General features: G+C 39.4%; 3 protein-coding genes and 1 long non-coding RNA gene across 14 annotated transcripts; 1 reads left to right on the top strand and 3 right to left on the bottom strand.

The window, feature by feature from the left end:
* Positions 1–2,996: 2,996 nt before the first annotated feature.
* Positions 2,997–41,778, bottom strand: hhat (hedgehog acyltransferase). 9 transcript variants are annotated; one of them, XR_009064669.1, is made up of 15 exons: positions 40,707–41,774; positions 39,802–39,964; positions 39,140–39,358; positions 38,469–38,618; positions 38,326–38,390; positions 38,048–38,161; positions 37,736–37,930; positions 36,662–36,877; positions 36,372–36,549; positions 30,658–30,808; positions 28,973–29,008; positions 21,958–22,159; positions 20,340–20,484; positions 5,174–5,354; positions 2,997–4,340 (listed from the first exon to the last, which is right to left on the bottom strand). XR_009064669.1 is itself a non-coding variant. In XM_057848751.1 (14 exons), exons 4-14 carry the CDS (start codon positions 38,587–38,589, stop codon positions 5,269–5,271), a joined length of 1,509 nt encoding a protein of 502 aa, XP_057704734.1. In that variant the 5' UTR covers positions 39,140–39,358; positions 39,802–39,964; positions 40,707–41,775; the 3' UTR covers positions 2,997–5,268. The 9 variants fall into 9 exon arrangements, 5 of the variants coding, with proteins under 5 accessions (XP_057704734.1, XP_057704730.1, XP_057704735.1 ...); XR_009064670.1 differs by having other exon boundaries at positions 2,997–4,328; XM_057848751.1 differs by having other exon boundaries at positions 2,997–5,354; positions 38,469–38,589; positions 40,707–41,775.
* Positions 35,359–115,993, top strand: LOC130923219 (uncharacterized). 2 transcript variants are annotated; one of them, XR_009064674.1, is made up of 5 exons: positions 35,359–39,029; positions 39,289–44,555; positions 44,694–44,766; positions 46,830–46,917; positions 113,886–115,993. It is a non-coding gene; the product is annotated as an uncharacterized LOC130923219 (long non-coding RNA). The 2 variants fall into 2 exon arrangements; XR_009064673.1 differs by lacking the exon at positions 113,886–115,993 and having other exon boundaries at positions 46,830–47,033.
* synpo2la (synaptopodin 2-like a) lies at positions 51,158–65,629 on the bottom strand. The gene is made up of 4 exons (XM_057848744.1): positions 65,214–65,629; positions 57,486–57,637; positions 55,950–56,650; positions 51,158–55,149 (listed from the first exon to the last, which is right to left on the bottom strand). Exons 1-4 carry the CDS (start codon positions 65,313–65,315, stop codon positions 52,511–52,513), a joined length of 3,594 nt encoding a protein of 1,197 aa, XP_057704727.1. The 5' UTR covers positions 65,316–65,629; the 3' UTR covers positions 51,158–52,510.
* Positions 83,019–151,555, bottom strand: cdh5 (cadherin 5). 2 transcript variants are annotated; one of them, XM_057848745.1, is made up of 15 exons: positions 151,073–151,555; positions 124,099–124,332; positions 122,253–122,532; positions 118,267–118,389; positions 118,027–118,194; positions 115,287–115,465; positions 112,400–112,513; positions 112,046–112,188; positions 111,789–111,922; positions 107,965–108,074; positions 106,035–106,137; positions 95,513–95,643; positions 93,690–93,804; positions 89,918–90,050; positions 83,019–85,175 (listed from the first exon to the last, which is right to left on the bottom strand). In XM_057848745.1, exons 2-15 carry the CDS (start codon positions 124,327–124,329, stop codon positions 84,776–84,778), a joined length of 2,364 nt encoding a protein of 787 aa, XP_057704728.1. In that variant the 5' UTR covers positions 124,330–124,332; positions 151,073–151,555; the 3' UTR covers positions 83,019–84,775. The 2 variants fall into 2 exon arrangements, with proteins under 2 accessions (XP_057704728.1, XP_057704729.1); XM_057848746.1 differs by lacking the exon at positions 151,073–151,555 and adding an exon at positions 124,889–125,041.
* Positions 151,556–239,058: the final 87,503 nt, after the last annotated feature.

Genomic DNA, 239,058 nt, shown 5'->3' with positions numbered 1-239,058 from the left:
AAAGAACGCGTCCTCATTCAAAACCACTAACCCAGCAGCCATTTAAAAATGCATCATAAAGAATTTTGGAACAAATACGAGGCTGCTGCTAGCAGGAATGCTAAAGCTATTGTAAACACTAAGTTAAACTACAGGGCTTGTGACGATACAGAGTTGGGCTGTTTGGGAATGCAGCCCAAGGCGGGTGGTAAATTCGCATCTAAGGCTAAACACCGGCACTACTGGAGACCGATAGTCGGCAAGTAGCCGTCTTCCGACGGAGCCCGCCGCTCTGGCCAGTCCGGCAGGCCGCCGCAGCCTCGCCATAGGCGGGGCGGGCCGAGCCCGGTTCCCCGGCCTCTGGACCTCCGGCGAACACCCCGGTTTCTCGAGCGTTCCCCCACGGCGTGCGAGCAGAGCCAGGACCCGAATACGCCGCGGCGAACCGGCCAGGGCGGGCGGATTATCCGGTACGAATGTAGCTGCTGCCGCCGCCAAGACGAGACATGTGTTTTTTTTTTTTTTTTTTACCTTAATGACCCGAGAACCAAAGCCCTGGATAAAAGAAATAATGCAGTTTATACGACCACCATTCTTCATGAAAAAGTGATGTCCGGTAAGCAAGCTTATCATGACGGCACAGTGGTTATAAGATCATTTAAACATGGAGAAAACGAAGTCAGCCAGTCAATAATGCATTCAGAATGTGAAATGACGAGCGGTCAGATGACTTTGTAACGCTGCCTTTATTTTCGGCTCAATAAAACTCAGGCACAAAACAACACGCACGCGGATGCGAGCTCCAACTCCGTCCAAATAGTACTGCCGTGTAGCAGTTTAGCTGCTGTAACGCAAATGTCGTGAAAGCCGCAAATGTAAACAAAGCGCTGCAGAATGGGTACATGACATCTCGCTCTTTTGAGGTAATCATTTTCACAGTGTGCAACAAAGCATATAACATTAGCAATCACTTTTCAAATTATTTAACTTATTTGTCTGCTCAATTACAGTCACAGTAGATAATCAAATTCTTAAATCAATATTCTGTAGCCACAAATATTATTCAAAATCTTTCCTTCTTCAAGTTTTTTTTTTTTTTTTTAGGATTAAGTATAATAATGTATTGCTTAAAACAAGGCTGTTAAGATTATTTTCAGCTGGCTTTTTTTCTTCCAAGAAATCTGAGAGAAATACACTTGAAGCGATCGCAGATAATTTCACTTATTGCCAATAGATTTACACTTAAAACTGACTAGTTTTAAGGAGGTGTGTTTTGCAGCGGATTAATGTTATATATGTTAGGAATGGCTTACTTTTAAACACATTTTTGTGTAACTTAGGTATTTACTCTGTAATTGTTGCCAAAGGTTTACCATTACACAATGTCAGACAATCTGTCATTATTTAGATGTTTGAATTGACGACTTGTTCATACTTTATGTTGAAAAAAAGAGCAATAAATTATATTTTTGCACAGTAATATTTTCTTTTGTGTATACTTTAAAATTTTACATAAATCTTTTAATAGAATTATCGGCTTGACATTATCGGTTATCGGTTGGAATGAGGAGGAAATTATCGGTTATCGGTGTCGGTTGAAAAATGCATTATCGTGCATCACTATTAATTACTTTTTTAAAGTAAGATTAACAACACTGGTGGTCAGCGAGTCGGGTCAGCCAAAGCCGGGCCAATGTTTACTCTTGAGTGTCCTTTTATACTAGCAGTCTCCCTTTTTCTTTTTTTGTCTCATCGGACAAAACTTTTCATCTCTTTTGTTGCTCTGCCATCTTTGCAGAATTCGCGCGAAAGCGACTTCTTTCTTTATAACGAATGGGGAAAGGTGGAAGTGACGTATACCGTAAAGCAGGACATTTATACATTTTTTGTGTGGCCGGGTTCCTGCCACACTCCTCAAAGTTAATAACAGCCGGTGAAAGCGATACAGACCCCCTCAGGCCATATCTGAGGTGTCATTCAACTAGTGAGTCAACATATCATCACAAATGTAATGAAAATATTTTATAAAGGTTGAAAGGTTCCCTAGTGTTGCTTTAAGTGAAAAATTTGGGGGTGATGAATACATTCAAGAGAGTTTTTCAAAAATTACTGTAATTACCCAAATATTACGCACACCCAAAATTTACCTGTAAAATCCAGGGGAAATTCTTGTACTCATGTATAAAGCGCACCCTAATTTTGGCACTAATAAATATGAGTCTCGTGTCTCGAACTTTTATAAACTAAGCGGTTGTAGCGAGTTTTAGCAGAGTTCACCTGCGGAACTGTTGGCAAGTTGTGTAGTTCCCGGGGGGAAGAGTTTAGTTAAGGGAACAGCTGGAAATAAACAAACGTCTCCCACCGCAGCATGCAAGATGTACGTTGTTACTTTACTTCACTGTTAACAAAACAACGTGGCTAGGCTGGTGGTTCGACACTCCTCCTCAGATTCCTGTCCTAGCTCGCCACACGGTCAACATTTATACAAAACGGATCACCGTATACGTTCTGTTCAAGACAACATGGCCGTGTAAAGCCGGCGTGTTGCAACAAGGTAAGAAAAATGTACCGGTAAATACCGGTAATAGACGAATAGTACAACAAAAGCATTTTGATTTTATTAGATGTGAAAAATATCATCATGAAAACAATTATTTACAACATGAAAGTTGATTATTATATCACTGTCGTTCGGATCATGTAATGTTGTGCTGGTCCAAGCGGACACTGGAACATGAATCATGATGAATCTGTCTTTCTGTCTGTACCTGTGTATAACGCGCACCCATGATTTTACAAGTGCATTTTGGGGAAAAAAAAGTGTGTGTTATATTCAGGAATTTACGGTAAATCACCGTAATCCTAGAGACGGCAGCTTCCGTGATTGTTTCACTAAATAGCTCTTGAAACTTTTTTGTATCTAAATGTTGTGTCCCTTGGGGAAACTGCGATCATGAGCGTTTTTTTTCTAAAAAAAAAAAAAAAAAAAAAGAAAGAAGAAAAACCACCTTTTTTATTTTTTTTAATCATGATTCATCACTGAATATTTGCTGAGCAAAAAAAAATTTAGAACCTCGCGTTCAAACGGTTTAAGTTAGCAACATGAAATGTATCCATCCATCCGTTATCTTCCGCTTAGTCCGGGGTCGGGTCGCGGGGGCAACAGCTTTAGCAGGGAAGCCCAGACTTCCCTCTCCCCAGCCACTTCAGCCAGCTCCTCTGGCGGGATTCCAAGGCGTTCCCAGGCCAGCCGAGCGACATAGTCTCTCCAGCGTGTCCTGGGTCGTCCCCGGGGCCTCCCGCCGGCAGGACATGCCCGGAACACCTCTCCAGGGAGGCATCCAGGAGGCATCCGAACCAGATGCCCGAGCCACCTCAACTGGCTCTTCTCAACGCGGAGGAGTAGCGGCTCGATACCAAGCCCTTCCCGGACGACCGGGCTTCTCACCCTATCTCTAAGGGAGAGCCTGGACACCCTACGGAGGAAACTCATATCGGCCGCTTGTATCCGGGATCTTGTTCTTTCGGTCACGATCCACAGCTCATGACCATAGGTGAGGGTAGGAACGTAGATCGACCGGTAAATCGCGAGCTTTGTCTTTTGGCTCAGCTCCTTCTTCACCACAACGGACCGGCACCGATCCGCCTGTCAATCTCCCGCTCCTTCCTACCCTCACTCGTGAACAAGACCCCAAGATACTTGAACTCCTCCACTTGGGGCAGGATCTCATCCGCGACCCGGAGAGGGCATGCCACCCTTTTCCGGCTGAGGACCATGGTCTCGGATTTGGAGGTGCTGATCTTCAACCCAACCGCTTCACACTCGGCTGCGAACCGCCCCAGTGAGTGTTGGAGGTCACGGCTTGATGAAGCCAACAGCACCACATCATCTGCAAAAAGCAGAGATGCAATGCTGAGGTCACCAAACCGGACACCCTCAACGCTTCGGCTGCGCCTAGAAATTCTGTCCATAAAAATTATGAACAGAATCGGTGACAAAGTGCAGCCTGGGCGGAGTCCAATCCTCACCGGGAATGAATTCGACTTACTGCTGGCAATGCGGACCAGACTCTGACACCGGTCGTACAGGGATCGAACAGCCCTTACCAAGGGGCTCGGTACCCCGTACTCCGGGAGAACCCTCCACAGGACTTCCCTAGGCACACGGTCGAACGCCTTCTCCAAATCCACAAAACACATGTAGACTGGTTGAGCGAACTCCCATGCCCCCTCGAGGATCCTGCCAAGGGTGTAGAGCTGGTCCACTGTTCCACGGCCGGGACGAAAACCACACTGCTCCTCCTGAATCCAAGATTCGACTTCTTGACGGACGCTCCTCTCCAGCACCCCTGAATAGACAACTGACAACTTGAAATTTAGACTGACAAAAAAGTTTCTAGATCACATAACTGAAAAGTTCATTTTAGGAGCCTTCAAAAACAAACGTGTCCTCTGATTCTACCAAATTTTAACCACATATCTAGACGGATAGCTCCTGCTAAATTGGGAAATATTAAAGTTCCATATCCTATAATTTAGTTATCATCCTTTTTACCATCTCTATATTCCTGCGATATTATGACAAGAAGAGTAATGACTTGAATTCCTACTTTTTTATTTCCTGAACAGAACGTTTCCACTGAAAAAGTTAGATGAGACCAAAGCTGACATGCTAAAAAAAATACATTTTTATTATGAGATGACTGTAGAGTGCTGGTGATTGTGTGCAACATCCATAGCATCCAATCATTGAGGTAGATTATTTCAGCAATGGCCAAACGCTGACATTAGGTGTGATTTTGGCTGAATACATTCTGTTTTAGTTAACTTCTCCCCCAAAAGCAATTAGTGTGAGCATTCCAGAGGATAAATGTCGGCCATTAAAAAGTGCCCAGCAGCCACGTGGATGAAACTCTTCAGTAATACATCTCATGATATTACTGTCAGACAAATTACATGTGGAGGGGCAATAACGACGCTCATTAAGACAATGCTGCCTTCGCTGCAGCATTTTTTGGCTTTAGCTAATGATTATGTTTCAGTGCCATTGACGGCAAATGACTTCCATTCTTTGGACATCTATTGCCATCAATGAGTAATGAATGAGAAAATTACACAGACCATTCTAAATGTGCAGTATGCATTTACTGTGTTTGTGGTGCCAATAGCACCCCTTCTGTGAGTCCATGCTTACCACCGCAGTTTAGTGCCAGGTTCAGAGCGTGGTTCTGGCATGGATGGCGTGCAGTTTATTTTGTTGTTGTTTTTGCGTGGTGAATTCAAGGTGACTCATGACGGGTGAGGAGTCCATTCCATTCCCACCTGGGCAAAGCAGTAAAGGAAGGCCAACATGGGCGGAGCCACCGTGGACCAGCCTGGTACCAAGAGAAAGAAATAGCCTTTAAATGTTTTTACTTTTAATTATCAATGCCGATAATAAGCCCATGTGCATTTTTGGGGGTTCTATTTATAGCAGAGTGAACAGGTAATGCAGCTGGCAGAAGCTCCTGAGCTGGCTGGCTTCACTCCAGGAACAGCTACAGTTACAAAGCTTTTTGGATTTTTGATTCAATTTGCTGACACCTTTGCAAATGTTGGGGAATCGCAAATGAGACACTGTTGGACTCTGTGTGACCCTCAAAACGAGCCCTGCTGAGGTGCCAACATGCCCCAGCGTTTTGTCTTCACACGTAAGGAAATTTCAAAATAACCTCACATTGTGCTCCCACTGATAGTTGTACTAGTATATCCAAGAGAAGCCTCCGTAACAATATGGCACGGATTACAGCTCCTTATATTAATATTGAGCTAAACAGACAGTATAATTGGCGGTTACGACTTTTACAATGATCTGATATCTACAGTACATGTTGCAGAAAACAGTCATTAATACAGCACACAGAAGAGACGAGGCATTTGCAAAGCTGTAATTTAATATCCAATGATACAGTTTGTTATTATAATGCAAGGATTAAATGTGCTAATTATATATTATCTGTTATTAAATTTCCTTTTTTGGGAATATTTTCCTTTTTCTCTAAATAAATCAGGATTAATTACTTTAGACTAGGGTTGTTCCGATCATGTTTTTTTTGCTCCCGATCTGATCCCGATCGTTTTAGTTTGAGTATCTGCCGATCCCAGTTGCTTTTTTTTGGCTCCCGATTCAATTCCAATCATTCCCGATCATATACATTTTGGCAATGCATTAAGAAAAAAATGAATAAAACTTCGACGAACGAATATATACATTCAACGTACAGTCCATAAGTACTGTATTTGTTTATTATGACAATAAATCCTCAAGATGCCATTTACATTATTAACATTCTTTAAGAGGGATCCACAGATAGAAAGACTTGTAATTCTTAAAGGATAAATGTGACTTTGTATATTGTGACTAAATATTGCCATCTAGTGTATTTGTTGAGCTTTCAGTAAATGATACTTTAGCCATTTAACTTCTACCCAAATGCATATGGGAAGTGCAACCATGACTGTGCACAGTGGTACCAATTGATATATCTTCTCTGCATTGGGAAATAACATAGGGTGTTAAGAAAACGATCGGCTACTACCTTTCTTCCTCACATTGCTTCCCACGAAATTTCTAATTGCTGAGAGAGGGATTGTAAGGCTTTAGTCAACTAAAATAAGGTTTCAAAAGCTGCCAAATTCTCTCTACTCATTTTACGTTGCCTTTTAGCATATATATGTAAACGGTGCCATTATAGATTAAACGCAACAATGCATGAGTGGGTAGTGCAGGACATGCGTCAGTTGCGTAAACTATTTTAATGTTTTTATCGCCGTTAACGCGATAAATTTGATAGCCCTATTTTAAGCCAAAACCAAAGACTCTGGATGAGTGTAAGACATTTTGTCTGTAACGTTACATACAATTACAAAACGATTTAATAAAAAAAAAAAATATACATATATATTAAAAAAGGCATGTCCGATATTTTTTTACCGATTCCGATACTTTGATACTTTGAAAATGACGTGATCAGATGCCGATCGATTGGGACATCTTTACTTTACACAGTGAATGTCAACAGTTAAAATGGGTGTTTTTTGGTGGTATTGTATCATTATAATTTATTTTTGTTAGATTTTGAAGTTATGGTCATGTACGGTTGTCCAACGGGTTACAATTATTCTTCAACTGCAACCAGGCAAAAGGCGTAAGTCTGGGTTGCTTGGTGACTCTTGTTTTAGCAGTTTTGTGGGATTTTTTGTGTTCGAGAGCTTTTAGTTTTGTATGACTTTTTGAGTTCATGAGTTTTTACTTTTGTATTTTTCACATACTAGTATACAGTATGTGTACGTGACCTAGCTTTAGCTTTAGGTATATTGGAGCTCTTTGAAAAATGCATTATTTAGAATAAATCTTTATTGTCATTACAACATGTACAACAAAAGTAACGAAATTAGTGTAACACTTGAATTTGTGGGTGGGATCAGGGATTTTGATTGATGGCAACTACCTCATCATAGTCCAGTTTGTCTTTGATGACAAAACTATGAATAAGGATGTATTTTTGATATTTTGCTACGCCATTGTCTTGAGCCTGATAGGGTAGCAATTCAGTGTTTTACTTGTAACATTTTATCAGCAATTAGTGTCCTATAACTGTCACATCGGCGGAGGCACGGTGGACCCAAATGCAGGGTCAACAAAATGCAAGGCAGGGTGTCCGGGAACACAAAATGCTTTAATAATAGTTACCAAAATACAAAGTTCCACCAAAGGAATAGGGAATCAAACAAAGGGATTGAAAACCTGGTACACAGGAACATGAACACAAGGGCTTTAATGCAGGAATGAGGAACTTAAATACAGACATGGGGTAACAAGACAATGAGGCACAGGTGGGTGACACAAGAGGGAGCGGGTTGGTCGACACCAGTGTTGTTTTCGTCAACGATGACGCACTAAAAATCTGTCTTGGGAGACTAAAACATGATGAGATGGATGCCAGTTGTCGTATGAAGAGACTACAACGAGATGAAAATTCGCCTTAGTTTCCGTCATAAGTTCACAATGTGTGACATTGTCTCTCTTTTCTGTGGTAAGCACACATTTTAGCAGTGTTTGGTCGCTTCACTCACGTGACATGCTTGCCCCTGTCCCATACACCGGTGAGTAAGAGTGTGCCCATTCCGGGCTCCTTTTGAGAAACGTGTCAGGTGCCAGGTGTCAGTTTTGCTTTCTTTTCTTGGTTAGATCTGCCATGTTGCTTTAGCCTTTAAAGGTCTGTGATAAGTGATCATCACACACTAAACTAACTTGTAGTGTTAGCATAGCATTCGTGTTAGCATTAGAGTTTCTTAAACGTTTTAGATCAGTTCGTAGCTTCAAGGTGAGTTTAACTGCAAATAATGTGCTGTTTTCCTGCTGAGTGTGTATTATCATCATGAAGATGGTGATATCCTTGTAGACTACAATTATGTGCTCGTCTGTCAATGTAAAACCTTCAATTTATTGACTGATTTATTCATGGACTAAAACTTTTGAAGTTTATAGACAAAATATTTTGAGAATTGTAGACTGCAACCAGACGAAATTTGTCTTAGTTTTCGTCAACTAAAACTAGACGAAGACAAACACATTTTGAAATGACTAAAATATGACTTAGACTGATAAGTGTAGATCGATAATGTTGCAGGATAGACGATAATATTGCAGAATAGATCCAAACTTGAACCAGAATCTCTAAAAAAAACTCTACCTTCTCCATGCGACTCAATGCTAAATCCGCTAAAGTCGTTCATCGAGTGACGTTCTCACCAAGATGGTGGCACCGGAGCATTATGATGATAGGAGAAGCTAAGCGGCAGGATTTCTCGTCATCTGCGCTATGCCCATTGTTGTTTTTAGTTGCATCGTCTCAATATATGATTTTAATTCCCACAATAAGGCTGTTTAAAATTTAATTTCAGGAGTCATGTACACTTTAATGTTGATGCCACGTGTCAAATGTTTGCATAATGGCAAGCGCAAAAGTAATGTGATTGTGGCCAACATGCTGGCGGGCTTCCACACACTCACACAACACAATGGGTCAGAGACAATAAATATCCAATTTCCCTCTGCTGATTGTTCCTGTGGCTTTAATCAAGTGGCTCTGTAATTGCGCCACAGCTTCTTCCCTTTTTGCGGCTTGATTAACTCTTCTGCCATGCTCGCCGTAAGGACGTCACGTCTGACAGTACCATAACGATCGGGGCTGAGAAAGACAAATATTCTAGTGTAGTTTATCGTCGTGAATGGCACTGAAAGAGTAAACTTCCATAAAGTGGATCACGACTTTGCAATAGTAGAAAAATATGAGTTGAGAACTGCTGATCTAATAAAGGCATTAAGTACTTGCAAAGTATTATCATAAAAACTGTAAAACAGACACCCTGCCTCTGAGGAAAATTGTCAGTTTTAAGTGACTATTATGGGATGTAGCTCACCAGACTGCAAACACTACTCATGAGCAACGAGGTCAGAGGTGCGTCCCACTGTGGCAGTGTCTGATTTAAAAGCATTGATCGGGTGTTGATGAAGCGTTACGGCGTCTAACGACTCACACGGCCTCTTGTATCGTTCTATTATTAGCACTGAAATGAACCATTTGGCCGACTGAGAGACTGAGTTTCCGTTTCTAGTTCTTCGGCGTGAATAATTCACATTCAAGAAATGGCATTTTTAAACAAGCAGTGATTCTTTTTGTAGGTTGCTCTTCACTTATTTACAGCCGGGTGACAGTTGTGCGCAGGGGAAGAAGGTCAGCAGAGACACTTGAAGCGAAATGTTGCTGATTGAAATATGGCCGACATTGTGAAACGACAACATTTTGTCTGTCTACGCCGGGACGCAATAGTAATGCCGCTACTAATACTATAAATCATATTGACTTATTCACTGCCATTGACGGTGATAGACTGACAATCCATTTTGACTGGGAGGGACTGGCAGTGAATAATCACTTGTTGTATTTTTTTTGTGTCTGTGTGTGTAAAAATAAAGATAAATTCCAGCCCTTCCAGTAAAAATATGTATTGGACGTGTAGAACCAGCATTAGCAGCAAATTTGTTAAGACTGGATTGTTGGTGTGTGTAGATTGTGAAGTGCAAATTTAATGTAAACTGTATGTTACATGTTGCTTACAATTTACTGCTGCATTACATACAGTGAAGGTCATCATGGTGCACTTGACAAGCTATTTTTTTTTTTTTAAGTGGTATTTTGTGTAAAGCACAGGTGTCAAACTGATTGCAGAAAGGGCCAAGTGGGTGCAGGTTTGCTTTCCAACCAATGAAGAGGACACCTTTTCACCAATTAGATCTTTTACATGTGTAATCAGTTAAACTTTGTCAGGTTCATTGGAAGTTCATTGGTTAAACTCTCTGCGCGTTATTGGTTGAAACAAAATCCAGCACCCACTTGGCCCTTTCTGGAATCGGTTTGACACCTGTGGTGTAAAGCAACAGAAGAGAGTTGCTGCTACACCAGAAAAAAAATGTTCAATATTACATTAGAACCTGATAAATGTAATGTTTTAACATGAAAAGGTTCAGATTTTACTGTGACAGTTCAAATGAAAAAAATCAATATAAAGTGATATATTTAACATATATCAAAGTTACAAACTCTTTGTTTTCTTCAAGCCTATCCTGTTCAGCTGCTTTGTTACAGAGACTGGGAATCTGAGGCTACGTCTACGCTAGAAGGGTTAAAAAGCAGCAGTGTCATGGGTTATGCTATCGTCCGCACAATTTACCTCTGAACCGGAAACTCATTACTCGGCGGTGGGATATTTCAAAATTACTACGTACTCTATCTACACTATTGGTTGGGAACTCCATTTTATGAGCAGTTTTTTTTTGTTTTTTTTTTTTTGTGTGAATGCATTTGAATGCATCACGCAGCAGTGCCTGTGAGGGCACGCTCGGCTTTTACGAGCAGTCGCCGAGTTGGGATTGAAATAAATCTTTAGAAAACAACAACGAAAGCCTGACATCGTTACTTGGGATGTTTCAATTATTGATCAGTTGCGCACTTACCACTTCGAATGTATCAATGTAAAAACGTGCTGCGACTCAGAAAAGGTTGAAAACACTAGTCTAACTAACGACATGATAAAGGCCAATATCCGTCCTAGTGTAGCCTGAGTGTCTTTATAGGCTGATAAGTTTTAATGTGCCACATGGGAGTTTTGTGTACTTCCGGACCCCCCACGACCCCAACCACCCCAGACTCTCGGTGTATGATGCATTAAAATGCGAGGGGGTCAGAAACTATACAACCCTGTTCCAACTCCCCCCAAAACCCCTTAAAAAAAGTGAAGTGCCCGAAGTATCAAATATTTATACAGCGGAAAAGTGTGTGAAATGAGAGGCAGACTCCTGCGGGCCAGGCTCCGCCCGTCATTACAGATTGCGCCAAGATAAAAGGACAACTTGCCCCCCACATCCACTCATCAAAGTTATTAACTAATTATTTTGCTGTTCTATAAAACGATGAAAAAAAAAGTTTCAAAACTTTAGAAAGACAATACACTTACCAACATAGGTTCAGCGATTTAGTCAAGCTAAAGGTAATTGCAATGTTTTTTTGTTTTGTTTTTTTATTTACAGGAGCAAAAGTTCCATTTTTAACATAACTAATGGAGGTATAATGTGACAGTGAACATTCACTTTTTTTTATGCGACAGCAATTAAAACCTCTACCCTTGGAGGAGTCCACCAAAGAAAGAGTCCTAAAATTCACCCAACATGGCCGGCAAAACCAAAATGTTTCTGTTTCTGTTCAATTTTGACCGTGAGTCATTGAGACCCTTTCATACTTGCCAAACAAGTCCACCAAATAACGATTGCTGAAACAGTTATTGGGTTGGGCTAAATAATAAATTTAAAATGGGGCTCAGTTTGGCAAATTCATGGTTTGATTTGAAAACCCTCTACTTACCGAACTCACAAACCTAACATTTTTAATTGGAATAATAGCGTCACCTCGAAGGACGTACAACCACACAATTAGTAAGCTATGTTTCCTTTGCCAAAATTTACTACCATACAGGATAGCAAAGACTGGTCATATTGAGGACACCAATTTAATACATATTTATATGGCTGTATGCAAAGAAAAAAAAAATAAGCAGAGAAATCAGCGCAACTCTCACGGGTATTCTTTCTTGCCTCAGGTGTGCAAGGAGCATGATCACAAATATTGAAGACATTTATACTTGTAATCCAATAACCTTTTAGGCCTTTTTCTCCACCAAGAGATGGAACTCAGTGAGTGTGTTATTACTTTTTAATCACCTGAAGCTGCCCCAGAGCAATTAAAACACTTCTCTAATATTTGGAGTGTTTCTTCTCTTCTACATTTCCTACAAGTTTAAAAAGATGATTCCAGCTTGAGATGTTAAAGTGCACAAGATCCCATTGGTATAACTGTATATGTACTTGTTTTATTATAACTGTATGATGAGAACAGTCTGTGCTGTCTGGATTGCTCTACATTAACTAACGTATTGGGCCACACATCATAGTTTTATCCATTTCAATCTTAATTTTCAATTTCAGAGCAAGACATTTAGACAGCAGGGGTGCGCACGTCATTTTTTTAATGTGTGTGTGGGGGGAAAAAAAATCACTTGGGGAATCAAACAATATTCATTTTAGCAGCCTGCCATTTCGTCTTTAATCTCATGCACCACCAGCGGTGCAAACAAAACAATTTGGAAATTATCAAAATAATCAGAGAAGAAATAATGACTGAAACGAGTAATCATTATTACACGATGCCGTTAGTCAAAGTCTTAAGTCTAAGTAAAAATCTAAAACCTGTAATTCTTACAACAGACTTCCATTACACTTTTATCTTGCACACCTTCAGGGGTGCGCATACCACAGTTTGGAAATAAACAAATGTGGATACTAATTATTTAATTGGAATTAAATTGTGATACTTCGGGGTGAAATTAATGTAAATGTGAAATATTTTCACGAAAAACAACATCTTAGGTTCGAGATGACGTACAAAATGCCGTGCGGTTAATATCATAAAACCCTCACTAAGCATAAATCCTCCCGTCTTTAAATGGTGTATTCAGGTAATCTGGAGCTATGCATTTTGTGATGAACATAAAAACAACTTTGTGGATTACTTAAAAAAAAAAAAAAAAAAAAAAAAAAAAGGCTGTTGGTGAAACAAACAACTGAGTTTTTAATTGGCTCTCAGCTGAAAACAGTTGAGCACACCTATAAAAACGTTGCTCAACCGACTAAAAGCTCCTGCCTGGAACCACATGGTACGGTCCCATGGAGACTGGAAAAAAGGAGAGTGGATATTCCTAATAGAAAGAAAGGTGGCTCTGGGTCCACACACCAATAATGAGTTGAAGGATAACAGCGGCGATGAGGCGAGCACCCTGCTGAATGAAGACTGATGACGCTGTGACTTTGGCGGGCAAATGAGCCGGGCTTGAAGCAGATGTCTCTGTTTGGCAGGCAGAAAAAAAAAAAAAAAAAAACGCAGCCAAATGCACTGTGTGGAACAGCGGCGTTTTGTAGTGGAGGAGGTTATGCGGCATTATTGAATCACAGAAGTGCGAAAATTAAAAAAGAAGTAGTCCCCGGGTTAGGACAAACCCAACTTACGTGATTTCGACTTTACATGATTTAAAAAAATTTTTTCAATAATGTTGACTTTTGGTTTGTGATGCATGCTTTTATTTTGGTGCAGGAAGCGTAGAGCAGGTAGCATTAATGGCTAAAGGTGGGAATCTTTGGGAACCTAATGATTCGATTACGATTACGATTCAGAGGCTCCAATTCGATTATAAATCGATTATTGTTGTTACAACAACGCCCCCGCTTTTAACATTTTGTACATTACTTCCAAAATTGTTTAAAAAATCCTATTAGGCTAAACCAAACTAATATTTCAGTATCAAGTTAACAGTTAAAAACATTAAATAAAATACTCAAGTCCCATTCTGTATCAGCACTACATTCAGGGGCGGACTGGTAATCTGTGGGTTCTGGAGGATCACAGAACGGCCGGTGCCCTGGACGGCCGGCGGCCGCCATTCATTATGCATCACTGTTTTTATCCCCCCTATCCTCTGATTATCTACAGTTCGCATCCAATCCGACAGGTGGCAGCAATGCGCCTGGCTTTTCACCGCCAATCTGATAGACTAGGAACGACGAAAGCACAGAGTAGCCTTCATTGGTTCCTTCCTTGTGGAAGCAAAATAGCGACGAGTGTTAATGCACAATATGGATGGTGGTGGCAAAAAAACTGAAAAGAGCAGGGTGGCGCGGAGAAGGTTAGAGAGAAAAAATTAAAGAAACTGGAGAGTGAAGCATTAAAATGTTATAAATCGACAAATATTTTCGCAAGCAGCAGTCTGGCTGCAACGGCCACGTCGGGTAACAACAGCTCAGCTCCCGGCGATGGTGAGAGGGAGCTGCAGCCGCTCTGACGTGCAGACGGTGCTGGGAGAGAGAAAAGAAGAGGGAGGGGGCAACGATAAACTGTTGGAAGTTCCCCAGACAAGCGCAGGGCAAGTAAATTGGGATGAAGAGGGTTACTTGCTCTGTAAACTGGCAATTGTTATCCATCAGGTAGCTACATTTTAAATCAAATAAATGACAATTAAAGGGTTAGTGCCAGCTAGTCGATGTACCCGTTTGCAATCGTGTCAAGTTACAGTATGCTAGTCCTACTATCCCTCTCCTAAGAAAAAATATTTTAGCCGTAAAACAATGTATGCACACGCAGCATAGCAATATTAATTCAGAAGAAATATAACAAAATATAAAATAAAAAAAATAAAATGAATGGTTTTACTTTAAAGTTTAGGTAGTTAAATTGATGTTATATACATTATTAATCATTTATATATCGTTTTGTTTTCTGGTTAATACTTTCCAATGAAGTTTATGTATACAGGATTTGTCTTGAAATGTGTATTGTATTTTCATTGAAATGTATTATTTGTATGGCAAGATTAATTATGGCAGGGGTCTCCAAACCGGTCCTCAAGGGCCGCTGTGGGGCCTGGTTTTTGTTTTAACCGATCGAGTACCGACAGTTTAACCAATGAAGTTTCTGCTAAAACAAGCAGCACCTGACTGCAATCAACTGATTACACTTGTAAGACACCAGATTGGTGCAGAGGTTTTGTCTTGTTTTGTTGGAATGAAATCCTGCGCCCGCCGCAGCCCTATGTGGAATAGTTTGGAGACCACTGAATTATGGCATAAACAATGAAGTCATTTTATAGACAGAGATCTATAGAGATATATTATAATCAATTGGATACGTAAAACTTGCTTTGAAAAATAAATTCTTTCATTTGTTTATTCAGGTTGATCATAGAGCTAGTACAGAAAATGAATCCAACTCCAGTTCAGCCTTGCAGTACTTTGAGCGCCCGTAGTCAGACAGTCACAGTCTAGACACATTTTCTTCATTTTTCTCTCAAAGTGCATGAAATTGGTGCATTTTACAATAAAATGTAAAAAAAAAAAAAAAATTCTCCCGGGAGGGGCATGTTCCCGGACCCCCCTATGGGGTCTGTGTTTCCCTTCGTATAGCGATTCTTATGGGCTGGGCTGAGTCAAAGTCCAGGGCTGCTTTTTAGTCCCAGTCCGCCCCTGACTACATTCAATTAATTTAATGATGTGAACCAACCGTTAAAGTTGTTAAAATTGCTCCCGTTTTTCCATAATTTCTCTTCTGTCTACTTTCGACATTTCAAAATTTTAATACTGTTTCATCATTTAAAGATAGATTCAAGTCACGATTTTGCGGATTTATGGGGGGTTTTAGATATCAGTTAATTAGGTTCGCCACAACAGAGCCTTCTTGAGAAGTCTACTGCTTTAAGATGGCGGCTGTTTACAACGCGGCAACTACTAAACGGCAAGTCTGTCAGTTCGCATCTAGTTCTCTTTATATGTTCTAACGCCGCCGTTGTCTGTAATTTAGCGTCTAGTTCTGCATATATGTGATATCCGCTATAGCCGTATGTTTGTAGCAACTAGCAACTGGGCGGTGTTTGAACCAGCTGTCGGCCGCAGTCAAGTATTATTGTTTTTTTTTTTTTTATCTAGGGGCATGAGTTGAACATATTTGCTCTCGGTCCGTTCCTCATTGCGTCCCGAAGACCACGCTGACTGTGTTTTAGTTCTGCTTTACTTGGTATAATTCAATAATCGGAATTTGGATGTTTGTGAATCGTTCTCGAATCCTCCACGGCTGAATCGCGAATAATCTAAGAATCAGAAATTTCGCACGCCTCTACTAATGGCACACAAGTAAGAGCGCGTGTACACACGAAGAAGAACGTATTTGCGCACACGAAGAATAGCACACGTGTACACACGTAGTGATAGTTCCCACGAAGAAGCCGTGCAGCGGCGTGAGAGAGAAGACACAGAAAGAGAGCACAATTGTTACTTGTGAAGCATCCACAGAGGCAACACCTGTATATAACACCTTTTGTACTGTTTATTGTGTGCTTTCAATTGTGGTCGAAAAGTTGGGGCGAGTTTATGGGATTGTTTTTGATGATGTGCGGACGCTAACCGATACATGCTAATCGTTTCTGTGGATTGTTATTGTTGTATCAGCAGCTAGTTATACCTGAAGTTAATTTGAACTGCTGTTATTGAAGATGAAACTGATTTAATTTCATTTTTATTTTAGTTTCAATCTGTAAGTCAGTGTTTTTCACCCAGTGTGCCGTGAGATCGTCAGGCGTGCCATTAAAAATAATCCAATGCCGCGTAGAAAGTCCTCAGTCGTGTGCAGATGAGCGAGGTATTGCTCTTGTTGCGTTCAAGAACTGCTCGGATTTCTAGCCATCAGCCACCTTGCTGTCCGCGACAATGTGGACCCCAGCACGTCTACTGTACATCATTTGTCTTGACTTGTCAAGTGTCGATGTACACAAAAGTGTGCTTTACAATTTTCCATATGTGATGACCGTCAATCCTCTCCCTGTGTTTTATTTCAACACATTGTCGAGGACAGCACAGTGGCTGATGGCTAGAAATCCGAGCAGTTCTTGAACGCTATCCAACAGTGACATGGTGCCAAGCAAGCTTAAACGTCATCTCCAAAGGAAACAACCATCACTTCAAAACAAGTCGATGGACTATTTTATTCGCCTTTGTGAAAACAGAGAAACAACTTTTTTGAGAAAAAACTTTCAAGGTAAATGAGAAAGCCTTCAAAGCCAGTTACTTCGTTGCTAAATCCAAAAAGTCACACACTGTGGCAGAGTCATTAATACTATTTGCCTGCAAAGCCATTGTCAGCGAGATGCTCGGCCCTGATGCGGTTAAAGACATTGCTAAATTTCCCTTGTCTGATAATTCTGAGCTTTTCAAGCCTAACTGCTACAAAAAAAAAATAAAAACAGAGAGAAACTTTGAGCTGTTAAAAAAGATTCCTGCCAGGATATTGACTTTGTGTTCATCTAAACAGGATCATGTTTCACACTGACTAAGACTGAGAAATTATTTTATAATTAAATATACTGTACAGATAGTAATTTTGAAACATTTTTGGTTTGTGGTGTGCTGTGACATTTTTTCCAAAGTAAAAATGTGTCGTGACTCAGAAAAGGTTGAAAAACACTGCTGTAAGTTTTGGTGTCATGAACGGGGAATATAGTCAGCAAACCAAACAGACGTCTGACATCGTCATTTTTGGAGCTTGGCTTGCTGTCTAGCTAGAACCTGGCTCTGAAATCTTGGCGAGAACAGTACAATGATGTATCATACATGTTTTTGGATAGTTATTTAGCGATTTAGGTGGTATCTAAGGAAAATTCGGGTAATGTTGCTAGCGTAAGAACAGAGTTTGTTCGTAACTCAGGGACTACTTGTATAAATAAATGAATGGATTAATAAATAAATAAATTTACAGTGCCTTGCAAAAGTATTCGGCCCCCTTGAACCTTGCAAACTTTCGCCACATTTCAGGCTTCAAACATAAAGATATAAAATTTTAATTTTTTTGTCAAGAATCAACAACAAGTGGGACACAATCGTGAAGTGGAACAAAATTTATTGCATAATTTAAACTTTTTTAACAAATAAAAAACTGAAAAGTGGGGCGTGCAATATTATTCGGCCCCGTTGCGTTAATACTTTGTAGCGCCACCTTTTGCTCCAATTACAGCTGCAAGTCGCTTGGGGTATGTTTCTATCAGTTTTGCACATCGAGAGACTGACATTCTTGCCCATTCTTCCTTGCAAAACAGCTCGAGCTCAGTGAGGTTGGATGGAAAGTGTTTGTGAACAGCAGTCTTCAGCTCTTTCCACAGATTCTCGATTGGATTCAGGTCTGGACTTTGACTTGGCCATTCTAACACCTGGATACGTTTATTTTTTAACCATTCCATTGTAGATTTGGCTTTATGTTTTGGATCATTGTCCTGTTGGAAGATAAATCTCCGTCCCAGTCTCAGGTCTTGTGCAGATACCAACAGGTTTTCTTCCAGAATGTTCCTGTATTTGGCTGCATCCATCTTCCCGTCAATTTTAACCATCTTCCCTGTCCCTGCTGAAGAAAAGCAGGCCCAAACCATGATGCTGCCTCCACCATGTTTGACAGTGGGGATGGTGCGTTCAGGGTGATGAGCTGTGTTGCTTTTACGCCAAACATATCGTTTTGCATTGTGGCCAAAAAGTTCAATTTTGGTTTCATCTGACCAGAGCACCTTCTTCCACATGTTTGGTGTGTCTCCCAGGTGGCTTGTGGCAAACTTTAAACGAGACTTTTTATGGATATCTTTGAGAAATGGCTTTCTTCTTGCCACTCTTCCATAAAGGCCAGATTTGTGCAGTGTACGACTGATTGTTGTCCTATGGACAGACTCTCCCACCTCAGCTGTAGATCTCTGCAGTTCATCCAGAGTGATCATGGGCCTCTTGGCTGCATCTCTGATCAGTTTTCTCCTTGTTTGAGAAGAAAGTTTGGAAGGACGGTTGGGTCTTGGTAGATTTGCAGTGGTCTGATGCTCCTTCCATTTCAATATGATGGCTTGCACAGTGCTCCTTGAGATGTTTAAAGCTTGGGAAATCTTTTTGTATCCAAATTCGGCTTTAAACTTCTCCACAACAGTATCTCTGACCTGCCTGGTGTGTTCCTTGGTTTTCATAATGCTCTCTGCACTTTAAACAGAACCCTGAGACTATCACAGAGCAGGTGCATTTATACGGAGACTTGATTACACACAGGTGGATTCTATTTATCATCATCGGTCATTTAGGACAACATTGGATCATTCAGAGATCCTCACTGAACTTCTGGAGTGAGTTTGCTGCACTGAAAGTAAAGGGGCCGAATAATATTGCACGCCCCACTTTTCAGTTTTTTATTTGTTAAAAAAGTTTAAATGATCCAATAAATGTTGTTCCACTTCACGATTGTGTCCCACTTGTTGTTGATTCTTGACAAAAAAATTAAATTTCATTTCTTTATGTTTGAAGCCTGAAATGTGGCGAAAGGTTGCAAGATTCAAGGGGGCCGAATACTTTTGCAAGGCACTGTAAAGACAAATAAATGAATGAATAAATAAATGACAATATGAAAGTATATTTTGTAATTACCTTTGACTTTTATATAATTTCTATCATTGACTTTTACTTTTTGTCATTAAAAATGGAAATAACAATGGCAATTTTTTTTCTTTGCCTTTTCCATTTTGCTTTTCATTGTGTATGCCTTTCTCTTTCGCAATTTCCTTTACTTTTATCGAAAGGAATGGTCTGTCAATCAAATGATTTTTGGTGAAAGCAAAGGCAAAAGGCAATTGCATTTGTCTTCCATGCCACATATCGTCACTGGGTTCACGGTAGTGCCAGATCCTATACCAGTTAACTATGGGCAGTAGGCGGGGTACACCCTGAATTTGTTGCCAGCCAATCGCACGACACATCACAAGGAGATGGGCATCCATTATCGCACACACTCTTACGAAGAGAATATTTAGAGCGTTCAACCAGCCTTGCATGCATGATTTTCAGATGTGGGAGGAAACCAGACAACCCGGAAAAAAACATGCATCAGTGCAAAGTGCCTGTTCTGAACCATTTAGTCATGTGTGACTGCATTGGACGTCTACTGCTGTCAACGGCACTGAAAAAAGATAATTCTCTGTCCGGCCTCCCACTTCAAATGGATTGGACGTGATTCATACATCAAATTTTGTCTCACAAAAACAAAAAATGGACCTAGGAATGGATTGTAATTAGATATATTTTGGCATTGGTAAATGAAGGTATTACTGTTTTTAAGAAACCACTGACTGTCGACATGGAAGGCCAGCGTTACCTTGAAGCAAAACGCGCTTCCAGAAGATCCTGCCGACGTGAATCCCCCCAAGGAACAGCAGATTAGAAAGGATGAGCATGGCCGTGGAGAAGGCGCAAAGCAGAGCGGTGCAGCGCCTCCTCGTTGCCGCAGAGGAATGCCGCTCCTGGGAAATCAGCGCACAAATAAGTGAAGTGCCACGAGAAGCGGCACAATAGTGTGACGGAGACGCCACCGAGCACCAATAACAAAGGAGCGTGGAGCGACACCACAGCGGCACGGTTGGACCTTATTACGGCTTTGAGGAAGCAGAGCATCTCCTGAGAACTAGAAGATGACGCCCCACTGTTGCTAATGTATTACAAACACACTTTTACTCACTTTAACTGTATACGGAAATTACATGTGACAGCATCCATTCAATGTGTTTACGTACTCCAAGCATTTGCTTTTTATTAAACCACATTATCTGGCTGCAATGATTTTAGCTACGAAAGATTTAATCATGAAGTAAGCCTTTTAAGAGAATAAGCAATTAAGGGGAAATGCAGTTCTTGACATCTTTTTAAAAATGCCTCATTTGGTTGTTTTCGTACAACTTCCTTGCTTTAGTTGAATCAACCTAAACTTGCATGCTCTATGCAGGATCAGAAACCCGAGTTTCATCCATATCTGTTTTAAAGGAGCCTTGGAATGGGCCTGGAATAACCAGTAAATGACAATCAGAGACAGAATTTTATGTCAAATATTTGTTCTCCGTGAGATATTTTGTAAATGTTGGTAAACGGAGATGAATCCACGTTTGATACCGGTTGAATATAGCAGAGGTTTAATTTATCATGGAGCTCCATTTAGTGTGAACACACTTCATGTTTCACAACTTTAGCATTTATTAAATCACGTTATATACACCAACTTTTTCAAGTTATAACAGATTTAATCATGATTTAGATCTTGAAAAATCCATCTAAGTTTAACAAGCAGGTTAACCGCCCTTTTGAAAACCTCTACCATGGTTTGTTTTTGTACAACTTCCTGGACAATTAATTACCACACTATTCTATTGTAGAATGCTGAATCCAACTTGTTTTACAGTGTTTAATCTGGATCTGGTTTAGAGTGTACTGTATGTATGTATGTATGTATGTATGTTTTTTTCACTCTCATGAAATCAATTTTTAATGTTTGAAAAAAAAAAAAAAGATCGATTTGATTGAATCAGATAGATTTTTGCTCTTACTTCAAATTGCAAAGTTCAAATGCCTTATTCTTGTCAAGTTACAATATACATAGGTTAGCAGTCATATGCAAGTGTAATAATAGTTTAATGACTGCTATTACAAATAAATACGGTCGCTTCATTTAATAAATTATGACTGTGCAAGCCTTTATCTACTGTCTATAACATTCTTAACTCAATGTTTCCAATTGAAGGTGATATACGTCCTATCTATTTTTACTACAAGGACTAAGAGTGTCTATTTATCATCAGCCCCTCTCATTTTTAAGTGATTTGGATGTCTATAGCCATCAATGGCAGTGAATGAGTTAACATAGAAAGATGGATGAAAAAGCTATGACTGAAGGAGAAGTGCTCATATTTATATACACAGTATGTGTGCAGAGTATGCGAACTTACAAAAAAAGAGCAAAGGAAAGGCGAGCCAAAGAGAGCCTTCAGGCCAGTTTCCACCAGAACGCCCAACCAATTCATCAGGGCCCAACACTGAAGGTAGTCATGACCACCATGCCAAAGGCAAACGAAGCCAAACGCCAGCGCTGTGGATAACATTTTGTACAGCACTCCATGATGCGAACCACCCAGAGGCACATAGATGTATCTGCAACACGAGCGGGAAAAGACAGCCAATGAGATCTGCAAAATAAACACATTTAATAAGTATCTAGCTATTGACTAGAGCGAATGTGAAACAAAGTGGGGTTAAAAACATCCGCCCCCACATGCGTCATGTCATGTTCATAGATTTTTAATCAGATAACCATGGCTCTAACGCCTAGAGCAGCAACAACAAAAAACGTAGACGCTCTGCAGAATAACAATTGAGGCTCTGGTGTTCTTAATGATGCTTGATGGTGATGATGCTAGGTCTTTTTCCAGTGATTCACACAAATACATCGTCCATAACTTCAGGCTGTGGGCATGTATAGTTCCCAATAAGGTTCAATGTCTGCTGGTGGTCTCAGGTGTGTTGACATTGTTTACTTACCATCCATTTTTTGTCATGTTTCTCTGCATAAGTGGGATGATGGTGCCATATTTCTAGATTGAACAGCTTGCTCCAAGAGTTTACGCATCTTCTGTTTTCTTGTAATCGCCTACTTTGATTTATTTGGTTACTGAAGTACTTTGTGTAAATTTAGTGTACCGTAATTTTCGCACTATATGGCACACCTGACTATAACAGCCACCAAATTTGACACCCAAACGAAATTTGCTCATAGATAAACCACACTGGACTATAACCCACAGCTGTCCCCACTGTATTATGAGATATTTACACCCCAAGATATTAACCGGTAACACTTTATTTGACAGCGGTATCATAAGACTGTCATAAGATCAAATGAACCACCATGAAGCTTTGAACTAATTGGCTGCCAAACTTCAATGCTTCAAGAAGCTACATTTGGCCATCACTGCTCCCTTGAAGGAGACAGTCAACCTCTGCTGCCACTTGCTGTCAACACTGTTGTTGTCCAACATGCCTCCTAGCATGCACTGCAGCGCTACAGATGTAAGTAACAATCAAAATTTATGTTCCGTGCGAATTTTTTCTTCAGTTACTGTTCCAGTTGTTTCAATAATTGCCAGTTATAGTATTTGGTAAAACTTTATTTGACAGTGGCACTATAAGACTGTCATTAGAAAATCATAGTTATGACATGACACCAGGGGTCGCGTTAACCGAATATTTTCCGTCGTTGACCGGTTTTTTAAAATGGTGACGGAAAAAACTGAAGTCCGTCCGTCATTTTGACAGGTTGCAATTCACACCCCAGACCACAGGGTGGCATATTATTAGCTATTGTCTCTCTTAATGCATGACGTCGTTGGCTATTCTGTCAGAATATTGTAGCGTCACCGTGGTCTGGCGGTGTAAGATAGTGAGCCTACAGGTGGCAGCACCGTGATTGACATATCAACGCGAGGTTCTTATTGGTGCACCCGGTGTGCCAGCGCGTCATCCAATTGGTGGACTAGATTGCCGCCTGTGTATAGACAAGTTTCCGAGGTACTTCCGGTTTACTTCCTTATGTCTTCCTTCCCCTTCCGTTTCCGCCTGTTTACCGTTGAAGTCAATGGAGGTGGACTCGAAGTTGGAAGGTCTTTATACAAGATCCCGGGAATGTTATTTTGATGTAGGCGGGTGGAGAACCAAGCCAAGGCCTCCATGCTTCGTACCATGTCGATTTCTAAACCATGGGTGCTCGTACTCGTCATACAGGTGGGAGGGAAGGAGATGTACAAAACTGACAGCTCCTGCAGTCATGCCCCCGCTGTTATGGAAGGTAATGTGCTCTAAAAATACGAAACCTAAAATCTGGCGCATGAAACGACTTGTTGCCTTTGCTATTGATATTACGATGATGATTGTAATCACGAAGTTTAATCATTTTTACAACAACTAGCTTCTGCTACTGCTGCTAGCCGCCTGTTGCTAATCGTGTTTGAATGCACCGCATAAATCCAAGTGTTACAAGTTTTTATTCGTTTGTTTACAGCTGGGAAATGCTGTTATAAAAGGGAAGACAACTTGACTTGTACGTTGATGGACATATATCGAATATATATCGTTTGCGTTCCACAATGATGATGACAGCTCGACTCCCGGGAGAGGCCGAGAGAGAGGCAGGAATTGTGACAGACGGTGGTTCGCCGAGATCGCCGTGATCCAACTACGAACATGTGAACGGTAGCATCTTTAAATATATGCTATTGGAGCTGGAATTACCGAGGACGGGAAAAAAGCACATCTAAATGCCGCCGAGGGCCTCCGTGATGTCGCTATTTGTTCACGAGGCTCCGGAGCTCTGCGGTCTGATATCACATTCTCGTATGCTATTTTTGCAATACTTTTATAAATGTGATTTATTGACCTGTTTTGGAGTGCACCAATCGTTTTAAATAAAACAAGAAATTGAATCATGTCTAAATGTTTTATTGCGATCAATGCCTGCAATAAAAAAAAGAATGACATACTATTTGTGTTTACATCATATGTACATAACCTTGTAGCATTTCCTTGTAACAAAACAATCCATGTCAGCCCTTCTGCAGTCGGCAAATGTAATATAACTTGTAATTTCACCACATTTTGGTCACTAATGGCCGTAGTATATATCCATTCCTCACGTTAACACAGGCTGACCGTTGTTAATAATTTTGTCCACGAATGATCAACGAAGTGACACGAACTGCCATCCAATCTCATCTACGTGTCATCTAGGTCGTGCTGAATCAATTTTTGAAGATTCCATGGGTTGCTCTTGCTTGATTTCGTAGTTTTATCGTCGTCAATAGACTGCTAATACACTGCTACTCGACCGGACCGGAAGTGTGAAGCAAACATTTTCCAAGATGGCGGCGCCCATATTTCGCTCAGGAAACTTGTCTATAGACCCCAATCACATGACGTCACAACTCCGCCCCCTGACTGCAGCAGCCATATTGTCCGTCAGCTCGTCGTGTTTACACATTACCGCTACGTACATGCCTCCTATTACGGCGTGTTTTTCTGCTCGTTAACATTAATAATCAAAAATGCGAAGGCGTCTGTGGCGGTTGGTTGCAGTAACAGAGAAGATAGACGGAGAGACTTGAAGTTCTACCGTATTCTGAGAGACCCGAAGAGGAGAGCGAGATGGACTGCTGTAATTCGACAAGAAATCTGGGCACCAAACGATCCACAGACTATGTAGTAGTCATTTTATATTTGGTAAGATGCATTTAATATATATTTAGAAGATTTTGGGCTGACAACCACAATTAAGATCATTGTGTGACGTTGGTGATTGGGGTCTATATAGTTGCCTCTTTTTCTGTGGGAGTGGAGTTGTTTTGTTGGTGTTGGCGGTAAGCAGAGTAAAAAGAGGGAGAAAAATACAACTTCCGTGTCTAATTTTTCGCCGCCAAGCAAGCGTTACAATATTAATTAAAAATGAATGAAAACTAAATACTATTGAATATGTCATCATTATCATTTAAAAAATTTAAGTGACTGGTAAAAATAGATTATGACTGGATTTTTATGACCCTGTCAGTCAAAATGACAGACAACGAAAATGTCTAGCGCAACCTCTGCATGACACTGTCATGATCATTAATGAATGCTTATAACAGATGTCATTTAGTGTTATCCGGCAAATTATCTCACTTTTGAAAGGATGTAAAAGAGCCGAGCTGGACATAAATGGAGTTAGTGACATAATTTGCCTGATGACACGTACTGACATCTGCCATAAGCATTCAATAATGCCCATGAGAATGTCATGTCATAATATGACGGTTTTATGACACCGCTGTCATATAAAGTGTTACCTATTAACCCAAATAAATCAACAAATAAGCCGCACTGGACAATAAGACGCAGGATGCAAAATGAGGGGGAAGGGTAGCGGCTTATAGTCCGAAAATTACGGTAGTTTCTCTGTTCTTTTGTTCCCCAATCTTGGGTAGATATGATTCTGCTTTGTAATTTGATTCAATTACTGGCGTCTTTCTTTTGTTTTGTATTTGTAATATATTTTATGTTTCAACATCTTCAACATAAACCATGATCAATTGAGTTTATTGTGCTTTGTTTTTCCCAGACTGCTGTCACCAATACTTCAGACTAAAGTGCCCGTCAAATTTCTGCTGTCCAGAGAACACCCGCCTATTCACCGTTCGCCATTTCCAAACTTGTAAGGTGGTAATTGGTGTCAAGGATGCATGCTGCTGTGATACATCTTTACTGAGAGTTAAGTGTGAAGTAGTTCATAGTCCTTTAGCCAAGGTTATTCCCACATGCGCTGTTCCAATTTACGGAAAACAATTTTGTTTGTAATCACGAGGCAACTTCATGTTTAGTAGAAGTGTGGGACTGCAGCTGCCGTATCTGTCAGAAAGACCTTCATGGGAAAATGACGGTCTTCGTCAGATAGCTACAAATTCAGTGCTTATTGCATAAAAGTTGGGTGCTCTATACTTATGTAAGCAGTGTGACATTTCCATGCCAATGTCCCACTTCACTGGGTAAAAGGCAGACAAACACCAGATATTCTCTTTGGGATGCATCAATTCGACCGGTTCTTCATGAGAAAGGAGCTCTCTGTCTTGTGGGGGCTGCTGTGCTGCAGTCTCATTATTTCAGCTACCCTGTGGCTGATCAAAAGTTCCTGAAAGACGAGCCAGGATTTCAGGAGCTTTGAGAAGAGTGGCCAGCTTGGCCGCATTGGCGAGGGACAGCAGGTGTGTAAGCAGATGGAAGGCTACCAGCTGACTAAATAGCAGCGTTGTACCTTGACTATGTGTTTGACCACTTGGAGCAGATGGCTGACAGTGGATCGACATATGTATTATGGATTTTCTCGCTCGCTTTAAGTAAATGAGATTTTAAATACCCAACTTGTTCATCTTAGATTCACATTTGTGTGGATTGGAGATCAAACGCTCCTTCTCAAATGCACTTCAGCTGCAAAAACTCTAATTTAGCAGCCTTCAAGGACCCTCCAGCTGGCTCAATAGCCATACCTGCAGCAGGTAATGGAATGACAAAGAAGGAACCACTTAGCAGCCCGAGGAGACTGGTATCAGTGAGTCATGGTTTCACACCTACGCTAGCCCCATCCAAGCGTTTGTGCGCAACCTCACCACTGCATTAAAGCCTGTTTAAAAGCACTTTTGATGAGGAGCGGACGTGTGGCGCATTGTGTGCCGCTTATCGTTTTTGCATTTGTGGTGGGATAATTGCAAGAGATGCCATTAAGCGTAAGGTTGGGGGAGGTGTCAGTTTCCAATGGACACGGGCTGAAATGGAAACTTTAATTTGCAATTCAAATCGCTAATTAATTGGAGCCTACGCAACAGTCTAACCCACCATACTTCATATTGAACAAATATGGAGACAAGACTCACCAGATAAGTGTTTTCTTATTCCTTATGTCTTTTTTATTAAGCCAAAGTCCACATTACCGTTCTGACATTTGTGATTCTGCCATCGTTTATGAAGCTGGGTTTTCACCTGCTTGCAGAGGTTTTTCTCTAGGTATTTTAGCTCACTCCCATATTTTTAAGCATGCTTGTTAGCTTCATTGCAGACTCTATACCTCAATTGTCTTGCCAAAAAGTCAACTGGGATAAGCTCCAGCTCACCTATGTAATGAGGAGAAGCACTATAGATGCATGCAAGTCAAAACAAAGCAGACACGCCACTAATTAGTACTGATTAGTAGTTGTGTCCTAATAAAAGCAGAAAGAAAAAACAAGGGAGCGTGCCCTGGGACAAGCATGGCAAGCCAGCATCCAAGCCTTGACGGAGCAACGTGTTTTCATCAAGCAGATCGACAAACTCACGGCAGGATGCAGCATGTTCATTGGGGTTTGCTTCATTAGGGGGAAGACGAACTAATAATAAAAACGCAATCCGTCCAAGGCGCAAGCTGGAAATCGGCAGCAGCCGTTCCTGCTGATCCATATGCACATATTAAGCATAGAAAGAATTTCTCCTGGACTCGATTGACAGAAACAAAGCAACACACCCGCGCTGGCTATTATTCATCAGCAACATTCAAGCTCATAATAATGAGAAAGCATCCATGCAAATGCAACATCCTTGTCTATTTATGACCAACTGTTCAGGGCAGCTGCAGAATGAGACCTCCTGCCACAACACACTTTTTTTGAAAACAGTTAAACTGTTAAATATGGATGAGTTCAATAAACTGCCAGAATGAACACATGTGCTCAAAAGGGCACACAATGCAGATAGATGGGAAAGATAACTAAAATAGAGTAAAACTACAGCTTGACAGATGGGGGGGGGGGGGGGGGGGGGGGGTTGTCATGAAACTGTTTACAATGCAATACTGTCACCTGGTGGCATTGTTTTTGTGCACTCAACTTGGCTTACCACACAGATATTTTGATACTGTAGTCTTCTAATCATTGATTATATTTGTGATTAATCGAATACAAATACTATGTAACTACATAATGGGAATAGTTTTCCAAATATATTATTTTGAAGAGTTACAATTTACATTTTGCTTTCATCGAGGACTGCAAAAATCTCAGAATACTTACTGTAACGTAAAAATTGGACAATTTTAGGTAAACAATGTCTCTAAAAAATAAACAACTGTGTCATGCATATTTTATTTTTCCTTTCTTTCATATAGCTGAACCGATAATTTGCTAGTCAGAAGGATGGATAGAAAGCTAATCAGATACACAAACTACTGGTACACAGAAAAACAGATAGAAAGAAAGATGATTTCACAAAGATGGATGACATGTAGACAGACAAATGGACAGAGAGCCAAACATCAGGCAGATGTTAGAGTGAATGAATGAATGGCTTCAAAAATAGAAGAAAGAAACACAGTGACGAGATTAGACGCAATATGTGCACATCCTATCAAAGGCCTCTTACCTGAGGAGCCATCGATACAGGCCCTTGTCAAAATGCCTGTTCAGAGTGGAGAGACACAGCGAGAGGGGGAGATCATTAATTGGATTCACACATTTACATGATAATACCATGCGTCGGGAACACCTGAGCTCCACTGGCTTCATCATACTCTGTACTAAATAAACCCAGACAAGTTGAGTAGTGTATTGTTTGTATGCTAGATGTTCTTTCCCTGCCGCTTCCTTCCACACTCTGTCATCATTAAGAAGATTAGAAGAAGCATGTCTTCAGGACTTGTTGGCCCATAAAACACCGCCTGTATTGCCCATGACGTCAGCTGACAGATTTATGCATTCCATCAATGTTGTCGACATGGGCCAGCTCAGCGCACGTGGGATTAGTGTGCGTCACCGGTCAGCACTATTGGGCCAATTTGTCTATAGAGAGATGCAAGCAAAGGCAGCCGTCCATCTCAGCGTTACGGACGGCCGTATCTAAGGAATGTCTTGTATTTGAAATGGATGGCCAGTGCTGTACCAGAGACAGCTTTCATCTTAGCATATGTTCCTTCCATTTCCAAATAGTATCACCACTCCATTTTTGTAACATGTTTGTAACGAAAGAAAGTATAAACAATAATATTCTTTTATTTTTCATATACGTATTCATTTTTTTTTTTTTTTTACATTGAAAAATCAGTTCTTCATATATTGGTAATGTTAAAACGTTTTCTCCCCAAAGAAAATACAGTATGGGTTAGAATGTCCACCTCACAGTTCTGAGATCAAGGGTTCAATCCAGGGCTCCGGCCTTCCTGTGTCGAGTTTGCATATTTCCCTGTGCATGCGTGGGTTTTCTCTGGGAAATCCGGTTTCCTCGCACAATGCTAAAACATTCATAGTAGGCTAATTAACACTCCAAATTGTCCTGAGGAGTGTGTGTAAAGTGTTGTTTGTCTCCTTGCACCTTATGATTGGCTGGCAACCAATTCAGGGTGTACCCTGACTAGCGCCCATGATAGCTGGGATAGGCTCCAGCACCCCCAGAACCTTTGTGAAGGTAAGTGGCACAAAAGATGAATGAATGAAAAATATTAACTCACTGCCATTCAGTGATAGACCTAAAATCCATTTAAACTGAAAGGATTGGCAGCAGTGATGATGATCACTCACCGTCAGCTCTCCCATTTCAAATGGAATGGATGTTTATAGCCATCAATAGCAGTCAATGAGTTAATGTTACTGTAATTCCATTCTGCCCAAGTAAGCAGTTGATCAATGTGGCACCTAGTGCAACAGCGCCACCGACAGTGTAAAATCTGTATTGTCAAGGCTCATCAAGGCAGCTTGTAAACAGCCACTCTCTGGCACGTGAAGTATCTTGAAAGGAGATCATTGATGGAATTGATTTCTGTGTGTGTGCGTGCATGTGCGTGGTTGTGTGCTTTGCTCCATTAACCTGTCACCTTTTAGCGCTATTAAAAAAAGAAATGCAAAATGAGTCCTTGAGACGCCGTACATGTCATATAGAGGTGACCTGCCGTGGTGATTGCAGCTAATGGTGGGCGAGACAATTCAGCGCAGAGGCCGTGATTGCAAAAGCACAGACGCATTTAAAAAAAGGACTTGACATTAAATGCCAACGTTCCTCTTCAAGGATATACAGTACGAGGATGTCTAAGCGGACACTGAGTTGATGCGACTTACCGCCACATCCCGGTGAAGCTGTACATGATGCTGACACAGCGAGGTAGATCAGGAGGGACGAGCTGGTCTAATGTGGCCAGCATTGACGGAAGGCCGTATAGAACCAGATACTTGACAAAGAAAAACTGCACCAAGGCCAGAGCCAAACCACCTGGAGAGTGAGGGAATTAAAAAGGTGACAAAAATTATTACAGCAGCACTAAGACCACCATGATTAAAAAATACAATTAAAAAAAAAAAAAAACACTAAAACATTCCAATTTAAAACAAACAACTAAAACCTTTTTTTTTTTTTTTTTTAACTTCAATAAATTTAAAGATTTTCATTATTAAAGTAATATGAATTTTGTTCAAGGAATAATTATTTTTTCTGCTACAAGAATTTAATTTAATTACACTTGAAAAAAACACTTTTAAAATCTACTTTTATATTTTACATTTACAGCACACATGCATCCACATTACATATGCTCATACACATACTAGTATATACACTGCTGGCCTATGGTATTGGCACTCCTGCAATTCTGTCAGATAATGCTGAATTTCTCCCAGAAAATGATTGCAATTACAAATGCTCTGGTATTAATATCTTCATTTATTTTGCTTGCAATGAGAAAACACAAAAGAGAATGGGAAAAAAATTAAATCATTATCATTTTACAGAAAACTCCATAAATGGACCAGACAAAAGTATTGGCACCCTCAGCCTAGTACTTGGTAGCACAACCTTAAGACAAAATTACTGTGAACAACCGCTTCCGGTATCCATCAATGAGTTTCTTACAATGTTCTGCTGGAATTTTAGACATTCTTCTTTGGCCAACTGCTCCAGGTCTCTGAGATTTGAAGAGTGCCTTCTCCAAACTGCCATTTTCAGATCTCGCAAAGAGGTTGTTCTATGGGATTCAGGTCTGCACTCATTGCTGGCCACTTTAGAAGTCTACAGTGCTTTCTCTCAAACCATTTTCTAGTGCTTATTGAAGTGTGCTTTGGGTCATTGTCCTTCTGGAAGACCCATGACCTCTAAGGGAGACCCAGCTTTCTCACACCGGGCCATACATTATGCTGCAAAATTTGTTAGTAGTCTTCAGACTTCATAATGCAATGCATACGGTCAAGCAGTCCAGTGCCAGAGGCAGCTAAGCAACCCCAAAATATCAGGGAACCTCCGTGATGTTTGACTGAGGGGACCGTGTTTTTTCCCCTTGTAAACTCTATGTTGATGCCTTTTCCCAAAAAGCTCTTGTCTCATCTGACCAGAGAACATTCTTCCAAAACGTTTTTGGCTTTCTCAGGTAAGTTTTGGCAAACTCCAGCCTGGCTTTTTTATGTCTCTGGGTCAGAAGCCGTTCATTGCAAGCAAAATAAATGAAGATATTACTACCAGAGCATTTATGATTGCAATTATTTTCTGGGAGAAATTGAACATTATCTGACAGAATTGCAGGGGTGCAATACTTTTGGCCAGCAGTGTATATACAGCATATTTTTTGTTTGTTTATATGTTTCCAGAAATTGTGAACTAATTATTAAAATAAAAGAAGCCAGGTGCATAAATGTGGCCACCCCAACAGAAAAAAATAACATCAATATTTAGTAGATCCTCCTTTCGCAAAAAATAAAAAGCCTGCAAATGCTTTCTTTCTTTCTTTCTTTCTTTCTATAGTTTCTAGTGAGGGTCAGGATTCTGGTTGAAGGTAATTTGGACGAGCCTTCTTCATAAAACAAACAATACATCTCCAGTTCAGTCACGTTTGATGATTTCTGAGCATATACGGCCTGCTTTAAATCCCACCACAGGTTTTTAATAATATTCAGGTCTGGGGAATAGAGATGGCAATTCCGGAATGCTATATGTTGTCCTCTGCATGAATTTTGAACAATTTAAGGTCATCGTCTTATTGAAATATCCAGCCCCAACGCAACTCCAACTTTGTTAGTGATTCTTGAACATTGTTTCAAAGAATCTGCTCATACCGACTGGAATCCATATGAGCTTTATCAAAATTTATCAAGATTGTCATTCTGCACTGGCTACACAGCCCCACAGCGCGCTGGAACCCCACCAAATATTCTTCTGGGTAGCTCGCGTTTGTCCTGGAATGCTCTGTTCCTCATTGTCGATTCATACCGCCAGTTGTTCTGTCCAAACCACTCCATGACTTTCATCAGTCCATGGTACCTTAAGCTGAAATGAAGCTGGCTTGTCCAAGTGTGCTTAAGCATAGTACAGGGGTCCTCAAATACAAATCTTGAGGGTCCACAATTATTTTTTTTCATACAAGCATGGGTCCCTTTATTATTGTCGGTCAAGTACAAGGCAGATCAAAGGTGGAAAGGGGGTTTTATTTTGACCAAACAAAAATACAATGTACATTCTGATTAAATAAAAATGAATTAAAAATAAAAAAAAACAGTACATGTTCACTTGTTCAGAACATAAATGACAAGCTCTGTCATTAAGGTGCAAACATAACAATTATTGACAGTAACTTTAACTGTAAAACACTGCTCAATGAGAGAAATGGCATTTGGGGGTCACAAAGTTGTTTACTCACATCATCAGCCAGTACTTCTGTGCGTTTTGTGGTTGATGAATCTGAGAATGAGATTTGTTTGATTTTTGTTGTTATTTCCTTCTTTTCTTTCCCTTTGAACATTGCTGCCATCAGTTCAGTCATACACCCTTTCATTATTTCTCCATCAGAGAACGGCTTCTTATGTTTGGCCAACACCCACGACACTGAGTGTACTGCACTCCGTTGCAATTTGTTGTTGTCGTGCCATTGATTTAACAATTAATGTACCTTGATTGACTCTTGATATGACAGCTTCAACCTGTTAATTTCTTGCCTTCTCAATTCGGATTTAGGAGGAAACTTATCTTCAAAAGAGCTGTGCTCATTAACATAATTGCATTTCACATTTTCACTTTTTATCAGAGCAAATGTCTTTAAGCATATTAAGCACATAGGTTTGGTACTTGCAGTTGGTAAAATGGGACACATATTTGTCATTCCATTCCTCATTGAATTTGAAACGGCGATTTTCGTTGTCCAATTTTCTTCTCTTGGTCAACTTTGAGCATGCCATTTAGTTAAGATTTGGTCTTCTACTGGTGGCATGTACAAACAGATTGCAAAGTGCCGAGTGTGACTCATATTTCACACTGCTGCGGTCCGTCTGCGGCAGCTAGTAGCATGCAGGCTCTCTCAGCCAATCAGCACATCCATGCACGCTCTCTTAGCTAATCAGCGCATCCACGCAGGCCCTCTTAGCCAATCAGCACATCGTTGTCATAGAGATGACAACAGAAGTGGGAACAAGGAAGATATGTGACTAAAAATGAAACAGAATTTAGGGATAGAACAGTAGGGCATAGCAATAGATCGGCGGTTCATACAAATCATATCTGTTGAAAAAAAATTGTTCTCGTTTTTTCGTTCGTCCATGGGTCCGCAGAGAGGTGTGCTGTGGTACGATCGTGGGCCGCGGTCCGCTATTTGAGGACCCCGGGCATAGTACCTCAAGCGACACTGCTTGTGGCATGTGTGTAGAAAAGGTTTCTTCAGCATTACTCTCCCACAAAATGTCTTCTTGAGCCAAGTGTGCTTAATAGTTGAACAATGCACAATGACACCAACTGCGGCAACCCCATGCTTTAGGTCTTCGGAGCTGGTCTGAGGTTAAGTTGAAATGTTCGCACCATCCTTTGCCTGTGTTTATTTGAGATTTTTCTTGGCCTGCCACTCCGGGCCTTAAGTAAAACTGTGTCTGTAGTCTCCAATTTCCTCACTATGTTCCTCACAGTGAAAGCTGACAGCTGACATCTCTGAGCCAGCTCTTTGGATCCTTTCCATAAAACATGAAGTTGAACAATATTTGTTTTTAGGTCATTTTAGAGGGTTTTTGGCTCCCGTGATTCTTCAGGGTAGATGCAATGAGGAGAAACACTTGCAAAACACCCCTATAAATACTATTATTGGATTTACCTGGGTATGTAGGTAAAAGGTCCATACCTATAGACTCACCTCTCAAATATTACTGTTGCTTTGAGATGTATAAACACGTTCTTTAAAAAGAATTCAAGCACATAATGACTAATTTACTTAATATGATAGAATTTAAAGAAAAAAAACACATTAATTAAAAAAAATAGCTAAAAATAAAGAAAACACCTTTTTTTTTAGTTTTATTATTTATTCTACAATGATGTTTTCTATAATAAAACGATTAACTAATCATTTTGATTTTTTGGGAACAATCAATGTCTTGCTGTCATATAAAGAGCATGTGTGTCTACGGTGCTTATATACTATACATATAATTTTACATCCAAACGATGTGCTTTAATTTAGTGTATCCAGATTCAAATTAATTTTATAGCCATAATTTTTCAATTACCGAATTTTTCGGACTATAAGTCGCTGTTTTTTTTCATAGTTTGGCAGAGGGTGCATCTTATACCCTGGAGTGATTTATGTGTGATTATTTACTGTCGGGTCGGGCCGACTTCTGTCTCGCTAAATTAAACAATATATATATATATATATATATATATATATATATATATATATATATATATATATATATATATATATATATATATATATATATATATATATATATATATATATATATATATATATATATATATATATATATTTATAATAAAACGATGTATGGATGTTAAACAAAATAAATAATTTGGATAAAACAGAGAAGTCGCTGAGCATGCCTGCGCATGTGAACCCCTCTCTTTTCAATCTTCCCCTCCCGCATCCTCCGCGAGCATCCTGGTATTTCCTTTTTGATATGGAGCAGCTATAGGAGTGAAAAACAAACTCAAGACAGGGGAATTGAAAAGCAAACAACTGCGGCAGGAGTGGAATATGGAAAGGATTCAGATTGATTGTTAAAGATGCTATACGGAAACCTGTGTCGGCTTTGCTGAATGTAAACGAATGTGGCGCTTTGGTCTCATATGAGAAATATATTTAACAAACTTTTCCAGCGTTATTTCGTTGTGTAAATGCATTTATAATGATCATATTTTTTTTTTTTTTTTTCGGGCTCATACCTACAAATAAAACATAAAAGTTCAGGTTTTTTCGGGCTCGGGCAAGCAAATCAAGTTAATTGATCGGGCTCAGGCCGCGTCGGGCATTAATACCCGCGGGCCGGTCGAGTCGGGCTGGATTTTTTAAGTCCGATCTAACTTCTAGCGTCATGTAATGTTAGCATACCGTACACCTATTCAGCCTGTTGTTCTCTATTTCATTTTAAATTGCCATTCAAGATGACATGTCTGTTCTTGGTGCTGGATTCTATCAAATAAATTTCCCCCCAAAAATGGGACTTATACTCCGGTGCGACTTAGATATGTTTTTTCCTTTTCATTGTGCATTTTTTGGCTGGTGCAACTTATACTACGGTGCGACCTATAGTCTGAAAAATACGGTAAAAGATAATCTGGGAGGAAAATTCTTCCTGACCTCTATTTGGCTATTTTTTTGGGGGTAGTTTTAATTGTATTTGATAAAACTAAAAAAAAAAAAAAAAAAAAAAGGGAAATAAAAAGGTGTACACTTCTTAATAGAAATAAGGAAAACACTTGATGGGCAAAGTGAAAGAAATGTAGGCCTAATTAAAATTCAAACTGTCACATAAGTATCATAGAAAAGGGTCAGTCACTGGAACCGGTAACTTACCCAACGCCCAAGGTGGCAGAATCTCCAGGTAAGTCTCGTTGGACTGGATGGCGTGCATGTACATGGTATGAATCATGTATTCGGCGATGCACCACCACGCCAAGATTCGTGCGGCTCGAAGCAACAGGTAGCAAGCGCCTGTCTTGGGCTGCTTGTGCTCCTTGACAGGCCTCTGCATCTGAAGGCGAGAGACACTTCATCATTCATATAGCACTTGACAAAATTAACATTAGAAGATCCACATCACTTAGCGTCAGCTTCATGCAGGCTAAAGAATTTCTCTAACTTACCTGCTCCACGTAGTCATTGTATGTAATGACAGGTCCGTTATAGAATAAAGGGTGGTAAAACGTGTAGGACAAAAGCCACCCCAGCTGCAGGACGCCATCGGTGTGTACCGTGGGGCGCTCGCAGTGCTCCAGACTGAAGCTGATAAGGCGAAGAGTATTCACTGCCACACTGAAGAGCAGCAGATAGTACTCCTCCTCCTGCTCGTACCAGCTTCTCTTTGGGAAACGCAGGGGTGAAAAGCAAGGAAAGTTAGCTAAATCTTTGTGTAAAGTATTGTTACAGAGGTATTATCAATGTAGTCAGTATTGTTTATTATCATCAATTATAGTCATGTTTAAGAGAACACAGGTATTTGAAAATATGTTTGCCAGGCACGAGAATTCAAAAAAGGCAAAAATAGTATATTGCATAAAATGGTACATACAACTGTTAAGGTGTTAGGGGTCACTCATGTGATTTGTATTTTTGCCTCTATTCAACCACAATGTCTGGATCTAAATTGTAATTTTATTTCTTTTATTAATTACTTTCATTGTTATAAACTAGTACATTTGTAATAGAAAATACATTAATAAACAACCCTAAACTTTTCAGATTGACTTTCCTTTGATACAGTTGATACATTGATACAGTTCCGGTAGTTAGAATTTTATCACAATTAAATATTATTGCTGCACTGTGCGGAATAATATTCTTCATTAAAAATGTGAGAATTCAACATTTCAATTCATTTTTTGTGTTATGGATAGTTAAAATATATTAAATGACTATTTTTTTAATTATACAATTCAAATAATAAATGTAAAACCGTTATTTAAAACATGTTGAAAAGCAAAATATCGAAAGAATTTTTAGATATTTTTCACATTTTTCAAATACACTTTGACTGAGTAACAAACTTCAAACAATCAAACAGGTATGTTGCTACATTTAATGCCAAGCTCTTACACGCTCTTGTGTCCATCAAATATAGCTTCATATTCAAACCAAAGATATAGTCTAAAAAAGCACCATCACAATCGCCATCTAAATTCTATTCCCTGTTTGTGTTTACATTTAGCCGTTACACTTACCTTAATGTCCTGAATTTGTCTGATGTGAAGGGTGCAGAGGAACAGAAGGTTGCAGGTCCAACACAGAATACGCTTTCTGAGCTGGGCCACGAAGAAAGACAAAGCCACATGCACAAGCAAAACAGCCACACCTTTAAGTCCCAAAATGCTACTGGCTGCCGAGAGGCCGTAAACTGTGAGCGCCATGACCCGAAGCTGGTGACAAAAGGTTAAAAAAAAAAAAAAAAAAAGCTTACTTACATCTTGTGGAAAAAACAATCTAGAGTTTAAGGGGGAAAAGCGAGAATTTGCATGCGGTGGGTTGCTTCAGACCTGTGGGTAAAGGGCGCTGCACAATCTAGATATGACAGCATGCCCAATCAGAGTCCATAGCAAGGACTTCTTAGCCCAAGCGGTCCAGAACGTCCACTCAAAGTCTGATGCATCCTGACCAAATATACAAGTAAAAACAAAACATTAAAAAAAAAATCCAAGACAAAACTCAAAATCACATTAATGTTACTATTTTCCACAAGAGTGATAGCATATATTGCAAGCTAAAAAAAAACAACAAACTTGAACTTTTGACAGTCGGCAATTTCAAAACGTACCCTTTTAAAGCCGTTAAAAAGGCCTTTTTCCAGTAGGAACTCCCTATCCAATCCCACTTCATGCTCTGAAACACAAATCCCCCAAATTACAATATTTTTCAAGCTTTACCAAAGAGTTGACATGATTACAATTACTCCCCTACCTTTTGAGAACCTGTGAAGTTCATAAAAAGAGTAAAAATGGGACCCAAAGGACAGCAGCCAATAGACAAGGAGCTCCGTCTGTGGCAGTGGTGCCGATTGGACTTTCGGGTTTGATGCCATCTGGTTGAAATCAATGCACTATGGTGAGCCTGGGACATGCATTAAGCAAATGCATTAGATTGTTGAACACCTAGTGGCATGCTGAGAGATGTTTCTTATAATTGTGTCTCTCTCGTGGCGCTAAAGGCTCTCACTGATGAAACAAGATCATTCAATGCCAGCCATCCCAGTAAATATGGATTTTATTTCTATCGCTGTCAATGGCAGCAAATGAGTTAAAAGCAATAACCTCAAGAATAAAAGTCATGTCGAATTAGTTCATATAGCGCGTTACATATTACTACCAGTGACCGCATTTGACGGAAGTCAGAAATGATGATGTCGGTTGCTAGGTAACACCCAGGACTTTACGACAGTCACTTTCGCGGCAAAGGTTGCGTCTACGGCGGACATAGAAAGCTTGTATGCACGGCTGGCTGCAAACTCATTACATTTAGCAGGTAAACTTGGACATGTTTGTACGAGTGTGTGAACTGTGTGTGTCATTACAGCAAACATTTTCCATTTTCAGCGGAAACTAGACAGCAGCGTCAAATTTACAAAATGTTACCTAAAAACTTCAGGTTATCTTCCATTTTGTTGTTGACAAAAGGCAGTGCGCGCTTCCCTGGGCAACTGTTGAGTTTCAACTTTAGCTCACATAAAAAGTGAAACAAAAATCACGCCTTGACTTCCGGCGTCTGTTCTTCTTCTTTGTAGTGTTTGGTGTTTGCCCGTCGTCCAAATGGCCGCCACCACCAGGCGAGGATGATTCGTCGTTTAAGACAAGCTGCAGAACATCAATTCGCCATCGGGATACAGTAACACAGTTCAAAACACTTCGTATTTTGTGAGATAATTTTAAAGAATATTATGAATTTATCAGGGCCGTTCCTGACCAATTTGGTGCCCTAGGCAACATATTTATTGGCGCCCCCCCCCCCACCTATTTTCACCACATATATTTAAACACTCACACTGAAAACGCACGTTATCTCTTTGTAATTTATTATATAAAAAAAAGACAAGGAACAAGTGCAGAAATTAAAAGAAAAATGCTGTTATAACTATTCAAAAGCACCAATGAAAACACTTAAAAAAACAATTGCATTAAATAAATAACAATTGTTATTACAATATGATTAACACCGACCCACACAAACCTATATAAAGACACCCAGAACACTTTAAAATGCAACTTTTTTTTTCACCTTGACTTATAACCTTACTCACCTTGTCTTCACTGATGCAAAAGCATCTATTGCACTTTCATATGACAGTTGTTTTGGAAGGTGCACTTCTTTCCTGGACTTGGTGGGCTTGGACTTGGTGCTGATGTGGATAGGTTCGCCGTAAAAGATGGCCCAGGATGTACAGAGGTAGAAAGAAAATATTTCTGAAGAGCAAAGTGGAATGTTACATTATATAAGTCAAATAGCTGTTAATTGTGAAACCAGCATCACATAACCATAATAGCGCCTAAATTCTTGCAGCCTACTGTACCTGTCTGTATGATCCGGCCACTATCTTTGATGGGCGTAGTTAAAAGAAAATAAATTCTTGAAGCACGGCAACTACACAGGACTATCCAATAATAATGAATTAAATAATATACGATAGCAAAAAAAAAAATAATAATAAATTGAATATGTTTTTACGTGAATGTGATCGCCATTTTAATGAATTAATGACACATTTAATAACAAATGTTTGCATTTAAATCTTTGGCACTTTTAGTCCCCCATACCACATAACTTTGAAATTATTAATTCCATATTTAAAGGTGTATTTATTTAATCAACCTTGGCACTTTTAGGCAAGGTTTGTTTAGGCAATTTATTTGAAAAGCACAATTTAACACAGGGTAAAAGTGGTTCACATCACATGAAAATAAGCTAGACAATTTTAGTCTCCCATACACTTTGTCCAAATTTCTCTAAAATTGGAGGAGGAGTAAATTTAACTGAAACTAATCCACAGCTGGCTGAATACTGAAAATATTTCTAAAACAACAGCCTGGCTAATGATACAGTATAATTTTGCTTTAGCACTAAGTCATATAAGCTCTTTGTAAATAACCGCTGTAGTTGCGCTAAATCTATGTGCTTATGCTGTTGAAAAAAATAATCACAACAAACCTCTGTTTTTCTTCACGTCTTTGCTGTCTTCTTTCTTTTTATTCTGACCCGAAGGGCTTTTGTCTTTTCATGAAGTTGACTTGTCACCGTAACGTTGCTCAAGTGCGGAGGCTAAAAATAGCACCTTCAGGTAGCTCGCTGGTCTGCTGGGTGGTGGGACTAGGGTCCGTGGTGAAATTATCGCATCACAGGAAAAAGGGAAACGGGCAGAAGGCACACTAGAAAAATGATTTCATTATTATTTAAAGACTTATTATGAACGGTTTTGTTGTTCTTTTGTTTTATTGTTTTGTGTAATTTTTTGAATACTGGTTTCATCAAATATTATTTGAATATTTGTCTTGACGCATTTTTGGACGCTGGTGCGCCCTTAGGCGGTTGCTTGAATTGCCTTATGGGCGGCACGGTCTGTAACTTATATGAACTCTTATTCAATGCTCAGATGCTTGGATGCAAAGTTCTTCATTCTTTTATGTTGAGTATTTCTATTACTTTTTGCTTTTCGACTGCATACTAGAGGTGGGTAGAGAGTAGCCAAAAACTGTACTCAAGTAAGAGTAGCATTACTTCAAAATAATTTTACTCAAGTAAAAGTAGTCTTCACAAAAAAGTACTCAAGTACAAGTAAAAAAAAATTACAGTATTTACTCAAATAATGAATAACATTTTAACTGCTACCAAATTATATTATTTTTTCTCAGCTTTTTCAAGTTACCTAGATGAACTGTTGTTACAGTGATACTGTACAATAACCATTACATAACCACATTACACCAAATAAATATTAATAATAAAAAAATAATAATCATTTAACTCCGACGAGAGAGAAAAATGACAGAAAGAGCAAAAAGAGTGCCTTCTAGAGGAGAAAATAGTTCCTAGTTTGAATAGTGAATACAGTAGTTCCTTCACAGTTAGTATTATAAAATTTAAAGTAAAATATCTACGGTTTTCTGTGGTCAATCGGTGCCAAATAAAGACTAGAAAAGAGGTTAAAATCCGCGCTTTCGAGTCATGCTGAGGGCAGCAATTTCAAATAATTTATTTTTAATGGTGCTTTAAAGACACCACATGATCGAACAGGCTGGTATGATCATAGAACAGCAAGCTTGCGTCTGATTGGTATAATGGAATCATGTGATTATTTTTGCAACGTCTCATTGGTGAAATTGGTAAAGCTACTCTTGGCATCGCTAGCAAAATAAATAAATAAATAAATATAATATGAAGAATAAAGAGGAAAAATGTAATGACTCTTGTGTAGCCCAAAGTAGCGGAGTAAGAGTAGCAGTTCTTCTTCACAAATATACTCAAATAAAAGGTATGGCTTAGTAAAACTACTCTTAGAAGTACATTTTTCTCAAAAATCTACTTAAGTAAACGTAATGGCGTACATGTAACGCGTTACTACCCACCTCTGCTGCATACGAAAACACAAGTACCTTTTTCTACCAGTCTCATCTGTCCGTACACCCATCCATCGATTCATGTTCTCCCTCATAAATCTGAGGTCGGGTTGCGGGGGCAGCAGTTTCAGTAGTTACTTTTAATCAAATGTTGTAGATTGCCATACTTTACAATTTAAAGTCATTTGTCAATTCAATTTACATAATCGTAATTGTATTTTCGATTTCTCTACACATGTTTAATATAAATGGAATTAAGACATTTACTGAATTTTTAGAAAGGAGTTTATTTCAGCTCAATAGTGGATGCAACCTCATTATGACGAGCCTCAGCCTATGAAGAGGCCATAGGAAGCCAATGCCAAAGAGGTCCTTTTATGTAACATGTTGTCATGCAGACACAATTGACAAAGTGAGTACTGTATATTCCTTCAAATGTCAAAAATAACACTGTTTATCCTCTTGAGAACATATACATTTTGTTCTTTTGCCTTCAGAGCATGAACATTACCACCAGTAAGACATCATTTAAAGCAACAGTTGTAAGCTCATCTAACTTGAGGATGCATGCCAGCATGTATTTGCATGTTTCGTGTTTTTTCTGTGTTCACACAGACAACTTCAGCTGCTGCTTCTTCACAGCTCCTCGGTCTCTCCGTCCAAGGGCATGAGGTGGGGCACCTCATCAGGTACGCCGTTCATTTCCACGTGGATGCTGCTGGGCTCGCTGCTACCCACCCAGCCAATGGGTGTGCGGTTGAAGGAAGGTCGGAGGTTGAGATCATGACCGTACACCACTGTGGGCTCAGCTACCACTTTGGTCTTCTCAGTTTCGGGCATTTGGAATTTCATGAACTGGAGGGCCTTTTCAAATCCGCCATAGGGCATGGCAGTCCTGGCAGAGTTAAGCGATTGTCAGTTTTATTCACAGATAAACACAAGATTGTTTTCAGTGCAGTATGTCGCTTTGCAGGGTATGCAAAGCATGTTTAAAATGAAATAAGTGCCAGGACCAAGAAGAAAAATCCCATGTACTCCACAACCTAGCATAGTTAATGTTATAGGTCACATCAGATTTAAACTATTGTCAAGTTTCTCATTAGTAAAGGAGGGTTATTAATGTAAAAATTAAAATCAAGTGAGGTCAAACAATAGAACCCTGACATACTTCACAAAGTTCATTGCTAAATTCTAAAAGAATGTTAGAGATCCCAATCTCCGTCCTCGATACAATCATTAGGGATGCACTTTAGCCAAAGATCAAAACGATTAGAGATACTTTCTGTATACTATATGTAAGTACCTGTTGAAGCATTTGTACTTGCGCAGATCAATTTGCCCACCGGGGCCGGGCATGAAACCTTTTAGGGTGGCTAGCAAACTTTCGTCACCCTTCATGGCTTTCTCCCAAGGAGATATGTAGGTCTTTATGTGCATCTTCTTAGACGCGTCATCTTTTCCGCCATCTATGAACAACAGATCTTTTTAGGAACTACAGAAAGGAAGGGTATTACTTATAATCCATTGATTTGGTCATCTATTCAACATGTAATCTCAGAACACTATCACAAGGGCCTGAAATAGTCCAGGTGATAGTAGTTGTTGAATTTAATGTGGTCATCTTTAAGGGACATAAGAAACTGAAAGAAGCAACATGTCATCAAAGTAGAACTTGTAAGATTTTAATAAATCTTTCATACCAACCTTTTGGTTTGGATCCTTCACCCGATCCTCCATCAATTCCATCTTTCCCTTGCTGCGTGGCACCTTGTCCCTCCGCGCCTCCTCCGGCTCCTCCGACTCCTACCAATCCCCCAGCTTCACCGCTCTTGCTTCCAGGTTTCGGAGGAGGCACAGGGGCCCCTCCTCCAAACACCATCCCTCCATAATGCAACTGACTAGCATCTTTGCTGAGGAGATACCCTCCCAGGTGTATCGTTTGGCTGCTTGTCTGACCACCTACCGTCGGGACAAACTTCTGCAATTCATCCTGAAAGGGAGCAATTTAACCAGATTTACTTACTGATCAACTCTAATTGAGGTGGACCATTTTGTGTAGGCTACCATAGAGTCACCACAGAAGATGTCAGGGTTGTTCTCATAGATGAACTTCTCCACCCGCTGCTGCCTCATCTTAAACATCTTGGAGCCTCGGTTCTTGAGCAGAGACAATTCCTCCAGCATGATGTCTTTTGGCGTTCCGATCTTTCTTCCCAAGTCGAACTCAGAAATATTAACAACGGGCTCGTACTCTTGGTAAGTGCAACCATCACATTAAAACACTGTTTCAGTGTTCTGTTCATGTCAAGTTAACGATACTACAAAACTGTCAGACTTACCATCCTGAGAGATTTTTGATAGATCAATGATGACTTTGGTTGGCTTTCTCCTTTTATTTACAGGTGTGGGTGTTCTTGCGGGCATGGCTGTCAGGAGTGAGAAAGTAAGAACAATGTTTATTAGGCTTGTAGGGGAACTAATGAATCTCTTAATGTTGGGGTACCAATTAATCCTTAAAAGCTAGCTTCTGGTCAGTATGGCAAATTCAAATTGGGATGACAGATTTCATTTGTCTTTTCAGGCATGGGTTCTTGAGACTTCTATTTGTGATTCTACTCATGATAGACATCTCCAGTCCACCAAATTTCATGATGGTAAGTGTAATTATTTTGAGCGGGCATGATTTTTTTAAACATTGAGTGACTCTACTGAAGCTGGGGTACATAACATCCATCTGTTCATTCTTTTTAAAGTTGGAAAGCATTGCTTCTATGCATATGTACTTTTTTTGGGGGTCTCCATGATATAGGCTACATGCCCATTGAATGTAATATTATCAAGTAAAACTGCCATTTAGAACCATCCATACCAACAACCCCCACCAGAGTTCACTGTTTACTGTTTTAACCAAGACATAAAGTCAGTGTGCTGAATTTAAAAGCACCAAATCGGCATGCGATGCTCATCAGTCAAGTTATGGTTGTCGTTATACTCAGATTCCCAACATTCCCCATATGAAATTGATGTCTGCCGTGGGAAATGTATAGCTGCTTGCAGTACCATTAATAGTACAGTTTCAAAGTGAAAATCTTAAACCAAAATACCAGTTGGCATTAATTTGTATGTATTACTGCTGAGCCTTCAAAGTTGTCTAAAAATGGTACAATACAATCTTATGAGACAGCCTGAGCATTTGCTAAATCACGCTGGATGCCAACAAATTTGTGAGACTTCTCTGGGATTTAGGATTTGGTATACGGTCTCCATCTTGTGGTAATAATAGGTGAAGAAATCCTGAATACAATGTTTATACATATTTGATGTGACAATGGTTTACACCTTTTAAAAATCTAGTACAGTAATCAGTTTTATTTAATTAAGTACGATACAAGAAATTTGTATTCCATTTTTTAGAACTGTACGATTTTTCAAGTTTTTACGAGTTTTCCTATTTATGAGCACAGTGATCATTTTTAATGGTGTTCATAAGAAATACACTTTTAAGGAATAAAACCTCCGCCCTGTTTTTGTGGAACGTTCAGACTTCCTATTTCTCCGTGATTTTTGAGAGCACATATTGAAAAGGTGTAATGAAGTTTAAGAACCAATGCTTTTGATTCTTGAATGATTAACTCCACAGGTCTGTTTTGCTTTTTCTTTGGCTTTTTTTGTGGTTTTATTATTTTGTGATGTTATTGCAGAGGGTTTAAGTATGATGAGAGAAATATTTGTAGTATTATTTTACAGTTGTTGTTGTTGTCGCTGGTATGACAGTCAAGAATTTTCAAATATTTTTCCACTGGCATGACTGTTAAATGGTTTGTATTATGTGTTGACTAAAAACATATTTTCTTCAGATAATCAAAGCTTTATATTTAAGAATGTTTGTGAAAACTTTGTGTTTGAAACAAGAACAATTAGAAGTCCACTAGTACCCCGGATCTGATCGTGTTTGAATTTGAAGATTCGGTTTTATTTTGCTTCTGTTCAGAATTTAGAGGCTTTACGCTCTGATGCTGTTGTAATTTATACTTTTGTTTTGTTCATTTACTTTACCACCTTTTTTAAAAATTCTCGTTAGAATGTCTTAAGCACCTCCAGTTCTCAACATGTCGCTCTCCCCTCTCTTGTTAAAAGGAAAAACATCACATCGAGTGACTGTAACACAACCCACGAGGTTATTTTTAATGTACCCATCCTTAGCCAAGACATTGAGCGTGTAAATGTGTCATTTGACGATCAAATGGGTCTGATAAATCGCATTAGTACACAAATCACGCCCCTTGAAAGTACTCCTCCTTTTGAATTAATATTTCATGTAATGTAAATGTAGCATTGGTCAAATAAACTCTATGGTACAGTTTTAAATCCCTGAAGATGATTAGGAGTAGCCTCTCAGGTTTAACACCCACAGCCCCACACCCTCTTTTCAGGGTTTGGTGATGGCATATAGAGTCCATGCAGTGGCCAGAGTGGGAGGGTCAGCACATTGGCCATCCCTTTGGGCATTTGACGATGCAAGCAGATCACCCAAGTGGCATCAAATAGAAATAATTTAATATTATTGTCATAAAATGAACATAGCAATTCAAATGATTGGCAGTATTTTCTGAAGAAAAAAACATGCCACAAATGTTTTGTTTACCTTCAGTGTTTGGAAAATTGTGTTCAGAGCTATAAAAATTAAAAACTCACCTGTTTTTATTTTCTTTTAAAGAATAATCCTGTGGAAGGCAGAGAAGAAGAGACCAAAATCCCGGGTTGACGGATCCCCCAAAAGCGTACGACTAGTTTGATCCCGGTCGGTAAGACACCCACCCTACGCTTAAATGGCAGGTCGTTTCTTCCTAGCTGGGGCTGCGGGTGGCAGCGGCGTGGTGGAGGTGGATTTTGAGGAGTATGAATAGGGATGCAAGAGCGTCTAAGGCATGGAGGGGCGGGTGGGAATTGGGGGTCAGTCCTCTGGCCAGTTTAAAGTGCTGATGGGGATATTAGAGGAACAAAATGATTCTCCCAGATGGTTGCGGGGCATATATTTAGCAGCAGGAATGCAGGGAACCCACATCAGTTACAAGATAACCTCATGAGACCACGAGGTGTGTTTAGGCGACACACAGAGTGAGGGAAAGTGAAGAGGAGAGTAAATGCACAAATGGACAAAGTGCAGGCCTGAGGTTAAGCATATGTGTGTTTAAGTCACTCTAAAGCTCTTTGTGTTATGCAGTTAAGGTCAGGCACTCTACACATGACATATAATATACATACATAATATATAGCTGGCATTTAGGCAAAGTATGGCTTATAGCGGAATATACAGTTTGCCTTTATTTTTTTTTAATTGAATTTAATTTTTTTTATATAAACTCAGGTGACTTGAAGTTCCGCTGTGAGAACCCCAATTTGGCCAAATTTCAAAATTGTCCTATATGCATGCGTGATACATCCTTGAATGCTTAAAATTTCAATTTTCTGGGGGAAAGAAACAACAGGAGGCCATTTTTTTTGTTTTTTGTTTTGTTTTAAACAGCAAAAACTGGAGGTGAGGGCACGCGAGAGAATAAATAAAGACGCCATGATTTTAACGAAATATTATTGCGTACTTACTTCTTTTCGATTCAAAAATTCCATGTAGCATGTATTACCGAGTGTCCAGACCCAGCTGTGAATGGCCACTAGGGCTGCAGCTATTGATTATTTTAGTAGTTGACTAATCGATGAACTAGTTAGTTTGAATAATCAAGTAATGGGACAAGGAACATGAAAAATTAAAATACCTGAGCTGTGCTTCAAAGAGTACTTTAAAAAAAAAAAAAAAAAAAAGCTTATATGCTATAAAATGCTAATGTTTTTTTTTTACACTGCTCTTAAATGGTTCAGTCATACATTCCCACAAAAAACGGCTAAATATATAAACTAAATTGTGACTGCATTAAAAAAACGTTAGCTCAAACAAAAACTTAGCTTATGTTGGTCTTAACAGGGAGCAGTTGGATTCAGCCATGTGAAATGAGGCAGACCTGAGGGCAGTGTATCCACCAATAAAACCAAATGCAAACACTTTCAAAATAAACCATTACAATGCCACTTTAAACGATTACTCGAAGCAATGAAATTTAATTCGAATATTTTTTTCTAATCGAATACTCGAGTTAATCGATTAATCGTTGCAGTACTAATGGCTGGATTTTTGGGGGATTTTATGGGTGAAACATGGTAATATAACAAGGGTTGCGATGCAGAAATCGCAGACATCCAGGAGTAGTTGAGATTTTCATTTTTATATATTTACCCTTTCAAACGTTTCTTCCCCCCCCCCCAATTTTTCCTTGTTTGGCCACTTTAAACACCACTTTAAACAATTACTCGAAGCAATAAAATTTAATTCGAATATTTTTTTCTAATCAAATACTCGAGTTAATCGATTAATCATTGCAGCACTAATGGCTCGATTTTTTGGGGGGGTATGTTTGGGTGAAACATGGTAATATAACAAAGGTTGCGATGCAGAAATCGCAGATATCAAGGAGTAGTTGAAATTTTCATTTTTATATATTTACACTTTCAAACGTTTTTTTTTTTTTTTCTCTCCAATTTTTCTATGTTTGGATCGATTATTTATCATCTAAAATATTGGGGAGAATGTGACAGTAACGAAAAAAAAAATCAATTAAACGATAGTTATGAGGTGGATATACGTGACATTTTTACAGACCCCAGTTTTTTCATTGTGAGGTAATTTGTTTATAAGTTTAAAATATGCCAGTGAATAATTTTTTTTAACTCGTTTTTTTTTTTTTTTTAACTAAATATTAGACATCAATTAGTGATACAAAAGGGGTTGCGCGATGTCTGTCAACAGGGGTTTCCAGGGTAAAACGGACAAATTAAAAATAGGGGGCTTATTGCACCACAAATCTGCTATGGCAGTATATAGACATATTGTTCTATCGAAAACAACAGCTCTTTTGGCTTAAAATACAGCAGTTTATTTTAAAGAGGGGTGCACGAGCAGGAACTGCTTTTTCAGCCTTGTCTGTGTTTTCCGCCATATATAAATCAGATGACCATGTTGTGAGTAGGAGCTGAAATTGGCACGCAAGATTAAATATAGTTCAATTTGAAAATTCAGAAAGCAAACTTGTGTTTATGGATGAAAGCTAAAATTTTAGCTAGCAAGCAATTGCCTATCCAGAGAATGTGAATCAAAACTAGTGTTGTCCTTCTACCCTTTAATAGTAAAACTTTCATAACTCCAATTCCATGGAGAGGAGATCATTATTCTCATTGCACTTTCTTCCTGCTCACTTTTCTATTTTTCAATTTTGTACATATTTTTATTTATGTGTCAATTTTTTAACTAATGGAGAATATGTGTGGTTTCTGTTGCAACCAAATTGCCCTTTAAGGGACACTGATAATTTGATGATAATGATGATGAATTACTAGAAACCTATTGTAACAGCCCATGAAAATAATAGTGAAGACCCTGAGCTGGTGTGTATATACATGAATTTAAAAAAAGGCATTTTATTTATTGGTCATTTTTAGTATGTATTTTTAAATTTATATTATCAGCAAATAATTGGTCAATTCATTTATTCTAAACATATAATGTATTCTGCTGTTATAAAAAAAACTAGTCAACAGTAATGAAATAAATCTAACATCAGACAACATTTATTAAAGGCTTTTGACACGTGTTTATTTTGTTAAATAATTGATAGTTTTTTAAGTTATTTATAATTTTAAAATATTTTTTTTTTATTTTGAATTATTTTTTTTTTAAACCAAGATCAAATCACGATGATGGCCGGCCCTCAGTGGAACACATAATGCAATTCTTCCTCTGAAATGAAATCAGTGTTATATAACTTTTGTGTTTGCTGACCAAGGCATTTGTTTGAAAAATATGTTGTTTTTTTCCAAATTAAAATGTATATATTTTATAAACATGTATTTATTATTATGTTAAATGAAAAAAAAACAAAAAAAACATAAAGTTCTCCAACTATTCATCCATTACCTGTATTGCTTTTCTACACCCTTTGTTTAAATTTTTGAGGCATCTCATTCAAATGAATAGTGAAAGTCTCGAATCTTATGACCACAGGTGTGCACGGTTTTCGCGGGGGTGCTAGAGTCTCTCCCCACTGTCTATGGGCAGGAGGTGGAGTACCACGAACTGGTTGGGAGACAATCCCAGACTATAAAATTAAGATTTTTTTATATTTTTAATTCTAATATTTTTCCCCTTTGATTTTTCAACAACAATGTGTTACTATTTTTACTGTGTGATCAAACAAAATATATATATAAAAAAAGCTAATATTTAGAGTCATTTAGAGGAATGACTGAACGAATTGGAAGAATTAAAATAAAAATGGTATGCAATTTTTGACTGCCTCTTTATTGAAGGAACTTTGAGCTGGATAACCTGAGTCATTTTGTTTTTCTGGCAGCGCGGTGTCTTGCAGTCAGCATGTCTGCTTCACAATTCAGAGGTTCTGACGTCACGTTTTGAAATTTACACCAGGATACCTTTGAAAAAATTGGTAAATTGAGATTTAGTGCATGTTAAGGAATTCTTGAAAGTTCTTTTTCCATATTTTCGCTCTGCTAAAGCTCTGATGAAACTTACTATGCATCATGCAGGGAATATGTAACATTGCTTGTATTAAAACTAAATTACAGACAAGGGGTTAGTGATTTGAGTAGCAGATTAAAGATAATTGTGTGTATGTGACATTAATCCTAGACTATTGGAGACTACTGCACACTACAACACTCCAGCACCACCAAATGACCTAAAATGTTTCACAGCTTTTCTTCATTTTTCCTGGCGAACTATTACCTATGAGTACATGTACAAGATGTATTGCACATCTATTTAAAAAAAAAAAAAAAAACATTACTTGATCATACTCGTAGTGTTGTGCTGTAGACAACAGTAAATGAGATGTTCCATTTTAGTGTGGTTGCGTAATGAACAGCAGGGGGCAGTATGAAACCAGACACGTCAGACATGGTGTGCATTTCGGAGCTGACTTTATTCATCGAAAATGTCTCATTTTATTGTAAATATAAACATATTCACACATTTTTTAAATATCATTCTTTACACATTATGCACAAGCGTAACTCTGCATCTTTGACATTATTAATACAGTAGAAAATAACCAAAGAGTATCCTCTAATTTGTAATCCATATTTCTAATTGCAAGAAATGTTAAAAGAAGGGAAAACAAGCACCTCAGTGCATCATTTTTTGTCATCTTTACGACTAATGTCTAATCTCTAGTCCCGTGCCTTCCTAATAAACTCTTCAGACTGTGGATTTTCATTACGTAAACAATTTCACTTTACATTCATACAAACAAAAATGTGATCATAATCTTTTATTGGTAATGTTGATCATTGACCACATTCAGTTGTCTGTCATATTATCATCCATGCAATCAATTCCACCTGTCCACAGCCTCTCTCATTTCATAAACCCTTTTATTAATGCTAACAGTAAATCCACCTTTCCTTTGCACAATTTATAAAAATCAACAAAATACACACTTGTTCATCCGTTTTATTTGTTTAGTAAAATAAAATGTAGAGTTGCACATAGTATGTTTCTAAAGACCTCACTTATCACCTGTGCCATTTTTCAGGAAGCTGTACACGAATAAATAACCTATAATGTGGAGTGAGTAGTGGTAATTAATATCCAAATTCCACAACAGTAATCCAAATTGTTTAATAATTTCTTTTTCCTTTTACATATATGAGTTGACATTTAACACCCTCCATGCATTTCAAATATGTAGATCAGGGATATCAAAGCAATTCCACAAAGAGCCGCAGTGGTTCCTGGTTTTTGCCTAACAGATCCAGCACAGACTGTCTAACCAATGAGGTTTCTGATAAAACAAGCAACACCAGACTGCAATCAACTGATTACACTTGTAAAACACCAGATTGGTGAAAAGGTATTCATTTTGTTTTGGTTGGAATAAAATCCAACACCCACTGTGGCCCTTTGAGGACTGGTTTGACACCCCTGAAATAGATTGACTGTGTGCCTTAAGCCTATGGTTTGCCTTACAGCAGCATCTGTTAGCTGTTCAATAATTTATCTAAGAAAGCATGGGAGTAAACAGAAATATCACAATGATAAACATGCTTATGTCGTGACGTTTTAAGAAAATATCTTAATTCTGCATTGTTCTCAGGGTCATTTTTCTATGCTGGGGAGGGTAACCCTTTCCAAAACAGTGATCCTGTATAGAATATATGTTGTCATTACAAACATGTTTGGCTAATTCTGTGGGAAAGCAATCAGACCAACTCTAGCAGCAAAGGTAATTACAACAAGGAGTGAGTGATAGTGCATGGTGGGTATTAAGTTGTTTAAATTGCCCCAGGTCTCCACACATGAGCCTGAACACCCCCTTTGGTGGCTACAAAACGTGGTTTGGGTGCTTGAACTGGATTGGACTTGAGAGGAGGCAACGAAGAAAAGATAGTGAGCTCAGGAGCACTCTTGAACTGCTTGGCTGACTGGAGGCCAGTGTTGTAGGACACTGGAGTGTAATGTGTCACTACACCAGAAGCAGGGTTCGGAGGAGGCATGGCAGATAATTTTGGAAGGCTCGGCAATCCAGCTATCTGGGCGGAGAGTGAAGCTGACTCTCTGAATGGGACTCGTGCCAAGTTGGTGTCTGTGTTTGGAGCACTCGGAGCAGGAGGTGGGCTGGTTATGTCAGAGTGATTTATACGCTCACCGAGGGTGGTAGCTGAACGAGGTGCGAGGACTTTAGGAACCAGAGTGGGAGCAGACATAGGTGTTGGTGTTGAGAACCTCTTGATTTCATAGGTGCGAGCTGTTTTTACAGGTATCTGCTTTGGTGATGTTAGTGAGCTGCCCACCAGTGCTGTATAGTGGCCCTGCCTCTGGTCCTGTTGAGAAGGGCTAGCGGAGAGATTTGCAGCACTTCCACTGTAGTTAAACATGGCAGAATTTAGCTGGTAGGGCTGCCTTCTCATGAAATCCAGAGCTTGGATGCCCTCCCGCTGCATACTCCCCCTACCCTTACTGCCTGACTTGGTCATGTTCCTCTGAGGTCCTGTGGGAATTGAGGGGGCCAGGAGTGGGTTATACCCAATAGGTGGAGGGGCACGCACATTGGAGGAGTATTTCCATTGAGAGGGAATGGAGTGGTCAGAGGAGTCGAGGTGTTGTCCAGTGACCTGCGAGGTCACATTCTGTTGATGATGGGTATGTTGAGGGGCATCCACGACATACATACCCATGCGATTTTGTCTTCGAGCAAAGAGCTGAGCCCCCTTGCCTCCTGCTTGAATGATCTGTGGAACCTCCTGTAGAACACGAGGCTTTGGTGCCACCGGGGGAGGCATCTTCCCTAGGGTGACTGCTGTAGTGCTTCCTTCATGCCTGCCATCATAAGAACCTTCAGAAAATGGTTGGCCATACTTGGAATGTGTGGCCCTCTCATCAAAATTCTGCACCATGGACAGCAGCTCAGGATTTGGTGAATTTTTCTTGACTTCTGGTACACTGAACATAGGTTTGGGTTTTCCAACACGCCGACGAGCCTCAAGTAAGATTCCTGTGCGACCTCCTGGATCAGAAATAGGAGTTGGAGCTATTGCTTCCGTGTCAGAGACAATGGACACTGGTGCTGTGGGTTCCATAGTAATTTGAGTTGGGCATGGAGGAGCAAGTGGCACCACTGGAGGAACCATTGCAACTCTATGAAATGTACTGGGAATATGAGATATAGGAGTAATTGGAGCTGAAACTGTGAACTGTGGTGTAACTGAAACCATATGCTGTGGTGAAGCTGAAACCAAAGGATGTGGTGGAACAGAAACAATGGGCTGTGGTGGAGCAAAAACCATGTGCTGCGGTGGAGCTGGGGGCATTGGAGGCACATTTTCATACTGAGCTGGATAGGCAGCAGTCACTTGTTGACCTATGTTTGTTGCCTCTACTAAAGAGGAACTGGTTGTAGGGTTTAGGATGACAGAAGTCTCCGCTGTGTGTGTTACAGGACCAGAAAGATTAGAAGAAGTGGGAGGACCAGGAGACAACTGTAACTTTACAGATGTAGCATTAATTGCCTGTCCTGGAGCAGTGGAAAATGGCGGTGGCACAGCAGCTGCTGAGGCAGGTCGCTGGTTTGTCTTTGTGGCAGATGGTTTGAATGCTACCGGAGCAGTTGCTGCCCGGATAGTAATGAAGCCAGGTGTGAAAGGACGGGCAGTTCTATTAAGAACATTACTGGCAGGGGCTTCTGGTATGGATGTCTCTTCTGGAGGTGTATTACCAATGATCATATCCACAGAAGTAATGGCTGGCCTAGGTCCACCTTGCACCCCCATGATTGTGCCACCTGTGGCCTGGGATAAATCTCCATTAGACATGCTAAAGGTTGCTTGGGTTTGGTATAAATCTTGCATGTTGCCAGGATGTAGTTGTTGATGGGGTAGGAAATTTGGCTGTGCTTGCATGTCTAGGTTTAACATCTGAGCTTGCTCATTTAAAGCCTGCTGAGCCGCCTGTGATTGTGTAGCTTCCACTTTCTTGGCATGCTCAACTGCCCTTTTCCTCTGTTGTTCAAACAATTGAGCACCCTTCCCTGTGCTAGCATTCAAACCTGGACTTTGTGCATCCTCTTCCCGATCTCCACGACCTTCAACGCCTGCAGTAGCCCTTTTCTCGAGCATATCCAAATAATCACTATCCCAAGTTGGGTCTGGAGCAGCTGAAAAGCCGTCTTCCTCAAATTCTGACTCACTGCCAGGTAGCGTTCCATCTTCTTCTTGTGAGTCTGGGCACTGATCTTCATCTACACTGCCAAAGCTCGTGAGGGTATACTTTTTGGAGCGCTGCCGCCTTTTCTTGAACATTAGCACTCCTTTGGAGTGAGGGTTGGGTGCATCCGTCAGTAGGGATGCAATTGTTTTACACTTGCTTCTGGCTTCCTTTACATGCTTGTCCTGTTGCGTATCTCCTCGGTTAAGCTCTGCAGAGTGTGAAGGCCACAGCAATTAGTCAGAATTGTGTTTTAATGCACAAAATAAACAGTATGTATTTATCAGTATGTACATTGTCTAAATATAAACTGGACACATGTTACTGTTTTAAGATTTGATGACAAGAAAATGAGTTGAAGAGGTAGATACAGCAGGAAGGTCAGATAGCTCTGAATTCTCTCTGAGGTCATAATACAAACCTGTCCTGAATGACAGGACTTAACAGCCATCAATCATCACCTCATCTGTCACAGTAGCACTTTTGGAAAAATTCCAAGCAAGCTTTAAGCTTCTCACATTAGCTGGAGTGAAGAATAAATCTATGAGTTAGTTAAAGTATGTGCAAGCTGGTTGAAAGTTGCAGAGCTGCTGTGTTGGTGACGGGAAGCAAAAGTTGTGGAACAAAATGTCCTAAATATGTACTTTACGATGTAAAACATGGACATTATTTTCTTGTTGTATGTTCTTGACTTGATATTAAGGACTGATTACTGAATTTTGTGGACAGAACTAGTGGCTGAATAATGGAAACACTGTTCAACAATATACTAATTGAAATAGGAATAAGCATCAGTTGCACAGCTGTCATTGTTCCGTACTTATGCACTAATCGTATCCTCACATTGTTAAATGGCTCTCTATAGTTTTGTGTTATCTCGAAATGTTCTTTTCCTTTAGTGGCTTTTTTGTTGTAACACTAGAGTGTCTATTGAAGACAGATTCCATATGAGTTCTGAACATACTTGGCCAATAAATATGATTCTCAATTTTTATAGACAGCTTTACTTACTGGCTTGCCTGGCCTTTTCCATGTAGGTCGTTGTTAATTCCTCATCAACAGGGTTATTTACAGGGCCCACCATGGGCACTAGCTGACTGCGAGAACTCAGCATCATTGCCTCCTTTGCCCTCTCTGGGGATACCAATGGCACATTAGCAAGCTCTAGGAATTCCTCCTGCTCTCCATCCCTTGGCCCCTGGTCGTCTGCTGACGAGATGATGGAAGATGTCTCAGTTGATGTCTGGGAGGACCACATTCTTGGAGCAGTGGGCTGGTAAATGACTTCCCTTCTTGCCACACCGGGCAGTCCCTCATTTCCACCTTCTTCATGCCGCTCTGACAAATTTGAATAAGCATGTGCATCTGAGGCACTGTCATAGCTACTCATCTCCGATGTCTCCCCTCCCTCAGGCGAGGTCCGTCCTGTCGGTTTAGCCGGGTTGGAGTTGGGACTGCGTCGTTTCTGACGCCTCTGCCTTTCATAGCCTGCCACGTCTGCGTCACTATCTGTTTCACCATAGTATGCCTCACTTCCAGGTGGTGAAGTCAGGCCACTGGTTAGGGAAGATCTGCTACGATGAACCTCACGGACAGGTGCTTGGTGGCGGTCGGTTGGTGACAGGGTCTGCAGTGAAGCACGGTACTCCTTGTCGATACGGGGAGAAGGGGCACGGGTAACGAGCACCACAGACTGAAACCCAACAGGTACTCTGCAAATAGGAAGGTTTATACTTTGTTAAAAAATATTTGGAACATCAGAATTTCGTGAACTAATATGGGGTAAAACCTGAGGAAGACTCAACGTGACTAACTTGATATTTGTGTGGCTGTACTTTTTTGAGTTATACTACATGACTTGACAATTCCACTTTCATTTGAAAAGCTCTTTTCTAGGGCTTTCCTTTAGTTTTAAAGAACATTTTGTTTTTTTTTTTGCATTGCACGAGAATCTGGCAAGCCACCAATATGCAATAGTATTATGCAAAGTACAAAGGCCATCTTATAAAGCAAGTATTATTGAGGGAATTCCCAACATTATTACGTTTTGAATCAAGGAATATGTTTTTAATAAAATTGGGGAAAATATTTTAAATGCAAGGTACAAAATACCCGCAACTCAGAACAACAAAGATTAGCTTTATTTTGGTTTTGTGTTTATTTAGAAGACAAAGTAATAGTCAATGCATGGATTGGTTGTCATGGTTCAGAGGCAAGGTGGACCCAAATGCAGGAAAACTGAAGCAAGGCAGGGTGGTGGCAACTCAAAAATGTTTTACTGACGTGAACAAAACAAAGTACAAACAAAATACCAGGGATCGAAAGGCAAAGGCAAACAAAAGTCCAGAAAAGCAAAGTGTAAGCCAAACTCAAATTATGACACTGGTTTTAGAACCAATAACAAACAGAGAATGTTTTTGTGCAGCTAACCAGTAAAAATACTGATGCTAAGTGGGAAATAAGTAATGTCTCTGAGCACTGTTTTATGATTTGATTTTAGATATTCTTAACCAAGGTATTGAACAAACATAATCCTTTTGTTCTTACCTTTTGACACGGATGTGTAACATCCCTGGTGAGGCGTCTATGAGGTCCATAGCCTGGGCGTGGGATAACCCTTCACATGGCTGGTCGTTGATGGACATCAGCTCGTCTGCTTCCCGCAATCCAGCTCTACATGCTTTGCTGCGTTTGCGCACCTGCAGTGGCACAAAAAGGAAAGAAAGTCGATCACTGCTAAAGGTTAGTGTCAAGTGCACAATGTAATTGCAATGAACTGCAGGTTTTGGCATCTTGGTGCCAAGGAACATTTGATGTGAGTTTGAGTTTCATGTAGTGCTTTGCTGCCTACATGTGTCATTCATAAGCAATTATAAGTATGGCTGGAGTATGATGGAGTATAATGCTGCAACAGACAAGTAATTGCACAAAAAAATCTGCGATAAAGAAATACGGTGCGGAATTCTGTCCTTAATTGAATAGATAACTTGAAGACACTTACGGCCTAATAAATCCGGCCCAATGACTTGTGCCATTATGAAGCACCAATTAATGTTTTACTGGCTACACAAGTCAGTGGTTCGGCGTAAATAGCTAGTTGGTTGATTTAAAATGTAAGGCATATGTATTGTGTCTGCGTTAGGCTTATTCCCTGACAGCTTCACCCTGCTGTGAACACATGCCACATGTTACTACTCAAGTGGGACACTCATACACACTTAAAAAGGCAAATGCCAGCCAGCAGCCTTCTTCATTTGGAGCTTTTCTATTTGTGCCTGAGGTCTGTCAGTGCTGTGGGTTGTGCCTACCCTCAAGTACTTTAGGATAAATACAAATCACATCAGTGAGTCCCATTAGAAACAGAGGTAAAATTAGTTCACATGCAGTATGTGCAAATTGTGATTAAGTCTTCAAGTCTTGACCTTTAAGTTTCAAGCAAGTCCCAAGTTGAGGCAAGTGATCACTTTGGTTTAGTAAATAATATGTCAAGGCATACAATCTTGCTCAGACATAATATTTATTTGCAGTCAGTATACAGTATGTGCTTGTGCTTAGTTTTACACACAGCTTTACAATGACATAGTCGTAATAGTTTCCAGAACATGTATTTGTTTTGTCAATTACTTTATTATTTTGCCATTTTTGTCACTGATTTTTGATTTGGAAACCTGTTAAAGGGATAGAAAATACCTTGACCATGTGCATCCCGACAGAAAGAATCTTATTTAATCTAGTGAAAAGGCAAAAAAAAAATATATATATAGCGTATATATATATTTTTCCCGATGTGTAGTAATGGAGTAACATATAAAATAAAAGCCAGCATTTCCCGGAGGTAGGCGAAATATTCGTTGGCAGACATTTTTAAATTCAAGTACTATTTTAGCCAATCAAAAGCATCTTCTGGAGGAGTATCTTTGATTGTCCTGCCTACCTGTCCCACATAGGTTGCCCACTAGCAGCTATTGAAGAAAGAAGATTTAATGTACCTAGGAAGCTAAGCGGGCTTTCTCTGAGTCTCATAGAACAGAGAAAGACAGAATGAACAGGACAGAAACAGTAAAGAGTGTATGCCTATATTTTAGCTAGTTTTTACCTATCTTGAGTGTATCAGAGTTTATGTAATGTATGGACGGTCACGTCACATTCATCACTGGGTTATAAACCTCTTCTTCGCCATTATCAAAGGCCACAGAAAGGCACAAATTGGATACTTATATACATTTTGCAACCTTTCACATGAAGGTCATTTGTACAAGGTGTTGTCTATTGCTTTAACATTGTAATAATGTTAAGGTTACCTGATCCTTTTCCCGATTTGATCAAAAATATAATCCTCAAATCCAAATTGAAAAATTTTCAATAAAATTATCTGATACTTGCTTAAACTTAAACATTACATGTCATGTAGTTCAAAGTTTCCTCAAATCGACACTTTTATTTTCGCATAATACTGAATTTAATTCTGTATTAGCCAAACTAGTAAAAATTCGTCAAATAAACATACAGTAAGTCTGACTCCAGTCAATTGACGTGACTTGAGTCAAGCCATCCCCTCACCTCTGATTAGGGTTTCAAGTAAGTGATCATACAATATACAGTAGCTACAACCCTGACTGTAACTTGAGATACTGTATTTTTTGCACTATAAAGCGCATCAGATTATAAGGCGCACCAACAATGAATGTTATTTTCATGTACTGTATTGGACGCACCAGGTGTTTTAGTGCATTACTCCACAGCAGTGGTTCTTAACCTTGTTGGTGCTACCCAATCCCACCAGTTTCGTATGGGCACTCACAGAACCCTGCTTTAGTATGATATAAAATATGATTTTTTCCCCTTCAAATTCAAGACATATGGTTTTTCTACTGGCGCAAAAAATGAACCATGCGATCAGGTACGCAACTTCATATTGTGCTGTGAGGATCTGTTTGTTAATGGGTCCAAATCCAAGAGCAGGCAGAGTGGCCTTATCATCGAATCTGACTCTCTTCACCTTGAATTCAGCAAGTGTTGTGTTCTTATATTCCCTCTCTCCATGCAGCTTCTCGAAGTGTTCCTTTAGTTTTGCCGGTGCGAGGCTAGAGTTGCTCAACTAGGCATTACAAAACATGCAGATAGGATGCTGACTCCCATCCAGTTCTGTGATATATGAGAATCCATATTATGCATATTTGTCCGACAGCTTTCTTTTTTGCTTGACATAGTTAGAATGGATTAAAATATGAAGAAAGTTTTTACACGATGTATTACGATGACTTTCACACGTGGGGTCACACCTGAGTGCACTAAATTCCTCGCAGCACTGATTGGCCAAGCAGTGTCACGTGATCATCTGCAGCCAGTGATCACCAAACGGGGCTGGCCATCGCGGATAGACATGATGAGTCTGCGTGTCTGTCTTGACCTGGCAGAAGCTCCACCGAACCCCTGAGACCGACTCGCCGAACCCTAAGGGTTTGATCAAGCCCAGGTTAAGAACCACTGCTCTAAAGCATTTGTCTTTTTTTTTCTTTTCTTTAAACAATATAATTATTGTTTTACAGTTTGGTTTAAAGAATGATGAATGTTTTTCTTGAGCACTTTACTGGAGCAGTATAGTATACTATTATGCGCCAACAAAATAGCTTTGAGGTCATTAAGCACAACCAGAATTAATACATAAGGCGCGCTGGATTATTAGACACACTGTCAATTTGGGGGAATTGTAAAGGATTTTAAGTGTGCCATAGACTTCAAAAATCTATTGACCAGACACTTCGTCATTCTTTGCGTCACACCTTTCCGTAGGGGGCTGTACCAAAGTCCGCTTTATTTAGTAATAGTGGAAGACAGAACACGCTGCGAGCCCAAGCTTGGATTTTTGAAAAAGTACGAAAAGTGTCCTGCATATAAACAGGAAGGATTGTGTCAGGAGTGATTTGTTCGAGGATTCAAGGTAATTATTATATTTTTCGTTCCATGCATGCATTTTGAAACGTGAAAAAAAAATCAATGGGAGAAAATAGGGGATACGGCATTGCATTATACTTTGACATATTTACGTAAAAAAACTGCTAACTGCCCGTTTTTTTTTTTTAACTTTTAACCAAGAGTCGGGACTGTTTTACGTCATATCTTTAAAGAGTTCAGGGATTTAAGCATTTATTCACAAGAATTTTCAACGCAAAAAGCTCTTTGTGTTACGAAGGGGGCGACCACAGTGACTAAACTAGCAGCACAGTTGACAAATTTACATAAAAAACTGCTAACTGCCCGTTTGTTTGTTTTTTTGCTTTTAACCAAGAATTGAGAAGAATAAAGACTGTTTTACGTCCATATCTACAAAGAATGCAATTATTTAAGCATTTATTCATGAGTGTTTTCAGCGGTAAAAGCTCTTTGTGTTTCCACTCGGTCAGCTTTGACGGCCACGCCAACACTGCTGGCTACTACGCCAGCCTTGAGCTCCCCGAGGGCACCTGGTCTTACACCAACTCCTACGCCGACAGCAACAAGCAGATGTTTGTCTACTTTCACCCCGTGCACCTTTGGACGAACACCTATGGCAGCTTCCACATTAACGGCTGTATGGCGATGCCCAGGTGTCCTGGGGCTGAAGTAAGTGGCCAGCATTATTCACTTATTAAAAAATATTAATCGAAACACCTATCATTCTAAAACAAACATGTTTTTTAGGAGCCTGAGAGGCCGGCTACAATTTGACATAGAAGGTGCTGGCGCGCTCATCGATCGAGAAGCAGAGCGTCGGGCTCATCATGGTGGTCGTCAACCCCAACATGGAAGCCGGGCTGAGGCTTCTCGCCGTGACCACGGGGAAGCAGGAACACAGGGACACAGCCTGCAGATGTTCTCGAGGACAAGGGGAGAGCTGGAGACGGGCCGGACGGTCCTCAAGCGGCCAACTCTCCCCATGGCCCACATTACGTCCTTCGGAATGTCGCTGTGAGACTCCCTGATGTGCAGGAAGCACAAGAGCACCTGCTGGAGTTCCTGGCGGTCCCTCTTCAACTGTTTTGGTGTGAACTTCTCCAAGGAAGTGATTTCAGAAGCGAGAAAGAAAAAGGCCTTGGAGTGGCCGACCGGCAGGAAACGGAGCTCAGTCGAGGAGGGTAGAAAGGAGACGGTGAGGAACAGGGACTTGTACAAGTCGAGGATGCTGACCAGAGAACGCAAGGCATGGAAAAAGGCTATGTGATTGTTGAAAGACAAGGCTCATATCCTGGGAATGCCACATTGATTATTTGCACTGCCTGAATTATAGGACTATCTCATACGCATTTTATATTTATGTTTATTTAGATTTCATACTTTATACTTGCAAGTCACGTTTGAGATTGTAACTTATGTTGTTCTGCACTGTAAAGGGAGATGCTCCACATTTTCATTGTACAACTGTATAATGACAATAAAGGGCTATTCTATTCATAATAAGTTGTAATTGTATATAGAATTTATTAATAATCCATTTATAAATGATTGATAATTGATTCTGCATGTTTTTCTCAACTATTAATTTTCTGATATGGAAATTAAGTGATTTATTAGCTGTTGAAAACATGCAGTTAAAAAAAAAAAAAAAAAAAAAAAACCTTACATGGTATGTTAAATATTGCTATTGATCCTGAAAATATAGGTGATGATCTCTGCATTTGGTGATTTTTGTGCATCTAGTGTAAAATCTGAGAATTTTATACCCATTTTAAGTTTTGTTATACTTATATAAAAATAATTCATAGGGATTTTATAAGGGAACAAACTTTTTTATGCAGCTGTTCATGGAGAGTCATATATGCCTAAGGTCGTTGTGGTTTTGGTTTTAGGTCGGTAGCAGCTTTAGTTTTGAAAATATTTGAATTTGAAGTTTTTGAGAATAGGCCCCCTACCGATCAGCCCTGTGTCATGTCAATATGTTATGAAGTCTATGAGTGCGCATTATTGTCTGAAAAATATGGCATAAAAGACGAAGCACCTGAGTCAACCTAATTTGTTTTCTTATCGTCTATTCTAGTTGACATGTAACGCAATCTCATATCCTCATTTAGCAAAGCCTTTTTCAAAGTGGTTCACTTGTGGTGCAGAATATCAATGATTCATTCAGTCCACTTGCGGTTACAAAGTGTATCAGTTCTGATACCCTTACATGTACACACATACACACACAAACACACACATCCATAAGAGCAAGCCACAAGAGCAAAAATACACGCTCACTCATAAATAAACACACAAACGCACACGGGCACAAACCCAGTGCTCCCAAAATCCCAAACTGTCAGAGCTCGTACACCTGTTGGTGTATATGACGTCTGATGTGACCAAGCCTTCCCTGCTCTCAGGGGTGAAGGAGCAAGCCATTTTAGATAGGAACAAGAGCAGCTGTCCTATCCCATAAAGGTGATTTGGTGTCCCCGTCACTGTAGAAACACTAAAACTAAGTCATCTAGATGTAAATTGCAAAAGGGCATTGCTGAATTAAGAGTACTGGATTTTCGATGGAACTTTCAGGATGAACCCGTTATGGGGGACGGGAAACTGATAAGCATATGCTTCATCTCGTCTGCCTTTGTCCTCTTCTTCGGTTCCTTCGGGCAAATCATATCAATAATTGTCAATGATACCGATGATGATGACAGTAAAATTCCATTCAAACTAAAGTGCACTTTGCTGATGAACTTAATTTGACCTCTAATCTTATGAATGCCCATGACCAACGGTTCGGTGTTTTAGTACATTTTGCAAAACTTGTTTTCTGCAAATGAACTGAACTCCAAAATTCCCAAGTGTTCTGTATTTACTGGGTTTAGCCATTATATAACTTGATGCACTGTGACCCCTAACTTAAAATTTTAATAACAATTTAATCGAAAAAAAAAAAAAAATTCAAACTCCTCTGAAATTCTCCATTCCAAAAACTATCACAGAAAAAAAGTTGATTAATAAAAATACAACCGGCCACACTGCTTTTCTCATGATTGAGGTTCCAATATGTGGTCGCACATGCAAAATAGATTAGGTATTTACACTCGCGGTCTCAAATTTTACGTGAAAAATGTGACCATTTATCAGTAGTCTGGAATCACCTTCCCTGTGACAGTTTAAGATTCTCCATTTATCCAAGGACCTGCAGTGAGTTAGGTGAATTTTTTCCAAACCACCTCCAGAAGCAAGGTTTGTAATTCCAGTTTTACTCGAAACAATATGCTTATTGGTCAATTCATTTATCAAAATTTCACGTGAATTTTGCTGTTCAGCAAGTTTTGCAGAACACACAACAGTTAGACATCTGCACCCAAAGGTTTCCAGAAAACATAGAGCATTTTAGGTTCTTCCTTGAATTTAATCTGATATCCAAAGAACACGATCTTATTCTGGCCGTACATGATATTGTTCAAAGCACCAAACCCATACTTTATGCTCTTCCTAAAGCAGCGGAGGATGGCAAGTACAAAGTGCACAGTTGTTGTTTTTTTTTTTCAAAAGCCCTAAACTGAAACACACACCCTGTCTAATTCCACGGCCCACTGCATCTTGCCCAAAATTAGACACTTAACAACAGTTAATAAAAAGTAAGTTTCCGTTGACTCATTTGTATAAAAGCCTTAATGTATGTCATCTGTTGAACACATTGGGGATTGAACATACAGTACAATTCTATACATTTTATTTTACTGCTTTCGGTATACAGTCTTGATAGATTATAATGAAAGAGAAAAACATCCACAAATGTTAAATTGATGGACACATGAGACTATAATGCTTGCCCGGAATCATCACACCATGCAGCATCTTAATCTGGATTTTACCACCATGATGCAACTGTTTCCATATAAATCTTAAATAACGTGACAGGTTGAACTCAAATAGTGTGATTATAGTGTCAGTGGAATGTCCACCCAAAGCCGTATGATGAACACATAACAGTCAAGAAGTTGACCACAGAGGTCTTGAATAACAAACCACAACCTTACCTATAACGTTTGGACAGTCATTAGTAAATGCCATCCCCGAAGGTCACAGTTTCGCTTTTTATTTCTTTTGCAGTTTGACGGAAGAGGCTAAGTGGACAATGTAAATTTGAATTAGAAGTTTTAATAATCAATAAATCTGTGTTATGCCTCACATGGCCATTGTCAGGCCCCAAATAACTTTGGTAAGGAAGTTAGAAGATTTTTGTCCCATCAACAAATTTAATCATTTTCAATTTCCAATCACAAATGTAAAATGACAACTTTTTCAGCAACATGCAACCTGCTTAGTGCCCCATCTTACCTTAGCCACTTGTAGTGGTTTCTGGTGTTCCACGCCGCCTTGCAGACGGAAGCCCCATGGCGCTCCACCAGACAGTGTAATCAAAACTTCCTCCGCAACCATTCTGATGATCTGTTTTTGACTTTTTTCCCCTAAATTTTGAACTCGATATACCCTGTTCTTTTTTGTTCTTGGCTGGGTGGGGGCCCTCAATGCATTGGACCCATGGTGAGCAGTAAGGGCCCCCCTCGAAAACACAGACCTACGCTTTGCCTGCCACGCCGTCCAGGCTCTTACGATTTTCTAAGTCCAACCCCGAGACTGATGCTCATACCTGAACACACACACGCTTACACACACATGCATGCTGAGGTGCACCCGCCCCAACTGCCCTGGCTAAGGGTATGACAGGAGGGAGAGTCCGCTTACACCGAGGAATGCCTTTCCCCAAATGAGCGAGGGCTGGTTCTCGCGCAACACTTGTCCTGTCACTCAGGTCGGCAGTATGCCACTGAGCTGTTGATAGCCCCTCTAAAAATAGCTCCATTGCAGCTCCTCTTGGGGACCAAGGAGAAACCAAATGCTCAGGAACAACCAATTAGCATTAAAATAGCTAATTAAAAAAAAGGGAAATTAAATTTGACATGACCCTTGTCCTGCATCTGTATCTTAAATCTGAATATGTTTGCCCAGTTCTGATATATTATTATATTATCGGTGTATTGGGGTACAATTAAAAGGGCAATGATTATAATACATGAGAATTATGCAATTGTGGTCAAGGAGCAAATTGGAACTGTAAAAGGGGATAACTGGGCCAGGTCATTTGTAAATGAGGTAAGAAAAACAGTTCACCAATCAAATATCGAATTCTTTTTTTTTTTTAATTGTCCAGTGCCATTTAATAATACTTACTGTAATTTACCCACTGAAGAGCGCACCTGACGATAAGCCGCACAGTCCTAATTTCACAAATTTTCTCAGTAATACCATTTTCAATTTAGGCTCATAGTAAAATTGTACTATTTCCAGTAAATTTAATAATTTATTACAATTAAAAAAAAAAAAATGAAATAAATGTAAAACAGCGATCTATGTTTTATTAGTATTTACACCGACATTTTATATACTAAATATAATTTACATTAGTGTTTTAGTTAACAAACCAATTTGACTGAAAACCTATATTCATTCATTCATTCAACTTCCATTCTGCTTATCCTCACGAGGTTTCGCAAGGGTATTGGAGCCTATGTCAGGTAACTATGAGCAGCCCCCCCCTCCCAAAAAAATTAAAAAATGACCAAATCTTTTGAAATAAGCTTTAAATCTTTTTTTTTTTTTTTTTTTTTTTTTTTAAATTTATTTTTTAATTTAAATTAAGCCATTGTGTCAGCTTTCAAATGCTGTGGGTGTGTCCCCTGGATGCGTGCAACTGCACCAACTAACTCGTGAGCTAACAGGCTTTGGCTTAGTGATATTGTAGTTGGGATGGTAGACTTATGAGAGACTTATTTTCTACAAACCTGGCTCAATATTTCAAACCCACCTGTACTGTAGCTTCTAACATCTTCTGTTTATGATATTGTAGCGTTGACTTCACTTGGTTGATTGTTGTGGTTGCTGCTGTGGCATCCAGTTGACTCCTCCGGGGAAGAAGACATTAAAGGCTGTCATCATTGAGCTTTGGGCATGAATTCCAAATGGGTGGCCAGCATAGCCTTAGTAAAGTGGTTTTCATTTACAGTGCCTTGCAAAAGTATTCGGCCCCCTTGAACCTTGCAACCTTTCGCCACATTTCAGTCTTCAAACAAAGATATAAAATTTTAATTTTTTGTCAAGAATCAACAACAAGTGGGACACAATCGTGAAGTGGAACAAAATTTATTGGATAATTTAAACTTTTTTGACAAATAAAAAACTGAAAAGTGGGGCGTGCAATATTATTCGGCCCCCTTGCGTTAATACTTTGTAGCGCCACCTTTTGCTCCAATTACAGCTGCAAGTCGCTTGGGGTATGTTTCTATCAGTTTTGCACATCGCGAAACTGACATTCTTGCCCATTCTACCTTGCAAAACAGCTCGAGCTCAGTGAGGTTGGATGGAGAGTGTTTGTGAACAGCAGTCTTCAGCTCTTTCCACAGATTCTCGATTGGATTCAGGTCTGGACTTTGACTTGGCCATTCTAACACCTGGATACGTTTATTTTTTAACCATTCCATTGTAGATTTGGCTTTATGTTTTGGATCATTGTCCTGTTGGAAGATAAATCTCCGTCCCAGTCTCAGGTCTTGTGCAGATACCAACAGGTTTTCTTCCAGAATGTTCCTGTATTTGGCTGCATCCATCTTCCCGTCAATTTTAACCATCTTCCCTGTTCCTGCTGAAGAAAAGCAGCCCCAAACCATGATGCTGCCACCACCATGTTTGACAGTGGGGATGGTGTGTTCAGGGTGATGAGCTGTGTTGCTTTTACGCCAAACATATCGTTTTGCATTGTGGCCAAAAAGTTCAATTTTGGTTTCATCTGACCAGAGCACCTTCTTCCACATGTTTGGTGTGTCTCCCAGGTGGCTTGTGGCAAACTTTAAACGAGACTTTTTATGGATATCTTTGAGAAATGGCTTTCTTCTTGCCACTCTTCCATAAAGGCCAGATTTGTGCAGTGTACGACTGATTGTTGTCCTATGGACAGACTCTCCCACCTCAGCTGTAGATCTCTGCAGTTCATCCAGAGTGATCATGGGCCTATTGGCTGCATCTCTGATCAGTTTTCTCCTTGTTTGAGAAGAAAGTTTGGAAGGACTGCCGGGTCTTGGTAGATTTGCAGTGGTCTGATGCTCCTTCCATTTCAATATGATGGCTTGCACAGTGCTCCTTGAGATGTTTAAAGCTTGGGAAATCTTTTTGTATCCAAATCCGGCTTTAAACTTCTCCACAACAGTATCTCGGATCTGCCTGGTGTGTTCCTTGGTTTTCATAATGCTCTCTGCACTTTAAACAGAACCCTGAGACTATCACAGAGCAGGTGCATTCATACGGAGACTTGATTACACACAGGTGGATTCTATTTATCATCATCGGTCATTTAGGACAACATTGGATCATTCAGAGATCCTCACTGAACTTCTGGAGTGAGTTTGCTGCACTGAAAGTAAAGGGGCCGAATAATATTGCACGCCCCACTTTTCAGTTTTTTATTTGTTAAAAAAGTTTAAATTATCCAATAAATGTTGTTCCACTTCACGATTGTGTCCCACTTTTTGTTGATTCTTGACAAAAAAATTAAATTTCATATCTTTATGTTTGAAGCCTGAAATGTGGCGAAAGGTTGCAAGATTCAAGGGGGCCGAATACTTTTGCAAGGCACTGTATTTATATGGCCCTTAATCACAGCAAATGCCTCAAATGGCTTTAAAGGTTCCACAATTGACAATTACGACATCCATTGATCTGAATCCCCAAAAGAGCAAGGAAAAACATAGATATTGTTATGCTGAAACTGTTATTTTTGTTTTTGGCATGATGAAATGTGGTTTTCTATATTCATTCATTCTTTTCTGTAGAGCTTTATCCTCATGAGGATAAGAAAGGTCTTGGAGCCTATCCCCGATGACTATGTACAGTAGGTGTGGTTCACACTGAACTGAAAAAGCTCTGCAAAAAGCATACATCTCCAAATTTTGTGACGTTTGTATTTATATTCGAAGCATAAAGAAGTCCCTTTTTTAACTATTTTTCCTGTAGGACGCCATCAAAACAATCCTTATAACCAAATAACCATTTCATTTTCTCTATCCCAGGTAACGTAGAGTTACACTCTATTTTCATTAGGTGCACGGACTGGCCTTTAAAGTGTTTTATATAGGGTTCGATTCCCCTGCAGGCAGTGTAGCTAATATGAACGCCTGTGCTGGAGGTGACCAATGATAGGTGCTCCGCTTGGCAGCATTGCTCTGCAGCTGTCTCCGCATCTCAGGATAGCAGCTAAGATCGGCCTTCGGGTCAGACGCTCGCAGGAAATGTCACCCCGCTTCCCCCACCATGGTGTCAGATCTAACGTGTTAAAGCGTGTTCTACCTTACACAGATAAAACCCACAAGGTTTAGAATCACTTCTGCAGAAGAACATTATCAAGCAGTGTGCTGCTTTGCTGATCTGTCTTTAGCACCTTTCTGTGTTTAGCAGTGGTATTGCAAACAAAAAGAATCGTCAAATACAATGACCACCTGCGTACAGCCGCCCCCCCCCCCCCCCCCCAAAAAAAATAAGACGCTCGCCCAAAAGGGTTTTGCATTTGCATTTGGATGCCACATGATGATAGCAAAGACCTTAAATCAGAGGATCAACACCCTGCGTCTAATCATTAACTCAAGCATACATAAACAACTGTATTCAGTCGTCAAATGTTTCACCCAAATTTATGCACTTTAAAGTTGATAGTAGTAGCTATGTAACATTGATGTGATGTCACACACTGCCAAAGATAAAGGTCATTAAACTCACCTTTGGCAATTACACAGTAATAAATTGACAGTTTATGACCTCAGTCCCTTCAATGGTGCTCTCCGAAGGCCATGTGAATTGACACAAAAAGTGTTTTCATCATGATGTTATTTTCCATAACGGGAAAATGAATCCTTTTTTTGCAACCAAATTAAATATTTAGAAAGTATATTACAAGGGAATAACTAGTTTAGATGCAGATTGTCAGTTCACTGATCCAAATTCTGCTGCATAATTGAATAGTACAACAGCTCCTCTATGTGGCCGCTATGGTTCATAACAGTGTTGACTGGTAGCGAAATTCGTATAAATCATGGAATATCAAAATGTAAAGGATAGCGCTTGTAAATATATAAAATCATTAAAATGTAAACATTTTCATTAATTTGGAATAAAATTTATACAGGCCTGATCTGTTTTCCAAAATATACAGTTATAATGTGTTCGTGTATATTTTTTAAAACAAGAAATTTGGCTGACTGATTGTATATTACAATCCCTGATCTTTGTTAAAACGTCAGTTTAGTCTTGAATGTAAACGCTCAATTACAAAATGACCACTGGGTGGCGACAAAGTCACATGCAGTCATTTGTCTGCCTGCTGTAATGCATCTTACTTCCTCGCCATTCATGTAGAGTGAATTGGTTTGCCTGTCCTAATTTGGAATTGCGAATTTTCTATGTTGTACCACGTAGTGTGCAGATCTACCTCGATTTATTAGTGTACCAAAGGGAGAATTTCATGAGTTATAACCTATAAACCGGTGAATAATCTTTTATCTATAAAATAAAAAAATAAATAAAATAAATCTTTTTGTGTTGTGACACAAAGGCTAAATGGCGTCAATTTCACGTTGGTTACCATAAAAATGACGACTATCTTGGGAGCTTGATTTTTATTTCCTACTTGTGATTTGAGGTAGGAGCTAGTTTACAACAAACTAAACTAGTAACTCCAGTAACGGGTCTTCTTGTATGGTGTTTTTTTCACGTGATCTGGGTAGGTCTTGAACCCATTACACCATGACAAATAGGGTTCACAGTTTATACATGCATACACACACACACACATACAATGGAGCAAATAAGTATTTAGTCAACCACTAATTGTGCAAGTTCTCCCACTTGAAAATATTAGAGGCCTTTAATTGTGAACATGGGTAAACCTCAACCATGAGAGACAGAATGTGGAAGAAAAAAAAACAGAATATCACATTGTTTGATTTTCAAAGAATTTATTTGCAAATCATGGTGGAAAATAAGTATTTGGTCAATATCAAAAGTTCATCTCAATACTTTGTTATGTACCCTTTGTTGGCAATAACAGAGGCCAAACGTTTTCTGTAACTCTTCACAAGCTTTTCACACACTGTTGCTGGTATTTTGACCCATTCCTCCATGCAGATCTCCTCCAAATACGACAACCTGTGTTTCTACCAAAAAGTTCTATTTTGGTTTCATCTGACCATAACACATTCTCCCGGTCCTCTTCTGGATCATCCAAATGCTCTCTAGCGAACCGCAGACAGGCCTGGACGTGTACTTTCTTCAGCAGGGGAACACGTCTGGCAGTGCAGGATTTGAGTCCCTGGCGGCGCATTGTATTACTGATAGTAGCCTTTGTTACTGTGGTCCCAGCTCTTTGTAGGTCATTCACTAGGTCCCCCCCGTGTGGTTCTGGGATTTTTGCTCACCTTTCTTGTTATCATTTTGACGCCACGGGGTGAGATCTTGCATGGAGCCCCAGATCGAGGGAGATCATCAGTGGTCTTGTATGTCTTTCATTTTCTAATAATTACTCCCGCAGTATTTCTTTACACCAAGCGTTTTACCTATTGCAGGTTCAGTCTTCCCAGCCTGGTGCAGGTCTACAATTTTATCTCTGGTGTCCTTTGACAGCTCTTTGGTCTTGGCCATTTTGGAGTGTGACTGACTGAGATTGTGGACAGGTGTCTTTAATAGCAATAATGAGTTAAAACAGGTGCCATTAATACAGGTAACAAGTGGAGCCTTGTTAGACCTATTTAGAAGAAGTTAGACTTCTTTGACAGCCAGAAATCTTGCTTGTTTGTAGGTGACCAAATACTTATTTTCCACTCTAATTTGGAAATAAATTCTTTAAAAATCAAACAATGTGATTTTCTGGGGGGTTTTTTTTCGCCCACATTCTGTCTCTCATGGTTGAGACAGGCCTCGCTAATCTTTTCAAGTAGGAGAACTTGCACAATTGGTGGTTGACTAAATTCTTATTTGCCCCAGTGTATATATATTTATATTAGGGCTGTCAAATGATTAAAAATTTTAATCGAGTTAATCACAGCTTGAAAATTAATTAATCGTAATTAATCGCAGTTCAAACCATCTCTAAAATATGCCATATTTTTCTGTAAATTATTGTTGGAATGGAAAGATAAGACACAAGACAGATATATACATTCAACATACTTTACATAAGTACTGTATTTGTTTATTATAACAATAAATCCACAAGATGGCATTAACATTATTAACATTCTTTCTGTTAAAGGGATCCACGGATAGAAAGACTTGTAGTTCTTAAAAGATAAATGTGAATACAAGTTATAGTAATTTTATATTAAAACCCCTCTTAATGTTTTGGTTTTAATAAAATTTGCAACATTTTCAATCAAAAAATAAACTAATAGCTCGCCATTGTTGACGTCGCCAAGCGGGATGTCACATGGGCTCCCTGCCGTTCTTCCACAGTGTCTTTAACTACGTAAGGTAGTGATTGAAATACACCACAAGGTTTTAGTGGCAAGTTTTAAATTGATTAGAGATCTAGCCAACGAGTGTGTTTTGCCCCTCGACTGACGCCGTAGTTTCTGGGTTCATTGTACCTTATGTTCATTTGAGTGTTGAATTCATAACGTACGAGACCTCTGCTAGTTTGTATATTCTGACTAAATATTGCCATCTAGTGTATTTGTTGAGCTGAACGAAATGTTTGAATAGAGTTTGACCAAAGTCTGAGTAAGTTTTATATGTATTTTGCATAGCTATTTTGATTGGGAATGCCAGTTCTCTTTGCATTGAGCGCTTTTCTTCTTGTGAACATTATTTTGTCTTTTGAGAGATAGGAATATTATTTTTGTTGTGCTTTCTCTAAATGATACTGTAGCGATTTAACTGTTCCGCCCAAATGCATGATGGCAAGTTGGGCAACCACGACTGTCAGTGGTGGCTGCAAATGGTATATGTTCTGCGTTGTGTTCAATGAAGCGTGATAAGAAAAAGATCATCTCTTGTCATTCTTCCCCACGTTGCACGCCAAAATAGTTATGTTTGTTGTGAAAAAGTTGCCAAAGCTTATGCCAATAAATGGTGCGGTCCAATGAACGCCTGTGTCCACTCGCATTTCTTTGCCTCTTAGCTCTCAATGTGCAAAAAAACGGCGTCATTGTAATCTGTTTGAGGCAATGCATGAGCGGGTCATTCCGCGCATGCGTTAAATGCGTCAAATATTTTAAATTGATTAATTAAAGAAATTAATTACCGCCCGTTAATGCGATGAATTTGACAGCATTAATATACAGTATATACAATACATATAAGCTATACACACAGTCACATATACACACAGCCATCTCTTCTTGGCATTATTTCCCACTGAAGGCATGTTTGTTTGGCGCCACAAAAGGGGACAAACAAAGAGGATCAGAAAACAACAAAGGAGGAAATCCTTCTTTTCAACGTGTTTTGTCTCATTAGCCGCTTTATGCTAATATCCTGTCAGCCAAATCGCTGGCGGCAGCCATTGTTGATTTCACTGTCTTTTTGTGTGCATACGGCGGAAAGTCGGACATTTGATTGTGTTGCGCAGAACGTCTAATGGGCAAAACTGCAGAAACTCATGTTCAACCTCGAGTTTATTGGGCCTTTTTTTGTGATGGTTGACTGCAGCGTTCCGCCTGCGCGGCAATGAGGCGACGGGCGCAGGTCCAAGTGGCTGCGCTGACGTGTAATCCTGTGCTTAAACACGGGGATGACATTTTGTAGACCTAGTGAGCCACAGACAAAACGCATCTGTTGTTCGAGGCCAAGTAGGACACCAAACAAAGGCCAAATGGGACAGAAAGCAGAACTTGTAGAATTTTCGCGAAAAACAGCACAATATTTCTTTCGCTGGCCACATATTGAAAAAAAATTAACTAGCTAGTTCATCGATATAAGTTAACTATGTCTGAATTTTCACCACGTCTAATTATGAATAATATTGCATGTACAAGCCTTCATCTCAACATGTTCCAAAAGCAGCTAATAGGGAAACGGAATGTTTTGGGGTGGAGCTCCACAGGCACCAAATCATCTCTTCCATCATTTATTCAAGGCGAGGAGCTCGCTGGGAACACGTGACAGATGTCTCTAAGAAGAAAGGAGGGAAGAGGCGCGTTGGTAAACATGGCGAATCGTATCATTCATCCTTTGACACGATTACACTGGAAATAATCCCGCCAAGGCCGAGAATCAGAGGCAGTCAGAAATCTGACGCGGGACGTTGACATATCCACGGTGTGTAATGTAATTACAACACGTGCTACATGATAGCTTTGGTACACCACGGATTGGGTGATGCAAGAACAATATTAAAATCGCATTTGATGATATAAAGAGGTTCAAGATTGAGTTGGACGTCTTATCACGTCAATGGCAGTGAATGCGGTAATCTTTTCCAGGCCGGAACCCCCCCACACACACACACACGCACAAAAAAAGAAAAACAGCAGTTTTTGCAAAACTTTGCTCAACAAACTTGAGCTTAGCTACTTTTTCATAAAATTTTGATGCACTCGCTCACATTTTTCAGCACACACTAGCTTGCACTAATCGAATGCTGTGGAAATAGTCCAAGTGTGTCACAGAAGTTCATGGCAATAAAAGTACCCACCCACGTATACTCATGGATCAGCACACCCCAACACATTTACCATACGTGGATACACAGACAAGTAAAGAAAGACACAAGTACACGGGGATACACACGAAAGCACTAACAAAAATGGACGGATACACATTAAACATACAAAGACACAAACACGCACACACAGAAACACGCAGAGACAAACATGCAGCGATACACTCGCAGTCTCATTAGTTTGCAGTAACTGAATTGTAGTGAACAAGTCAAAAGTGTGTCATTCAAGTTCATGCAGTTCAAATCCCTGTGGAGATTTTCGAGGTAAAAAAACAATCGAAGTTAAAGTTCAACGTGAAGGTAAAAATGTCCCCACTGCTCAAGGGTCAGAGGAAGCTAGCCAATCTTCACGCCATGTAACGAGATACACGCACAAAACACATTAGACACTTTAAAGGGATCACAGGAAACCATCCAATCAGTAGCTAGAGCAGCCCCCTGCTTGCCAAAAAAGACCTCACGTCTGTTGAGCATAGGTACAAAGTGGGAGTTTGAGAATAGTACATTTATTCACTACACCTCATCTGCATTTAATGTAATATAATGTAATGTATATATATATATATATATATATATATATATATAATCAATGTAAATCTCTGAGAATTGTTTGTCTTTACTCTTTAAATATGTCATGTTTTTGTGCATGTCATTTTGTGCGCAATATAATTTTACGTGACTCACCATAATTGAATGTTTGAGCCCATAGCATGATTATATAGTGACACACCTGGAATAGAATATTTCCCATTTAACTGCATTTGCAGTAACATACATGCAAATATATAGTGGTTATGAAAAGTTTTCACACACCATTAAATTTTTCCCTTTTTACTATGTTGCAAACATTTGCCAAAATAATTAAAATATTTTTTCCGTAATGTCAGAAAAACAAAAAACTGTTTTTGTTTTCTTCCAGATTTATTAAAAAAGGAATACTGAAATTTCACATGGCGATTAGTATCCAGATACTTTTCCTGAAATTCATATACTTAACTCAGGTCCTGTCCATATCTTCTAATCATCCTTGAAATTGTTCTGTACCTTCATTTGAGTCCAGCTATGTTTGATTAGATGGATTGGACTTGATTAGGAAAGCCACACACCTTTCTATATAGATGATATTTCGTGAGGTCATTGTTTACATTTCTTGTGTTCCATTATGGTCGCGTGCGGCAAGAACCACTGTACTTTAAATTTTGTTCAATTTTTTTCCACATTTGGCCGAGGATTTAGTGGGGCGAATGGGTCACACTTGCTGCGTGGTCAATTGTACGGACTGTTGGGGGCCTGTTAAAAAGTTTTGTCAAATTCCCACCAAAAAGGACGACGTAAAACGGAAGAAAATTTGCGGGCTATCAGGAAATTTTTTCTCAAAGTTAGGGTTGCCAACTCCCTTAAAAAAATAAAAGGGACACCTCATTGGTAGAACTACCTGGGCCGATAATTGTCATCCCTTAGTTCTTTTCGTGTATTTATCCGAATTAATTAGGAGCACATTTAAGTGATATTAGCCCCATATATTTTTAATACAATTACAATACTTTAAATAAAATGTGTATGTAGAAAACCAAGCACTGCTCATCACCTGTCCAGTATATTCCCAACATTGAAGCAGGCAAGGTGGTGGCAGCATCACGTGGTGGGGGTATTTTTCACCTGCAGGGACAGGAGGACTTGTTGCAATTGAAGGAAAGATGAATGTGGCCAAGTATAGACAAAAACCTATGCCAGAGTACTACAGACCCCAGACCTTCCAACATGACAATAACCCTAAGCACACAGCTAAAATAACAAAGGAGTGGTTTTAGAACAATTCCATGACTTTTCTTGAAAGGCCCAAACAGAGCCCTTACTTAAACCCAATGGAGCATCTCTGGATGGACCAGAAAATTGTTGTCCACTAGGATTCACAATCCAAACTGACAGAACCGGAGAGGATCTGCATGAAGGAATGGCAGAGAATCCCTAAATGGCGGTGTGAAAAACCTGTTGCATAATACAGTGGTACCTTGACATACGAATTTAATTTGTTCCAGGACCTGGTTTGTACGTCGAAATGGTCGTATGTCAAGAGGGATTTCCCCAGAAGAATACAGGTAGTCCACAGTTCACGAACTAGTTCCGTTCCTGCGCTGGAAATGTAACCCAGATTTCCATGTAAGTCGGTATTAAACCTTTAAATACCTCAAAACACCCTCCCAAAAAAATAAAGTCCAAAGCATATATTATACGTCATTGTACTGTCCTCGCCAAGACGTTGGACGAAATGGAGATGCCAGACATCCGAGTGGTTTGATGACTTTTTTCAGCTGCTCATGATATCAACACTTGCAGAATGAAACTAAAATTAAATGAAATCAGTCTCATCTTCAATAACAGAAATTCAAATTTGACTTTACAAGTAGCTGCTGATACAGCATTCTAACAAACCATTAGAATGTATGTCCGCGCATCATTAAAAACAATGACATGAACTCGCCCCAAGTATTCGACCACAATTGCTCAATAAACATTACTAAAGGGGTTATATACAGCCGTCGCCTCTGGATGCTTCACTAGCAACAAATGTGCACGCAGGATGTCATCTCTGTCACTTGGCTGGTCTGTGTGTGCGTGTGCAGGGTGGGTGTGTCTGTACATGCCCTTGCTTCCTGTTCTATGCTTCTTGCGCAAAAATAAAAGCATGTATCACGAGACAAAAGTTTTTGTGAAAACATTTAAAACATTAAAAAAAAAAAAAAAACAACGAGACGCAGGTGTTGTAAAGTCGAAAGCACATAAATTGGGTCCGTCGTAACCCGGGGACTACCTGTACATTATAATTCGATTAATTCGTTCCACAGCCCAAAAACCTACGCTAAAAGATTAGTAAATCCTGCAGGTACAATTACAAATAGCAATTACACTTAGCAAAACAAATAAATTATAAATAAATCGGGAATAAAAAGCGTTTTTATTGTCACCTTACCTTATTGAGACTGGCGAACGGAGGTTAGAGGGGAGGGTGTGTGTGGAGGTAGAGAAGTATATGGTGATCTGTGGTCTGTCTAATTTAACAAATGCATTCAATTAGGCACATGTAAAAAGAATAAATTATGAATAAGACATTAAAAATGCATTTTTCTTTTCACCTTAACTTACTGCCGAACGGAGGTTAGAGGAGACAATGGGTGTGTTGGTAGAGGAGGACATGGTGAGCCTTGTTATGAGCCATAATGTCTAGCCAGTTCACTCACACTCCCACCACACTCTTAGTTTTCTATGATTTCTTTCTTCATTTCAGTGGTAAGCATGACTTTCTTCCTTTTGTTACCACTACTAGCACCTACACTAACCTTCGGACCCATAATGATTTCTCACAAAAAAAATTGAACGTGCTACCATCTTGCGGGAAAACAATGAAATTACGATGCTGTCGTGACTCTTCGTATTTCGAGCATGTTATATGTCGAGACGGATGACGAGTCAAATATTACGTCGTGTGTCGAAAGAATCTTATGTCGATGCGTTCGTATGTCGAGGTACCGCTGTACCAATGTAGTACTTCAAGGGGTGCTTCTACTAAATACTAAGCAAAGGGTCTGAGTACATATTGTTGGGTTATCCTTTGAGGGGTGCATAAACAGTATTAAGAACCATAAATCACCAAATAAAACATTTCCAAGTTTATTTTTTTGTACACTTACAAAAAATGGCAGATAATAAAAAGTAGTTTGCTATACACAAACACACTGTAAAAACAATAACACATTAAAAAAAAAAAAAACCAGTATTATTTTCTTGAAATAATGAAGGCACACATCTTCTCTATTTACACAGCAGAAAATATACAATGCAGTACACTGTATACGTATTTTACTTTCGATGTTTGTGAAGATCATGTGATCGCCTCAAACTCATCATTGAAATTTAGTGAGATTTTGTACAAAACCTGCATGGTCATTGATATAGGACCATCACCATATTAAATGAAAAAAAAAACAACAACAATGTGTTCATTTTAAATGCTTTTATGATAATTGAACTCGATGGCTATTTTATATATTTTTAAAATAGATAATTGTAGATTTTTTTGGGTACAAATTCCTACTGAACCTCATTTTATTGAGATACGTTTTGCACTCATCAGACATCGTCCCTCATCGTCTTTTTTGTAGAAAAAAATGTATACAACCTTAAAAAGTGATTGCATTGAATTCATAATTGACGAAATACAATATTTTAGAAATCATCACTAGGAGAGGCACATTTTTGTATACTGTACATGTCAGTCAAAGTCTCTCAGTAACACAAGATATCAATCCACTGAAAACAAAGTCATATTTTTAAGAGTAGTACACATGCACACGCAAGTTCATTTTGAATCCCAACCTGAGAAATGACGTTATTAATCAGATTAGATCCAACATTTTGAACGACGCCATAACGACGAAACTCACTTTTTAAACTTAAAAGCCCGACTGTATCGGCAAATAAGAGCTTGTCGATAGTTACAATGTTTTTAGGCTTGTGAGTTCTGCTGTTGCCATGACAACTCCAGCGAGGACGTCAATGGTCAATAACACTCGAGGGGTAAAGAAGTCTAAACATGTCTGAAAATGTGATAAGAAAAGTAACATTTTGTTTTATCTTCTTGTCTCTTTTTTTCCCTCTGCACATTCTTTTCGCATTTTGTTCTTTGCCAACGAGAGAAAATGGTTGGCCAATTTGTCCGTCTCCACTTGCCTCTTCTGTGCTTAAATTGGATGAAAAACAAACCAATTTCTCACGCTGAGAGAAAGCACACCAAGTTCCACACTGTAGATTTGACTACAAATTCAACATTTGGCCATTTTCACACAAAAATAAATACCCTAATGGGAAACAGCAGACAGAAAGCATAATGGAAAAATAATTGCTACCCCCCAGTATGGTTTATCATGGTCTCAACAAGCCACAATAATAAGGCAAAGCAAGACAAGAGGCTCCTAAGTTCACGTCAACAAAGTTGCTCAGATCCAGGAGGCCACAAAATGTGGCAAAATTCACTTTAATTGGAATTTTATTAGTGGGATAGTTGTTCTTTTAAAGAAATTGTGTGTTCATTTCTCCTCTTTGTCATTTCAATTTCCTTATCGACGATCGTATAGAATCGTGAAATAATGCAAGATTATTGGCGGGTACCCATTGTCAACAATATTAACTCATTGTCTGCCAATGTGATGTATCTATCTATATCCATTTGGCCAGTGATCATACACTCCAGATGGCATCTTTATCAGATCAAGTTGGCTCCTTGTAACTGGACACCTTGCAGAGGAAACGTATTTCTTCCGCTTTTTATATCGGATGTTTGTCTTCCTTGAGGTTACGAACATAGATCGACCAGTCAATTGAGAACTTCACCTTCTGGTTCAGTTCCCTCTTGACCACAACACTCTTTGAATATGATTCACTGCCAACAATGTGGAACAAATTCTGAAAACTAAATGGTCAATATTAGGGAGTCCGTTACAACATATTCCCAGAGCACACCCCACGGGACACTCGAAGGGACACAGCTGAATGCCTTCATCAAGTCCACAAAGCACATGTAGACTGGCTAGGTGAACTCCCATGCATCCTCGAGGACTCCAGTGAGGTTGTACAGCTGGTCCACTGCTTCACGGCCAGGACAAAAACCATACTGCTCCTTGTGAATCTGAAATTTGATTTTCCGGTGGAACCTACAGTCCAGTACCCACTAAGGCTATGTTCAGACTGTAGGCATATCTGATTCACCAAGACAAAAAAGGTACGCTGAGCTGCTGCTTATTGCATAATCACAAACAACAGTCAAGAACCATCGCCTCACCTGAAGGCAGAGGGATGTTCTGGTATTGCCATTCAGTTTATTCATCTTCTGGGGTCTTTTGAGTTGTACCTGGTCTACTTGCTCCCCTTACCATGGAGAATGGGTGACTAGGGTTGCCAACTGTCCCGTGAAAAACGGAATAATCCGGTATTCAGAAACAAAAGTAACACTTCGATTATTGAGCTTTCAAGATACTCTGTCCCTTTTTTATCATCAAACTCGAAAATAGTGTCTTATTTTTAGTACAAATGTATACTGGTATGGTGCTTTACAAGAATATGCAGGGAAAATGCATTCCCCTACCTATCCTGCTTTTTGTCCTATGAGCTGACATAACAATGACAATACGAAACCCCACTCATCTCATTGGTCGAGGTACTGTCGCTAACGGAAGAAAACGTAAGAGTGTGGGACATAAGAGGTTTGAGTGAAGCGTGACTAAAAATGAGTGTTCAAAATAATGATAATTTGTTTTCCTGTTCTTTGTTCAATCCATTTTCACTAATTGTATTATATGTTTGTGTTCTGTCAAATTCATTTTATTTGGAGTGATCATTTGTGAACAGGTTAATTTTGAGGTGTCTTTGAACGCACCTAAATTGTAAATTAAAAAAAAAAATCTTTACCTGAGAATTTCTTTGCATTAAAATAATAATAATAATAAAAAATTAAAAACACAAACCACTCCCCACCCCACACGCACATAAAGGCTCGCTCAGGAGGCTCGTTAAATTATACAGTTTTCAATTTAGCTGGACAGATTTAATTCTAGTATATTTTGGATTAAAAAATACATTGCTGATAATAAATTATTTTTTATGTACTTATATGACTCAAATATGTTCCAAATTACTTCAGTTTTTTATTAAAATAAATTCTATAATTATAATAAATAATATTTTTTTAAAAAATCAATTTTCATATACAAATAGTAATTAAAGGGTGACAGTTATTAGGCCGGCCGGCTCTGCCAATGAGGTGTCCCTATTTTTTTTCAGGGAGTTGGCAACCCTATGGGTGACTCTGCCAGGGACACTGAGCACTAAACAACATAACTTCTTTCGATCATTGGGAAATACAAACCCCTCTATCACGATAAGGTAATTGCTCAAGCAAGGGGGTTTTGGTTTGTGTCCAATAGTAATAAAATTATCTTTAGTGTACATTTTAAAAGTTATTTTTCCAACCACAAATATTGAATGTTGAGGGTTTTGTCAATTTGTGTCTGTCATGAAACGCTTTCAATTGGCTGCATTGTTCGCCTCATGTTCCTTCTTGACCTTCAACCCCTTAGCCTTCCTACCCAAGGCTGTTTTTCAAGCCCTCCAGATCAGGGAAGGGGACAATGTATTGGCCCGTCGGGGAGGTAACCAACCCTACCTCCCTTCTCTCAAATCCTCCTCCAGATGGACAGGAAGTTGAGGTTAGCGCTGTTTAGCTTAGCACTGATTAGAGAGAGGTTGGAGGAAAGACCAAGTTCACATGTGAATGTCGATGGGAAAATGCCAAAGTGACTTCCGTCTATTGTGACGGCGTCCCCATCATCAAGAGTAGAAATAAACAAAAATACATTCCTTACAGTTAAACTTAGATCACCAACAAGGCCTAAAGACAGCATCCTATGTTGGAATTTTCTCTTTAGCCAATGGAAATTGATTTATTTTGTGAAGGAGGGAACTGGACTGGATGTCCCGTCATAGTTTTTAGCACCACTTGCTTCTTAAGTGTTTGATTGAATTCTTAATTTTCATTGTCACTTTTACAGTGATGCTTTCTTTTGGATTTCTCACATCGTGGGTGTACTAATCTGAACCTACATCCTCAAACCTTCTGATTCACACATTTTGGGACAAGTCAGCTATCTTTTTGTTCCCACCGCATGAGCCATTGTCTACTCTATTCTCTCTTTTATTAAATGGATGTGCTTCCCCCAGCTGCCAGTAGCCAGAGGGATGAGAGGTTAAAGTAGTCGAAGCACCTCAGAGCTGCTGTGTGCTTCCTGAGTTGTACATGGCAAGGAGGCCTCTGAGAGTTGAGCTTTTCCTAGCTAAACAATGAACCTGATGACTGCTGGTGTCAAACAAAAAAGCACGGGAAAGCTATTTAAGTAATGGTGCTTGGCCATTTCCCATCGCTCATTTTTGTTCAGTTTTTTTTCTCTCTGTTCTCAGTGGATAACATTGAAAAATGGATTAATTGACTTTTGAAAAGTAGCCGAATTTTACTGAAAGCCAAAATAAATCCCTCTTATGCAAAAGCAAAGATAACACCCTTGATCGAGGTACAAATATTCTTTCCTAGTGCCTCTTTTTAACTGGAAAAAGCACAAAATAGAACATTTGGGCAAAAATAGTAAAACAACATCGGCAAAGTCATACATTTGTAGAAATTACTAAATTGTCACATTTGTGGAAGCCATACTGTAACTTCAATACCAGTCTTGCTTTGGGACAATCTTGTGGAATTTTGGTGCTATTTTGATTAATTTTATTTAGAGATGAAAGTAGTCCTCTGTCATTAGATTACAAACCCTTGCTTTTTTTTAAAAAAATGTGTTTAGCGTCACCATATCGACATTTAAAACTATAATAACTTTGGAGAACTTAGGGTGGGGGGCTCAAACAAATTAAATCCATTCTCATCCACATCAATGGAAAGGGAGAATTTGAGATTATTTTGCGATAAAGGTATTTTTAATGATTTAAGATTATATCTCAAGGCATGTACAGTATGTATATGGATTGAACACGGCGAACTGGTACATCTTTATTAAGTACACATGCACCTGTGAATGGAGTAGGAAAGCTACCACTCTTAGTATCAATTAAACTGGACATAATTACCTGTATATTGTATTTAAATGGTGCAAGCGTACCTAATAAAGTGAACATTGTGTGTGTGTGTGTGCATGTAAAACTCATCAACTGACTTCCTTTTTATTCTTCTTTTGTGAAATATAAAAAAAAAAAAAAACGACTAAAGAGATAACTAACACTTGGGTTAAAACAGTACAAATAAGCCTGGCCACTCTTAAAAGTATTGTATTAGTTTCTTGTCAAATTTTTGGTATCCACCAGAATATATCATAGTACTATTACTAATCGATATAGAAAGCTAGCACCACTTTATTAGGCACACTTACATGTTCTGTTCAATATGTTCTGGTACAAAAATTAACAATTTTGTCTTTGCATTTTTGTACTAGAAAATATTGAATGGTGCAAGTGTATCTATTAAAGTGGAAATTGCATGAGTGTGTGTGCGTTTGTAAAATAGATAAAAATACCAAAGTAGACAAAAAGCGAAAACACGGCATTTAAGAAAATAGCGCTCAGACGTCAACTTTGTTAGGTTTCATTGCGTCCTTCAATCGCAACTTTGCACTAGTGCGACCATTCCCTTTCACGTGAACATCCTTCAATCTGATTGGACGAGAAGAGACACTTGTACTCTCCAATGTCTGTGTCCAAAAACAAAAGTGACACCATCAAAGTCTTGTTCCTCCTCAAGTGTGGTTGTTTTTTTATGGCTGTAGACTATAGACCTTTTCATAATACGTGTAAACAATAGGCGTCAGGGTACTTCCGGGTGACTGAAAAGTGACCGAGTACTGTTGATCTGAATTGAAAACGATGACAAAAACCTGGGTGTAGCTGAAGCAGATACATCGTACGGCTATTGTCCAGGTTGCTAGACTGCGGAACCGGACCCCCAAACATTTAGCTTTGTATAAGGTAGGGTGAGCGATATAGCCTCAAAGTTTTATGTGATATTTTGGGTGATATGGGAATAAAAATCCTGCAAAATATGTGCGTAATTCTGACTCAAATTTACAGCGTTTTCATTGCACACAATATACAGCTCACCCTACTTTTACACAATTACACTGCAGTGTAAAGAGCGCAAATGTACGATTGATAAATGGCACAGTTTGAAATGGAAACAAAAATTAATCAAGTCGTGTTTAACCTCAGAAATCAAGTATAACAACATTTAAAAACTAACAGTTTAAAACTTGAGCTTTAGTGTTTATATTTTGGCGTCTAACAGGAAGGAACACCAAAGAAAGCTGCAGCCAGTGATATTTCACCGTTAATATCAATGGTATGATATGGCACAGTCTTAGTAGAAGGCCTTTTTTCCCCCACAGATAGATAGAAGAATGTTTGACTTTATCTGGTTTTGGTTTCATTCTAACACCAATAGAAAATTCTGTTTACCGTATACTGAATTGCTCTGCCTCGACTGATGCCATCTAGTTTTTGCCACCCGGAAGTACACGTGGCGTCTCGGTGAAAAGGTCATCTAGTGGTAGTAATCCGACTCGTCCACGCCGTACAGCTCAGCAAGGGTCCTGAATCTGGGGCCCCAGTCACTCAGAAAGTCGTAGTCTGAGTCTGATCCGCCACTGGAAGAGCTTCCCAGCGAGCTGAGGCTCCCTGCGATGGACTCTGGGCCCTCATAGCCATAGATGTGCAGCGTGTCGTAAGGGAAGCCTTCACGGTCGTGGTCCGCGTCGTGTTTCTTTTCCTCAATCATGGCTGCCATGTCTCCCTTACAGGCAGAGGCGGGCTGTACTTGGTGTGGGTGATGGTGGGGCTGGGACTTCTGGACCATGGCGTAGAGTGACGGGTGGGGGAGGCAGTCCGGGTGCCGCAGGAGGGAACCATCGTTGAATGCCGACGTCAGGATGGAAACGTCATAGCTGAGAAAGTTAGAGGAAGAGTAGGTGTTAGTATCTAAAATAATTGTAAATAATAATTGTGTTTTATAAAAATGAACTAGTACTAATTGGTAACCCAGAAGAAAGAAATTGGTCCCCGAAAATGGATATGGCGGAAAACACAGACAAGACTGAAAAAGCAGTTTCTGCTCTTGCATTCCTCTTTAAAGAAACTGCTGTGTTTTTAGCCAAAACAACTGTTGTGTTTGATAGAACAATATGTCTTAATGCTGCTATAGCAGATTCATGGCGCATTAAGCCCCGAACTATTTTTAATCTGTTTGTTTTACCCTGGAAACCCCCATTTACAGACGTTGCGCAACTGCTTTTGTCATTTTTAGCTTTCAATCTTTAATTGATGTCTAAAATGCGTTTGAAAAAAAAAAAACGACTTAAAAAAATTATTCACTTGCATACAGTGCCTTGCAAAAGTATTCGGCCCCCTTGAACCTTGCAACCTTTCGCCACATTTCAGGCTTCAAACATAAAGATATAAAATTTTAATTTTTTGTCAAGAATCAACAACAAGTGGGACACAATCGTGAAGTGGAACAAAATTTATTGGATAATTTAAACTTTTTTAACAAATAAAAAACTGAAAAGTGGGGCGTGCAATATTATTCGGCCCCCTTGCGTTAATACTTTGTAGCGCCACCTTTTGCTCCAGTTACAGCTGCAAGTCGCTTGGGGTATGTTTCTATCAGTTTTGCACATCGAGAGACTGACATTCTTGCCCATTCTTCCTTGCAAAACAGCTCGAGCTCAGTGAGGTTGGATGGAGAGTGTTTGTGAACAGCAGTCTTCAGCTCTTTCCACAGATTCTCGATTGGATTCAGGTCTGGACTTTGACTTGGCCATTCTAACACCTGGATACGTTTATTTTTGAACCATTCCATTGTAGATTTGGCTTTATGTTTTGGATCATTGTCCTGTTGGAAGATAAATCTCCGTCCCAGTCTCAGGTCTTGTGCAGATACCAACAGGTTTTCTTCCAGAATGCAGCCAAATACAGGAACATCCATCTTCCGTCAATTTTAACCATCTTCCCTGTCCCTGCTGAAGAAAAGCAGGCCCAAACCATGATGCTGCCACCACCATGTTTGACAGTGGGGATGGTGTGTTCAGGGTGATGAGCTGTGTTGCTTTTACGCCAAACATATCGTTTTGCATTGTTGCCAAAAAATTCAATTTTGGTTTCATCTGACCAGAGCACCTTCTTCCACATGTTTGGTGTGTCTCCCAGGTGGCTTGTGGCAAACTTTAAACGAGACTTTTTATGGATATCTTTGAGAAATGGCTTTCTTCTTGCCACTCTTCCATATAGGTCAGATTTGTGCAGTGTACGACTGACTGTTGTCCTATGGACAGACTCTCCCACCTTAGCTGTAGATCTCTGCAGTTCATCCAGAGTGATCATGGGCCTCTTGACTGCATCTCTGATCAGTTTTCTCCTTGTTTGAGAAGAAAGTTTGGAAGGACGGCCAGGTCTTGGTAGATTTGCAGTGGTCTGATGCTCCTTCCATTTCAATATGATGGCTTGCACAGTGCTCCTTGAGATGTTTAAAGCTTGGGAAATCTTTTTGTATCCAAATCCGGCTTTAAACTTCTCCACAACAGTATCTTGGACCTGCCTGGTGTGTTCCTTGGTTTTCATAATGCTCTCTGCACTTTAAACAGAACCCTGAGACTATCACAGAGCAGGTGCATTTATACGGAGACTTGATTACACACAGGTGGATTCTATTTATCATCATCGGTCATTTAGGACAACATTGGATCATTCAGAGATCCTCACTGAACTTCTGGAGTGAGTTTGCTGCACTGAAAGTAAAGGGGCCGAATAATATTGCACGCCCCACTTTTCAGTTTTTTATTTGTTGAAAAAGTTTAAATTATCCAATAAATGTTGTCCCACTTCACGATTGTGTCCCACTTGTTGTTGATTCTTGACAAAAAAATTAAATTTCATATCTTTATGTTGAAGCCTGAAATGTGGCGAAAGGTTGCAAGATTCAAGGGGGCTGAATACTTTTGCAAGGCACTGTATTTTAAACTTTTAAACAAATGATGTCACAATGAAAAAAATGGTGTCTGTAAAAATGTCACGGATGTCTACGTCATAACTATCGCTTAATTGTATTTATTTATTTTTTTGTTACTGTTGCATTTTCTCCGATATGTTAGGTGATAAATAATCGATCCAAACAACGAAAAATTGAAAAAAAAAATTTTTAAAGGGTAAATATATGTAAAAGAAAATCTCAACCACTCCTTGATGTCTGCGATTTCTGCATCGCGACCCTTGTTATATTACCATGTCTCACCCAAAAAATCCCCCAAAAATCCAGCTGTGGCCATTCACAGCTGTGTTTTGACACTCGGTGATACATGCTACATGGAGTTTTTGGATCGAAACAAGGTAAGTACGCGATATCTCCTTAAAGTCATGGCGTCTGTAATTCTGCTCTCGCGTTATCTCACCACCAGATAGGGTTTTTCTGTTCAAAAAAAAAGTTTTTAAAAATGCCCTCCTGTTCAAAAATTTGTCTTCCCCCAGAAAATTGAGATTTCAAGCTTTCCAATGATGTATCACACATGAATATTGGGCAATTTTGAAATTTTGCCAAATTGGGGGTCTCAGAGTAGAACTTCAAGTCATCTGAGTGTTTTCCGCCATATACATTATTAAGGAATGGGTGACATCGAGGTTAACAAAAAGAAAATTAAAAACAAATCAATGCCTCAATTAGGGGCTGGTAGGGTAAATAAATTTTACTCTTTCTCATAATCAGTGTTGGTAATAATGGCATTAGATTATAACACCATTACTAACGGCGTTATTTTTTTTCAGTAGTGAGTAATCTAATTACTTACTTTTCTCATCTTGCCGTTACCGTTACTGAGGATGTAAAGGCGTGCGTTACTATGCGTTACTACATAGGTTAAATGACGCGATAAAAGTCTAAAATAAAACATGGCAGAGCGGGAGTGGGGAGGAGGGAAGGGAGTTGTGACGCCGTTGCAAACGTGATGCTTGGTGGCTCCAATCATACCTGACTGTAGCCGATAGCCTACAAACCACGCCCACATGCTACAGTAGATATCACATGTATAACGAACGAACGAAATGCAGAATGATAGACTCGCCGGCTTCAGTAAACAGCCGCCATCTTAAAGCAGCAACTTTTTATCTAAAATACTCCTAAATTGGCAAAACCTTGACTTGACTCTATCTTAAAATGATTGATTCACAACAATTAAATGTCTTCCAAATGTAGCAAAGGTTACTACCTAGTTATTGCAATATCCACAAGACCCCCTCTGTCTAGTTAAGTTTAGGGTAAAGAATTGGGCCAGGGCCAATTGTCCCAAAAACCATTTGAACTTCACATAGTGTGCCCTTTTTTTTTTGTTGTTTTTTTTTTTTGGAGAGGGGTTATTGAAAAAAAAAACAAAAAAAAACATGAAAAGTAACACCAGTTACTTTGCCAAGTAACTAATTACTCTTACATTCAGGTAACTGAGTTACTAACTCAATTACTTTTTGAGAAAAGTAATTTGTATCTGTAATTAGTTACTTTTTTAAAAGTAAGATTAACAACACTGCTCATAATGTTACTAAAAGGTAGATGACATTTGGTGACTATAGTAAAAACAATAAACATTCCCTGAAAATTAAGAAAATGAGTGGTAATGACATTTTGTTGGTAGCAAAACTGGAGGAGAGGAAATCTGATCTCAAAAGTCAAACAGTCATACTGGTAAAACAACCCGTGGTCCCAAAAGTGGACTTATACAGGGCAAAAAGAGGATGTTTCGTCATCCATTTAAAAGAAATCTCTGTAGTAGTAAAGACTGGAAAATACGTTCCCTAAAAATCATCATTTGTATGTCTACAGTATGGTTATTTTCATTTTATCAAATGAAAGTCTGCTTTTCATTCAATTTCCCCCCCTAAAGAGGTAATGCAAGCATCTGTACATCTGAGTAAAACAACCAACACTCTCAACTGACCGAGACACCAGAGACTTGAAAGTCAGACAAAGCAAAAAGAAGGCAAAAAGACAATAAATACCGGAAAAATGAATGACTGAAATCAGATGCTGAACATAGCCTCAAAAATGTGTCCAGGGAAAAGAGGACGTGGTCACTCAAACTAAACGTAATTGGACAATGTGGTTAGTGACGATGATGCTGTTTGAGCATTAAAACATGAGCGATGCATTAAGCAGGCGCCTTTTAATAGGCTTCACATTAGATTAGATTCAGATTACATAAAACTTTAATGATTCCTTTCAGATAAACTGGGTCACTAAATGATAGGACGCGGCAGAGGGTATGAATATTGCAAACGGTGGAGGATTAATACGGCATGTGGCTTTTCTTCAAGTACAAAGTGTCTCACGTGACTAAGTCGGCAAATAAATATTGATACACAAAAAAGTGGCATCAAATATCACCATTAAAGAACAATACGCAGATGCATTAACCCTTAGATACTGTTCAGGGTCTACTGTTTTGTATTTAACAGTGACAGAAAAACCTAAATCCAGACTTCAGATAGAACTCAAAATATGCATTCGGTGGAGCAGGTATATTTTTCTCCCTGGATCGTTGCACTTTAAATGACCGTTTTTGTTTTTGTTTTATTGTTTTTTTTGCTAGAAGGAATTGTATTTTGTGAGACACCAAGAGGACATGGGAATGTTTGTGCTTTGTCTTACCCGTTGGTGTCCATCTCGCCGCCACCCTCCTCATCGTAGGTTACGAGCTGTTCGTGAATCTCACCGCTGTTCTTCATGCCGGCCAGCGAGTCTTTGTGGTAACGTTTCTTCATCACAAATAGGATGACGATCACTGCAAGACATAAGACACACTTCTTCAGTTTTGGGGCAAAGAACCACTTCCCACCCCCGCTTTATTCTTGGAACACACAGAATAGTTGTCCCCAGAATTTTTAGATGTTTGACAGACAGACGCGATTAGCGACTGCGTGAAAACTTGGGCTGGCAAGATTAAAGCGGTCAGCCAAGTCTTTTCTGTAAAGATGTGGGGAAATTAGGACAGGAATGAGAATGGGGCCACGAAGGAAGCGAGTGAGAAGGAAGAGGAAGGAAGGCGCTGCGCTAACGAGGGAGAAAGTCAGCCTGGAAAACTGACGGGAAAATGAGACGCCGAATGGTTTTAGGTGTCTGCAAAGTTTGCCTCCAGCACAAGAAGCTCTAAAAACACGCAGTAGCAATTCGGCAAGTACGGGAAGACGGCGGGAGGGAATATCAATGAGGACGAGAGGCAACGGAAAAGGAGAAAAAAGGGAGATAGATCGTGAGGGACAGAAAAGGAAAGTAAAGATACAGTGGTGCCTTGCCTTATGAGTACCCACCCCAAGTTATGAGTTTTAAGAGCGAGCTTCAGACACATTTTCTATAGGGAAAATTGATTTGAGATACAGTGGAGCAAATAAGTATTTAGTCAACCACCAATTGTGCAAGTTCTCCTACTTGAAAAAATTAGAGAGGCCTGTAATTGTCAACATGGGTAAACCTCAACCATGAGCGACAGAATGTGGGGGAAAAAAAACAAAATCACATTGTTTGATTTGTAAAGAATTTCCAAATTAGAGTGGAAAATAAGTATTTGGTCACCTACAAACAAGCAAGATTTCTCGCTGTCAAAGAGGTCTAACTTCTTCGAACGAGGTCTAACGAGGCCCCACTCGTTTGTTTGAACTCATTATCGGTATAAAAGACACCTGTCCACAACCTCAGTCAGTCACACTCCAAACTTCTCTATGGCCAAGACCAAAGAGCTGTCGAAGGACACCAAAGAAAAAAACTGTAGACCTGCACCAGGCTGGGAAAACTGAATCTGCAATAGATAAAATGCTTGGTGTAAAGAAATAAACTGTAGGAGCAATTAATAGAAAATGGAAGACATACAAGACCACTGATAATCTCCCTCAATCTGGGGCTCCATGCAAGATCTCACCTCTGGCGTCCAAATGATAAAAAGAACGGTGAGCAAGAATCCCAGAACCACACAGGGGGACCTAGTGAATGACCTACAGAGAGCTGGGACCCCAGTAAGAAAGGCTTCTATCAGTAACACAATGCGCAGCCAGGGACTCAAATCCTGCACTGCCAGACGTGTCTCCCTGCTGAAGAAAGTACACGTCCAGGCCCATCTGCGGTTCGCTAGAGAGCATTTGGATGATCCAGAAGAGGACTGGGAGAATGTGTTACGGTCAGATGAAACCAAAATAGAACTTTTTGGTAGAAAAACACAGGTTCTCGTGGTTGGAGGAGAAAGAATACTGAATTGCATCCGAAGAACACCATACCCACTGTGAAGCATGGGGGTGGAAACGTCATGTTTTGGGGCTGTTTTTCTGCAAAGGGACCAGGACGACTGATCTGTGAATGGGGCCATGTATTGAGAGATTTTGAGTGAAAATCTCCTTCCATCAGCAAGGGCATTGAAGATGAGGCATGGCTGGGTCTTTCAGCATGACAATGATCCCAAACACACAGCCAGGGCAACAAAGGAGTGGCTTTGTAAGAAGCATTTCAAGGTCCTGGAGTGGCCTAGCCAGTCTCCAAGTCTCAACCCCATAGAAAATCCGTGGAGGGAGTTGAAAGTCCGTGTTGCCCAACAACAGCCCCAAAACATCACTGCTCTAGAAGAGATCTGCATGGAGGAATGGGCCAAAATACCAACAACAGTGTGTGAAAAGCTTGAGAAGAGTTACAGAAACCATTTTGCCTCCGTTATTGCCAACAAAAGGTACATAACAAAGTATTGAGATGAACTTTTGGTATTGACCAAATACTTATTTTCCACCGTGATTTGCAAATAAATTATTTAAAAATCAAACAATTTGATTTTCTGTTTTTTTTTTTTTCCCTTCTGTCTCTCATCGTTGAGGTTTATCCATGTTGACAATTACAGGCCTCTCTAATATTTTCAAGTGGGAGAAGTTGCACAATTAGTGGTTGACTAAATACTTATTTGCCCCACTGTATGAAGTATTTTGAGTTACGACCACAGAACAAGTTAAACCCGCAACCCAGGGTAGCACTTGTAGTGGAGGGAAGGAGGGATGACGTGAAGGTCACAAGCAAGAAACAGGAAGAAATGAGGAAAGAAATGAAAGACCGAAGGGAAAGAGGGAAAAGTGGAGGACGCTTCTGACATTAGATAAACCATGAGCTCGGGGGTCCTGATATGAACCTTTCTCTTTCCCTCTCGCTAACTCTCTCCGGACGTTCGACATTAGCTTTGCCTTTTAGCGAGCGCGCCTTGTTCTCGCATGCTTGGGAAAGCAACAGATTAATCTTTTACAACATATGCTCCGTGCTTTATTAAGCTTGACAGATAGCCGACTCAGAAGAAGAAAAAGAAGAAGAAAGACGAGCAAACCAGTGAGAATCTTTTTTTTTTTTTTTTTTTTTTCAGGGGGTCAAACGCAACTTGTGGCGAACAGGGAGCCAACGCGGCATCGCTAAATTGCTTCAGAGCGCGGCAGATAATGATGAGAGTGTTAAAGAGTTAATCTGGCCTGTGGTGAAAGGGTTTTGATAAAGAGAAGGAAACCCAGTGAAAAAAAAAAAAAAAAAAGTACAGCATATGAATAGTTCATCCACTTAATGTTTGCCACTGTTTGATAAGCAGACGGCACCCTAAAGTGCTGATTAACTCCTCATTAACGATGCTATTCTTCACACATTTTCCCACAATTTTCTTTTTCATTTGTCCCGATTTTTCTATATTACTTTCACAATCCTACCCTCCCCAACCCTCCCGTTGTTGCACTGTTAAAGTCCTCAAGATCTCTAGCAATCTCTGCCGCGGTTGTCTTTTTCTGTCATCATCTGCGAAAGTCTAAAAATGTAGCCATTCTATTTTGCCATAGTAAGCTAAGTACTGATACGTGGACAAATAAATTCAGGTACAGCAAAAAAGTATTGCACCCTCACCCCATTATGACAAGCTTGTGGATTGCAAGAAGGGGACTTAGGTATCAAAGAGAATAGCAGCACGTTAAAAACCGCAGGCATTGTTTTTCGCATCTGTTCCTGCATTATTCATAAAACCAACAACACCAGGGGGCAGGAAAGTTTTACTGTGTGAAACCTTGTCGATGGCAAAGCAAGGCAAAGAACACAAATGGAATCGAAGTCAGCACTAAAGTCATGAATTAACAGCTGTGTGAAATGTTGACAGTCCCTTATTTTGTTGAAGTCTTTCCCCATCTGGAACCATTCACACTGCGTATTTTCCGCTTTTCCCAAAATTCGGCGTTGTTGATGCGATTGGATGTGGGATATTGGCTGTGCGAAAGGGGGTAATGTTGGAAGCAATTGAACTGATTGAGGTTTTTACTTCAGAAATTTGCGAGTTGTAGCCTCTTGCACACTGCGTTTTTAATGCCCTTTTCCTGCATTGTTGCTCTGTGTTGACAGCTTTGCAGTTTTCATCTCAGTGCATCAAACTTACCCAGTATGGTGAGTATGCAGAGCAGAATGGCGATGAGAACGTGAACGCTCACTCCCATCTTCTGCGCCACGGCCTTGCACTGCGTTGGGATGCGTCTAGCGTCACAGCGGCATGCCTGCCAAAAGCGGGGTATGAAATCTAGTTAGCTTACAATAGACTCAAATTGTGTAGTGATTCACATACAGTGGGGCAAATAAGTATTTAGTCAACCACTAATTGTGCAAGTTCTCCCACTTGAAAATATTAGAGAGGCCTGTAATTGTCAACATGGGTAAACATTAACCATGAGAGACAGAATGTGGAAAAAAAAAAAAACAGAAAATCACATTGTTCTATTTTAAAAGAATTTATTTGCAAATCTTGGTGTAAAATAAGTATTTGGTCGGTACCAAAAGTTCATCTAAATACTTTGTTATGTACCCTTTGTTTGCAATAACGGAGGCCAAACGGTTTCTGTAACTCTTCACGAGCGTTTCACACACTGTTGCTGGTATTTTCGCCCATTCCTCCATGCAGCTCTCCTCTAGAGCAGTGATGTTTTGGGGCTGTCGTTGGGCAACACGGACTTTCAACTCCCTCCACAGATTTTCTATGGGGTTGAGATCTGGAGACTGGCTAGGCCACTCCAGGAACCTGAAATGCTTCTTACGAAGCCACTCCTTTGTTGCCCTGGCTGTGTGTTTGGGATCATTGCCATTCTGAAAGACCCAGCCACGTCTCATCTTCAATGCCCTTGCTGATGGAAGGAGATTTTCACTCAAAATCTCTCGATACATGGCCCCATTCATACTTTCCTTTACACAGATCAGTCATCCTGGTCCCTTTGCAGAAAAACAGCCCCAAAGCATGATGTTTCCACCCCCATGCTTCAAAGTGGGTATGGTGTTCTTCGGATGCAATTCAGTATTCTTTCTCCTCCAACCACGAGAATCTGTGTTTTTCTACCAAACAGTTCTATTTTGGTTTCATCTGACCATAACACATTCTCCCAGTCCTCTTCTGGATCATCCAAATGCTCTCTAGCAAACCGCAGACGGGCCTGGACGTGTACTGGGTTCAACAGGGGGACACGTCTGGCAGTGCAGGATTTGAGTCCCTGGCGGCGCATTGTGTTACTGATAGTAGCCTTTGGTGCTGTGGTCCCAGCTCTCTGTAGGTCATTCACTAGGTCCCCCCGTGTGGTGCTGGGATGTTTGCTCACCGTTCTGGTTGTCATTTTGACACCACGGGGTGAGATCTTGCATGGAGCCCCAGATCGAGGGATATTATCAGTGGTCTTGTATGTCTTCCATTTTCTAATAATTGTTCCCACAGTTGATTTCTTTACATCAAGCATTTTACCTATTGCAGATTCAGTCTTCCCAGCCTGTTGCAGGTCTACAATTTTGCTTTGGTGTCCTTCGACAGCTCTTTGGTCTTGGTCATAGTGGAATTTGGAGTGTGACTGACTGAAATTGTGGACAGGTGTCTTTTATACCGATAATAAGTTAAAACAGGTGCCTTTAATACAGGTAACGAGTGGAGCCTCATTAGACCTCGTTAGACCTCGTTAGAAGAAGTTAGACCTCTTTGACTGCCAGAAATCTTGCTTGTGTGTAGGTGACCAAATACTTATTTTCCACTGTAATTTGGAAATAAATTATTTAAAAATCAAACAATGTGATTTTCTGTTTTTTTGTTTTTCCACATTCTGTCTCTCAGGGTTGAGGTTTACCCATGTTGACAATTACAGGCCTCTCTAATCTTTTCAAGTAGGAGAACTTGCACAATTGGTGGTTGACTAAATACTTATTTGCCCCACTGTACAACACGCAAATCCAGACCTTGATAACCAGTTTGGTGACGCTGGTCTGGAGGGGTCGGCCCCCGTCACTGATGCTCACATCCACGCTGTAATCTCTGGGATCATCCAGGTTGAATGGCCCCTGTTTCACCAACACGTCTGCGGTGTTGTCTGAAAGCAAAAAGACGACAAGTGTGTCAACGGGCAGCCTTTTGGAATCAAAATGAAAACAATCAAACCGTACATCCAACATAAAGCTTTCTGTCCAACAATGAAGCTATTAGTTAAGCGGTCAAAGCTTCCTGCTTAACAAACATTTTTCCTTTCTCCACAATGTAAAAAATGGCCAGAGCCAACAATGGCAGGAAAATGGGAGCCTCACTGTCTCAAGGAAACACAGATTTGCACTTTAAAACAAACTTGTTGACATTTAAACATTTGAAGGCATCTTTGTCTTGGTGACTGTAGGCCATATTCATGCGCAAGCTTAAGTCAGAAAACACATTTGCACAGGTTTTTCCAGTAACATGCACTTGTTGATCTGTGAAGGGTTTATGGGAGAATCTTGATAGGGTAAAACAGCTTAAAACAATCAAACATAAACAGGCCACCACATTATTTATTCATGGTTCTTAAAATTGTTTTTAAATACAAAATGGTAAAAAAATACACTTGCACTTTTTTTCTAAAAGACTTATTCAGGATTAATTGCCCAGTTTTCATTCACTCACTACTACATTGACAGCAAAATCCATCCAATCCATTTGACTGGGATGGCTTATGAGGGCAATTCACTGCCAGCCTTCACAGTCAAAACAAAATGAACGACTGTCGGTTTCAATGCTAGTGGATAAGTTAATAGTATTTAATATATTTTGAATAGGAAATTCATTCTCATTTTAGTATGGATTATTGTGAGTATATTTATGGAGTGGTTCAAAATTGACCTTAAAAAGACGGGTTGAACAATTCAATTTTTTTTTTTGTTATCGACACCATTGTGTTAAAAGGATCCACGGATACGAAGACTTGTCGTTCTTAGAAGATCAATGTTATTATGAGTTTAAATAATTTGATATTAAAACCCCTCTTGATGTTTTCATTTTTATACAATTTTTAAAATTAGTTTAACTAGTAGGTCGCCATTGTTGTTGAATTTGAACCCGAGAGGAACATTAATGAGCATGACAACACTGTCGATATTTCACAAAACGAGCAGCAAAAGCAAAATGAACAGTACAGACAGGATGAGACGAGAGTTGGGGGGGGGCAGTGTTCTGCCAAAATGTGCAATCACCGGCAAAATGTCCTATAAGAGGCGAATTTGACACCAAAAGTACTACCGTGCGCTTTCAGCTTGTTTTGTTTAGATGCATAGCGACAGACCATACTAATGATGCCTTAAGTAAATACTCGCTGCTTTTAACTGATGTGCGCATGTGTTTAACGTCTCGCCGCGTAGAAAGTATTGCAGTAACCCCGTCATGTTCGTCTAGTGCAGTACTTCTCAAATAGTGGGGCGCGCCCCCCTGGGGGGACGCAGAGCGATGCCGGGGGGGGCACATGTGACCTCGGGGAACATGCTTTTTTTTTTTTTTCTGCCGTACTGGAATAAAGGGTACTTGCGCATCCACTCAGTGGGTGGCAGTGGCGCTCTCATTTTCAGAGTGCGTGCAGTATTTTTGAACTAAGGAAGAGCACTCATTACACAGAAAACAAATATGAAGAGCAGTGCGCCGCCGCCGTTTTCCGACCGGACTCACTCACGCAGCGACCCACTGTCTTGTCCGGTTCTCACGCCGCCGCCCGATAAGTGCCATTTTCGGCTTGGGATTGTCACGACGACCGCCCTCACCTACGGTTCTACCTCGGCCGCCGAGAATGCGCTTTGTTCGTGCCGTTTGCCTTTTAGCTTTGACTTTTAATACTGTGGGTGATGAGGAAAGACTGTTTACTGTGTCTAAAAATAATTATAGCGGACCGCCAGAAGCCAAATCAATTAAGACGCCACTTAAAGACATTCGACCCCAATCTCATTGATAAGCCGCTTGATTGTTTTTCAGCGAAAACGTGCCGAATATTGCCAACAATCGTCCTACTTTGTCAGTGTTATATCAGTAAACCAGTGAGCATTGTTAGCATGCTCATTGCAAAATGACTCCACACCATTGCAAAGGAGGTAATACTGAGTGTGAGCAGCAAAAATAAAAACTCTCCTTCTGTCCAAGGACACTTTTTTTCCTTTATTCATTTTTGTTTTTTCGGTCAAATTTTTTGGCATATTGTCCTCATGAGTGAATGTTTGTAATCAATTTGAATTTGTTATTATTTAATGATTTTGTTACATTTTATTTTTCTGTATCAAATGGTCAAAAATGTACCTTGAATGTATTTTTACAGTTTGAATGTGACTTTTTTTTTTTTAAAATTCAGGCAAATTGATGCACGTCAAGTCTTCTCTGTTACAAACAAAACAAAGTTAATAAAGTTATACTTTGTTATAAGTTGATCTATGTTACTTTTTTTCTTTATTAGAAAAAAAGGACACAATATTAGGCAGCTGCGTATTTATAATAGTAATAATACAATACTACAGTAATAGACAATACTATTTACAGTGGCGGCAGAGAGTTTGGGGGGGCGCGAAACATTTACGTCTTGCTTGGGGGGGGCGTAGCAGAAAATAATTGAGAAGCACTGGTCTAGTGATAGGGACAAACTACGTCATCACCCCAAGCTTCCATTGCACGCATAAAACACGGCGCCCTCCGTAGGTCAAAACATACTGAATATTAGATTTTTAAACCAATGGCAATATTTATGTGTTTCTAATAACATATTTTAGTAAACGAGAACAATTGTGGCTTATTAGAGCCTATAAGTCTAAGTCCGAAGTTCCCTTTAAAAGTCATTTAGCTTACCTCATTGGTTGCGATTGTTGACGATAAATGTCTAATCTAGGGCTGTCAAATTAAATTTTTTAATCGAGTTAATTACTGCTTAAAAATTAATTAATCGTAATTAATCGCAATTCAAACCATCTATAAAATACGCCATATTTTTCTGTAAATTATTGTTGGAATGGAAAGATAAGACGGATATATACATTCAACATACGGTACATAAGTACTGTATTTGTTTATTATAACAATGAATAAAGATAGCATTAACATTAATAATCTGTTAAAGCGATCCATGGATAGAAAGACTTGTAGTTCTTAAAAGATAAATGTTAGTACAAGTTATAGAAATTTTATATTAAAACCCCTCTTAATATTTTCGTTTTAAAATTTTTAAAAAAATTTTCAATAAAAAAATAAACTAGTAGCTCGCCATTGTTAATGTCAATAATTACACAATGCTCATGTGGTGCTGAAACCCATAAAATCAGTCGCACCCAAGCGGCAGCAGAGGGCGACAAAACACCGAAAAACACAAGTAACAAGTGGACATTACACTGTGCTGTCATTTTAATCTGTTTGAGCGGGGCATGTGCGTTAAATGTGTCAAATATTTTAACGTGATTAATTTTAAAAATTAATTACCGCCCGTTAACGCGATAATTTTGACAGCCCTAGTCTAATCCATTTTTATTTCAAATGTATTGGATGTTTATCACTGTCAATGTCAGCCGATGAATTAAGCAGCCCGATTCCTTTGAATAGTGCATGCAATCTGAGTCTAAACAATCCACAAAGTCATGAAAGTTGCAGTAACGCAGTGGTATGCATCTCACACTAAAAACTCTTCTTGCTCCCATTACACTTTGCAACGCACCGCAATACATTCTGCCAGACAGCCTTCATTTTATGTTGTGACTGTCCAATAAAAAACACATGAAGTCTCCAAGGGTGTGTCAATAAAAGATCTAAACATCTTCTGTCCTGCACCTTCCTTTCTCGCTCGTCGCTCGACGGAATTGTCTGTCTCGACTTGGATTTTTCCCGCATTCTCTCTCAGTCTCTCATTGTTGAATCTCATTATCTTTTCTCATGGCACTTTTGTGTTTGCTTGCTAATGCAGCGAGCTTCGCTTGGATACTGCCGGCTGTCACTTTCACGCCGTCAGGGAAAGTGACGAGGGAGGAAGGGTCGGTGTTATTGAGGGCAGGGTGGCACCTCGGCCAGTGGCGAGGTGGTGAAAGCGGGCTTGTACCGCATTAATATTTCACGGGACCGTCACTTTGCAGCTCTTGTGTGTGTAAAGCGAGTGTTAAGTGGCGTGAGCCGACGACATATGACATGTTGTGAAATGCACTCACGGCTCATGTTTTCCACCTCCCACGTGGCTCTTTACCTCCATCCATTCATCTCTGGTAACATCTTTTAAACTGTTGGAGAAGAGTTCTACTTTCTGTCTGACTACCTAACTCTAGCCAATTTTTTTGTGTTCACAAAATGTACAATCACACAGATGAAAAAACAGTGTGTGCTTTAACTAAAACCACACAAACATTTATAGGGTTTCATATTTTAATGAAGATAATATGCAAACAATGACAGAAGCGGGAAAAATAAGTAAGTGAACCATCACATTTGATATTTTGTAGCCCCCCTTTTGGCAGCAATAACTTCAACCAGATGCTACCTGTCGCTGCAGATCAGTCTGGCAAATCAATCAGGACTAATCCTGGCCCATTGTTCTCGACAAAAATGCTGTCGTTAAGTCAGATTCCTGGGATGCCTGGCATGAATCGCTCTTTAGGTCATGCCACAGCATCTCAAAGGGGTTCATGTCTGGACTTTGACTTGGCCACTCCAAAACGTGCATTTTGTTCTTCTGAAACCATTCTGAAGTTGATTTACTACAGTGTTTTGGATCATTGTCTTGTTGCTGCATCCATCCTCTTTTTTGATTCAACTTTCTGATAGACGGCCTCAAGTTTTTCTGCAAAACATCCTGATAAACTTTTGAATTCATTCTTCCATTAATAACTGCAAGCTGTCCAGGCTCTAAGGTAGCAAAACAGCCCTAAATTATGATGCTCCCTCCACCATGCTTCACGGTGGGGATGAGGTGTTGATGTGGGTGAGCTGTTCAATTTTTCCTCCACACGTGACGTTGTGTGTTATTCCAAACAATTCAACTTTGGTTTCATCAGTCCACAAAATATTGTGCCAAAACTTCTGTGGATTGTCCAAGTGCCTTTTTGCGAACATTAAACGAGCAACAATGTTTTTTTTTTTGTTTTGTTTTTTTTAGACAGCAGTGGCTTCCTCCGTGGAGTCCTCCCATGAACACCATTCTTGGCCATAGTTTTACATATAGTTGATGTGTGCACAGAGATACTGGAGTGTGCCAGTGATTTCTGTTAGTCTTTAGCAAACACTTTTTTTTTTTTTTTTAACCTCTCTGAGTATTCTGCGCTGAACTCTTAGTGTCATCTTTGGTGGAAGGCCACTCCTTGGGAGAGAAGCAACAGTGCCAACCTCTCTCCATTTGTAGACAACTTCTCTGTTTGTGGCTTGATGAACATCCAGATTTTTAGAGATGGTTTTGTATCCTTTCCCATCTTTATACAAATCAACAATCCTTGATCGCAGGTCTTCACAGCTCGTTTGACCGAGCCATGATGCACATCAGACAATGCTTCTCATCAAGACATTTCATACCAGGTGTGAGTTTTATAGTGGGCAGGGCAGCTTTAAATCACTCATCGGTGATTGGGCACACACCTGACTTAAAATGTTTGGTAAATATTGGTTTCAATTGCTTGGTACACTTACTTATTTTTTCCCCCTTCTGTCATTGTTTGCATGCTATCCTCATTAAAATATGAAAACCTATAAATGTTGGGGTGGTTTTAGTTAAAGCAGACACTGTACTTTCATGTGTGTGATTTTGACAAAGATCAGATCACATTTGATCGTGATTTTATGCAGAAATGTGTGAAATTCCAAAAGGTTCAGACACTTTTTCATACCACTGTACGTCCAAATTTCTTTCCTGTTGACCTTTTCCACTTCATTCTTTATTTTGTAGTCTTCACCGTCTACTACAGGACTTAAATAAGTGTTCCATAAACAACAAAATCTTCAAGGAACCCAGCTGTCGTTAAGTTCCTGCTGCGTTTGTCTTTAAAAAATACATTTTTTAAGATGGACATCTTAAGGGCGGTTGAGCCTTAGTGGAGGTCCGCTTAGCGCCATTGTCATTATTATTCGTCATCCTCGAGCCATCTCTTATAATCCACATCTTCCCCCCTGGCTTCCTTTCATCTTTTTCTCTAAATCATCCTCATCTGTCTTCTCTCCGTCATCACTGCAGCATGTCGGCCCCCCGCGGGCACCAGCGCGCAGGAAATGGATGAGGCCACTCCCCCCATACCCTCTTCCTGTTTATCTTTCTGCCGTGCGGCATGTTATTTCAGGTTTGAGTCAGATTAAACGGTGACGCTTCACCTGAATGTCTCGTGCGATGACCTGGGGCTTTCATCTGCACGCTCCTTTAACATTTGATGAGAACACTTGGTTACTGTTTGCGGTCCTCTTTGATGTTTTACTTATTTTTACCTTGAAACATTTTATGCCCGAAAAACTGAGATCTGATGCAATCAGGAATCAAGTATTACACTTTGGCTTAAATAGCTGGACAGCCAGCCATGTCTGAACACAATGGTGGGAGGAACGCCATTCATGTTCAGGCTGAGATTTTTAATTTCCATTTGAGTTTTGCAGATGACATCATCGGTTTTGAAATTATTGTGTTAATACAGAAGAACACGTTCCAATCAATGGAATTAGACATTCAAACAATCGTCCCCATTTTTCACTTTCTCACTTCAAACTGCCATTCATGTCTTTGTAACTGTGAAAGTCTCACATTCTTTACATTTTCACTCCTGTCACCATAAAGTTCTCAAAATTTCTCAAACTTTCTGCCGTAATTTTCTGACTATAACACACTACTTTTTTCCTTCATTTTGAATCCTGAGGCTTATAATCCAGTGCGGCTAATTTGCTGATTTATTTGTGTTAATAAGTAACACTTCGTTTGGCAGCGGTGTCATAAGACTGTTATAAGACCATCATAATTAGGACATGACACTATCATGGGCATTAATGAATGCTTTGACAGATGTCATTAAGTGTCATCCGGCAAATTATGTCACTACATTTATGTTCAGGGTGGAGCTTTTACATCCAATCAAAAGTGAGATAATTTGCCAGATAACAATAAATGACATCTGTTATAAGCATTCATTAATGCTCATGACAGTGTCATGTAATAATTATGATTGTCTAATGACAGTCTTATGGCGACACTGTTCAAGTGCTACCAAATACCATAACTAGTAATTAAAGTTGCACCGATACCAGTATCGGCAGGGGGCGCCGATCTGGCCCGAATTGGTGGTATCGGTATCGACGAGTACCAACATTTAGGGCGCCGATACCATCTACTGGCATCACTTGAACGCAAACGTACTGTCCTCCCCACGTGAGCTAACTTCCCAAAATCCCGATGTAAGACATCTGTATGTCTTTGTTTCGAAATTACCAAACGAAATTAACACCTTTATCTTCAAAATTAAGGATGTACACTATAACGCATATCCGCGATGTTACGCTGCTCAATTTACATGGCATTCACAAACGATTAGCATGCGTAAGCTAACGCTCGCTGTTGTTTCGCCGATGGGATCAGAAAGGTTAAGACCGTGGGAGACTAAGCAAACTCATGGTTTCATGATGAACAATCAGTGGCAAATTAAGAGCGCCGTACTTCAAACTCGTCCTGTTTATGAAAGTCGAATGTCATATGCTGGTGTTGTGCAGTAATGAGCAGAAGTGACTTCTGTGGCCAGAAAACACTCAAGCGGCGCAGCGCGCACACTAGATATCATCAAATAGCAACCTAGATGTCCTATGTAGATCCCATGCCAACTCTCGCGCGCACACACTAGATATCATCAAATAGCAACCTAGATGTGCTACATTAGATCCCATGCCATTAGCTGCGTGAGCCCAGAGCGACGCGTTGTCCATATACTACATTGATGAATTAGAAACCGCCATGACTGAATGGAAGTTAAGCAGGCCAAATCAATCCATACCAGTGACTATAGATTATGCAGCAAATACTGTTAATTCAGTACATGTTACAGATGGACTCGGTCCACAAATAGGATGTTTTGCTTATATGGTAAATATAGCTGCTAAGAGAGCTGCAGCAATCAACAGTGTGCCCCACTTTACAAACAGTAAAGATTGTTCTCAGCACTTATATACAAAATTTCTTCAGATCAGTAAGAAGTAAGCACATAAATATTATGCACTAAAATGCTTGTTTATGGCACTGTTATTTTTGCTTGTTAGCAAATAACCGTGACCTAACTGTATCGTTGCATCCCTTATACGTACATATACATACATATGTATATATATATATATATATATATATATATATATTTATGTATGTAAATCTTAGGCCTGTCAAACGATTTAAATTTTTAATTGAGTTAATTACAGCTTAAAAATTAATTAATCGTAATTAATCGCAATTAATCGCAATTCAAACCATCTATAAAATATGCCATATTTTTCTGTAAATTATATATATATTCTGTAAAATAAATTGTTGGAATGGAAAGGTAAGACACAAGATGGATATATACATTCAACATACAGTACATAAGGACTGTAGTGGGCATTTTACTCTACTGTCATTTAAACCTGTCTATGCTGTCCTCACTCCGAAGCGTCTACTTTTTCCAAAGCTAGTGAACGACGCCTTAATAATCAGACTTCTTCCTTTTTCATCTGATTTATTAATAAAATGGCCTCAAACCATTGTCCTCTTTAGACCGTAGTGAAACTACAAAAAAAAAGTACACAAGCATTGCATTAGCAACAATGTTAGCTTAGCATGCTATACAGGTTCACTAAACATAAACAAAAAGCATCTCATACAAATAAATATAACATTTCGCTTACTAACATAATATGTACATTCTTTACAACAACCATACTTAAGGACAAATCTTGTCCAAGCATCATATAAGCACAACATTACCACGTAGGCGTCAGCCCGAGACGTCGTGCAGCCATATTGAAATGGCAAGAAAGCAATAAACCATGTCGCAAAGCGACCACAAGAGTTCGCTGTTAGACAGCACAAAAAACCTTGCTGTAAAACTTACCAAAAGGCAGAATACTGTCTGAGCGGGACATGTGCGTTAATTGCGTCAAATATTTTAACGTGATTAATTAAAAAAATTAATTACCGTGCGTTAACGCGATAATTTTGACAGCCCTGTTTTATTTTATTTATTTTTTTGCAAACAGTGGTATCGGAATGGTATCGGTATCGGCCGATACTGCAAAGCCAGGTATCTGTATCGGTACCAAAAAAAGGTATCGATGCAACACTTGAAACCACTGGAACAGTAACTAAAGAAATAATTTGCACAGGAAATGAATTTTGATTGTTATTTACATCTCTAGCACTGTAATTCATGCTTGGAGGCATGTTGGACGACAGCAGTGTTAGTAGCAGAGGTTGACTGTCTCCCCCAGTGGAGCAGTGATGGCCAAATGAAGCTTCTTGAAGCAATTAAGCTTTGCAGCCAATTGGTTCAAGGCTTCATGGTGGTTCATTTGGTCATATGACAGTCCAATGATGCCGCTGTAAAATAAAGTGTTACCGGTTAATATCTTTTGAAATAAATATCCCATAATACAGTGAGGATAGCTGCGGCTTATAGTTCAGTGGAGCTTATCTATGAACAAATGCCGTTTTCGTGCCAAATTTGATGAGTGAGGCTTGTAGTTAGGTGCGCCTTATAGTGTGACAATTACGGTAATTTAATACGTATTTTATATTTTTCCCTTCCTCCCTCATTCCATGACAAACAACTGTTTTCTCTTTAAACTGTTGTGCTCATTTAGAATACTTTGGAAACTATTACACTTCACCAAAATTCCCACATTTATAATTTTATCACATGCTTCCAGATTCCTTTTTGATTGAACTCATGCTATATTTTGAAGTCTCACACTTTACATTTTAACAATTCAATGAAGTCCACAGCATTTCAGTTCAACATCAACTGTTTCACATTAACACACAATTTATACAGGAATCATATCTTCTAGTTATCATCTGATGTTCAAATGCAAACCTATGCTATGTCACACACACCACATGTGATCTATAATTGTTCACAATGTAATACCGCCCATCTGTCAGGTATACTGAATCTGAAACAGATCCGAACTTATCACATAAGGAGAAGATTAACACATACTGTACACTAAATGTCATTTTTGGATATTTACCATTGCAGTTGAGTTTTTTTTTCTATTTAGTCATGGGTTTACCTGGTTCGAATCGTGCATTGATGAACATTCATGCTTCATTTTGTGTTGTTTGTATTTTGTCGACACTTGCAGGAAATGTCCAAAAATGACACCTTGCCACACATTACACAACACACTCCAGTTCCAGAAAACACTTAGCACCAGACACAAACTTCAAAGCCCCCCCAGAACCAACCTGAACCAATGTTTCACCACATACATGACTTCCATTTGAACATTTAGAAAAAGACAACAACTTACTGCCATGGTCCCTGATAGAGAAGTTGGAGCTTGGAGAAGCCAGCATGAAGGAGAACGAGGCAGGCTGGTCATCCATATCTGTGGCCCTCAATGTCCCGATAACCTGAGAGTACAAATGTAAAAAAAAAAAAAACAGTCAAAAATGTAAAAATCCAGGAGAAAAAGATTTGAAATGATTGAACTCATGGGTGCTCATGACATCGATCGCTATCTGCAAGTTCATCACAAGTGTGTGTACTAGTAGATCACGGTATTTAAAAAAATCTATATAAATAAAATAATGCTAATAAAAAAATCAAGGAGAAAAAAAAATCCTCATTATGTTTTGTTGTGCAATATTGCTGCCAAGCTTTGTAGTTGACCCCCCCCCCCCCCCCCCCCAAAAAAAAAGGCTTGGGACCTTCAGGGTTAATCATGTTTTGTGCAATATTGCTGTTGACCTTGATAGGTGCTATCCCTCACTTGATTGATTCACATGGCAGACAGTTAAATGACGTCTGATTTTTTTTTTTTTTACCCATACTTAGGTCACTGTGCACGCTCAAACAATGGGTCTAAGTGCAGCCAAGCCACCAAGCTCGTAGCACGCAACATACATTACTGCTGACCTTTCTAGGCGCCCCCCCCAAAAAAGGTTGTTTGCCAGAGGTTTTCTCCATCAAAAGTAAATCTTGGAGCAAAAAAAATTGTGAGCTCCACTGATTTAACTCATTAGCGGCCTTTGGTACAAATAAACATCCAATCTATTTGAACTGGGTCTGGCTGGAAAATTCGCTGCAAACCCTCCCAGATCATATGGATTTGATGTCCATTGCAGTTAATGGCACTAAAACATGATCTATCCCCATAAGCGGATTTTAAGGGGGGGAACCCCCCCGCGGTGGCCGAAAAGTGCCATTGCATGTAATTGACTTTCCTATATATATAAAAGTTGTAAAGCGATAAAACTGCAACAAAAATGAATGAAATGAACAAATTTTATGATGGGTCAAAATTATTTTTCAAACAGATAATGTGACTAGCAACTTAGACGGTCATTTGCTTTGCATAAAAATTAGGGGAGGGCGATCTTATTTTTCAAATGATTTTTTTCTGATTGAAAAAAAATATATATATATTTTTTGATTGAAGCAACTTTTTTGGGGGATTGAATGATTTAGACACAAATGTCCTACCCATAATATGGCCCAAACACAAAACGGATTGCTTTAATCAAAGAAAACTTTTTCAATGAAAAATTAAGTGTTCAAATGCAAAGTTTTCAATCTCAAATATTTTTTCGCATTCAAGAACTTTTTCTATGATTGAAATTTTTCTTTTTTTCGATTGAAGTGACTTTTCTTTTTGAAAATATATTTTTTTAAAGCAACTTATTTTTTGATTGAATAATAAAGACAAAAATGTCCTAGCCAAAATGGGGCCCAAACACAAATCAACATTACTACATGCATTTTTTGAGTTGCTATAGTTTCAATTTTATTTTTGCATTCAAACACTTTTTTTTTGATTGAAGCGACTTTTTTTATTGGTTGAAAATATATATTTCGATTGAAGCAACTTTATTTTTTATTTTTTAGTGAAGCAACTTTTTTTGATTAAATAATAAAGACACAGATCTACCTCCATATGGCTCCGCCCAGGGGATACAATTTTTGACAGGAATAACTACATTGGCACGACACCAGCGTTGTACCATATTCAATGGATAATGATCTTGGCGAAAAGTATTGCCAAAGCAGCCAGATTTAGAATTCCTCTCAAAAATGATGGGAAACAAAAAACGCTCATTGTCAACTTATTATTAGAAATATTCTTGAAAGTTAATTTTATTGCTGACACTGCGTTTCGGGGTCATCAACATGTTGTGCCCTCCCTATCCCAAAAGTCAATCTCCGCCTATGTCTATCTCTGACAGCATTATGTAGCTTACTGTATTGGCGTTGTCATTCTCGCATACAAAGATCTCATCCACGTCCATTTCAGGCTTGTTGTCATTGACGTCCTCCACGATGATGTTGACTTTGACAAATGACTCCAAACCTGCAATCAAGCAGCAAACAATCACCAAGCTTCTCATTGAGCTGCCTGCAGGCGTTGCTTTGCTTGAAATCAACTGCGGTCGGCGTAAAGTAATCCCGTCACGATCATACAAAGATGTCAAGATGTGTCGTGCTGCCTTCACTCACTCGTATTGATTTTTCTTGACGGGCTTTCAACATTTTTGTTCAAGGTTTTATTGACTTAAAATAATTTGCAGTCTAAGTCTTTTCTGAATCAGCCCTGGAGCCTGTTCCATTTAGCAACATGACATTTGGTAGGCAGGTCTACAATGAGTAGACCCGCAAAAATGTCTCACTAACATCAGTGAAAAGACAAGAAGGAGGACATTTTTGCTTGTGAGCTTGTGATTTTTTGGTGGAAGCATAAAAAACTTGTATATTTGCTGCCTAAATTGAACCATGTACGGTAGACAGATGATTTGCGTAGGCTAGGGCCGTGTTGATCAATCAACAACTACTGTATTTTTCGGACTATAAGTCACAGTTTTTTTCATAGTTTGGCTGGGGGTGCGACTTATACTCTGGAGCGACTTATGTGGTAAATTATTAACACATTATGATATCATTTCACATGTTATTTTGGTGTTTTGGAGTGACACTGATGGTTTGGTAAACTTGTTAGCAAGTTCTTTATGCTATACTTATCTGAATAACTCTTAATAGCTGTGTCACGTTAACATACCGGCCATGTTCGCATTTCGTTGTTCATTCGTGTAACATCATACTGTAAACTTATTCCGCATGTTGTTCTCTATTGTATTTTTATTTTAAATTGTCTTTCAAGATGACATATCTATTCTATGTGTTGGATTTTATCAAGTAAATTTCCCCCAAAAATGCGACTTATTCTCCGGTGCGACTTATATATGTTTTTTTTCCTCTTCGTTGGACTTTTTATGGCTGGTGCGACTTATACTCAGGTGCGACTTGTAGTCTGAAAAATACGGTAATCAAATTATCAAATAAATCAGCAACTATTTTGATAATATTAATTGTATTGCATTTTTACCCCAAATTTGTCTTGATCCTTTTAACAGTAATTTCTTGCCATGTATAATTAGTAAAGATATGACTGAAAATTCAGCGCCGAAAACATTTGGCCGAAATAGGTAAATTTGCAGGCTGAAAGTTTACCCGTGAAAAGTGTGAAGAACCTTAGTCCTCTTGTGAAGACGTCACCAAAACACAACGCGCTAACACTACTGGCTCACAGCAAAAATATTTGCGGTGTGGAAGTCTTTTGAGGTATCAAAGAAATATAGAAATTACTAAATGAAGAAAAATAAAATAAATCCGCTTTATCGCATCTACATGCTTCTGGAAGTTTCTTTCCAATGGTGTCCCGTGTCACATCGAGTAAAGTACATTTGAGCCCATGCATTAATATTTAGTAGTTTATTTGTATACATTTCGCTTGATTAAAGTAATATTTAAATGAATAAATTTACATTTGCTGTGGTTTAGTACATTATGTTTATAGCACGACCACTTCCTAGTTTTGTCACTTTTTTTGCGCCTTCCACACCTCCTCTGCCAGTTGCCGTTTAATCCGGCTGGGATTGACTTCGCTGGGCTTGGTCGCCGCTAGGACTCGGCCCACTCGCTTGTCTCTCGATCGATTCCACTAGTTGCACAAGAAAACATCAAGTGTTCTTTTAAGGAGTAGGAGTGATTACAATAGCCTTGTAAAGAGCTTTACTATAGTTTCGGCGAGAACGGTATCGTTTTGTATTGTTGTTTTTAACAGTTCTACACAAATGTACATCGAGATCTCATTTAGCTTAGCAATGGCGTGAGACCCATTTTTGTGTGTCCTAAATTTGCCACGACGTGTGTGTCTACGTCCACCGAACAAAATGCTATGATGATGCCAGCACTCACTGAAGCATGGAACCGAACCTCCCAGTGGCAGTTTTAAGGGGGGGGTCACAGGGGTACTGGTGTCCTCTCTAATTTGAATGTCCCCTGATGTTTGCCGGTTTCCATTTTCTCAGTAATCGAAAAATAATTATTTTTTTTTTTTAATGAAAAAAAAAACAAAAAAAACAATTACATGCATGTCTATTTTTTCGGCCTTTCAGTTTTCGTTTTTTCGGCCAGATGTTTCCAATATTGGGTTTCGGCCAAGAATTTGCTTTCGGTACATCCCTAATACTATATTGGTCCGAATATAAGAGTGTTTTTTGCATTGAAATAGACCTGAAAAAGAGGGGGTCGTCTTATATTTACGGTCTTGACAGTATACCCATTCACGACGATAGATGGCGCCAGTTATCATTGAAGCGATGTTCTGTCATGATAGATCTCAGCTACTCTCATTATTTTATTGCAATGTTTTTACTTATTCAGATTTGTTTCAAGACTACAGTTACAGTTAGACTTCACTTTGATGGTTAATGCAGTTATTGCAATTTTGTTGTTTTATCACAATAGATTGGTTTATTTACATTTCAAAAACCAGAAGCCATTCATTTACGAATATGATTGCACTTTAGTTTACATATTTAAATGTTCAGATATTAAGATTTGAATGAGGCAAAATAACATGATTTTTCTCTCAAATATGTTGTTATAATCATTTGTTTCGGATGAACTGTAATTATTTTCTGTCTAAAAATTAATTTGGTGTTCAAAAAGTCTTTTTTTCAAACTTGAGTCTTGAAAAAGAGGGGGTTGTCTTATAATCAGGGCCGTCTTATATACGGTAATTAGGTTTCAGTGCCATTGACGATGATAGACATCTGATGCGCTTGAACTACAGGTGGCTCCCAGTTCAGTTGGACTGAGTGTCTATTGCTGTCAACGGTAGCCAATGAGTTAAGAATCTTCTGAAAATCTCTGAAAAAAAAAGATTGTCTTTACAACTTGAAAACAGGAGTATACTGACAAAAAAAAAAGTTTGAATAAGTCATACTTTAAAAAACAAAACAAAATGGGAACTGTGCGGATTGGTTAGAAATTTTTCATCTGATTTTGTCTGATTGCAAAGATTTCGAGTCCTTCATCTGGCGCACATCCCATTTTTTATGGTTGTGCTAAGGGCACATTCATCACTGCTGGCAGTTTTAATTTGACTTTTATCCATACCAAAGCTTTGCACAAATGTTGCTGTCAATGGCTTTGCTGATTAAGGCCAACGGACAAAAGGGTGTCTATTTGCGAGCTGTTTGTTTGTCACTTGAAAGCAGACGCGTCGTTCGTTGCCTCTTTAATGTCTGTCATTTAATGTAGCGACTATCTTTAGTGCCTCGCTGCATGCGGTTCACTATATTGGAGACCCTGTCGAGCGGGGCTCGGGGGACCATTGTGCTCCCTAAACATGATGACAAACCACTAAAATAGATCTTTGGATGCTGTTGGCTGCCCGTCTAAAAATACAGACTTTGCTTCAGGAGGCTACAGACGAACAAAGAGACGCCGTAATGTGATTTTCTGCTCGTGCTGAGTCTCGGCCAGGTGCGTTGGCAAGGTGTCTGGTGCTTCTTTTTTTTTTTCCTCGGTAATAGACGACATGCTGAGTTTCCAACACATGCGAGAGAAACTGTGAGTTTGGCCTCTGTAGCTCCCTCCCTGAGTGCATGTTATCCGACACATGGCTTCCATTTGCCTGTGAGGATCTGTTTTGAATTCATAAAAGTGTGTATGTGTGCCAAATAGGGTGTGTGTGTGTGTGTGGGGGGTGTGTATGACACACCGCTTGGCTCCTCTTGGGCTGTAACTTGGAACATGTGCGTGGCCTCCAGCTCGCGGTCCAGAGTCCTCAGGGTGGACATCTGCCCTGTGATCGGATTGATAGCGATTGGACAATCCTTGTCTAAAATGGAGTACCTGAGGGTAAACACAGAGCATTAACTCATTTTCCTGACAACTTATTTTCACCCACATTGTCGATTGGTTTAAAAAAAACAACACAGTTATGTAGTTGATACTTGTGTCTCAATAGGTTTTTACCGGATACTCTTGGCGGCTTTGTCGGGATCTCTGGCGCTAACGGTGCCGATGTTGTTGACCAGTCTTTCTTCAGGCACTTTGAAAGTGTACGTCGGTTGCAAAAACACCGGTGGTTCATCCACATCCAACACTTTAACGTTCACCTGCATTTGTGGATGCAGATACGCACTATTTCAGTCATGAATTATTAAATGAACACTTTTTCACAATTTTATTTGTGATTTGGAAAACCTGCTATTGAGCTGCCAGCCCCTCCCATTCAAATAGGACTGAGGATCATAGCCGACAATGGCACGGCGATTTGATCATTCATTTCCGACCCTCCCAGTTCAAATGGAAATTGTCATATTTTACCTGTGCTGTGGTGACGGCAGTGGCCACGTTGTCGGCGGGAAAGCGCAAGTTTCTCAGGTTCTCCCTCACCTGCACGCTAAATGTATAGCTCTTTCTTGTCTCGTAGTCCAGTGGCTGGAAATAAGCGTAACACAAGAAAATGTCAAAACATGCAACAAAAAGACATAATTAAAAGTAAAAAAAATAAATAAATACAATAATAATAATGTTTTTTTCAGGAAACAAATGATCTATAACATTAAAAGAAATGTTGTGGAAGAAAATCAACTATTACCAGGTTAAAGTGGTGTTTCTTTAAGAAGAAAAGATATTCATAATTTTTTTTCCCCAGCAAGTCTTATAATATTATAAGTGGTAAGTTTTGAGTTTTGAAAAAACAAATGTTTTTAAGAATCAAGATTAAAGTTGCATTTTAGAAAACAAAAATGTCAAAATTAAGATTAACGTGCCTCCACTCGTCTGTGGGACGATCATGTTAGATGGGACTCACGCGTGTCTAGGTGAAATTAGACACATTCAAATAGAAAAACTCAGTGTCAGGATTAGCGATTAGCCAGCATAGAATAGGATGCTAACATACTCGCACTCACAAGGGATTCACACAAATACTGGGTTCTAGACCACATGGCTGATTTATGTACACTTCACCCCTCCCAATCATTTATCTCTCAGACCCCCCCCCCCCTTTCCTTGGTTATCAGGCCCCCACATGGTGTCAACTGAAATACAACTAGCTAACGATAGCACCAACATATTCGTAGTTGGTTAGAGTAGACGTTTAATGTATTTCCTGTTGTTGTTTGTGCTTCTTCTGTCTCTCTCTCTCTCTCTCTCTCTCCATCTTTTCTTCCCCCATATAAAAATAAATAAAAAAAAATAAAAAAAAAAGATTTAAGAGTTTTTTTTTCCCCCTAAAGAATTCAGATTGTAACATTACAAGATTAATGTTGATTTAATTTGGGAGTAATGTAATATTACAACAGGAATTAAAATGCATTCTTGAATTTAAAAAACCCAAAACTTTTTTATTAATATTTGAAATCTCAATAATACACGATTCAGATCTTGGAATCTGGGTTTAAAAGTTGCAATATTACAATATAAAACATACAGTATGAGATTAAAGTAAATATTTCTTGAGATTTTGGTAAAATTTCAACAAAAAAGCATTATCAGATTTAAATTGCGCTATATTTTTTTCATTCTAAAAGCCGTCATACATTCCAAGCAGTGTTTTGGGGATTAAAAAAAGTAATAATGTCACAAAATGAAAGCTGTATATGCAGTCGCTTGAATGTGTCCCAATACTTTTTTTCCATACCGTTAACTTTTCCAAATGTATTACTTCCATGCTTGTGTTGCACTCCAACTTTGATGTCAACAAACATACACATTAAGCAGCAGAATCCCTCCACCCCCATTCCTGTTCCTGTTGGTTTTAAAGCCAGCTTACAGTTAACATTTGCGTGTTTTTATCTGTGGACAGGTAGACGGGACCGTGCCGCTAACTGGATTATTCCTGCTAACGAGGCCTTCCGAAAGCAGCCGGTATAAACCTTTAACGAGCGTGCGGGCCACGGCCGACTATACGGGCCATGGAGCCGGAGGACGGCGCTTCCCTTTCCACGCTGTTGGAATACATTTGGTGCTCTGTGATGTCTCTTAAATACTTTATCTGAAACCTCGCGAGCGTGAAATATCTCCACTCAGCAGACCGGCAATGGTGCACATTGTTATTTATCAAAGCGCCCGTGTAAATGTGTGCGAGGGCATTTAAAAGTGTGCCTTTTGCCTCGGCTGCTTATGTTCTTTTTTGCTCTCGGATGTTTTGTAACGCGCCCATGCCGCGTTCTATTTATGTGCCCGGAGTCAGCCGAGGATAAAAAGACGCTTAAATGTCACTTCAAAACGCAAAATGGTGCAGCTGGAACATAGTCGATCCTCACTGTTCATGGGGGAGTCCGGAGCAAAAACAAAAATAGCAGACAATCACCCTTGCCCGAAAATGTGGAGAATAACTTCGGTTGTTAAACTTGGCTCCCTCTAGTGGTACGTGAGCGAATCACAGACTTAGTGAAGTTCAGCTCTATTTAACTCATTCACTGCTACTGATGGTGATGGACATCCATATTATTACCGTATTGGCCCGAAATATAAGACGGTGTTTTTTTGCATTGAAATAACACTGAAAAAGAGGGGGTCGTCTTATATTCGCGGTCTGGACATTATACCCATTCACGACGCTAGATGGCGCCAGATATCATTGAAGCGATGTTCTGTCATGACAGATCTCAGCTACTCTTCCCATTCATGACACTAGATGGCGCCAGATATCATTGAAGCGATGTTCTGTCATGACAGATCTCAGCTACTCTTTTTAGTTTAACAAGTTTGCATTATTTTATTCCAGTGTTTTTCCTTATTCAGATTTGTTTCAAGACTACAGTTACAGTTAGACTTCACTTTGACGGTTAATGCAGTTATTGCAATTTTGTTGTTTATCACAGATTGGTTTATTTACATTTCAAAAACCAGAAGCCATTCATTTACGAATGTGATTGCACTTTAGTTTACATATTTAAGTGTTCAGATATTAAGAATTGAATGAGGCAAAATAACATGCTTTTTCTCTTAATAATATTGTTATAATCATTTGTTTCGGATGTACTGTAATTATTTTCTGTCTAAAAATTAATTTGGTGTTCAAAAAGTCTTTTTTCAAACTTGAGTCTTGAAAAAGAGGGGGCCGTCTTATATTCGGGCCAATACGGTATTTACTGCGAGAGCTGACAGTGTTCATTCACTGCCGCTACCATTTGAAAGAATGTCCATCCACTTTAATGACTTGAGTTAAATGAAGTTCAATTTGCATTTAAAGTTAATTTACTTGTCTGAGCATAAGGTTGCCGTCCTTGCTGGGCCCGATCTCAACATAGAACATTTTGTTGTCGAGGGGCAGGGAGAAGATGGGCTCCTTGTTTTGGATCTGATCGCGATCTTCAAGTTCCAGAGTGCCGATCCGCGAGTTCAGCTTGTGGTTCTCAGGAACCTGCAACTCGTACATGCCTATGGAGCAAAAGGAACATTAGTCACTACTTAACTGAAGTGAATTGCCACAACGTGTATTTATAATTCAGAAGTGTTTGCTTTATATAAATGCACAAAAATGAGCAATTATTTTGTTCCCAGAAGGTCTGTTAGCCGTTGTTTTATTCTCAAACCTAAATACGACGAGACGACAAGAATAAAGTTGCATTCTCACATGGAAAGAAGAACTTTTAAGGGAAAAAAATGATATTACAAAAATATCAAGTACTGTACTGATTTTTCAATATGAAAATGATATCAACATAGTAGAGAATAATTATTAAAATAGTATTTGTTTGAAGGAGAAACTACTAGAGCGATTGTAAAGACGATTATAATTCTGTTTGCTTTTAAAGTGCTGCACTCCTCTCAGCATTTTATTTCCCTAAAGTACAGTGGGGCAAATAAGTATTTAGTCAACCACTAATTGTGCAAGTTCTCCCACTTGAAAATATTAGAGAGGCCTGTAATTGCCAACATGGGTAAACCTCAACCATGAGAGACAGAATGTGGGAAAAAAAACAGAAAATCACATTGTTGGATTTTTTTAAAGAATTAATTTGCACATCATGGTGGAAAATAAGTATTTGGTCTATACCAAAAGTTCATGTCAATACTTTGTTATGTACCCTTTGTTGGCAATAACGGCGGCCAAACATTTTCTGTAACTCTTCACAAGCTTTTCACACACTTTTGCTGGTATTTTGGCCCATTCCTCCATGCAGATCTCCTCTAGAGCAGTGATGTGTTGGGGCTGTCGTTAGGCAACACGGACTTTCAACTCCCTCCGCAGATTTTCTATGGGGTTCAGATCTGGAGACTGGCTAGGCCACTCCAGGACCTTGAAATGCTTCTTACGAAGCCACTCCTTTGTTGCCCTGGCTGTGTGTTTGGGATCATTGTCATGCTGAAAGACTCAGCCACGTCTCATCTTCAATGCCCTTGCTGATGGAAGGAGATTTTCACTCAAAATCTCTCAATACATGGCCCCATTCATTCTTTCCTTTACACAGATCAGTCGTCCTGGTCCCTTTGCAGAAAAACAGCCATGATGTTTCCACCCCCATGCTTCACAGTGGGTATGGTGCAATTCAGTATTCTTTCTCCTCCAATCACGAGAACCCGTGTTTCTACCAAAAAGTTCTATTTTGGTTTCATCTGATCATAACACATTCTCCCAGTCCTCTTCTGGATCATCCAAATGCTCTCTAGCGAACCGCAGACAGGCCTGGACGTGTACTTTCTTCAGCAGGGGGACACATCTGGCAGTGCAGGATTTGAGTCCCTGGCGGCGCATTGTGTTACTTATAGTAGCCTTTGTTACTGTGGTCCCAGCTCTCTGTAGGTCATTCACTAGGTCCCCCCGTGTGGTTCTGGGATTTTTCCTCCACGTTCTTCTTATCATTTTGACGCAACGGGGTGAGGAGGGAGTTGAAAGTCCGTGTTGCCCAACGACAGCCCCAAAACATCACTGCTCTAGAGGAGATCTGCATGAAGGAATGGTCCAAAATACCAGCAACAGTGTGTGAAAAGCTTGTGAAGACTTACAGAAAACATTTGGCCTCCGTTATTGCCAACAAAGGGTACATAACAAAGTATTGAGATGAACTTTTGACCAAATACTTATTTTTCACCATGATTTGCAAATAAATTCTTTAAAAATCAAACAATGTGATTTTCAGTTTTTTTTTTTTTTTAACATTCTGTCTCTCATGTTTGAGGTTTAACCATGTTGACAATTACAGGCCTCTCTAATATTTTCAAGTGGGAGAACTTGCACAATTAGTGGTTGACTAAATACTTATTTGCCCCACTGTACACAAGACCAGAGCTATGTTGCAACGCAGATTTCAGAATCTCATGGTCAATACATGGTCTTTACTTGAGCTGTGATCTGAGAAAAGTGCTTGCCAAAAACTTATAACTCATTTCAAATTTGACTCCCTTTAGTCACATTTTTGTGTACCATTATTGAAAAAATTCACATTCTAGATTCATTCACGTTTACATACGATTCAAGACTTTAAAAAAAATATATATTTTTTAAGTAAGAATACAGTATTACAGGTTTTAAGTAGTTTTTCCTTTTCAGGGAAAAAATAGTTATTTAAAGTATAGCTTAGTATTGTAATATAGTACTTTTATAAATTGTAATTTTACAAGATTACAGTCATAAATTTGTAAATATAAAACAGTATCAAATAACATTATTGTAAAGTAAAAGTTGTTCAATTAAAACTAAATATTTGAAATATTACAACATTCAAGTAATATTTCTTTAAGGAAAAAGTTTCTATATGGCACAGTATGATCATGATTAAAATAATCCCTTTCAATTATAAATTCTGTGTATGTTTAAGGAAAATATTTGTATTAGAGATTGAAGTACTGTATTACTTTTTCGTACATAATGGCTGAAAAATCTTCAACGGTTTTTTAAAGAAAAAAAATATCTTTAAATGTAGTTTATTTGACTTTTGGTTTCTTCCCAAAAATGTTAACTTTTTCCACTGGAATGCGTTTTGCATTATCTTCCTTACGTCTAGTGAAAGAAGCGATGTTGTCGTTTATGTCCGCGACGCTGATGGTGACGGAGGTGGTGGCCGTGCTGCCTGACGCCATTCCTCTCATGTCCTGAGCCCGCACCACCACCACGTACTGACTTCTCGTCTCACGATCCAGAGTGCCCACTTTGCAACTAATCATACCTGGACACACACGATCATTCGTTAACAAGTTTGTTGTACTTGACAAAGACGAAAGGAGCTAAAAATGAAAACCTGATATGCTGTCGATTTCAAAGGCAGACAGGTCACCGTCAGGCGTCAGGGAGTAGCGTAGCTCGCCGTTGGCGGTGGTGGGGTCGTCAGCATCCGTTGCCCTCACCTCAATCACTTTAGTTCCTGTAGAGGCAAATTGATAAAATGCTCCAAATATTGCTCTAAAAGCAGCAACTTCTTTCAAAAGAAGAAAAAAATAACTTTCTTGACAAAGTGAACATAATCCATGTGCTATTTTGGATTTGTTAGAATTGACTATTACATATTTGTCTCCCAGATATAACACATTACGTTCAGACCTTGACATATGACTCAAGGACTAATGCAGGGATCAGCAACCCAAAATGTTGAAAGAGCCACATTGGACAAAAATACATATATGGGGGAAAACACAGACAAGACTGAAAAAGCAGTTTCTGCTCTTGCACGCCTCTTTAAAATAAACTGCTGTATTTTAAGCCAAAACAACTGTTGTGTTAGATAGAACAATATGTCTATATGCTGCCATAGCAGATTCATGGCACATTAAGCCCCCGAACTATTTTTAATTTGTCCGTGTTACCCTGGAAACCCCCGTTTACAGACGTCGCGCAACTGCTTTTGTTTCAACCCAGCCATAAAACAAAGGTAATAAATTATATTTATTATTCAAAATGTCATTTTTAGCTTAGAATCATTAATTGATGTCTAATATTTCGTTAAAAAAAAAAAAAAAAACACTTTAAAAATTTATTCACTCGCATATTTCAAACTTTTAAACAAATTATGTCACGATGAAAAAAATGGCGTCTGTAAAAAAGTCACGGATATCTACTTCATAACTATCGCGTAACTGTATTTTGTTTTGTTACTGTCGCATTTTCTCCGATGTTAGATGATAAATAATTGATCCAAACAAAGAAAAATTGAAAAAAAAAAAAAAAAAAACGTTTAAAAGGGTAAATATATGAAAAGAAAATCTCGACCACTCCTTGATATCTGCGATTTATGCATCGCGACCCTTGCTATACAACCATGTTTCACCCATAAAATCCCAATAAAATCCAGCTTTGGCCTGACACTCAGTGATACATGCTACATGGAGTTTTTGGATCGAAATCAGGTAAGTACGCGATAATATCTCATTAAAGTCATGGTGTCTGTAATTCTGCTCTCGCGTGCTCTCACCTCCAGATAGGATTTTGATGTTTAAAAAAACATTTTAAAAAAATAATAAAAATGCCCTCCTCTTCTAAATTTTTCTTCCCCCCCAAAAATTGAGATTTTAAGCTTTCCAATGATGTATCCCACATGCATATCGGACCATTTTGAAATTGGGCTAAATTGGGGGTCTCAGAGCGGAACTTCAGGACACCTGAGTGTAATAAAAGTCTTATATAAGCCTTATAATCAAGACAACACACGCTTTATGTATCTATATTAGCTAGATTAGCTACAATCAAAATGACTAAGTTGGCTACAAATACATAATGAGCCTTCGTGATTAAATGTTTATTTTCCCTGCAATGCATCCTATATACTAGAGAATGATGCACCACATGACTACTCTGTTGTACGATGCTGTTTAACTTCATTACAATATTGATGAATTGGAAGAATGTATGTGTCATGTTTGTCCCCCTACAGAAACCATGTTAAAACAAAAAATATATTTCCCTGCCCGATCTTTCTCCATTTCCAAGAATCTTTGAAAAAACTCCAGGGAGCCACTAGGGCAGTGCTAAAGAGCCGCATACGGTTCTAGAGCCGCAAGTTGCTGACTCCCAGACTAATGTCACTGTAATAAATTCGATATAATTTAAATTGGGCGGCATGGTGGCAGAGTGGTTAGCACGTTCGCCTCACAGTTCTGAGATCAAGGATTCAATCCAGGCTGCGGCCTTCCTGTGTTGAGTTTGCATGTTCTACCCTTGCCTGCGTGAGTTTTCTCCAGGTACTCTGGTTTCCACCACTACATCTCAAAAACACAAGGGTGTAGGTTTGGTCTCAATATTGGTAGGGACGATATAACACCATAACATGCATGTACACTTTTTGCTGTGGACGGGACATTGATAAGACCAAACATATTTGGTGAATGGGGGTCAGGGCTACACTTCTCACCAATATGAACCTTATTAATTGATAGGCTAAATGATTAATGCAAAATAAATCTGTATTGACCTATACTAAATTTCACGCTGCAAATTTATAATGTCTTAATCTGATATTTTTTGTTAAATCTAGTCAAATAATTTTCTCCCATCTTGTTTTTAGTGTTAAAGGCTAGTTAACAGATTAATGCGTCAGATTCTTCCACGTACTTTAAGTAAATATTACTATTTATTCGTATTGAGCCCATACATCTAAAAGTCATTTTTCACCTAAATCAAGAAAAAATTGCTTTCAAATAATGTTTGGAACATTATTCTTGCATTAAGAACATTTGTGACAAGCAAGTTCTTCTTTTAAGATTGAATATACAAACGTTTTGCTTAAAATAAGTCTGTTAATCTTATTTTCAGCTAGCTTTTTCTCTTATGTCAAGAAATCTAAGAGTAAAATTGGCTTGAAGCACTGTAGCAGATGCAAAATTAGTGGTGTGTTCCCCACCTCCACAATATTGACGTTTTTTTTTTTTTACATTACTTCTACATTCTAATATCCCTCGTCTTCGAAGGGAGCGGAGGAGGTGGCATGTTGTATTTCTGTCGGGCTGTGAATGCGTGTGTGTGTATGGAGGGTCAAGTCATGAGCCAATCAAATGTGCGTGTGAGGGAAAAAATGGACTGGCACATTCAGCGGGTGAAAAGGGGTCAATTTATGTCTGAACATAATGAAAGTACTGAAATTTACTTAATAACGGTAGGATCAATTCCATCCTTACAAAATATAGGAAGACAATCTAAATGACCTGTATAAGTGAAGTCATAATGCAAATAAGGTTGCTTAAAAATTTGTGGGGATAATTTCAGCATCCTGAAAAGTTGGTAGTGTTATGTCCCCACCGTCCCTATGCAAACCTACGCCCTTGCAAAAACATGCATGGTAGGCTGATCGAAAACTCCAAGTTGTCCCTAGGTATGAGTGTGTGCGCAACTGGTTGTTCGTCTCCTTGTGCCCCGCGATGAACTGTCAACCGATTCAGGGTGTACCCCGCCTACTACTCAAAGTTGGCTGGGATTGGCTCCAGCACCCCGGTGACCCTCGTGAGGATAAACAGCTTGGAAAATGAATTAATGAAATGTAAAACTTATACAGTGCATGTGAGATTGCTTATTGATCTATTTACAATGGATTAATATACAATTTTAAATTTTGTATTACCCAATTTCAGGAATGGTTACACCACAAACCGCAGTGTTGGTTTGTCTGTGAGTGATATTAAAATTTGTTTGATGAACTGAAACCTGTGCGTGTAAAGTAGATGAGTTTGAACTGGGTGGGCTTGCAGCAATCACTGGGCGTCTATCACTGTCAATGGCAGCCAATGAGTGAATGTAAATGCTCTGTGTGCCATGTTAAAGATGGATCCATACTTTGCCCACCCATTGCTTTACACAGCCTCTATTGTTCTGGGTGTACCTAATAAAGTGTCACAACGCATGTGACCCTCGTGAGGATAAACGGCTCGGAAAATGAAGAATGAATGAATAAATATTTTAAATCGAAATTTTTTACATCTTGCAATTTAAAAATACTTTAGTCATGCAATGTAGTCACATAAAATGTTGAATTTTTAATCATTTTTTAGACTTATTTTTGAAAAAAATCAGCGTTGTTGATAGAATGCAACATTTTATTCCCTATAAAATCCAATTCTTAAAAGATGACACCTTAATCCGTAAAATTTGACCTTATTTTGTGTGACATTCCATCATTTTTAGATTTGTTTTAAATATTTTACTCCTTTTTCCTCATTATTCTCTTCCAAATACTTTCCAATGTGACATAAAACCAATGTATTCTTAATAGTGGTCATAGTAGTAGACTGTAATTGGACATACCTATAGTGGACCTCTCCATGATAGATCCGTTGTATGTTCTGGGGAAGACTGGGCTGTTGTCGTTGATGTCAGTCACCTGGACCACAAAGTCGCCCGAGTCTTCTATGAGTTTGTTGTTGCCGTCGTACATCCTGGCGGTCAGGTGGTACGCGCTCTTCTCCTCACGGTCCAGAGATTTGCTGACAAACAGATCGCCTTTGTGGTCCACTGTGAAGATGCTGTCGGCGCCCTCTCCCTCGATTTTAAACCGCTTCACCTCCACTTTTTGACTGGACTTAAGCTAGAAAAAAAAAAGGGGAACCGAGTGTTATAAAAACAAATCACTCTCCAAACTCAATAGGAGAAAAAAAAACATTTTACGCTATGAATTAAGCTATATTTATGGGAATCTTTTTTTTCTATCTGAAACACAAATACTAAATTTGGTTAATTAAAAAAAGGATATTTCAGTGAATCTGTTGTACTTTTCGTACTGATCTACTAATTTTAAAAAGTAGTAGAATACAGTGTATCATGAGTACACCCCTTGCATTTCTGCAGATATTTAAGTATATCTTTTCATGGGACAAGACAGAATGACACTTTGACACAATGAAAAGTAGTCTGTGTGCAGCTTACATAATAGAGTTATTCTATTTTCCCCTCAAAATAACTCAAAATATAGCCATTAATATCTAAACCCCTGGCAACAATAGTGAGTACACCGCATAGAAACTACGTACATCCCTAAATGTCCAAATTGAGTACTGCTGGTCGTTTTCCCTTCAAAATGTCATGTGACTCGTTACAGGAGCGCTGTCAGCATTTCTGCAGAGATTGAAGAGGTGGGGAGTCAGCCTGTTAGTGCTCAGATCATACGCCACACTCTACATCAAATTGGTGTGCATGGCTGTCACCCCAGGAGGAAGCCTTTTCTGAAGACGGTACACAAGAAAGCCCGCCCGTCTCATCAGACCATAGGACATGGTTCCAGTAATCCATGTGCTTTGTTGACATGTCTTCAGCAAACTGTTTGCGGGCTTTCTTGTGTACCGTCTTTAGAAGAGGCTTCCTCCTGGGGTGACAGCCATGCACACCAATTTGATGTAGAGTGCGGGGTATGATCGGAGCACTAACGGGCTGACCCCCTATCTCTTCAATCTCTGCAGCAATGCTGACAGCACTCCTGTAAGGAGTTACCTGACAGGGAAAATTGGAGGGAAAATGACAAGCAGTACTCAGTTTGGACATTTAGGGATGTATGTAGTTTCTATGCAGTGTACTGACTTGTGTTGCCAGGGGTTTGGATATTAATGGCTATATTTTGAGTTATTTTTAGGGGAAAATAAATTAACTTTATTATATAAGATGCACACAAACTACTTTTCATTGTGTCAAAGTGTCATTTTGTCACTGTTGTCCCATGAAAAGATATACTTAAATATCTGCAGAAATGCGAGGGGTATATTCACTTTTGTGATAACACTGTATATCCTTGAATTTTGTTTGTATGAGTCATGCAATGTTAGAAAAACAAAAATAAACACAGTTTTTCTATCCATTTTTTATGCCACTCAAAAACGTTCCGAACAAACCCTGTAGGGAACAAAATATATTTTTTAGAGTCTTGAATCAATCAACGCCAAATTCATAGGAGTATTTTCTTTTTCCATGTGAAGCCCTTCTTCTAAGTTTGGCAGAATTCGATGAAATTATAACATCTGACCTGGCCAAGGTGCACTAATATTGATTAGCTTCTTCTTGGATTCCATATAGTTTTTGTTAAATGCTTTTTGCAACTTAGACTATAATTCTTGCAATAATGGTGGTCTATTAGTATCTCTGCTTCCTATCATTTCTGGTTCACCTGCCCAATCTTGTAAGGAATGGGTGCCGGTTTTTCCTCTTCCACATAGAGCGAGTTCCAGATCCACTCCCTCTTTTTCCGTGACACGACAGGATGGCTCTCCTTCCTCACAATCTCCTCAGCAACTCGTTGCTTCCTCGCCGATCCAGACTCCTCGGTAACACCGGGCGAGACGGACCAGGCTACGACGGCCAGAATAAGCCCCGCGGTCCAGAGCCGGAGCAAAGCCATGATCTGTGCAGAGGGGGTGAAGAAGTGAGGATGAGGAAGAGTGTGACATTAAAACCACTTATCAGCTGTGCGCACGCTACCCGAGAGTCCTGGTTGGCCTATCGTGGACGACCAGGACTCTTAAAGCTCCTCAAAAATGTGACCCCGGTGGAACATTCAGGACCCCCATTCTGAAAGCATTTCATTCCGGAGGGCACGGGGGAATTTATTAAACACGCCGGCCCGCTTTTAACCGAGCACTCAGAACGCAGCCGTCTTTATCGGACACTTTGCAAACGACGGTTTGACATTTCCTGACGTTTCTTGTTCTCGCTTGGGAAGATAACTTGAAGAAGTGCTAAAAGGACAACATGAAGCGTGTCGACCGTGTCGGCAAAAAGTTCAGCATGTTCCACGTCATTTGGCAGCAACATCGGTGATAAAAAGTACAAAAGTGAACATTCCTGATGACTGACTTCATGAAGTGAACGCCTTGAAACACTCAATAGCAAAATTGCATTCAGCACTGTTCAAACCAGAGTGCACAGGCAGGGAAAATAAAGGAGAGAGAGGAACTTACTGGTTGCCTGAAGTGACACTAAAGAGTTACCCCAAGGGGGTAAAGGGAAAAGAGTCGGGGTACCGATTGCAGAGTAGCTGTTGGCTTGCCTGAAGATGACACTGACATGGAGTTTGAGGGAGGACTTGAGGCTATATGAGATTTACAACTCTATCTCCCCCATCATCACCCGCACCCAATCTCTTCCACCTAAACCCACCCTCAATTTCCTCCTGGGGACGACATTCTCATCACTCCTCCCTCAGTCTCTCCTAGTCGGTCTTGTCCTTAACTCATTGCCTGTCATTAGGGCTGCAGCTATCGAATATTTTAGTAGTCGATTAATCGATGGACTAGTTAGTTCGAATAATCGAGTAATCGGATAAGGAACATGAAAAATTAAAATACCTGAGCTGAGCCTCAAACGGTATAATTTTTTAAAAAATGAGGTTTTATGTACAACTAAAGAACAATTGGCTAACTTAAATAGAAATAGTCCGCTAGCTTAAATTCTATAAAATGCTAAAGTTTTTTTTTTTTTTTTTTTTTTACATTTCTCTTAACAAATGGTTCAGACACATATTCCCACAAAAAACGGCTAAATATACCTCTTAACTAAATTATGAATGCATTAAAAAACATTAGCTCAAACAAAAACTTACGTTGGTCTTAACAGGGAGCAGTTGGATTCAGCCATGTGAAAAGAGGCAGAGCAGAGGGAAGTGTATCCTCCCTAATCAATAAAACTAAATGCAAACGTTTTCAAAATAAATAGGGGTGTCAAACGATTAAAATTTTTTATCGAGTTACAGCTTAAAAAATAATTAATCGTAATTAATCGCGATTAATGGCAATTCAAACCATCTATAAAATATGCCATATTTTTCTGTAAATTATTGTTGGAATGGAAAGATAAGACACAAGATGGATATATACATTCAACATACGGTACATAAGTACTGTATTGGTTTATTATAACAATAAATCAACAAGATGGCATTAACATTGTTAACATTCTGTTAAAGCGATCCATGGATTGAAAGACTTGTAGTTCCTAAAAGATAAATGTTAGTACAAGTTATAGAATTTTTATATTAAAACCCCTCTTAATGTTTTCATTTTAATAAAATTTGTAAAATGTTCAATCAAAAAATAAACTAGTAGCCCGCCATTGTTGATGTCAATAATTACATAAACAATGCTCATCGGTGCTGAAGCCTATAAAATCCGTCGCACCCAAGCGCCAGCAGAGGGCGATAAAACTCCAAAAAACACAACAAGTACACATTTCACTTTGCTGTCATTTTAATCTGTTTGAGCGGGGCATATGTCCGTCAATTGCGTCAAATATTTTAACGTGATTAATTAAAAAAATTAATTACCGTCCATTAACGCGATAATTTTGACAGCCCTAAAAATAAACCATTACAACGCCACTTTAATTAAACGGATACTCGAAGCAACAGAAATTAATTTGAATATTTTTTTCTAATAGAATACTCGAGTTGATCGATTAATCGTTGCAGCTCTACCTGTCATCATTGTCCGATCCATGTGAATTGGGGGGGAAGGCAGTGAATGATCTTATTCAGTGCTATTGACCACTGTAGACGTTTGAATCCAAATGGATTAGACATCTTTCTCGCAATCCCAGTCTTTCCCTTTCTGGATTCTTCGCTGTCATTTAATCCCTCCGTTTTCCCCTCTGACTTCCCACTTTTCCTAATCACCCTTCTACCCCCACCATATCTCTGTCCCCTCTATCATCTCCGTCCTTCATCCCCCCTCTGACTTCCCTACATTCTCCTTCCGTCTCCACTCTGCTCCCCTTCTCTGTCCTCGATAACAAGCATTCGGCATGTTGTTCGTTGGTCCGTTTATCTCCGCTGCATCGTAGCGGATAGATTACGCGTTTTATTGTCTGTCGGCCATTAGCAGCACGTGGGGAAAAGGCAGGATTACGGACGAGGGGATTATCGGGCCGCCTGCCTCTAATGGCCTAATCTCATATTGCGACGACCCGTCATGACCCCCGCGTCCGTAAATCAGCTCAAACAAAGACACCGACCACCACTTTTCATTTGTCCTTCTTTTGGTCTGCCAGTTTTTTTGTGTCCTTTCACTGCTAAATTAATTAAAGTGGAAATGTAGAGGGTTTTTTTTTCTTGAACTATTTGCTTAGCAAAATTGGACACGTCTAAATAGTTTTCCTCCAAAATCCATTCATCTCATTTACTGCATTGCGCAGGCCCCTATTCATGAGACTGCTATGTAACACGGTGCTGCGTTCAAGGTCTCTTTTTATTATCACTAAAGTGCCTGAAATTACAACAGTTTCTTTCACTGCAGCTAGGCCACTGACATAGGACATCAAATTATGAACAAAGTCTTCATAGAGTCCAAAAAGGACTATTATTGAGAGATTTTATGTGATTACTGGAAATATGGCTAAAGACTGGATGCTGCGTTAAACCATACACTAACATATATCAACTATATACTGTATGTATCCGTTAATTGCTGCCAATAAATTAATTGTGCTTAATCTGTTATACACAAAATCCAATAGTAAATTCAAAAGTGGTTTATAGCACTCTCGTGTAATAAAATGCCATAACATTTGTTGGGCAAACAGTATAGAATTTTATCCAATATAACAGTTATACAGTAGCGCCCTAGTATAATGTCCGCGATCTATCCGGGACGCGGCATGTGTGAAAGCAGCCGTTTAATTTCCGTGTTGCAGCGCAAAGGCTAATGAAGTACATATCACGGCGGGTCGATCGTCATTTCCTTTTTCATCGCAGTACAACGAAAAGCAGTAAACAAACATCACAATTATCAACATGGCAAGCGGGAAATATAGAACTGAAAACAGCAATATTAAATTGTAACTGGATCTTAGAGCCGAGGAAGAGATAGTTTATCGTCCATCTTGGAAGTGTGTGGTTTATTTTGTTGGTGATGCCGACCAAAAATGACGTAATCTCCAGGTTATAAAATCCACCCCCGCTTCCCCGCACAAAGAGCGTCGAGTCGCCAACACGGGACAAGTCTGAAAGTGTCCAATACGGGTTATTCCCAGGACAACTCCCCATGTCTGAAAGCCATGACACGAGTAAATTGCATCATTTTACACTGGAATATACCGGGATATAAAGGGATTTAAGAGATGATATTCGATTCTTTGGTTAAAAAAAAAAAAAGTATTAAAAAGTCTGCCTTTGATCATTTTAATACGATATGTACACATTTGACACAAGCAGTTACCAAAAACCTAAAATGCAAAGCAACTTTGACGTTTTTTGGACAATATGGTTGCCAAACTATTTCAGATCTCTGAAAGCAAATTTATTATAAAAAAATACAACAACAGCAAAAACGGCATAGTTAAACAATGGCAATGTCAATCAGTAGAATTTTCTGATAATTACTTTTTAACCAATATCTCGATGTTGTTCATCTCCAAAAATCCGATACCGATATCAAATCGATACCGATATATGCTGTTGTGTACTTAATATATGATGGCTAATTCAATATAAATTATGTGTTTTCTTACTTTATTAGTGACTATTTCTTTCTGGTAATGCAGTAGTTACTTATGATGAGTTTACAATTCATTATTTTTCATTTATTGTTCATTGTATTTGTGCACCATGAAGGAAAATGGTCTTTGCTCACTTAACAAATCTTATGCATCCTATTTTGGAGAGGTCTAGAGGTCATTCTGATCATATCTTCTGTGCTAATCTGTGCTCAACGCATGTACTAAGGCTGCAGGCTTGTATATTAACTTCTAAACCCACCTACATATAGGTGCAAAACCAAATATTTTCTGATATTATATGAAATGAGTAAAAGTGAATGAATATTTGAAATGCTTTTATCGGCAGATATTATTGGCTACCCGAAAATATCGGACAACTCTAGTAATCTGTGTTATGCTTGCGATCAATTTGACCAAACTGTTGCTTCACCAGTCGATATGGTGAATGGTAATCAGCAGTGTTGTTAATAAATGCGTTTCAGCAATGAGTAATCTAATTAATTACTGTTCCCATTTTTGCAACGCTGTTACCGTTACTGAGGACTAAGTTGAATGAGGTGACCGTTGTCTGATTTTGTCACAGCTGCCTGGGAGAGATCAGAGCAGGAGGAGGGAGGAAGGAAGCACTTGGTGACGCCGTTCCAAACACGATGACGATTGGCTAGGTGGCTTGGAGCGTTAGCATAGCATTCACGTTGTCATTAGCATTAGCATTTAGCGGGGAAAGCGTTATCTTAAACTCTCAGGCAACTTTTTTTTTTACATACAGTTCATGGCGTCCAGGTAGGTACAATTAATTGAAAATAATGTTTATAAATATTTATAATATCAAAATATATTATAAATAATATTTACCTGCTTAGTGGACTTTATTATTATGAAGTTGGCGTTGTCCTTGTGGACGCTACAATATAGTAATAATTTTTTTTTTTTTTTTTTCAAAAATAGTCACTTGCCCTAAACTTTTCTTAAATTATATATTTATGAACCTTGTGTGATGTTTTTTTAATCAAAACAACTAGAGCAAAGATAGGAGAGGCAGGAGATTCAGAGCCTCACCTGCACATTGAAAAATATATTATTTACTATATATTAGGAGTGTGATGATAACACAAGTCACAGTTCAGTATGTACCTCGGTACGGGGGTCACGGTTCGGTGCAGTTTTTGGGAGAAGTAATTTGTAACTTTAACATTCGTTTTTCTAAGTCGGATTAACAACACTGGTAATCAATCTGGTTAGAATTAAATCAATGTCTTATGTCAGTATGCTGTTTGCAATCAGATAGTTGCTGGTATATTTTTAAAACTTTTAGCTAATATATTGCTTAAATCCATCTGATATTTACAGATGACTCTGATTTGTTACCGCATAGGAAGCGAGTTACAGTACGTTTTCCATAAATGGTCTTTTTTTCCAGGGGTGTTAGCCATTCCCTTTAATCAGCCACAGGAAGTATAAACACAAAGCCTTGTGGGAAAACGTGCTTAATGAAGGCCGGTCATTAACGCAGGAGGACACTCCCTTCCTGCTTTTCCAGATGATGGTAAAAAAGAACGTGCGCGTGTTTCCTCTTCTTCTTCCTCCTTCATTCCTCCGCTTTTCTCCACGCACGTCACGTCTGTCTTGTCTGGCGCTCGTCTTCTATCCGTCACTCATCATCTTCCTCTGTCGTGTTCACATGGAAGCCTATTATTTACTTTTACTCAGCTGAATCAGACAGCGCTTAACCTAATCTGGCAGAATTGTACATTCTAACGTGAAAGGATTCCTGTTTGAATATGACAAGTTTTATGTTATATTATGACAAAATGCCGTGTTTTTAATGTATAAGTTTGACATTGTAATGTGATAAAGTAGACTTGCGCTGAAGCAATTCCTTTCCGTTCAGATCACAATCAAAGGTCTAGGTAGGTATGGGTGCTCCATTTTTTTTTTCAAATCCCAAATCTTCTAACTCAATGGCTACCATTGACAGGGAGAGATGTCCAATCCATCTAGACTAGGATGGATGGTGGCGATCATTGAGACATCTATCGCCGTCAATGGCACTGAAACATGAACATTCACTGCCAGCCTTTACTGTCGCAATGCAGTATTGACTTTTTGCTGCACTTTTCTTCCTAAGATACTCTTCAAACTCTAAATAAGGAGCTCATTAGTAGGATATATGTGTATACATGTAGCTACAGTGACAAGAAATTTTGCACCTGTGCGCTTGTGCCACCTTTTTCCCCCCTCAGTGTCTTTGTGGTGATTATTGTCTCATTAATTCTGAACAAAAAAAGCTCACCTCACCTTATTTACCACAGAAGTGCAGAAAGAATAAACAAGTTCCAAGAATATCTGTAATTACATCTGAGTGCGGTCCGCGGGCTGAAGTCGCGGCTCATGCAAGCAGACGACGATGTTGAAAACAAGCTTTCAATCGTCGCTGCCAGAGTGAGTGGCGCACGCCGTGACCTACTTTTTACTACACTAACAAACAAAACCAGACAAAACTTTGTCGTCTGAAAAGCGTTTTAGCAGGTAATCTTTGAATTTACATGTCATCTTACTTAACACACTAGCTGCCATTGGCGTCGATACACACCCAATCCATTTTGAAATGTGAGGGTTGACAGTGTATACAGTTTTATTGTCATCTATAGGACCTAATTTAGGGGTACCTTGACCTATGAGTGCCTCAATTTATGGAACGACAGATATTAACTAGGGCTGTCCAAATTTTCGCGTTCATGGGTTAGGGTTAGGTTAATCACGTCAAAATATTTGACGCAATTAACGCACATGCCCCGCTTAAAATGATTAAAATGACAGCACAGTGTCATGTCCACTTGTTACTTGTGTTTTTTTGGTGTTTTGTCGCCCTCTGCTGGTGCTGGGTGCGACTGATTTTATGGGTTTCAGCACCATGAGCATTGTGTAATTATTGACATCAACAATAGCGAGCTACTAGTCTATTTTTTTAATGAAAATTTTACAAATTTTTAGGGCTGTCAAACAATTAAAATTTTTAATCGAGTTAATTACAGCTTAAAAATTAATTAATCGTAATTAATCGCAATAATCGCAATTCAAACCATCTATAAAATATGCCATATTTTTCTGTAAATTATATATATATTCTGTAGAATAATTTGTTGGAATGGAAAGATAAGACACAAGATGGATATATACATTGAACATACGGTACATAAGGACTGTAGTGGGCATTTCACTCTACTGTCATTTAAATCTGTCTATGCTGTCCTTACTCCGAAGCGTCTACTTTTTCCAAAGCTAGACAGCTAGTGAACGACGCCTTAATAATCAGACTTCTTCCTTTTTCATCTGATTTATTAATAAAATGGCCTCAAACCATTGTCCTCTTTAGACCGTAGTGAAACTACAAAAAAAAAGTACACAAGCATTGCATTAGCAACAACGTTAGCTTAGCACACTATACAGGTTCACTAAACATAAACAAAAAGGGTCTCATACAAAAAATATAACAATTCGCTTAGTAACATAATATGTACATTCTTTACAACAACCATACTTACGGACAAATCTTGTCCAAGGATCATATAAGCACAACATTACAACGTAGGCGTCAGCCCGAGACATCGTGCAGCCATATTGAACTGGCAAGAAAGCAATAAACCATGTCGCAAAGCGACCACAAGAGTTCGCTGTTAGACAGCACAAAAAACCTTGCTGTAAAACTTACCAAAAGGCAGAATACTGTCTGAGCGGGACATGTGCGTTAATTGCGTCAAATATTTTAACGTGATTAATTAAAAAAATTAATTACCGCGCGTTAACGCGATAATTTTGACAGCCCTACAAATTTTATTAAAACAAAAACATTAAGAGGGGTTTTAATTAGGGCTGTCAAACGATAAAAAAATTTAATGGAGTTAATAACAGCTTAAAAATTAATTAATCATAATTAATGGCAATTCAAACCATCTATAAAATATTTTTCTGTAAATTATTGTTGGAATGGAAAGATAAGACACAAGATGGATATATACATTCAACATACGGTACATAAGTACTGTATTTGTTTATTAAAACAATATATCAACAAGATGGCATTAACATTATTAACATTCTGTTAAAGCGATCCATGGATAGAAAGACTTGTAGTTCTTAAAAGATAAATGTCGGTACAAGTTATAGAAATTTTATATTAAAACTGTGACGAGGTTTATACGCAGTTTATACGCATCCTCTCGTCCGTGCGTGGTCAGTGCGTGGAGAAAATAAAAAGGTCTTGTCATTCAGCCTTCACGGGCGTATTTATTTGAGCATTCAACTTATAACAACGTCCTCGTGCTGGCCTCGGCGCGCTCCACACAGCTCTCTCTCTCTTGCTGGGGAGGACTACGTCACATAAAACAAAACAAAACAGTGAACTCAAATACAGCCATTTGCTACCGTAATGTATTGAGTAAGAGCGCACTCTTAAAACAATGCTTAATAAAAACCCCGCTTAATGTTTTCGTTTTAATAAAATTTTCAATCAAAAAATAAACTAGTAGCCCGCCATTGTTGATATTAATAATTACACAATGTTCATGGGTGCTGAAGCCCATAAAATCAGTCGCACCCAAGCGCCAGCAGAGGGCGACAAAACTCCACAAAAAACACAAGTAACAAGGGGACATTGCACTGTGCTGTCATTTTAATCTGAGCGGGGCATGTGCGTTAATTGCATCAAATATTGTAACGTGATTAATTTAAAAAGATTAATTACCGCCCGTTAACGCAATAATTTTGACAGCCCTAGTTTTAATATAAAATTTCTATAACTTGTACTCACATTCATCTTATAAGAACTACACGTCTCTATCCATGGATTGCTTTAACAGAATGTTAACGTTAATGCCATCTTGTTGATTTATTGTTATAATAAACAAATACAGTACTTATGTACAGTATGTTGTATGTATATATCCGTCTTGTGTCTTATCTTTCCATTCCAACAATAATTTACAGAAAAATATGGCATATTTTTTAGATGGTTTGAATTGTGATGAATTACGATTAATTAATTTTTAAGCTGTGATTAACTCGATTAAGAATTTTAATCGTTTGACAGCCCTAATATTAACATATAGTAATGCCTTTGCCTGTGTAGTTTAAAACAGGTTACAGATTTAGCAAATAAATTCATTTTGATTGTAAATATGTTTCTGGAGACATTTCTGTTTTGAATCTACTGTAAATGTGTGGTAAAAAACGTCAATTCCTGTATATGGTAATTACGAACCCATAGAAATGTATGATCAACTCATACACCAAATAAACTGAATGATATCTAGTTGTGAAATCAGAAGCCAATAAAAACTTTTTGGTTATCAAACTTACCAACTATTCAGTGTATTTCAGAAGTGAGAACTGATCACAAAAATAATGCTTGTAACTTCTCAATGTTTTTAGAAATTATGAAAATTTGCGAAATATTTTTAATTTTTCTTTTGCTAAATTTGGCCTCAGGTCTTGAGTTTGATACCTATGCTCTATAGCCGGGGTCCTCAATTAGCGGACCGCGGTCCACGACCGGACCACGGCACACCTCTCTACGGACCCAGAGCAAATGGAATTTTCCCCCCACCCAAAAAAAAAATTTTTTGTTTCTTTTCAATGTTTTTTTTAACATATTGTAACGTTGATAAAGAGTCACCAATTAGGTTTAGTTAGGTTGCAATTAGCCAACACAGTCTGTACATTTAAGATTAGACTAAAAACGTTCCTATTCAACAAAGCCTATGGTCAGGCTAGTTGAAATCGGACTAGACTCACAGTTCAGTCTAAGCTGCACTAAAAGCTACAATGCTGGGGGAAGTACAGCCACTGAGTCCTATCTCCTTTTTCTCGCTCTACCTACCACTTGTCTTACTTCATTTCTCTTTTCTAATTTTGATATCTAGTTGACTAGTCTCTTCATTACTAGTCACCCGGTGTCCCCTTTCCCCCCCAGTTTATAGAAATTGCATTTCTATAAACTGTAACTTTGTCTGCTAATTCCCATTAGCAGTCCTGGTGCATCTTGTCTATCTGTCCTGGGAGTGGATCTCTCCTGACTGTGGTTCTCCCAAGGTTTCGCATTTTTTCTAAAGAGTTTTTGGAGTTTTTCCATGCCGACATGGAGGGTGTAAGGATGAGGGATGCCCAGGACTTGGACTAGAACTTTATTGAATTCATCTACTGTTTTTGACTGTGTATCATCTTGCCTCTGCAAAGCCCTTTGAGACAACCTTGTTGTGATATAGGGCTAGACAAATAAAATAGAGTTGAATTGAATTAAATTTCATTTGGAAACTTGTGGAACAACACACGACTGCTGTCTGCCGCAGCCGACGCACGCAAGCAACCCACAGAACAACAACAACAGGAAGGCAAGTCTCTCGCTCTCCTGCACCTCCCTCACCCCCGTAAGTCATGTGGTGCATTCATGAACGCATGCAAATACCCCCGCTATATTATAACCCAATTCGTTACAATACAATATTTGTATGAGTCGCCAATCTATCGCTATTATTCCATCGCTAAATTCTGTTTAATTTGTAGTCAAATATCTTCCATGTTCCCACTTCTGTTGTCATCTCTTTGACAACGATGCGCTGATTGGCTGAGAGAGCGTGCATGGATGCGCTGATTGGCTGAGAGAGCCTGCATGCTGCTAGAGTGGACGGACCGCAGCAGTGTGAAACACAAGTCGCACCTGGCACTTTGCAATGTTTGTTTACATGCCACCAGTAGAAGACCAAATCTAACAAAATGCCATTTTTAGAGTTGACCAAGAGATGAAAAGTGGACAACGAAAATCGCCGTTTCAATGAGGAATGGACTGACAAACATGCGTACATTTTAACAACTGCAAGTATCAAACCTATGTAGGCTACCTAATATCCTAAAAGACAGTTGCTCTGGTAAAAAGTGAAAATGTAGAATGCCATTATGTTACAGAGCACAGCTCTTTTGAAGAGAAGTGTCCTCCTAAATCAGAATTGAGAAGGAAAGAAATTAACAGGTTGAAGCAGTCATATCAAGAGTCAAGCAAGGTTATTGTTAAATCTACGACACAACAACAAATTGCAATGGAGTGCTCACTCAGTGTTGTGGTTGTTGGCCAAACATAAGAAGCCGTTCTCTGACGGAGAAATAATAAAAGAAGGCATGACTGAAGTGATGGTAGCAATGTTCAAAAGAAAAGAAAAGGAGGAAATGACAACAAAAATCAAACAAAACTCACTCTCAGATCAACCACAAGACGCACCTTGTGACCCCCAAATGCCATTTCTCTCATTGAGCAGTGTTTTACAGTTAGTTACTGTCAATAATTATTACAGTATGTTTGCACCTTAATGACAGATCTTGTCAATTATTTAGTGTACATGTGTAAACAATGTACTTGCATGTTTTTTTGTATTTCCATGTTAAGTCAAGAAAATGTTTTGTTAATTTATTTTTATTTAATCAGAATTTTTGTTTGGTCAAAAGAAAACCACCTTTACCACCTTCGACCTGCCTTGAAATTGACTGACATTAATAAATGGACCCATCTTTGTATGAAAAAAAAAACAGTGGTGGACCTTCAAGTTTTGTATTTGAAGACCCCTGCTCTATAGGGTTTTGTTAGTGTTCAAATCCAGTGGTGACTTTCAAGGTTTTCGAGATAGGAGCCATTCCTTAGGCGATTTTTTTTTTGTCTTGAGATGCGAGTAAAAATGCGCAAAATGAGTGCACCGCAGAGCTCCATTAATTTGGTTTGGAATGTTTTGCAAATATCAATGCCATTTTGGTTGCCTCTACAAGGGCATCAAAGTGACTCATATCTAATGTGAAGTTGTTTTTATTTTGTTGTTTTTGGTTGTGAAAGCTGCTGTAGACATAGTTAAAATAAATAAAAACTCTTCTATATTCACAGACAATGTGTGTGTGTGTGTGTGTGTGCCCACTGAGATTAAAACGGTTTTAATCACATAGCAGCTTCTAACAATCTGTCTGCTTGCAAGTCACACCAGGACTTGCCCTCACATACACACACGCAGACACAAAGTGTGAGCTGTGTCATATCAGGCGAGTGCATGGAGGTTGTCTGAAACCATGTCGGTCAGCTTCATTTGCTCTGACACTAATAGCCACCTATCATCAGAGCATAATTGACTGCCTCCGTCAGCTTTTAATGGAGGCCAATTACGTCCTATGAATGCAGTGTACACTTTTAGGTGTGAGGAATAATGGTGAGAATGAGGGCAATCCATCTCTAGACTTGCTTGCTTGTACCTCAACGGACACCATTGCAGGTGACTTAAAGAAGTTTGGAGCAATTTAGTCTAAATTCTCCTTGATCCCTGTCAAATGCCACAACTATTATACATGTCACAGTGATTATTAGGCTGAACACATTTTTCCAATATATATAGTACCTGCTAGTGTGTGTTTCTTATAAAGCTAACCTAAACTATGTGACGATTTTAGGGATATAGCCATTAAAACATGAAATAGTTCATTTTTAGTTGAACGGTTGTAAGTCTATAATGTTGACCAGTCCACCATTTGCTACCAAAATAGTATTTTGTATGTTTTAAAACTGATTTTATAGCCCTAAATTCATCACTGTAATGCGTCCATGAAAAGCTGTGATGTTTGGATCATAAATATTCAATCAATTCATTAAAAAAATATATAAATTTGTTTAAAACTATAATAATTTAACAGATTATGATAAATTACAATTGTTTCTTACTTTGTATGAAAAATATTTAAGGTAAATCTAGTGTCCAAGCATATAGCGTTCATTACTGTAGCACTGTGTTCATCGTCTCGTCATAATCAAAGTTTTTTATTTTTTTTCAAATTACTGTAATTTTCGGACTGTAAGCCGCTACTTTTTTCCATCATCTTGAATCCTGCGGCTTAAAGTCCAGTGCGTCTTAGGTGTTGATTTATTTCGGTTAATAGGTAACATATGCCTCCTAGTATGCATTGCAGCACTACAGATGTAAATAAAAATTAAAATTCATGTTCTCTGCAATAAAAATTCATGTTCTGTGCTAATTATTTATTCAGTTACTGTTCCAGTTGTTTCATTAATTGCCAGTTATGGTATTTGGTAACATTCAGTTGACAGCGGCAACATAAAACTATCATAAAACCGTCATAATTATGACATGACACTATCATAGGCATTACTGAATTCTTATGACTGATGTGATTAAGTGTCAACTGGAAAATTATGTTACTAACTCCATTTATGTCCAGCTCAGATTATTTACATCCATTCAAAAGTTAGATAATTTGCTGGATAACACTAAATGACATCTGTTGTAAGCATTCATTAATGCTCGTGACAGTATCATGTCATATATATTATTATCTAATAACAGTCTTATGGTGCCACCTTCAAATAGTGTGACCAAATACCATAACTAGCAATTAATGAAACAACTGGAACTAAATAATTAGCACATAAAATTATTTTTGATTGATATTTATATCTGGAGTGGTGCAATGCATGCTAGCAGGCATGTTGGACAACAACTGTGTTGACAGCAGGTGGCAGCAGAGGTTGACTGTCTTCCCCAAGGGAGCAGTGATGGCCAAATGAAGCTTCTTGAAGCAATGAAGCTTTGCAGCCAAATGATTCAAAGCTTCATGGTGGTTCATTTGGTCTAATGACAGTCGTATGATGCCGCTATCAAATAAAGTGTTGCCGGTTAATATCTTTTAGTGTAAATATTCCATAATACAGTGAGGAAGCTGCGGCTGATAGTCCAGTACGGCTTATCAATGAACAAATGCCGTTTTCGTGTCACATTTGGTGGGTGGCGGCTTATAGTCAGGTGTGCCTTATAGTGCGAAAATTACGGTATTATTATTGATAAAGTTATTCTGACCAATAATGCACCACAAAGAAGACAAAAAATGGCTACAAGGTAAGATTATTTGGCCTTTTTTTGATATTGTTCATACTGTAGATAAGTGTATTTTTTACATGCCTACTTCAATTACCTATCACCTATTACACTATTACCATGTGTAATATTACCTGTTTGTAGTCCTTAATCAATTCGATATTTTACTGGAAATAAATTATAATGGATCTGAAACTGTTGATGAGAAAAAAATTACTGAGTCATCATAGCATTTTGCTATTTTAACCTAGTTTTGCTAAGTGTTCTTCATTCTAATGCACAGCTTTCATGAAAATCACCCTTTTGCTTCCATAGGGAATGCATTGAAATATGTTTTTACAATTCTTTATCACATGTCTATATTCTATGTATGTATAACACCCAATGCCAAGCAAGTTAAGGTGAAAGACAACAGCAAGTATATTTTACCTTCATTTGAAAGACAGCTTCACAAAGTGTTGAATTATGCAAAGCGCACATTTCTTAGACCTCTGATAATGGTAAAAATAATGTTTAAGCACAAAAAATGACATCGCTTACAGTGCAGCCATTATGTCACGTCAATCATGCGGCTCACACCACACGTGCACAGCACATTAACGCTGACATGAAACAGGTGACAAGTAGCTAAACAAAATAGGCACACAGTCTTTATAGTGAATGTTCCTGTTCAAACTGTTGCTGTATTTCTCCTTTTTCTGTCTGAGACTCAGACAAAGCCCATTTTACCTTTTAATTTATGGAGGTAGGTTTGTGTGAAAAAAGTTTCAAACAAAACTTCCTAAGTTGTAACAAAAAAAAAGGCTTGAAGCAAAATCAGGGTACCCGCGGGTTATTAAAAGTATTAAAAAAAGCATTGAATTTAGTTTTCCATTATTAAAGGTATTAAAAGTATTAAATTAGCTTTTGTACGTCTGGAATTTTTTCACCGTGGTATTAATTTTCAAGAACATCTCAGTGCAACCTAAATTATATCCGTAACGAAGTTTTTTTTATTAAAAAAAAATTTTTTTTTTAAAATCCATAACGAAGATGACGCATAGAATTTTTACGATGCACTGCACTACAAATCGAAATTCAACTCGTGCGTGCCAAACCACCACAACCGGCAAAACGGAGAATCCATCCACCTCTGCATCGGGAAGACGTCCGTTTGTCGGTGGAACGAAAACCCTGCAGGCGGAAGTATTGTCGATTCTGAACACCAACACAGACCACCATTCATATGCTTCAAATGAGTCCATGGGTGATCTGTTTTGGATATTACGTCATTTTTCGTCGGTATTGGCTGTCACAATGTTGGTCATATTGCGTTTTGTTCCAGAGGGAGCGTTCCCGGTGTCTTAACTGTCTTTTGTAACGAATTTTCAGTTGGCAGAAAAAAACGCACATTTTCTTAATGTTTAAATAGTCTACATATTTTTATGAATATTATAAATGCATTTACACAATGAAATAACGCTGGAAGAGTTTGTTAAACATAATGTTGCTCAAATCGTGTTTTTTCCGGAGGGAGCATTCCCGACTTCGTAACTGCAGCCAATTTAAGCTCATCAAGACTTTAAGATAGAGGGAAAATGCAGCCAATTTAAGCTCATCAAGACTTTAAGATAGAGGGAAAATCGGGCCTAAAAAGTCCAGCCCGACCCGAACTTGTCCACGGGTACTTAAGCCCGACCCACGTTTTGTGTGATAACATTTGTGACGATGTCTGCATAAAAGCCTGTCTTTTATGACGAATTCTCAGTCGGCAGAAAAAAAAGCACATTTTCTTACTGTTTAAATAGACTACATATTTTTATGATCATTATAAATTTATTTACACAATGAAATAACGCTGGAAAAGTTTGTTAAACATAATGTTGCTCAAATCGTGTTTTTTTTTCCGGAGGGAGCATTCCCGACTTCGTGACTGCAGCCAATTTAAGCTCATCAAGACTTAAAGATAGAGGTAAAATCGGGCCTAAAGAGTCCAGCCCGACCCAAACTGGTCCGCGGGTATTTAAGCCCGACCCGCGTTTTGTGTGATAACATTTGTGACAATGTCTGCATAAAAGCCTGTCTTTTATAATGAATTCTCAGTTGGCAGAAAAAAAAAAAACGCACATTTTCTTAATGTTTAAATAGACTACATATTTTCATGACCATTATAAATTTATTTACACAACGAAATAATGCTGGAAAAGTTTGTTAAATATAAATAAACAGATGCGGTTTTGCGGACTCGCAGAGGGGACGATTAAAAATGGCGTATAGGCACGCTCTGGCTCTGCAATGACCATACAGTGCCTTCTTTTTTTATCCAAATTATTTATTTTATAACAAGTATTCCTTAGTTTATCATTCATACATCGTTAATATATAGTTATTTCAACAAGTTAGCGAGAAAGAACCCTGGTCCGGCCCGACGTAATAATTGACATTTTAAGTTTGGTCATGTTTTCAGTTTAATTTAGCTGTTTCCAGCTTGCTATGTTTATAATTGCGATGTTTGTTTACCGCTTTTCCTCTTACTGCGAAGAGGGAGGAAGTTACATCGGCCACCGCTATTATATTTAAGTCATCAGCCATCTGCTGTGACCTGGGAATTTAACGCCTGCTTTCACGCACACTGCTTCCCATGTCAGTTGACACGGGAAATTGTTTTCACACACAACTGCTGCACGGTTAAGTCCCGCAATATTCCCGTTGTTTTGGAGTATGTGATAGGGGCTCAAGTTGCATCCAGATATTTTAGGTTTCAGTTTATGGGTCATGCGAAGGCAGTGGACCTGCTTAATTATTTCGGTTTGCCTTTCGAATGAATGTGAATTTCGCCGTTTTAACTCGAGAGTTAGCCATGTTCACTGGGGTCTTGGCAGGTGCACTAGCGGCTAGCCTGTTACAGAAGATGGCTGGTGTGAGTCCTTTCCTCCTCCTCTTTTTGTCCATAATTATTGTGTGCGTGTGTGTGTTTAAAAAAATTCTGACAGACTTTATAATGTTACTTTAAATGTGTTTTAATTGTATCTTCAATATATGTGCATTCTTTTGTCAAACACACTTAGTAATTGAGGTTAAATTTGATGTTCAGTCCTTTATTTATTTAATATGAATCAATATGATCTAAATAATGGATGCGAGAAAAGTATTAATTTTCAGTTGAAATGGCATTAAAAAAGGTCTTAAAAGCCTTGAATTTAGATTTATCAATCCTCGGGGGACCCTGAAAATACTGGAAATCAAGCAAACAAAGTCATCTGTAAGTAAAAGTCACCACTTGCAGTGTTTACAATTCTCTCTTTTTCATTCTCGCTGCCCAGGCTGTCTTTTGCTTGCAAAACAAATTCTTCACGCACGCTGCCTGTCTTTACTCGTGCGCTCCCAGCTTTTGCGATTGTGAATTTTAATACAAACATAACGAGTGGGCGGGCTAAATGTGAAGTCTGTCTTCTCTGGTCAATTAGGATTTTCAGTGCTCTCTGAAAGTTATTACAGGCCTTCTTTGTGCAGCATGAATTTACCACTTTTACTGTTCAGTGACACCTACTGTTCACCCGATACATGAAATCTTTTTAATGCCACACAAGTCGACCACAGCGGACTAATTTCATTTATTAAATGTTGTCAGTGTTTTCCTGCGACATTTTTATTTTGTAACAGTATGCAAGTAGTAAGGAGCATATTTTATTACTTATTTTGCTAACGGTAGTTTCATCCGCATATTACATGCACATATTTTCTTCCATAATCTTAAATGCATGTGACCAGTGCAGCTTGAAGATGGAATTCATCAAAACAAGTATTGATATACAGTATGGAAATCAGTGTTGCTTTTGGCAGCCTTTTTAATTTTCGTCTTAGTCTTTTGGACGACAGTACTTACTTATTAGTCTTAGTCAGGGCTGTCAACAGACTTGCAGGGGCCCGGGGACAAGAGACCATTATTGGGCCCTCCTAACCCTAAACCCTAACCATCCTACCCCACCCCTGCCACTGGCTTGTCACGACAACATACACAGTACTTTTAATGCTTTGCAAGCAATGACAGTGTAAATTTTCAAATTACTTAATTTGAGATGGAGTTAAATTTAACAGACCGTAATCTGATGTGACACAATATAAACAAACAATTTCCATCTATTGTTCCATGTAGGCTACAATACAATACAACTGAGAGTGCTATGCCTGCCTACTAAGCAACAAAACAGTATAACTAAACATCCTGTGCCTGCTTCCTCCACATCCCTGGGGGTATCAAGCCCTCAAACAGTGATGCGCCTAGATTTTTTGACAGCAAAGTAATTTATAACATCAGTGAAATCCAGTTTTTGGGCAAGCTCACGCTCAATGATGAACATGGCTAGGTTGTTAAGCCTGCCTTGTGATATGGTGGAGCATAGGTAGTTTTTTATTATTTTCATTTTACTGGAGGCCGGCTCTCCTCCAGCTACAGTCACTGGCAAAGACAAGAAAATGCATAGCAGTGTGCAGAGATCAACAGTCTGTTCAGCCTCGCGCACCTGCTCCCCACAGACTAATATACCCCTGATCTCCCATCACCTTGTCTCTCCTCGGCTCAATGCAAGCACCATGTTTTGTCATACCGCAGCCCAATAGGCTACAAGCGGCCGGTGACAGACTCGAATCGGACTTTGGTCACGGTGATCGCGAATGTAAATGTTCAGTGTTAGCGGCTGTTGTTCACTTAGCGACATCACCGTCCACAGCCAACTTTAGCCCTAATGCTCTGGCTTCCTTTCCCCCTTTTAAGAATTTTATCATTTTTTTCTCGTTCACCTCTATGATCTATCTCTTTTTTTTTTTTTCTTTCTTTTCTGCGCACCTGATTTATGACGACTCGCCATGTTTATAACAATGACAGATTTTAATTTACCGCTTCAGGGCACGTACGTAGTGTATCCTTGAGTGCGCCAGAGCGGGTTCAAACCATTATCTGCTAAGACAAAGGGGTTGGGTGGCCTTGAGCAAAAAAAGGAAAAAATAACATATTCAATATTTCAAATACAGTTGTGGTCAAAAGTTTACATACACTTGTGAAGAACATAATGTCATGGCTCTCTTGAGTTTCCAGTTATTTCTACAACTCTGATTTTTCTCTGATAGAGTGATTGAAACAGATACTTCTTTGTCACAAAAAACATTCATGAAGTTTGGTTCTTTTATGACTTTATTATGGGTGAACAGAAAAAAGTGATCTACTGATCTGCTGGGTCAAAAATATACATACAGCAGCGCTAATATTTGGTAACATGTCCCTTGGCCATTTTCACTTCAATTAGGCGCTTTTGGTAGCCATCCACAAGCTTCTGGTTGAATCTTTGACCACTCCTCTTGACAGAATTGGTGCAGTTCAGTTAAATTTGATGGCTTTCTGACATGGACTTGTTTCTTCAGCATTGTCCACAAGTTCTCAATGGGACTTTGGGAAGGCCATTCGAAAACCTTAATTCTAGCCTGATTTAGCCATTCCATTACCACTTTTGATGTGTGGTTGTGGTCATTGTCCTGTTGGAACACCCAACTGTGCCCAAGACCCAATCTTCGGGCTGATGACGTTAGGTTATCTTGAAGAATTTGAAGGTAATCCTCCTTCTTCATTATCCCATTTACTCTCTGTAAAGCACCAGTTCCATTGGCAGCAAAACAGCCCCACAGCATAATACTACCACCGCCGTGCTTGACGGTAGGCATGGTGTACTTGGGGTTAAAGGCCTCACCTTTTCTCCTCCAAACATATTGCTGGGCATTGTGGCCAAACAGCTCGATTTTTGTTTCGTCTGACCACAGAACTTTCCTCCAGAAGGTCTTATCTTTGTCCATGTGATCTGCAGCAAACTTCAGTCGAGACTTAAGGTGCCGCTTTTGGAGCAAGGGCTTCCTTCTTGCACGGCAGCCTCTCAGTCCATGGAGATGCAAAACACGCTTGACTGTGGACACTGACACCTGTGTTCCAGAAGCTTCTAATTCTTGGCAGATCAGCTTTTTGGTGATTCTCGGTTGAATCTTCACCCTCCTGATCAATTTTCTCTCAGCAGCAGGTGATAGCTTGCGTTTTCTTCCTGATCGTGGCAGTTACAAAACAGTGCCATGCACTTTATACTTCCAAACAATTGTTTGCACTGTTGCTCTTGGGACCTGCAGCTGCTTTGAAATGGCTCCAAGTGACTTTCCTGACTTGTTCAAGTCAATGATTGTTCAAGTCAATAATCACTCACAAAAAATTGCTAATTCGTGTTGCTGTATGTATATTTTTTGACCCATCAGATTTGATCACTTTTTCTGTTAACCCATAATAAAGTCATAAAAGAATCAAACTTCATGAATGTTTTTTTGTGACAAAGAAGTATCTATTTCAATCACTCTATCGGAGAAAAATCAGAGTTGTAGAAATAACTGGAAACTCAAGAGAGCCATGACATTATGTTCTTCACAAGTGTATGTAAACTTTTGACCACAACTGTATAGAAAGTTTTTAAGTATATATCAAGTAGAACGTAATATTTAATCAGACAATGATTTAAATAGAAAAGAAATATGTGAATGTAAAGTAAAATAAATTAGGGGTCATTCAGTGGCTCCTCCTGAGGCTCGGGACAACATACCCGGAATCCCCCCCACACACTGTCGATGGGCTTGGTCTTAGTCCGAGTTTAGTCATCTCAAAATGTGTCTTCGTCTAGTTTTAGTCGACGTGTTCAAAAAATGTTTTCACATATTGCAGCGTCTACAAGGACAACGCCAACTTGGTAGTAATACATACTCAGCAGGGAAAACGTACATTATTTTCAATTAATTACACCCACCTGGATGCTACGAACTGTATGAAAAAAAAAAAAGTTGGCCCTTGGTTTAAGACAGACATGTCCAAAGTCCGGCCCGGGGGCCAAATGTTGCCCGTGGTCAAATTTCATCTGGCCCCCAGCCTCTGTCATAAAATAAATAACGTCTGGCCCTCACACAGACTTAATAAATTTGCCAGCAGTACCTGCTACCAGCATATGAAGTAGCTTACACACTAAATGCTGCTCCTCACAAAAACAAGCTGGATAGGGGCCCTTTAGGACTGACGCTGGCTACCCCTGTTCTACGTAAAGGACATCAGCCAAGTTCGGCCCCCACATTTTTACCACACCAAATCTGGCCCCCTTCGCAAAAAGTTTGGACACCCCTGGTTTAAGAGGACGCTCGCTGTTAGCATTTGTGTACTTAGAATGCAAATGCTATGCTAACACTATGAGTTACTTTTAGTGTGTGATGATTGCTCAGTACAGACCTTTAAAGGCTAAAGCAACATTACATACAGTATTGTCTCTCGCCAAGAAAATGAAGGGAATAGTATCTTTTCTGATATTTACAGCTCAACTGTTTGTACTACTTTAACACACCCAATATAAAATAAATAACAGTTATACCATAGTTTGAGGAAAACAAGCAGAATATAGGGCATAAGAGATACATGATGCTTTATTATCACGGTAGCCAAACGTGTGCATCATGCAGCTGATTGAGCAAAATTGACGCCGACTACAAGGTGATAGGCAAGACATCTACAAGCCCATGTCTCCATGTCAGTACTTCTGGACAGTCCAGAACAAATGGCGGGATGTCATGTCTCAACACAAGGAACACCTGAGAACGGCTGATATCCAACTGATAACACGACTGATAAGACTCCAAGAGCCCCATTGACGATGGGGCGGGCAAAATCTCCCACTGCGGTTGCCCCAGTAACGGTGACTCAGCAACTGTGACGCACGAACTAAACAGCCCAAACTGCGATAGAAGTTTATCCTAAACACACCCTCCTTCCTGCCCATGGCCCGCCCCACGAGAGCCTTCAAAAGACTGAATGTTTAACTAAGCCTTGTCATTTTTTTTTCTGGGGAACCTTTTGTTGACTTGTGATATGGTAACCTTGGATCCTCGCCTTGTTCCCTCTGTGCTGTATGATTGCTGTCGACTCAGAATAAATTGTCAACATTCTTCCAGCTTAAAAATGGAATCAGTACAAAGGGTTAAGAGTAAGGTGAACACGCGGAGTTTGGCCTTTTGGCCGTGTTGTCGGATGTCGCAGGCTCGGGTCGCTGGAGCTGCACCAGCGCGGGTCCGGCGGTTCGGCTGGCGTGTTTCTGCCTATCTAGCTAAAAGATCAGATTCCTTCAATTAATAACAAATCTTACAGTGTGTGCAAGCTCGAGACTGGAGCGGACACACTGGTGAGTCATCGCAGGCGGCGCATGTCACATGAGTAACACAACTAGAAACTGCTAAGATACAGGCTAACTACACAAAAATGTCACACATTGTGAAGATGTGACGAAAACTATTGCGCATTTTTGTCTCGTTCTAGTATCGGCAGATAAAAAAACTTGCATTAGTCCAGTTATGTTTTAGTCTCTCAAAGCATGTTTTTAGCTTGTTAACCGCCCAACGTACTCCCAATGAGGTACTTGCATTTGATCCGCTAAAATAGTAATTGCATTTAAAAATGTCCTTCCTACCTGTGAGAAATATTGGCTTTTATTTACATTTTTTTCCACTATTACATATCGTTAAAATTGAATTCTGTGTTTTTTTCACTCAATTAAACAAGATTCATTCTGCTGGGACACCAATGATAGAGGTGATGGAGCTATTATAATAAGCTTTTGTATGCTTCTTATTAGTTTAATTCTGAATAGATTCACTTGAAAAGTGCGTCTCAATACAGAGCAGAACCCATCAGTCCATTAGTGGTCAGACATGCATGTTTACACGGCAGCCTTGCCTCGATTACGCTCAAGTACTTAGCCACACATTTTATTAAAAATATTTTGTATATTTCGAGGAAGTCTTAACCCCTTCAGACCCGCATTTTTTCTGCTCTAACCCCCCCAAAAAAAATTCTGTGCTGATTTGTACGCTACTCAAACACCAGAACAAAGTGCAATTTTTTTTGTCATGGATATTTCATGCTTTTATTGGTTATTTTTTATGTTAATGTGTTTTGGATGAGAAATGAGAACTTAATGATAACTACGTATGTTATCCTTTTTGAAGTTGCGTTTGGTCAGCTATTTTCAAAGAGCCAAAAATCGAAAAGAGGCCGCGCCAAACCTCACGATTTAATTTTAATAGGTACATTTTCATCCAATCATCCCCTAGAAGTGGCAATAGCAACTATTCAGTGTGTTTATTGGTTTAGAGATGCGAACACAGCATGTCCTTCAGCAGCATGCTTAGGTTTGAAGGGGTTCAAACAATTATGTCATCTATCATTATTATCATTATCAATATTAAACTGAATGATCTTGTTCGACCTTTATTATAATCAGGTTTATATTCAAAAGGTTAGAATGATTAAAACAATGCTATTATTAATTTACTTTCAAAATTTTCCATCATTTTTTGCTATTTATTTCATGTTTTTATTTTAAATTTGTAAAATTTAATATCATCTAGTTGTTTAGCAGTCGAGTTTTAATTATTATCTTTATATTGTTGTTTTTTTATCATAGTAATTGCATTTTTCATTTGATAGATTTATTATTATTATTATTATTATAATTGGCATTCAAAGACATCCACAAATGTTGACCCTAAAAGATTACATTAAAAGATTTGCTTGCAATACTGTAATGTCTTTATTCATTTTGATTATACTTTTAGATCATTATTAATATGTCAGTTTGAATCAAAGTTGATCTTTCCCAAAGCAATCAGAAAGTGACTTGGGCCAAGCCGACATCGTCACAGCTGGACAGCTTGTCAAGCACTCTGACATCCATCTCAATGAATGAATGAATGCTTCTAATCATGCCCGCGCTCGTGCATGCTCGTGCGTGTAACGGCGGGACAAGCAAGTGTCCCAGATGGCACCCAAAGGATTTTCCCAGATTTTTTTTTCTACCTCTTTGCCTCTCCAGGAATTAGACCAGTGGCTTTAGTTGCATTGATAGCTTTCGACGCAGTGGAACAACAAATCAAATCACCTCCATCTCCCTCGCGGACACAAATCCATAGATTGGAAAATGGATAAAATGGCCAAATATTGCAATTGGAAATGCTTTTGTCTTGGGAAATGTTGCTGCTGGGTTTGATGTAAAAGACCATTGGACTGTACCATTTCGTTTTAGAGGTGGAGATACTGGTTCGTGATCCATTTATAGAGTCGTCAAACATGAATGGAAAAACTTGCAGTCTGTGGCATTGGAAACTTCATCTATTCAGAAATTTTGGGGAACAGCTGAGGGTTGGCTGGCAGGGATCATTTGCCGCCCAGCCACTCCCAATTCAAATGGCAGCCAATTAATTAATGGAACAAAATTTAGTTCTGATGCTCTCTTGGGGCATTTTATGCCCAAAGAACTATAAAGTACGACCTGAATTTACTGTATGAGTACCATAATTATCGGACTATAAGCCACTACTTTTTTCCTTCATTTTGAATCCTGCGGGTTACAGTGCAGTGCAGCTTATTTGTTCATTTATTTGGGTTAACATGTAGCACTTTGACAGCAGCGACATAAGACTGTCAAAAGACAAGTCCTAATTATGACATGGCACTATCATAGACATTACTAAATGCTTATGACAGATGTCATTAAGTGTCATCCGGCAATTTGTTTCACTAACTCCATTTATGTTTAGCTCGGATCTTATACATCCATTCAAAAGTGAGATAATTTGTCGGATAACACTAAATGACATCTGTTATAAGCATTCAATAATGTTCATGTTAGTCATGTCATAATTATGATTGTCTCAGGACATTCTCATGGCGCCGCTGTCAAATAAAGTTTTACCAAATACCATAACTAGCATTTAATGAAACAACTCGAAGAGTAATTGAGGAAATAATTAGCACAGAACATGAATTTTGATAATTATTTACATCTATAGAGCTGCAATGCATGCTAGGAGGCATATTGGACAACAACAGTGTTGACAGCAGGTGGCAGCAGAAGTTGACTGGCTCCCCCAAGGGAGCAGTGATGGCCAAATGAAGCTTCTTGAAGCATTGAAGCTTTGGACCCAATTGGTTCAAAGCTTCATGGTGGTTCATTTGGTCTTATGACAGTCGTATGATGCCGGTGACAAGTAAAGTGTTACCGGTTAATATTTTTCAGCGTAAGTATCCCATAATATAGTGAGGACTGCTGCAGCTCATAGTCCAGTGCGGCTTATCTTTGAACAAATGCTGTTTTTGTGTCAAATTTGGTGGGTGGCGGCTTATAGTCAGGTGTGCCTTATAGTGCGAAAATTATGGTATTATTATTAAATAAAGTTATTTTGACCTATAATGCACCACAAAGAAGACAAAAGATGGCTACAAAGTATTATTATTTGGCCTTTTTTATTACAGTAATAGAAATAACTTTTTTTTTAAATTTTCAAGTTGTTAGTTTGCGTTATGTCAGTTTTTGGATATCTGCTCAAAGCTAAAGAACTTCGAGCATATATTAATTACGAGCACTTAATGGTAACTGTGACCTCAACTAAAGCAGGTTTTTATGGCTACGCCTTGGTCAATTTTAAGGTAAAAAAAAGAAATTATTATGAGAAAGTGGAGGTACATGAGTTAAGATCGTAAATAAAGGCACAACTGAATGTTGAAGTGAAGGCAGGAGCTTCATTCAGTTCGTATACAGCCTTATCTAACGAGTTCTTTGCTGCCATCTTGTGGCATCTGTAGGCAGAAGCGAAACTCTTTAGTTGGCTGTTAATTCTATGCAGATTTAGCTGTTCTTGGCAATGCTCTTCGCTTTTTGGTATTTTAATTTTGGGGAGTGCTGCTGGTGTTGTGTTGCAAGATTTACTGTATGTATGCTGTGAATTCAATTTATTACATGGGAAAAGTCAGTTTTCTTTAAATTCTTTCACTTCATTGATATTTGAGTTTCTTCTAGTTTTTTCCTCCGCGTATGTGGAACATCATATTATCATGTAATGTTTGCATTATGATATGATCGTTGAAGTATCGCAACGATATCATTTCACAAACTTTACGCTGAGATTTATGTCTCACTGGCTTTACTATCCCATTTAATTTCTTGTCTACTTCATGAGCTGTCCCTATGGAGCAATCAGACAGATTAATTATCACTTGTATCGCGGTAATGTTCATAGAGTATAATGGACCCCCACATATTCGTGGTTGAGACCTGCCGCTTTAACTATTCGTAGTTTTGGAGGGGTTTCTTCTTCTTTATTTTATTTTAATTGCACTCCCCTGTTTATTCAGTCATTTGGAGTGGGGGGACTTTTGTGGAGTAGTTATAATGAGTGTAAATTATTTACAGATTTTCGCTCTTCACAATCAAGCTCAGTCCACTGTATAATGATTTTGTATTGAAGAAATCAATTCCGTTTTCTAAAGATGTCCCATTCACAAAAGTTACTCCCAAATTTTTGTTTGGTGGTGATGTAATAGTACTTTTGCTTCTAACATGTCAATTTTCAAATAATTGCCGTAATCATGATACCAATGAATCGTATCTGGGATATCGTGTTTCAAAAGTTAATATGTTGCTATTTTGGGTACTACATACAAAAATGTTTTTTTGTGGGGCTTGTTCAGGTTTCCCTAATGAAGTGTCCTATGCGCTACATTTTCATGTAACCTCAATCATTTCTATCTACTATCAGTATGATATCACAATATCAAAACCTATAAATAAAAAACAGAATTTTCATATCGGATGCCAAGTATCAGTCAAGTATGCCTAATGAAGTGTTCTGTGAGCAGAATCCAACTCTTACCTCTGAGTGCTGGCGGGTCTAAAACTACCGTATCCTTCCTGAAGACCTCTTAAATCCTTCCCGAATTTTTTTTTTTTTAACCCTTGCAATCACTTATTTTTCCTCGCTGTGACTCTCCGTCCAATTAATTTGGTTTCCAACCTTTGCTCCAATACTTAGAATGGCCCAAGTGAAGTGATCAAGACGAGCTCAGCGCACTTCCAGAAGGCAACTGGGAAATATTTTGGCCGCACCAACAGGTTCTCCTCCTCCTTCTCCTCCCCTTGAATTGTTTGAGACCCTCGGCGTCTCTCCCGGCCCCCCCGCCAACAAAAAGGTCACTACCCGTTTCCCCTTCCAGTTATTGTGTCCACTTCTGCGCTACTGTTGGTCTTCCTGTCCTGAAGAGAAACACCAACACCAGCAAGCTACACACGCAGGAACACTGAGCTTTTTTGGGGGGTGCGCTTGGTTGAGATGATGGAGCGAGTGTGTGAGACTAAGAGAGAGAGAGTGAGCAAGAGAGGAGGAGGGAGGGATGTAAGGAAAGAGGAGGGAGGGTGATGGAGAGCAAGGTGAGAGAGTGGAATAAGAGAGGGGAGAGAGGGAGTGGATTTATTATTCATGTGTTTGCGATAAGGATTAAGTTAAACAGGTTATTGGGGATAAGCCACAGAGATTTCGCCACATGAGGCGGCCGTGGGTGCGCGTGTGTGTGTGTGCGCGTGTATCCATGTGTGCGAGAGAGTGACAAAGATCTTGTCTAAGCCGGTAAATGAGATGAGAGCGACGCCCTGCCACACACACACACACACGCATGCACAATGTTAGAATAATATCATACACGCACAAATACACACAGAAGTGTTTTATGGTGTGTGTGAATGTCTGTGCTGTAAATTGGTATGAGTACTTGTGTGTTGTATTGTGACTGTGCCTGTGTTTGGAGTAACATATCACGCTGTCTCATCCCGCCTTTTCCCCCCTCCAGATTTTTTTTTTCCCCCCTTAAATTGTCGCCTTGTGTGTTGACAGGAAAAAAAAGGAGGAAACTAAATATTGACTTTGAAAATCTCCAGAGAGGATAAGTACACGCCTAAATGTTTGCTGTTTTCCTAAAACCATCGCATAATAAACAGCACATGGTTTATTTTTTTTCCTGAGAGTAGTTTTTAAACAAACAGTCTGAGTTTGGGATTTTACAGAAAGGCTGCAATGCACCATTAATCAGTTGATTGATTATCCAATTAATTGACAGCTATCATCAACGAGACATTGTTTACAAAAATGTTTCAAATCTTACTGGAGCCTCTTACTAGCAAACATTCTCTTAGTTAATTTTTATGTACTGTATTTTTCGGACTATAAGTCGTACCTGAGAATAAGTCGCACCAGCCATAAAATGCCCAACGAAGAGGAAAAAACATTTGGCGGAAAACATAGACAAGGCTGAAAAAGCAGTTTCTGCTCTTGCACCCTTCTTTTAAATAAACTGTTGTATTTTAAGCCAAAAGAACTGTTGTGTTTGATAGAACAATATGTCTATATGCTGCAATAGCAGATTCATGGCGCAATAAGCCCTCGAACTATTTTTAATTTGTCCGTTTTACCCTGAAAATTCCTGTTTACAGATGTCGCGCAACCGCTTTTGTTTCAACCTAGCCATAAAAAGAAGGGAAGTAATCGTATTTATTATTCTAAATGTCTGTCATTTTTAACTTCATTAGAATCATTAATTAATGTCTAATATTTAATTTAAAAAAAAGCGACTTTAAAAATTATTCACTTGCAATTATTTTGAACTTTTAAACTAATTATGTCACAATGAAAAAATTGGCATCTGTAAAAAAGTCACGGATATTTACCTCATAACTATCGCTTAATTTTATTTTTTTGTTACTCTCAAATTTTCTCCAATATTTTAGATGATAAATAATCTATCCAAACAAAGAAAAATTGAAAAAAAAAAAACATTTAAAAGGTTAATTATATGAAAAAGAAAATCTTGACCACTCCTTGATGTCTGCGATTTCTGCATAGCGACCCTTGTGATATGACCATGTTTCACCCATAAAATCCCCCAAAAATCCAGCTGTGGCCATTCACAGCTGTGTCTTGAGAATTAGTGATACATGCTACATGGAGTTTTTGGATTGAAACAAGGTAAGTACGCGATAATATCTTGTTAAAGTCATGGCATCTGTAACTCTGTTCTCGCGCGCTCTCACCTCCAGATAGGGTTTTGCTGTTTAAAAAAACATTAAAAAAAAAAAAAAAAAAAAAAAAAAAAGCCCTCCTGATCAAAATTTTTCTTCCTCCAGAAAATTGAGATTTTAAGCTTTCCAATGATGTATCACACATGCATAACGGATAATTTTGAAAGTTGGCTAAATTGGGGGTCTCAGAGCGGAACTTCAAGTCACCTGAGTGTTTTCCGCCATGTATAAGTCACACCGGGGTATAAGTCGCATTTTTGGTGGAAATTTACTTGATAAAATCCAACAGATATGTTATCTTGAAAGGCAATTTAAAATAAAAATACAATAGAGAACAACATGCTGAATAAGTGTATAGTATTATAATGTTACATGATGCCTGAACAACGAAATGCGAACATGGCCGGTATGTTAACGCAACGCAGCTATTAATAGTTATTCAGATCACTATAGCATAAAGACCATGCTAACAAGTTTACCAAACCATCAGTGTCAATCCAAAACACCAAAATAAGATGTGAAATGACATAATAATGTGTTAATAATTCCACACATAAATCGCTCCAGAGTATAAGTCGCACCTCCATCCAAACTATGAAAAAAACTGCAACTTTTAGTCCGAAAAATATGGTATGTATGTATTTATTTATTTAAAAAAAGAAAAAAGAAAGGGGGAAAACAGCAAATGATATTTTATTTAAATATATTTTTTTAAATAATTGGAAAAAAATCTATTATAAACAATTGGAGGGCTAGCAGCATTCATTGCCTCACCAATTTAAATAGATTGGACGTCTATCGCAGTCAGTGACATTGGAACATGATTATTCACTACCAACCCTCCAAGTTCTCTTGGACGTCTATCGCTGTCAGTGGCAACCGTTAAGCGAAAATAGCAATATTGTCATGTCAACTCAAAAAGCGAACGTCACGCTAAGCTAGCAACACCAGCATCATGCTTAGCCTATCACACAGTTTTGCTCTGCCATGATTTATTTAGATTTCTTTTTCACATGACTTCAAAGCCTAGCTTCAAACCCTTCATCCTCCGTCTGTCTTTTAATTGACTCGCCCCTCCAAAAAAGTGTCAGGGTGCGTTGGTTCCGGGAGCTTGACGGATTTAGCGACCGTTGACCAATCAGAGCATGCGAGTGGGTGGGATCAAGAGTCTGATTAAGTAATCTGCTTGTCATCCCACAAAGTCACCATGATGAGTTTTTGAGAAGCTTGTCGAAAATCACTGACGCTGTGGGAGGTGCAACGAGCAGGCAATTAACTCCGGAGTGAACCCCTGAGGCATCAACTTTCTCACTCGCACAGCGAGATAGTTGTTCCGCTTGGAGCAAAGTGAGAGCAGCGGTTGGATTGTACCAAAACAACAGACTTCTCATTAGTCCCTAGAGATCCTGTCAATCTAACCTTCTGCAGCTAGCTTGACTGTGATTCCGAATAGTCAGTTGTAGAGGTGGGTCAAGTACTGTATGTGCAAGTCAAACACATCGAGTCTTAACTGGCCGAAAAATGGAGCAAGTTAAGTCCTCGCTAAATGGCTAAGTGGTTTTTCCTCATTCCACACAGTTGTTTTTCCGCCCCTCTTCCACCCTTCTTTTTCCCCTTTGTCATCCAAGGAATCAGGGCCTGTCAGTTCTCCCTGCCCTGCCCTGTCCTCTAAGGCTAGGTTCAGATCGCAGGTCTTAATGCACGAATCAGATTTTTTTTCTTGTTTTTCCAACTCAAGTGAGGTATTAAGTTGACTGTCTGAGCAGGACAAGTCGCGTAGAATTGGACGATTTCCAATCCAATCGGGAGGCATTAAGTTAACTGTGTGAACGGGACAAGTTGCATAGAAGTGGACCATTTCCAATCCGTGGTTCCAATATGTGGTTTAAATGTGATCTGGGCCACATTTTTCCAGAATGTGGCGGCGGTCTGACCCATCAAATCTCTCAAATCGGAATTCATGCAGCAATTACGTCACCAAAGAGTGAGAGCGGCAGGCAGGACGGCAGTGATAGCTGTGCATTAGCGTTAGCGCCCAGCTTGAACTCAGCTTTTACACAGGAGGCGGGCTTGACCACAGTTCTAAAAAAAAATTATAAAATGAAGAAAAGGATAAGCCCGGGGGGAAAGTGGCTAGAATTTCTTGCAGGAACTCCCCGACGTGAAGTTTGCCGACACAGCCAGAAATTTTGTTTATTTAGTTTTTTATATTCTTTTTTTTTTTTGGGGGGGGGGGGGGGGGGGGGAACCTCCTACAACTACTGAAATGCAAAGAAAACTGTTTTGGCGCAGTTATTTCTATAACACATACAAAAACTGATTTTCATTCAAAATTGTATTTTTTTCAATGATTTGCAAACTAAAAGTTAACAAAAACAGCAATAACCCCTACCTCCATCTCCTAATTTTTTATTTTATTTTTAATAATAAACATATAAGTAACATACATTCAGAAAAATAAAACTGACTTATATTATGCAGAGTGAAATGGAATATATTTTGAAGATCGCGCAAACATTGACTTTTTTCAATCATAAGGAAATCAATAAGTAGCCTAACATAAATTAACAAATATAGGAAAAGCGGCATGGAAAATGAATGAATGAATGAAAGTCCAAACTGCACATTGACAGCTAAGATGTTCTGAACCTCCCCATCAGAGCAAATAAAACTAAATATGATAAATATGCCTCCTCAACTCTTTCCTTGCTCTTAAAGATTTGATCCATTTTCTGTTGCATCGCCCTTTTTTGTCGCATCGCTTCAAAAATTTTTTTGTTGTTGTTGCTGTTCCAGAAAACATGCACTAGCTAGCTAACTATCTCTGCTGATCACATGTCAGTGTGTCAGCCAATTGAACGGATAAATGAGTCCAGGCGTTTTTCTTTGCTGTGTGCATTCGCACATTGACGTGACTCATCGTCAGACTCGGATAACTGCAGCAGCTAGGGAAACCTCCATGCCGTCCGTGGAATAAAATAAATAATTAATATCGGTGGAAACGGATTACGCTACACAGGCACTTTATTATGCTTGTTATTAACTCTTGTGCATGTAAATCTGATGTAATTAGATTGTTTTCTTCTTGGAGATGAAATGCATGTGTGGCAGCTCAGCATTTAAAAAAAAAATTCTTACATAACATTTTGACCGTTGCCGTCATATTTTTGGAATCGAAGCACCGTGTACCGGAACTGCGTTCCTGCCCTGAATCTTATACCAGAACTGCGTTCCTGACCGTTCTGGCCCACTTTCACCCTTGGATAAGCCTGATAATGCTTGGTTTTCTTTCTGTGCACCAAATAAGCAATATTTTAGTACTGCTTACATGGCCGAGTTGGGGCAAACTGACGGACACACATAAGTCTTATGTGTGTGTGTGTCATGCAGCACAATGCGTGCATTCGTTCTATCAATCCATATAAACTTTGAATATGCAGTGCTGGCCAAAAGTTTTGGCACCCCATCAATTCTATCAGATAATGCTCAATTTCTCCCAGAAAATGATTGCAATTACAAATGCTTTGGTAGTAATATCTTCATTATTTAGGTTGCAATAAAAAAAACACAAAAGAGAATGGAAAAAAAAAATATATATATATATATATATATATACAGTGCCTTGCAAAAGTATTCGGCCCCCTTGAATCTTGCAACCTTTCGCCACATTTCAGGCTTCAAACATAAAGATATGAAATTTAATTTTTTTGTCAAGAATCAACAACAAGTGGGACACAATCGTGAAGTGGAACAACATTTATTGGATAATTTAAACTTTTTTAACAAATAAAAAACTGAAAAGTGGGGCGTGCATTATTATTCGGCCCCTTTGCGTTAATACTTTGTAGCGCCACCTCTTGCTCCAATTACAGCTGCAAGTCGCTTGGGGTATGTTTCTATCAGTTCTGCACATCGAGAGACTGACATTCTTGCCCATTCTTCCTTGCAAAACAGCTCGAGCTCAGTGAGGTTGGATGGAGAGTGTTTGTGAACAGCAGTCTTCAGCTCTTTCCACAGATTCTCGATTGGATTTAGGTCTGGACTTTGACTTGGCCATTCTAACACCTGGATACGTTTATTTTTGAACCAGTTCATTGTAGATTTGGCTTTATGTTTTGGATCATTGTCCTGTTGGAAGATAAATCTCCGTCCCAGTCTCAGGTCTTGTGCAGATACCAACAGGTTTTCTTCCAGAATGTTCCTGTATTTGGCTGCATCCATCTTCCCGTCAATTTTAACCATCTTCCCTGTCCCTGCTGAAGAAAAGCAGGCCCAAACCATGATGCTGCCACCACCATGTTTGACAGTGGAGATGGTGTGTTCAGGGTGATGAGCTGTGTTGCTTTTACGCCAAACATATCGTTTTGCATTGTGGCAAAAAGTTCAATTTTGGTTTCATCTGACCAGAGCACCTTCTTCCACATGTTTGGTGTGTCTCCCAGGTGGCTTGTGGCAAACTTTAAACGAGACTTTTTATGGATATCTTTGAGAAATGGCTTTCTTCTTGCCACTCTTCCATAAAGGCCAGATTTGTGCAGTGTACGACTGATTGTTGTCCTATGGACAGACTCTCCCACCTCAGCTGTAGATCTCTGCAGTTCATCCAGAGTGATCATGGGCCTCTTGGCTGCATCTCTGATCAGTTTTCTCCTTGTTTGAGAAGAAAGTTTGGAAGGACGGCCGGGTCTTGGTAGATTTGCAGTGGTCTGATGCTCCTTCCATTTCAATATGATGGCTTGCACAGTGCTCCTTGAGATGTTTAAAGCTTGGGAAATCTTATTGTATCCAAATCCGGCTTTAAACTTCTCCACAACAGTATCTCGGACCTGCCTGGTGTGTTCCTTGGTTTTCATAATGCTCTCTGCACTTTAAACAGAACCCTGAGAATATCACAGAGCAGGTGCATTTATACGGAGACTTGATTACACACATTTGGATTCTATTTATCATCATCGGTCATTTAGGACAACATTGGATCCTTCAGAGATCCTCACTGAACTTCTGGAGTGAGTTTGCTGCACTAAAAGTAAAGGGGCCGAATAATATTGCACACCCCACTTTTCAGTTTTTTATTTGTTAAAAAAGTTTAAATTATCCAATAAATGTTGTTCCACTTCACGATTGTGTCCCACTTGTTGTTGATTCTTGACAAAAAAATTAAATTTCATATCTTTATGTTTGAAGCCTGAAATGTGGCGAAAGGTTGCAAGATTCAAGGGGGCCGAATACTTTTGCAAGGCACTGTATATCATTTTACACATAACTCCAAAAATTGGCCAGACAATATTGGCATCCTTTGAAAAATCATGTGATGCTTCTCTAATTTGTGTAATCAACAGCACCTGTGGCACATAACAGGCGGTAGCAATAACTAAATCACACTTGCAGCCAGTTAAAATGGATTATAGTTGACTCAACCTCTTTCCTGTGTCCTTGTGTGTACCACATTGAGCATGAGAAAAGAAAGACCAAAGAACTGTATGAGGACTTGAGAAGCAAAATTGTGAGGAAGCATGGGCAATCTCAAGGCTACAAGTCCATTTCCAAAGACCTGAATGTTCCTGTGTCTACCGTGCACAGTGTCATCAATAAGTGTAAAGCCCATGGCACTGTGGCCAACCTCCCTAGATGTGGATGGAAAAGAAAAATTGACGAGAGATTTCAACGAAAGATTGTGCGGATAGTGGATAAAGAACCTCGACTAACATTGAAACAAGTTCAAGCTGTCCTGCAGTCCGAGGGTACAACAGTGTCAACCCGTACTATCTGTCGGCTTCTGAATGAAAAAGGACTCTATGGTAGGATACCCAGGAAGAGCCATCTTCTGACCCAGAGACATAAAAAAGCCTGGCTTGAGTTTTCCAAAACTTACCTGAGAAAGCCAAAAATGTTTTGGAAGAATGTTCTCTGGTCAGATGAGACAAAAATAGAGCTTTTTGGGAAAAGGCATCAACATAGAGTTTATAGGGGAAAAAACGAGGCCTTCAAAGAAAACACGGTTCCAACAGTCAAACATGGCGGAGGTTCCCTGATGTTTTGGGGTTGCTTAGCTACCTCTGGCACTGGACTGCTTGACCGTGTGCATCACATTATGAAGTCTGAAGACTACCAACAAATTTAGCAGCATAATATAGAGCCCAGTGTGAGAAAGCTGGGTCTCCTTTAGCGGTCATGGGTCTTCCAGCAGGACAATGACCCAAAGCACACCTAAAAAGCACTAGAAAATGGTTTGAGAGAGAGCACTGGAGACTTTTAAAATGGCCAGCAATGAGTACAGACCTGAATCCCATAGAACACCTGTGCCGAGATCTGAAAATGGCAATTTGGAGAAGGCACCCTTCAAATCTCAGAGACCTGGAGCAGTTGGCCAAAGAAGAATGGTCTAAAATTCCAGCAGAGCAATGTAAAAATCCCATTGATGGATACCGGAAGCGGTAGTTCGCAGTTATTTTGTCTAAAGGTTGTGCTACCAAGTATTAGGCTGAGGGTGCCAATACTTTTGTCCGGCCCATTTTTGGAGTTATGTGTAAAACGATAATGATTAAATTTTTTGTTTAATTCTCTTTTGTGTTTTTTTCATTGCAAGCAAAATAAATGAAGCTATTACCACCAAAGCATTTGTAATTGCAATCATTTTCTGGGAGAAATTGAGTATTATGTGACAGAATTGCAGGGGTGCCAATACTTTTGGCCAGCACTGTAAGACTAAACGGGGATTATTAATGTCTGTTATTTGTGTCCTCTTGTTGGAAATTGAAATATGATCACATGGAATGATGTACAGCCAGCACGTGTAGTCATTTGATATGACAGATATGACAAAAAAAATCAGAATTGTGCATAAAGACCTGAAGTAGGAACCTAGTCTAACTGTTTCCACACCTTTAGAAATGAAAGCCTTGTGTTTTTCCGATATATTTGGGCAATATGATTCTCATTCTTATGACTGGTTAGTAAACTCCTTCCATATGCTTAAAAGTCAATGACTATTTTATCTAACCAATGAAACACAAAATGTTTTATCAGTTCCTAGTCGATCATTCAAATTCCTATCCCGACACTCACTTTGTCAAATCTTTGTTTGCCCTTCATTTTTTCTGTGGGAATTTGCCAACTCCCTCCATGAGTTTAACTGTCTTTTCAGACAGAAAAGCTGGATAAAATGACAATGTGACAGGACAAACAGATGACGTTTGTCACTTTGAGCATCAAAAGCGCCCGAATTGGACATTAATAGCAGCTATGTTTAAATAATGGAGTTTACATTGACGCATTTGAACAATTCCTGGAGGAAAACCAAGGGAACATCGCACGGTGCCACGCGTCCTGTCAGCCGTCTCTGCAAAGAATGACGTCCGTCCCCATGTCGATCAAACCCGACATGGCAAACATGACGGAAAATCTCTTGTTTACCCGCTGCTTTGCCTCCTCTCTGTTCGCACTACAGCTCGCTCGCTCTTGGCCTACTTTCCTTAAAAAAAAAAAAAAAACTCCAAATGGCATCCTGGCTGGCTGACATGTAAAGAAGCGGTTGATGTTCTCCCGGTTGGCGGCGGGACGGCAGGAGGACCACCGGGAGGCCGACATCAAGGACCGCCAGCCAGACACGACAGGAACGACGAGAATGTCGAACGAGACTTGACTTACTTTTTTTGTCCCTACCCCCCAGCCTGAAGGAGCCACTTTTATAACCAAACCTGACAGAGCTTCACTCCTTCTAATCAAAACACAATGTTGTACCTCAAGCAAGAGAAGAACAGGACCCACAGACCCTCTGTGGTTCCAACTCTGAGATACTTCCCGTATTCCCTGATTAGCCCGACAGCTGTGAATTTCAAACTTAAAAGTGACGAGCTGTGGCTTGGCACGATTGGTCGAGATGCTTCCTGCTGCTCTGGCAGGATTGCAAGTGGTGGGCTGAGGCCCAGCATGATCGGTTGCTACAGTTCCTTTCTTCCCCAAGTAAGTCAAGTATATTAACAATATTTAAACTAGGCCTGTCAACAATAACGCGTTAACGACCATGATTAATCTGGAAATATTAACGCATTAAAAAAAAAAAAAACGCAATTTACCGCTCACACTAAGTTTGGCCACAACTGCCTCCCGTAGTCCCACACGCTAATGTTTACATTCTCCGCTCGGCAATGCAGGACAAAATGCAGCCACCCACGATGAGTGAGGATAATGACCCAGGACTGCTTCATGGCAAATTCCATTTTAAAAAGCTGCCTAATGGAAATCTGGATAAAAACAAAGTTGTGTGCACATACTGCTGTAATGAACTGTCCTTCGATCGAAGCTCAACCAGCCTACAGTACCAGCTTCGGGCAAAGCATATCTTCGCTAGTGTTAGCAATGACGCCAACACTGCGGGAACAAGCCGCAGTCATCAAGCTACACTGGCAGCGTGCGGACTCGGACTTGTCAACAAAAAGACAACAAGTAGGTTGATTACTGCTATCGCTACTTGGGTAGCCAGAGACTGTAGAGCAGACATTTCCAAAGTCCGGCCCGGGGGCCAAATGCGGCCCTTGGTCAAATTTCATCCGGCCCCCAGCCTCTGTCATAAAATCAATAACGTCTGGCCCGCACACAGACTTAATAAATTGGTCAGCGGTACAGCTACCAGCCTATGAAGTAGCTTACACACTAAATGCTGCTCCTCATTAACCCTCTAAAAGGCAGCAGCACTTTAAGCAACATTATTCAGTGTGACCCTTTACTCCCAATTTTCTAAAATGGCGACAATCAACAAAAAAAAAGAAAGTTGACTGGGACGGCCGACGCTTCAAGGATAGGTGTAAATTGACTATTTCTTCACTAAAATTCTTCACAACTGTGTCTGCCTCATTTGCAAAGAGACAGTCGCTGTTTTTAAAGAGTTCAATGTGAGGCAATATTACCAAACAAGACACGCTGACATGTACGTTAAGATTACAGGGACGATACGTAGCGAGAAATTTAAGCAACTTGAAGCTAGTTCAATTTTACAGCAGCAGTATTTCGCAAGAGCCCGAGTGCTGAAAGAGAACGCCACAAAGGGTAGTTGCGAGATTGTTGAAATTATTAATTTTAAAAAATAATAAAGCAAATGTGACACACAGAATAGCTTGCTAAAATTTGCTTAAATATATTGTTCCACGTAAAGGACGTCAGCCAAGGTCGGCCCCCAACATTTTTACCACACCAAATCTGGCCCCCATTGCAAAAAGTTTGGACACCCCTGCTGTAGAGTGTAGACCCATTATCATAGTCGAAGACGAGGGCCTTGAAAATCAAATGACAGCAAACAACAACAACAACCAATGACAAACCACTAGACAGGTACAAGGCAGTGCCAGCATCGACTTATGTCCACTACAGTGGTGATCTGCGCACAGTGGTGCCCACAGTAAGCTGGCCCACCTTGCAAAAAAAAGTATCTGGTCACACCTGCCACAACTGTTCCTTGCGAGAGACTGTTTTTTTTTGACAGGGCACATTGTTTAAAAGAACAGGTCTGCTCTGTTATCTGAAAATGTCAACAAGCTAGTTTGCCTGAGCAGTTGGTTAAAAAAAATATAGAGTATGACTGGCTAACTTAAGCAGTGTTTCTAAACACCTTGACACACAGTTTAGTGTAATGTTTTTCAGTTAAGTGTGTGAAAATTTACAGTTTATTTTTTTATATCTCACACAACTTTCAGGCCATTTAGTGTAAAACTGCAAATGCTGCATTTATTTGTGTGAAATTCTCAATTTAACAGACAAGTTGTTTACACATTTTTTGAAACACTAGCTATTGTAACTGTATTGTGCTTGTTTGCTCTTTAAATTGTTAATTTTGGATAATATGCCAAACAGTACTTGAGCCACATTGTTAGTCTGAGGCACTTTAATCTGTTATAGCCCTTTGCTGTATAATACAGACAATTTATTTTATTTATTATTTTATACAAGCTGAGTTGTTAAATAAAATTTTTACTCTATTTGATCAAGTATTAATTCATTCACACATCATACATTTCATCTTAAAACAAATTTTAAGTCAATTACAGTATTTTCCTTTTTTTTTTTTTTTTTACTGAAGAGCAACTTTATTCATCCCGAGGGAAATGTGATTAATCGTGATTAATCACACAGTTGACATATGATTAACTAGATTAAAATTTTTAATCATTTGACAGCACTAATTTAAACACATTTAAAAGCTGTAGTTCTAGTATGAAAAGCAATCTCCACAATAGATGAGATTTGTTAGTCCAAATCATGGACTTCACCATCAGTTGACAAGACAGTTCCAACAAAGATTGTGCCACACCTTCCCGTTGGGGGCCGACCCAGGCAGAACATTTAGCTTTCACTGTGATAAACTCAAACACACGCTGCGTTCAAACGACCTTTTTAGGTGGAAAAAGGACGAAAGTTTTACTGCATACAAGCAGGCATGAGTGATTCCACTTATTATTACAAATGGGGTGCCGCAGGGGTCTGTCCTTGGACCACTCCTTTTTACGATATACATTAATAATATTATTCTTCCTAATCAATATTGTAATGTCCACTTTTATGCTGATGATTGCATTCTATATGCTTGCCGGTTCTTCCCCAGATCTAGCTCTGACTCATTTAACAGACTGCTTTTGATTCTTTACAAATATCTCTTCATAACCACAGATTAGTTTTAAATGCCGAAAAAAACTAAATACATGGTTTTCTACACTTCCACCATTACTGACAATGACTTATCCGGAATCAAATCCCTAAATGGTAGCCAAATTACTCTCACTGACTCATACAAATACTTAGGAATTTGGATTGACAGTAATTTATCATTCAAAACCCATATTCATAATCTAATCCATAAATTTAAATTCAAATTTAGCTTCCTGTATAGAATCAAATGCTGTCTGTCAACTTCTAATCGAAAAACCATTGTGTTATCTTCTTTTGTTTCTGTTCTTGATTATGGGGAAATCCTGTATTGTCATGTAGCTCCATCAACTCTTCATCAGTTAAACCTGGTCTATCACAGTGCACTACGTTTCATCACCAATGACCAATTTCTGCACTCATCATTGCACCCTTTATCAAAAGGTTGGATGGTCTTCACTACAGTCAAGAAGAAATATCCACCTCATGTTTTTCATCTATAAGGCTTTACTGTGCAAACTTCCTAACTACCTCACATCTCTCCTGTCATTCAAATCCACTAACTACAAAACACGATCAACTAACTACTTAACCCTAAACATTCCACTCACATGCACTAATGTTGGCAGAAATGGCTTTAGCTATTATGCTCCTCTTAAAGTGGAACGAATTGTAATCTACTCTTAGAATACAGTCAATCATTCATCTTGGTGATTTTAAATCTCTTTTGTCTGATGTTTTTACTGTCCATTGTAACTGTTTCCGTTCGTGTATTTTGTGTTGTCTGATATTTGTGAATGTTTCTTTGTGCTCAGGCCTCTCTTGTAAAAGAGATATTAATCTCAATTAGACTGCCTGATAAAATAAAGATTAAATAAAATAAAAAAATAAAAACACTCAAATGATCAGGTAATTTCCTGCCAAATGCCCGTCTTTTTTGGGGGGGGGGCAAAAAAGTAGTACCGTAATTTAGACATTTATGCGTCCATACAAAAAAAAAGTGCCTTTTATGTGTTTTATTCGATGTAACATTTCGATCTAAAAACGACGAGGGCAAATAGCCGGCAAGACGTGCCTCTGTACTGAGTTATAGTAACATCGGAATTCAACCTAAAGTTGTGATTGTATATAGAAAAATGCAAATTTTGCTTTTGTTGAGGAGAATAAACATGATTCCGCATGCTTTCCTCAAGTATTAATTTTCTGATATGAAAATTGAGTAATTTATTAGCTGTTAGAAACTTGAAAACTAAATCTTAAAAAATTAAGTTGCTGTTTTGGGGAAAAAAACTCTATGAAATGTTAAATATTACTATTGATCCTGAAAAATATAGGAGATTATCTCTTTATTTGAGGATTTTTTTGCATCTAGCATAAAAATTACGAATTTCATAAGTTCTCAACAGCTAATAAATCACTCAATTTTCAAATCAGAAACTTAATACTTGAAGAAAGCATGCAGAATCATCTTAATTTTACCCAACATAACCAAAATTCTTATTTAGGTTGAATTCCGCTATTGCGTAGAGATACAAAATCCAACATGGCGGCCGTCACGAAACAAATTGTTATGGTGGCTAGACGGTGTGACCCAAAAGCACAGCAAAAAGAAGTCAGAAATCCGAAGTCCAAGATGTGTTTATTAAACAAAGGAAAGTTGGTGAGAGGTGGCGGCTCTGCAGTTTTCTTGAATGTGCTGGAAGGCTGGGTTGGCTCAGTATTGCTGTTGAGAAAAATAAGCACAGTTGAGTCGAAAGGTGAACAAAAGGGTGGCCTGTACTTTTACCACGCGTGGTGAGGTGAAGCTCTGGCGTCAAATGTTGTGCAGACCGGTCTCTTATAGTGGCAGGTGGTTGATTATGGAGTAGAGGCAGGTGTGGTGATTGGTGACAGGTGTGCAGAGCAGAGTCAGTGGGGAGAATGTGAAGGTGATGAGGAGTGAGCCGCAACACAATTAGACAACACAATAAAAGTTGAAAATTCTTGTAAATAAATGTTTAAATCGCGGAATTCCTATAGCTATGAACGTAAAACATTCTAGAGTCTTGGTTAAAAGCAAAAAACAGGCAGTTGTCGTTCATTTACTGTAACTATTTCAAGCAAAAGTTACGGTATTGTGTAATCCAACATGGTGGCCGTCACGAAACAAATAGCTTTTTATGTTAAAAATTCTTGTACATAAATGCTTAAATCGCGGAATTTCTATAGATATGAACATAAAACATTCTAGAGTCTTGGTTAAAAGCAAAAAACAGGCAGTTATCGTTTATTTACCGTAAATATTTCAAGCAAAAGTTACGGTATTGTGTAATCCAGTACGGTGGCCGTCACGAAACAAATAGCTTTTTAAGTTAAAATTCTTGTAAATAAATGCTTAAATCGCAGAATTTCTATAGATATGAACGTATGAACAGTCTAGATTCTTGGTTAAAAGCAAAAAGCAGGCAATTATCATTCATTTTACATAAATATTTCAAGCTAAAGTTACATTATCCATTGATTTTTTTTTCACGTTTCAAAGTGGTGATTCATGCTATTTAATATAATGATTACCTTGAATCCTCGACCAAATCATTCATGAGATTCTCCTGCCTGCTTGTATGCAGTAAAACCTTTGTCCTATTTCCACCTAGATCTGGCGTTAGAACGCGGCATGTGTTTGAGTTTATCACAGTGAAAGCCAACTCAACGTTCTACCTGGATCGGCCCCCAACTGGAAGGCATGGCGCAGTGCCTTTGGGCACTGTCTTGTCAACCAATGGTGGAGTCTATGTGCCGTCTGTTAGGTAACTGCCTATGAATTCTATGACAATGAAATGTGATTGAGTGAGAGTCTCTCACTTAAGAACTTTGTCTAATATTGGGTTCATATGATATTTCGTATTTGAACTGGATCAACACTGATGCTATTTATTGCTATTTGTTTATATGACCAAAATGAATAGAATCAATCTGTATGAATTAGTTGCCTATTTTTGGGATATAACCTCTAACTTTTGTATGTGTACTCATCATATTTTCTAGCTGTTTTACAAGCATTTTTGTTGTTGTTGCTGCAGTCCCTGTAATCTGCAACAAGATGTATTATTTTATTTATAAATATATATATATATATATATATATATATATGTATTTAATTTAAACAGCATTACTCTTGCAAATGGATATTAGAAAGTCATTTGCTCGGTACAAGGATAAATCAGCAAGGAGGAATGAGAGAGGTAGGTTAGGTAACCCACCTAGGCAATATAAACCACTTTTAGGTCACTACCTACCAATTGAGAAACACTGATTAATTGCATAACAGTCACAGTGATATATCCCCAATTCTGTCCTGACAAAGTAGAGCAGCAGAGTGTAGAAAGAGGTGAAGGAAAGATGGAATTTGATGAGCATGAGTAGAGGTGAATTGACTATTAACAAGGGATCTCTCCATTTTGATTTTGAATACTGACTGCTGAAAAACAAAGAAAAAAACGTCACTTTTTTACAGAAACTTGTATTTGGGTTTAATTATATACAGTTTAAAACACTATTTCTGACTTTTAATGATAGATATGAGCTAAACAGAACAAAAAAATGCCCGCTCGCCAGTGCCCCGCTGTGCCCAAGTATTGTATTAGCTAGTGACGCCCCTGCTGCCACCCCTCCTAATTGAAGTTATTCATGACTACAATGTCCTTGGTGTATAGAAATCAACACAATGCAGCGTTGAATTTTGAATGAATTGGAACAGTTATTCGCATAGTCACCAGCAGCGAAGGATTGAAATATTCACATCGCTCTCACTATGATTTGGTAAGCGCGTAATTGCAGACTGAAATGATTGGGAGCTGATTGTTGCCGCCGCTTGGCCGTCGCTTGCATCATCACGTGCTCGCTGACTGGCTGGATGGCTGGCCTTCGCACAAGAAGGGGGAGGACGCAGGTAAAGTTCCCCCCTAGCGCTTGAGAGTCCACACGGTGAACAAGTTTTAGCAACTGGTAATTCGTGTAGACAAAGTGGGAAAGTGTGCGTGTATGGTTTGAAAAGCTGATATTTTCAGATTTATTTCAAAATACCTCTTTTTTTCCTTTATAAAACTAAAAAATATCAAGGAAGCACGGTGAATGAGTGGTTAACACGAACACCTCACAGTTCTGCGATCAAGGGTTCATGTTCTACCCGTGCCTGCGTGGGTTCTCTCGCTACTCCGTTTTCCTCCCACGTACGTCCCTAAAGCATGTATGGTTGGCTGATTGAACACTCCAAACTGTCCATCGGCAGGATTTTGTGCGTGAATGGTTGTTTGACAACTGAGGGTGTGCCCTGCACATAGTTAGGCTCCAGCACGTGAATGAATACAAATATCCCAGGTTTTTTTTCTTAAAATACATCTCCGTGTACATTAAAGAAACAGACCATATTTTAGACAGCTTTTTATCTTAAATTGAATTTTGTTCAAAACGTTTTCAAATTTATGACCTTCATTACAAAATGTTTCCTTTTCATACAAATAACTGAATAATCTCAAAGTATAATGAGTGTGTTTAAAAAGCTCAAGTTAATTATTGTAATAATTATTGTAAATAATTTTTCATACCACTGTAAGCCTCACCTTTTTCCTTTTTTCACCACCTGCACTCACATTCTTGGAACCTGCCAGGCTGTCATAAATCATCGTATTTCGAGCATGTTGTTGGATGTAGAAATAAATGGCGAGTCAAATTTTTCGTTGGATGTCAAAAAGATTGTGCGTCGAAGCAATCGTATGTCGAGGTACCACTGTATGTATACAGTATATATATATATATATATATATATATATATATATATATATATATATATATACATATATATATATATTAGGCCTGTCAAACGATAAAAAATTTTAATCGAGTTAATTACAGATTAAAAATTAATTAATCGTAATTCATCGCAATTAATCACAATTCAAACCATCTGTAAAATATGCCATATTTTTCTGTAAATTATTGTTGGAATGGAAGGATAAGACACAAGATGGATTTATACATTCAACATACGGTACATAAGGACTGTATTTCTTTATTATAACAATAATTCAACAAGATGAAATTTTATATTAAAACCCCTCTTCATGTTTTCGTTTTAATAAAATTTGTAAAATTTTCAATCAAAAAAATAAACTAGTAGCCCGCCATTGTTGATGTCAATAATTACTCACACAATGCTCATGGGTGCTGAAGTCTATAAAATCAGTCGCACCCAAGCGCCAGCAGAGGGCGGCAAAACTCCAAAAAACACAACAAGTACACTTTTCACTGTACTGTCATTTTAATCTGTTTGAGCAGGGCATTTTTGCGTTAATTGCGTCAAATATTTTAACGGGATTAATTTAAAAAATTAATTACCGCTCGTTAACGCAATAATTTTGACAGCCCTAACATATATATATATATATATATCAGAAAACACTCAGGTGACTTGAAGTTGCGCTCGGAGACCCCAATTTGGCCAAATTTCAAAATTGTCCTATACGCATGTGTGATACATCATTGGAAAGCTTAAAATCTCAATTTTCTGGGGGAAGAAAATTTTTGAACAGGAGGGCATTTAAAAAAAAAATCATTTAAAGAGCAAAACCCTATCTGGAGGTGAGAGCACGCGAAAGCAGAATTACAGATGCCATGACTTTAACGAGATATTATCGCGTACTTACCTTGTTTTGATCCAAAAATTCCATGTAGCATGTATCACTGAGTGTCAAGTCACAGCTGGATTTTTGGGGGGATTTTATGGGTGAAACATGGTCATATAACAAGGGTCGCGATGCAGAAATCGCAGACATCAAGGAGTGGTTGAGATTTTCTTTTTCATATATTTAACGTTTTACACGTTTTTTTTTTTCTTCGATTTTTCCTTGTTTGGATCTATTATTATATATCGGTGAAAATGCGAGAGTAACAAAAAAAATATAGTTAAGCGATAGTTATGAGGTAGATATCCGTGACTTTTTTACAGAAGGCATTTTTTTCATTGTGACATAATTTGTTTAAAAGTTCAAAATATGTGAGTGAATAATTTGTATAAAAAGTTGTTTTTTTTTAAACGAAATATGAGACATCAATTAATTATTCTAAGCTAAAAACGAGAGACATTTTGAATAGTCAATATAATTAATTACCTTAGTTTTATGGCTTTTATCGCTACCGGCCGTAGCGAGTCTACTCTGCTCTGTTTATTTGTCATCCAAGACTTGGGGTGCGTTCAGGTTCGAGAATAGCGTACGTACTCCTTTTGAATCGAGGCCGGTTTTCTCTGCTCATTCAATTAGACAAAGGTTGCTAACGTTTCTTTGTTTGCTAAACCTGAATGCTAGCCTCGTTCCCATCCCCAACTGTCAGCCAGCAAGAATGCTGCTTCCATCATGAGGACGGCAGACGCTTTGAGGGTGACGGGAGGAGTAGGGGGACGAGGCTACCTGAATGCACCCCCTGGATAGATGCGATGGAAGTGCTTGTGATTGGCTGAGGGTTATACCCCTTTCCCACTGGCCAAAAAAACCTGTGTCAACCCACTAACAATCGGCTTTTGGTGGCAGTGGGAAAGGTGCAGCAACCCGCCTCGACCCGTGTCAATCAACCCGCCAAGCGACTCGCGTTAAAATCACCTCGGCTCTGATCGTCATGCAGTGTGAAAGCAAAACCCCGGGTCAACAGTCAACACCCTAATCTACGTGGTGACGTAGGCTCTTACGTGATGCGTCATAACAACGTGCCAGTGGCCTCCCATTTAACACGCCCCACAACCGTAGTTACGTCGATGCTAACAACAAAGCTAGTTGAAGAAGAAGAATTCACGTCGCCTACGTTGCCTCAGCACAAGCAGAGTGTTCATCTTTTGCTGCATTTCAACCATTCGGAGGGCAGTAAAAAGCATGAAAACAGAGAACACAAACGGAAAGGAGTTGCTCTGCATTGTTTATTTCCTTGAACTGAATGAATTCGGTCCCACTTTTCGAAGCGCATCTTAGCGTGGTGACGTCACGTAACCTTACGCACGGCTGAGGAGGGGTGGGAGGGTTAGACGGGGGAAAAAAAAAAGACACGGCTTTTTTTTTTTTTTCAATGGGAATGGTGCCAAATGCCAATTGCTAGTGGGTTTCATCGGCTTGGAAAAAACGCGCGTTGACCCACTAGTTTCAGTGGGAAAGGGGCATTAGAGTCATGTGTCATGGTAAGCCAATCAGAGCCGGTGTTTTCACACACAAACCGGAACAGCGCGTGCGGCAAACACCCACACGCAAAACAGATGCAGAGGGATATAATGGCACAGCATTCAGAGGAAAATTTGTCCTTCACGAGGTCGAGATATAAACACTATTTCAAGTCAAAATACTTGAAGTACAGTAGGCTATGTCTACTTGACCAGTTGTCTCAGGTTGTAAGAGTTAAGATTTAATTTATTAAACTCACTTTACATTGTTTACTCTTTATTTTTGTTGCACTTCAAGTGTAGGATAAATCTGTTGCTGGTGAGGTGCAATAAATAATACAAGGTTCTATAACACAACTACCTGTCTGTTCTTCTCTATTCAACTGACTCGAATACTGCTCTGAAAATTTCAAATTCTTTGACATACAACTTCTTTTTAAAGTAACGGAAATAGTTACTTTCCCTGGTAACTAGTTATTTTTTACTATAGAGTAATTCAGTTACTAACTCAGTTACTTTTTGGAAGAAGTAGTGAGTAACTATAACTAATTACTTTTTTTAAAGTAACGTGCCCAACATTGCTCTTTATCTGAAACAAACACATTATCTCTTCATTTAGTCAAAACAAACATTTATATCATGTCGGCAAATTCACGTAGTCGCAGTTTCATGTTGCATTTATTTGTGCTGGCATCCTGATACTGAGTGTGTGGGGGTGCGTGTGTGTGTGTTTTGTGTAAATAGCCCAAATTCCCTAAGGACCAATGATGAGGAGATGATATCTTGTGAAGTGTGCCCTTTAAAAATAGCAGGCTCGCTGTCCACATTGTTTGCCTTGAGATGAACGGGCGTGTGCGTTTCTCACTTGTACATGCTCGTCTACTGTACTTGTCTGACTTAAGTGTGGCACAAAGTAACAACTATTAGGATGTGTCAGCCCGTATGACTGAGTTCAACATTACGTGTGTGTGTGTGTGTGTGTATGTGTGTTAGAGTGTACGCAGACAAGCCCAAAGACTGATGTTCCCGTTAATGTGAAATACTGCCGTAGGGGGGGATGGAGTTGTTGTGGATGGGGGATAAATGGGGTTGGGAGATTGGGGGTGGGAATGGAAGGTTAGGGCTGTAGAGTGGGTGTGTAAATGAAAGCATGTGCTCATTTTGTTTTATCCACTATAAATTCTCAGTTTCAGTGAATAAATATTTTGTTTATTTTCCGGATTTTAAGATGACAGACTTGTCTCAGAAAAAAAAATACTTTTCCCCTAAGTATTACTTCATTTTCTATGTACTTTTTTTCCTTTTTGTTTAGTCTTAATTTAAAAAAAATGGCTGTGCTTTGACTATTATTATCTACTGAATATATAACTCTTATAACTTTCATGGTATGTTTTTTTTTTCTTTCAAGAATATACAGCAGTATCTGGCTTCATCTAAAATACTGTAAGGAAGAAAGAAAGAAAGAGAAAGAGAGAGAAAGAAAGAAAAAAAGACATTTCAATAACCTGCTGTTTTTATTTTTAGAAAATGTCATTTTATCGTCATATTATCATGACTTTACTTGAAAATATAAATCTTTTTATCTTCATTATTTGTATGTAACACATGTGACCTTATTTTCATAACAGTTTGACATCAAAATGCAGTGGTACCCTCCAGATACGAAAGGTTCGGTACTCGAAAATTTCATTTTATGAAAAGTTTTTCAAAGCTTTCCTGCTCTATATTATGGAAAAAAATTATAATGAAAGGTGATAAAAAAGACACCTAATTTCCACTCGCAGAATTTTTTAACAGCCGCGACATGAACGCTCCTTAAGACACTGCTGTCCTATTGGTCTTTCCCGTGATGTTCAGGAAAATGATTCTGCTTTCCTATTGGCCTATTGTGGATTATGTTTCAAACTGGGAGTCGCAGTGTGATAATGTGCGCGGAGTGTTGTTGTCGTTGTGGCGAGCTGACCGCAAAAACGAGGGATCACTGTATCCCTCTTCATATTTTTATTATTGTTTCTAGGTAACATTTTGCGTCAAAAATATGTGACATTTTTCCAATAATCCCATGACTCTTGTAAGGATAAGCATTTTTTTCATTACCATAGTAATATTGACACAAAAATCGAGTTTATGAAGATCATGATTTTTTTTTTCTCGAAAAGTTTTCAGCCAGAATATTTTTTCCCCCTCTTTCTTCTTGTGTTGATGCAATTGCCCTCAGAGAGAAAAAGCGTTGGAACTAATTTTGCAAATTCACTTCTCAGTTGTGGACTATTTTCTCATTCAGTTTAATCTATTTTGAAAAGCCACACTTCCTGGTGTATTTGCAAGGCTGCGCTCAGCTGTGATGCTCTACATTTGAAAGAGTGTTTATCTCTAAACGGAGGCCAATAAACGCAACGTTAGCAATGCTGTTTGAAGTCGCTGCTGCTGGGAAACGGTGAGGAGGAGAAGGTTCGTTGAAGATGTTCACAAAAGAGAATTATTTGACTGATATTTGGACTTTTTTTTTTCTTGACAGTACTAATCTCCAAAATGCTTTCCTTTTTAATTAAAACAGTGAATAGATGACTTTATCATTCCTTATGTTGTCTGTTTTCGCACAAGCGAATGCATCACATTTAAAGTGAATGGGAGGGGTTGGTTTATTTATTAATTTTTCATTAACCCGTCCTTTTCAGATGCTTAGACACGGAGAATAGGACTCTGAGTGTCCTTATGGTCTGAACAGTTTTAATGTATCAGATGGGAGTTTCATATATTCCCATTGTGGTTGTTAATTATGCTTTATTCATTAGGAGAAAGCAGGGGTTATGAGAGGACAGAAAGGAAGGAAGCAGACAGAAGAGGGGAAGAACAAACAAGAAGACTTACACGCCTACGCTACCTGTGAACATAGTGGTGCTATCGTTAGCTAATTATATTTACCCGTTGACACCATGTAGAGGGTCTGATAACCAAGGAGTTGAAGGGGATGTGGTTAGGCTGGGTGGAGCGTACACAAATCACCAAAGTGAGGCATGGAACCCAGTATTTAGTGAATCATATGTTTGTGTGCATATGATAACATCCTATTCTATGCTACCTGATCGCTAATCCTGCCACCGACAATCCCTCTACCTGAGTGTGTCTAATTGCACACAGGCAAGCGTGAGCACACTCAGATGTGTGATAGTCTTGCAAAAACGTGGAGGTGCGGGGCCCCCCCTGACCTTGGCACCACCCCAGCCAACTGGGGGGGAGCGAGTGCGGCCCAACCGTCCTCCCGCAGCTCCAGCAACGGGACCACCACCATCTCCCCATGACCCATTGTTATAAACGACTAGCAAAAAATTTAGCCTATTTCTGGTGGGTTTTTTTTCTATTTTATTGGACACTTGATTACCGAGCAGCGGGTGCCTCTGATACCCTCCACTGTCACAAAACATTCCCAGACAGATACACTTTGAGCTTCCCCGCATTCTTGGTGTGGCCGTCAAAGGTGACCGAATGAAATTAGAGATAAAGAGCTTTTTTCGTTGAAATTTCTTGTGAATAAATGTTTAAATCCCTGAATTCTTTATAGATATGGACGTAAAACAGGTTCGATTCTTGGTTAAAAGCAAAAAGAAAAACGTGCCGTTAGCATTTATTTAACGTAAATTTTGCCAACTATGATGCTAGTCAGTAATCATATTAGCAGCCACCTTATCACAGACAAGGAGCTTTTTCTGTTGAAAATTCTTGTGAACAAATGCTTAAATCCCTGTAATATTTATAGATATGGACGTAAAATAGTCTCGATTCTTGGTTAAAGCGAAAAAAAAAAACATGCAGTTAGCATTTATTTAACGTAAATATTGCGAACTATGATGCTAGTCAGTAAACAAATTAGCGGCTGCCATATCACAGACAAAGAGCTTTTTCTGTTGAAAATCCCTGTGAATAAATGCTTAAATCCCTGTATTCTTTATAGATATGGATGTAAAACAGATTTGATTCTTTGTTAAAAGCAAAAAATCCGCGCAGTTAGCATTTATTTAACGTAAAAATTATGAACTATGATGCTAGTCAGTAAGCAAATTAGCAGCCGCCATATCACAGACAAAGAGCTTTTTCCATTGAAAATCCTTGTGAATAAATGCTTGAATCCCTGTAGTCTATATTGATATGGACGTAAGACAGTCTCAATTCTTGGTTAAAAGCAAAAAAAAAAAAAAAAAAAGTGCAGTTAGCATTTATTTAACGTAAATATTGCGGACTATGATGTTAGTCATTAAGCAAATTAGCAGCCGCCACATGTAAACAAAGAGCTTTTTGCGTTGAAAAGTGAATAAATGCTTAAATTCCTGAATTTTTTATAGATATGGACGTAAAACAGACTCGATTCTTGGTCAAAAGCAAAAAATGGGGCAGTTAGCATTTTACGTAAATATTGCAAAGTATGACGCCAATGCTGTAGCGGCCATTGATTTTTTTCACAACGTTTCAAAATGTATGCATGGTACAAAAAATGTAATAATTACCTTGAATCCTCGATCAAATCACTCCTGAGACAATCCATCTTGTTTGTCTGCAGTACAACTTTCATACTTTTTCAACCAAAATCCGGCGTTAGATCGCTGCATGTGACCGACTGCTAAGTAATGAAGCTGAGTGTGGGACGGCCCCCTTCGGGAAGGCGTGACGCAGTGAATGGGGAATGTGTCACGTCAATATATTATGAAGTCAATGGACCAGCATCCGCCACTGTTTTCCTCAATATTTTATATTTAAAGTATATCTATTTTTTTGTGTTTCCAAAACGTTTTACTTCGTGCAGTATTATGATTTTGAATGTTTGGGGGATTATTCAACAAAATCTTATTTTCATTCATTTATTCATTTTCCATGCCGCTTTTCCTCACAAGGGTCGTGGAGGTTCTGGAGCCTATCCCAGCAGGGTACACCTTGAGCTGGTTACCAGCCAATGGCAGGGCAGAATGAGATGTACAACCAGCCACGCACATACTCATATCTACGGACAATTTGGAGTGATAATGTAATTTTTTTCTCAAAAATATTTCCTAAAGGAAAATGTCGCTCATTAATATTCATGATGTTAGCTACTGTTGCTAAGGGGGGATACGCCACCGTTCGTCCCTAACAGGAAATTAATGGAAATCGTGTACAAAGAAGATGTTTACAGAGCTAAACCTACCAATTCTCTCCGAAAATTATGTCCCTGGTGCCAAATTCCCTGGCAAAGATGTGGAAGAACATACAAGAACATACAAATGTTCAGTTAAAGAGATGGCTTGAGTGTCGAGGGGTGAAAAAGACAAAAAAACGAGCCCACCAAGCATAGCTTTAGCTTTTTTAGCGCCGCAACTGACAATGACGTTCTCCTGTTTCAACAAGCTATCCATTACCACCAGCCCTGTCTTTCTTATATATTATATCCTCTGGTTGTCCTACGTCTATGACAGTTTGTAATTTAGTTAGTTTTGTGTAGCGATTGCAAATGCTAGTCAGTGACAGCCAACGAACACTTTAAATTTTTTCATTGATAACAAATCTTAATTCTATAATTTATTTACACTTCCCCCATACTAAAGTTAATTTAAAAAAAATTTTTTTTTTTTTACAACAGAAAAGGTAACTGGCAGTCAGATACCAGTTAAATTCTTTTCAGGTCATTCATTCTCGGACAGAAGCAGCACGGCACAACATCACGCTAAAACATAAGTTAAAAATATCAAAATGGCTTACCTCTTTGTCCTCTGAACAGGGGTCGCGTTAACCGAATATTTTCCGTCGTTGACCGATTTTTTAAAACGGTGACGGAAAAAACTGAAGTCCATCCGTCATTTTGACAGGTTGCAATTCACACCCCAGACCACAGGGTGGCGAGTGAGCATATTAATTAGCTATTGTCTCTCTTGATGCATGACGTCGTTGGCCTTACTCGGAAAAATGTCAAGGCAACTGAGTGTCCGAAGTTTCTTCAAAAAGCCCCAAAACGACGATGGTGTTGATAAAAGAGGTGAAAAAACAGGGACTGCACAAGCGGGCACGCAATTCAAGTCCATGCGCACCAGGAGGAAGGTGTAAGACTCCGTTCAGGCCACAGCAGGTGAACTGTTAATTTCATTGTTCCATAATGTAGCCTACCTACTGGGCCACAGTCAGCTGTTTTTGTCACTGCGGAGAAAAAGTTACATATTCATCTGCTTGATGTGTGATGGCACGGTGTGGATTCTCTGTTAAGCTTGTTCGAACAGAATATTAATTTAAAATGAATGAAAACTAAATACTATTGAATATGTTGAAGCGGTATGCAATGTTAAGAGTCTTGTTAGCTCGAATTTTCTGTGTCCAGCCGCTGTAGCTCTGCTGCTCTCTGTGTGTGAACTCTCTATTCAAGCCGGAACGCGTGCGGCTCTTAAGTGTCTCTGTCACGTGACTGTGTCGTAGCCGCTAACGCGCTCGGCCAAATGGACACACAAGTACGGAAGGTGAATTATGCCAAACAAAGGGTCACCACAATGTCATTATCATCATTTTAAAAATTTAAGTGACGGGTAAAAATAGATTATGACCGGATTTTTATGACCCTGTCAGTCAAAATGACAGACAGCGAAAAAGTCTAGCGCAACCTCTGCCTCTGAAAGACCATACCAACCCAACAAAATATTTACTGCATATTAAATGTGAATGGCTTCACCCTGGCTTCACCTAGCTGGCGTTAAAACGTCCGCGCAAGTTGATTAATTCTTCAAATGTTTTCCTCCAAGTTTTGGTTTCGGGAAACGTATGTAGAAACATCCTTCATATGTCCTAATGTCTAGAGTCATTTCTACATGTTCCAGAAAAGCAATGTTTGATCGGCATGTTCGTTTTTGAAAGATTACCGGAGAAAAGTAGCAGAATTAACATTGTTTCTATGCGAGGCCGGGTCTATAATGTCCCGCTCTTGCTTTACTTCCGCTTTATGATGCGACGTCACGGTCTAAAAATAGCATGCTTGCAGTACTCCATACCATTCATCTTTTTTAAGAAGTTGCACTTGCTTGTGATGATCTCTAAATGGAGCCCGACAAACGCAGTGTTGCTGTGAGATGTGTGAGGATGAAGTAGTGGAGAAGGAGAGGCGGGGTTGTTGAAGGTGTTCACAAAAAGGCTTACACAACGTTTGAAAAATATCAGCCTCTAATGACCTACAAATGTCTCTTCACCCAACTGTCGACCTGGCGTTGCGCTCGCCTTTCATCATTCGTTCACCTCACCCGGCGGAATCTGAGCATAATCGTCTGGGGCGTCGACAAAGTTCGTGTCCAATTTGACTCGTTTGGACATGTGACTGCAGTAAAAATACGCTGAATGTCAAAGGTTAGAAGTTGACAATGTCTGCAAGAAAAATGAACACCATGTAAAGGAGTCCAAAAAGGCTGAGAAAGAAAAGAAAAATGTTTGTCTGTGACAGCGGCTGCTAAATAATGCAGCGCCTCTCCACCCCGACAACATCGTTGACGAGCAACGCGGGCTTTGAAAATATTTGCGCTTTAAACACTCACGTCGCTCCTCATTTTTGTCAGCAAGCGGCTGACATGTCGAATGTGTGCACAAACTCACACACACATACTAGGTCAGGCAAACACTTGTTTATCATTTATTAGTCTGTCATTTCCACTCATGTCTCTATTGGGACATTTACAGTGAGTATGGCTGCTTTCACGTGATTGGCTAAGATAATAAAAATGCCTTTAAATGATTTTTTTTTTTTTTCTTTTAGGTTTGGAAAAAAGTCATTCCGACGACAGCCCTAAACTAAACTGAGTTAACTGTTTGTACACTGCTGCACCCCTGCAATTCTGTTAAAAAATGGTTCCTACTTTAGGTCTTTATGCACAATTCTGATTTTTTGTCATATCTGTCATATCAAATGACTACACGTGCTGGCTGTACATCATTCCATGTGATCATATTTCAATTTCCAACAAGAGGACACAAATAACAGACATTAATAATCCCCGTTTAGTCTTACAGTGCTGGCCAAAAGTATTGGCACCCCTGCAATTCTGTCACATAATACTCAATTTCTCCCAGAAAATGATTGCAATTACAAATGCTTAGGTAGTAATATTTTCATTTTCATTTTGCTTGCAATGAAAAAACACGAAAGAGAATAAAAAAATAAAATAAAAATTATTATCATTTTACACAAAACTCCAATAATGGGCCGGAAAAAAGTACTGGAACCCTCAGCCTAATACTTGGGAGCACAACCTTTAGACAAAATACCGCGAACAACCGCTTCTTGTATCCATCAATGGGATTCTTACAATGCTCTGCTGGAATTTTAGACGATTCTTTTTTGGCCAACTGCTCCAGATCGCTGAGATTTGAAGGGTGCCTTCTCCAAACTGCCATTTTCAGATCTCTCCACAGGTGTTCTATGGAGTTCAGGTCTGGACTCATTGCTGGCCACTTTAGAAGTCTCCAGTGCCTTCTCTCAAACCATTTTCTAGTGCTTTTTGAAGTGTGTTTTGGGTCATTGTACTGCTGGAAGACCCATGACCTCTGAGGGAGACCCAGCTTTCTCACACTGTGCCCTACACGATGCTGCAAAATTTGTTGGTAGTCTTCAGACTTCATAATGCCATTCACACGGTCAAGCAGTCCAGTGCCATCAGGGAACCTCAGCCATGTTTGACTGCGGGGACCGCGTTTTCTTTGAAGGCCTCGTTTTTTCCCCTGTAATTTCTATGTTGATGCTTTTTTCCCAAAAAGCTCTACTTTTGTCTCATCTGACCAGAGAACATTCTTCCAAAACGTTTTTGGCTCTCTCAGGTAAGTTTTGGCTAACTCCAGCCTGGCTTTTTTATGTCTCTGGGTCAGAAGCAGAGGCGTTGCGTCCCATTAGGCAAACCAGGCAATTGCCTAGGGCCCCCAGCTAGCAGGGGCCCCCAGAGGGCTAACAGATTTAGCACACGCAGCTTTACTACACTGTCGCAGCGACAAGTGTAGGGAGTGTTTCAATACCATGGAATCATTTGGCAGATTATCTAACGAATCTGTTATCAATCCCAATCAGCACTAACCATGTCACGTAGATTATACATGTTTAAGAAAGTCCAATCAGCTATTAATACCACATGATTGTTTAAAGAGTGACTCACCAAGTACTCTATGGAATCTCCTTGCCGCGTTGTTTTACGTTGATTTTCACAGGCCACCTCATTATTCATGTGACTACTTAAAGAAATGGTGATTTTGCCAAAAAAGTCTATTAATGGGTATATTGTATTCCTCGTCGATTACTCTAAAAGAAAAATATAACATATATGCATCTAAAATAATGCTAAACGATTTTATTAGCAATTTTAATACTCCTTTTCGCAAGGTTCCTTGGGTGTGCGTATGTTCCCATAGCAACCAGTCCTGTTACAAGTGCTGCGTATTCTGGGAGCGAGAATCGGCGTAAGGTGCGCATTTCACATCCATATGAGTCAGTGTAAAGTGCTTAGTTTTTGCCACTTTTATGGCCAAGATGACCGCACGTGCACGCACTCTCACCCCTCCACCTTTGTGTTCATTATACTGCGCGAGTATGTATGTGTGTCACGTGACTCAGAGTGAGAGTGGGTGGCGATCTGGACTTTTTTTAATTGGCAAAATGAAGAAAAGTTATCCTTCTGGAAGCGAAAAAAAAAGAAAAAAAAGCAGGAAAGGAGAAAAGGAAGAAAGACAGCGGTGAGTGTAGTATGTTACTTTAGTTTTATGTCCTATTGTAGTAGAAGCACTGCAGACTAGTAGCAGTATTTTTATGTCCTAATGTTAGTCGAGGTTCTTTATCCATCATCCGCACAATCTTTCGTTAAAATCTCTCGTCAGTTTTTCTTTTCCGTCCACATCTAGGGAGGTTAGCCACAGTCCCATGGGCTTTACACTTATTGATGACACTGGACACGGTAGACACAGGAATATTCAGGTCTTTGGAGAAGGACTTGTAGCCTTGAGACTGCCCATGCTTCCTCACAATTTTGCTTCTCAAGTCCTCAGACAGTTCTTTGGTCTTTTTTCTTTTCTACATGCTCAGTGTGGTACACACAAGGACACAGGACGGAGGTTGAGTCATCTTTAATCCATTTTAACTGGCTGCAAGTGTGATTTAGTTATTGCCAGCACCTATTATGTGCCACAGGTAAGTAACAGGTACTGTTAATTAACAAATCAGAAAAGCATCACATGATTTTTCAAAGGGTGCCAATACTGTTTCGGCCATTTTTTGGAGTTTTGTGTAAAATGATTTAATTTTTTTCCATTCTTTTTTGTGTTTTTTTCATTTCAAGCAAAATAAAGGAAGATATTACTACCAAAGCATTTGTAATTCCAATCATTTTCTGGGAGAAATTGAGCGTTATCTGACAGAATTGCAGGGTTGCCAGTATTCGTCGAGTGACAGTGACAATCTACGTCATCACCCCGAGCATCCATTGCGCGCTTAAAATATGGCGCCCTAACATGTACTAAATATTAAAGATTTTTAAAATTAATGACAGTATTTTATGTGTTTCTAATAACATATTTCAGTAAAAGAGAACAATTGTGGCTTATAAGAGTCTTTAAGTCCAAGGTTCCCTTTCAGAATAGTTAAAATTGAGGTTCTGCATTTAGATGCGAAGAAATGATTGCAAATAAGAATTAGAAGATGAAGGTCAGGGTTACTTTTTTTGTTAACCGTTATTTGGTAAATCATTGAAAAAACACAATTTTGAATGAAAATCAGTTTCCCATGTATGCCTTGTGACAGTAATGCAGTAGGTTAATGCAGGTGTACAACCATTTCTTTTGTGTGTATGTGTTATAGGTATTACTGTGCCAAAAGCATTTTTGTCTGCATTTCTGTAGTTTTAGGAAATTTGGGAAAAAAAAAAAAAAAAAAAATCTTGCTCCGGCAAGAAATTCTCACCACTTTAAAGGGGAAATGTGAACTAAGGTTGGCCAACCATTTTTTTTGAATAATATCAATGGTTAAACAATTATAAGCATATTTTCATTATTTTTTTTAACGCAACTCTTCCAGATTCTTTGTTTAACCCATAGCAACGCCCTTGACAACGAAATGCTTTTCTTCGGCAATGCTCGGAAATCTTTGGAAATTACGTCACACCGGGTAGTGCGAGGGAAGTCCGCCATAGAACAGTAGTGTTTGTTGCATTGCTTGTCGGTAAGATGCCACGGCGGTGTGTGGCGATGTTTTGTTCTCACTCAAACGAAAAGTTGTATGAGTGGTCAAAGGATAGCAGGGCACGTAAATGGACATCTTTCGTTCGAAGAAGCTAGCGATGTTAGCCGAAAGCTAACTCGTGGCAATCCCCGATCATAGTTGTTGTTGCGTTCGCTAGGTTAAGCGTGTTTAAATTGTGCGTCATCTACAATCTTGTTCGAAAGGGTTAATCCACTGTCAATCGGGAAAGGGGTGTGGATGTGCACATAAGCGGTCGGCGTCGCAGTAATTCACGGTCACGTTGCAGTAAGAGACACACACCGCCAGTGAGTTTGTGCACATTTATTTGTATTTGTATTATGTATTTCCACCTTCATGCTTCAAGCATTGCATTGCATTTGTACGGTTCGCCGTTTCTTTCACGGTGATCGCTTGATAGCCTTCTTGTTTGTGTTTCGCCGCTTCGCGAGAGCCGCTAACAGGTGACAAGTGTTGCTTTCAATGTCCGGCAGCGAATCAGCGAGCGCGCAGGCCACGCAGTGAATCATGGGAAATGTAGTCTCGGGACAACACTGAAGTGGTGCTTTGTAATCTGTTCGCTTGTGTGAAAAAACTACATTTCCTCACGCCATTAGACGCCACAATAAAGTGGAGAAAGCCATCGGCGACTGTGATATAGTGAATATTTAGTTGTAATACGGGAGTTCACCAGTAGAGTGTACGCATGTAATTTAGATGTGTTATTGTTTGTGCCTTACTCCTTCACTAAAAGAGAGAAAAGTTGTTGTTCAGAGTCACTTGGCAAGACGTTGAGTAAAGTTATAAAAGCCAATAAAGGTGTCGTGTGGGTCACTCGGTCAAGATATAACAACGACTCATCTCTTTCTTTCCCCCCAACGTTTTTATATAATTATTTTATAGGCACGAGAGCTGCCGGATCTGACAAAATGAACATGAAGTCTGATTATTATTTTTTTTAACAATGTCATCAGATAGACAAAAACATAAAATTATGTGCAAATGCCTGCATCTTCAAATCATGAAAATAATAACAGCCTATATCTTACCAATGTTGTAATCTCGATGGGTCTTGTATCCATTCCATGTCAGGAAGTCTAGGCACATTGTTTGCATCCTGATTAGCGTCTGGCTAATAACATAAAATTCCAATCTCCTCTTCTTCCTCCAACTCTTCAAAAACTTGGATCTCCTCCCTTGCGCTTGATCTATCGCTTATATCGCTGTTTGAATCATTGTTTGAAGGGCTTTGCATGGCGGCCGTATGTATGGAAGTGCCATCGCGTTCCCGGTGTGACGTATCACTTCCGGGTTCGTCCCGTTTCAGGCTCGAACTTCGGAAACGCGATTATTTTGTCAAATATACAACATATAAATTATTTTTTCGTGCTTTATTTGTTGGACAATGTTTAATTACTTTACTTGTGACCCTATTTGGCATGTGAAGAAATTACTTCACATTACTGCTTTAACACTAGAAAACCCAAGGAGGGATCAGTTGATGAATATACCTTTTGTGCCCAGAGAGGGATCATCTGATCCTAATTTGCACATCTATTGTGGTCGTTGATGGTGGTCGTTGGTACACACGCCTACGGACAATTTGGAATGATCAATCAGCCTAGCATGCACGTCTTAGGAATGTGGGAGGAAACCGGAGTGTTTTTCTATCTCTACATAGAGAAAGAAAGGGGGAAAAAAAGCAAATGTGTATGTATGTGGGAATGAAGCATTTAGCTACAGTAAATATGCCACAGACCTAATGTGGATGTGTAGCTGAACAGGTTGACTTTCATAGTATATTGAACTATATTTTAGCAATCCTTTTTTTTATTTTTTCATCTTGAATCCATTTCCAGCAGGCTTATAATGTAGACTCTAAGCCTAAACCAATGTAGGATAACAAAGACAAAATAACCGAATTTCAATCTCTGAAAGATTTATTTAGAGCAAAACAAAAAACTGTACAGTGTACTGTATACAATCCTGACACATCACTGGGTAAGGCGTACAGCATGAGCCACAAGTCAATCGGCCACATTTCTGACAGACATGAGACATTGACCCCGGCAAAAGGATGACCGGAAGTTTAAAAAAAAAAAAAAAAAGGATGACACTTTTTATATTGCTATATGTGCTTTGTGACTATCTGTACGGACCTCTGTGAAGTCCCCCCCCCCCCATCAGACGCAAATTTATATAGAAATGATGTCAATCGTTTGTGCTGTAAAAGTTTTGTTTGAGCTGCTTTCGTTGTAGAGATACTTACAATTCTTATATAGGTAAATCTGAGGTCAGCTAGCCCCCCATTTCAATTAACAATTGTGTCAATCGTTTGTGCTGCAATGGTTTTGTAGATCAGTATTATGCTTTTATTCAGATATTAATTTCGAGTGGTTACGTCACTCGTAGCTTTTCCTTAGCTTAGCTCCCGCGGCTAATGCAACATACCAACTCCCAATAACAGAGGGGTGTCCTAGCTACCTACCTAACAAGCACGATCATAACACAAACAAATTCGGGTCCGTTTCGCAGTAAATTGGGGGGCTTTAGATATTAATTTTGAGTGATGACGTCACTCTAAGCCCCTCATTTACTGCAAAATGGTCCTGAAGTGCTGCCATTCGTTTGTGCTACGTTCGTGTTAGTTGTTAGGACACACCTCTGTTATTGAGAGAGTTGGTATGCTCTATTAGCCACGGGAGCTAAGCTAAGGAAAAGCTACGAGTGACGTCACCACTTAAAATTAATATCTCAATAAAAGCATAATACTGATCTACAAAACCGTTGCAGCACAAACTAGCACAAATGACAGACACAATTCTGAATTGAAATGGGGGGCTAGCTGACCTCAGATTTACTCAAAAAGAACTGTAAATATCTCTTGAACGAAAGCAGCACTAACAAAGCTTTTACAGTACAAACGATTGACATCATTTTTATATAAATATGTCTGATGGGGGGGAGGGGGCCAACTTCACAGAGGTCCGTAGAGATGGTCAGATAGCACATACAGCAATATACAATATGTCGTCCTTTTTTTTTTTTTTTTAATCTTAATTTTTTTGTACTTCCAGGTCATCCTCTTGCCGTCGTGTTGTGGGATTTTGCTGTTCTGTTGCGGGATTTTTGCTGCTGTGTCTTTGCATTCGCCTTCTGAGCCATTCGTGCTACGAACCATTTGCTGTTGTGTTGTGGCAATTAGGGTTCGTGCTTTTGCCAATTTGCAATCGCGCTTTAGGAACTGGGGATCGTGTTGTGGCGGTTAGCATTCATGCTTTTTTTGCTTTTGCAAAGCGTTTGCAATAGGGAATGGGACGTACTACGTCATTGTTTGGACCCGCCTCCATGCTGGCAATATAATTCACTTCCGGGCCGGCAGAGTCAATGCGGATTGTAACGTGTGGTAGTGCTAAGCTAACTCTTTCGGTGTTTTAGAAAGAAAATATGGGTGCTTATTGTTGCGTTACCGGGTGCATTAGCGTCTCCTACGACAAAAAAAAGGGGTTAGGAAAAATGGACTCACTTTTCACCGTTTTCCTGCATGGAGGACCAAATATCAGATCACGAAGGTACGACGGATGGCTGGATTGCAGCGGTTCGTCGGAAAAGCATTTCTTATGATCATATTTCTGCTGGAATGAGAGTGTATTCCCCTCATCTCTACTCTTGTAAGTTGAACGATTTATCCGTTTTGGTTTCAATACGTTTTTTGTTTTTTTCTTTACTGTTGTGTAAATCTGCCTCGGTAGCAATGCTAACCTACTCCTCCTCATCACCTACCTGTTGTGTTACTAGGAAAACCTGCATATGAAATGCTGACAACACATCCCGATTGGTCACCATATCTCTTCTTGGGTTATTCTGAGGTCAAGCGCACCACATCGGAGCGTTGAGAGGTTGGAAAGGCGAAGAGTGCACGCTGAAACTTCAGTTTGCTCTGCTCTTACAAACACGATCCCAAGTGTTATGAAAAGTCAATAAAATATGAATACCAAAACATGACTTGAACAACTTCTTGACAAACTGTAACTGCTTGTTGTTTACTTCAGGTCTTCATAATAAACAGGTGTAATAATTACAAAGTCAGGTGACTTAATTTTGTTATTCTATTTGGAATATGCATTGACAATTTTTGGACAGTGTTGTAGACAAGAACTGGGACTGATAAGTTGCAATAGATTTATTTCAAGTAATGCAATTTCTCCAATACGATATTTGAATTGACAGTTTCAAATCTTTAAATTAGTGCAAACAAGGCCCACCCTCTGACGGTGGCAGCAAATATTATATAATTATAAGTAATACACAAATACAAGATCACAATAAACGTGTCTTTGTCAAAGCAGTTTAAAACACTATTTACTGGCCTTGGGTAAATTGCCAGACAGGATAAATATGTGCTTTAAAGTTCTTGCATTTCCATTTTAAGTATTGCAAGTACTAGTCTCCAACACAGTATTTGAACTGACAGTTTAAAATCATTTTAGTACAAAATGGCCCACACTCTGGCAGGGGGCAGCAAATATTATAATACATAATACATTATAAAAAGCTATATACTATATAAATACAAGATCACAACAAAACCTGTATTTTTCAAAGCAGTTAAAAAACATCCAGTGGCCTTAGGTAAATAAAGGTGTATAAATATGTACTTTACAGTTCTTGCATTTCTATTTTAGGTATTGCAACTTTTCCAACACTATTTGAATTGACAGTCTAAAGTCTACATAAGTGCAAATAAGAATATTATAATTTAAAAATAATAATAGAATATATAAATTCAACATTACAATGAAAAGTGTCTTTGTCAAAGTGGTTAAAAAAAAAAAAAAAAAAACGTCACTGGCCATAGTTAAATAGCCAGGCAGAATAAATATGTGCATTAAAGTTCTTGCATTTTCACAAGTTAAAAGCCCGCAGTTCATCGACGAGAAGGGCAGACCCAGATGGCGTCTGCTGCAGGGGCTTGTTTGAGTCCGACACAGGACAAATGGAACCACTCCACTGAACAAATTTTCTTTGTCAAATGATCCAAGAAGAGAGATGGTGACCAATCGGGATGTGTTGTCAGCAGGTTTACCTAGGAACACAACAGGTAGGGGAGTCGTAGTAGGCGAGCATTGCTACCGAGGCAGATTTACACAACGGTGTAAAAAAACAAAAACGTATTTAAACCAAAAGTGGATAAATCGTTCAACTTACAAGAGTAGAGATGACAGGAACACACTCTCATTCCAGCAGAAATATGATCATAAGAAATGCTTTTCCGACGAACCGCTGCAATCCAGCCATCCGTCGTACCTTCGTGATCTGATATTTGGTCCTCCATGCAGGAAAACGGTGAAAAGTGAGTCCATTTTTCCTCACCCCTTTTTTTGTCGTAGGAGACGCTGTTGCACCCGGTAACGCAACAATAAAGCACCCATATTTTCTTTCTAAAACACCGAAAGAGTTAGCTTAGCACTATCACACGTTACAATCCGCATTGACTCTGCCGGCCCGGAAGTGAATTATATTGCCAGCATGGAGGCGGGTCCAAACAATGACGTAGTACGTCCCATTCCCTATTGGGGTTCATGCTTTTTTTTATTTGCAAAGTGTTGAGACTTTGCATTTCGCCTGACACCTCTCAGCCACCATAATTTCCTGCTCCTGTTCAAATCCACCCCGCCAGTCGACTGTCGTTCGCTCACACGAGCTCGGTCATCAAGATAAGCACATCCCCCGCCCCTTGACTTTGCATTCAGAAAGCCACATGGCAGAGCTGATCACACTTGGGTTGGGTTGTGAGACCAAAACATTTGAGATTTTTTTGTCGTCACAAATGTATTGATTATTTCATTCATTATAACTTTATACACGTTGCAATGGTCTGTGCGTTTGTTTATTTCATTGCAGTAATTTATACATAAAGTTGCCTGTGTGTGCTATAGGAGAAGAAGAAAAAATGGGCAGAGCAGTGAATGAATAAAATAAAATCATATTCAAAAATAAAACTCAAATAATAACTGAAACTATCATGGCAAGAGTCAGTGTAAACTGACCAACCCTTGTGGGTTAGAGTAAGGTTGTTTGCTTGTGTGCTTGAGTGGCCTATTTGAGAGACAATGACACACTCATTTGCACATATACAGATGCTAATTGTGGATACCCAGAGTTGTGGGGATCATCTGATCCCCTTCTGGGCTTTCCAGTAGGCTAAAAAAATGTTGGGTTTTCTAGTGTTAACCCCTGGTTATTTCGACAAATTCAGGCCATGTCCACACGTAGCAGGGTATTTGGCAAAACGAAGATATTTTTCTACGGTTTGACCTATCATCCACACGCAGACATAAACCAGGGTTCTTAAAAATGACGGGGAAGGTGAAGATTTGCGAATTCTGCGTTTGTGGCTTGTAGTGGACCAAACATATAGACACTGGTTTTTCAACTTAGGTAAAAATTCCATTTAATAAAGTCACAAAACAAACAGTTTAACACAAACCTTGGGCCCAACATAACAAAAAGGCTTCAACCAAACTGACCTCACCTCCAGACACATCTCTGTGGCCGTTTAAATCAGGGCGGACTCGACTAACGACCACCTGAAGGAGGTATGACAAATCAACCAAACATTGTCAACTTAATAAAACAACAACAGATGGAAAATATACATATATTCAAACAATAACTAATGTGCATTTAAACAAACAGTAAAAACTTTACTCCAATCATAATTGAATCAACTTTATTAACCCCCCTTCAGAATGGTAGGTGCCAGATCTTACACAGCTGTGGTCGTTACCTCAAATTGGCAAATAAAATCTAATAAGCATTCAGACAAATATTAACTAAAGTGTGCACCCGTTACAAAATACATGTCCAAAAAAATATCACATAAATAATTAACTAAATCTTGAAACACTAAATTGTGGTGGTAGTGGTAGCCACCACATGGCTCCATCATGTGGACACTGATAATCGAAGATTTACATCACTGGCTGCGACAAATTTTGTCATCACGTCATAAATGAGAACAATTTTTACATTTGGAGTATATCAAATAGATGGTTTTTTGCTTCCATTTTTTTTTTTTACAAACATTTGCTGTGCTTCTTATTGAATTATGAATATTTTGGACAATTATTTTATTGTTTTGAATGTACTTAAAAATGAATGAAAGCGGTTGGCTGTGGAAGTTTTTTTTTTTTTTCTACACAAACGTGCAGGTGTGGACGCAATTAAGGCTACGTTCGTACTACAGGTCTTAATGCACGAATCCGATTTTTTCGTGTTTTTCCGACTCGAGTGAGGCATTAACTTGACGGTCTGAACGTGACAAGTCGCATAGAACGGGACCATTTCAAATCCGATCTGGGTCACTTTCGTATGCGGTCTAAATCCGATCTGGGCCACATTTTTCCAGACTGTCGCGGCGGTCTGTACTGTCCAGTCCCGCAAATTGGATTTAATGCAGCAATTACGTCATCAAATAGCGAGAGAGTCGTTACCGTAGCGATGCACCTGTGCGTTATTAGCGCCTAGCTTGCAGTGAACACGGCTTTTGAGGAAGGGCTGAGCTTGACAATAGTCATAAAAAATAAAAATGGGTTGAGGATACTGAGAATGCTCAGTTTTCTCTCTGTTCCAAGTGAGCAATATTTCAACATTGCCTCCACGGCCGAGAGTCGGGACAAACTGCCCGTATGTGTGTGTGACGTGCACGGACAGTGCGTGCATGCTATCGATCCATATAAACTTTGAATATAAGCCTAAACGGGGATTATTTATGTCTGTTATTTGTGTCCACCTTTTGAAAAGCAAAATATGATATCCCTGGAATGACGGATGACGTCTGTCATTTGTTTTGATGCTTCTGCGCATGCGGGTCTTCTTGCTTAGCGCGTGTCGGACTGCGAATTAGTGCGCATGCGTAATACTTGAACGGTCTCAATGGATAAAGGCAGTCTGAACAGGCACGCCAAAAAAACGGATATGACAAAAAATCGGATTCGTGCATTAAGACCTGTAGTATGAACGTAGCCTTAGGCTTAGGCTACGTTCATACTACAGGTCTTTCGTGCATTAAGACCTGTAGTATGAACGTAGGCTTAGGCTACGTTCATACTACAGGTCTTTCGTGCATTATTTTTTATGACTGTTGTCAAGCTCAGCCCTTCCTCAAAGCCGTGTTCACTGCAAGCTAGGCGCTAATAACGCACAGGTGCATCGCTACGGTAACGACTCTCTCACTATTTGATGACGTAATTGCTGCATTAAATCCGATTTGCGGGACTGGACAGTACAGACCGCCGCGACAGTCTGGAAAAATGTGGCCCAGATCGGATTTAGACCACATACGAAAGTGACCCAGATCGGATTTGAAATGGTCCCATTCTATGCGACTTGTCACGTTCAGACCGTCAAGTTAATGCCTCACTCGAGTCGGAAAAACACGAAAAAATCGGATTCGTGCATTAAGACCTGTAGTATGAACGTAGCCTTAGTTTCCTCCAACGTATTAGGGCAGAATCCTCATTTTTAAAAAACCCTGCTACGTATGGACATGGCCTCTTTGGGCAAAGGGGTTTAAATCAGGGTATGTCGTAATTTTGTCAACTCTGTGCCTGTAAAGCCATTTGAGACATTGTTGTGATTAAGGGCTACTGAGTAAAATATATATGACTTAACAATGTTCTGTTGTAATTAATATAGGTAAAAAAGTACATACTTTATAACTCATTGGTTGCCATTGGCTGCGATAAACGCGTAATCATTTATCGGCGCCACTGGCACTGAAACATAATCACTGGCAGCCCTCCCATTTCTAATGGAATTAATTTTCATCGCAGTCAATGACTTAATTCACAATTTGGAAAATTAACCTTTTCTTGATTTTCTCTTCTTGACCATTTACGCAGATGTAGGGGGCTAAAAAGGAAACAGGAATTCCTGCTTGTTCAGCATATCTGGGGGTCTTACCCCCCCAAAGTATCACGTTTTACATGTTTTCCAAACAGTTTGTATGTTTGCACAAGAGCAAAGATCACAGTCGGCAATCAGTGGCTCTCCCGGGAAAACAAACCATTGTTTTAAGAGTTGATTCGCTGAATGCAAAACTCCCCAAGGTGTATGCATATATGTGGAGTGGCTCGTTTTTGGCAGCCCTACTGATTGGAGACAGCTTTTCCATTCCTCCAACATGCTTGTCCTAATTGGCATTGTTTATGTTTGGGACTCCACTGATTCTATCAACATGTTTGAATCAGATGATTATCCCTCTAAAAAACATGTTTGGTGTCCAAAATTCTGGTTTGTGGGTGTGCAAAATTTGTTGTTTTACTTTTTTTTTTCTTTTTTTTTTTTTTTACACATACTTCTTAGTATTTTTGTCATCTATTGCTGTTCATTGCGGACACTTTTTAGCTTATCCCTGTCTATGGTCATCCATTGCGGGCAATGAATGAGTTAATATTTCGATTTAAAAACAAAAGTTCTAAAAACACAAATATACAGAGTAGTGATTAAAAAAAAAAGTTATGAAAGAAAATATTAAAGTATTATTTTTTGTTAGATAAAAAATGTTACAAAAATTAAACTAGGACTATTAAATATATATGTATGAAGATTTTTTTTTTTTTATCAAGTTGAAATATAACAACATTAAGATTTTTTTTGTAAGAAAAAGTTATTTTTTAATTTTAAAAAAATCTTAAACATCACTATATTTGATTCCTATTTTTGAGCATTTTTTTGTTTTGCCAAAGTGTATATTGTGGATAGTTTATTTGGGGGTGGGTTATTATAGAGACAGGTACAAGATTACTATGTTTTACCAGTTAAAATATATATATTGTAATGACAGGGAAAGTATTGCCACCTCTGTTATCCAAAAAAACCATAGAAGACGTTCATCATTTGGCAGCATTTATTTGGAGGGGAAAGTCACTTCACTCATTCTGCAATGACGGGAGACACATGGCTTGAGAGTTAAGCACATTTATATGTTAGAAAAATGTTAAATTGGCTGTCCAAAGTAAAATTTGTAAGATTTTTTTATTGCAGTGTTTGAAAAATGGCAAGTTTTAAAACAGTACACACACACACAAAAAAAAAAGAAAACAAATGTGTACAGTTGTATTGAGTTCATTTAACTAAATGAGTGCAGTAACTGAGAAGAGAGCGATGCCTCCATACCGTTTCATGATGTCACTGATTATGAGATTTGGAATTTTTTGGGGTGATGGTGTTGACGAGGAATTGTCTGCTGGTGACTTTGTCATTAAGGATGGGAATTGATAGGATTTTTACGATTCCGATTCCATTATCGATATTGCTTAACGATTCGATTCTTTATCGATTCTCTTATCGATTCTAATTTGGGGAAAAAGAAGAACAAACGTTTTGATTGGCATTGAGTTTGTTTAATCAGAAGTCACAACCTTACTAACTCACAACAAGGTCAAAAGAGGCCCAAAGCCTCGGTATTAACTGTGGCAATAAGTGGCAAATGCACAAGAATGTGTAACATTTTACTGAAACATTTTTCTAATAGAAATAAAAAAATTTGGTATATATTGGCATATTGGTCGTTGGTCTGCCATTGGCAATATGTGTTAAACTTGCAGGGGTCCCCAAACTTTTGCCAGTAAGGGCCACATAACTTTTCCCTTCTCTGATGACGGGCAGGGGTCAGTTTGTAACAGAAAAAGTGTGACGATTGCAGGAGTGCCTAAACGTAAAAAATTATTGTTTTACAGAAAGCCACAATCAAATGACCCTTTCTAGATATTTTACGTAACAAAAGTAAATAAAATAAAAATAATAATATAATATAATAATAATTAATAATAATAACACTATTAATCAAATAGATAATAACCAAATTACCCTCTCTGAGTTCTTCACAGAAAAAGGCTAGAAAATAAATAACACTGTTGAGAAAAAAAAAAATTCTAAATGCTCTCTGGTATTGTTCAGGGGGCCGGACCAAATGTCAGGGCGGGCCGTAGTTTGGGGACCCCTGTTAAAGTGTATTATTTACCAGTATATTGAAATGCATGCTTTTTAGTTTTTATAGTGCTTTCACGCTCAAGTGGGGGCGCCCTTGCGCTTCCTCACGCGAAGAAGAACGCGCTCACGTGAAGAAGAGCGGGCTTGCACGCAAAGAAGAAGAAATGCCGCATCCAAGCGAGTGAGCGAGTTAGTGAGAGAGGGAAGCACTGCTATGACCCTACGTTCTTTCTTAATGTTTGTAAAATATCTACAGAGGCAACGCCTGTATGTATCATCTTTTGTGTTGTTGTTGTGTGTTTCCACTCGCGATCGGACACTTAAATCCAGTTGTGTAGTGGTTTGAACGATGTGCTAATGCTAGCGAACGCATGCTAACCGTTTTGTTATGACTGTATTAGCAGCTAATCATCGCTGATTTACGTTGATGCAAACCTGTTCGTTATTGGGGACGAAATTGATTTGTTTCATTTCTATTTTTAGTTTCACTCTTCAAGTGATGGTTGAATAAAGTCAGCAAATTATACCAACGTCTTCTGTATCGTCATTTCGGAGTTTAGCTAGCTGTATAGCTGTCTCGGTGAGGACAGTTCAGTCTATTCCCTCCTTGCAATGATTGCAAGTCATTTTGTTGTAATTTTTCCTCGTGAAGTGAAGACACACTTTCGAGCGTTTGAACCTACGTGCTGTCATTGTTATGTTTACGGCTGCAATGCTCGTGCTAAACCATCGTAACCTTTCATTTTCACCCTCTTTCCTGGTGAAGTGTAGCCAAACTTTGGAGCGGGTGGTTCTTGGCGCCATGCTAGTTTGATGCGTCTGAACAACAAGAAAGTCATGACGCAATATGCGTCATCAGGACTCGTTAAAGGGATCGATAAGGCTTTTTCATTGTGATGTCAAGGCCTTGAAACACTAGGAACCGGTTCGGAATTGAAATCGGATTTCGATTCCCATCCCTATGTCATTGTGAGGTTTGCAGGTAGAAATAAATTCTATTAATAGAGTGGAATAGTGGGGAATATTGAGGTTGATGAAAGCAGTGCAAATGATTGCATAGTTTATATTAATTTATTAACTTCTCGATTTTTTTTTCATTATATGAACTTTCAATTAACTTTGCTATGAATTTCTCAAAGGGCTATTTATAACTTGTATGTAAATATCAGTCTTTAAACTTGAATATGATGACGTTTCTTTCCACAGGAGGGCACTTTCACAAAGATGTTTATTTTTCAAAAGCTCACGGAGAGAAACTTTACACACATTCTTTTGCCTATGTTTTAGAGTGTCTTATACTGCAGGCATTTATTTTATTGCATTGTTTGTTTTAGGTAGTATTTCTACAAGTTAGTTAATGGCTTACATCTTGCAGATGTCAGGCGGGGAGTGTTCTGTCCTTTGATCTTAAGTTGACTACTTTATGAGCTCGATTTCTTTCTAAACTGATATATAGTTCATCCGTCCACAAGATGTCACTGTTGTAACTCCGGACTCTACAGTTTTTCTTTGGTTTTTCTTTGTGTGCTTGGCTTCCCCTAGTGGAGACTTACTGGAAGCAGCAGGAAGAACAACTTATTACTTTAGTTGGAAAAAAAAATCCTTAAGGTGTACAGAAGCCACACACGTCCTCTGCACTGCACATCGTTGGGAACCCTTGAGGGCCTTGATAAAACAAATTCTGTTGGTTTGCATGTTTTAACAGAGGGTTTGATATCATTTCGGTGTGTTTATTCTGTTACTTTATTGTGTTAGGCTAAATTAGCCACTTCATTTGATTTGCTCACAACAGAGCTAGACAGCTAGTGGCTTCTCCTTCTTGGTGTTCGGCAGCTATTTTTTCGGTCGGCGGTCAGGGCATCAAAACTTGGAATCGAAAAAATTTGGACGGTTCTGGGAAAACCGGAGTGTTAGTCCCGGATCCCATTGATGCTCGATGCCCAACCCTAAATATAAGCAATATATCAAGAATTGATTGAAGGATTCAAAAATAAAAATTGTGTACACCCCCTCACCCCCTGTTATAAACATTGTTGTTTATAACAGCGTTAGAGTATAATAAGTAATCTTCAATTACTTTTCCATCTTTGAAGTGCTGTTACCATTACTGAATATGTGAAGGGGCGCGTTATTTGAATTTGGTTGAATGAAGTGCGAGTTGTCTGATGTTTTCACACAACAACTGCCTGCCTGAAGAGGGCAGAGCGGGAGGGGGGTGGTGACACCGTTCCAAATGTGATGATGATTAGTTAGGTTGGTGGATCATGCCCTGCTTCACTGCATACTCTGGCAAACACAGCAAGACAAAGATAATGGCAATGAGCCATGGAATTTCGAAAGTAGCGTTCTCAAACTTGAATAATACTGTTACTTTATGGAATATATAAGGATAGTGTTCTGGTTATTGTGCAGTAGGCCTAACATACTGTTTCAGAGATTTGCACTACTTAATGGTCAGTTAACATTTGTGTTTTCTTATGACTATAATATATTTGATCCAAATAAATACCAAAAGGTTCTAAGATACTGTATAAAGTGTTTTTTATTCTTCAATTGGGCAATATGAACATCTTCGATGAAAAAGATGTTATATGATGTATGACGTAATAAGGTGTACAAGATGAAAAAAACTTCAGCTACTTTGCTGAGTAAGTAATTACTCTTACAAAGTTACTAACTCAATTACTTTTTGGGAGAAATAATTTGTAACTGTAAGTAATTACATTTTAAAAGTACACAGTGGTTATAACAAAAGTTGTAAATGTGTTACAGACATTAAAGTCGTACTTTCAAATGGATTAGACGTCTATCGCTATCAAGCAGCCAACGAGTTAACCTTATCAATAAACCTGGAAAGTAGAGCAACCTTAGACATTACTACAACCCCTCCCAATGAAAAACTTGAAATTTAAAAACAAGTCTTTGGCACTGAATGAGATTAAGTTTACTGAAAAACTGCCACAAAGAGATATCAGGGTTTGACTGTAACTCTTGTTTTTTAATAATTGACTGTGAATGCATCCAGGCCGGTCTGACTAAAATGAGGCAATAAAAAAGCAGCTCACGGTGTAGCAAAAGGAGTATTAAAATGCCGACGGCGTGAAAGCGTTCCCCTCTGATTGGTCGCCAAGCTCGGCAAACAAGGTGAGGAAAGACAAGCTCCCCCGTTTAGAAAGAAAGAGCGAATTGGCGGCTTTATCTTCTCAAATGACTGAATTGAAATGAAGGCACGCAGCAAACAGAAAGGAAGCCCGAGGCGGAACGCAGCGAATAAACATGCGCCGCACACTTTGTTTTCTCGTTGCTGCCTGCCGCTCCCGAGGCGTCTTTGGGCGAACTTGGCCACCGTTCTTTCAACTTATTCATGCGACAAGCAGAACTGGTCTTCATAGACGGGTAGGCTTCACGAAGCATAATGCAGATTTGTGTGCGAGGTTTCTTCTAGGAATATTATTGCATGAACGTGAATCGCATAACAATGAGTTGCCATTGACGGCCACAGACATCCGATTCATTTTGACTTGGAGGGTTGGCAGTAAATGATCGCCGTCAGTCGTCTCATTTAAAATAGATTGGACATCCATCGGCATCAATGGCACTGAAACATGGTTATTCACTGCTAGCCCACCCAGTGCTTAAATCATGCAGTTCTGTTGTTCTTTACATGTTACTGTGGGTTTCCTTGCAAACTCTTGGATTCATTTTTGTTGGCCGGCCACTCCTAGAAGTTTCACCACCGATTTTGACTTGAGTCCTGGAACTTTAAAAATTTCGTTACTTAATTTGTAATTTGTTCTTGAAATCATTTGGGAATTAATAGCAGCTTTTTGAGATCTTTTGCGGACTGCATCATAATTAATAATCAATTGACTCAGTTTCCCCCCAAAATGTGATTAGCCACAGTTAATACGTGATTTAACAAGCAGAGCAATTAGTAAAAGAAGATTTGACAGATGTCCAATCCATTTTAACCTGGAGGCCGACAGTGCAATCGATGGTAATAGATGTGCAATCCATTTTAATTTTAACGTTTTAACTTTCCTAGTTAAATTGGATTGGACCTCTATCATCATTAATGGGAGATAATGAGTATTAATAAATGAAATAAACAATTTGAATTTTTATGTTTCTTTTCTAATGTTTACATTTGTTGTTGTGAAAATATGGGACGAATACATAAATCTCAAAGGCAATTTAGCATATTCCAGTGATCTCATTAGATTACATTGACAGTGATAGAGGTCCAATCCATTTTGACCGGCAGCAGGGCCGGCCCAGGCCATTTGGGGGCCCTAAGCAAAATAATGCAAAGGGGCCCATATTTTTAGCCATTTTTCATCACAGTGTATTGTGAAACCCATACATGCAATCCAACCCATACGTCCTTATTTTGTATATTAATCAGATTTTGTTGCACTGCATACTTCAAACTTCAAAGAACTTCAAAGAAGTTAAGGAATAACTTTTATTTTTTTTAAGCTTGTAATCAAGTATCAAAACTCACAAAAGTCAAATAAAGCAAACTGTAATAAACAAAATAGAATAAAAATTAAACAATTGCCAAATTGGGGGCCCCCTAGTGGTCAGGGGCCCTAAGCAGCTGCATAGTCTGCGTATAGGCTGGGCCGGCCCTGACCGGCAGTCAATGATCACTGCCAGTTCCTCCCAGTCAGGATGGGTTGTACCTCTTATCATTATCAATGGCAGTCATTGAGTTAAACAACATACTTTAATTAATTAATACGTAAATGGACAGATAGAATGTGTTCATACCGCATGCTGAGATGGCCCAATTCGGATTTTTTCGAGTTTAACCGACTCGAGTGAGACACTGACTTGACTGTCTGAATGGGCCGAGTTGCACGGAAGCGGAAGATTTCAGGCCACTTTCGTATGTGGTTTGAAATCCGATTTGGGTCATCATTATCAAATTTTGGCGGCGGTCTGTACTCTCAAGTCTCCCAAAATCCCAAGTTCATGCAGCAATTATGTCAGCAAAGAGTCCGAGACGGAGGAAGAATGGCAGAGATGGAGGTGGGCATTTCCATTAGCGCCTGGTTTGATTTCACGTTTTAGGGAGCATTTACTCTAGCACTGATTGGTCAATTTTAAATGGACCAGAGTTCTTTTTCTCAGACAGCATACCTGTCAAGTTGTACGTTTTCGGCGTAATTTGTACAAGTGAGCACTGATTTTTAAATGTGTATGTTTATTTATTTATTTATTTATTTTTTTAATGAGAAAAAAACATGAAAGGTAATACCAGTTACTTTGCCAAGTAACTAATTACTCTTACCTTCAGGTAACTGAGTTACTATATCAATTCCTTTTTGGGAGAAGTCATTTGTAACTGTAATTAATTACTTTTTAAAAGTAAGATTAACAACACTGGTCATAAAGATGCAGTCTGCAGAATGAAAAGTGATGAAAGCGGAGATTTTATTCTGCCAATTTGTTGACGAACACAATTTGCCTGCAACTATTGCTGATCACTTCTCAGAATTAGCAAAAGAAATGTTCCCTGACTCAAAGATTGCATCGGTGAGTTCATTTTATCAATTAACCTTTTTAATTTATAATTGGACACACTAACGAACTACTTTCAAATCAAACTGAAACAAGTCATACAGTGTGGGTATTCAAGGTATCGCTCTTGAATGGTTCAAGTCGTACCTAAATGAACAGATTTTTTTCTGTGAAAAAGGGCAATTTCATGTCCAAAAAGGCATCTCTTCCACACGGGGTTCCCCATGGATCTGTCCTCGGCCCTCTAATATTTTTGCTTTATTTATTGCCTCTTGGTTCTGTTTTTAGGAAACATGGTGTTTTATTTCATTTGTATGCTGATGACTGTCAGATCTTTTTTCCATTGGCACAAAATGCACGTTCTGTCAACTCATTGAATGCCTCAACGACATCAAGTCGTGGCTTTCACTTAATTTTCTAAGTTTGAATGACAGCAAGACTGAAGTCATGGTATTCAGACCAAGTAGCCAGTGGCCTATACTACGAAACCGGTTTTCTGGCTTAGCAGGGTAACTTCGAGAGTAACTTTATCACGTGCGACGTAAGTTCGCGGCTATGCGAGACTACGAAAGGTGGATATGTTGGAACCGAGAAGTGTTGCCATGGCAACACACGCCACACGCCAAACCTGGTCGTGTCAGAGTTAGATCTTGCTTAACATCAGGATTCCAATTAACCACGCTCTATTTAAACAGCACTCCTCCGCGGACGTGTCCTCCTGACAATGACAGCGTACTTGGATGACCCATACGACATTGGCGCGCGGATTGTGAGGGGCTCTCTCCGGAGGGCACGGGTATTTCGGGACCGCCAGAATCCGCTGGCGTACCCGGAAGATGTTCTCCATGAAAGATATAGTTTTTCAGCTGAGGGAATTCTTTACCTGTGCCAACTGATCTAGGCAGACGTCACTAATGTAACCCGCCGAGTCAGGCCCTCACAACCGCGCAGATTGTGTGTGCCTGTATGCCGTGCGATTCGGAGTGGGGTATGGAAACGCTTCAAATTTATGCATTTATAACAATCATAGAAATATGTAGACTATTTAAACATTGAAAAAACTTGCGTTTTTTTCTGCCAACTCGAGGAGATTAAATTAAATGTCAAATCCACTGATAGGACAGACGCACAAATATAAAAGACATAAATGTTTATTGAATATGCATCTTACAGTCTTGTTTAACTGTGAAAAATCGTTACAAAAGACGGGCTTTTATTTACGCAACAACGCATGGCATCCCCGCATTTCCTCCTTCTCCTGAGTCCTCACAAATATAACATAATTTTTTTTGGGGGGCAGGGTTGTCGGGCTCGGGCCTGCAAATCAAGTTTATTGATCGGACTCGGGTCGGGTCGGGCTGGATTTTTTAGGCCCAAACTAAAAAAAAGAACATACGTATTCGTACAGTCAAGGGGACTAACATACAATCATCCTGTTTCGTGTGGTGATGCGTGACAATTATTTCTTACTGTTAATGTACCAAATCTTATTTTATTGTCCTGACAGCAGGCTTTATTTCTTTTCATGGACATAAGTAAACTGGCATATTGACGCATTCACAAATCACACGATCTGTAAATTCGCTGTCAACAGACCCGTTGCGCTCTACTCGCCGAAGCGGTGTTGGATTTCGCGGTGAGGGTGGATTTTAATTCCTCATAATTCCGCATGATCATCGCGCATTCCTCCTCCGTGAAGTAAGGTGCCCGTGCCATCGTCACAAGTAGTGTTTGAATGGTCACCGCCCCCTTTTATGTGAACGCGCAGTAACTCTGACTGGGTTGACACAGGTTTGACTAATCAACCTCATAATCAGCGTCGTAGCACCGATTGACCACAAACTAGACAACCAGGTTTTGTCAACTCCGGTTACCCGATGGTAAACTGGATTACTTCTGGGGAGGTTGAACTCGGTTCGTAGTATAGGCCACAGGCCTCCCTGAATGTTGACCTCAGTTCATTGTCTCCATTTCTAAAGAACTATGTCAAAAATCTAGGGGTCCAATTTGATTCTGATTTTAAATTTGAAAAGCAGATTTCTTGCGTTGCACGTGACTGTTTTTATCAGCTTCGCCAGATTGCTAAGGTGAAATCTGTTGTTTCACGCTCTGATTTGGAGAAATTTATCCATGTTTTTGTCATAACTTGGCTGGATTATGGTAATTCTTTGTATGCAGGCGTCGGTCAGGCTGCACTGGCCCGACTACAAGTTGTGCAAAACTCTGCTGCTCGACTCCTAACTAAAACCCGTAGGCACGAACATATCACCCCGATTTTAGCATCTCTTCACTGGCTCCCAGTACATTACCGAATACATTTTAAGATATTTTTTGTTTTTAAATGTTTGAATAATCTTGCGCCGCCATATCTGTCAGAACTGCTTCAGCCTTCCAGTCCAACCAGAACCCTCAGATCAGCTGACCACCTGCTTCTAGAAGTCCCAAGATCAAGGCTGAGGCTTAGGGGTGACCGTGCATTTGCAGTCATGGCGCCCAGGCTGTGGAACCAATTACCATTTACTATTAGACAGGCCCCTTCACTTACGGATTTTAAATCACGCCTTAAAACATTTTATTTTTCTTCAGCTTTTAATGTGCAATGACTGTTTGTTTATTTTATTTTTATGTGTTTGTTTTATCTTTGAAAGTTAACTTATTTTGCTGTTGTATGGTATGTAAAGCACTTTGGACTCTTGGCGGATTTTTTAAATGTGCTATACAAATAAAGTTGATTGATTGATTGATTGAATTGCGAGCTGAAGAGCCATGAAGTGCAGCCATCAAGACATGATAGAAATTGCCAAAAGTGCTACTAACAAAATTCAATGTTAAATTTTAGTAATCTTGATGTAGCTGAAGATATTGTTCTTTCATTGCACCAGGATATATGTTACAATATTACCAATAAATTCATATTATTTTAAAAATTGAGTTTTATTTTTGTTTCATATTGCACGCTATATTCAATGTTGGAAGATTAGTCACCAATTTGTAAGGGCATACGTCAGTCACTATTTGTAAAATTGCCAACGGCCTCGGGTTGACAGGTATGAGACAGTCTCCTTCATTTTTTTTTGTAAATGTGAACGTGCACCTGACCTCTAGTTTGTACCAAACAAACGAACTTTGGTCCGTTTAAAAATTGTGGGTTTCGGTCCGCTTTAAGCCCACCCTGCCTGGCTTGTGAATGCAAGCGAACGAGTACCTGAATCAAAATATGTCCAGTTCAGCACACATACATACATGAATACATGCATATATTAACATTAACACCCCCCCCAAACTTAAAAAAAAAAGAAAAAAGTCAAGGTCAGCTCACTGGAGGTTTTCTTTGAGGCTTGGCCGTGCAGCTGCGCCCGACGGAGCATCAAGGTTAAACACTTTTCATGTTTATCAGTGGGGGGCAGGGGTGCCCCCCCGACTGATGATGCAAGCACTCCTCAGTGCTTGCCAAACTAACCCCCTGCTCCCTCTTTCACTCTTTTTCTTCTTGTTTTAATGGCCTGAAGGTGATCCAAGCGGACTCCTCGAAGGGTTTGGAAGCTGCGAGGATGCCAGCTGTACACGTAGTACACACTTCAATTTACACACACATAAACAATCAGTGCAAAACACAGTCATCGCTTTCATGTACTCTCTCGCTCCCCTCGCCCCATCTTGTTTTGTTTTCCGCCATTTTGGCTTATCGCTTTGCCTCCCGCTTTCACACCTATTTCCCCCATCACCCACCCCCCACCACTCCTTCCCTCCTTCCTTCCAGCCCAGCGCCGACGTCAAATTGCGGCGGGATTTCATCATGAAAGGCCAATCTCAGCTCTCGCTGCTAAACATGCAGACGTGTGCAAACACTCGCTGTTTAGCGCTCGCTAACATGCGGCGGCACGATACAGAAACAAGGGGGAAAAGAAACGTTGGAATTTGGAACATTTTCTTACAGAAGTCACACTTCGAAAGTTTCTAAGAAGAAAAACTATGGGTTTTTGAACTTGCACCACATATACAGTATACAGTATGGTATTTTTAAGCTGCTACAAATTGCGTACATATTTTTTTTGGTACTTTGTTTTATTGGTTTGCTTTTGTGTTCTTTGGTAGTTGGCTTATAATTTGGGCAAAAAACGTAAAAAAAAAAAAAAAAAAAGTCAAAATTAAATCCTGTTTTAAAAATATGTAATTAAGTCATTGGCTGGGTGTGGTTAGCACGTCCGCCTCACAGTTTGCTTGTTCCCTCCAGGCCTGCGTGGGTTTTCTGCGGGTACTCCGGCTTCCTCCTGCATTCCAAAACATTGTTTGTATATGTGCCCTGCGATTGGCTGGCAACCAGTTCAGAGTCTACCCCTCCATATGCCCATAGTAAAATGGGTTAGGCTCCAGCACCCTCGCGACCCTCGTGAGGCTAAGCAGTACAGAAGAAAAAATGGAACCAATTGGCTGCCATTGCTGTCAATAGATGTCCAATCCTTTTCATCTGAGATCCTGAACTGAGATATCAAACAGATTATTCGTCAAATGTTACTGAAACACGATAATTTACTGTCAGCCTACCCAGTAAACACTAATTGAACATGTATTTTAGGGATGTCAAACGATTAAACTTTATAATTTAATCACAGCTTAAAATTGAATCGTAATTAATTGCAATTCAAACCATCTGTAAAATATGCTACATTTTTCTGTAAATTATTGTTGGAATGGAAAGATAAGACACAAGACAGATATATACATTCAACATACTGTACATAAGTACTGCATCTGTTTATTATAACAATAAATCCACAAGATGGCATTAACATTATTAACATTATTTCTGTTAAAGGGATCCCCGGATAGAAAGACTTGTAGTTCTTAAAGAATAAATGTTAGTACAAGTTATAGTAATTTTTATATTAAAACACCTCTTAACGTTTTCGTTTTAATAAAATGTGTAAAATTTTCAATCAAAAAATAAACTAGTAGCTCGCCATTGTTGACGTCGACAAGCAGTGACGTCACATGCGCTCCCTGCCGTTGTCAATGGCGAGTTTTAAATTAGTTAGAAATCAAGCCAATGAGTGTGTTTTGTCGCTCGACTGACACCGTAGTTCCCTGTTTACTGGTCTAGCTGTTGTATTTCATGGTCATTTGAGTGCTGGCTTCACAACGTACGAGACCGCTGATAGTTTGTATATTTGAAGGGAAAAGGTACCGTTCTCGCACACACCATATAATTGTTTGCATTAGTATAACACAATCATTTAACTATAGTTTAGGCAGACTCCACTCAGTGGCCTTGAACACAGTAGAGTGAATCACCTTATCGGCGCTCATGAGGGGGAAAAGGAAAAATGGTACTGTTTCTCGTAGGTACCGTCTAACTGTTTGCATTACTCGAACACACGTAATATAATCAATCAGGGAATACTATCATTTCTCATATTCACTGTAGGACTGCACTACTCTAACACACCTAATGTAAAATAAATAGCACACCATAGTTTAAAGAAACAGAATAGATACACAACGCCATCTTATCACAGAAGCCCAAAATGTGTGCGCCACGAGCAAGATTGACGCACCAACTCTGGCAATCAGTCCTCCCGACAAACGAACAAGGACAAAGACCAGCGCGCTTTGTCCTAAAACAAGTAGTGCCAGCCCAGATAACAAAGTTGATTGCAGGCGCTTGTGACGTCAAGACCAGCGTTGGTCACTGTGGCAACCACATACCATCCACGCACGAACCTAAACAGCCCGAAACCGGCCAGAGAGGGATGATCCCAAAGCAACGCCTGGACACACCTTCGGCCGGCCCACGGACTTAAAAAACACTGGACACTGAGATAAGACAGATTTTGCTGCTCGGAAACATGTAGCCTTGTTTTGGATCCAGAATTGTCCTTCCGTCGTCTGTTTTTGCCTTGTTTTTGACCATTGCCGACGAATAAATTGTCAACCTGCTTTCGGTGAGTCTTTTTTAAACTTTTGGAACATGGAGTCAGTACAAAGGGTTAATATCAGAGATGAACGCAGGAAGTTCCGCCTTCCCGGTTGGCGCGCACGGAGGCAGCATCGGCAGAGCGGCACTTTGTTCAGCTGTCGCTGTTTCCGTGCAGCTTGTCTGAGGAGGCGAATTTCAACAGTATATTGTGACTAAATATTGCCATCCAGTGTATTTTTTGAGCTAAACGAAATGTTTGAATAGAGTTTGACCAAAGTCTGCGTATGTTTTATGTGTATTTTGCATAGCTATTTTGATTGGGAATGCCAGTTCTCTTTGCATTTCTTTTGTGAACATTTTTTTGGGGGATAGGAATATTATTTTTGTTGTGGTTTCACTAATTGATACTTATGTTTGCTGTGAAGGAACTGCCGAAGCTTATGCCAATAAATGGCACGGTCCAATGAACGCTTGTGTCCACTCGCGTTTCTATGCCTCTTAGCTCTCAATGTGCAAAAAAACGGCGTCATTGTAATCTGTTTGAGGCAATGCATGAGCGGGTCATTCCGTGCATGCTTTAAATTTGTCAATATTTTATCGTGATTAATTTTTAAAAAATTAATTACCGCCCGTTAACGCGATAAATTTGACAGCACTAATTTATTTCTGTCACTGGCAGCCAATTTGCGAAAGGTGATTAAAAGGCCGTTTACAACACCAAGACATAACGATCGTGTTGCAGGATGGCCACGCCTTTACATGCTGACGGCGAGAACGGTAGACGAAGATGCAAACGTTTGATTCCGGTCTCCAAAGCGGAACAATTTGATTGCGGGGCTTACTCCGCAACAATATGAATGGAACGCTCTTGCTCCGATGACGTCAGCACTCGCACGTGTCACTTTGGGCATGCTACTAAACATTCAAAACAGCAAACATGGGTGAACATCGGCTTTAATATATTGTGGATGCCATTGCTTCGAGTGGACGGGTTTGTTATCTTCCGGTCTGAGGAAGTTGTTTTCATGGAAGTGCATCGTTGGCTGTCACCTTGTGAAACTGCACTGCCCCCTAGGCCTGGCATGAATACTTCACAGACGGAACTATGTAAATGCAAACATGAAATGGATCGTGTTCTGTTGTTTTTGTCAGAGCGTCACCATGTAAACGGCCCCATAGTTTTAGGTTCTTACCATTTTTATGGTCTCCAATAATTGCCTTTGGAAATAATTCATACTGTAGTAGAAATAAGTCAAACAAAGATCAGTGAAGTCAATCTATCTGATAGAATTACAAAGCAGTGAACTAATGATAAAGAATAATACAAGAAAGTCTCTGAGTTACAGAGACATTCAAAAGTCCTTTGTCATCTTCAAGGCAGTCTAACGTCACTTCTTTAAGGACTTTCTCAACCTTTTTTGTTGTTATTCCAAGTGAGCTCACCTCCATTGTTGCGTACTTAAGGAAGTTGACTCAGAGCCACTCAAATGTCTTCCAGAGTCACAAAAGTGAAGGAAGCAAAACTCTCTTTCAATCTTTTCCTTATAAGGATATGCTCCCATTGGGAATGACGTCTCTGCCATTGATGGTGATAGAGGTCTAACGTCCAGCCCCTCCCAATTAGATTGGACTAGACGTCTATTGCTGTCAATGATAGCAAACAAGTTAATCAGTCAGCTCGTTACGGACAGTTTTTTGTGTATTTTTCCTTTTACGAAATACAAACAAAGATGACGTCTATCACTAAATGTGCTTCAAAAGATAATGCGGAGTACAAACAAACAATGGGAGAGACTTCTCTCAGTCCTTATCTGGCCAATCCCAAATCAGGTCCCGCCAGAGCTTCCTCTCGTCTCCATGGCAACAAGTGCCGACTTCCTGCAAGTGTCCTCCAGCTCGGGAGTGTCGGCTTTTTGTTTGTACGCTCGCTTAAAAGCATAAATGTGGGATTGGAGTGCCAGCTGGCTTTATTTGAACGGAACAAGAAAAAAAAAAAAAAAACAAGCAATAAGTGTTTTTTTTTTTCAAACTGACAAAAAGTTAAGGTTTGAAAGTTGTGTTTGAAACCATTGTGTTGCTCTTACCTTGAGCGTGTTTGACAGGACGGCTTGTCACCTATAATGTGTTCTAATGAGTCACCTGGTGTGTCTGCTCTCATGAATCACTGAAGTGCCTCAGGCAGGAAAAAAAATAATAACACAAAAGCAAGAATGTGATGTGAGGACATTCGAAAAATGGCCAGTCGGTAAAACGTTTTGCAGCTGTGCTACTGACCTGACTCACACTAAGCTTCCTGCCATTCAAACGGTAGCTACACACTCGCTTGAAGAGACCAACTCTTAACCTCGGATTTCCTTGAAGGGAAGGAAATTCAAGGGTTCTTCCAAGACTGGTTAAAGGTTTTTAACAATAATTTCTTTCTTAACATGTTTTCGGCTATCAATGTGCACTCGGTTTGATGTGGGAGGGCTGGTGTAAATGTTTATGTTCCCTGCCATTGATGGCAACAAACTGCAAAAAAAGGATGTACAGTAAAAAATATATATTGTTTCAGATTTTGGAAATTTTGGCAGCATAAAAAAATCAGAATGAAGTGTATCAACTTTGGTAGAAAATAAAACTCCTTGCGGTTCTTGGCAGCCGATGAGGTAATATTGAAAATTTGGGTTTCAAACAAGATGCAGAGTTTCAATATGGGACATGTTAGCATTTCTCAGAAAAACGGTCAAAATTTAATGCCCTTTTAAGACCTTTTATCAGGATTAGTCAATTTAGTACTGTTGGGTCTAAAACACCTTCTTCAATTTAGCTGTTGACCCAAAGCGAGGTGACAAAGGCAGGACACAAGGAGGCAGGAGTCAGAGAGTAGACTTTACTAACTGCAGTTTGGGGAGAGGTCTGAGATCGGGTAACGTGACTAAGAGCGTCTCATCGAAGTCTTTCTCAGAGCTCCCCGCGCTGCTGACTTTTATTGAGGGCTTGTTGCCGGGCAGAATATAGTTACAACACTGTTGTCAACGTGGCAGTTTCGATCGGGCAAGTTCCTTATTCTAGTCATTGATTAAATTAACGGTCACACTCATTGATTAAATTAACAGTCACACTCTTGAGCGAGCAAGATAACTTTGTTTTGAACACACATTTGCACTAGAAGTAGCTTGGTGGAAAAGTACTGAGACGTTGTGTGATGCATCAACATATGTGTGTGTATCTATTTATCAGCAGAATGTGAGCAATTGCCGGTAATAAAAATGTAAGCACATGAGTATGGGCTAAAACTGTATTCTTCATAATAGCTTGGGAGAGCGTGTATAATAGCTGTGGGAGAGCAAACTTGTATAACCCGCAGAGTATAATGGTCATACAATCAAGCATATCTTACAAGTATTTTTTTTAAAAAAAACACACAGAAAGTTAAGGCCTGAATTAGGATTTCAAGTCTCAGTTTGAAGTGGTAGTGAGAGTTGCAAAGTAGACAAATAGTTGTTGGATTGAAATTGGAGTTGCAAGAAGATGTGATTTCAAATTTTCAAACCCGTGTTAAGGATTGTGGTGCAGTGAAGACTTAAGTTACCATTTGAAGTGGGAATTAGATTTTTTTTTTTCAATTTCATGATGATGCGATATGATAAAGTGCGTAGGTTTGGTCTCATCAGGCTCAGGCTCAGGCTCTCTTCAAACTTTTTCAAAACTGTTTTTCATTGCATAGCCCCAGACATACTTCAGATTATAAATACTTCCCTCCAAACAGGAGAGTTTCCTCAGACTTTAAAAACTGCAGTAATAAAACCTCTCCTAAAAAAACCTAATCTGGATGCCTCAACCATTAGTAATTACAGGCCAATATCAAATCTGACATTCCTGGGGAAAATTATCGAAAGGGTTGTGTTTGAACAGATCCAGACTTTTATGATGCAAAACAATCTTTTTAACTCATTTCAATCTGGATTTCGGCCACAACACAGCACTGAGACCGTGCTTATCAAAGTCCTAAATGATATTCGTCGGAATACCGATGCAGGCAAATCATCTGTTCTGCTACTATTGGATCTCAGCGCCGCATTTGACACGGTTGATCACAACATACTACTCAGCAGATTGGAACAGTGGGTAGGGCTTACTGACACTATTCTTCAATGGTTCACATCCTATTTACATGATAGAGATTTCTTTGTGTCAATTGGAATCTATCAGTCAGAACGAACCAAATTCACGTGTGGAGTCCCTCAAGGGTCAATTCTTGGACCACTCTTATTTAACATCTATATGCTTCCATTAGCTCAGATAATGGAACAGTATGACATCTCCTATCACGCCTATGCAGATGACACACAACTGTAGATTTCTGTGTCCCCACATGATTATAGTCCCTTAGTCTCCCTGAGTAAATGCATTCGTCAAATCAATGAATGGATGTGCCAAAATTTTCTCCAGTTAAATGTGGAGAAGACAGAGGTGATCATTTTTGGGTCAAAAAAGGAAAGGTCAAAGATAAGCAGCCAACTTAGCACAATGTCACTTACAGCTACAAATCAAGTCAGAAACCTTGGCGTAATTATTGACTCAGACCTAAAATTTGATAGCCATCTAAAGTCCGTCACTAAATCCGCTTATTACCACCTAAAAAATATAACCAGAATTAAGGGGCTTCTGACTCAACAAGACATGGAAAAACTTATGCATGCATTCATTTTCAGCAGATTGGACTACTGCAACGGTATATTTACAGGTCTTGATAAAAAATCAGTCAGGAAACTGCAGCTAGTACAGATTGCTGCAGCCAGAGTCCTCACAAATACAAGGAAGCTGGACCACATTACACCGGTTTTGAAATCGCTACACTGGCTTCCAGTGAGTCAAAGGATAGACTATAAAATACTACTGCTCGTCTACAAAACACTTAATGGCCTTGGACCAAAATACATGCTTGACTTGTTAGATTCCTATGAGACATCTAGACCCCTAAGGTCGTCTGGAACGGGTCTTCTGCATGTTCCAAGAACAAGAACCAAGCAGGGTGAGGCAGCATTTAGTTATTATGCTCCTCACCTCTGGAACAAGTTACCCGAACCTCTGAAGTATGCTCAAACTGTTAGCTCCTTTAAATCAGGGCTAAAAACGCTTTTGTTTGGCACTGCATATCCATAACTGTCTATATATTTCAACCTACCTGCCTTCTATTCCTCTTGTGCTTATCTCCATTGCTGATTTCAATGATTAGTAGTAGTAGTAGTAGTTTTTGCTTTATTTTTATTTTTGTTTTATTTTTATTTATTTATTTTTATTCTGTGATTAAATGCGATCATTTGTCTTGGTTTTTACGTTGTGTTGATTTAAATGTGATTTTTATGGTCTTCATGTGATGTAAAGCACTTTGAATTGCCTTGTGTTGAATTGTGCTATATAAATAAATTTGCCTTGCCTTGCCTTGCCTTGCCTTGCCTCAACATTGGTAGGGAAGATATAACAGCATAAACTGCATGTACACTTTTTGCTGGGGACAGGACATTATTGAGACCAAACAGATTATTGAACGGGGGCCAGGGCTACATTTCTCACGAATATGAACCTAATAAATTTATAGGTTAAATAAACAATGCAAAATAAATCTGTTTTGACTTACGTATACCAACTTTCATGTGTACTGGTTCAGGAGATACAATGTTCAAATCAAACTTTTGTATTCAAAAACTAAAAAAGAAACATTTTGAAGTGCAAGTCCCTTTATTTAAAAAAAAAAAAAAAAAACAGGTTACTATCCAAGAATGGGTCCACTTCTGGGGGACACTGGAGCACCTCTAGACTCAAACTAAAGTATTGTAATATAAAAGTGATTTGGGAAAAATTATTGAAAACAAATCTGAGATATTCAAGGACAGATCTACATCTGAGGCATATTAGAATACCCCAAGACTTGAACCAAACTTCTCTCATGAAATGAGGATGTGTGATTTCATTTCACATATATTTTTCAGTGTCTGTTTATTTTCATGTTTATGTCAGTGACCCCCTGAAGTGGACCCATTCTTGGATAGCTCCCCGTTTTTTTTTTTTTTTTTTAAATAAAGAGACTTACACTCTGAAAGTAACACTTTCCATTACCGTAATGCACATAATGCAAACAATGATCCAAATGAGGGACGGTTAGCTTGACTTCGTTGTTCCTTGCTGAGGCTGGCCTGACCGCAATAGTTTTGCAGGTTAGCAAGTTCATACAGTTTAAAGTTATGCTAACTCTGATGCAGGTCGTACTTTTTTTAGCAAAACAGGTGATGATTCCCCCACCTCCACAACATTGATGTCTTTTTACATTACTTACAGTGGCTGCTGCTGGCCGAAAAAAAAAAATCTTCTAATATCCCTCCTCTTCAAAGGGGGCGAAGGAGGCAGCATATTGTCGACATGACACTGTCGGGGCTGTGTGGGTGTGTGTGTACGTGTGGGTCTGTTTGGCAGGACGGGGCCAAGTCATCAGCCAATCAAATGTGTGAAAATATTTCGTCGACGAACATTTGTTCTGGTTGGCCAGCTTTTAAGACCAAATGTGAAGTAAGGTTGGCCAACCATGTTTTTGAATAATATCAATGGCTTAACAATTATAAGCATATTTTCGTTATTTTTTTTTTTTTTTACGCAACCCTTCCAGATTCTTTGTTTAACCCATAGCAACGCCCTTGACAACGAAAATGCTTTTCTTCGACAATCTTCGGAAATCTTCGGAATTGACGTCACACCGAGAACTGCGAGGGAAGTCCACCATAGAACAGTATTGTTTGTTGCATTGCTTCTCGGTAAGATGCCACGGCGGTGTGTGGCGATGTATTGTTCTCAATCTAAAGAAAAGTTGTATGAGTGGCTGAAGGATAGCAGGGCACGTAAATTGACATCTTGTGTTCGCACTAAGCGAATGAATTTCACGCCATCATCGAGTAGTGTTCTCTGCTGCAAACACTTCGAAGATGCCTGCTTCCTCAACCATTCTGCTTATGATCAAGGATTTGCCAAAAACTAAGTGTGATTTTTGGATAGATGACTGATGACTTTGTCAAAGCAGAGCTGCCAACTGTTAATGAATGAACAGTAGAAGCTAGCGACGTTAGCCGAGGCTATGCCCGATCATAGTTGTTGTTGCGTTCGCTAGGTTAAGCGTGTTTAAATTGTGCGTCATCTACGATCTTGTCCGAAAGGGTTAATCCACTGTCAATCGGGAAAGGGGTGTGGATTGGTATATAAGCGGGTAGGCGTCACGGTAATTCACGGTCACGTTGCCGTAAGAGACACACACTGCCGGTGAGTTTGTGCACATTTATTTGTATTATGCATTTCCACCTTCATGCTTCAAGCATTGCATTGCTTTTGGACGGTTCGGCGTTTCTTTCACGGTGATCGCATGATAACCTTCTAGTTTGTGTTTTACGAGAGCCGTTGATAGGTGACAGCTGACAACTAGCATAGCCATTGAGTCAATCTCGCAGCGAATCAGCGAGCGGCGCAGGTCACGCAGTAAATCATGGGAAATGTAGTCTCGGGACAACACTGAAGTAGTGCTTTGTAATCTGTCGATAGACTTCTACAGGCTCTATCTATCGCTCCGCTCAGCCTGCCGAGAGCCCCAAGCTGTGTTCGTACTGTTAGCTCCATGTGTTAATAAAGAAACAAAGTTGTCAGCACGTCGTGTGTTCGATACCTTTGTCAACAAAAAGCTCATAACAAGACTAGGGCTGTCAAACGATTAAAATTTTTAATCGAGTTAATTACAGCTTAAAAATTAATTAATCGTAATCAATCGCAATTAATTGCAATTCAAACCATCTATAAAATATGCCATATTTTTCTGTAAATTATTGTTGGAATGGAAAGATAAGATTAGATGGATATATGCATTCAACATACGGTACATAAGGACTGTATTTGTTTATTATAACAATAAATCAACAAGATGGCATTAACATTATTAACATTCTGTTAAAGTGATCCATGGATAGAAAGACTTGTAGTTCTTAAAAGATGAATATTAGTACAAGTTATAGAAATGTTATATTAAAACGCCTCTTAATGTTTTCGTTTTAATAAAATTTGTAAAATTTTCAATCAAAAAATAAACTAGTAGCCCTATTCTGTCCTCAATGTGTGTGAGTACACAAATTGACAGATAGCGAACATAAGTTCCAAAAAGAAATCAGACGGTGTGGCAAAGTTGCATGGGCTTTACTGAAGTCATCTCTTTTTGACAGGAGCACGTTTCTTGTATTTTTGTAAAACTGAAAATAACAAGGCAATGTGTCAATAACTTGCATAAATCACAAAATAACATAAAATGTACACACAGGTGTCCATTTGAGCAGTAGCACTAGCCAATTAGCTCACAAGCTCACAATGTAACTGCATTTCACCATATATGTGAACAAATTCAAATACACATCATCAATAACTATCTAATCCTCATGAATATAAACAAAGGAGGAATATAACTCACAAGCGATGCATGTATTAGACACAAACTGTGATGGGGCTATGAGAACTGCCACTGAATACTGGATGCTGACGTTAGCTGGTCTGAATAGCACTGTCTATTAGTGTGAGTTTGCGTCGACATATAATCATGTCAGAAAAGCGCGCCGAAACCCAAATAATCAGCTGCACTGAATCGCCAGCAGAGGGCGACATTACACCACATAACATATGCGAGTCACACCCAAGCGCCAGCAGAGTGCGGAAAAACTCCATAAAACACAATTAACAAGTTGGCTTTTCACTGTACTGACATTTAAATCTATCTGAGCGGGCCTAGTGCGTTAATTGCGTCAAATATTTTAACGTGATTAATTTAAAAAATTAATTAACGCCCGTTAACGCGATAATTTTGACAGCCCTAAACAAGACTCTATGCACGATCCGTTTAAGGGACGCTGGGACTGGAGAGCTGTGAGTAGTAGGAGGCAAGGGGGTGAGATGAGCGAGAAGCAAAACCTCGCGGTCGAATTTGGCGGTAGTCCGATATTATTTTGTTTTCTTATCGTTGCCACAATAAAGTGGAGAAAGCCATCAACGACTCATCTCCTTCTTTCCCCCCAACGATTTATATTATTATTTTATATGAGCGAGAGCTGCCGAATCTGCCAAAATGAACATGAAGTCTGATTATTATTTTTTTAAACAATGTCATCAGATAGACAAAAACATACAATTATGTGCAAATGCCTGCATCTTCCAATCATGAAAATAATAACAGCCTATATTTTACCAATCTTGTAATCTCGATGGGTCTTGTCTCCATTCCATGTCAGGTAGTCTAGGCACATTGTTTGCATCCTGATTAGCGTCTAGCTAATACATGTTAGGTCCAACATAAAATTCCAACCTCCTTTTCTTCCTCCAACTCTTCAAAAACTTGGATCTCCTCCCATGCGCTCGATCTATCGCTTATATCGCTGTTTGAATCATTGTTTGAAGGGCTTTGTATGGCGGCTGTATGGAGCGCTGCCATCGCTGTTCTCGGTGTGACGTATCACTTCCGGGTTCGTCCCCTTTCAGGCTCGAACTTCGGAAACGCGATTATTTTGTCAAATATACAACATATAGATTATTTTTTCATGCTTTATTTGTTGGACAATTTTTAATTACTTTAATTGTGACCCTATTTGGCATGTTATGGAATTACTTCACATTTGGTCTTTAAATACTCTTTTCTTAATAAGTATCTATCTCTTAATAAGTAAGTAAGTAAATATCTTATTATTGCTTTATTTGTGTTCCTGAATTGTGTGTCATCATCTCCTGTTCGTTGAGAGAATAAAACAACATGTAAATAGAGAAAATCTACTTTTATTCTTCTTCAGGCTGCCAAAAACAACACTGGTCCAAACATAATGAAAAAAAAAAATCACTTCGTAATGGTAAGGTCTATTCTATCCTTACAACATATGGGAAGACAATCTAAATTACCTATATAACTGAACTCATAATATTATGCAAATAAGGTTGCTTAAACGTTGGTGGGGACAATTTAAACATCCTGAAAAGTTGGTAGTGTTATGTTCGGCCCTACCGTCCCTATGCAAACTTATGCCCTTGGATATGATACATTATCAATTCTTTGGACAATGATATTATATTCGCCAATATTACAAAATCTGCAATGATTCAATTTGGTCCACAGCCTTCGATCGATTTTAATACGATAATTGTGTACATATTTAACACAATCATTCACAGTTCCCCTTAAGCAATGAAAAATACAAAGTAACTTTCGACAATTTTTGGTGCATTTCAGACATTTGAATGAAAACCATTCTTTTTAACAAAACACCCTATCGCAAAGATGATGATGTTGGCCGTTTCAATCGATTCGATTGGATTGTTGCCTAACCAATCCATGTATCGATCCAAATCAATGTATCGTTTTAGGATTTTAAACAAAGGTAAAGCTTTTAAATGAGTATTTGCTTTCAGCCCCGCCCAGTTCAAAAATGAATTGGATGTTTATCGCCGTCAATGGCAGCTAATGAGTTAAGGTCAAGCACTGTCAGAATGCTGGAGACAGGAAGTAAGAGTGAGTAGATGAAGGTCAAAGAGGCTGTTCTCCTATTACTACCCACATCTTTTATTTGAAATGCTTTCAAGCCTCTTTTGGACATTCAGACAAGTCACAAATCCTCTTTGTCTTGGTCCACGTCCACTTAAATCCTTTCCTCTCGTCATGTTAATACTTGGGAAAAGATTTGCGTGAGTGCAGCCTCAGCCAACACTGAATGGGCTATAAAATCAAAGCTTGAGTTTTGTGGGTCCCACAAGAAGTTTGGAAAATCTTCTGGTAAGTTCCTCCTTCTCACAACATCTGTGTGTTGAAATCAAATTAAAAAAACAAATTTTTTTAAAAAATTTGAAACAATGACCTCCTGCGAGCCAAGGGTGCGTCTCATCTTTGCAGATGTTGGATTCCAGAAGTTGGAACAATCGTTCTTATTGTGGCAAAAAAAAAAAAAAAGATGTGGTTAATGTGCTATGAGTTCTGGCTTCTCAGCTTACATTGTGTTGCAATCAGGAACATTAGGAATTTTGAGTTATCATCAAACTTTGCTGTGAAGTTTTAACTCACTCTATTGTCAAAGTTGCCTGCTTTGTCAAAAAATAAGTGACAATAATAAAAACAATAATGATATCTCCCTAATTCTAAACCTCCCATTGGAATTAAAAAATATTCATATATATTTTAAGATGTAAAGTATAACTAGGGATGGGACAATACGGGTAACTCACGATTGGATACTGTAACGATATGTGGCCCATGATAATGACAGTACAGTGGTACCTCTACATACGAAGTTAATCTGTTCCAGGACCTTGTTTGCAAGTCGAAATGGTCGTATGTTGAGCAGGATTATCCCATTGGAATGCATTATAATTCCATTAATTCATTCCACAGCCCAAAAACCTACACTAAATCATTAATAAATACTGCTGGTACTCTTACAAATGGCAATTACACATAGCTAAACAAATACATTATAAATCAAGATCGGAATAATATAATAAAAATAATAATTCCTGTATTGTTGCAACGAATCGGGTTCTAATGTGGCGGACATTTTTTGCTTGCCTGGTACACCAGACTCACCGCTGTTCCAGCAATTGAGTCTGGCTACCATTCAGCGGATACAGTTTCCAGAGCGGAGCAAGCCACAGCAAACAGACAGCGGAGTGGACCAATCAGCGACGGGCAGACGTGACGTTAGTAAAACGACGAGGGCAGGACGAGGGACTTGCACGCGGAAGTAAACATACGAGGAGAGCGGAGTTTATTCAACATGGCTAGCGCGAGACAGACTGTTGTCAATGACTCGTGTCGATGTGATTTTGGTAATATAAAACTGATTTTACCGTGGATTGGAACATATTCTCGGCTCGCCTGTTCACCATCTGTGTTGTTGTGGAGACGACTTTCGACGCGCAAGAGTGACGTTACTCGTTAAGAACACGTCACGCAAATAAACGAATCTGATTTGTCGATTGATTTTGTACCTGCTCGAGAGGCCGTTAATGGGCTGGTTCCCAGACCTTTCTCTCAGTGTTTGAAAAATACAGGGAGAACAGTCTGGCCGTGTCAGGCAAGTTTTTTGCTGTACCTGAACGCACCGCAGGGCTGACGTGCCAGAGACAGAGCAGCAAGTTTGAGAGTTTCACTTTCAATGTTTTCTTGTGAACATAGTCAATTGCGGCAGATAGTAGGCGTTTTGTGTTGAATAAATTGTGAAATAAATGATAAAAACGGGGCGAAGCTGGCGATTTCTTTGGAGATGTTACCACAATAAGAATTGTCAGCTTAAGCCTAAGATTGGCGAACGATGGTCGGAATACGACCGTGGAGATGTATTGTTGAACCATCCCAACCCAAGCTCATATTTTTTTGTAATTTGCATTTTCATTTAGAAAGTAAGCGTCAATTTTTCCTTGTTTCACCACCTGTACCAACCTTTTCTGAAACCTGTGTAGATTTATCACACAAGAAAATCAGCCTTGCATTCGTCTGTGGTGCTGCCATGTCGTAGTATTTCGAGCATGTCGTCAGATGTAGAAACAAATGGCGAGTCAAATTTTACGTCGGATGTTGAAAAGATGGTGTGTCGAAGCGATCGTATGTCGAGGTACCACTGTACTGTATTATATCAACGATATTTGGATCATTTCCAAATAAGCCCCGCCAAAAAGTTAATCCCCGCTACCTAAGAAAGATGTTATAAAACAGGATATGAAACTTGTACTTTTAGTTTTTATTGAAGAGGGTGAAATTGGGACGTCATTAATAATTTGCATGAAAAGGTCCGTGTTTTGGTACCTTTGACTCCAGAGGTTGCGCTAGACTTTTTCGTTGTCTGTCATTTTGACTGACAGGGTCATAAAAATCTGGTCATAATCTATTTTTACCCTTCACTTAAATTTTTAAAATGATAATAATGACATATTCAATAGCAGTGTTGGTCAAAAGTGGTGCGTTACTTACTCAACTCTGAATAAATTGAAGAAACTACCAGCCATGTTGTGTCTACTCTCTGCTCTGTTGATTTGTCATCCAAGACTCTGGGTGCGTTCAGGTTTGAGAATAGCGCACATACTTCTGACTCCAAGCTGTTTGTCCCTGCTCATTCAATTAGGCTACGTTCATACTACAGGTCTTTATGCACAAATCCGATTTTTTTGTCATATCCGTTTTTTTGGCCTGCCCGTTCAGACTGCCTTTGTCCATTGAGACCATTCAAGTATTACGCATGCGCTCTAATTCACAGTCCGACACGCGCCGGTGCGCAGAAGCATCAAAACAAATGACAAGTCATCCGTCATTCCAGGGCTATCATATTTTGCTTTTCAAAAGGAGGACACAAATAACAGACATAAATAATCCCCGTTTAGGCTTATATTCACAGTTTATATGGATCGATAGCATGCACGCACTGTCCGTGCATGTCACACACACATACGGGCAGTTTGCTCTGACTCTCCACGACGGGCTGCAGCCAGACCCCTCTCCCGACTCTCGGCCGTGTAGGAAATGTTGAAATATAGCTCACATAGAGCAGAGAGAAAACCGATCATTCTCATGCTTATCCTCAACCCATTTTAATTTTTTTAGGACTGTTGTCAAGCCCGGCCCTTCCCCAAAAGCCGTGTTCACTGCAAGCTAGGCGCTAATAACGCACAATCTGAAATCGGATTTGGGACACTGGACGGTACAGACCGCCGCGACAGTCTGGAAAAATGTGGCCCAGATCGGATTTGAACCACATAAAAAAGGCTACGTTCATACTACAGGTCTTAATGCACAAATCCGATTTTTTTGTGTTTTTCCGACTCGAGTGAGGCATTAACTTGACGGTCTGAACGTGACAAGTCGCATAGAACTGGACCATTTCAAATCCGCTCTGGGTCACTTTTGTATGTGGTTCAAATCCGATCTGGGCCACATTTTTCCAGACTGTCGCAGCGGTCTGTACTGTCCAGTCTCCGGAATCGGAATTCATGCACTAATTACGTCAGCAAACAGCAAGAGGCACGAAGGACGGCAGCGATGCAGGCATTAGCGCCTAGCTTGAACTCTGCTTTTAAGCACGAAGCGGGATTGACCACAGTCATAAAAAAATAAAATGAAGAAAAGGATAACCCTGTCAATTTTCGATTTTAATTCTGTGCGCCGAATTAGCAAGATTTCATTATTGCGCACATGGCCGAGTTGGGGCAAATTGACGCACCCATGTCATTTCACGCACACACGTCAAGGCTTATGTGTGTGCGTGTATACGTTCTATCAGTCCATATAAACTTTGAAAATAAAACTAAACGTGGATTATTAATGTCTGTTATTTGTGTCCTCTTTTTAATGAGCTAAATATGATAATCCCTGGAATGACGGACGACAGCCAACATGTGTGGTCATTTGTTTTGATGCTTCTGCGCATGCGGGTCGTCTTGCGCAGCGCGTGTCGGACTGCGAATTAGTGCGCATGCGTAATACTTGAATGGTCTCAATGGACAAAGGCAGTCTGAACGGGCATGCCAAAAAAACAGATATGAAAAAAAATCGGATTCGTGCTTTAAGACCTGTAGTATGAACGTAGCCAAAATGACCCAGATCGGATTTGAAATGGTCCACTTCTATGCAACTTGTCCCGTTCAGACCGTCAAGTTAATGCCTGACTCGAGTCGGAAAAACACGAAAAAATTGGATTAGTGCATTTAGACCTGTAGAATGAACGTAGCCTTAGACAATGCTCTCCAAAGCTTCCTAACGTTTCCGTGTTTGCTACACCTGAATGCTAGTTCGGACATTTTTCCGAGTAAGGCCAGCGACGTCATGCATCAAGGGAGACAATAGCTTATTAATATGCTCACTCGCCATCCTGTGGTCTGGGGTGTGAATTGCAACCTGTCAAAATGACGGATGGACTTCAGTTTTTTCCGTCACAGTTTAAAAAAAACGGTCAATGACGGAAAATATTCGGTTAACGCGACCCCTGTTTGACTCCAAACAAACTCACACCTATTAAAATCAATAAATGAAAACATTCCCTCCTCAACCTTAACCCAAACCATGACATAACTCCTAATAGAATCAAGTGATATGAATCTTCTTTTTTTTTTTTTTGGTCATTGCCTTAATCACAAGTTCATTTCAACCCATTGGTGCCAACATGACAATCAATATAAGACAAACAATATAAAGCAAATTTGTGCATGTGATTGTCATATGTTTGTGTGTATTTTGGGACAATGGGGGCAGTGCGTTGGTTGCACTAAGCTTGTTATTAGAAGCTCGGGTCAAACGGTTTGAGATAGGAAATCCCTCTTTCTCTCTCTGACTGTTTGTCTCTACTGACAGTGGATTTCCAATTGCTGTTTAGCTATACAAGAACAACACACAAACACTCACATCAGAGTTGATTGTTAAGCGGCAGTGCTGACGTGCTGAGGGATTACATCAAACTGCCCCCAGATCACTAAAACTTGATTTTTTTGCTTTATTAATGCTAAACATGTTACAATAAAAAATACATTAATTCTGCAGATTTATAGGCCTCATTGTTGGCAGTCAATGTACACATCTGGGATTTTTATTGCATTTATTTATTTATTTTAAGTCCAATTTGACAGTGTGTGGCCACTCAGGCACAGCCCTGGGCATAGACGAGCTAGGCGGTTGCTTAGGGCGCCATTTATTGACGGGGGCCCCAAATTGTTTTTTGGGGGAAAAAAAATCCCCTCTAAGAAATTTGTCATGCTCTGCTTCAAGAATGTTTTATAATGTATCAAGCACATTAAAATAGGCTACATACAAAAATATTTGCTGTTTCCAACCTGAATTGTATTATCCACCTGCTATTTTGTGGCATACATGAGGCAGGGGGAAACAGTTCATGCTTACAGTATGTAAGATGATCCACTTGATGAGAGAGGACAAGTAATGGCATGTGATTAAATCAAAGGTCATTCAAGCTCACGGGTTAAAAACGAAACTAAAATGATCACATAACAATAAAACAAATAGCATAATAGGAATTAATGAAACAACTGAACACTAAATAAATATTTAGCACATAACTTAAGGTTTAGATGTTATTTACATCTGTAATGATGCAATACAGGTTGTACGACAACCTTGTTGACAGCAGGTGGTATCAGAAGTTGTCTGTCCCTCCCAAAAGAGACATTGAGCAGTGATGACCAAATGAAGCTTCTTGAAGCAATGAAGCTTTGCAGCTATTAAGTGGTCATGAAGCCCAAGAGGCAAACAGTTTGGCGAATTCGATGGCTATTTATTTAAGCAAATGATATGAATGTGCTTGTGTTACTGTATGAACAAAATGCAGCAAGTACTGTGAGGGTCATTTGCTATTCATTTAAATTAGGAAACAATAGCTTCTACAGTGTATTGGCAAAATCTAAAATGTTTTTTTTGTGTTTTTTAATTTTTTTATTTTTGGGGGGCGAGGGGGCTCCTAGCTTACACATACCGTAGATTCTGCACTATAAAGTGTAGATGAATATAAGCATCACCAACTGAATTTCATAAATGTTAAGAAAAAATACAAATACAAGCAGCATCTGACTGGACACTAGAAGTACCTATATCTTAATTAATATGGCATATTTATATAAAGATGAGGCACAGAAAGATTTGCTTGATCAAAAATCTCTTTATTAACAAATTACCATCAACACGGTGGTTGTATTCTCATTTATTACATGTTCAGCCACACATCAGCCAAGTCCCACTGGCGTGTTCACATCCAGTCAGAACCCATGAAAGCACTTGACCTTAAACAAAACAGGTGACTAAAATAAAAAAGAAGGGGGAAAATTCACTTTACCTTGACTTAGCTTGCAATGAATAGAGGCCTTTTCAAATCCCCATTGTGCTTGATGACCAACGGCTGTCAGCATTACCTTGGATAGCATTTTGGCTGTAGCATAGTGGTTCGGAAAATGTGTCCAAACCACTCATGGCTAGCCTTAACTTGTTCTCGTATAATGACAACAAGCATCTTCTTTGGCGATGAATCCCTATAGGTCCTCACAAACTCAGCAGCAGCATACTAGCAAAGCAGCTTTGATGATGTCCTTTATTCAAAATCTGTCAAACCACCCAAGGTTAGCCTTAAATTGTTCATTTGCAGGGCACCAATGATCTTGTCATGACACAAGTCGGCCTTTACCTTTCCTTCTCACAAAGCTAGACCTTCACTATGCTGCCACTCACAAGTTAGGAGCATTCTGAGGCCACCAGCTAGCTGGCTTTTTCCAACATAATCTTCAACTAGTACCTCACACAATGCTCCATCCCATTCTGTCTTATGTCTTCCACTATCATCCCCCTATTAAAAAAGAATATCAACAACAGCCTGAACGACTACCGGCCAGGGGCACTCACCCCATCATAATGAAGTGCTTTGAGAAACTGATACAATGTCATAGAGTACAATTCAACCCCTACATGTTAGCTTACAGTGCCTTGCAAAAGTATTCGGCCCCCTTGAACCTTGCAACCTTTCGCCACATTTCAGGCTTCAAACATAAAGATATAAAATTTCATTTTTTGTCAAGAATCAACAACAAGTGGGACACAATCGTGAAGTGGAACAAAATTTATTGGATAATTGAAACTTTTTTAACAAATAAAAAACTGAAAAGTGGGGCGTGCAATATTATTCGGCCCCCTTGCGTTAATACTTTGTAGCGCCACCTTTTGCTCCAATTACAGCTGCAAGTCGCTTGGGGTATGTTTCTATCAGTTTTGCACATCCAGAGACTGACATTCTTGCCCATTCTTCCTTACAAAACAGCTCGAGCTCAGTGAGGTTGGATGGAGAGTGTTTGTGAACAGCAGCCTTCAGCTCTTTCCACAGATTCTCGATTGGATTGAGGTCTGGACTTTGACTTGGCCATTCTAACACCTGGATACGTTTATTTTTTAACCATTCCATTGTAAATTTGGCTTTATGTTTTGGATCATTGTCCTGTTGGAAGATAAATCTCCGTCCCAGTCTCAGGTCTTGTGCAGATACCAACAGGTTTTCTTCCAGAATGTTCCTGTATTTGGCTGCATCCATCTTCCCTGTCCCTGCTGAAGAAAAGCAGGCCCAAACCATGATGCTGCCACCACCATATTTGACAGTGGGGATGGTGTGTTCAGGGTGATGAGCTGTGTTGCTTTTACGCCAAATATATCGTTTTGCATTGTGGCCAAAAAGTTCAATTTTGGTTTCATCTGACCAGAGCACCTTCTTCCACATGTGTGGTGTGTCTCCCAGGTGGCTTGTGGCAAACTTTAAACGAGACTTTTTATGGATATCTTTGAGAAATGGCTTTCTTCTTGCCACTCTTCCATAAAGGCCAGATTTGTGCAGTGTACGACTGATTGTTGTCCTATGGACAGACTCTCCCACCTCAGCTGTAGATCTCTGCAGTTCATCCAGAGTGATCATGGGCCTCTTGGCTGCATCTCTGATCAGTTTTCTCCTTGTTTGAGAAGAAAGTTTGGAAGGACGACCGGGTCTTGGTAGATTTGCAGTGGTCTCATGCTCCTTCCATTTCAATATGATGGCTTCCACAGTGCTCCTTGAGATGTTTAAAGCTTGGGAAATATTTTTGTATCCAAATCCAGTTTTAAACTTCTCCACAACAGTATCTCGGACCTGCCTGGTGTGTTCCTTGGTTTTCATAATGCTCTCTGCACTTTAAACAGAACCCTGAGACTATCACAGAGCAGGTGCATTTATACGGAGACTTGATTACACACAGGTGGATTCTATTTATCATCATCGGTCATTTAGGACAACATTGGATCATTCAGAGATCCTCACTGAACTTCTGGAGTGAGTTTGCTGCACTGAAAGTAAGGGGCCGAATAATATTGCACGCCCCACTTTTCAGCTTTTTATTTGTTAAAAAAGTTTAAATTATCCAATAAATGTTGTCCCACTTCACGATTGTGTCCCACTTGTTGTTGATTCTTGACAAAAAAATTAAATTTCATATCTTTATGTTTGAAGCCTGAAAAGTGGCGAAAGGTTGCAAGGTTCAAGGGGGCCGAATACTTTTGCAAGGCACTGTACATGGCCAACCAGTCGATGGAGGACACCATCGCAGCAGCTCGGCACACCACACTGGCTCATGTGGATCGGTGACACAACTGCGCATGGCTGTTCTTCCTGGACTTCACCTAGGCTTGTAATACCATCATCCCGAGCAGATTGGTTAGCAAGCTGGTGGACCTGGAATTGCCTCACAATAGCTTTTGCGAGGTCATTGACTTTCTGAAAGATTGTTCCCAGAGGGTGAGTCTTGTACCCCACCTGTCCTCATCACCGGCACAAGGCAGGTTCCCACAAGACTGTGTGCTGAGCCCCCTACCCTTTACTTTCATCTGCATCACTATCAACCCGAAACACACCATCATCAGGCTTGGAGACAAAACCACGTCGGTGGGTCTCATCTCTGGAGGAGACAAGACCGATTACAGAGTGGACATGGAGCGACTGTCAGTAATTTGGTTGCCCTACGCAAAAGTTTAGATTGACACCCCTTTCTATGGCAAATATAAACCGATAGCAGGTGACTGTGCGCCAGATCTGGCATCAGCTCGCCAGATCTGCATAGCAATCACGTCTGCTGAATGTCGGTGCGCCAGATGCAGCGGGGATCATCAATCTGACAGTCCAAACCCCATAGCAGGTGACTGTGCGCCAGCTCGCCAGGTTCACATAGCAATCGCGTCTGCTGAATGCCTCAGTGGGCCAAATGCGGCCAGTATCATCAATCCGACAGTCCATATGTTAGGTTACGCACTGGTCCAGGTCCGGGGCGGACTGTGGGGACCAGACGTGCTAAAAACTAAGCTTGAGAACGATAAACCGTTACGACCGGATATCCGGTTTTACAGGCGAGCCATACAGCTGTATTGATAGCAAATTAACCAATCGACAGTAAATGGCCAGTAAATCTTAAATGTATCGATAGTAGAACAAGGACACAGCTCGAGTAAAAATTGTTTATCACGTTCATACCATGGCTTTGCTAGTTTTATGTACCAAGCAATGTGTGGAAGAATGACACATAACTAGCTTTTATTTCAATCATGCTGCGCAGTGCCTTCCCCACTGCTCGATCCCAAGGATTTCGATCGTGACGGGCATGTCATAACTACGCTAGAGCAAACGAAACCACAGTCGCGCATGCTAAAACAATGGACAAACAACACGAGCGGTGACGCCAGCTTGCCAGGCTGAAGTTGTGAATGACAGCGATTAATTTTCAAGGAAACAAAAGTCGGACTTTAAAGTGAAGACGGCAGCAAGATTTGTATGGGACAGAGATCGTGAGTTTTTAACCCTAAAAAATAACCCACTACATTTCCACGAAACACAGTCTACTTAAACATGAACATGTGGGTCAGTTGATCTTCCTCAAGAAAATTCTGCCCTTCAAAAAAGATATGGACAGTGATGAGGAATAAAAATGTGAAAGCACAGGCATAAATGAATGACTTTCCTGTGTATAAGGTTAAAATAATGATTATTGACCTATCTGGCTAAAATGCCATGTTTTTATTCCCCCAATTATACCAGAGGTAAACAATAATAGCATTATGCTTTATTTATTATTTATTTATTATGATAACACTAGCAGGTTTAATTATTGTTTCCTAGAGCTCCTGCATATACGTAATTTTAGTTTGTAAGCTGTTTACGTTGAAAGGTTGCACTTAAATGACCTACCTCTTGTGTTCAAAACACCAGGAAATACAGAGATTGAATTACTGCACTTTATTGTTGTCTGTCACTGGAGTTTTATTTTATTATCAATCCCATCCAACAAAATGATGGTCATCTACTTGGCCTTTGTTTATTTTTGAGATATGAAAAAAAAAAAAAAAACATTGGTATGAACTTTTGTTGTTTAATTATGCTTGTAGAAATTTGGTCTTTTCTATCCGTTTAAAATACTGTACGAACAAACAACAAATGTTTACTATCATATCGTTTTCACACTGTATCTAACTGTATTGTTCTTAAACTGTATCATATCGTATCGAATCGCTCTGCCTTAAAAATGTATCGTTTTTTAATCGAATCGTAACCTGTGTATCTAGACACATATCGAATCGGCTTCATGCCAGAGATTCCCAACCCTACTAAAAACCTGAAATTTAATGTTAACTGTTTACATTGACTGACTTTGGGCTGCGATAGATGTGCAAACACCTCAGTAATGGCGGCCAATCACTAGAGGGCGACGTATACAAATTTCTACTCGGATTAGTACTGATGTGTCAAGAGGCACAGGTCGGATTGTGGTCATTAATAAATTATTATTTCTCTGCGGCCCAGTAGAAAATGCTCCACGGACCGGTAAAAAACCTGAAATTTGATGTTAACTCTTTACATTGACTGACTTTGGGCTGCAATAGATGTGCAAACACCTCAGTAATGGCGGCCAACCACTAGAGGGCGACGTACACAAATTTCTACTCGGATTAGTATTGATGTGTCAAGAGGCACAGGCCAGATTGTGGTCGTTAATAAATTATTATTTCTCTGCGGCCCAGTAGAAAATGCTCCACGGACCGGTACCGGTCCCCCGGCCCGGTGGTTGGTGATCCCTGCTTTAACACTTACAAATTCATAAATTCGCCTCTTAGTTATTGAAGCCAGTGGGTTGAAAATGTATAGAGCAGAAGCTCGGGGTTTGAAAATTGGTGCTTTTAAAAAAAAAATTTATATTACTTACAGCATCTGTAGGCAGCGACGAACGATTAAGGATTGGTAATCCCATGCAATATGAATGAACAGCCTATAAATAGCCGTAATTAATCTTCCGTAGCAATAATGACATTAGCATCATTAAGACAGCAGTTAATATCATATGATATAGCTGCCCACGTCCTCCATGTGTGTAAGAATATTTGCTCAGAATTGCCTTGTCGTTGTTCGTCAATTACTCAGTGGCTGCCATTTAATGATCCCTGCCAGTCCACCCAGTTAAAATGGTTTAGACATCTATTGCTGTCAATGGCAGTGAATTATTTCACTTCATTACAGTTGAGCATTTCTTTAAACACATCGTGTTGGACTTTGTGGACTGGTCTGTTTAAATATAAACATGAGAAACGCATTACACGCACGCACGTGCACGCCCATTGTTGTTCCAGCTGTGTTCAAGCGCGCGTCCTCAAGTGGGAAAAAAAGCACGCATTCCACAGACACACAATGGATGGAAGCATCCTCTTCCTTGTGTGTTGAGCTCATTATGTAGACTTATAATGCGTGTGTGTGTGTCTGTGTGTGTGTGCGCGTATGTTTGTGTAAATCCAAGTTGAAGACCACTACAGATTCTTTGTGATGTTGTTGAAGTGTGAAAGAAAGCAAAAATTCAAATGCAAGACGGTGTTTTGCAAAAAAAAGTTCAAAGAAAAGCATGCTTGTTAGTCATCCGGCCACGTTCCATTTAGCTTTGTTCAAGAAAGACTAAAAGCAAGCAGCAGATCCACTGTTAGCAGGTCTTATTATATTCATACTCACATTCTTCAATCATTCATTCAAGCATGATCTATGCAACAAATATTACATTTTTGTATATATATTAAGTAACCGCGTGCTCCTCCCCCTCTGTCCCCTAGTAGGGTGTGTGGCCAGAGGCCTGGGAGCTTGAGGGCCCCGGGCAGTAACTTTGCTGTTCCTAGGACTGCACTCTTTGTCCAGAAGAGCGCAAAATCAAATATATTTACAAATCTTTTACATTTATACTAGGGCTGTCAAACATTTAAAATTTTTAATCGAGTGAATTACAGCTTAAAAATTAACCGTAATTAATCGCAATTCAAACCATCTATAAAATATGCCATATTTTTCTGTAAATTATTGTTGGAATGGAAAGATAAGACACAAGACGGATATATACATTCAACATACGGTACATAAGTACTGTATTTGTGTATTCTAACAATAAATCAACAAGATGGCATTAACATTATTAACATTCTGTTAAAGCGATCCATGGATAGAAAGACTTGTAGTTCTTAAAAGATAAATGTTAGTACAAGTTATAGAAATTTTATATTAAAACCCCTCTTAATGTTTTCGTTTTAATAAAATTTGTAAAATTTTCAATCAAAAAATAAACTAGTAGCTCGCCAATGTTGATGTCAATAATTACACAATGCTCATGGTGCTGAAACCCATAAAATCAGTCGCACCCAAGTGCCAGCAGAGGGCGACAAAACACCCAAAAACACAAGTAACAAGTGGATATTACACTGTGCTGTCATTTAAATCTGTTTGAGTGGGGCATGTGCGTTAAATGCGTCAAATATTTTAACGTAATCAGTTAAAAAATATATATAATTACCGCCCGTTAACGCGATCATTTTGACAGCCTTAATTTGTACACATTTAACCATTTTTAATGTTGTCCTGACTACCATTGTAGATGAGAACTGGGTTTCAAATTACTTTCCTGGTTAAATAAAGGTTGAACAAATGATTGTGTTGGTATATTAATTGGCTAAGTTAATATTTTGGAATCCATATTGATGGACTAACATATCAGTTTCTTTTTTTCAAGTTGTTTCCCTAAAATTGTTTTTTTTTTTTTAATTATTTTTTTTTTTTTATTACATTACATAAAAATGGTACATTTCAAAAGATACAACCTGTTGCCTTGGTGTCTCAGTGCAAAGTGCACATTTGGACACCCTTACAAATGGTGACTATCCGTGATGAGTGCAGAAGTCAAACAATGGAATATTTTTCGGGTTCTGATCAGTGGGCTGTTCTCTCAATTACACCCTTCCAATTCTCACTGTCATTGCCTAAGTGAGCATTGAAGCCCCCCAGCAGAACAAAGTAGTCCACAGAAGAGGCACTCTTCAGGACCCCCTCCAACAACTCTAAATGGGGTAGGTACTCTTAGCTACTGTTTGGTGCATAAGCATAGACAACAGTCCCGATCCCCCCGCTGCTCCCCCCGGGGACCCACATCTGGGCGCAGGAAAATGACTCCCTTTTTTAATGCATGGTTTATGCGTCGTAGCTACAGCGTCGTTCCTACACCGTCCGTGAGCATTTGAAGCTCTGAGTAGAAATGACACATTGTGCTGTAGTGCCCCTCCCAGTCACTAGGGGGTGTATCCTTATCTTTGTGATGTTTCACGGGCTTTTGCAGGCTCTCGCAGGGCTTCAGCACTTCTTGGTAAGCATGTCGCGATATGCAATAAGTCAAATTATCGCACGGTAAATAAGAATGAGGGCGGTCATTTTCCCGGCTGCAATTTATCGCCGCGTGTATACATTTGTGCGTGCGTGCACTCGGCACACGCGCGTGTTGATTGCATATGACTCCAGTTCTTTTCACGGATGATTATTGGCCATCAACACACCGTAGAGTTAAAGTTCAGATGCAGAAAATAAGGAAACACATCTGTATTAAATAATGTAAAACGTTAGCATTGCTACATTGAGGCTAATGGAAAAATGACAATGTTCTAACCACGTTAGCCTGCTATAAAACATCGGCAGTCTTCTCCAAAATGCAAAATTGCGGTTAAAAGGTGACAGTTGAAACATGAAAACTCGCTGGATTACAGCATTTGCAAACGATGCGAACACAAGAAAACAAATTTTACTTACACCACATGTATGACGAAATGCAAAGAGCACTTTGTTTTTTTTTTTGTTTTTTTACTGAGTGTAAAGCTTTCGGTTAGCGGCTTAGAAGTGTACTTCCGATGAACTGTTTTTAAAAAAAAAAAAGCAAAAGCACGCCATGTACAACATTGAATGATTTCCAGAGGTAATCTCACATATTTACACACACATATTCTACACTAAGAATAAATTTAAAATGACAGCCGTTATGAAAAATCTGATATGCAATGATAATACAATATGATTAATGTAATAATTTGGCTTCAAATTTGTTAACATGCGCACTTTGCAGGACAAGATGACAGTCATTTTGGATCAAATGTGCATATTTAAGAGGTTCTAATTGGCAGGCAACCAAAATGCCATTGGTTTTCTCACCTATTTCATATTCTGCAATTAACTAGCTTTAAAAGAACTCGTTATGCATTGTTATTTTTATATTTATAATTATTTGTATACAGTAATTGGTGTTTTATTTAATAATAACAATTTCTTGCTTTTAAATAGGTGATTTATCATGATGTATGGTCACTACATCAACTACAACTACATGAATTGCTTCTTAAAACAAATTGACAATAATATCGCATATCGGCAATAAGTCATAAGATAATATATCGCCTAATAAAATTTGTTACAGCGACAGGCGGAGTAGTTGTTTTCTCAAGCTGCAGCTCGTTGAAATTGAAAAATAATTGCTTTTAATGCAAATATTGAAACGCAGGAGATGCTTAAAACATTTGCGGAGGTGGTCTGTCTGACCACTGAACCAGTCGAAGCAGGGAATGTATGAATTTGCCATACTGTTCACCCACTGAGGGGCATGGATGAAGAGATTTCGATATTTTCGGATGTCAGCGGACAAATCTGACGATCTTCCTCGTCGAAATCAACCTTTAATATCACACCAACAAACACACAGCATGCTTGTTGATGTCACCTAGAGACTGGCGCTGATGACGTATTGTGTGGAACAATCACAGTCCTTGCCATTCACGATGCAATGCATCATCGTGACGCGTAGTCAGGATTTTTGGGAGGCACATGTTAGGCTACGGCGTAGGTCTAAGCAGGGTACGCTGTAGCTACAGCATCAGCGTAACAGCCCCTTTAGACATCATATGCTACAGGTATTCAAACTGGTCCTCAGGGGCCGCTGTGGGTCCTGGTTTTTGTTCCAACTGATCTAGTAGAGACATGTTAACCAATGAGGTTTCTGCTAAAAGAAGCAGCACCAGACTGCCATCAACCGATTACACTTGTAAGACAGAAGATTAGCGAAAAGGTTTCATCTTGCTTGGCTGGAGTAAAATCCTGCACCCATGAGGCTCTTTGTGGAATAGTTTGGAGCCCACTGACATAGGGGGTCATTTGAGGGTCATTTTAGTCATTCTTTGTCTGGTGCCTCACCTCTGACCTGTTTGCGCTGGGTAACACTACCAGGGCCAAAATCCACAGACAGCTTACCTCCAAGGATCAGTGGGACACATATACCCCTCCGCCATGATAAGGTCACAACTCAGGGAGGGGTATGGGACATATATAAAATCGCTAATAATTTTTTTTAAAGATTTATGTAATTTATACAACTGAATTTTGTTGCCCAAAAGGTCTTCATTTATTTGTGATATTTTATTATTCACAGTGTAATCAATTCTAAATAATGACTGAAACAAAATGAATTACAGTGGTACCTCGACATACGATACGAATCTTTTCGACATCCGACGTAAAATTTGACTCGCCATTTGTTTCTACATCCGACGACATGCTCCAAATACGACTATATGACAGCGCCGCAGACCGACGCAAGGCGGGGTTTTTTTGTGAGAGAAATCAACACAGGTTCCAAGAAGGTTAGCGCAGGTGGTGAAACAAGGAAAAAGGTGATGCTTACCATTGAAAATGAGAAGGAAATGATTGAAAAATATGAGCGTGGGGTGCGCATCCGTGAACTGGCACAACAATACGGCTGTAGAATGTCTACAATGTCCACGGTCCTCATCCAACCTCCCTTCACCAGACTTTAAAAGTTAAGGTGACAATTTTTATTGTGGTAACATCACCAAAGAAATCACCAGCTTTGTCAGGTTTTTATCATTTATTTCAGAACTTGTGCAACACAACACGCCTACTGTCTGCCGCAAATGCGTTGTTCTCAACAAAACATTAAAAGAGAAAAATTCAACCGCACCTCTGTCTGTCACGTCAGCGACGCGGTGCGTTCAGGTAAAGCACACAAAACACGTCTGCCACATTAGAACCCGATTAGACATTATTACAGGAATTATTATTCCGGTTTTTATTAATAATTTATCTGTTTTGCTTTGTGTAATTGTCATTTGAAATAGTACCAGCAGTATTTATTCAGGATTTAGTTCAGGTTTTCGGGCTGTGCATCGAATTAATGGGAATTATAATGTATTCTTATGGGAAAATCCTGCTCATACAGCCATTTCGACTTACAAACATGGTCCTGGAACGAATTAACTTCGTGTATGGATGTACTACTTGTAGTTTCATTTAAAAATCAACTATTTTTGGGTCTCTTTAATACACATTTTTAGCTCATATATGAATGATTTGGCCCTTCTCTGCCCCAACCTAAAAAAAAAAAAAATATCAAAGTGGCCCTTGAGGACTAAAGTTTGCCCACTCCTGCACTAATCAGTAAAGCTGCACTATGTTTAGTCTACACACATACATGCACACACACCAATGCACACTTTATGTTTCACATGATCATTAAATTTCACGGCCCATGTTGTATGTGTGATTGCGGTCTGTGAGGCCACACACACACACATGTGGAGTGAGGTCATTGGCTGAAGAGTGACAGGTCCAGGAAATGAAACACACCTCAGATTACAGCCAAACAAGGATGGCTGGCTCACATGTTGAACGTGCGCTTTCCCCCCCTCATTTTCGCATCACGGCCGCACTGATTGAAACCGTTCGCTTGCCTCTCAAAACATAAGAGGCCACTATGAAAACAAACTGGACTTTCTCAACCCAGCTGGATTTCTGGCTTTCTTTATTCTATTGAAATTGTGTTAAAGGGAAATAGTTACACGTCGTCATTACTCTGTTTTTTCATATATTGTATGCATCTTTTACATCAGAAAATCGAAGTGATTTTTTTAGGTAAAAATTACCAAGAGGGCATTGCGTGTGGTCCACTTTCAAGCAAACAAATCCACTTCCCGCCTGATAAAGATCATTAGATGTGATCACTCCGAGGCTGTCCAGACTGCTGTTTCTTTCAAGATCAATTACATTCTTGAAGAGCAGGACGATGTTGAAATCATCTCGTGTTTTTGCAGTGAAGTCAGACAGAAAAACCTCTAATGCGCCTTAATCCACTTTACCGAATAAGCTCTGTTTCGTTGGGACCGCTTGGTTTACATGTGGGAGACCGCCGACGGGTTGAAAAGGCCACACCGTCGTGATTAATTATATTAATCCATAACTCACTGGCTGCCATTGACAGCGATAGGCATCCGATGTATTTTGACTGGACTGCTTGCTGGATCGGACGTCTATCGCCGTCAGTGGCGGTGAAAACTTGGAGGCTTTTTAAATGGATGTCACCTAGCAGCTGCACGCACACACACACGTACACATAAAGCCAGCAGATGGTTTCAAAATGAGTTGCTGTGAACAAATTGGCAGTATAACCTTGACAGGTTTTCGCAACGTGACGTTTGCTGCGGTGAAGACTTTTTGTTAGGGTGTGGATTTGATTGACTGCATGTGTGTGTTTGTGTGGTAGTGGTGGAGATGCGGGGAGATTTTCCACACATATTTTAATCTCTTTATTCCACTCAAATCTACATTACATCTTCCCTCCAGACAGAAAAAAATGTTGGTACTTTAACAACTGTGCACCTCTTTTAGGGTTTTCAGCCGAGTTCGAGCCTTCATGACGGAACACAAACAAAAGCATGAATATTTATGTGGTCCAGTTTTTTTTTTGTGGTTTTTTTAACCTGTCCTGTTCAGCTGTTTTACATGGAGAATGGAAATCTAAGTGCCCGGTTGGTCTGAACAGATTTAATGTTTCACAATGAGAGTATGACATACTCCCATGGTGATCATTCAAAATACCTCGTTTATTATGACAAAGCAGCGAACAGGAAGGGGTTATGGGGGAACAGAAGGAAAGGCACACAAGAGAAGAAAGAAAAGAAACACAAACAACAACAAGAAATACATTGAACATCTACACTAACTACTAATATGTTGGAGCTATCATCAGCTAGATGTATTTCCGGTTGACACCATGTGGGGGGCCTGTTGACCAGGGAAAGAGGGGGACAGGGGTGGGGGAGTCTATAAACTAAGTGGATGAAAAGGGTAGAGAAGGGGTGTCCAATCCCGGTCCTTGAGAGCCCCTATCCAGCTTGTTTTCCGTGTCTCACTCCTTAACACACCTGAATCAAATGATCAGCTCATCAGCAAGCTCTGCAGCAGCCTGATAACGATCCTGATTAGTTGATTCAGGTGTGTTAGAGGAGGGAGACATTGAAACAAGCTGGATAGGGGCTCTCGAGGACCGGGATTGGGCACCCCTAGGGTAGAGTGTACACAAATCAGCTCTGTGATCTAGAACCCAGTAATCGTGTGAATCCCTTGTGAGTGTAAGCGGTTGTCGACCGACCCTACACTGCCCCATCACCAATCCCGGCACCGGGACCCCACACCCGAGCGCGCCCTATCGCATCCAGTTGCACGCGAGCCCCACCAAGCGCGCGACAGCCACACAGACGAGCGGAGACAACCCAATGCCCCGGCCCCCACCGAGCCCAGGGAGGTAGGGCAGGCGGGGGGGGTCTCAGCGCAGCCCATCCCTCCTCCCGCAGCCCAGCAAAGGAGCCCCCCCCCTGGGATTCAGGGTGGTCCCCCGGGTCACCCGCACACCCATCAATCGGCCTTCAGGGATGGCAAGAGGGGATGCACCACCAACCCCACCCACGATCCACAGCCGCAGCCCCCCAACTGGCACGGCACGCCACGAGTCCCCCAACGGCCCACCAAGCCCAGGGCATGGCAGGGTCCCCCGCCGGAGCAGGCAACATCCAGCCGATACACCGGCGCCCAGCCAGCGACTCGCGACGGAGCACAGGGCGGATACCCAGTCAGAGAAGAGAGGGGAAGGCGGAAGCAGGAGGACGCCGAGGAGCCGCCGCGGGACGACGCGAGATCGGAGCCCTGACCTCCCCCCACTCCCGCGGCCAGCAGCCCAGGCAGAGGGGTCCAGTTTGGACATCGTTATCCAATTTCAATGTGGTATTAGCCACCCATAGATTTCCAAGTCATGGTAAATTTAATTGTAATTGACTTTATACACTCTGACACAACTTGCTTTCATGTACCCTGCAGTGAATAATTAAAGTTGAAATGGAGTATGGAATATGCGACATATTCTCGGCTCTCCTGTTCGCCATCTATGTTGTTGTGGCGACGACTTCCAACGCGCAAGAGTGACGTTGCTCGTTAAGAAGACGTCACGCAAATAAACGAATCTGATTGCTCGGATGATTTCGTTTTGGCTCGAGAGGCCAATAAGGAGATGGGTCACAGACTCTTCTCAGTGTTTGAAAAATACAGGGAGAATATTCTGGCGGTGCCAGGCAACTGAAATGCGACCCGGAGGGTTTTTGTCTTTTCATGACGTCGTCACCTTAACGTCGCTCAATTGCGGAGGCTAAAAATAACACCTTCGGGTAGCTCGCTGGTCTGCGGGGGGGGGGAGTTTAGAGACTGTGGTGAAATTACCGCATCACAGGAAACAGTGAAACGGGAGAAGGCGCATTAGAAAAATGATTTCATTATTATTTAAAGACTCATTACTATATGTATTGTTGTTTTTTTGTCTTGAATAATTTATTGAATACTGCTATCATCAAATGTTATTTGAACATTTTTCTTGACGCCTTTTTGGACGCTGCGCCGCCACTAGCATTTGCCTAGCTCGCCTTATGGACCGCACGGATCTGACCATATTGGAAACCTGTATTGAGTACAAGCACAACATTCAAAGAAAAATACTAACTAAACTTCCATGTCCAAGTATGTATGAGTACGATGACATCTTAAAACTAGGGCTGTCAAACGATTAAAATTTTTAATCGAGTTAATTACAGCTTAAAAATTAATTAATCGTAATTAATCGCAATTAATCGCAATTCAAACCATCTATAAAATATGCCATATTTTTCTGTAAATTATTGTTGGAATGGAAAGATAAGACACAAGATGGATATATACATTCAACATACGCTACATAAGGACTGTATTTGTTTATTATAACAATAAATCAACAAGATGGCATTAACATTATTAACATTCTGTTAAAGCGATCCATGGATAGAAAGACTTGTAGTTCTTAAAAGAAAAACGTTAGTACAAGTTATAGAAATTTTATATTAAAACCCCTCTTAATGTTTTCGTTTTAATAAAATTTGTAAAATTTTCAATCAAAAAATAAACTAGTAACCCGCCATTGTTGATGTCAATAATTACTTACACAATGCTCATGAGTGCTGAAGCCTATAAAATCAGTCGCACCCAAGCGCCAGCAGAGGGCGGCAAAACTCCATAACAACAAGTGAGCGTTTCACTGTACTGTCATTTAAATCTGTCCGAGCGGGACATCTGCGCTAATTGCGTCAAATATTTTAACGTGATTAATTTAAAAAATTAATTAACGCCTGTCAACACGATAATTTTGACAGCCCTACTCAAAACCTTTCTCTAAAATGCTGCTCGGTGTGCAGGTTTTACACAAAATTAGAAAGAACGCCATTTATTTAGACCGGAAAAGCCCGGACAGAATTTCAACAGCGCGGATGTTTTTGTGTGGTAAGCCCATTTGATCTGTAATAGAGGGACTTGCAGATAAGGTGACGAATTCAGACCCCACTTGCAGTCTAGCAAGAAGGACTGCTTCAAAAATTAAAACAGAAAATGTGGAAGGCCGACCATGTTAATGATGTCCTTGCGGAAACCTTTAGTCGGTGTCACGGCCTTCGTTTTTGCCAACATTTATTAAAAAATGTATATTCCAAGTATTTAAAGCTGCTCTATGGCTTCTGAACTCATTTGCATATCCCTGAAGGCTCAATCCGGGAAGGCAAAGTCGTGTTTACATGTGTTGCACGTCAACTCGGATCAAACGCGGCACCGATGTGAAAATAGACACTCACATTGCTCTAATATTACACCTTCATGCCTTACACTTAATTCCTCAGTGTGTGTGTGTGTGTGTATGTGTGTGTTTGCCTTGTGTTGCATCATGAAGCTGCTCGCATCAGGAAAGTGATAATCAGCAGCTGCTTACGTGTCAGTGTTGCAATGACAGCCAAACTATTAATATCAGTTTGAAGGGGTGAAAATGTTCGTTATATTGGGAACATTACAGATTCAATCAAAAATGAAATTGTCGGTTGCCATTGACGTCAAAAGACGTCCAATTTATTTGGTCTGAGTTGACAGCAATTAACTACAGTACTAGCCTCTTTTAGTTCTAATGGAACGGATGCCTACCACCGTTAATGAGTCTTGGGAGCCAATGATTTATAAAGCGTGAGCGTGCGTGTATGCATGCTGATTTTTTTTCTATCTGTAGGAGAATCCTTGTCTGTGCTTGTGCTGCCCTCACGTGGGGAAGTTTGTCTTTACAAGTAGGGGAGGGGTAAAATGAGCCAAATTTGACTTATTTGGTCCTGGATTCAAGGAAAAACTACATGGAGACAAAACGAAAACATATTCCTTTATTTCAGGATGTCTACTATAAAATGAAATCATCAGAATGCATTTCTGACAAAGCTTCACAAAATAATGCACTTTCCCAAAAAAACAAAAAAAAAAAAAAAAAAAAAATGGTATTGTGCCTCAATTTGCCCCAGGTCTGGGGTAAGATGACCCACATCAAGGGGTAGGTTGAGCCATAACGTGTAAATGGTAAATGGTGTTATACTTATATAGCGCTTTTCCACCTTTCAAGGCACTTTACACTATCTCGCCAGCTACCTACTGGTGACGCAGCACCAGGAGCAACGTGGTTCAGTATCTTGCTCAAGGACACTTAGACGAGTTCATCAGGGCGGAGAATCTAACCCACAACCTCTGGCTTGGGGGACAACTACTCTACCACTGAGCCACGCCACCCTGTAAACTAACCAGCAAGTTTGGTTTTTTTTAAGTGAACCTGTGCATTTTTTGTAACAATCAGTTTTGAACTCAACAAAAACCTGCTGTTTCAATACTATCTAGCAACTCAAAAGAACTACTCAATATTCCAACTGTCCAGCTTGCAGTGAAATATGAATTGTTGCTCCCCTTCTTGAAGTTCCTCCAGCTTTTTGAGCTTCTGCAGCACACCAATCCGCAGGAATGATGCCTCATCATTCTCCTTGAAAGCATAAGTAGGTTTCTTATTACCAGTGACCCCTGGGATTCTTCTTAGGAATCGGGCACTAACTTCATTCCCTCAAGGCTGCTGACTAAGCCAATGTAATGATGGTACCGGCTTTTAGATGCAAGTTTTACAATTACAAATCGTCAACCTGCAGATCTGAGTCATCTGGTTCACTTTCATCTTTGGAGTAATGCCATGAAACTGCTCTGCAAGCTTCTTGATGTGGTCTGCAAGCTCTTTCTCGATTTCCTCTGAGAAGACTCTTTTTGCTTCTGCCGTTCCACTGTATCCAACTGTTTTTACTTCCTTTACAGCTCTCTTTTTCATGTACCTTCTCAATGTTGGCCGGTTAATATTTCTTTTATTTGCCACTGATCTGATGGACTTCCCACTCTTGACTTCATTGACTGCTCTCTCCAGCTCTTCCAGGGATGTCGAGCCCCTGCTTTTTTTCCTCTTATACGTTCTCGGCATGCTACCTTTTTTCTTCTCTATAATAATTAAAATAAGACAAACACAGCAAATCAGTTTAGCGTACTTCAGAAAATAGTGTTTATTACATCAAGGATTCATCTGAATTTCAGTGCCTTATGGGGTAAGTTGAACCACTGGCTCAATTTACCCCAAAGCCTTGGGCTCAATTTGCCCCATAGCCACAATTTTGTGAAAGCAGCCTAGCTTAAAAAAAGTGGTTAATTTTGAGATAAGTGATTCAAATGTTTTTACACCTTACAAATACACCAATATGTGTAACATATAATTTTAGTCTCAGATAACCTTGTTTAACATAACTCTCATTTTACCTAAAATGCAGAAAATTTACTTCGACAGTCAAAAAACAACTTTTCTAGTAAAAATAGGCTTACCTCTTTTCCAATGTGCTTCCTTTCACCACAGCAAGATGGCAATGGTGAGGGCTTCCTGCCATTGTGATCACATGACCAAACATAGCACGGTTGCCTCGATACAAGGGGTGGGTCAACTTACCCAGTGGCTCATCTTATCCCACTCTCCCCTACATTGTATGCATTTCAAAAACCTTTTACATGGTTTGGCCACAGATTGATCCATGGTCAATCTGTATATACTGACATTTTACAAGAAAGATTCATCATAAAAATTGATGAATATAAAAACAAGAATGCGTGAAAAGTCACAATTCAAGGCAACAAAAAGTCAACGTCTCAATTAGAAGATTTTAAAAATCAAACTCATCAA

Source organism: Corythoichthys intestinalis, chromosome 10 (genome assembly GCF_030265065.1).
Source record: "Corythoichthys intestinalis isolate RoL2023-P3 chromosome 10, ASM3026506v1, whole genome shotgun sequence".
NCBI classification, from domain to species: domain Eukaryota; kingdom Metazoa; phylum Chordata; class Actinopteri; order Syngnathiformes; family Syngnathidae; genus Corythoichthys; species Corythoichthys intestinalis.
The sequence above is the reverse complement of the archived record's forward strand: the minus strand, read 5'-3'. Positions and strand labels throughout refer to the sequence as shown.

What these genes read in the sequence shown, in the direction of transcription:
- cdh5 (XM_057848745.1), bottom strand. Translation starts at nt 124,329, where the DNA reads ATGGCTTTGCTCCGGCTCTGGACCGCGGGGCTTATTCTGGCCGTCGTA. An exon ending in CTGCCGTCACCACAGCACAG is followed by an intron (nt 112,189 to 112,399) that starts GTAAAATATGAC and finishes CCACAAATGCAG; the next exon opens with GTGAACGTTAAAGTGTTGGA. An exon ending in CTCTATCAGGGACCATGGCA is followed by an intron (nt 95,644 to 106,034) that starts GTAAGTTGTTGT and finishes TTTTGCTTTCAG; the next exon opens with ACAACACCGCAGACGTGTTG.
- hhat (XM_057848751.1), bottom strand. Translation starts at nt 38,589, where the DNA reads ATGGCATCAAACCCGAAAGTCCAATCGGCACCACTGCCACAGACGGAG. An exon ending in GACAAATTCAGGACATTAAG is followed by an intron (nt 36,878 to 37,735) that starts GTAAGTGTAACG and finishes CGTTTCCCAAAG; the next exon opens with AGAAGCTGGTACGAGCAGGA. An exon ending in ACAATGACTACGTGGAGCAG is followed by an intron (nt 36,550 to 36,661) that starts GTAAGTTAGAGA and finishes TCTCGCCTTCAG; the next exon opens with ATGCAGAGGCCTGTCAAGGA.
- synpo2la (XM_057848744.1), bottom strand. Translation starts at nt 65,315, where the DNA reads ATGGTTGCGGAGGAAGTTTTGATTACACTGTCTGGTGGAGCGCCATGG. An exon ending in AACCACTACAAGTGGCTAAG is followed by an intron (nt 57,638 to 65,213) that starts GTAAGATGGGGC and finishes GTGCCACTGCAG; the next exon opens with GTGCGCAAACGCAGCAAAGC. An exon ending in GGAAAAGGCCAGGCAAGCCA is followed by an intron (nt 55,150 to 55,949) that starts GTAAGTAAAGCT and finishes CACACTCTGCAG; the next exon opens with AGCTTAACCGAGGAGATACG.